Raw genomic sequence first — 253,558 nt, forward strand, 5'->3', positions numbered from 1 at the left:
CAGGTTTCTCTCCTTCATCACTTTAATTATGTCCTGCCACTCCCTTCTGGCTTGTAGGGTTTCTGCTGAGAGATCAGCTGTTAACCTGATGGGGATTCCCTTGTGTGTTATTTGTTGTTTTTGCCTTGCTGCTTTTAATATGATTTCTTTGTGTTTAATTTTTGACAGTTTGATTAATATGTGTCTTGGTGTATTTCTCCTTGAATTTATTCTGTATGGGACTCTCTGTGCCTCCTGGACTTGATTAACTATTTCCTTTCCTATATTGGGGAAGTTTTCAACTATAATCTCTTCAAATATTTTCTCAGTCCCTTCCTTTTTCTCTTCTTCTTCTGGAACCCCTATAATTCGAATGTTGGTGCGTTTAATGTTGTCCCAGAGGTCTCTGAGACTGTCCTCTGTTCTTTTGATTCTTTTTTCTTTATTGTGCTCTGCATCAGTTATTTCCACTATTTTATCTTCCACCTCACTTATCCGTTCTTCTGCCTCAGTTATTCTGCTATTGATCCCATCTAGAGTATTTTTCATTTCATTTATTGTGTTTTTAATCGATGCTTGATTCATCTTTAGTTCTTCTAGGTCCTTGTTAACTGTTTCTTGCATGTTGTCTATTCTATTTCCAAGATTATGGATCTTGGAAATAGAATCTTGGATCAGCTTTACTATCATTATTCTGAATTCTTTTTCAGGTAGACTGCCTATTACCTCTTCATTTGTTAGGTCTGGTAGGTGTTTATCTTGCTCCTTCACCTGCTGTGTGTTTTTCTGCCTTCTCATTTTGCTTATGTTACTGTGTTTGGGGTCTCCTTTTTGCCGGCTGCAGATTCGTAGTTCCCATTGTTTTTGGTGTCTGACCCCAGTGGCTAAGGTTGTTTCAGTAGGTTGTGCAGGCTTCCTGGTGGGGGGGACTAATTCCTGTGCTCTGGTGGTTGAGGCTCGATCTTGTCTTTCTGGTGGACAGGTCCACGTCTGGTGGTGTGTTTTGGGGTGCCTATGGCCTTATTATGTTTTTAGGTAGCCTCTCTGCTAATGGGTGGGGTTGTGTTCCTGCCTTGCTAGTTGCTTGGCATAGGGTGACCCGCACTGTAGCTTGCTGGTCGTTGACTGAAGCTGGGTGCTGGTGTTGGGATGGAGATCTCTGGGAGATTTTCGCCGCTTGATATTATGTGGAGCTGGGAGGTCTCTTGTGGACCCGTGTCCTGAAGTTGGCTCTCCCACTTCAGAGGCACAGCACTGGCTCCTGGCTGCAGCACCAAGAGCCTTTCATCCACCCGGCTCAGAATAACAGGGAGAAAAAGTAGAAAGAAAGAATTAGTAGAAGAAAGAAAGAGAGAGGGAAAGAAAGGAAGAAGGGAAGAAAGGAAGGAAGGAAGGAAGAAAGAAAGGAGGGAGGGAGGGAGGAAGGATGGAAAGAAAGGAGGGAGGGAGGGAGGAAGGAAAGGAAGAAAGACAGGAGGGAGGGAGGAAGGAAAGAAAAAGAAAGTGGAAAGAAGAAGGGTGGGAGGGAGGAAAGAAAAATAAAGAAGGAAAGGAGGAGCGGAGGGAGGGAGGAAGGGAGAGTAGGAGAAAAAGAAAGAGCAGGTAAAGTAAAATAGAATAAAGTATGAAATATAGTAGCGTTATTAAAATTAGAAAGTAATTATTGAAAAAAAAAAAAAGAAAAACCAGACCGATAGAACCCTGGGACATATGGTGGAAGCAAAGCTATACAGAGAGAATCTTACACAGAAGATTACACATACACATTCACAAAAAGAGAGCAGGGGGAAAAATCAAAAATCTTGCTCTCCAAGTCCACCTCCTCAATTTGGGATACTTCGTTGTAAAAAGAGGAAAAGGGCGAGAAGTCTGAAATCTTGCTCTCTAAGTCCACCTCCTTAATTTGGAATAATTCGTTGTAAAAAGAGGAAAAGGGGGGAAAGTCTTAAATCTTGTCCTCAAAGTCCACTTCCTCAATTTGGGATGATTCGCTGTCCATTCATGCACTCCACAGACGCAGGGCACATCAAATGGACCGTGGAGCTTTAATCCGCTGCCTCCGAGGCTGCACAGAGAGATTTCCCTGTCTCTGCTCTCACAGCTCCCGGGTCTCAGCCTTGGACCCGGCCCCGCCTCTGCGCGTAGGTCGCCGGAGGGCGTCCGTTCTTCGCTCAGACAGGACGGGTTTAAAGGAGCCGCTGATTCGGGGGCTCTGGCTCACTCAGGCAGAGGGGAGGGAGGGGCGCGCAGTGTGGGGCGGGCCTGCGGCGGCAGAGGCCGGCGTGACGTTGCAGCAGCCCGTGGCGCTCCGTGCGCTTTCCCGGGAAAGCCGTCCCCGGGTCCCGGGACCCCGGCAGTGGCGGGGTGCACAGGCCCCCCGGAAGGCGGGGCGGACAGTGACCCGCGCTCGCACACAGGCCCCACGGCGGCGGCGGGCGGCGGCGGCGGCGGCGGCGGCGGCCCACGCCCGTCTCCGAGGTCCGCGCCTTACCCGCGGCTCGTGCCTGTCTCCGGCGCTTCCCCAAGCAGCCCTCTTAATGCCCTCTCCTCGCGCACCAGGAAACAAAAGGGAAAAAAGTCTCTTGCCTCTTCAGCAGCTCCAGACCCTTTCCCCGGACTCCCTCCGGGCTAGCCGTGGTGCACTAACCCCTTCAGGCTCTCTTCCTGCCGCCAGCCCCAGTCCTCTCCCTGCGCTCCGACTGAAAGCCGATACCCGAGCCTCAGCTCCCAGCCCCGCCCGCCACGGCGGCCGAGCAGACAAGCCTCTCGGGCCGGTGTGTGCCTGAGGGCACCGGTCCTCTGTGCCAGAATCTCTCCGCTTTGCCCTCCGCACCCCTGTTGCTGTGCTCTCCTCCGCTACTCCGAAGCTTTCCCCCTCCGCCACCTGCAGTCTCCGCCCGCGAAGGGGCTTGTAGTGTGTAGAAACCTTCCCCCCTTCACGGCTCCCTCCCACTGGTGCAGGTCCCGTCCCTATCCTATTGTCTCTGTTTATTCTTTTTTTCTTTTGCCCTACCCAGGTATGTGGGGAGCTTCTTGCCTTTTGGGGGGTCTGAGGTCTTCTGTCAGCGTTCAGTAGGTGTTCTGTAGGAGTTGTTCCACGTGTAGATGAATTTCTGATGTATCTGTGGGGAGGAAGGTGATCTCCGCGTCTTACTCTTCCGCCATCTTCCTCCGGGCCCCCTGTCTAGCTATTCTTATCCTTAAATCCATGTATGTACTTCAGGAGGTCAATGACCTTCCTCAAAGGCGTACAAAATTTAGTGCCAATATGCAATCATGAATTTTTCTAGGGAGAATATCTATAGATTTTATCAGACTTATATAGGAGCTCATAACCAAAAGAGAGATTAAGAACTTCTGTCAACCCCCTTATTTTAGAAAGGGTGCATTTGAGCCCTGGAGGTGTTAAGAAAATTACCCAAGGTCACATAGCTAATAGGTAATAGAGTCTGAACTATAATCAAGATCCTTCAAATCCGAGCCCAAGCTCCCTCCACTGCCAGGTGTAATTGCGAGAAAGAGTTACTAAATACAGGGAAAAAATATGTGTATGTATATATGTAAATGAGTATGTATATTCAATACATACTTGTCTTACATCTGAAAACATATATTGTTCTATTTTATATTAGTATATTCACATCTCTTATTGAGAAGGCTCTCAGGCATTGCTAAATTGACTGCAGATAAAGCTAAAAACGTGGCAGCTGATACAGTTAGGAAATAATGTCTTCTCATGGATGTTATGCAATAGCCTTCTCTGTGCTTTGTAACTCATGCTTTGAACACTGTCAACTTCAAAGTAAAATCTGTACTTCAAAAAATCAAAGGAATTCACACCAAAAGAGTATGTAAAAATAATCAGCTTTGTTTCACTGTGTACATGGTACACGGTGCTGAAAACTATGAGAATAGATGTCACATTGTTTTAAGTCAAGGGTGGGTGGCTTTTCTACTAGGGAAGAGTGCATCACAATCGAGTAGTATTTGCAATTTATTACTTTAACAACTGTTGCTCTACGAGAGGGTAAATTTTGTGTGTCTTGATTTTATGTTCATGCTGGGTTGAGTTTTTAAGTAACATATTAAGTTCCTTTGAAAACCTCATGTTTCTAGTCCCCACTACTGATCCTGACTCCACTCTCCACTACACTTCTGTTCAGAGGAAACTGCCTTTCAACAGTCATCCTGGTTAGCATAACAAAAGTACTAAATGCAGTTTTTCTGATACCCAGGCAAGTCAATACAAAGCCCTTTTCGTTTTATGATTTCTCTAAATTGAATCTGAAATCTGGAATTTTGTGACCGTTCATACAACAGGAGGCTCCTCATGGGACAACTTTATCAGTGGTCAGACAGATGTATGTTCAACATACTGCCGATGGCTCCTAGTTGAGAAAAAGTGCAGTGGAGGAGCATATGTATCGGTGATGAGGTGTTATCGGGAGAGAAGCAGCAAGCAGATGAGGACATCTGCATGGAGCAAATAACCCTAAATCATCCCGTTTTAAATGATGGAAATTTGATTGAAATTGACAAAGTTAAAGGATCTACTCACAAATAAGTCGATCTAAAAATCTTCAGGTAAAGTGCTTAATTTCCTAATGAATATGTTTATTCTGATGTTCAATTAAAATACACACACACCAAAAGGTCTTGAGTATACATTGGTAGTATTACTTTCACTTATTCTGGACAAAAATGTGTCTTAATCTAACACAGGAATCAAAGTATCTGAAATGTTAGATTCATCTTTTTAAAGCATTTCCTCTGATAAAAGTCCTGTGGCTACAAAGGAAACCATAAACAAGACCAAAAGACAACCCTCAGAATGGGAGAAAATATTTGCAAATGAAGCAACTGACAAAGGATTAATCTCCAAAATTTATAAGCAGCTCATGCAGCTCAATAGCAAAAACACAAACAACCCAATCCAAAAATGGGCAGAAGACCTAAATAGACATTTCTCCAAAGAAGATATACAGATTGCCAACAAACACATGAAAGAATGCTCAACATCATTAATCATTAGAGAAATGCAAATCAAAACTACAATGAGATATCATCTTACACCACAAAGCATCTCACAAAGCAAGAGAGAGGCATGGACATACATACACTACCAAACGTAAGGTAGATAGATAGTGGGAAGCAGCCGCATAGCACAGAGAGATCAGCTCGGTGCTTTGTGACCGCCTGGAGGGGTGGGATAGGGAGGGTGGGAGGGAGGGAGACGCAAGAGGGAAGGGATATGGGAACAGATGTATATGTATAACTGATTCACTTTGTTATAAAGCAGAAACTAATTTAAAAAAAAAAGTCCTGTGGCTAATATGTGGAAGCATGTAACATTTGATGCTTAGTTGAACAGGGCTCTTTTGATAATAATATGGTGACTACTTCCAATAAATTGTTGACCTTGTTTTATTTCTCTTCATGAGATATAAGAACAAAGCAAGATGTTTTTTCATAAAGAATAGTAACCTTAACCCTTCTGGATACTCAACAGCAACTCTCCACTCCTCCAACTAACATTTTTTGCTCTCAATGACAAGGCCCTGGACCCACTGGACAATTAATTGGTATTTGAGTACATATTTAGAAATGATCAATGTTTCTTCTTTTCCAACATCTTCTCTTGCAAACAGATCCATTAAGTTTTGGGAGATGAACTGGTTGAAATCCAGAGATAAATGTAAAGAACATTAAACTATTAATTAAACTATTACTCCTTTTTCACTTAAGATAGAAAAGTAAAATACAGAATTGAAATATTTTCTCTTTCATTCATGGAATGAGTCAGGATTCTGAGGGTCCCAGATACAACAGCACACTGATGGAGACAAGATGTAGCTGACTGAAAATGCCAAGCATTTCAATCCTATTCAATATCGGTCCTTACAGACACATGTTTCTTCTGTGTGGAGAAGTCTCTTGTCCCTAAGTAAAATCACTGTCAATTGAAGCATTAAACTAGGAGGAAAGAGGCTGGTAATATAATATGTAGGCATGAGAAGAAAAGGAATAGAATAAAGGTGGCGTCTGTGTAACGATATAAATATACAGCCTGGAACACTTTAAACTTTAATGTAAGTCAGTGGAGCTTATCATCAGCCTGCATAATATGAGTACTCAAATACTGCAAAAGGATAAGTAGAAAGTTTTAAAGTTAGTGTTTATTCAGGGTAGAAGTGTAAGCAAAGTGTCTGTCTTATGTACACATATGTTTGGGGCAGAGGGGTAGCTTAGCAGAAGGAAACGGAATGCAAAGGCTAAAGAAAAAAGTACAAGCATAGGCAACAGCCATTTAAAGAACTGGCTGGGTGTGACGGTTAATTTTATTTGTCCACCTGTCCACACTGTGCCCAAATATTTGGTTAAACGTTATTCTAGGTGAAGGTGTTTCTGGATGAGATTAGCATCTGAACTGGTAGACTGAGTAAAGAGGTTGTCCTCCCCGAGGGGGGTGGGCCCCATCTTATCCTTTGTGGACCTAAATACAACAAAAAAGGAGTAAGGAAGAATTCACTCTCTCTCTACCTCACTGTCTTTCAGCTGAGACATCAGTCTTCTCCTGCCCTCGGACTCAGACTTGGACTGGAAATTACACCATCAGCTCTTCTGCCTCTCAGGCCTGGGACTGGAACAATACCACTGGCTCTCCTGGGTCACACCTCCCTAATGGTGTAACCACCAATTCCTTACAACAAGTCTGTACATCTGCATCTGTATCCATATATCCATATATACAAATAGAACTGCTTGTATAAATATATATACATGCATATTGTAGTTGTATATGTATATGTAAATTATATATATATATACATATATATATATATATATACACATATATATATATATATATATATACCCAATGTGTGTATATATGTCTCCTATTGGTTCTGTTTTTCTGGAGAATCCTGACACACATGAGGGGACAAGAAGGAGAGATAAACAGGTGATCCGGGATAGAGGGTCTGAAATACAAGAGATAGGGAACCTGTTAGAATAAAAGCTAGTACCCAAGAATCACATCACAGGCTCCTCAGCAAACTGATGAGCTGGTGCACCTAAGCTCACAGGAGTATAACCCTATTCAAACCAAAATCCATGTGGTCCAGGCCAAGAGAGTTGTTTTCTCTTTTTTTTGCGGTACGCGGGCCTCTCACTGCTGTGGCCTCTCCCGTTGCGGAGCACAGGCTCCGGACGCGCAGGCCCAGCAGCCATGGCTCACAGGCCCAGCCCCTCCGCGGCATGTGGGATCCGCCCAGACCAGGGCACGAACCCGCGTCCCCTGCATCGGCAGGCAGACTCTCAACCACTGAGCCACCAGGGAAGCCCGAGAGTTGTTTTCTTTAAAATGCATGAGGAAAATGGGAATTCCAATCTTTATTTTTATCTCTCAAAAACATTTAAAGAGATGCTAGTGCACTGTACATTCACAGCAGTTTCTGTTAAATGTCTGGTCCTCACCTTTCTTTAGTCCCCAGAGACTCTCAGCTGCTTCACATCCTTCCCAAAGTCAATGTATCTTACAATCATCTCTGAACAGCATCTTCACCCATAAAATATTCACCCAACTTGTTCAACACGAGGGGTTATTTTTCTTAAGAGAATCTACTGAGTTTTATTTGTCCTTTCTCTCCTCAAGGCCAGTTGTGTATGGGGGAGGGAGGGTGTTACGAATCGCCTAATCCCTATTAATGTCTCCTCGTTACTAGTTTTGACCAAGGTTGTAGCGGGGGCTTTAAGAAGCTAGGACCTATTCCTTTTGAGAAACACTCATCAACCAGGGTCCATTTAGCCATAATGGCTTAAGGCATGCATTGTAGGTGATGAATTAATTTATCTCCAATGCATCTGGAATGGTACCAACTACTTCCATCCTTAGAAGACTTGAGAAAATAGTCACTCAAATCATTTTCTGTACAGCTTAATTCTCTTATGGAACTGCTTGACAAAGGCCGCTTTAGAAAGTAGATTAAGGTTAAAAGCAATAGATTCTCTCTACAAGATCCATGTCGTCAGGAGTTACAACTATCAGATTCTCAGGGTCCTGGGTGCCCAGCACAGTGCACAGCATTCAGTGAAGATTTGATGAACTGAGGAATGAATGATTCAGTACTGGTGGATCTATCCAGATAAATCTAAGCCCTGAAAGTCAGGGTTCTAAAGTAAACTAGAACAGCAGAGAGCACCTGACAAGGATTCAGTTGTACTTTAACTGAGCCTAGAAACTTATTAGTGATAACTTGCTTGTATTAAACTACATTGTAGCTACATTGTACTCCATCATTCCCTCTCTCTGTAGAAAGGTTCAGCTGTACATCTGGACAGTATGAGCTGGAACATCGTGTACCATACCAGACAAGGTATGCTTCCCAGAGAACAAAACACTTCCCCAAAGCCAGTGGTTTGCTTTTTTTTTCACAGGCTCCGGACACACAGGCTCAGCGGCCATGGCTCACAGGCCCAGCCGCTCCGCGGCATGTGGGATCTTCCCGGACCGGGGCACGAACCCGCGTCCCCTGCATCGGCAGGCGGACTCCCAACCACTGCGCCACCATTGAAGCCCCAGTGGTTTGCTTTTGACATATACTCGTCTTATTTTTAACATGGACCCCAACACACTGCAGTGGGGGCAAGGTCAGTGCTTGAAGGTCTCATGATATTTATAAACCACTCACTGCTTGCTGTGTAACCCCCAACCATCAGCTTCTTCCAGCAAAATTTCCTGTTGATTCATTTGTCAGATGCAGCTTGATAAGAGCAAGGTGGGAAGTCAGGGTGGGCCCTTGTTCTGCTTCTCATCTCTGCTAGATAAGGATCTGTCTTCATACAGCAAACAGCATTATGTAAAACAAACCACAATCAAACTGTCAAGAAGCTGCTGCAATCTTTTAACCTTCTGTATGTTGCAAAGTTCTCTCACCATATTTTTGAGTCAAGGCAATTAATATTTCCTTCCTTCTTCCTTTACTCCTCTTTTCCAAGTAGACTATGGATTCCTGAACCTTCAAGATGACATGGATCTGCAAGAGGTGGGACACCTGGGTTCTGGATCAGATTCAGCAACATCAGTAAGTACAGAAACAGAACATTCAATACAAGAAAGGGCATAAACAATGGGATCCTGGAAAGCAGCCAGTCCCTCAGCCTTGAATCAGTACTTATCACAGCATAACTATAATAGCTGGCCACAGGTGGAGGACAAAAGGCCCAAGCTGCCCAGCAGGGTCCCCAGGCAGCTGTTATCGTATCAGTTCAAGTAGGGCAATGTGTTCAGACTTTCTGGAAAGTTCCAATTCTGTACAGGACAAAAAACATATCAGTCTTTTCAAAAAGTAGAATAGACTACAGCTTAACAAATGAGTCCCAGCTGTTTAAAATTAGACTGCTAAAGGGAATTCCATATAAAAATATTCCCTAGGACTGTAGTATTTTCACTAAATTAGGACTTGAATGATTCATTCACTGAAGATACTGGCCTCTCCGTATTGAAGCCTGAGATACTTAAAAAAGCGTTCCTAAGCATGCTGGCTGTAACCATGCTATCTCCATCACCTAAAGCGCTTACATTACTTACTTTTAAAGTTGTATATTTTGTAAAAACAAACTGCTTGAATCACCACCCAGAAAACACCGACCACACTGTTTGACTCATGCGAAAGCAAAAGAGTGTAAGCTGAAAGAATTCTGCACTAGCCACAGGAAACCTGGGTGATGATCTCTGTTTTACCACTGTGAACCACATGAACTTGGGCAACGGTCTTCACCTCAGTTGTCCAACTGTAATATGGAGGTGATGTGAATGTTGATGGAACATCATGGTTGCTTGAAGTCCATTCTAGGTCTCTAATGGATAATTCCATGACTTTCCTGGTATGGATTGTATTTTTAATATATGTCTTTAAGTCAAACATGGGCACATAAAACTTGGCCTCTTAAATTGGTGTGGGTTTTCTCCAGAATGTGCCTTTTACGTCTTTCCAGGCCTTCTTCATGCCTCCTTGATGTGATAAAGATACTAAGGTGATGAGATACTTTCTGGTTTCTCTTTCCCTGGTCTTTGAGTCTGCTCTTATGGCAATACTGGTCCCTTCAAATGACAAAACCTACCACTCTTATTTCATTCTTTGACATAGCAGTTCAGCTTATGATAATTCAGGTTAACTCAAGCATGTTTAGTATTTTTGTAAGTTCTAATTATTTGTCAGATATTGTACAACATTATGCAAATATTATTTGTTAAATACTTGTACTTAGATATTCAGTACATAAAATCTCCATAAAATATGTATAATGCACATGGCTCCTCCTGAACAGAGTGACTAAAACATATTTCTTCTTCAAAAGATTTCCATGTCAAATGACTTAGGCCTACAAACCTAGACACCCGGGGTGAATCTAGAAACCACAAATAATTTCTTGTTATTCTTTTGCCCCTGTTTATCCTTAAAAAAAAAAAAAAAAAAAAAAAAGCTCTCCCTCATCTAAGGCCATGTTTCTTAAACAGAAATAAACAGAAATGCATAGAGGTACACATTGACAAAGGTGGTTCAAGCCAAATAGTAAGTCTGATACATCTCCTAGAACATCTCTTTTAAGATTTTTTTTAAGTTTATATGATTTTAAAAAATAAAACAGGAGACACAAAATAATTTTAAAATTTCCTATACACTGCTTGAGAATATGCTCCCAAACCCAACTTCCCTACAGATTGAAGATATCTATCTTACTCCTCTGCCATTTAGGGATACTTCAATGGACACTTCAGGTGAATAGTCCTAAGAAGATATGAAAGTGTCTCTTCTTTGAAATACAAAAAGACCTATGTAATAGAAAATATACATATCCATTTTTTTCAACTATATAGATAAATTACATTCAAGCTTATGTTTGAGTGTATATGTTGCAGTCCTTGGAGATTTCTTTGCCATCAACCTTTTTGCTGCCTACTCACTTGTGCTGTTTCTCACCCTTTGATATCTTCCCCAATGCACCACCTCAGAGCCTTACAGGGCACCCTGATCTTGGAAAGAGGCTAAATGTTTCTCATCCGATATTTTCCATCTTTGCCAAATCAATCATCCTTATTTTATGGAAAATGCTACCCAAGTTTTGCCCGGCACTATCAGCAACATCAATTAACACTATTTATAAAATGTATGTTTTATTTCAGGTTTAATTTTGTGAAAATGAAATAGGCAAAAATTTCAAACCTTTCTCTAGTTGTAACAATAAAAAAGAAAATGATATATCTCTTGCTCCCACAAACACACACACACACTTCCGCACACAAAATAATTCTTAGAACAAACAAAAATAATCCTGAGGTAGAGATAGTTTCTGAACAGACGGGAGTAAGAAGACAGACATCACACCAGGAATTTAGTCCCTCCCTCACTGTCTACCTTTCATCATAAAAGAACTAGCTTCCTATAAAATATGTTTTGTTCACAGAATGCTGGAAGAGGTCTGGTTTCCTTTTCACTCATCTGTCTTCCATATCAATAAAGCTTGGGTCACAGACTTTACGTGGCCTGTTCTTTGTTTGGAAAACAACTCTTGCACACGAGGTATGGAGAGGAAAGAGGAGACCAGAAAACAGAGCCAGATTCACTCTGAGTCAGAGACTGAGGCAAGGACTGTGGGAAAGAGAGCTGGCCCCCAGGGCCTTCCAATGCAACCACTCTTCCAAGCCTCTCCTTTATCCCGCAGGAAGGAGGGGGCAGAGCCCTGTTGCCACCAGAGAAGATCAATCAGGATCCCTTTGGACAGGGACAGCCACATCCCCTGGCCTACTTAAGAGAACGGATAGATTTCAAAGGGACAGATATGGCAAGTCATCAACCAATCAATCCACATGTTGCTTTTTTACAGGGAAAATAGCTTAATTTTTTTACTAAAACAATACCACATTTATCATATAAAACTCAGACAACACATAAAAGCACAAGGAAGAAAGAATGAGAAAACTCATCTGAAACAGGCATAAAATTTCTTGAGAATCTACTATGTGCCCAGCATTGTGTACAGCAGTGCTAGAAGTAATGAAGACACATAAAATGCTCTTGAGCAGTTTATAATCTGGTGGAACCCTGGTATTTGAAGCAGTTTCAAACAGGATGACAAAAGAGACCACTAGATTTCCATATTTAAGCCCTCAGGGCGTCTGTCCTGTCACAGAGGGTTGGCCAAACGCCAATGAAGAGAGGGCACTCTGGGCAGCTCCGGAGGACAAAGACTTGTAAACACCATGCTGCGGAGAGAGGGCACACCAGGCCCTCCCACATCTACCTATTTTATTTTAATGACACTGAGAAACACTGAAGTACTGACTCTGAGTTCAGATAATGACTCTGTCACACACAGCAGTGTGACTTTAGACAAATCTGTTACAGTGCCTGATTATTTAAAACAAACCTAATAATGTCCACCTCACAGGACTGCTGTAACATGTATTAGCTCATTTAATCCTCATAACAACTCTGTGAGGTAGCTAGTTTATCATCGCCATTCTATGTAGGAGGAAACCAAGGCCCAGAAAAATCTGTGTAACTGGCCCAAGGCTACATACATAGTTAAGTGGTGGAGCCAGGATTTGAACTCAGGCAGCCAAGCCCCAGAGTATATACTCTGTAGTCTGTAGCAGTAGTTGGTCACTACTGCCTCTGCATTTTACTAAATTTAGTACAAGTCCAATCATGCCATTCGAATCAGAATCTGGTGAAGACAGGAGGAGTGAATTTTTAGAGCCTGGGGACATGGGACCAAAGAACAGGATTAATAAAATTTTAAACAGAGTAATAATAACAATAACTGATGTGCTTATCAGGTGAAAGGCATTATACCAAGTAATGTGGGGGCACACCTGTGTGTGTGTATATGTGTGTGTGTGTATGTAAATGATCTCATTTAAACCTCACAATAATTTGTCAGTTATGACTTACATCACTCTACAAATGTGGCAAGTGGGGCCATGAGGGTTTCTGCAATTTCCTGAAGTCACAAAGCTAAAACATTACAATGCTCAAGTCAGGGTTGAGGTCTCTGTGACCAGATTCTCAACTCTTGGCATGAATTTGTTGAGTCAAAATGGTATGCAGATACTGTGAAAATGAAAATAAATACAGAAAAAGGATGAAAAATCATAGATCACCTCCCCTACAGTGTGCAATAGTGACGGACAGTGAACCAGGACACCTGGGTGCTGATTCTAGTGAACCAGGACACCTGGGTGCTGATTCTAGTGAAACAGGACACCTGGGTGCTGATTCTAAGTCAGCCGTTAATGAGCCACATGGCAATGAGCAAATCACTCTGTGCCTGTGCTCTGGGTTTTCCATCTATCAAATGAGGAGGGTGTAATAGGTTTCTGATTCTCAATCCCTTGGTGATCATAAATTACTCTCATGAATTCAAGGAACTCTCCCTCCAGAAAATTGCATACATGAACATAGGACATACAAGTCTGCATTCAATTCAGTAGTGACATCATGGATTATGTACTAGTTGCTAGGCTTTCCCACTGAAATGTAATATCCAGGAGGGCAAGGGACTTAGTCTTTCTCACATGCATATCCCCAGTTACCATCATAGTACTTGGCACATCATAAGCCTCCCCATGCTATCAGTTGAATTAATAAATGGATTAGGGCTACTGGTCTCCTTGAGGTCAGTCCATATTAACCCCAGGTTAAGAAAACTTGGATTAAAGTATATCCAAGGTCCTTTTTCGTTCTGAAAGGTCTAAGGCTGATCACATGAAACAGCCAATACTCCACTGCTTCTGACCCAAAAATGGAAATTTCATGTGCGTCAAGCTAATACTTAATTTACAATTTCCCTGACTCACCTGGTAGTGACTCTGTGCATGTGCCCTTTGATACCTGGTGCTAATCTTTTAGTACTAATCGTGTTTATCTGTGACAGCTGTTACTCACCTTGCATTTACCACATGATGAAAGCCAGGCAAGCAGATAATTGTGTAGTATTTCCTGCTTCTTGTAAATTGCCCATGAATGCAAGAAGAGCCCATTTCTGTTTAAAGTACAATTCAGTTGTAGTTTCTCCTTGAATTACATAATTTGAAATTTATCAGCACTTATATAATTCCAAATGCTTCCTTAATAAGGTAGCTACTAAATAAGTTAAGACTGGATTTAATATAAATAAGGCAGACTTCTGGAATAATTGTTCAAACAAGAAAACTGTTCAATCAGAAACTAAGCTTTTTAAAATGCATGCCAAGTATAAACTTCAGGTTGGTTAAAATGTAGTATAGCTATTCCATTCTGTGACTTCTGTATTTGATCATAAAACATTGTGTTTAGCATTTATTCAGCATTCCAGGTAACCTATAACATCCAGTATCCACTATTCAAGCATTGTGCACTGTGAATTTTTAAGTCTGTGGATACTTACTTGTAGAAGGCTTTTGACATGAAACATTTTAAAAAGATTGCTGAAACAAATATTATAGAATACACTTTTATGAGTTAACTTGATGCAGTTTAACTATTGTGACAATGTTTCTGAAATATGCTACGGAATATGTTGCCTAATTTAGTCTTGCCAACTCTCTACTAATGGCAATGGCAATTTACTTGGATTTGTGAGAAAAACAAAATGACGATATATGGTAGTTCTGTGTGTACTAAGACCACTCCGGCCTCTTCTTAACCATAAAGATTTAACAAGTGGTATTTCAATGAAACCTCAACTAGCCTCTAGCTAAGCTGCCTTTTTTCTTCTCCAAAGAATGTTTCCATTAAGATGGGTTGAGGTCCAGTCAGGTAGAATTAAGATTAAAAGACTAAACCAGGGGCTTCCCTGGTGGTGCAGTGGTTTAGAATCCTCCTGCCAATGCAAGGGACACATGTTCGATCTCTGGCCCAGGAAGATCCCACATACCATGGAGCAACAAAGCCCACGCGCCACAACTACTGAGCTTGCACTCTAGAGCCCGGGTGCCACAACTACTGAGCCTGCGCTCTAGAGCCCATGCTCTGCAACAAGAGAAGCCATGACAGTGAGAAGCCACGACAATGAGAAGCCCGCGCACCACAACAAAGAGTAGCCCCTGCTCACCACAACTAGAGAAAGCCCGCGCGCAGCAACGAAGACCCAACACAGCCAAAAATAAAACACACAAATAAATACATTAATTTATATATAAAAAAAAGAATAAACCAAAAAAATTTCCTGCCAAAAAGGCAAAAGCTAAGAGGAGTCGAGGGCATGGTAATGCCTGCCAAATACCAAGGGAACAGAAATAATATGATAGGGATATTATAACGTTTAGCATGTATTCCCCTAAAGCATTCCTACTGTCTGTTATATTCATTAGGAAATCCAAAGTCAGGAAAAAACAAGTAAAAGTTTTCTTTGTCTTACTTTAATGGCTGCATTTTTTAAATATTTGACTTGCCCATTGTTACTTGGAGGTGTCCAAAAAAATTATAGAATTGGATGAAAGAAATGAATATCTGAACCTTAATGTAATCCAAATTCCAGAATGGTGTGTGTGTGTGTGTGTGTACCAGAGGGGGTACTAAACTAAAAGCAACAAACATTGTAGGCAAAAAATTAAAAAATTAAATATATTGATTCTTCAATCGAACTAGTAAGTAGCAAATTTATCACTATTATGAAAAGGTACTAAATAAAAAGGAAACAGAAAAACAACGAGATTGGATCACCTAACCCAGAATTACCAAAAATTGTATCCTTCCTTATCATTCAGTCATAGGGAAGCAAACCTGAATCTATTTTCTAAAAAACAGATCTTATTGGCACACCACATAACTCTTCATGGTTATCTCTTTCTAAAAACAATATTATCACCCTATAGACTTAAGCACTCATGTTCTGGAAATTTAGAGGGAATTAAATTATCAAGGGGGAAAAAAGATGTAAATCAGATCTACTTATAAACTGTACTTGTGAAAAAAAAACACAGTAGAGAGAAACTTGAAAATATTGGATCGAATGAAGTTTGAGAATTCTTTGTTAATTTTAATTTATTAAATCTATATTTACCCCTTTTTATCCCTGATAAGGTAGTTGTCAAACCCAATAAGGGTAAATGTAAGCATTATGTTCAGAGTGTAAAACTAAAGAAATGCCTTTCATAGTAGTGAGTAGAGTTCAGATTGTAAAATTATTAACTACTTTTATGGGTATGTGTTACCAAGTGTTTTGAAAACCAGTGGCCCAGAACTCCTTTCTAACCTCTATTCCTACTTTTCTCTGAACTCCTTAAGTCATCAAAAATTCTGGAAAAATACAATAAAATTTATTATTTTCTTTTTGAGCATATCAACAATTAAAATAAGTTTAAAAATAAAAAGAAGAAAAAGTAAGAGGAGAAACAGAAAACTAGGAAAGAAAAGATATTTTTTTCCTTCCTGGAAAGGGCCACAAGGACCACAGAAGTTCTGCTTTTGTGAGGTATTGTGTGAGAAAAGAAAGGGTGAGAAAATCCAGCATTTACAAAATCAGAAGCCAGAGCCAGGGCCCATCTGGGACAGTGATGTCCCTCCTCATTAACTTATCTTTCAGTCTGAAAGGAAGCAGAAACAAGTCCAGGGTCCCTCCCTAATCAGTACCCAGAAAACCAGATGTAAAGGAGAAAAGACACAATTACCCTGAAGGAAGATTTTTTAAAAGATATTGCACTGAGAGAAAGGTTACTTAACATTAAAAAAAAGAAAGTCTCAAAAGTATCAAAGAAAACAAGAGAGAGAAAAGAGGGTACTAAAACATAAAAAGCAATCATCATAAGCAAAAAAGTAAAAATTAAGTATGCTTATTTCTCAGTTGAACAAATGTATAGTGAAATTACAAAGAGGTCCTGAATAAAAGGGGAAAGAAAACACAGAAATAAAAAAAATTAAAACAAAAATCACATTAAGTCTTTTCCTCACAGTCGGATGGGAAAAGCTATAAAGTGGAAAACTGTAAAGTCTTAAAACAACAAAACAATCTTCCACTTGAAATTGCAAAACTCCATGAGAGAGAGCGTCTCAGGTTACACTAGAAGGAGGCCTTCGCTGGTTGCCTGCAATTGTTCCAGGCTCATATTGTCAGAAGAATTTGCAGGAAAAGGTTGCTCCTTGGGCTTCCCCGGTGGCGCAGTGGTTGAGAGTCTGCCTGCCGATGCAGGGGACGCAGGTTCGTGCCCCGGTCCGCGAGGATCCTGCATGCCGCGGAGCAGCTGGGCCCATGAGCCATGGCCAGTGAGCCTGCGCGTCCGGAGCCTATGCTCCGCAACGGGAGGGGCCACAGCAGTGAGAGGCCTGCGTACGGCAAAAAAAAAAAAAAAAAGGTTGCTCCTTGCCCCCAGATCCTGATAATCAAGGTAAGCAATAAAATACCTTTGTATTTGTCCAAAGAATGAGCAAAAGAGCCAGTAACAGGATCTCTCTGATTTACAGTGCATTAGAATGGAATCACTTAGGGAGCTGGTTAGGAATTCTGATTCCCATAATTTCTCACCAGGGATCGTTATCTGAGAATGAGGCCCAGGGATCCACACTTTTAACTAGCATCTTGAGAAGCACTGCATTAGACATTGCTATAGGAATCCCTCTGCCCATATGCTGTCTATGTAGGTTGTGTTGGTGAAACATAAGACATCTTGTCGGCTCCCTCATAAAAAGGGACTAGCACAAGTCTAGTTGCTCTCATATTTGGGTATGAGATGAAATTCAAGATATTTTCCAGCAACCTGTACAATTACGAGCAGGCCTTCTATTAAACCCAAAAATTTTGCTAAATTTATCAGACTACTGTCTTCATAGATACAAAGGCAGACTATGTTTGTAAGCCATTTTCAGATTATTTCTTAAGATTCTATAAAAACAACCTAAGTATATATTAAAGTACATTTTAGAGGAGAAATATATGCTACTTGTCCAGGTCACTAGATGGGGTTTTAAGTACACTTACTGACTTAATTTGAATGGAAATTTTTACAGATAGGATTTTAGAAGTTATCTCCAAATAATTAAGATCACAAAGAAAAAAAAATGGACAGTCCTGTATTTCATTTCTTATAATGCTCACTTTTCTAAAGTTTCTTACTGCTCAATGACCCCAGACTTGGCTAGTAAAACACCCCTGCATCACAGTGGGTTGCCTACAAGTATTTACATTTGAGAGACTCTCAGTACATTATTGACTGCAAATCAAACCCCCAGAAAGTCATCTTGCTTTACTGACTTCAAAGGAGCTTCGAATAGAATGTTCCTTTTCAAAAGGGGCCTCAGGAGTTACTTTGCTCCTCCAGCAGAGTTAGGTTGTTTTATTTTGCCTCATACTAATCTCCCTTTTTAAGGCTCAAAAATGACTTTACTATCACTCTTCTATGTTTTTTCAATTGTGGAATCTTACAGGGTTTTTTTGTTTTTGTTGAAGTATAGTTGATGAACAATATTATGTTAGTTTCAGGTGTACAACATAGTGATTCAACATTTAAATACATTAGGAAATGATCACCCCAGTAATTCTAATAACTGTCTTCATACAAATTTATGGATATTACAGTATTACTGACCATATTCCTTATGCTGTATTTTATCAATACATAATTTTTCAGTACTCTATGATCCTTTGAGAACTCAATGATAGATATTTTCTATAAAATAAAATATAAAGCATTAGCAGATTAAAGTCTTTGCTTTTTATGATCACAGTGGCCTATCCAAGCATTTCAGTTTTAGTCTAATAGAAAATGTGTTACTTTTTTTTTATGTGGTCATTGGAGCCATGAAGTCACATTAGTCCCTTTTGTGGCGGACTGAGGCTTCTATTCGTAAGTTAATTCTTAACGCTACACAAAATCACTCTTCTTGTCTTTTTTTCCACTCCAGAGTAACCGCAGCAACTGTTTGGCCTGGATATTCTGAGACAGTCCTAATATTAAATATTTTTCTCCTATTGTCAGACTCTATATCATAATATCAAGCCACCCATGGCAAATTTTTCTTTGGAAAATATAATTACAAAGTCAACACATGCCTTTAAAATGACTGACTTAATTTGAGCATCTCAGAAGGACCCTCTGCACCACTTACCCCCTCTCCTACTCTTGATATCTGTTAGGATGGTGACTTGTTGAGGATGGCATTGATCTTAACCCTCAAGGCCTTTGGATGCTTTGGGTCCTGCTTCAGCAGGAAATAGACTTGTGGGGTTGACTGAAGTTAGTTTTAAAGCTCTCTTATTTCTTGGACCTGTGTCTGCCGCTGCTCTCCTGGTGATTTTTCTAACTGCAACCTCATCTTGACCTCTAGTTTTCACTTATTCGCTGATCCTTCTTACTCAGTGACAATCTCCTGTTTTTGATCATCGGTTTCATCTATCCCCAGTACTCTGGCTCTTCTGGTCCAGGCTTTTAGTCTTAAATACCAACTATAGCATCCTTATCTGTGACTCAGCCTAACTCTACCATCTGCTTTCAAATTCTCCTCCCAGGCCTTCTCATGCCCTCTCTTTCCAGCTTGACAATATCTATTCCCTTCCTCATAGCTCCTGTTCTAAACTTTACTCTCCTCTTCCCTGCCACTTTCCCAGTATTTCCCTGATAAATTTCTGACCATTGAAGCTACTAGTAACAGAAGCAGAGGTCCAGTAAGGAACAAGGGTCCCAGGAGGAACACATGTAAACCTGGGAGGAATACTGACATTGAACTTTGAGAGAAGTTAGAGTTCAACTTCCAAAAAAATGAAGGCTACACACATAGAGTTTTTCATACACAAACCAGTTTAATTATTTTGATTTATTCTTTTCTTTCTTTTTTTTTTTTTTTTTGCGGTACGCGGGCCTCTCACTGCTGTGGCCTCTGCCGCTGCAGAGCACAGGCTCCGGACATGCAGGCCCAGCGGCCATGGCTCACGGGCCCAGCCGCTCCGCGGCATGTGGGATCCTCCCGGACCGGGGCACGAACCCATGTCCCCTGCATCGGCAGGCGGACTCTCAACCACTGCGCCACCAGGGAAGCCCCGGGAAGCCCTGGGAAGCCCTGGGAAGCCCTGGGAAGCCCTGATTTATTCTTTAGTAAAAAGAAATACCACGTTAGTAAAAAAAAAAAAAAAAAAACAGTTAAAATTAATTATTTACTGACTTGAGGGGTTTTTAAACCAATGTTTTACAGGCAATTCGATCAGAACAGGCAAACTTGTTTGTACATATAGCCCAGTCTCAAAAATACATAGATAGAATAACCAAGAGTCTAATATAAGGGCATTTTGGGGTTTTTTTTAATAATTGTTTCTCTATTTTTTTTATATACCTTTATTTATTTATTTTTGGCTGCATTGGGTCTTCGGTGCGGCGTGCGAGCTTTCTCTAACTGCGGTGAGCTCTTTGTTGTGGTGCGTGGGCTTCTAATTGCAGTGGCTTCTCCTGTTACGGATCACGGGCTCTAGGCTTGTGGGCTCCAGTAGTTGTGGCATGCGGGCTCAGTAGTTGTGGCTCGTGGGCTCTAGAGCGCAGGCCCAGTAGTTGCGGCACACGGAGCCACGGGCTTAGTTGCTCCGCAGCACGTGGGATCTTCCCGGACCGGAGCACGAACCCGTGTCCCCTGCATCGGCAGGCAGACTCTCAACTGCCACCAGGGAAGCCCCAAGGGTGTTTTGTTTTGTTTTTGTTTTTGTTTTTGCGGTACGCTGGCCTCTCACTGTCGCGGCCTCTCCCGTTGCAGAGCACAGGCTCCGGACGCGCAGGCTCAGCGGCCATGGCTCACGAGCCTAGCCGCTCCGTGGCATGTGGGATCTTCCCTGACCGGGGCACGAACCCATGTCCCCTGCAACGGCAGGAGGACTCTCAACCACTGCGCCACCAGGGAAGCCCCCCAAGGGTGTTTTTTAAACTATCAAATGTTAAGCAAAATTATCAGCCAGCAGTAATAATACAGGTACTTTCCAACTTTTCTAACTATAAATGCATTCCTATGTGCATATCCTGCTTATTTTACTACTGTTTCATTCCCTAACAGTGTCTAGCCTGACCTGCAATTCATGCTAAAAATACTAATGCCAACCCCCATTACTTCACATACCACCATAGTTTTCTACAAGCCGTCTGTCAAAACAAAAAGTGACTATTGAAGTAAGACTCATTACCAATGAGATAAACCACTCATAATAATGAGGAAGCAAATTGCACTCAGAACAAATGAAAAGGAATCAATCACCTTGCCTTATTAGCAGTCTGCTGAATACACTGGTTTCATTTGAAATACATGTTTTTGGACTCGAGCTTTCTCTGAAGAGCTAGAACTATTTGGGGGGTGGGGAGTTACAATATTAAGGTGGTAGTTGAAGTCATGAGGTTTGATAATATTTAAAGAGACACACAATATGGGACATTAAAAGAAGAATCCATGTTGGATTAGTAGGACATATATTTGTAACAGGCAGGGCCTTTAATATTCTTCATAAAATCTGGGCCAACCTTTGAAGTCAAAGGGTCTGTCTCTAGTGCACACACACACACACACCAATTACACCAACCACTTGAATTACTTATTCACATAAAAATGTATGGCAGGTTTTCTCAAGACTGCGAGACTGCTGAGGAAAGAGGCAAAGTCAAGCCATCATAAATATGGGTGGAGTTAGAGTAAGCTCTTCTTAAAATCCCTGTGGTGATCATGACTAAAATTTTTGAACAACATAAAAACCAAAAATAAATATTCTCGAATATGGATCTTTTTATGTGCTCTGTTGGTACCACATATACTCACACAAGACTATACAACTGTGTTCTTAGCTGTACATATTTTTTTTAACATCTTTATTGGAGTATAATTGCTTTACATTGTTGTGTTAATTGCTGCTGTATAACAAAGTGAGTCAGCTATACATATCCATATATCCCCATATCCCCTCCCTCTTGTGTCTCCCTCCTACCTTCCCTATCCCACCCCTCTAGGCCTTAGCCCTTAGTAAAATTGTAATGTGGTTAAAACACTTCCCTGGTACTTTAGAAACATGGAACTAAAACTATTTGGAAGTCACTTAATCTAAAATATTAATTTTACAGATGAGGAAACTAAGAATCAGTAAGAGGAAAAAATATCACATCAACTATACCTCAGTTAAAGAAAAACACACAATATCTCAAATCTCTCACAAGACAGTTGCTTCCTCAATCTCTGTTGCATTTTCTTCTTGATGACAGGAAGTAGCTGTCTTTTGGGATTTTCCCCAGGGTGAAGGCCACATCTGCATGTGATTTGCATATGCTCCTCTAGCCTGGAGTGCTGGCTAATTTTCAAGTTCAGACTTGGTTTTCTAATGATAAGATGCCAAACGTTAACATTTTTCTCACGAAATGTAGCAGCATCTGCCACTTATTGAGCATTAAATGTGCCGGGCCTTGTGCTAGGCACTTCATTCATATCCCCTCATTTCATCCTTACAACAGTCTTGTATACTGGATAGCGTTACCCTATCTTACAAGTGAGGACAATGAAGCTGAGAAAATAAATCTTATGCCCTAGATATTTTACTGAGTAGATAATAAAATCAAGATTGAAACCCAGGTCCATCTGATTACCAAGCATTTTCTGTGCTTCTTCCATCACTGGAACTCTATTACCAGGGCCCAGGGGAAATAGAGGGGAGACAGAGAGCCAAAGAAAAGTCAGAGTAGTCACAAGCACTGCTCTAGGAGGAAACACTGTAGAAGCCAGTCTGGCACTGATGCACAGCTGGTTTTCACTGTCAGGAGAACAACAGGCAGTGCTGTTCCAGCACTAATAAACATGCGCTTGATGGGAAGGAGTGGGGAGACATTGCAACAAAGACTCTCACAAGAATCACCAGGCTCAATTGTACCAGAGTAGACTTCAGTGGCCTCCTCCATCAACCTGATGGGTGGGACAAAACAGCCTGCCACAAAGTTCTGGTGATCCTGGAAAAGAATAACTATCAACTTGGGATATTGCCTTAGGGAAATGATATATCCTGATTTGAGTATTAAATCTAGTCCAGCTTGGGTTTCTGTAACAAATTCTCAAACCCCACAAATTAGGAAATGTTATCTTTAAGGAGTTAGGGACAGCTGGAGAGAAATATTTGGGGCTTGAGCAAGTTCTTTGATATGGCCTGACTTCCAGGAGCCTTGAGAAATAGATTCCACCTTAATAAATACCAGGTGTCCATTTTACACGGACTCTGGAAAGTAATTAAGACTAGGCAGGATCAGATCCAAGGAGTTATTTTAGCTTCAGTAGGAGTTATGAATTTTAGTTTGCCAATATTCAAAAATATACCCTGGAATATGGCCAAGGAAAGAGATGATGTTTGCCCCCTTCAGCCTTTCCACTGAAGTTCAAGAATCCAAATCCCTGTGAGAACAGCATGCCAGCTGTCATGCAGGGTTCTGTCACTCCCTGGCTTAAAACCCTTCAGTAGTTACCCATGGCATGTAGAATAAAACCCAAACTCTTAAATGCAGATTTTATGACTCTCCCTTATTGCCTCCTCTTTATTTTTAGACATCCACTCATTCTACTGTCCAGTTATAGTCAATTTCTTTCTCAATTCTGTCCCTTCTCCAAGCCTTGGCTCATGCTACTCCCTCTTGCTGGAACATTCCCTGCTGCAATGGTCCCCTCCTCCCACAGTCTCTCTATTACCCACCCAGCCACTGCTGGTTGGCTGAGTCCCACTCATCCTTCACTCCAACATCACTTTCTCCGGGAGCTCTTCACTGACTCCCCACTTTCCTCCGTACTTATCGTAGTTCATTATAATTTCTTATTACGTGGTTTCTTTGCCAGCTGGACTGTAAATTCTATGATGGAAAAGACGTGTTGCCAGCTAGCAAATATTTGTTGAGTGTCCACTCTCTGCTAGACATTGGAGATAGTGTGGTCCACTAGATGTATAAGATCCTATGTCTGCCTCATCCAGTGTTACAACCTAACATGAAGCAGATCCTTTTCCTCTCAGGTAAGATGTATTTCTGATATAGGTTGCCTGTAGGAATATCATAGATCTTTTTATTCCCTGCATATATATGAGGCAGGACAACTTCTAGATGATGGAATCTTGCTCTCCTAGAAAATGGAATCAGAGTGATCCAGAGGGTAGCCATTAGAGACTGCCTCCTGCCTGGGCTAAATCTGGAAGTGCCAATGGTGGAATACTTTGCAGGATCTTTGGAACACTGTGTGGCAAGCCCTCTTCTAGAAACAAGAAAGATGCTGTCTTTGTCCTCCTAAAGCCAACATGTCTCAAAATACTCTGAGCAAGAATCCTGGTCATCTTGATTAATAATGAAATTATTAGCTAGCACTAACCCATCACAAAGTTACTTTGCTGTATGAGAGCTAATTTATTTACAGAACTCCTGGTATGTGACATGCCAAGCAATCAATAAAATTACAAATAAAGCAGTCTGGGAATATCAACTATAGAAGGCTGCCACTTCCACCCAGAAAGTTTAAATTTTGCTGAAGATTCCCAATTTAGACTCCATCTCTCTAGTCTTTTAGCACCCAGACTAAAGTAGGCATCTCATTTAATTACTCAAATATATTGATATGTAAATTCAGGCCATCAGTGAGAATGAATTCAGATAATAAATTAATCCCTCAGCATTCTGGACTTTGAAAGCCCTTTCTCTCCCTAGTATAATTTGTGCTGCTTTATCAATTCAGAAACTATTTCATTTGTCATAGATGTACTGAGGTGAGGGAAGTTATTAGAATTTAGATTATTGACTCTTTAATTTTCTGTTACAGCTAAGTGCAATTCATATATGTAAGAATCTGAGAAGATTATACGATTATACGATTTTACATTTTTCCCTCAATCTAAGAACCACTTGTAAAATGGAAAAGGTTGGAAGAGAGGGAGAGATAGAAGCTGAAGAAAGAAAATTTTAAATTATTATTCACATGCTTGAGATGAGAATGAATGAGCCTACACTGGGGGTGGCTTGGACAGAGATGCCTCTTGGTCTTGAGTCCACTAGAGAGAAATCAATGATTTATTAAGAGAGGAATTTTGGACTTCTGAATATGCATATTAAATTTCTTTTCTTTCCCAAATCTTTTTAAAATTCTAATGTAAGAAAAAAGTATTGATGCTATTAAGTAGATATAAGTCTGGTTACTGACTGAGTAAAGCAGAGGAAGTGACAACTTAAGTATCTGCATGGGAGAAGCCCCCCCCCAAGTGAGTCATTTCACTCAGCAGAAACCTTGAGGGGCTCTGAGGTAGGGCCACTGAGCATCAGGGCAGGCAAGGCTTTGGGGGAGACACCAGGTTGAAAACGGGGATTATTCAAAGTCTACACACTAAACAGAGGTATCTTTCAAACAGGCAATTATTAATCATAGGAGAAGCCAAAAGTTGTCTGAGTAAGAAACTTAAAATAGCAACGGTTATTATTTACACAACCATAACAATGTTGACATGCCTGTTTGAACAAAATGTGCTGTAGAGCTCTAAGGGCAGGCTGATGAGAAGGGATGTTGGAATGCGGTGATAACAACGGGGTGCTGGGAAGGATGAAATTTTTAACTATGACAACAGGAACTCAATAAATTATATCTAAAATGGATATATCAAGAAATATCAGGGGGCTTCCCTGGTGGCGCAGTGGTTGAGAGTCTGCCTGCCGATGCGGGGAACACGGGTTCGTGCCCCGGTCCGGGAGGATCCCACATGCCACGGAGTGGCTGGGCCCCTGAGCCATGGCCGCTGAGCCTGCGCGTCCGGAGCCTGTGCTCCACAGCAGGAGAGGCCACAACAGTGAGGGGCACACGTACCACAAAAAAAAAAAAAAAAAAAAAAGAAATATCAGGAATATTATTTATAAATATGGAAGAAGCAGCAGGCGGAAGAAAGTTCTAAGAGTTGCAAGTTGTTGCCTCTGGAGCATGGGCTAGAGTAGGGTAGTAGAAGGGACAGTTTTTCAACAAGAAAACTTAGTTTTCTATGATTTCTTATATTCTCTGCATGTATTACTTGGATAACAATTTTTTTTAATAAGAGAAGGTCCTTTGGGTTGCCGGGATATTATGATTATTAGCCTGGAAGAAACCTTGATTCCATTATTTTACATACCCAGGATGTTGTGATCTCCTTGGTATGTATATAGGAGACACATAATCATGTCTGAATTGGTGCATCATTAAAGCCACTATAATTATTTACAGTAAAAAGAAGATAGCACAAAAATTTAGGCCACAAAACGTTATACTGTGATTCTTTTGTAAACCTCAACACAGTGCCCGAGGGTTCCTTCCAAGGACCATTTTGTGTCTTGTGAACTGCTATATTTCCAGTGCCTAGCACAGTGCCTGCTTAACATGGATCCCTTAGAAGTAGTTGTTGAAAAAAATGTACAGAGATTGCAGCAATGGTAGTTAATAAACCACTGTTGAATTAACTGGAGTGGGTGGGAGGGAAGAGAGGAAGGAAGTTCTAAGGAAGACAACTTGCAAAAGGCCAAATATAATTGGGAGCCACACCAAATTGTCTCCCATTTTTAAGGAATCAAAACCAGGGTGAAGTCAACGTCAAACCACTAATAAAGGGAGATGAGTAAAATAAGTTCAAGGTGGTATATTTGTGAATTTCATTTGCTTGGTAAGCACTTTGTGTATGAAGGGGGTGGAGCTTATGAACTGAGAGGGTAATTCCATATCCCATATATGCCATTCAGGTTGATATTTTAAAATACGGAAAAATAGTATGCATCATTCAACTTGGATGGTTAAGAAAACGTGTAAAAGTCTATGTCATACACGACACAACCAATCAAGTTCAAAATATAATGTTGAAAAAGAAGAGAGGTCGTCTAAGTAGAAAAACAAATTTTATGTTTAAGATCATGTATTAGTTTGCTAGGGTTGCCATAACAAACTGTCACAAACTGGTGGCTTAAACAACAGAAATTTTTTGTCCCAGTTTTGGAGGCTTGAAGTCTGATATCAAGGTCTTGGCAGGGCTGCTTCTTTCTGAGGACAGTGAGAAAGACTCTTCCAGGCCTCTCTCCTGGCTTCTGGTGGTTCCTTGGTTTGTAGATGCATCACCCTAATCTCTGCCTTCATATTCACATGGCATTCTTTCTATACTTACTATGTGAGTGTCTGTGTCCAAATCTACCCTTTTTATAAGGACACCAGTCATATTAAATTAGGGGCCCACTATACTCCAGTATGACCTGATATTAATTATATCTGCAACAGCCCTATTTCCAAATAAGGTCACATTCTGAGGTACTGGGGTTAGGACTCCAACATATGAATTTTGGGGGACACGATTCAATCTATAGTTTTTTCTAGTCTAGGTTTTCTAGAATAATCATCTTTTTTTTCCTCCCTACTACTTTGATTCTAAGTATAGCCTTTGTACATTTCATTATACCTCCCCAAATCTACCTTGCAAAGAGGCAGCTGCACAGAAGCGTGGATGGCTGGATAAACAGATGTATCTGATTGTGACTGTTAGGCCGGAGCCAGCCCAGAAGATGGTATGCATACTTGAGAACCAAAACTAATAGAACAAATGTCTCTTCTTGATGAAAGCTCCCCTAGGATGAAAGAGCAACAAAGCCTACCTACTCCCTGGGAATTGGGGAGGAAACAATATCCCCAGAATTAAGCACAAGTTAATATCTCAATAGATTATCACTATAATTTTCAACTTCCATTAAGAAAGTAACATTATTATATTATAATTACATTCACTTCTTTTAATAAAGTAGTAATGATCTTCAGAAAATACCACCACCATGAGAGCATTCCTTGAATGCAATTCTGAAACAAGAGGTTCAATAAATTATCTGAGCAATAGCAGTATGATCATTGAATTTAATTCTCAAGAGTGATTTTGTAAAAGACATAGTTGGTGGTTCAAGAAAAAGTTAATTTCAATTAGTTGATGTTGTCATGAATTATTTATTCATTAACTACTTCAGTCATTTCAATCATAAGTAGAATTCCTTTTCCTATCTCTTGGTTTTTATCTGAAATTTCCTTTTCCTTTCACCATTTCTCTCCTCAGCCCCTCAATGCCTGCACTTTTTCCAACACTACTTCTAGACCCGAAGACTGATTACTCCAATGAATGAATAATTATTACATTCCCCAAACAAGCAGCAGCAGGTTCCAAAGTTGGCCATATGGACAAAGGTAAAGAGGAATTATAGGTATTAATTATAGGAATTAAAGGTAAAGAGAAACTATAAAACATTGTTGAAAGTAATGGAAGAAGATCTAAAAACTGGAAAGACAGCCAGTGTTGAAGACTTTATATTTCTAAGATGGCAGTACTTCCCAAATTGATCTATAAATTCAATAAATCTATTAACAAAATTCCAACTGCTTTTCTTGCAGAAACGAGCAAGCTGATCCTAAAATTAATGTGTAAAGGCAAGGTCCAATACGTGACCTTGGATTAGCAGTTTCTTAGACATGACACCAAAAACCGAGCAACCAACTGAAAATAGATAAATCAGTCTTCATCAAAATTACAATTTTTTGTGCTTCAAAAGACACTATCAAGGAAGTGAAAAGACAACTCACAGAATGGGAGAACATAATTGAAAATAATATATATGATAAGGGTCTAATATCCAGAATATATAAAGAATTCTCACAGCTCAACAGTAAAATGACAAATAACCCAATACAAAAATGGGCAGAAGATTTAAACAGACATTTCTCCCAAGAAGATATACAAGTGACCAATAAGCACAATATGTTCACCATCATTGGTCATTAGGAACTTGCTAATCAAAACTGCAGTGAGATACTACTTTACACCCACTAGGATGGCTATAACCAAAACAGAAAATAACAATAATTAACCTCTTTGGGAGTTTATCAAGATCTTAAGGTGTCCAGGTAAAAACAAAGTCAGAGAATAATAAAGTGTCAGAGAAAACTCTTGGGACATCTTGAGGCCAGACATACCCAGACATGTAAATGTAGACCATGCCAACTGTTAACCTGTCTGTGGTTGCCACAGGTCCCAGCACTGGATTTTACAGCCAGTGAAGCAGCTGCCTAAAGAAGCATTCAATAGAAGATCACTAGGAAGGGAGCATGAATCAAATCTTAGAGTTGGGCTTCCCTGGTGGCGCAGTGGTTGAGAGTCCACCTGCCGAGGCAGGGGACACGGGTTCGTGCCCTGGCCTGGGAAGATCCCACATGCCGCGGAGCGGCTGGGCCCGTGAGCCATGGCCGCTGAGCCTGCGCGTCCAGAGCCTGTGCTCTGCAATGGGAGAGGCCACAACAGTGAGAGGCCCACACACCGCAAAAAAAAAAAAAAAAAAAAAAAAAACTCAGAGTACAACTTCTATCTTTAACCTAGTTTTCTAAAAGTGGTGGTGGGGGAGTTAGACTGTATGGAAACAGTCTTGTCTCTGTATGAACTGTGCTCAGTGTACTTAATTTCAGTGTGAAGAAGTGAATTAATATCAATGTAGAATCCATTCTCTGATCAGTTTTATGTGTTACAATATCTTAAAATATACAGGATCAGAAAATCATAGAAGACTTATTTAACACTTCCTTATCATTCTTGTTTGTTCCAGAAATGTTAGATATAGTTGTTCGGCTATTTTTGCTCTCCTCATTACAATATTTATTTCATCAAATAGATGTTCATTCCTTTCCATTCTCTGAAAGGCACTAGTGTAGTTTGTGCTCTTACGCTCTGACCTTTGAAATAATTCATAATTAGACTAGTGAATGCTTTTCCCTCATTTTCCAACCTCAAAGCTAGCAAGTAACTGCTAGAATAGTCTGTGACCTCTAAGAAAAAATGCTAAAAAGCTTTAATTATTAGAGAATGGTACTGTTTTCTGCAAAGCAACTAAACACTGAATGTCTTGTTCTTGAGAAAGTAAATAATAGGAATAAAAAATGATTTCTCTATAAATTTCCCTATAAGCCATGACTAAAGTTACACTTTAACTCAATCAGAAAATAGTTCCTCATTTTTCATATTTAATATATTCCTACTATTTGCCAGATAATCTGATTAAGACAGAGATACAGAAATGAGTAAGCACCTCACAGTTTAGGGGTGAAGACAGACAGATAAACAAATAAAGTTAAAATCATTTTGATAATTTTAACAACAGAATCATGAACACAATATCAGAGAATGGAGTGTTTAATTCCGTAGAAATGTCAAGGAAATCTCCTCCTCAATGTCAAATTTCCTAATTACAGGCTCAGATAGTACCACAACTTTATCTTTAATAGAAGTTCTATCATGAATGCAATTTTCCATCTATCCAGTGAGCATCTGATTAATCCCTCTCTCCTCCATTAATATGTTGTTTTAAATATTTGGGCATGGAGCATGTCTGTTCCTGCCCACCTTAAATTCTCAACACATAGATAATGTGTTGATACTATAAATTAGTATCTCTTAAATATTGTTGAATATATGTAGGGAAAGTATTCATAAAGGAATACATTAGGATTCTTTACCTGGCTGTTGGAATTAGATTAGGAGTTTGCCAGGAGAACTACGCAAAAAGAGAAGGACATTGCAGGCAAGGGGTACAGCACTGTGTGCAAAGAGATGAAGGCACGTGTGCTTGATGCTGGGGTATAAAATCTGAGATGGGGTTTAGAGGAACATGTGATAGAGGGCAAAAGAAGAAGGAGTGTGCAGAACATGAGACATGTCGTGCTGAGCAATTTTAGCTTTTATCTCAGAGGTATGAGACAGGGGTCACTTAAGCATTTTAGGCAAGTGAGAAACATGACTGGACTTTCTTTTAAATCTTAGGAAGACAAATTTTTACAGTTCTATGTTCATTAGGATTTTTAGGTGGCAAAGAACAGAAGTTCTCTTGAGTTACATAGGAGAGCTTATTATCAGAATAAGCAGGAAAGCAAGGGAAATTTCTGACAACAATCAAACAGATAATATGGAGAAATACTGGGTGCCTTCTATGACTTTGGCAAGAGCAATTTCACTGATGTTGTGGGAGCAGATACCTGATTACAAGTGAAGGACTTAATTGGTGAGGAAGGAATAGAGATGCTGAAAATGGACTGCTTTTTCAAGAAGCTTGAAAAAAGAAGGAGGCTTTCAGGCTAACATGTGCTGAGAATTTATGCTTCAAAAATCTTTCCAACACATAGCAATAATGGATAAACTGTTAAACACACACACACACACACAAACACAACTGGACTCAAATATAAGATAGATATCTATATGGATGAGAAATAGAACAGAAACAAAGAGTGGCGAATAGAGGCTGAAGTCACAATTTTCTGAGTTTTGTAGTTGTGACAAATAATATAGCAATGCTGGGACAGAGCTCATTAAAAGTAGTCCTTTCAAGGCAAGAATATACAATGGAGAAAAGACAGCCTCTTCAATAAGTAGTGCTGGGAAAACTGGACAGCTACATGTAAAAGAATGAAATTAGAACAATCCCTAACACCATATACAAAAATAAACTCAAAATGGATTAAAGACCTAAATGTAAGGCCAGACACTATCAAACTCTTAGAGGAAAACATAAGCAGAATACTCTTTGACACATATCACAGCAAGATCCTTTCTGACCCACCTCCTAGAGAAATGGAAATAAAAACAAAAATAAACAAATGGGACCTAATGAAACTTAAAAGTTTTTGCACACCAAAGGAAACCATAAACAAGATGAAAAGACAACCCTCAGAATGGGAGAAAATATTTGCAAACGAAGCAACTGACAAAGGATTAATCTCCAAAATTTACAAGCAGCTCATGCAGCTCAATATCAAAAAAACAAACAACCCCATGCAAAATTGGGCAGAAGACCTAAATAGACATTTCTCCAAAGAAGATATACAGATTGTCAACAAACACATTAAAGGATGCTCAACATCACTAATCATTAGAGAAATGCACATCAAAACTACAATGAGGTATCATCTCACACCAGTCAGAATGGCCATCATCAAAAAATCTACAAACAATAAATGCTGGAGAGGGTGTGGAGAAAAGGGAACCCTCTTGCACTGTTGGTGGGAATGTAAACTGATGCAGCCACTATGGAGAACAGTATGGAGGTTCCTTAAAAAACTAAAAATAGAACTACCATATGACCCAGCAATCCCACTACTGGGCATATAACCTGAGAAAACCATAATTCAAAAAGAGTCATGTACCACAATGTTCACTGCAGCTCTGTTTACAATAGCCAGGACATGGAAGCAACCTAGTGTCCATCGACAGATGGATGCATAAAGAAGATGTGGCACATATATACAATGGAATATTACTCAGCCATAAAAAGAAATGAAATTGAGTTATTTGTAGTGAGGTGGATGGACCTAGAGTCTGTCATACAGAGTGAAGTAAGTCAGAAAGAGAAAAACAAATACCGTATGCTAACACATACATATGGAATCTTAAAAAAAAAAAAAAGGCTCTGAAGAACCTAGGGGCAGGACAGGAATAAAGATGCAGACATAGAGAATGGACTTGAGGACACGGGGAGGGGGAAGGGTAAGCTGGGATGAAGTGAGAAAGTGGCACTGACATATATACACTACCCAAATGTAAAACAGATAGCTAGTGGGAAGCAGCCACATAGCACAGGGAGATCAGCTAGGTGCTTTGTGACCCCCTAGAGGGGTGGGATAGGGAGGGTGGGAGGGAGACACAGGAGGGAGGAGATATGGGGATATATGTATGTGTATAGCTGATTCACTTTGTTATAAAGCAGAAACTAACATACCATTATAAAGCAATTATACTCCAATAAAGATGTTAAAAAAAACAGAAAAAAACAAAAAAAAATGTAGTCCTTCATCATGGGGGAGGACTTGAGTTTCACTTTCTGCTTAGAATCATGGATTTGGTGAAATTCCCCCACTTGCAAAAAGAAGTAGGGGAACTCTAAGATCTATCAGCTTGCCGATTAGAGCTAAGAACATATAGAAATTGTGGATTCAAGAAGGCATTGAGGGAAAAAACATTTTCATTCTCTAAAACTGAGTCAAGCTGCCTTCAAGCTTCAACCTAGATTTGTCATATTTCCAACCAGTCCACAGAGGCAGTAACTTCAAACTGTGATTTTAAAATCTAGCCCTATATTGGAGATTCAAAAGGTACAGAGGCAACTACAAAACCTAGACCAAGAGGGATGAGCAGTGTGTGTATACAGAGGCAGGGAGAAGGAGTGCATGTATGTGTATAAGACGTGTGTGTGTGTGTGTGTGTGTGTGTGTGTGTGTGTGACAGAGAGAGAATCAGAGAGACTGAAAGACAGAGAAGTAGAGAGAGACAGAGACAGAGAGAGAAATAAAGTAGCATCAAAAATTCCAAAACATATGAAGAAAATCTAATACTAAAAAACATGATCAATAATAAAAACATGATCTAATACTAAAAAATAAAATCAGTAATCGGTTAGTGGAGGTTTTCCATATGATATTTATTTTATAAAACAGTCTGATAAAGACTTTCTTAAAACATCAAGGATGTGAAAGATATAACTGAAGACAATTTTCATTTAAATAGAATAGAAAAATTGTTGAGCAAAAACAAACACTAACACATCTAGACCAGAGATAGATAGATAGATAGATAGATATGCCAATTATAAATCTTGGAAATGTAAAATACAGTAATGAATTTGAAAATGCAATAGATGGGATAATCTCTAGACAAACCAACCCAAGAATGAATTAATGAGCTAAAACATAAAACTGACAAATTCCAGCATGAAGAAACAAAGATAAATAGAAAAACATAGTTAAGAATCTAGACTGAAAGGCTCCAACATTTACAAAATAGGAGTTCTTAAGAAGAAAAGTGACTAGTGGAGATGCAGTATTTAAAGAAATAATTAATGAGAAGTTTCCAGACATACAGAAGGACTAGGTTCTCAGGTTTAAGGGATTCCAAGAATCAAGAGGATTAAATAAAAATAAATCTACACTTGAAAACATTATAATAATTGACAGAGAGAGAGAGATGATCTTAAAAGCCAGCAGAGAAAAAGAATGATTACTTACAGGTAATGACAGTAAATCTAAGAGTAGATTATTTATCAGCATTATAGAGGCCAGAGGAAACAAGGTAAAAGCCTTTAAGTAGGCAAGGGAAAATAAGTGCCAACCCATAATTTTATGCCCAGCCTAAAAGTCATGCAAGACTAAGAGCAAAATAAAGATATTTTCACATATACAAAGTCTACCCACACACCCACACATGCACACGCTTACACGCACAAAACCCACTCACACAGCCATGCTCATATACACTCACTCCCACTCGCAAACACACTTGTACTAACACTTACACATAATACCCACAGTTCTTATTCAAGATGTGTTTTAGCTGGCAGACGAATCTGGAGGAAGGGCAAAAAAATATGAAAATCTGATAAAAATATGTTAATCAAATTAATTCACTATTGACTATGAAAAACATTTTAAATGTTTTCTAAAAAGCATAAAATTCAAAACAAATATAATGAGGTGACAGGGGTGGAGGGCTATTTAATGAGTAATTAAAACCTGTGAGAGATCTTATCATGATTGAGAGAGGAGAGAAATATTGCATAGCAATAAAGTTTTTAGATCGTTTTATATTTAAGTAAGCATCCTTAAATTGTAAGTATAATTACTAAAAGAAAAAAATAGAAATTCAATCATGACCCAGAAGAGATTTAGCTGAGATGGACCATTATCACCCATCAGCAAGATTTCTCAAGGTGGGCGTGAGGTTTCCTAAGGGCAAAGGGGTGGTTGGATGGTCCTCAACAAAACACTGGGTTACCAGCAGGGTGATGAGTAAATGTTTTTGTCAGAAGATAACAACCTTCAAGGGAGTGGATTTCTGTCTTCACCAGTGAATATATCCCTGGAACTTGGCCCTGGAGTGCTGTGATTGATACTGGATTCTTTGCAAAGACTGTACTATAAGTGCTAGAGTGGAATCTTTTATAGAGGTTTTTCAGGAGATAGGAATTCCCCTCCAGGCCCAAAGTTCACAGCTCCTTGGGATGAGCTCTTGGCTTTTCTTTTAAAGCCCTCTATCAGTGCCCCTGACAGCCTCAGAACACTGGGTCAGGACAGGACCAACATCTGCCACTGCACTAAGAAAAATTGTTCCCTACCATTCACCTGAAAGTCCATTTTCTCAGTGGAGTCAGGCTAAAATGGGTCTTTCTCCAGCCTTCCTATCCCCAGACCCTCACATCCACTGTCCCTTTATTTCCCTTACTGGAGTCTACCCTGTGATTCCAGAGTGACATTCTCTCCCTGCCCATGCTGTGGTAGAGGGTCATTCAGAGTGCTACAGAGGAGAGAAGGGCACAGCAGGTCCCTTAGCCAGGCTCAGGGCACCCCTCCCTGATGGCACGGCTGGATCCAGCTGGTCCCAGGCACTGTCAGGAGACCTAGAACATTTTGACAAATGCATGGGCTCCCTAAGGCACAGGGCCCCTGCTTTCCCAGGTCTGAGGTATGCAACGAGGACCCTGCTACAAGAATAAAATTTAGGAATGAATTTGGTCCAAGTTCCGGATTCTGGTTGGGTTAAATGCCTCTAAGGCTCAGGCCTCAGGTTGGACAGGACAGCAGTAGATCTGTTCCTCCTTGAGCCCCTGAAGATAGGAGATGATAAACAAAGCTGAGGGTTCGTTATGAAAAAAGAAAGAGGACACTTCTCCATTAAACTCATTGTCCTTATTTTGCATTATCAAAGGATGTTATTTCAGTATTCATGTCCAAGACTCTACGGAATATAAAATAATCATTACCACCTCAATAGCTGCTATTTGGTTTCAAGAAATTTACAGGAAGATTTAATTAAGTTAAAAGGCTTGACAAGGCAATGTATTTTTTTTTTTTTTTTTTTTTGCCATACGCGGGCCTCTCACTGCTGTGGCCTCTCCCGTTGCGGAGCACAGGCTCCGGACGCGCAGGCTCAGCAGCCATGGCTCACGGGCCCAGCCGCTCTGCGGCATGTGGGATCTTCCCGGACGGGGGCACGAACCCGTGTCCCCTGCATCAGGGGGCGGACTCTCAACCACTGAGCCACCAGGGAAGCCCAAGGCAGTGTATTTTGAGAAGCTGTACCATGCTACAAATGGTGACATGAGGGAAAATGCCAAAGGTTTTATCCTCAAATGAACTGTAATTACTTCCCTGAAATGCATTCTTTGGAATTTGCAATTGTTATAAAATGGAATTTATAATTAAAGGAAGAAACTAACACAGTGTACTGGACTAGAATGGAAGTCTGGAAATTCCAGCTTATTTTTAAATATAAAAAACACAAAGAAGGGAATAGAAGAGAACCAACATTATCCTAAAGTCTGTTGAGAGCTTATTATAGATCAGATAGTACATTAGACAATTATACTTTCAGCATTTAAGTTAGCACTCACAATGGCATAATGAAGAATGTTCATTAAACAGGTAGGAGATTTCAGTATTAAAGGCACAGCAGCACTGTTTGCCAGGGAATGGATTTATCGAAAGGGGATATGAGGATAAATAACAGCAAGTACTTTCCACAGCCTATGGCCAGACATTGGAAGACATATCAAGGACACAGCTACTTATTTATCATCAGGCCTCAGGGATTGCTATAACTCTTCCAGGTACCCTGTCAGCTTGTCCACTTTTGCAGCAGGTTCTATTTGCTCTTCCATTATGATGACTCAAATACACCTTGCCCGTTTCTAAGTCTCCTTTACAATAATCCAAATAACATTTTGTATGGGTTTTAAACTCAAAATCAAGGAAAAATTGGGGAACATTATAATCTATTAAAAAAGAGATCTGGCATCAAAATCAGAAAATTCCATGTGATCCTGCTTCTGTGTATTATTTCTGATAAACCGAGCTTCAACTAAAAAATGAGAGTATATTACTATCTACCATGAAGGGTTGTTATACACATTAGGCATAACTTTGTTAAATTTTTGCACAGTACTTGGTATAAGGCAAGATCACAATGTATGGTATCACATTTTTATTATCATTTTTTGGATCTGGTATTCTTGGCCAAATAACATCTAATACAAGGGGTGAACGTATATGCCTGGATTATTGGCCAACTTTTGGGCCAGTGTAGGCCTATCAATGGTGACCAGAATAGTAGGGTCCTGGGATACACTACACTAGCCATGACTATGTAGCTGCACCACTCCACAAAGTTCTGAAAGGCTTCAGATGTTATCCTAAAGTGAGTTGGCATGAGCTTGTAGTTTTGCCAGTTCACTGCAGCATCTTCAAAAGGACAACTGGTGGCAGGCTTGGCCAACTACAGCTATTCCTTTGTAAAGAGTCTCAACAGTATTTGTGGTCCCTAGTTAGCATAATAATTCACAATTAAATGTTTTACTGTAAATCTTTTGACACTGTCCTTTCTCTTTTGAAAAGAATTAATTAAGGGACTAAGTCCCATGAATGAAAGAATACCCCTTGCCAAGTTTGACACCCTCTCCAAACCAACAAATCTGAGGTTTGAAGGCTAACTAAAACATGCGGTATTTTGTTATCATTTACCCACGACCAAACCTAACTTCCTATTTTGGAGGGGGTAATTAATATAAACCCTCATTTGAAAATCCCCCAAGATTTTTCAGACACCGCAAGACTTCTTCAAATCAAGAGCTGGATGAACAAGCATAAATAAACCAAAACATGTGGGATTTGTTTTCTTTAAAATGTACATTATTTTTTTTTTAAGTTCAGGCAAAGGCCATTTGAAAAATTCTAAGAGTTGTACCAAGCCAAAGGCATGTGAACCTGGTGGGACTGTGGTGAGAGGGTCTTGATTTCTAGTGCACACAATATTGTAATCGTACTCATTGTCTTTAAAAGATGCATTAAGGAATGAAGGTAATTGGAAAGCCCTTAGAGACCTAGGGTATGGTCATTAGTACAAGAAATCCCCATATATTTCCAAGTCGGTTAAGAAGGACGATTCACCTAGGGTGAAAACTAGGTCATCTGAATGGTATAATGACCTCTAACTTCTCACTTCCTTTCCTCTGTAATTAGTAATAAGATAGGCGACATTCTCTAGAGCTGTACTCTCCAATAGAACTGTCTGCAATAATGTATATATTCCCCCATTCTGTGGTGTTCAGTACAGTAGCCACTAGCCACACGTGGCTATTGAGTAATTAAAACATAGCTGAGTCTGAGGAACTGAATTTTTATTTTCTTTAATTTTAATTAACTTTAATTTAAATTTACATAACTTCATGTCACTAGTGGCTATTATAATGGACAATGAAGCTCTACAGAACAGGAATATACTACTCTTTGAATCAATCTCTATAATAATAATAGCAATTAGTAATAAAAACAATAAATACCTAACATTTGTGAAACACCTAGGGTTTTACCTGTTTATTCCTCACAGAGCCAGTTTCCCACCATCACCCATGCCCTGGGTGTTTGCAGACTTACTCTTGATAAGATCCTATCCTAATAGCTAGAAGCAATGACTCAGGTGATAACTATACTAAGCATTTGACTCAGGAGCATAGAGCACACCAGTTGGTAGAAATACTAGTGAATGAGCTCAGTAGACCAGATGGGGAATCCCATTCAAGGATAGTACAAAGCAGAGATAATTTTATGGACCAAATGGGGATGGTGGGCTCATTCCAGTCAGTAGACTCCTTATGAGATAACAGGCTGTAGGTCATCTTGATGTGGCTCTCAGCCCTTGCTCTAACAATCTTTGTGTCCGCTAAAAGGGAGGGAAGAAAATGAGCAATTGACAATGAACTCCAAGGAGTATATTATAAACACAGGCTCAGCAAGCTGTTGGGATTGGTACAGGAATATTTGCAAGTGAGGAAGTGCTTGCCTTTGGTGATGCAGTGACTTTGGAGTCCTATCTGACTCCTCTCTTTCTCTCACACCACACATCTGATCTCTTCAGCAAATGCCACTGGCTTATCTTTAAAATACATCCAGACTCTAACCACCTCCCATGACCTTCATGTTTGTCTGAGCCACTATCATCTCACAATAAAGGATTATTGCAATTCCCTTCTCACTACTCATTTTGTTTCCATGCTCCATTACAGTCTATCTCAGAAAAGCATACAGAGTGATTCTTTAAAATAGTCAGATAATGCCACCCTCTATCCAAAATCCTCCATTGGCTTCCATCTCTGTATAAAAGCCAAATCCTCTAAATAACCTGCAAGTCCCTACATGACTTGATCCCATCTTCTACCAATCTCAGCCTCGGTCAATCTACTCCAAACAGACTGGTTTCCTGAACATCCTAGGGATGCTCCTTCCTCAGGGCCCTTCTATTATAATTCTCTTACCTTGGATTCCAACATAGACCTTCTTCCCATCTTTGCTCAAAAGGCATCTTCACAGTGAAGCCTTGTCTGATTACCCTATCTTAAATTCACCGCCCACAACCCCTATCACACACTTCCCCCTCTATTCCTGCTTTCTTTTTCTCCATAAAACTTATCACAATCTAACATACTATTTTTTGTATTTTATTTATTTTATATTTCTCTCCATTAATATAGCTTCATTATGATGGGAACTTTCTTCCTTTTTGTTCATTGCTGTATCCCCAGCACATAGAGATTTCCTAACCAAGAGTAGCCACTGAAATAAATGAATATAATGAATTAATGAAGCTTTCTGGATGGAGATATGATTAAACAGAAGTTTGATAAACGCTTAAAGTTTATTGGGAAAAAATGTTCATTCATTTAAACTGTTTTACTTGTCCTCAAATACATGTTTTTTTCAATTTCAGTTAACAGAAAGTGACCCACAGCTACATATTTTTTTAAGAGAATTTCTCTGCAACTACAAGTTCATGGATCTTGCTTGACCACACTTGAAAAATAGAGATGAATGGAATGTTACAGCTGGAAGGGGCCTTAGGGAACCTACTCCAGTGGTCCTAAACTATGTTCCCACAATGGCTAAGCCAAGATTTCCCACTATAAAATTGAATAATGCAGTATTTTTTCTAATTTGCAGAAACAGAAAGTTAATAGAAAAATATTTCTCAATTAAATTTTTTCTTTCATAAATTTCTCTTAAGATGTTGGCACTGCAATCACTTAACAACTAACAAGTACGAACAGACATCAAAAATCAATAAGCTAGAAGCAAACAGATGAAAATAGAAAAACCCAGAAATATTTATTGCAACAAGTTGATTTATCATGTATACATGGAAATGGTTGATTATATTTTGCCACTATTTAACCATATTTTCTACTAGTACAATTTCTCCTAGTTCGTCTGAAAATTAAAGATCACATATACATGGTACTCAACTAAAAATGTATATCTGGAAACAGAATTCCAACTGCAGGTTCTAATGTCAAACAAGTTTCAGAATTTCTGACCTTCCTCAGCCCCTTGTTTCCACAGATTCAGCAACTTACACCCAAGAGAAATGACTTGTCCAAAGTCACATAGTTAGTGAAAAAAATATATACTTGACAAATACTTTCTGTTTACCTCTTTTTCCCTTATTTCAATTCTCAAGGTTTCAATCCACTCTTTAAAAATTCTCGGACTTCCCTGGTGGTGCAGTGGTTAAGAATCCGCCTGCCAATGCAGGGGACACAGTTTCAGTCCCTGGTCTGGGAAGATCCCACACGCTGTGGAGCAACTAAGCCCATGCACCACAACTACTGAGCCCGTGCTCTAGGGCCCGCGGTCTGCAACTACTGAGCTCACATGCTGCAACTGCTGAAGCCTACATGCCCTAGAGTCCACGCACCACAACTACTGAAGCCCATGCATTCTAGGGCCTGCGGGCTGCAACTGCTGAGCCTGTGTGCTGCAACTACTGAAGCCCGCATGCCTAGAGCCTGTGCTCCCCAACAAGAGAAGCCACTGCAATGAGAAGCCCATGCACCGCAACAAAGAGTAGACCCCGCTTGCCTCAGCTAGAGAAAGCCCGAGCGCAGCAACGAAGACCCAATGCAGCCGAGAAAAAAAAAAGTTCTCAACACTTACTTTATTATGTGGGAAATACTTACTCAAAAAATCTGTCTATTGAGTAGGGTGGAGGTTTCCTTGCATCTAACTCCCTTTCCATCCTCCAAACAATCCCATTTTTTAATCATTACGTAAGCAATAAAATATTTTTAAAAGATAGAAAGTTACAAAACTACTCAAAAATATAAAAAGAAAGGGAAAATTTTAACTTATCTTCTGCCAGACATAGTCACAAACTAGAGACCTTTGGACTGTTTGCAGTCCTCAAATAGGTATTCCTGGAAGAATTTCCATTGAAGAATTGGAAGAGAAGAGGAAAAAGTCAACATATAAAAGTTAGATGGGGCTTCCCTGGTGGCGCAGTGGTTGAGAGTCCGCCTGCCGATGCAGGGGACACGGGTTCGTGCCCCGGTCTGGGAAGATCCCACATGCCGCAGAGTGGCTAGGCCCGTGAGCCATGGCCGCTGAGCCTGCACGTCCGGAGCCTGTGCTCCGCAACGGGAGAGGCCACAACAGTGAGAGGCCCGCGTACCGCAAAAAAAAAAAAAAAGTTAGATGACTTTAAATTTTTAAACTTTCTAAATTTCTGACTTCTTTTAAAGCACTGGAAGATACCACTACATGAAGCCCATATTCTTGAGTGGTAACAATTATCAGGATCTATGTAGCTGCTAATCGCTTTATACAAGGCCTAGAGCTTCCTGTTCACCCCAATTCTCTCCACCTTTTTAACCAACAAGTGTCAGTTCCATTTATTATCTAATTTGACCTGCATTTTTATGTTATTATAGTAAAATATTTCTCTGTCCCCATGTCACCATCAAACTTAGGGGAAAAAACCTGAGATGGTAATGAATCTAAGAAAACAATAAGCATCACATTTATTTTGTGGAAATGAAGAACACTCCTATTTTAATATGCATATGATGTGTATCCCTATGAAAACAACTGAAGATGGATTTTTTCATACTCCATGGCATGGCCTTTTTTGAGTTTGTGATTTCTTTCAGTCATGATTACTAACTCACTTCATAGATAGTAACTGAAAGCCTCTAGCTTCCTGTTTGCTTTTTCTTCTGAAGAATATTTATTACTGACTGCCACTCCATAGTAGACATGTGTGTCATGCCTGTCTCGGAAACTTCCTTGTTCATCACCTCACAAACACATACAAACACGCACAAACACCCATAAACTACATGCTCAGTGACATAGCTCTAAGCTGTCCATTGCAGAAGAGTAGTCATTCTTTGTGACATTCCTGGGCACTTAACTGAAAGTCAATGCAACTTAGATTATCCTGTGAGCCATAACATAGCCTATGTTTTCACTAAGGCAACCAGACTTGCTCCCTTTTGAATTTTTGGTTTTATAAGATTTTCATTTTTATATTTGTAAAATTTTAATTTTCAATTTTATGAGATTGGCCAGATAATAATGAGAACAGAAGAGACAGCCTAGAGAGAAGCAGAGAAGTAAGATGAGACCACGTGGGCCATAAGAAAAGGGATTAGTGATCCTTAAAGCTGCCTCTGTGGCCAAGTGATTGTTCCCTTTCAGAATTATTAGACTATGTTGTTATAATCATAAGAGTCTTATTTACTTTTTTTACATCTTAGGGACATCTCAGTAACTGTCTTATGCTGAACGGCTCCTACCTGGATCGGTGGCCCCTTATTCCGTATGTTTTTCTATTGTAAGCCATGTGACCAGAAATCCCCAAGAGTGGGCTGCATGACTCTTTTATTGATAACATTGGTAAAATATAACCCAATAAATGGGCAAACATGCCAAAGTAAACCAAACATAGTTTCACCAATTTATTAAATATATATATATATATATATATATATATTTAATTGACCAACTGCTACTAACTGATCAATTTTGATCAAGTAAAGAGAATGCAGTGTCAGCATATAAAGAAAGCCTAAAGAACTTTTTTCAGGGCTCAGCCTAATTTTTAATCTAGGTTAACAACATCAATTGTGACTTTCGGATATATTTTGGTAGGTTCTGCTAGGTGTTTGCCCAGTTTGGTCACAGAGCTGAATATTTCATTAGTTTTAAGATTTATATACACATCTCCAGAACACTAGGGTTCATATGATAACTTGCTGAGAAAAGTTTACTTACAGCTTCATTAGTTTCTTTGGATATTAAGGCATGCAGGTATACCAGATTTGTGATTATCTAGAAAGATCTTGAAGTTTATCTTCCAAGGATTTCCGCCAAAGCTTAAAGTGTGTTTCATATTTCTTGTAACTTGAGAATTTCCTCTGAAATTGGACCTTCATTTACACCAACATATTTGTAAATATGGGCAATCTATGACTCTTTCCAAGCTCAGGGCAGATCAGAAAAAGGAAATGAATCTCCAATTACTCAACTCACAAGTCTGGTTTGAATCTGAATATTTCACTTCTTTAAAGAAAGAAGAGCTATCCTTATCTAGTTTGACTTTTCCTTATGGTTAAGCTCAATCTGTGGTGCTATCTCCTAATATCTGTAAGGAAACACCATACCATGATCCCTGAGGGGTCTGACAAGTTGGTTCTTACAGATCTCCCTAACTCCACACATTCCTTGATAGCAACTTGTAGTTCAAATTCTCTCCAACATCCTTTCACCTCCTATCCAGATGGCAGCACAAAAATAAGCAAATTGTCCATATTTTGCTTGTAATTTCTGCATACACTGGTAAGGTATGGTCATGAGTATAAAAACAATTTATAATGTTGATAATTTTCTTTGTCATGTCATGAAATGAACCCAACTTGGTAAGCTCACAGCAATACTTGCCTGATGAATTTGGACACTAGGTACACTAACATTCTTTTGGAACATGAATAAATTGTTGAAAGTTTTCCTGGTCCTTTTCATCATAGTGCTCCATCCAAAGGAAGTAAAAACAATTTTCCAAAGTTTGATCAAACCTCTCAGCTTTTTTCTGGCAAATATTTATATCATTATCCTATTCTTAAAAGATTGCTAAAAATTTCAAGACAGTCTGCACTGGGAGTCAGGTGGCCACAGTTGATCTGCCTGAGAATATTTCTTTCCAACCTATTATTTCTCCCAAGCTTTTGTGGAACAGTTTCTTGCAGGCTGCCGTTCTTATGTGCCACAATATAATGTCACCCACCTACCTCACCCAAAATAGAAGCAACAGACAAAACTGATACTTCATATGCAAATAATTTCCTATAACCTACACACACCAGTTCCTATAATTCTAGGCAACATAAAATAAATATTAATACAACTTTGCCCACAATCTCTATTTGACTCATGACTGAAGTGACAGTTGGCAGAAACACTATTTTAAAATCAGCTCAGCTGATATGTTGCTCTGTGTGATCTAGGAGTTCTAAGCTCTTTCTTTGTATTTTCTCTGGGTCATGGATAGGATATGGGTCCTACCCACACTGTATTATAATGTGGAAATTTATCTCCTATGTTGGATCCTTACTTAAACTCTACTTTTTTTTTCCTGTCTCTAACTTAAATAATAATGTTTAATTCTCATTTCTTGAGTTTCTTTATCTTCTGGTCTTTACTATTCTTGGGTTCTCCTAACCACTGGACTCAACTCAAGGGGCATAGTTTTTAATTTCTATAATCCATGGTCACTTCTAGAGACTCTATGGAGAAGATGACATTGGAAATGGACCTTAAGGATGGTTAGGATTCTAATGAGCAAAGATGGAGTGAATGCAGGTTGACTTTTCTGTTTTCAAGATCCCCCAAATCTGCAGGGTTCCTGGGCTGCCAGGAAATGACCTTATTTATCACCTATAAGGTTTACCTTGTAAACCATAGAACAGATATCTGACCAGTTTCCTGGTAGGGCTTTGTAGGCATTGGTTCTACATATCAAGTACAATCCTTATTCATTAATGATGGACTTATTGTACGTGATTAAATGAGACTATGCACTCCAGAAAATACAAGCAATTTGGTTGTATAATATTTGTTCAATTATATCATGAAAAAAGAAGGACAATTATTATACGTATACAAATTGTTACATTGTTATTGCTACATTGTTATTAATATGGAAAAAAAGAGGGAGCGAAAGAAAGAAAAGAGTAAGAGGGTTTATTTCTGAATTCTGAGGGTCAGTGAGAACAAGAAAGCATTTAAAGAATGTTCTACTAAATTAATGATTAAAGATTAAGAATAAAGAAAAAGGATGTTAAACTTAGGTCGTATGTTTCTTCATCATTTACAGATGGGCTTCCTAGGTCTCAGCTTTTATGTGTCAGCTTAGAGGTTTAAGTAAGCTTCTGAGAAACTTTCACTGACCTGGACTGGGTAAGTGTCCATTACATGTGCTTTTATTGCACTGTTTACCCCTGATTATGTCCATTAAAATATTGTTTTTAATAACAAAAATTGGAAATTACTTAAGTGACCAACAGAAGAGGACATGGTAAATCTATGTAAAATGTAATAATTAAAAATGATGATGTCGGGCTTCCCTGGTGGTGCAGTGGCTAAGAATCTGCCTGCCAATGCAGGGGACACGGGTTCGAGCCCTGGTCTGGGAAGATCCCACATGTCGCGGAGCAACTAAGCCTGTGAGCCACAACTACTGAGCCTGCGCGTCTGGAGCCTGTGCTCCGCAACGGGAGAGGCCGGGACAGTGAGAGGCCCGCGCACCGTGATGAAGAGTGGCCCCCACTCGCTGCAACTGGAGAAAGCCCTCTCACAGAAACGAAGACCCAACACAGCCAAAAATAAATATAAATAAATAAACAAATTTATTTACAAAAAGATGATGTCAGTGTATAATCAATGGCATAAAAATATGTTCATAATAAAAAACAGATTACATGGTGAAATTAGATAATGAAAAGATAGATTACAAGAACATAGTATGCATAGTATGATGACACTTTAATAAATATCTATGTATTCATATATGTATCAAAAAAGTTTTAAAGCCTCTAAATGTTAGTAACAAGTTGTCACTTGATAGCAAGACTATGTATTATTTTATTTTTATTTATTATCTAATTTGTATTTGTATAGATTTCTTTTTCATGAGGGGAACAATAAGGATTATTAAAGTAAACATTTCCTGAGCAAATAATTGGTGATTTAAAAAACAAAACACGATTTATTCAACAACAGCACACAAAGATGCTTTACTATCCATCACTCTAGATGTAGCACAGAGTTCTAAAATGGATTATTACAAGATTTATTTTTTTATGCTTAAGATAATGAAATGTCTTTCCCTTCCCCCTTTCTTCTGGAGTAGGCTAGGTTAAAGGTAATCCTCATAAATAGACATTTTAAATTGAACCCACAAGTTCTCAAATTATTAATGAACTCTGCACTCCATTTCTGAAAGCCAGATATTTTTTTTCTGGACACTTCACATTAGTGTTCTGGATTCTGTCTGGAGGTGCTAAACTCAACTTCACTTGACTGATTTTTCTGTAACTTCAGTTTATGTACCACAAACAAGAAATTAGAAACCAGTTGGCTCATAGATTTTCTTACTTGAGTCTTAGGCATTCCGTTTAATGACCAAATTTGTTTATGCGATTTTATTTTCTCCAATTTTAAAGAGCCACTTAGACACAACTCTGAGATGGAAAGTGTATCCTGACAAGCCTTGGGGATCCACATTGAGATTTATCCAAAGGATAAAGAAGCCACAATTTGGACGAGAAACTGGTATTTTCATACCAGTACACTAACATTCTCCCCAAAAAATCAGTTGTAAAGGAAAAGACTCAGGATGTATACAACTAGATCGTTACCCATTCTTGTGGTTTAAAGAATATTTAACTCTTAGATACATATACCTATTATGATCTTTTAAAGTTACTTTCTATAATGTAGAATATAGTGCCAAATTCTGAATAAAATGATGCTACTAACTGTGGATGAAAGTAACTTGAATTTTTTAGCAGTTCCCTCCTATGCCTACAAATAGCCCTTGCTACTTGGCCAAACTATCCTCTTGTTAATCCTTTGCATCCACATACCCAGTGAGTAGAGAGATGAGAAATAAAAGGGAATTGCTGTTTAATTTTCTTGTCTCATGTTCTTCTTCCTACAACTTCAATGTATTCATGCCATGGTTCACTCTTACTTTACATTCACCTCTGCAATAACTCATCTGCAATGCAACTTAACTCCTGGATTTATTTTTCCAATGTCACTTTTGTTTCATATCTACACACAGTCATCAGTCTTCTTGGCCAAAGATGTACACATTTAAGTTAAAGTTTACTTTTGTCTTTTCATATAAACTTAGGTTTTCACTGTGTGACCTCCACAAGGCTGGCTTCTTATCCTTCAAAAGACACATCAAATTTCATTTCCTCAGACAGGTCTTTTCTGACTACCCAAATGAAAGTAGTCACCAGCCACTCTATTATAATTATCTGTGTAATATTTATTCCTATCTGACATATTTGCTCATTTATTCATTTACTGTTTATTGTTTATCTCTGCCCAACAAATGATACGCTTCATGAGGGCAGGGACCACTATCTTCTACTTGAGAATGTCTTGGGATCTAGTAGGTGCTCAGTGAGTTCTGAAGACTGAACTAATGAATGAAGATGTGTACAAACCCTCCTACCTGAGAGCAGCAGTGACTTAACTAGAAGAATAGTCCTCAATGAATATAGCACATAAAGGTAAGTAATCTTAAATCTGTACCCAATCTTGCCCCACAATTATGGACTCAGTCAAGGACAACAAGAAAATAGGTATGATTAATCACTCGTATTAACTTATGATCCAAAAAGCAAAACTCCATTGCAACATAGCAGTAGATAAAATCATGAACAGCATATAAAATCTTGGTTCTGAAAATAAAATTCAATAAAATAACAATACAATGTGACTTGAGGAAGCTATTAGGTTAAAATCTATTATTGCACTCCCACTGTCATCAACATCCTAAAGAAGTTCCTCTGTTAAATGGCAGCTCATTCTAGCAAAAATTATGTTAGGAGGTAATGATTAAGTGAGGCAGGATCATGGTCTTAATTCCAAATCACAGAAAGTGATTAAATATGCATCTAAATTATGAATGCCGATTTTTAAGCATAAAACTATCCTTGGCATGTATGAAATATTAATCCCTATGTTTGAATAGTTTCATAACAAAACCTTAAATTGTTTTTTATTTGACATCAATACATTCTATCTAGTTAAGGTCATTTGATTTCCTGTAAATGCATCTCTATAGAGTAATCCAACTAATAAGCAACGCACTCAGTGGCTGCCAGTTATTTAGTGTCACACTGCATTTCAACAAAAGCCATTACATCCTGTGTGACAGGAAAATGGGTGGAGAACCTTGTATATCAAACTTCCAGAAGTCCTTGTTTACAAGGCTGATTTTTTGTGTTGGCTGTCCGAAACTTTTTCAGCAGGTCATGGCTTTTTTCTAGGGAAGTTATCTTTATAAAACACATTGATAATTCTTTCCTTTTGTATATAACAAAATACCTAAACACACACACACACACATGCACACACACACACACGCACACACACACACATCCCAGCATGAAAGATTCTTATTCAATTAAAGGTTCTGAACTAGAGAAAAAATTGATACTAAGTGATAAATATTTTTATAGCGGCTTATAATACTTGGCATATAGTAGGCATTCCGTTGGGTGTTTATTAAACCACTGAATCAGAAAGTAAAGCACAAGCTTCCCATATACTCTCTGCTGTTTAAGTTCTGAAGACTTCTTGTAGGTTCTTGAATAACAAATAACAGAAGTGGCAGATCCTACTGATAACCATAGTTAAAGGATATATATATATATATACATTTAAACAAAGAAGTCCTTCTGCTCTCAGCTGCTCTGTGACCCTCTGACCTGTTCTGTGTTCCTCCCCTGGTAGTTCAGCTCTTTATCAACTTCATCCAAATGAAATGAAAGCACTAATTTGTCTTCTCATTACCCTCTAGATTTTTCACAATTGAAATAAAAGCTCCAGATTCCTACTCCTGAATGTGAATATTTCATAACCCTTCTTGTTCAGATACTTAGAAAATATACTCATTGTTCCTTACTTGTGTTCTCACAGCAGGTTGTGGGACATTTAGGCAGCACTGATCTCCATCTACTTCCTTGATTTGTCTGTTAAACAACCAGACCTCCCCTTAACATGCCCCCCCTTACTCTATATGTCCCTGTCCCTATTCCTACTCCAGCACTTAAAAGAGGGCCTCATAGTATCTGTTGATAAATGAACCAAAACAATTTGAATTTAAAGACAAGAGGGTTTCAGATATTTTGTGATCCTCCCTTATATAAATCTTGACAGACAAGATAATTTTGGGTACACTGAGACATCAAGTACACCAAAATCTCAAGGGCAGCTCATTAAACAGCAGAATAATCTAATATCCTTATTTCCTCTGTTTGTAAGTTTCAAATTTTCTTTTTAAACATTCTCTTATTGTATTTTCTTCAACTTTAACACTGTATTTTTTTTGACATAAGAGGAAAACTATGGAAGGACATTCTGCAGTAATAGCAATCATAGTGCTGGTCATAATTTTCTCCACATTTTGAAAGTATTTAATTCCTAGAAGAACTGGATCTCATTGAATTAATGGTGTCATTCAGTAGAATGTAGCAGTTAATTCCCATGCATTGGCTACAGTTTTCTCCCTGACATCCTAGAGAGGTGAATTTAAGCAATCTTCAAAACATGAGAAAATAAGACTCATTAATAATGTTCAGTACCATTTAATTATCTTCATATTAGTCCATGTTTATATGATACCAAACAGATGCATTTTAAGGGTAATTTCAGTGCCTTTTGGCAAGTTTTCTTTCCAAAAATAAGAACCAGAGCTGCACGCAAATGTAACATAGGACACTTAATTCAAAGATATTTTTTCACCATACTGAGGAGTGTATATGGTCTGAACCTCCAGTGCTAATTAAGGTTGAATACTAAATTTGGGTTCAAAATATTTTCACTTTATAGAAACATAAAGTTTCAGAATTTTGGACAAGGGCCCTTCTAGGCTGGTAAATTATTTGCTGACTGGAATATGCCTGCCAGCCCTTTGAGCACAACCAGAGTCCCTGGGCACCTCTGAGAAGCTACTATCAGCCTCAAGGTTTGGGCCAATATGATAATCAAAGTCCTGATCTAACTGAAGTCAGCTGAGAGGGCTGTAGCCTCCCAGAGCACATCAATACCAAGCTCTGTACAAGAACCCCCAGGATTCTCCTCCAAGATTATGGCCCAACTTTGATTCATCTTCATAATTAATTCAGGATATGGAAAGCCTAAAATCAGACGGACTTGTTAGAAAACACTCACAACCCCCAATCATCATCACCAATAATGTGGAGTCTAGGGGTTGAGAGCAGGGACAGAGAGAGGTCTTGTCTGCTTAAGTCAGGTGGTCCCACTGGTAATGCAGCATCCTCACCTTTTGGGAAGGAATGCTCACTTATGTAAGTATACAGTCAAAGCAGTGAGAGGTCAATTCACCTGGCAAGTTAGTAAGCCAGACTAAGGAAATGAAGCACTGGAGATGGAGGTTGGTTATTTTCCATTTGCTCCCCCTGTTCCCCAGATACATTTTCTGCCCTTTTCCACTCTGCCCTATGTTCCAGGGAGACTAACCCCTATAGATGGCATCACCCAGGTCCCCTTGCCCTCTGAGAGTTAGGCCAACAGGAGCCTTTGGCAGCATACTCAGAGCAGAAGGAAGAAGGCAGATGTTTCCTGGTGCCCTCCCTGGTTCCTTCTCACCCTAGGTTCTATCTCCATCTCCATCTCCACACCACCCCACTGGCTGCCTCCTTCTATTGGACACCCACCCCTTTCCAAGACTCCAGCTCTCACTGGTAATGTCATCTCCTTCATTTGTACCTGGAGGCCTAGGGGTGGGAATAATTTGTGATCAGACATGTCTTGCTGGTTTCCTCAGCCCTAACCACACATCTCTGCAAACTGCCCCTTTATTGATTTCTATTTGAACTCCTAGCTAGTTGTAGCTTCTATTATCTGCTGGGTGATGGCTGACAGAGATAAATACATTCATATGTATATACAAACATACATACATACACACACACACACACGTACATTTATGCGTGTGACCAGAAAGACCTCATTCCTCATGAGGGATCTTTGATTTCTACAGAAAGAACCAAAAATTGCAGAAAAATTCCCTTGAAGGAGGTGAGACAGGGAAGGAAGGGATAGAAAAGGAGATAGAGGCAATTTCTTCTTTGTCTTAGTACACTTTTTTTTAGTTCTTGATGTTTGATGTGTGTTTAAATAATAAACAGATTCCACTTCAAATAAGGTAGACATTTTCTCATCAAAGGAATTCTAATTCTCAAATCCTTCATTTAGATTAAGATCTAAACTAAATTACTTAATGTAGCAAATTAATATCAAAGGGCAAACCTCAATAAATTTTCTTCCAAGTCAAAAGTTTGTAACATGCCCCAAATATAAGATTATTTAAAAGCTGTGCATCTGTTTAGGTAGAACATGTGTTCTGGTGCTTCAACCACCTGTGTTACCCAAAAGGTAGAATAATATGTATTGCACACGTACAGGCATCAATTTTTCACAGCATCATAAAATTTAAAAAACAACCTGGGCAAGTATTTAAGAAATGTTAATATTTTTAAAAATCACTGAGTTCTTTGTTGAAACTCTTATTTATTGCTATTGGAAACCATATAATGTCAAGGTTTATTTCCTATCTGAATATATTCTAAGGTTTGCTTTATTTTATAAAAGCTTTCAAGAAAAATAATCAGTTCCCACATTACCAGTGAGAACTGAAAAATCTCATCACTGCTGCTATTGTCATTTCTTGAGGTTTTCAAATGCCACTTTTCATTCCAAAAGCTTATAATCTGATGTGCACAATGAACAGGAAACAGATGTGTCCTAGAGATTTACTCTAAATTTTGTGTGTATTTACTACAAACAGACAAAAATTAAAATACCAACTTAAAGTAAATTTTCTTTAAAAATTCTCTTTAAAATGTTCCCAGACGGTGAGTACACAGAATTAAAAAAAAAAAAAAAAAACAGAGTTAGTTTTCAGTCTTGGCACGTCCATTTATTGTGTGGCTCCAAATTTCTGAAAACTAAAGTAAATTAGAGATATCTAGTCAGCCTTCCTAATGGGAAAATTGTGAAATTCAAGTAAAAGACTAAATGGGAAAAAATATAATAATAAATGGACAATTCTCAATAATTATAAAACCATACAAATAATAATTATTAAGATTTCCTTCTGTGAATGTTTATGAAGTGTCATAACTCCTCTTAAATTTCAAAAGAAACTAAATCTTCGCAAACAATGATGAAAGACAGTTATCACTTAGAAGTCTGTGAAGCTGAAATGTAAAGGCAATAAAGGAGCAAAAGTATAAAATACTGCAAAGAGCCACATATATAACTAAGTAGGTAAGCATTCTTAACCTCAGCGTGTGTTTCTGCAGAGACCAGTGTCATATTTGGATGATGTGCTAGGATGTGTGTGTTTGCATGTGCGTGCATGCAAACACATGGTTATCATGTGTTTTATATGTTAGGACACAATCATTCTCACTTAATTTACTCATTATTAGTTTTTGACTAGAGAACAGTTGTCTTCCTTTTTTTATAAATTGTTAGAAAATCTTGAGATTCCCCTAGATATAGTAATTTTGAGTCTCTTTTATTTTGTCAACTTTGAATACCATTTAATTGCTTTATAAATAAGGGTTGAAAAAATTATTAAAATAAGCAAGTGGAGTTAAGTACAGACTACAGTTGCTTATTATTTCCAGTATTTCTTCCTGTTTTCAATTTTAGGACATCTGACTTCATTAAGATAGTTATAAGCACAGATTCAATGACAGGGCTGAGAGCAAATGGACAGCATTTCCCTGTAATGCCCACTTTGCCCATGTTGATATCTAGAGCATTTTCTCACTGAATATGCTCATATATATGAATATGCTCTATACCTTTTGTTTTCTTACTTCATGCAAGTACCTTAAAATTTTGTGATCAACAGAAATATTCTGGGTGAATTTTATATTGCCTACCACTTTGTTCTAATGAGTAGACACTGTTGAATCAGTGCCTCAACCAAATAGGAAACCAATCATTATCATTTAAATGAACAAACAGTATCTATTTTGAAGAAGTCTGGTGGTTTGTTTTTTCTGTTTTGTAATCATTGCCAGTATAGTACTTCACGTTGTTCTCTAAAACTCTTATATGCATCAGGTTGAGTACTGAAAAAGAACATAGTATTTTTCACTTGTTCTTGCATCTATATGTATAGCAGCCAAATTGCTACAGAATATTTTGGACTACAATTTATAATCAAGCTTTTCTGCTGTAAAATCTCTACACATTACCAAAAAGCATAATAGGCAGCAACTGTGAATCACTGATTATTCCTGATATGCCACTGTAGATACCTGGCCTAATCAGTTTTATCAAAAGGTAAAAAGAAGGGCTTCCCTGGTGGCGCAGTGGTTGAGAGTCCGCCTGCCGATGCAGGGGACACGGGTTCGTGCCCCGGTCTGGGAAGATCCCACATGCCGCGGAGCGGTTGGGCCCGTGAGCCATGGCCGTTGAGCCTGCGCGTCCGGAGCCTGTGCTCCGCAACGGGAGAGGCCACAACAGTGAGAGGCCCACGTACAGCAAAAAAAAAAAAAAAAAAAAGGTAAAAAGAATCCATTTTTCATTAATCCTACTACTGTGCACGTAGACTAGGCCTCTGGGTATCTCCTCACTCACTGTGGTTTATTAGCAGGGTATTATTTTTTAATAGCTTTATTGAGATAACATAAAATTAACCCATTTAAAGCATACAATTCCAGTGGTTTCTAGTATATTCACAGAGTTGTGCAACCACCCCCACTATCTAATTTTAGAACCTTTTTGTCAACCTATAAAAAGAATTCCCTTACTTATTAGCAGTCATTCCTGATTCCTTTCTCCCTCCAGCCCCTGGAAACCACTTTCTTTCTTTATGGATTTGTCTATTCTGGACATTTTGTATAAATGGAATCATAGAATATGTGGCATTTTGTGTCTGGCTTCTTTCACTTAGCATGTTTTCAAGGTTCACCCATGTTGAAGCATATATTAGTACTTTACTCATAATATTTATCCCCATTTTATTTATCCATTAATTAACACATGGACATTTGGGTTGTTACCACTGTTTGGTTATTCTGAAAAATGCTACTATGAACATTTGTGTATAAGTTTTTGTGTGGATATATCTTTTCAATTCTCTTGGGTATTCTTAAACTGGCTGCACTATTTTGCAATCTATTGAGAGAGTTAATTTTTCCACATTCTTGCCAACACTGGTTATTGTCATAGCCATCTTAGTGGGTGTGAAGTACTATCTCACTGTGGTTTTGATTTGAATTTCCCAATAACTAATGATGCTTTTAGCATCTTTTCATGTGCTTATTGGTTATGTTTATCTCTTCTTTATACAAATGTGTATTTATAGCCTTTGTCCATTTTTAAATTGGGTTATTTGTGGGGTTTTTTTAATTGTTGAGTTGTAAGAATTCTTTACGTATTCTGGCTACTAGACTCTTATCAGATTTATGATTTTCAAATATTTTCTCCCATCATGTAGGTTGTCTTTTTACATTCTTGATGGTGTCATTTGAAGCACTAACGTTTTATGTTTTAATAAAGTCCAACTTATCTATTTTTTCTTTTATTACTTACGCTATTGGTGTTGTATCTAAGAAACCTTTGCCTAATTCAAGGTCATGAAGATTTGCTACTATATTTCTAAGAAGTGTTTTATAGTTTTAGCTCTTACATTTAGGTTTCTGAACATTTTGAGATAATTTTTGTGTATGGTGTAAGGAAACTTCCTTCATGCCCCCATGACTGTCTCCTGTTTCATTAAATAGATATTTTTATAATATACCATGGTAATTCCTTTGTTATTTCTCTTACATATTTTTTAGTTATTTTCTTCATGTTATCCAGGGATTACAATCAACATCTTAAAACAATCTAGTTGGGATTAATTTCAATAGTATACAAAAACTTTGCTCCAATATAGCTCCATTCCCTCTCTTCTTTTGTACTACAATTGTTATACAAATTACATCTTATTAATTGTAAGCTCATCAACAGTTTTTATAATTATTGTTCTACAGAGCTACTTTTAAATATGATAAAAGAAAAGAAACAAAATGCATTTGTATTCTCTTTCACAGTTACAAATGTAATTACCTTTACTAGTGTTCTTTATTTCTTCAGGTGAATTTGAGTTACTGTCTAGTGTCTTCATGTAAAATGAAGGACTCCTTTAGTATTTCTTGTAGGGCAGGTCTGCTAGCAATAACTCGTCTCAGTATTTCTGTGTTAGGGAATATCTAAATTTCTCTATCTTTTTTGAAGGATAGTTTTGCTGGACATGGTTAATAGCCTTTTTCTTTCAGAAATTTGAAAATGTCATCCTACTCTATTCTGGCCTTCATGATTTCTGAAAAGAAGTAAGTAATCTTATTAAGAATCCCTTGTATATGATGAATACAGTAAGTCCCCTACATAGGAACCTTCAAGTTGTGAACTTTCAAAGATGTAAACGTGCATTTGCATGTCCAATCACATAAGTTAGTTCAGGTGTCTGGCGTACATTGTCATGTGAGTGCATCCTCTACAAGTGGTTGTGTACTTTACAGTATTGTATGGAGTACAGTAGTACAGTATCTTTACTTCAAGCCCAGGATGTCCAGAAGCAAGCATAAAAGCAGTGGTGATGTAGCTGATACTACTTAAGAAGCACCAAGCAATAATGATGGAAACAAAAGTGAAAATAATTCAGAGTGGAGCGAGGCAAAAAGATGCTAGACATCGCTCATCCTTATAACATGAATCGTGCAACCATTGGCACGATTCTAAAGAACAAGGACAAGATCATGGAACATGTGAAGCCTGCTATGCTGGTGATGTTGACAATAACATCAAAGAAGCATGGAAAAGTGATGGAGGAGATGGGGAAACTTCTCACTGTGTGGATGCAGGATCAGCATCAGTGTTGAGTCCCACTCAGCTTAACGCTGATTCAAGAGAAAGCTAAAAGCCTTTATGAAGCTGTGAAGAAGAAACACGGCAAAGAATCAGAGGACTCATCTTTTAATGCCAGCCATGGCTGGTTTTACCGGTTCAAGGCCAGAACCTTGAACCTTCACAATGAAAAGGTAAGTGGTGAGGCAGCGAGTGCAGATACAGTATCAGCCTGGGAATTTCCTGAAACACTTTGAGAAATTATTGATGAAGGCGTGTACTTACCCAAGCAGGTTTTTAATGTGGATGAGACAGGACTGTACTAGAAGAGGATGCCAGACTGAAGTTACATCAGTAAGGAGCAAAAGTTGATGCCAGGCTATAAAGCAGCAAAGGATAGGCTAACTCTGTTGTTTGGTGGCAATGCTTCCAGCGATATGAAGCTGAAGCCTCTCTTAGTTTATCATTCAGAGAACCCAAGAGCCCTTAAAAACACAGCCAAGGGCTCTCTTCCTGTTGTGTGGAAGATTAACCCCAAAGCCTGGGTTACATGGGCCATTTTCCAGGACTGGTTTTTCCAACACTTTATCCAGGAGATAGAGAAATATTGCTTGGAAAAGGATGTCCCATTCAACATTCTTCTGCTGCTCGACAATGCTCTGGGCCACCCCCCATTCATGGACGACTTTCATCCCAATGTCAAAGCAGTGCATCTGCCACTGAATACTATGTCACTCATCCAACCTATATACCAGGGAGTTATAGGGACTTTTAAGAAATGTTATTTACGTCACATTTTGTCAGGCAGTAAAGGCGAGTGATGAATCAGGAATCTTGTGACAATTTTGAAAGGACTATTACACCTACAAGGACATAAAAAACATTGACTTTGCTTGGCGTGAGGTTACGGCCGTCACCATTGATGGGGTTTGGAAGAACCTTTGCCTGCAGTTTGTTCATGATTTTTGTGGACCTGAGAAGGTGGATGAGGAGTCCAAAGAGGCCTTCAGCAACTTAGTGACCCTCAGTGAGAAGCTGGAGCTAGATCTGCAAAAGGATGACTTCATTGAACTCCTTGCTGCACAACACAAGGAGCTTATTAATGAAGACCTGATGGAATTGGAAGCCCAGAGAAAGGACAAAGAGAGAAAAGAGGAAGAAGAAGTAACTAAAGAACCAAAGAGATTCACAACACAGGAAATGGCAAGGGGATTTTCTTTGAGGAGGCACTGTTAGTTTTTGATGCATAGGACCTGAACGTAGAACAGTACATGAAGGTTGCAGCAGCCATTCAGAATGTAATCCAATGCTACTGTGTCATCTATGACAAGAAAAAAAGAGCTACTACCCAGACATCACTGGATTGTTTTTTCAAGAGGGTAGATAGAATTGATTCCAGCAAGGAACCAGAACCTGTCCCATCAACGTCAGGCATGAGTGAAATTGCAGCTTGCCCTCCATCTCCTATTGCTAATGATCCTTCAGCTCTACCATCTCCCACCTCCTCTCCCTCCTCCAGTCAGGAACTCTTCTTGTCTGTTCAGTTGATGCCAGCCCCTGTATGCCAGCTGTTGTACTGTACTACTGTACATTTCAAGGTACTGTACTGTAAGATTAAAAGTGTTTTCTTTATTTTTTGTGTTTGTTTATTATATATTATGTTTGAAAAGTATTATAAACCTATTACAGTACAGTACTATGTAGCCAATTGTGTTAGTTGGGTACCTTGGCTAACTTTGTTGGACTTATGAACACACTCTCAGAATGGAACTCGTTCGTATGTAGGGGACTTACTGTACTTTTATCTTGCTGCTTTCTTTATTCTCTCTTTTTCTTTGGCATTGAACAGTTTGACTATGATGAATCAAGGTGTAGATCTCTGGGTTTTTTCCTAGTTTGATTCATCAAGCTTTTTGAATATGAATATTAATATTTTTCACCAAATGTTGTAAGTTTTCAGGCATTATTTCTTCAAATATGCTCTCTGGCCTCTCTTCTTGCTCTCCTCCTTCTGGGACGTCCATTATGAGTATGTTGGCACACTTGATGGTGTCCCACAGGTCTCTGAGGCTCTATTTATTTTTCTTTATATTTGTTGTTATTGTTCTGTTCCTCAGACTGGATAATCTCTTTAAGTTCACTGATTCTTTCTTCTGCCAGTTCAAATCTGCTATTGAGCCCTTTTAGTAAATGTTTTATTTCAGCTATTATATTTTTCAATTTCATAATTCCTAATTTTTAATAATATCTATCCTTTATTGATCCTCTATATTTAATGAGACATCATTCTCATACTTTCATTTAATTCTTTAGACATGGTTTCTTTGATTCTTTGAATACATTTTATAGCTGATTTAAAGGTTTGTTCTAGTAAGTCCAACATTTAGGATTCCTAAGGGATGGTTTCTATTGTTGCTTTTTTCCTGTGTTTATGTGTCATTTTTGGCTGAAACTGGACATTTAAAATATCATAATATGGCGGTTCTGCAAACTACGTCACTTTCTAGGGTCTGTTGTTATTGTTGCTGCTGCTGCTGTTGCTGCTACTGCTGCTGTGTGTATTTGCTGAGTGACTTTCCTAGACTAATTCTGTAAAGTCTTTGTTTTTTATGGCTACTGAAGTCTCTGGTTGGTTAGCTTAATAGTCACTTAATAATTAAATACAGATTTCTGTTTAATACCTTGAAACATCAAGTCTCCCAGCCTTTGCTGAAGGGCTCTCTCTGCATGTTAGGGTGCATCTTCAACGCTCCACTGGTCAGTTTACAATTCTGCCTTAGCCTTTACTTCCTGACTGCACAGATTCAAGGTCAGCCAGAGGTGAGAGGTTAGAGTCTTCTCAGGTGTTTCTGGAGCATACAAATAGACCTACACAAGCACATGTTCTATATTCTCAGAAATACGTAGAACTTTTTCAAAGTTCTCTATGAACATCGTATTCTCTAGTTTTTTCTTTTGCATTTTCATCAGCCTCTTGTTAACTCTGACTGGTATTGCTGCTTCAAGCCACCGTTGTGTGAAACAATGGCCAATGATTTTTTTTCTTTTAACAAATGCCTTTGGAATAGGTTTACTTTCACAGAGCTAGCTCTGAATCAAGGCAAATAAAGACAAAACTTGAGAATGGAACTTGAAATTGCCATTCAGGGCAAATAGTAATGATTCTCTTGGGTTAGGGATTTGGGGGAGGTCCAAACCTGTTCTGCCACATACAGTGGCTGCTAGACTGCCAATTTTCAGTTACTCTAGTTGTGAGGCCATTTGCTTTCAGGATACCACAGAGCTGGGAAGAAGGGGATGGAAACAGGGAAAATTAACATGCCACAGAGTTTGCTGTTTTTTTAAGGTTCAGTTGTTTTTCTTAATTAAAAAAAAAATTGCAACTCTTTGTTTAATTCCAGAGTGTGGAATAAGTTGATTTTGACAATTTTTGCCAAAGTTCTCATGGCCTTTATGAAGGAGCAGAATTTTTGAGATACTTACTCTATAATTCCAGAAATACTTCTCCCTTCTTGTTTGTTTTAATATTGCACAAACATGCCTATTACTATAGTTCACACAGAATGAGTTTTTCATTAAGACATTTTCATGGAATAAAAATACCATTTTTACTCAGAAGAGTTAACTTTGATCACCACAAAGTAGAAAATTCTGATTCACTTTCCATAACTTCTAGTGTTACAAAATACAACAATCTCAAAACTAAGTATTATGGAGATGATAAGGAAAATCTAAATATTGTTACTCTAGGTAGATTGAATTTATATCAAAAGATCTTATTCTACTTGTATTTGTATGTTTTTGGCAGGGTGGTTATTGTAAAAATGAGCTATAAGATCGTAAGAGATTAACATTCTTTGTAGTCATTCTAGGCCCTGTTCCGCCACCTCAGGATCCACCAATTTCTCTGCATTCTTATATCCTTTACAACTCTTTTTTCATCCATGGAGTTCAACAACTTTCTGTAGATCTTATGAAAAGGAAAACTCATTCTTTTGGTCATATATTCTTTCCTTTTTTTATTTTCCCCTCAGCAAGCATTAAATTTAAAAAATTTAAAAAGTCATTCCCAGGAAAAAATAAAAGAGAAGAAAACACTGAATTACTTCTCTGTATATTAGGGGCTTGAGAGAGAAATTTAGTCTCATAAAAATAGTTTCCTCATTTCAGTGACTATGGAATTCTTCCCTGCAATATACACATATAATTGTTTAATTAACCTTATCATTTCTTTTTTAGCCTTACTAATACACTTAATATTACAATTACTTGTCCTATTACATTTTATGGCTCAGATACATTTAGCCATAAGTCCATAGTAGGTACTTTAAACTCTTCTCTTGTGCCTTTATAGCACATTTGGACCAAAATGAAAGAAAAATCAGGGCAGATCCTGGTATTTATGGCCTTAGTTTTGAATTTTCTAAGCCTTCTGGTTCCAATCTTGCTCCACAATGCTTCTGTCTTCATTGCCTACTCACACTTGGCTGTTCCTTCTTGTTTTACCCTGGCAACTTTAGTAGCTTTTAACTCAAAATCTCTGGCTCCATCCTCTTGGCTGCCCACAGTTTCCTTTCCTGGAGGGGGATCAACTAGTCATGGTTATCTTTCTTGAAAAGCCCCACACCTCCTCTTTCAGGGCAGGGCCTTTAAAAGCAGTCCTCACCCCACATAACAAAGACGTGGATGATTAGGAGTTCATGGCTGCCTTCATTCCATTGATCTACTTTGGGACCAAAAAGATTAAAATGGCCAATATTGGTAGTATATCTTTACTAATATTTAAATACCTATTATATGGTGTCCAACTGGAGTATTTAAAATTTCTTTTAGGCATCATGATAAGTGGCTTCATTTTCATCTCCTTTAAACTTTAAAAGAACCACCAAATATTACTCTTCTAGGCTATCTGTGTTGTTTTGTCAGACAAATGTCCACCTTTATCCTAATAGTGCATGTAATTGTATTTATTGAGAATAAATAACAATAAATTTCCTTAAGGAAGGCACTGCATAAAAATTTAGGGGATAAAAGTTTCACAGTGTGCTTCATGGCTTTAATGTATTTCATCTCCTCTAATATATTTCAAAATTAGATAAAATGAAGCCACTTCAGGAAACAAATAAGAGAAGAAAATAAAAATAGAGTAAAAAACATGTTTGAATATGTCACTCAGAACTATGAAAATATTCTATGCTTATAAGAATTCCAAATTCCTTGGCATCCTTCCAAGATTCTTTCACATCTGATCACAACTTCACTTGCCTTCCCTAACTTCTATTCCATTCTATTCATCCATTTCATGCTGCCTGTGTCTAGAATGCCCATTACCCTTCTTCCATCTATGAAACCTTTGCCCACTTCCTGCAAGGCTAAATTCCAGTGCCACCATCTCTTTGAAACTCTGTTTTTTTCCTCCTGTTGACTTTACCCTCTATTCTAGGGCTCATCAGATGCAATTAGAAATATCTTTCTATGCATATATTTAGGCAGCTTGTGAATTTTCTTGAGGGTAGGGCCACACACTTCAACATCTCTGAATCTGCAGGACCCAGAAGACTTCCTGCTGCACAGAAATAATTCCATAAATGTTGGAATGAATGAATTATATGAGGGCAGATGTTTGCAGGCAATAAAAATTACTAATTGACTGTCTTGATATAGATTATAGTCTAGTAAAGCAGATGAAAAATAGCCACATAATTTGTAAAATAATTTATATTATTTCAGAGCCAAATAATAGACACTCTTTCTCTTGATGTATTTATTTTTATACATACATATCTAGTGACCCAGTCCTATTATAAGAAATACCTATCTTCCTGGTTTGATTACTAATGATTTACTTGCTATAATCCTGGGATTTTAGGGTCCACCTCTGATTTAACTGTTTAGAAATTGGCTAAAGAAAAATATTTAAATCAAGTTGCTCAACTAATTCTAGAATTGCCTAATATCTTAAAATATAATTAACTCACATTTCAAATTAAGGGATCCAGCAACACAGCTAAAATGTTACTGCTCCTGAGTACTGGTTATTCTGAGTCAGAGAGTGCCACAAAGTGAATATTCTTGCCAGGGTACCACCCCGGCACTCCCTCTCCCACTGTAGTCTTACTGTCTCACTCATGTTGAAGTCTGCCAAGAAGTTTTAGAGAAGTTTCCTACAGTGTTAAGATCTGTCCCTCACCAGGATTCTGAAGTCAGACTTTTTTCATAAGTACCCATTGCCCAAATGTCTTTGGACCAGGTTTCTGGCACAGACTTGTCCAGGAAATAGAGCGGGAGGAACACCTATTTTATATTTTAAGTGAAAAAACATTCACACAAGAACATTGCACAATAACAACAAAAAAGATTGGTTCGTGATGAAGTTTAAGCCCCACATCATTGTCATCATACATACGACTTGATTTTGGCCAGAGAAGAAGCAACCATGGGTTCTTAAGTTGAAGCAGCAACAACTAATGTGGTAATTTCACAAGACTGCTTAATTTAACAGGCTTAAAATGAAACACATCAATGTTAGAATTGAGAACAAAACTGCTTATTTTCTGTTCCTGCCTACAAGTGAAAGAAATTAATGGACAGCAGATTTTCAGTAGAAAAACAACTGTTCTACCCATTTTTGCCTCTGCAGAACGTAGCCCTGGAGTCTGATACATAGCAGGAACTCAAAAATTATTGAACTAGATTAAGCTGCCCATATGGGTTAGCGCCGTGAGTTAGTATCATTGTCTTGGAGTGCATTACCCTGAATACATACATAGTAAATTTTAAAATCTGAATCATCATGAAATCTTTGTAAAAACAGAAGCAGCTCTAGACAATACCACCTACCCCAGAATCCTCAGAGTCAAAGAGGGAGAATGAAAGCACACTTTGAGGATACCTTAAAATGTATTTGAGACCTCACATTTAACTTTTCAAAACACATCATTTTGTATTTTTCTTATAAAAATATGTTATTTTAACATACAGTAGTTTAAAAATTATTTATTATTGAGTAAAAGTGACACCACCTTCCTACCCAGATGGGGATACATTATTTATGTTGTGGCCTTGGGAATCCATGATTGTACTACCAAAGAACCCTGGCTTACACCAGAAGCAGAACTCTAGACTCTCTTTTATTCCCATCCCCTTAATGAATTTTTTCTTCTCTTGTTAAAAAAATAATAAGAATAATCTTTTGACAGCCAGCTAATTTGAAAAGCAAATCCTTGCTAATGTCATAAAAGGTTCTGATGTCTTAAGGTATACCCATTTTATAGGGGTATCTTCAAGATAATTTCCTAATCCAAAGTAAATATTCTGAAGGTGAGGATTCTAGAAACAATAATAGGAATTGATGGAAATGTTTTTAGCCAACCATTAAAGTTGCCTTTCTGATGCCCATCCAATTACATCACTTCCTATAGAGCCTACCACACAGAGGTCCCACCCTATGTTTCCACTGTCAATCTAATACTAATTCTCCTACTACTGGGAAGAATGATTCATTTCTACTAAGCATTTACTGTACTGTAATCTAGGCATTGTGCTAAATGCTTTGTAGTCTTCTCTCATTTAATCTTCACAACAATCTTCTGATAAAGGCAATATTTTCATCCTCATTTTCCTTCTGAGAAAACTGAGGCTTAGAGACACTAGATAATTCTTCCCAAATCACACAGCTACCACACGGTGGTTCCAGGACTTGAATCCATGCAGTCTAACTCCAGAACCTACCATAATCTTTCTCATGATATTAGATTAGCTCCAAGGAGAATACTTTGGAATGAAGTATCTGTTTCTCTTTTTGAGATTATTGGTCAGTAACCCCAATTACTTTTGCCTCATTTCATAGACTCTACTTTCCAAATTCTTAATCAGTTCAGCCTCTAACCTCTCAGTGTACTTTTAATTTTCACCCATGTTTCCAAACTCTAAAAGAGATCTGATCAGATTAGGTCTCACTTAAAATCGAAAAGTATACAGTATAAAGTCTAGAGCTTAGCATCAGCCATCAAGTGACCTCATTTAACTACTAGTTTGTGACCACAGCTTTTATCTTCTCTAAGTCTCAGTTCACTCAATGGCATGTCTTTCTGTTAGGATAAAACTGGTTAAGAAAATAGGTTTCCTGACACTGATTTGTGTTTAGATTTACTGAAATTCAGAAAATGAACACTTATTCTAAATTTACTTCTCCAGCAATACTTTTCTACATCTGCATTGATTTGACATGAAGAAGATCAATAAATATAGCCATAAGATTCATAACACATATGAAAATTAACTTCAACCATAGCACTGGTTATCATCATTAATGGTTATTACCATTAGTTTGTGAATCTTAGAGGAGATTTTAAAAATATTTAAGTTCCAAGTATTTATTAATGCTCCCAAAGAAAGGTAAAGTTCCCAGTAACTACAGCCTTGATTGTAAGTATGTTTTAATCCTACTTTATTTCAATAAGATATAATTTTACAATTTCTCTTTTCATTTTTTATAATTCAATATACTGCAATTTTCTATAATTCCATATACATACATGCATGTGTATATATGTGTACATATATGTATATGCACACATAGACACACACACATACACACACACATATATATATACACTATTATCTGTTTTTGAAAACTCTGAGCAATTTGGAGAAATATTTTTAGGAAAATATTATGATTTTTTAATGTCTAAGCATAAGTCAATTAATCAGAATTTACTGATTATTGTGCAAAGCCCTTTGGGTCATACTGAGAAGCATAAGACATAAGTGAAACTACAGACAGAGAGGTGAGATATACACAGGAAAGGCATTCTGTGGCAGAGCTTTCCCAGAAAGGGGAGCAGCAGGAAGCACGTTGATGATATCAAGTTAATGAAGATAGGAGAGACTGGAAAGCCAAACTGGGGTACTGAGAGCACTGAATGCAGGCAAAGGAGCCCGAGTAAAGCCAAGTGGGATTGAACAGTGGCCCAACACAAGGCAATTTTTCTAGAGACTTATTTCTGCAATTTTGAAGATAGGACTAAGAAATGAAAATACGAGAGCTGGAAACAGGGGGAAACAGGGTTTTTAATATACTAAGTAGTGAATCACTTCAAATTCATAAATTAGAAGAACAATTCTTTGGCAGATGGATAGGTCCTTTCCTGAGATTTGATGGCCTTCAACCTTTCACCTCTGCCCACCCTACTTCTGATCTTCATTAAACTTTTAAAGTTTTGTCTTCTCCAACTTTTAGTCCCTGCAGTCTTCTATTTGGCAATCTATTCAATCATCCTTGTGGTTTTCCTCTCTGCCCTTCCCTTGGATTCTCTGTACTGTGTCACCTGTACTGTGTTCCAGGCAATGAGTCCTCCTTTGGGTGGCACTCTTGTCCTGCCTAGCCCTAGACCTGCTAGACAGAAACTTTCAGTTAGTAATTAGTTGAATTGAATTGAACTGAATCGAGTGGAGTTGCATAGAATTGAGTCCCTCCACCACCTGTAAACACAAATCCACTCATCCACTCCTTCCCCTTCTTTGAAATTCTCAAAACCACTAAAACACAGCTGATTTAAAAACAGCAAGTATTCGGTGAAGCTAACATGTAGATGTGGCTCTTGACTCAAAGGATGTACAACTCACCAGACAAGGGAAGCATTTCAAACTCCTAAGTGGCCTGGGTCTCCTAAGGAGGGCGGTCCAAGCCCCAGCATTTTGACGGGCCAACTTACCTTCCCAATTCTCAGTTCCTTAGAGTAGTGGGAGCGAGGAAGGAGGGAGTAACATGCAACCGACTTAAAGCACTCTTACTTATAAAAGTCTGTAGCAACAAGAAATAAAACAGTGCCCTAAATTCTTTATTAGATTCAACTTCCAGTGTACAAACATCCTAATTCAGATTAAACAAAATTGCCCACACACATTCCATTTCTAACGAGACTGTTTTCCTCCCTTCCTTCCCCTCCCGCTTCCCTCTTGCATTTCTTTCTTTCTTGTTTTCCCCCAGTCTTGGTTCTCCTTTCCCCCAGCTTATCACAGTCTTCCCAAAGAAAAGCCTCCCTGTGACCACGAATCGCCATAAGGAAGGAAACCCTCCATAAGTGAAAGCCAAGCCCTCAGCGGGGCGTGTCGGGGTGGACGCCCCCACCCACTATTAGTGCGAGAAGGCTGGACAGCGAAGTTCAAGTGTCCACAGGAGAGGCACGAGGGTTACCAGATCTGCTCACTTGCATAAACGGACCGATCCCTTCTGCGCAATCGGACCCCAGAAAAGCAGCCTCCCTTTAAGGGCCTAGGAGCCCGGCACTTTGAAAGTGCCCTCAGTGCCCAGACCCGGGGAGAAGTGAGGGGTGCGAAGGCGGAGCCACTGGGCTGGAGACACCCTCCGAAGGTCCGGCCCTCGGCTGCGTTCCTACTACCTTGGGGAGTTGGCGCGGGGAGCGGAATCACCCTCTCAATGAAAGGCAGATGTCCCTTTAAGGTTTGCTTCGCAGCTCGTGGACTTTAGCCTAAACAAGGACCCGCGAAGCTGGCTTTATTTGTCCATGTCTCGGAAAGAGCCTGGGAGGCTGCCAGTGGGATTTCAGAGCCCGAGAGTGCGAACGGCGGGGAGATGTGGCAATCCCTCTGGGATGCGAGAAGCGTGAAGCGAACTTAGAGGGGCTGGTCGAAAACACAGGAAATCGCTGTGCTGCTCCCAGGCGCCGGGGCCAGCGGGGCCAGCGACTGAGACCCACGGCAGCGGGCAGAGTGGCCCAGAGCAACGAGGCTCCAGCGCGTGGTTTCGCCGAGTCCTTCCCTCCGATCCAGCGCGTCCCCCGGGCGCTGCGGCCGCTCCAACTATGGCCCCCCGGCGCCGCGCCAGCCCAGGGGTCGCTGTCGCCTGCTGCTGGCTCCTCACCGGTGAGTGACCCTGCTTTTCTCTGGGTATCTCCTGCGCTCGAGACTCGAGACTAGGGGCTTAAAGTGGGGAGGGAGGCATGCAGAGCTTCGGCCCATAGGGGAGAACGGAGCGCGGATCCACTTTCCGGCGCTCCAGGTACTCTGGGCAGGTTGGAGTACAGAAAGCAGTTGCTGCGTTTGGGTTTTGTTATGAATTACTTTTGACGTCGTTTCAAAACCTTCCACCCCAATGTTAGGCGGGAGCGGTGCTGAAAACTTTACAAGGTGGAACTGACTTTTCAAATTAAAGTTGTTTTGACAATATACGTGGTATTTTAGGACTTTGCTGATAGCTTCTACCTTCCTTTTCTTTTCTTTTTTTTTTTTTTTTTTTGAGGGAGGTAACTATCGGGCCCCTGATTTATATGCAAAGTTCCTACCCTCAGGTTGCTCAGGAGTGGGTATTATTCATTTTCTTGCTGTCAAGTACTCAAGATATTTTCCGCTACAAAATGAGGAAAGGGAAGAATGCAAGGTAAAGTTGCCTCCTGTCTCGAAATGATGTTTCTGTGTTAACACCCAGGAGAAGGAACCTATTGAAAGTGAGGAAGGAATAGTGAACATTTACTTTGTAAATATCACACAGCCGACTAAATTTTTTAAATGCAAAATATAGTATTGTTACTTGTGCATAAATAGCTATCTTTCAGGAGAGACTTAAACACAGTGGAGATGCAAAGTTACGTTCAATTTAGAAAAAAGGTTGGATCGTAGCATTTTCTAAGATTTTCCAAATGATTAACCCGTGGTCAGATCTTTTTTACCAGTTACTGACTGAGAGGGAAAAGTTGCAAGGGTGAAAGAAAGAGAAGGCAGATAGGGTGAAGCTTTGTGTGAAAAGGGCCAATAATCCAAACAGTGGCAACTTCTGAACCACTTTACAGCCAGTGAATGGTTGACCTTATCAGCCACTGTCACTACCCTTTACATGTGTTTGACCTATGACTTTTCTCCAGCTCAAATTTTTTGGAGGTTGTTTGCATTTCTGTCTTCTTGTTGTGCAAAATATGAATGGTTTACTAACTACTCAAGTTGTACCTTTTTCATTTTACTAAATAAGCAGTCACTAATGCAGAAATGATCAAACGAGGTCTGCATATCCTCTAAAAAGAATGAAACTTGAAAAAACAGAAACAAATTATAATTTCTTATACATATATGTATATATTTTAAATTCAACTACTTTATTTCCCCATGCCTAAAACAGCCACAAGTTGTATACTGTGGGTTTTCTGCAATTGTTGGGGGTAATAAACCTTGCTAAATCCAAGAAGGAACTTAAAGGAAAATAATGCATACACGTTTATAAATTACATTTAATTCTCTTTTGTGTGTGTATATATGTATTATATCTATATCTATACACATGTATTATTCAATCATACTGAAATTTAGAGTTTAAAGTTATTATCTCAGAATCAACAGGTTCCTTATATGTGCTATATTTATGCCCATTTCACAACACAATAAGGACCTGAAATTTGACATCTTCCTTTCCTTTGTTGGTTACCCTGTCAGTCATCATGTTGTCAGCTTCCTAACAAACTTCTCATCAATTCATAGAGTCCACAACTAATCTGGGGTCTTATCACCATACCCACCCTTGCACAGTACTGCAGAACTCATCATCTTGTCTTCATTCTGAACTTAACCTCTAATTCATCTTCCTAATACATAATTTTCATTATACCTTAGCCTTTAGTCAAAAATCTTTGGTGGTTCTTTGTTATCTTTCAGATAAAACAGAAAATTCTCAACTAACCTTTCAGGGTCTGCCCTAATCCAGCACCCTCTGTCTCCTACTATGCCTCTATCAGTTTCCTATTGCTGTTGTAACAAATTGCCACAGATTTACTGGCTTAAAACAATACAAATTTACTTTCTTACAGTTATGTGGGTCAGAGGCCTCACTAGGCTAAAATCAAGATGCAAGCAGGGCTGCATTTCTTCTGGAGGCTCTAGGGGAGAATCCATTTCCATGCCTTTTCCAGATTCTAGAGGCAACCTGCATTCCTTGGCTTGCAGCTCCACCTTTCATCTTCAAAGCCAGCGAAGTAGCATCTTCAAATCTTTTCCTGTGACTCTGCTTCATCATCACATCTCCTTCTCTGACTCTGACCTTATTTCCTTCCTCCTATTAAAATCCTAATTACTTTGGGCTCACCTGAATAATCCAGGATAATCTCCCCATATCAAGATTCTTAATATAATCATATCTGCCAAATCCCTTTTACCATATAAGGTAATATATTTGAAGGTCCAGGGATTAGAAAATAAAGATATTTGAGAGACCATTGTTCTGCCTACCAAAACCTCTGAACATAAACTGCCCATGATAGCCAGTCCCATTTCCTTATTTCCCCCTAACCTTCATGCTCATCTTACTACTGTGCACGTAATCTTGTTTTCTGCATCTAGAAGAGCACTCCACCCTTCTTTCTTACCACCCCCTGCCATCTAAACAAACTCTCCCCAGTCTTCAAAGCTGGGTTTACATCCCAACAACCACCTACCCAACAAACCATCCCAGTAAACTTCCCATTATATTTAGAACTGCCTTGTATTAGCTTTTCCCAACATTTAAAAATGATTCATCAAGAAAGATGTCCTTCTCTAAGTCCAAACAATGTCTTTATTGTTATTTTTTTAAGCTTTTTAAAAAAAATGTATTTATTTTATTTTGTTTATTTTTGGTTGTGTTGGGTCTTTGTTGCTGTGTGCGGGCTTTCTCTAGTTGCGGTGAGCAGGGGCTGCTCTTCGCTGTGGTGCACAGGCTTCTCATTGCAGTGGCTTCTCTTGTCGCGGAGCACAGGCTTTAGGTGTGTGGGCTTCAGTAGTTGTGGCTCGCAGGCTCTAGAGCGCAGGCTCAGTAGTTGTGGTGCACGGGCTTAGTTGCTCCACAGCAAGTGGGATCTTCCCGGACCAGGGCTTGAACCCGTGTTCAAGGTGGATTGGCAGGTGGATTATTAACCACTGCGCCACCAGGGAAGCCCTTTATTGTTATATTATATATGTCAAAGTCCCAGCAAAAAAACTAGTGGCGTATATAAAGGATTTAACTGAAAAAAATTAAATCAAGGGACTGCTGTCAGGAGCATATAAAGGAACTGACAAAAGATGGCTGGAGCACGTAGAATGAGCAATAGTAGAAAGAAAGTACCTGAAGCAACATGAGAAGAAAAACCATTGCCGTTCCTAGGCCTGAGAAGGCAGCAGTGTCAGCCTGACTGTGAACCCTGGCTATGGGAGAGGGGACCACTGGACAGGAGCTGTGGCCATAAGAAGAAGAATGCAGCTAGTGCCAAAGTTGAAGCAGAGCAGGGAGAAAGCAGGGGAAATGAATACCCCTGCTTTTCCTTCTACCCTCCAATGCCTTGCCCGGCCATCCCATTGGCCATGTCCAAATGGCAGAATTCAAACTCCCAGGGGACAAGGGTCAAGACAACGATAACAGAGAAAAACTAGCACAACTTATTGCTGAAAGGCACATATTTTCTGAGAATGTATTAGGTAAGAGACCCTCTGCCAAGAACTTTGCACATATTAGATTTTAATCTCAAAAAAGGGAAAATTCTGGAACTATTATCCATATTTTAGAGATGAACAAACCAAAATACTAAGAGGCTAATTTGACCAAAGTCACCCAATTAATAAACCACAAAGCCTGTTCAGATCTCTCATGCTCTGAAATAATATACCAGGCTGTCTAAATGTAAGTCCATTTCTCTCTTGCTCAGCCCTCTAAATGTTAAATCCAAGCATAATTGTCTAAAAGACTTTGATAAGGATCTAATTAATGGTGAAGTGAGTCTGTTATTTCCATGACTTTTAGGTATATAGTGAAATTAGATGATGTCCCTCCCTACATTAATTGTAACAAATAAGACTACTATCTCTGGTTATTAAGAATACAAATATAGAATTATCCCTAATTGAGTTATATATCTTTCCTCCCTAGAAACATTTTAGTTAGCTTGAAAGCAGGAGTCTTCTTTTGTGACTTTTTTCACAGGCAAGATTTCCTATTCTAGAAGAAGTGAGCTAATGGCTGGATATGGAAAGAAGTCAGCCACTTACCCATAACAAAGAAATGACCTCCAATGACACACAATGGAAGACAGTGAAAATATTTAAGTCATTATGATGTCTGTAAAGGCAGCGATAAATTCATAGGACTTTTGTTTGTTTAATAAATAGGCAGTGACAGTAGCAATAAAATATATATGCCAAACTAGTTTGCCTATTTTTCTTCCCTGCTGTCATGATGCTATTTTGATGCATGAGCTCTTGGACCACAACTTATAACTGTGGATCTTACTTCCTTAGATGGATGTTCCTCTACCTGTGTTCCAACACCTAAACCCAACAAACTTCCCACTAGACGTAGAACTTGCTGAATTTTAATATGCCCCTTAAGTATTTCATAAAGGAGCTCATGTTTTAAATATATTCAGAAAATTAGGCATCAAAATGCTATTCTTTTCCTACACTACTCTTCTGTGGTATGAAATACAAAATAGTGTATCTGAATTCATGTTAGGAAATTGAGATGAAAGATATTTGGAACTGTTGTCACAATGCTAAAGTCAGAATACGTTGCCTATTCAGAGTGGTCTGTGACTGGAGAATTGTATTCGCTCTCAAAGCAAGTACAGTAGAGTATCAACAGATGTAAATGAGCTGAATATATTCTCATCCTCATGATTATTAAGCTTCCTTCAGCTCCTCTATTGTGCCAGCTCCTCTGAAGTCTCCAGGCTTTTGCATAAGCAGATACACTGTTACCGATCCTCAAGTCCCTGTATGAATGTGATCTCCAAGAACCCACTGGAATAGATTGGACCCCCTCCCCCAAAGATTTGTATGCCCTTAGCACTTTTGCTTCTATAATATACCACATATTAAAATTAAACATCTAATTGTTTTCCCAGCTCGCTGTATGCTCTGTGAGGATAGGGTCCTTGTTCATTATCTCTACCATCTTAGAATAATAGTCACTTGAAAATTTGTTATTGAACGAGTCACAAAAGACTAGATTACAGACAAACTCATAAAATACTTAAGGGGTCAGGTTGTCTCTTTTAATTATATCCCCACCTGGAATATTTCCATCTACCCATATTTATATCTAACTGAATGGAAGACACCATCAATTGAATGATGCACCGTTATTTTATGTACTATTAAGAAAGAAAAGTACTGCCAATCCAATTATAATTGCTAAATGGTTAGATGCCTCCAAGTTTCAAGAGATGTTGAAATGTGGGAAAACACACATCTGAAAATTATAATAAATAACATGCAGTATATCTACATGCAATTTTCTGTCACATTTCTTTGTACTTTTAAAACATGCATCATAAGATTTCAGACACACTCCTTCTAGGTACAAAGATATGAACATTGTCCCCCTTCTCAGTTCTCTTCCAGAGCCAAATCTTATCTAATTCAGGGGATAAATTGCTCCTCTGGCACCAGCAACCTCACCAGATCCCAAGAGCAGACCTTCCTCTGAATACTCTCCCTTTAAAAAGGAAGCTTCAGGAGGAGAAAGGTGACAATAAAGTAATAAAAAAATGTTCCAGGTCACAGGATCAATAACGCTAGTTTTGGCAAGCTCTAACATCTCTAATATTCTATCATATTGGTGGTTAGAGCTAGGGCCATGTATATTTGAAGGGACCTAATTTTTATCTAACGTCTTCTGTAACTTAAAAGGAAGGTGAAAAAGTCAAGTAAATCTTAAAAGGAGATTACAATATATGTACTGGTTAGTATTAAGAATTCATTTTATGTGCAAAAGCATTAATATTGTTTTATCCAAATGTAGAGCTCTATAAACAAATTAAGTGAGAAATCTGATTTGAAAAATCATTATAATTCAAATATTAAAAGGAGTGAAGACATGCTATTTCTATGAACTATCTGAGATCTGCTGAAATAAATGTAAATTCTTAAATTTAAGTAGGACACTTAAATCAATCACATTAGAACCTCAAATGATTAAGATGAATGGTCTGCATATTTTATTATAAATCCTATACTATTAATACAAATTACAATGTACTTTCAAAATTTTCTTATTAACTATATAGTTTTAGTTTGCCAAGTACTACAGTTTGAAAATGCATGGGTATTGAGCAGTTTCTAAAATTACATATTTTATTGTAATATTTTTAATAAAATGATCCTGTACTGTACAGAGATTCATACAAACAGGAACACCCACACACACACACTTTTGTTGATAAAATTATTTATTTGGTAGGAGCTTTGTATTGTTCTGTGACAACTGCAAGTAAGTATTTTTAATCACAGGAATTTAGATAGTAAGTGAGTACAGCAAGTCCTTTAAAAAAAAAAAAAAAACCTTTCCCTTTTCCCTTTCACCATTTTGCCTGAATTAACTGAATAACCCTTCCTGTTGACCCCTAACTTTGCCTGTGGAGGTCACATAGGCATCTTTGTACAATCTAAGGTTAGCACATTCTCTAAATAAACTATTGCTATTATTACTAGATATTTATAATCAGAGTGCTGGCTATTTATTTTGTAAAGATCATTTTCCAAACCAAGTATAATAAAACTAATTGTCATCATACATTATTTTTGAACATTTTAAGACCTTTTCCTCATTAAGATGTGTTTAAAAATTAATCATTTTCTTATCTATGCATGGATTATCTCAAAAAACTGAAATAGGTTTACAGAAACTTACTTTAAGAGTAATCTTCTTTTTAAATTGTTAGTAACATTATAAAACAGAATGTGACTTCTTTTTTTTTTTTTTTTTTTTTTTTTCTTTTTGCGGTATGCGGGCCTCTCACTGTCGCGGCCTCTCCCGTTGCGGAGCACAGGCTCCGGACGCGCAGGCCCAGCGGCCATGGCTCACGGGCCCAGCCGCTCCGCGGCATATGGGATCCTCCCAGACCGGGGCACGAACCCGTATCCCCTGCATCGGCAGGCGGACTCCCAACCACTGCGCCACCAGGGAGGCCCGTGACTTCTTAATTTTAAGATATCAGTGATAGACAAATCAAAAACTCTGAATTAAAGGAGAAATAAAGCTCGTAAGCCATGTCTTGGAAGCCTTGAATGCCAGGGAATTTGGATTTTAATTAATAGGGAATGAGAACCCTAAATAACTCGAAAGTGTAACGACTGATCTAGAAAGACTAAGTTATAACACAAAATCTAGGAGAAAAGCACCTGATCATTCAACAACAAGCCGAAGTTACTAAAAAGAAAATTCTGTTACAGACGTTCCAGATTAAATAATAATTCTGTGAAAAGTTTTGTAGTATGTTCAATCACTGAAGCACATTTATATTTAAAAAGACAGCCCAAAGCAGTGTGCCTCATAATTAAAACAAACAAACAAACAAAAGAACCACAGAATCAACAGTCTATGGGGGTTTCCCATAGATTCTCAATGTCGAAATACGTGTGTATTTTTCTAAAGTAGAATATTAGATCTTTCTCAAGAATTACAACGGTGACCTAGGCTGAGCAAAAGGAATATTACGTTGAAAAGAATATAAGGACTGTTTTAAAGTAATAAAAGAGCAAGGAAGGGACCTTCCTTTCAAATGTCCTAGGCTGGTTCCTAAGCTGTGAGTCTTTGTTTAACTGGCAAAGGTGAGAGTTAAGGAGAAGTGGCAGTGGGTAATAGCACATAATCTTTGGGGTTGCAGAGATGATTTCAAGCATCCATAAATGTAGAATTGTGTCAGTGGAAAGAGAGTGTGGAATTAAGCAGGCCTGGATTTGAATGCTGGTTATGTGATCTTGAATACATTTCTTAACTTCTCTGTAATTCATTTTCTTCACTTATATATGAGGATAACAAATATTTACCTTACAGGCAAGGACTAGAAAAAGCATAGGAAAGTACCTGGTGAATATTCAGTAAGTGAGAGCTCTTCAGTAAAAACCTAACATTTATTAAGGTCCCTGTGTGCCTATCACTGTGATTCTGTGGTTTTCGATCCTTGGCAGATTTTTCAAGAGGGGGATGATTATACTTAGAAAGGTGATCAAGGAGTATCTCAAAGCATCTCCTCCTTTCCCTCTCTCCCTCTCTCTCTCTCTGTCTCTCTGTCTTTCTCTCTCTCTCTCACACACACACACACACACACATTCACTCTACCAGTTAAGAATTCTTCTAGCTTAACAAGCACCTTTTAAAAAGATACATGTCCTTTGGAGACACAAGCCATACTCACACTTTAGTGTGATCCGTTCCTTGCTCAGTGAAAAGCTGCTGGGTTCTCCTGGAGGTAGAAGGCAGTCTGAGTTAGGAACTTTGGAAGGACACTCAGTATGACAGGAAGGTGGGGAAGGAAGGGGGTACAGAAAGAGAAGGAGGGAGAAGAGAGGCCACAAAATATTGGTTCTAATTTGTACTAGAGCTTTGGAGGGGACCTATGTATCCCCTGACAATCTCTGAGGAAGTTAATTGAGATTTGAGTATCAAGACTTGTGCCAACATCAGATTGCTCCCTTTCATCCCTGTCTCACCAGTTCAGGATGGTAAGCTTCCCTTTAAATGCCATACGCAATAAGATAGGAAGGCGAATGGGGAAGATTTGTGCCCTCTTCTCTCCAACCCATCTTAACTCTCAAGAAAACTTTGGTAGGCTTTTTCTATTCACTGGTCCTTTTAAGAGGCAATCCCCACTTCCCAAACTCCCCCGCCTCTCCTTTCCCCCTCCCCAAAATGTTAAGTGACGTAAGGTTTTTCTTACCAATGAATTCTGTAGCTATTCAATCAAGGTCGGTCATAGTAGAACACTCCTCCCCCACTTCCCCAATCCTCAGCTTTCAGCTCAGCTTTGACAGTGACGGTCCCGTCCTAAACTACTGAGACCCAATTGCTCCCCGTAAACATTTCACAGGCTACTGAGCTGCAGAAAGCTGAGTCTGCCAACCTTGGATTCTGGGATTCTCAGGACATCAGATCAAGCAACTGAGAGGTCCATCCAGGGATAAATTCCACAGATGGTTTCTTCTTTCTCTGGGATCAATGTTCTAACATCTGGGTTAATCGGATCATGCATATTTGGTTAATTAAGCGCAGAAAACAGCTGGGCATGTTACTCAAGGCCCACACGCACTATGACCAGTCGTTCTTAAGAAACAGCTTCTGGACAGACCAGCTCCAAAAAGCGTGTGGCGTCTGAGTGCGGATAAGGCAGGAGCAAAGCGGGCCGTAGTTTGGACCTTGGGGCCAAGTCTGCACTTTTCTGAGTTCCTTTTACTTTTCCGTAAGTTTTGAAATTCCATTTACCCGGAGGGAGAAGGTGTAGCGTGGCAACCGCACACAGCTGAAATATATATATATATATATATTTGCACTCACAAACTCCCCAGATTCTTCACAAACAGGGGTGGAAGAGAAAACTTAGGACGTCCAAGTTCAGCATTAATACGAAGGACTCGCCACCAAAGATTCCGTACACTTTCCTTGGGTGGTTTACTCTCCGAGAAACGCCTCCCGGCTTAGTGAGCCTGCGCACGCGCAAGCTGCGGCCCCGCCTCCCCGTTGGGGACGTAAAACGTGCGCCGGGAGGCAGGACGTGGGCTGCGCATGCGCCTTCAATGCGTCGTCCTCTCGGTCTGTACGGCGGCTGGAACCGCGGAGGAGGTGTTCGCCGGTGTCTCTCGCGCCGGTTCTACGCGGCGCGCCCCGAGACCACGCAAAGGAAGGGCTAGAGTAAGTGTTCCCCCCAGCCGCTAGAGTCATATAGAAGGTGTTTCCTTCCCGCCAGGCAAGTGCCTGTAGGAACCGGACCCCGCCCCCTTCCCGGCCTAAACTTTCCCCTCCCTACTCCTTTCCTTGTGGGGATCCCCTCGGTTCCTCTTGTTCTGGCAGTGAGCCCCTGCCAAGATCATGAAGCTCGTGAGGAAGGACATTGAGAAAGACAATGCGGGCCAGGTAACCCTGGTTCCCGAGGAACCTGAGGACATGTGGCACACCTACAATCTAGTGCAGGTGGGCGACAGCTTGCGCGCCTCCACCATCCGCAAGGTACAGACGGAGTCCTCCACGGGCAGCGTAGGGAGCAACCGGGTCCGCACTACCCTCACTCTCTGCGTGGAGGCCATCGACTTCGACTCTCAAGCCTGCCAGCTGCGGGTCAAGGGGACCAACATCCAGGAGAATGAGTATGTCAAGATGGGGGCTTACCACACCATCGAGCTAGAGCCCAACCGCCAATTCACCCTGGCCAAGAAACAGTGGGACAGCGTGGTTCTGGAGCGCATCGAGCAAGCCTGTGACCCAGCCTGGAGCGCCGATGTAGCGGCTGTGGTGATGCAGGAAGGCCTCGCCCATATCTGCTTAGTCACTCCCAGCATGACCCTCACTCGGGCCAAGGTGGAAGTGAACATACCTAGGAAACGGAAAGGCAACTGCTCCCAGCACGACCGGGCCTTGGAGCGGTTCTATGAACAGGTGGTCCAGGCCATCCAGCGCCACATACACTTTGATGTTGTAAAGTGCGTCCTGGTGGCCAGCCCAGGATTTGTGAGGGAGCAGTTCTGCGACTACATGTTTCAACAAGCCGTGAAGACGGACAACAAAGTGCTCCTGGAAAACCGGTCCAAATTCCTTCAGGTAAAACCGTCTTACCCAGGGATAATTAAGAATGGGCAGAGGGGTTTATGTAAACGACTCCTAAAGTTTTAGAACTAGGAAAAGTACAAGAGGAGGAAGGTTTAACTTGACTGGGATTGTAAGTGAGATCATGAAATGAAAAGAGACTAGCAAATTGATATAGTAAACTTGGCTTAAATTCGTAAACATATAAAGCCTTACCAGTGCTTTTGGCTTGAGGTCATTGTGGGCTGTTTAATGGGTACTCTAAGAGGTTCTTTTGTCTAACTTTTGTAATTGTGATTCTAGGTACATGCCTCCTCTGGACACAAGTACTCCCTGAAAGAGGCCCTTTGTGACCCTACAGTAGCTAGCCGCCTTTCAGACACTAAAGCTGCTGGGGAAGTAAAAGCCTTGGATGACTTCTATAAAATGTTACAACATGAACCTGACCGAGCTTTTTATGGACTCAAGCAGGTGGAGAAGGCCAATGAGGCCATGGCAGTTGACACATTGCTCATCAGCGATGAGCTCTTCAGGCACCAGGATGTGGCCACACGGAGCCGGTACGTGCGGCTGGTGGACAGTGTGAAGGAGAACGCAGGCTCTGTTAGGATCTTCTCCAGTCTTCATGTGTCTGGGGAACAGCTCAGCCAGTTGACTGGGATAGCTGCCATTCTCCGCTTCCCTGTCCCTGAACTCTCTGACCAAGAGGAGGATTCCAGTTCTGAAGAAGATTAATGATTGGAACTAATAATTGAGACAACCTGTGTCTCACTCCTTCACTGTTACATTTTCTCAGCATCCTTGTGACAGAAAGCTGCAAAAGTGGCACTTTGTGATTCTTACAGGGGTTTCTCATGTATTTGGTCACACTAGGTGATTTGTGGTTGGCAGGATATGTATTCAAACTGAACAATAAAAGGAAATAATCTCCATGTATTACCCTCTTTATTAATTGGGATAATTTAATTTCAGAATTATGAGTTATTCGCAGTACTTAGAAACATTTTGTATTTTTAAAACGAATGCCTGTATATTCTTTGGAATAGGCTGTAAAATCCCATACTGCATGCTTTGAAGTAGTTTTCCTTAGGAAAAGCTTTTTAATATCTCATCTTCAGTTTACATTGTTTATTTTAATTCGGCATGGTGTTCTTACACTGGTTTTCTTAATGATCCTTTTCTCTCCATTTCCCCCCACATTCCATTTTTTTTATTTTTAAATTTATTTGCTATTTTAAATGATAGCTAAATAATTAGAAGACTTTTCTTGAGGGCAACTTTAAAATGTGTTTTTCTTAAGAAACTTGTTAAACCAATCATATTAAAAGTAACAAGGTGGGGGGTTTTTTGCTTTAGACCTAATCATAATTGCTTCAGAGGAGCACTTAATTAGTTATTTTTAGGTCATTGAGCTTTGGTCTGCTAAGGATTCTCAGGATAATCTATTTAAGGTGCCTTTATTTTTAAAACGAGGCTAAGGTATGTGATTTGCTTATGGGCTATTAGTGGCAAACCTAGAAGTAGTCCCCAATCTGGACTTGAGTTCTTTGCACTGCTACACTAGTTATGTATTTATTTTTTGGCTTATCATAGTTAAATGTTTAATGCTACCTTGAATTTGTATTTGCTTTTACATTCTTAATGGACTTTGTCTATGCCCTATTTTAGGGGTGAGAAAGCCTGTTCAGAAAGTTTAAGTCACATCATTAGTATGTGGCAGTTGATTTGTACTCCAGCTCTTTACCATACTTAGGGAATCTCGGCAAACAGCTGAGAGTTTTAAATATTTTCATTATTTTTCCAAGAGTTAGGGAGGGGGCCTTGAAATGTAATTGCATCTTGACCTTTTACACATCTCAGCTTAGCAAAATAATTAGGAAAGGCCTTATGAAGAAAGAGTGATAATTCAGTCTGTAACTCCAGGATCAGTGGTGCCTGCTTCAAATAAGGACACTAAGTAAACTTTTGCTTGTCCTGTCTGTGTGTGAGCCTTTCTCCTGGTGTAAGTGCCAGGTTTGGGGATTATTTTTTATAAACTTCCTAACTAATCTGAACCTTTTTATCTGTAGTTAGGGGTAGACACCTCCATATACTTTAAAACCGCATTTTTATATGTCTATTGTACTTCCTAATCAAAATAATTCAGATTGTCATGTCGTTATAATTCATGAATATTTAAGATATCATTAAAAGTATGTTATTAATAATTTGGTAGGAGTGTAGATATGAAGTCACTAAGATTCTTAATGTTAGAACCTGATTGATGATGCATCATATTCTCAGGAAGAATTTGGAGATTTGGGGCCTCGTGCTCATAATCTATGCAGAACTGGTTATTCCTAGCTGTTATCCTTAGTAATAAAAACCAGGGGAAATAATAGCTTATGGTAAGTCTAACCAATACATTTTAGGACATAAGTTCTCAAATTTAGCTGCCTCTTAGCTTCACCTTGGGAGCTTTAAAAACTCTATACCCAGACTGGACCCCAGACTAAATAACCTTGCACCCCTAGAAATGCTGGTGTGTTTTTTAAAAATTATTATTAAAGCTCCCAGGTGATTCCAATAGGCATCAAGGCTGAGACCCTTGATTCAGGCCTTGCTATTCAAAAGTGTGGTCCATGGACCAGCAGCATCCCCTGAGAGCTTGTTAGAAACTGGAATCGAGGGCTGTACACTAAACCTATTGAATTGCAATCTGTATCTTAACATCCCCAGTTGATTGCTGTGTATAATCAAAGCTGATAAACATAAGCCATAGCTTATTCTCCCTGTGCTAGTTAATCTCTGCCTAGGGTTGCCAGCCACAGAGAAAAAGATTTGAGTTTTAAGATTTTTTAAGAGCTAAACTGCCAATGTTCAATTAAATTATCTATAAAACTCTAAATGAAAGGCTGTTTATATGTCTATAACATATTTAAAATATCTTTAAGAATTTGTATTTTTAAAAAGTTACATATTATACCAATACCATAATCAAGAGTATAAATCTTCCTAGATGCATAGGTGTAAATATCAAAATAGCGATAGGAGCATATAAAATACAAAATTAATTCAAATAATTAGTTTTTACTATTCTATAGAAAACAAAATGAACCATAGGTCTCTGGAAATCATATGCAGTAGTTTAATTCCAGTTGCTATTCGTTACTAAGGAATGACTATGGTAACAAATGGAAACACTGTCAAAAACATAGCTCTCAAATTAATGCAATGTTGTACTGTAAGTTTCCATTTACCATAAGGTGCCTGCTGTAAACAAAGATTGCTGCCCTCCCTAGGCTCAGTAAATGAGAAGTTTGCAATTTGTTTCATTTTGTTCCAGATATGATACATACAAAATTACGTTTTGCTATTCCTGGTCTATTATATGTTAAATATTTTGCTAATTTTACGTCTGGACTGTTGACACTGGATTTCACTTTCATTACTCCCTTATATACAAGTTGGATTCCCCCCACCCCCAGGTGCCACTAGAATAGGTTTGTAAAGCTAATTGTCTTTTATCTCTAGTTACTTTCAGTCATTAACTTTAGTTCCCTTTTTTAATCCCTGTAACCAGATATCAAACTCAGTATCTTTAACAGAAGTGACTCATAATTTCTGCAGTTCATATATTCTGGAACTGAAATTCTCTGTGTTGCTAAAAAAAAATACACGGATGAAATGGTGTATATGTGAATTCCCCAAAGTAGAAGCTGTTTGTTGGGAAGGTACTACTTTGCTTTTAAATCAGATGGTTTTCCAAGTAAATAAAACTGGCAGTTTGTATTCAGTATCGGGATATGTTGAATTACATGTTGAAAAGGGGTTTCTAAGGTGTTTCTTAGAGTTTGAGTAGAGAGAAATTCTTTCGCCTGTGGCCAGAGCTTAGATATGGGGCATCCCTATTTATATTACACCAGTCATCAAGGGCAGTACATTTAATTTTATCCGTTCATTTTTTTAGTACCTGTTTGAACCCAGTACTGAGCTGGGTTTAGGGAAGAAACATGTAAACAAATCACTGGATAAAAGTAACTTGTAGAAAGTATGAGAGGGCACAATGTTTCAAGGGGTCGCTTTTAGAAGGAACTTTATAGAGCAAGAGCCAGTAAATGTACTTAAAATGATAAACCTGGAGAGGTTATCAGGAAGAGGAGGAGGGCAGGGCAAGTGTGCTAATCACATCAGACCCTGCATGCCACAATAAAGAGTAGGTTCGACCATTATGAGAAACCACGGAAAAGTTTAAACAGGAGAATGGCATGATAAACTTTGCATTTCGCAAACCTCACTGTTTGGCAGCATCAAGGATGCATAGGCAAGATTGGAGGCAAGGAGACGGGTTAAGAGAACACTTATTAGAAAGATTTAAGAGGAAAATGATGGTCTAAACAAAGGCAGTAAGAATGAAAAGTCAAGAGGAGGTATTAGGAGATAGGCTCAGAGGGACGTGAGGTTTGTTCAGAGTTATGGAAGGAGTAGAGTCTAGGGGTAAATCTCCGGGTTTTTTTCTTGACTGGTGGGAGATACAAGGGCATAATTCAGACACAGGAAAAATAGGAAGAGAAGCTGACTTGCAAGGAAAAACTAAGTTCAGTTTGGAATCTGGTTTGAAGTGCCTGTGGGACATCTGTAATGCTTTTCCACCAGACTGTTACATGCTTGCTTACTCCCTTCAGGTTTTTGCTCAGAATATCACCTTCTCCATGAAGTCTTCCTAAACCAGCCTTTTAAAAAAATATACCTTCTCCAAGATTCCCTTATCCTTCCTTGTCTTATTTTTCTCTGTAACGCTTAATTTCACTTAGTTGTTTTGCTTATCATCTATCTAGAATGTAAGCTCCAGGAAGGCAGAGAGTATTGTCTATTAGGTCATTGCTATATCCCCAATGCTAAGAACAAACCCTGGCACAGAGTAGATGCTCCAAAAAAAAAAAAAAATGATGACTAAATGAATGACCGAATGAATCAATCTCCAGAAGAAGGTCCCTTAGGCAGTTGTGCATACAGTTCTGAAGTTCAGGAAAAAGCATTTGGCGGGGGATAATAATACAAGAAATGTTCAGCATATAAGCAGACCTGAAATCATGGAGAAAAAAAAATGACCTAGGAAGTATTAGTAAAACTAGAAATAAAAGAGGGCCAGGCATCAAAGCATAGGGAAACAGCAGTATTTAATCTCTTTAAATGCTACTTCATTCTCTGTATTATAACAAAGCACAGGTGTTTATAGATTTCAACACTTAATATAGTCAGATAATTATTTTTCCCCTACATATCTCTATAGTGTACTAGAGATATACATGTAGAATAGCTAAAGTATTGATTTCATAAAAAGCTGAATTTTTAAAAGTTCTTAAGATAAAAATTTCTGTCGGGGGGCAGAAACCAAATTACTTGTGTTTATGTTTTTTAAGTGGATCTTAACATACATGTACATTTACTAATTTAGTGTATGAAAAGTTAGTTTTAAAAAAAGATATATTAGGGGGTGATGATTTAATTTATTAAAAGATTTTTCTCAGGATCCCCATAGTACAGGGATTATTAGCAAGCTCTGTTTCATTCAGGTCGAAGGGTTACTGCTATACGGCCCTTAGCCCTCATGTCTCCTACCCTAATGTGCATCTTTGATTCCCTCACCACTTCCTCTTTTACTCCCTGTGGGACCACAAGTGTCAGAGTTGTGACATAAACTTTGCAAAGTTATACCTGTTCTAAAAATTGATTTTGACCAGCCCATAATTTTGTTGATACACATTTTTCAGCAAATGAGTTCTCAGTTAGTGAAGAACAACTAAAATGGGGATGTAAAATCAATTATAAAAAGAATAAACAATTTCAGATAAAGTTTTTAAAGCCCTAAATAAAAGTTTTCTTCATATTGATGTTAGCGTATTTAAACTTTGTGCTGTGATTCAGTTTACGTATTTTAAAAGATTTAGTAGTTTAGAAAAGTGCTATTCAAGATTTTCGTAATGCATTGTGGGTATTGCTGATGAATTCTCAATTTAGAAGTTTAGTGCAAAAGTGTTACAGAAAAGCCAAAATGGTTTCTAACGGAGTTGAGATGCAAGTATAATACTTCTGTGTATCAAGGATGCCTTACTTAGAAAAGATTCAAAGTCAGCAATGCAGCTAATTAAGATGTTGAAGAATAAAACCTCTAGTAATGGCCTAGAACAACTTGAGGAGTTACTTAACATCATCAAGTAGCAGGTAAACTTCACTAGAAATAAAAAAGAAATTGGCTAAATTCAGGAAGGAGATAGTTAAATTAGAAAGACTGTGAAAAGGCATTGGCAAAAGATTTTTGTTAAGCTGAAGTGGAGATGATAAAATCTCATTCATCATGTTTCTTTACATGGCAAGAATTCTGCCTTTTTAGGAAGTGTTTGATACAGCATCACTATCTCTATTCTCATCCATATTTTAGAGTGTTCTCTGTAGATTTCCAAGTGTACTAATTGAAAGATAGCCCATTTATTTTTCAGTATTTAATTTCTCTATCTTAAGAAACATGTTAGTGTATTCTGTTGTGGTAAAGAACACCGGGAAGGAAACTGCGATATTGTGAATTTATTCGTTTAAATTTAGGAGAAGCTAATGTGTTTTCTCAAGGAAAATCCACTTTTGTGTACAGCGCTTTAGTTGTATGCAAGTCTGCTGCACTATCATTTTTGCTTTTGACGGTGAATATTTTCATTCTATAACAGTTGACATCAATATGGGAAGGTCTTATATTTCTAGATGCCAGTTGCTAAAGATTGTGACATTTATGGTAAATTGTAGGGATTTGGGTTACCAGTCTTCTTTTAAGTTCTCTTTCCTTCATCCCTTAACATTGCCCACATTCTTTAGAATGCCTGTTTTTCTATAACGTAGGAGACCTAGAGGACTTAGAGCTTACTTCAACTTAGGCTGCCACGTTTGGTTCCAGAACACCCAATACTGAGGCAGGCCAGTATCTGCCAGACAGCAAATACCAGAGAACAGTGTCTTTGCAGCCACACTGCCTGGCCATGCACAGGGTTGGCACCACTGTCCCAACTCCAGGAATGGACAACATGTTAAAATAAAAGTAACCACGTGCTTATTAAAGACCAGACCCGTGGGAAGTGCTTTAAAAGGAAATATTTAATTCTTTGAAGAGTCCTATGAGAAAGGTTTCATCAGTACTATTTTCAGGTAAGAAAACAAAAGAGGTTAAATAATTTGTCCAAAATCACATAGCTGGTGACTGTGATAAGGTGCCCAATCGAGCAACTCCCTAAAAATATAAGAATGCCAGTCCATTCCTCAATTTTCTGTTTGGAGTAGGTCAAATGTACCTAGAAATAGAATAATTATTTGGTAACACTAAATTTTATGTAATCGGCCAAAGTTTGTTGCAGTCATTTTGTATGTTTTTTTATTTACCTACCACTGTTGTTTTTCATCTCTCATGAAAAATCAGGAACTCAGTCATACGGCATTCTAGTCTTAAATATAGTTGAGGATTAGAAACTGTACAGCAACTGTTGTAAGTCTATATATTAAACCAAGCCCCTCAAGCCTTTACTCAGCATCTGTTACTATTTCACACTTAGTTTTAGCAAGCTTGTTTTTAAAAAAAGTTTTAAGCCTACTATCTTAATTCATGCATTATTCTAACATAGTAGCACCTTAAGTAGCAGAAACTATGCTATTTCGGTATGCTAAGATGAATTAAGATATGTGTCCGTGGATTTAATCAGCAAGTTAGATATCAAGGAGAGATGACCACAAATGGCCAAGCTGACAGGGAGGTGACTGCAGTGAGAAATGACAGCTCAGGTGGATCCTGAATCACCATCGAAAGAAAAAAGTCTAAGGCTTAGAGGCTTTCACTGGGGCCTGAGGACATTACTGTGCTATAATAGCTGGTGTTCATATTGAGGAAAGGATTGAATTACATTCGGTGCATTACATTCAGAAGTCAAGGAAATGTATGGTCTTTCAAAATTACTTTTCTCCAAAAATCATTAAAAGATAGTCGAACTTAAAGAAATCTTTAGCTATCTGCCATACCTAGAATGACAGTTCCAGATAGCCAGAGTTTTACCATACCTTAATAGTCTTAATAAGAAAACTTATATAATTGTTGAAAGTTGAATACTTGTTAAAGAAAAACATCCCAATAGATTTTAGCTGTAAAATTTATTCAGAGGTAGGAGGTCCTCTGAGTTCAAGTCTAAGTTCCAGAAGTTTTATGTCTGGAATTTTTCGTCAAGTCCTAGTGTAAACATCAACTAGAAATTTTTGTTTGACACCAATGTGAAAAATTGCTCTGTGGATATAAAACATTTTAATCTTGTGTTTCAGCTCATTGATCCTGTGACCATAATTTAGAGTTTTTTCTTCCTCTCCAAGTATATTGTTGACAATGGTAGAAGTCACTTTTTTTTTTTTTTTGATGAGGTGGGGGAGAAGCAGATTGAAAATGCATTGTAGTACACGGCTCTGAATCTTTTAGAATCATAAAAGGTTAATGCTGTATGGAAACTTTTATGTCATCTGACCTACTCACTTCATGATACGGATGTCAACTGAGGCCCAGAGAGTGTTGGTAACTTGCTCAAAGTCGCTCAAGCGAGAGTTTTTCATAGAGTCCACATTCCAGTTTGATCCATCCTATTCCAATTTCTTATGTATTTTCTTGTCACCAGTGCACATAGGGAGGTAGTTGGGGTAAGTGAACAAAGACCCATATGGGATTGTAAAAATGCCCTAAACCCTCCTTTATCAAATAATTCTTCATCTTGGGGCAAGACAGTTTCTCAGAAGCATCACTGAGACTCAAACCCAGCTTTGAAGTCCATTTGTCCATTCTTCGAACAACTATTCATCTTCTGCTAGAGAAAGACTCTGCCCCCTGCCTTTCTTCTTCTGAGAATCATTTCGTTCTTCTGACAACCACTTACCAAATACCAACTATGTGCCAGGCACTCTGCCAGCCCCCAGAGATATGAGGTGAATAGAGAAGATCGCAGTCCCTTCCTTCAAGGGAAACCCAGTCTAGGATGGGGAAAAACAGAGAGAAAACAAGCAATCATAGCACTGCAATAGGTACAGGAATAAGAACTGTGTGGGAATCTGAGAGCTCAAAGGGTGCTCTTAACTCAGCCTGGCTTCACTGAGGAGGTGCTATCAGAGCTTAAACTGCTAAATTCCAGAAGCTCACACTGATCTTGCATTAGTTTCTAGAGAAATGAGGCAAAGGAGACTGAAAGCATTCCTCTCCAATTTACTTGGTAAAACTTTTGTCTTCTAAGTATTGGTCCCTGTAATCCCTAAGCTCTAAGCTCTGCAGTGAAGAGTCAACAAACCTGAGAAGAGACATCATGGAGAAAGGAGGTTATGTTGCTTCCTACTCTCAGAAAGAAGTGAAAAAGGCATCAGTGGAATCAGAAATACAAACAGGAGACCATGACTGAAAAGAAGAGAAAGATGCTAGAACCATTGTATTTTCCATATTTTTGTTATCTCCCGTTTCTCTCTCATGACTTAACAGCAAAACAGTTAAACCAGAAAAGAGAGCTTGGTGCTCAGTAAGCCGGGGAACAGGACATCATGTCCTCTCCACAGCCATTCTTGGAAAAGAGGATGTCCAGGGTAGAATGGGTGGTGGTGGTCTCCTCGGGGAAAGGGAAACAGGTTTCTGGGCCTTCTGTCAAGCGGGAAGTGCCGGAGAGCTGACTTGGGCCTGGGGAAAGCCCAGAGGCTGGCCGGCAGGAAGACCTGGGGTCTTTCCTATCTCTTTCTTCACCATTTTATCCTTGGTATAAAATTCAGGAAAATCACCTTCATAAACAATAACAACTTTTCTCCTAAGTAGTGCATTTTACTAAATGGCCAACATGGATTGGATGTGGTGGAAGGAAGGGAAATTTTCTGCAGAAGGGAGAAAAGAACAGAGTCTATTTAATGAGGAGGAGTGAACTCTGGGAATAGTGCTCTGACCCTGTGTGTCTCAACGGTACTCTCAGCCTGGGTGAAAGGAAGTGGAAGAATGTGTGGAATGTGGGGAAGTGGGAAGAGCTGAGACACAATTAGTTCTCTGCCTCATTAAATGTAGTAATATATTTTTAAGAAAATGAGTCTGTTATCACTGTAGTAAATTTGGGCCTAACTCCTTGCCTAGAACTTAATGCCTAGAGCTTAATAAGTGTTAGAATTTTTCCTGCCTTTCTGGGAATCATTTTCACCCTTATCTCTAGCTCTTATACTCTCTCTGGGTCACAGTAAAATATAGTGGGAAATGGTGTGAGTAGACAGAAAATGTGGAGAAAGATCCGGCCTTTTTATAATGGTTTGCTGTAGATTTTAAAGCTCTTAGATTTGCGTTTGATGCATGGGTTCACATATCTCCTTCTAAATAAATTAGAAACTTTAATTGTCAGAGTCAAGAAAGTAATACAGGGCTTCCCTGGTGGCGCAGTGGTTGAGAGTCCGCCTGCCGATGTAGGGGATACGGGTTCATGCCCCGGTCCGGGAGGATCCCAAATGCTGCGGAGCGGCTGGGCCCGTGAGCCATGGCCGCTGAGCCTGCGCGTCCGGAGCCTGTGCTCTGCAACGGGAGAGGCCACAACAGTGAGAGGCCCGCGTACTGCGGGGGGGAAAAAAAAAAAAAAGTAATACAGCCAGATTTTATACTTGAGACTATAAAAAGGATGTTGCACACCAAAAATTACAGTGTAATTTACATGCCATTTGCTATAGTTACAAAAAAGACCGTATATAAGCATTTGCAAAAACATCGCCTTTCTGAATAACTGAATCACAGAAGAAGTCATCTATGCCATTCTCAGAGGACTCTGGCTGTGGTAGGACAGACATGAGAACTGGCCTGTGAATCAGATCAGGATGTGCCCAGGCCCTACCAGTTGGTTGTGTGACTTGAAATCATTTCATCCTTTTGAACCTCCATTTCTTCATCAGTAGATTGAGGAAAGATGGGTGGCACTTGATTTCCTAGGCACCCTTGCAGATCCCTGATTCTACTTGGTGCAGTAGCAATAATTGTTTGTTACTTTTAAAAGTGGTACCTTTCCAGCAAAATAAATCTTCAGTGACTCTCAGGTTTAAAAAGAATCTATTTCGCACCATATTCCAAAAGCTGCCAAATTTGGGGTTTGGCTGACTGCTAAAGAGAGCAGCCTGCTAGAAGGAGCAAATTCCAGAGCTGAGGGTCATTTTTTACAATGCTTTGCCAATACTCCCATATTTTCAAAGTTGTTAGGGGCCTTTAAACTTGAGCATCAGGAGGGAAACAGTTGTTTAAAACATTTTGCCAATAGGTACACAAAAATTTTCAACTGTACAAATATATTTGAATAGTTTGCCACATTCCAGTGACATGCCAAGTTGCACAGTCCTGCCACTTTCCTCCTTGTTATTTTTCCTCCCCTATCAACTTTGCTTGCTGTCCCAAAGAACTAGGTAATGAGAAAACACAGGTCTTTATTTTTACCAGAATGTTCCTTCAGTTTGGCCAGTGGTTCTCAAACCAGGCAGCTAGGGAGTTTTAAAATCACATGATGACTGGCCCCACCCCAGGCAATTAAGTCAGAATATTTGGGGAAAGGAATCCAAGCATCTGTACATTTAAAAAAAGCTCCCCAGGTTTTTCTTTCTTTTTTTTAAACTTTTTATTTTTTATTTTTTTAAACATCTTTATTGGAGTATAATTGATTTACAATGGTGTGTTAGTTTCTGCTTTATAACAAAGTAAATCAGCTATACATATACATATATCCCCATATCCCCTCCCTCTTGCATCTCCCTACCACCCTCCCTATCCCACCCCTCTAGGTGGTCACAAAGCACCGAGCTGATCTGCCTGTGCTATGCTGCTGCTTCCCACTAGCTATCTATTTTACGTTTGGTAGTGTATATATGTCCATGCCACTCTCTCACTTCGTCCCAGCTTACCCTTCCCCCTCCTCGTGTCCTCAAGTCCATTCTCTATGTCTGCATCTTTATTCCTATCCTGCCCCAAGGTTCTTCAGAACCTTTTTTTTTTAGATTCCATATATATGTGTTAGCAAACGGTATTTGTTTTTCTCTTTCTGACTTACTTCACTCTGTAGGACAGACTCTAGGTCCATCCACCTCACTACAAATAACTCAATTTCGTTTCTTTTTATGGCTGAATAATATTCCATTGTATATATGCACCACATCTTCTTTATCCATTCATCTGTTGATGGACACTTAGGTTGCTGGCTATTGTAAATAGAGCTGCAGTGAACATTGTGGTACATGCTTCTTTTTGAATTATGGTTTTCTCAGGGTATATGCCCAGTAGTGGGATTGCTGGGTTATATGGTAGTTCTATTTTTAGTTTTTTAAGGAACCTCCATACTGTTCTCCATAGTGGCTGTATCAATTTACATTCCCACCAACAGTGCAAGAGGGGTCCCTTTTCTCCACACCTTCTCCAGCATTTATTGTTTGTAGATTTTTTGATGATGACCATTCTGACGGGTGTGAGCTGATACCTCATTGTAGTTTTGATGTGCATTTCTCTAATGATTAGTGATGTTGAGCATCCTTTCATATGTTTGTTGGCAATCTGTATATCTTCTTTGGAGAAATGTCTATTTAGGTCTTCTGCCCATTTTTGGATTAGGTTGTTTATTTTTTTGATATTGAACTGCATGAGCTGCTTGTAAATTTTGGAGATTAATCCTTTGTCAGTTGCTTCATTTGCAAATATTTTCTCCCATTCTGAGGGTTGTCTTTTCATCTTGTTTATGGTTTCCTTTGCTGTGCAAAAGCTTTTAAGTTTCATTAAGTCCTATTTGTTTATTTCTGTTAACACTCCCCAGGTGTTTCTTATCTGCAACCAGGTTAAACGTTGGCCCTTCATCACCTACTAGGCCAGTTGGCCCTAAAGTGTTTGGTGGCCACAAAACCAGTCAGGGTCTGGCTAAGAAAAAGAGATGGAGCATAGAAAAAATTGTGAAATTGTAGATTAATTATCCCCACTACTGAAAAGGCAACTTTAAAAAGTTGATGAGGACTTCCCTGGTGGCGCAGTGGTTGAGAGTCCGCCTTCCGGTGCAGGGGACACGGGTTCGTGCCCCGGTCCAGGAAGATCCCACATGCCGTGGAGCGGCTGGGCCTGTGAGCCATGGCCGCTGAGCCTGCGCGTCCGGAGCCTGTGCTCTGCAACGGGAGAGGCCACAACAGTGAGAGGCCACAACAGTGAGAGGCCCGCGTGCTGCAAAAAAAAAAAAAAAAAAAAAAGTTGATGAGGGGAGTGTATTTCTTTGGCTTTAATGCCTCGTTGCAAGGTTTGACTATACCTTATGTATTTTGTCTTGCTATAATAAATTCACAATTAGGATTGATAGTGAATATTTATTGATGTACATATATTGCTCAGTATAGTGAAGGGGGTTACAAAAAAGTAGCTCCTTGAAGGATGGGGCTTGTAAATCTTGGGATGCAAGAATTATGTAAGATGGAACAAGACGTATATTTTACAGAGAGTGAAAGCTAATATTGTTGGCAACAGGAAGATAACACAATTGGGTGGAATCACCTAAGAAGGTGGTATTTGAGTCTGGGTCACCTTCTGAATGTCTTCTTTCACTCAATCAGCAGGCAGCAGTGGTAAGAACATTGGCTTTTAGCTGGAAAATCTTAGCTCTACTACAGATGGGCTCTGTGACCTTGGGCAAGACATGTTACCTTTTTGATCCTCAAATTTAGATTTATGAGGTTTAATCTGTAAAATGGAAAAAAATGATAAAACTTTCCTCATAGAGTTGCAAAGAATAAATAATACGATTTAAGCAAAATACCTGGGAATTAATAAGAGCTCTAGTTAACTGACTCTTATTCCTCCTTCCTGTTGCATCTATTTGCCATACATACCACTTGGGCAGCAGATCAGCCATGGAGGTGTGAGGCAGAAGAAGTGCCTCAAGTTTCTTCCTGTCATAAATCCCTCCCATCTGCCAAGGATGGTGTTATAACCAGAAAAAGTAGACCCATCCGTCCAGTTACCCTAAGCAAGAGACGGGCTAGCCGATCATTCTCAGTCTTTATAATATTTTTATTTTCTTATATTAGGATACATAATGCATGTCTCACCTCATTGCCCAGAGGATGGAGGTGAAAACTGTACTTTTGTAAGTGATAACAAGCCAGTAAGGAAGAGGAACATAGAAAAGCACATTTCATTCTCTACCTCCGTGTCTTTATTTAAAAATAAATAAATAATTAATTAATTTTAAAAAAAGAAAAGCACATTTCACTTCATGCCAGGAACAGTAACCCCTTCAAGAACACCACTGTGTGCACACAGAGAACCATAACTACCCACCGAGGAGGTCCTGGCTCTGTGTACTGAACCGCAGAAGCTCATATGGCCCCATGGTGCTGAGGTTGGATTTATATCAGCCATAACCCACCATTAAACTTCCAATCAAACAAAATTAATATTAATTCTTAGGTTGAACAATAGATGCTGTCTTTTCTTCCATTTAGTGACCTTAATTCCTGTGGTACCTGTTAATAATTATTTGAATATCATTCTTCCACTGCTCAGCTTTCCTTGTCTGGGTGTTTCAGCCATATGTAAGTCATTAAAAAATCACAATTCTCTTACTACTTCTAAGTCAGTTGCAAACAACACAAAGCAACTCTGGTAATGGAGGCAAAAAAGCGATATTTTAGGAGAAGTTGAGGAGGCCTCAGATAGGAAGAGAAAGAGGAAGGCATAGTCAAATCTCTGCTGCAGAAATATCTGTGTAGGACAATGCAGCCGATGGAATCACCACCCCCAGACAACCACCACCAATCCACTGGACTTAAAACTCAACCAGAGATTCTGAGAGTAATCTTTAATGTGCAGGAACATCAGGTTGGCCATCCAGAGGTCACATGTTCACCTTCCCTGGACCAGGAGGCAGGATGAAGGACTGTTCTATACTCCTTCACTCATCTGTATCCTGAAATTCCACCCCTTTCCTCAGCTAGGAAGAGTGTGGATGCTGGAGAGCTAAAAGAAAAGAAAGTATCTACTAACTATTGTAGAACAGTAGGAGTAAGAGAACTAACATTTACCAAATCCCATACAAGGCACACTCTATACCGTGTTAGAGGCACAGGCCTGCAGCCAGGTTGGCGTTCAGACCCCAGCTCAGCCATCTGCTGGAAGAAGCAAGGGTGATGCTGAGCCTGGAACCCATGTCCATCTGACTCTAGGGCCTGGTGTCCCATCACTAGTTCATCCATTTCAGTAGGTTTTAACTCTTACATTCTTCATCAGAGCAGAGATGCGAATTAGCTAGGAAAACCTTACCCTGAATCCCTTTCAGGCTTCATATCTGCTTTGAAAAACAAAAATTACCTAACCATATAAAATAGTTGAATAATTGGCACATTTTTTTCTTTTATGTGACCACTTCCCTTAAATCTTGACTTCAGTCTTGCTCTTGGGCTCCTGATATTCTGATGGATGTCTGATTCACCAGCAAGAACTTAAAAACCAGTCCTACTGCTAGATTTTAAATGGTGGCTTATTTAAATAGTCAAAGTCAGTCAGCAGATCACTAAATTTTTAGACTGGGCAATTCTCAGTAGGAGATTCAGTATTAGTCCTGAAGCACAATGGAAGTTCAGGAGACTCAGGGAGCACCTGGCTTCCACAGTCACAAGTCTTGAGGTCACCTCAGGCCACTTACATTTCTTATCACTGCTTTTCCCCAGCTGACATTTGGCTCTGGAGGAAATGGAAGCCAGGAAAGAGGAAGATGGTATTGTACCTCCCCACTCCAACACACACTTGTCCTTAGCCTCAGCATTGTTTTCCAATCCAGCTATCAGACTTCATGCATGGAAGAGGAGGAACTAGCAAACATATCCAGATTTCCTCTTGGACACCAAATGCTAAGCAGGGTTGGCCACAAAAATTTTAAAGAACAAAACCCACCAGCATTTTTACTCTTCTACAGTTAAGCCTCAATTTAGAGGTGAGCCAAAGTTAAAAATATAAAACATATAGTAAGTGCTTCTCTTCCACCTTCCTAAGGTTGTCAGATTTAGGGGCTGGGGGGAATAGTGAACATGACAGACTTATTCTAAATGATTATTCATTGCTTACCTGAAATTCAAATTTAACTGGCTGTCTAGCAACGCTACACCCCCATGTTCATGTCTCTGGCACTATTGGCCATGATTGGCTTTGGTTGGAGAGATCTTTGCTTGGGTGGAAGTTGGGAGGAGGACTAGTGAGTGTATTCCTGCCCAAGATTGGTCTTGGCTCTAGTTTTAGAGCCTTTGTTGGAAGAATGGAGAAGGGCTGATCTCTTATGTGTTTGAAAAACACTGACCTGAGCCTTTCAACAATAGCAATGGATGTAAATATATGTCTACTTAGCAGTCACCTTTTCCAGATGATCCTAATATCCTAAAATAAAAAGGTTATTGCCTTTCTCAGTCCAGTCATCTGAGACTGTTACTCCAGAGAGGTGCCTAATTGCAAGATGTCTTTACAGTAGTAGTAGTTAATGTTAATGATGCAATTTGATAATGTGAGGTTATCTTACAAAATTAAATTGGTAATTACAAGTAGCTTATACTCTTGATAAATTAAGGAAGATTAATTTTAAATGTATCACCAAACATAAATTAAGTCACAATAACTCCATAAAGGTAGGAACAACATACAACAGGGAGACACTTAGTAGGTGGTACTGAACAGAAAGGCTCTGGAGTTAGACCTCCTGAATTCAGTATCTCTAGTAAGGACTATTTCAGTGACTGACTTCAGTGTCCTCACTGGTAAACTAAGTGCCAACCTAATAGGGTTTTTTTGAACATTAAGTGAGGTTTTTGTTGTCTTTTATAATGATTGGTCCAGAGTAAATGTTCAACACATTTTACCTGCTTTAGATGGTATATTGAAAATTTTGCTCCTTGGGACTCAAAAAATATCCATGAACACTGGCACATTTTCAGTTCTGAAAGGAAACCAATGTGCCAGCAGAAATAGAAACAGATATCCTTGTTTTCAAATAAAGACAAGTTCTTTATGGGAAAGATGAACGTTAATGACGCCTTACAGACAGTTGAACATAGCTACTCATGGTCAGGAGCTTATACTATCAAGTTAGTGTTTATTTCTGTTAATCTAAAATAATTTTTCCTGAGTCATGGCATAAACTTTTCATGTTCCCCGCCCCCCGCCGCCATAAACACACTAGAAACTATCATTCTTAGGCAGGGATAGGGAAGGGATAGGGACTGTTTTGTGAATTAGATAGTCAATTAAGAAAGGGCTAGCTCACAGACTGAAAGAGACTTGACCCATCAGCTGCCGAGGTCAGCTCAGAGACCAGGGTCCTGGTTACAGAGAAAGGACCCTGAGGCCACATCCAGGAGGAGCAGTCCTCAGAACCTAGTCTTGCATATTAACCCTCCCAGAGAGATGGCAAAGCTCTTTTTCCAATACTCTGCATTTTTGGAAATTGGTATGTTTATTCCCTCCCAGGCCTTTTCACTTTTATTCTGAATCACAGGAAAAATCATAATAGTAAAATCTGTCTGTATTATGACTGGTTACAGCAGATGGGGATTTTCTTCAAAGTTTTCAAGGAGTGTCACCTAGCAGCTGGGTTCCTTTGCCTGGATAGAATTGGCTCCCTAAAAGCAAAAAAGAGATGGAAGCACTTGGGGTGATAAACTTGTGTCAGTTTGGAATCAGACTGTAACAGTTTAAAGCCTCTCAAATCCAACGCCTTCTAAAGCTTTAAATGCTATCCACTAAGAAATCATATCTGAGGAATTTTTTCCGTTAAACATTTAGTCTGGTTCAGACATAATAAGATACTAATCTTTTCAAAACTTGTTTTCCCTAATTTGGCTTTCTCACTTTTTCTAATAAGTAAGAGTTTAATATACTAGAAGTGCTGAATACAAGGGGTGGAGTAGAAAGTACCCTGGCTTGGTTTCAGGGGAACTAGGTCCAAACCTGGATTCCATAACTAAGTGATTTTATGAGCTTGGGCATCACTAAGCCATTGTGAGCCTCATCTATAAAGTGGGGATAATGCCACCTGGAACTGTGGGGAACACTGAATTATGGAAACTTTCTGTAAGCACTCAGCTCACATAGTAGGTGCTCAATAAATTTAAATCTGTGGCCATAGGGGGATCTTGTCACAAGCATCGTTAGAGCTTCTTCTTTAATTAAGTGTGAAATGAATGTTAATTTTAAAGCTTTTATGTTCTGATCAAATAGAGATTATGATCTTCTCGAAGAAACTAAAATGGTTTGAGAAGACAGACATCATTCTAGGGTAATAATAGAAATGCAGAAATGGACAATTGTGCTTTAATGCATCAAAGATTAAAAACAATGCAAAGTCAGAATAACATTTGTTTCATCTGCCAGAATCTTACCCTATTTCTTACCTTCGATTTGTTTAAGTATAGGACATTAGGATGGTACAGACTTTGGAAGATCTAAACTATTTGTAAATATGTATCTTTGCATATGCAAATTATATATACATATTTTAAAAGGTTGTTCCAACTTTATTTGTAGCAGAGGTCAGCAACCTTTTTTCTGTGAGATGATGTATATTTTTTAGTCTTTGCAGGCCTCAAAGACTCCTTAGTGATTACTCAACTCCCACAGTCTCCTTAGTGATTACTTAACTCTGCCATTGTAGTGCAAAGGCGGCCATAGACAATAAAGGACATGGCTGTGTTCCAATAAAACTTTATTTACAAAAACTGGCGTTGGGTGACATTTGGCCCATAGGACAGTTTGCTGACCTTTGGCCTAGAGCATGATATAGAGTCTATTTACAAATTAGGCATAAGTAAGATAATTTATCCAAGGAGAAAATGTGTATGACTATATATTCATAAGTTATTAATTCAGCAGTTATATAAAAATTAACCTTATTATATACATTTATTTCTTTAGCATCATGGCTTGCTGAGTTTAAAAAAATAGTGTGGTTATCTAATATATTCAGTTGAGTTGCTGGTATGTAAATCACGTTGGAATCAACATTTCACCAGTACATTTTTATTTTAACGTCTTTATTGGAGTATAATTGTTTTACAATGTTGTGTTAGTTCCTGCTGTATAACAAAGTGAATCAGCTATACATATACGTACATCCCCATATCCCCTCCCTCTTGCGTCTCCCTCCCACCCTCCCTCTCCCACCCCTCTAGGGGGTCACAAAGCACCGAGCTGATCTCCCTGTGCTATGTGGCTGCTTCCCATTAGCTGTTTATTTTACGTTTGGTAGTGTGTATATATGTCAGTGCCACTCTCTCACTTAGTCCCAGCTTCCCCCTTCTCCCTCCCCGTGTCCTCAAGTACATTCTCTGTGTCTGCGTCTTTATTCCTATCCTGCCCCTAGGTTCCTCAGAACCTTTTTGTTGTTGTTGTTGTTAGATTCTATATATATGTCTTAGCGTACAGTATTTGTTTTTCTCTTTCTGACTTACTCCACTCTGTATGACAGACGCTAGGTCCATCCACCTCACTACAAATAACTCAATTTCATTTCTTTTTATGGCTGAGTAATAATATTCCATTGTATATATGTGCCACATCTTCTTTATTCATCTGTTGATGGACACTTAGGTTGCTTCCATGACCTGGCCATTGTAAATAGTGCTACAGTGAACATTGTGCTACATGACTCTTTTTGAATTACTGTTTTCTCAGGGTATATGCCCAGTAGTAGGAGTGCTGGGTCATATGGTAGTTCTATTTTTAGCTTTTTTAAGGAAGCTCCATACTGTTCTCTGTAGTGGCTGTATCAGCTTACATTCCCACCAACAGTGCAAGAGGCTTCCCTTTTCTCCACACCCTCTCCAACATTTATTGTTTCTAGATTTTTTGATGATGGCCATTCTGACTGGTGTGAGGTGATACCTCATTGTAGTTTTGATTTGCACTTCTCTAATGATTAGTGATGTTGAGCGTCCTTTCATATGTTTGTTGGCAATCTGTATATCTTCTTTGGAGAAATGTCTATTTAGGTCTTCTGCCCATTTTTGGATTGGGTTGTTTGTTTTTTTGATATTGAACTGCATGAGCTGCTTGTATATTTTGGAGATTAATCCTTTGTCAGTTGCTTCATTTGCAAATGTTTTCTCCCATTCTGAGGGTTGTCTTTTGGTCTTGTTTATGGTTTCCTTTGCTGTGCAAAAGCTTTTGTTTCATTAGGTCCCATTTGTTTATTTTTGTTTTTATTTCCATTTCTCTAGGAGGTGGTCAAAAAGGATCTTGCTGTGATTTATGTCATAGAGTGTTTCTGCCTATGTTTTCATCTAAGAGTTTTATAGTGTCTGGCCTTACATTTAGGTCTTTAATCCATTTTGAGTTTATTTTTGTATATGCTGTTAGGGAGTGTTCTAACTTCATTCTTTTACATGTAGCTGTCCAGTTTTCCCAGCACCACTTATTGAAGAGGCTGCCTTTTCTCCATTGTATATTCTTGCCTCCTTTCACAAAGATAAGGTGACCATATGTGCATGGGTTTATCTCTGGGCTTTCTATCCTGTTCCATTGTTCTATATTTCTGTTTTTGTGCCAGTGCCATACTGTCTTCATTACTGTAGCTTTGTAGCATAGTCTGAAGTCAGGGAGCCTGATTCCTCCAGCTCTGTTTTTCTTTCTCAAGATTGCTTTGGCTATTTGGGGGTCTTTTGTTTTTCCATACAAATTGTGAACTTTTTTTGGTCTAGTTCTGTGAAAAATGCCATTGGTAGTTTGAAAGAGATTGCACTGAATCTGTAGATTGCTTTGAGTAGTATAGTCATGTTCACAGTGTTGATTCTTCCAGTCCAAGAACATGGTATATCTCTCCATCTGTTTGTGTCATCTTTACTTTCTTTCATCAGTCAGTGTCTTATAGTTTTCTGCATACAGGTCTTTTGTCTCCTTAGATAGGTTTATTCCTAGGTATTTGATTCTTTTTGTTGCAGTGGTAAATGGGAGTGTTTCCTTAATTTCTCTTTCAGAGTTTTCATCATTAGTGTACAGGAATGCCAGAGATTTCTGTGCATTAATTTTGTATCCTGCTACTTTACCAAATTCATTGATTAGCTCTAGTAGCTTTCTGGTAGCATCTTTAGGATTCTCTATGTATAGTATCACATCATCTGCAAACAGTGACAGTTTTACTTCTTCTTTTCTCATTTGGATTCCTTTTCTTTCTTTTTCTTCTCTGATTGCTGTGTCTAAAACTTCTAAAACTATTTTGAATAATACTGGTGAGAGTGGGCAACCTTGCCTTTATCCTGATCTTAGTGGAAATGGTTTCAGTTTTTCACCGTTGAGAATGATGTTGGCTGTGGGTTTGTCATATATGGCTTTTATTATGTTGAGGTAAGTTCCCTCTATGCCTACTTTCTGGAGAGTTTTTATTGTAAATGGGTGTTGAATTTTGTCAAAAGCTTTTTCTACATCTATTGAGATTAACATATGGTTTTTATCCTTCAGTTTGTTAATATGGTGTATCACATTGTTTGATTTGCATATATTGAAGAATCCTTGCATTCCTGGAATAAACCCCACTTGATCATGGTGTATGATCCTTTTCATGTGCTGTTTCACCAATACTTTTTGAGGTGCTGACCTGGAGACATGTGTTCTTGCACAATAGGCTTTACTGTTTCCCTGTGGTACACAAATTTCAAAATTGGACTCAAACACATTACACAAATGTCCAGAACAGGATTTCCTTCTGCTGCACAAGAATATTTTATGAATTTCCTGAGAAGTACATTCAAGGATAGCCTACCTGAGAGTAACTGAGCCATTGTGTTGTAAGGAATTTCCTTCAGGGATTAAAATGGTTAGCTTAGACCTCAGTTTTTAATAACTATTTCCCACATTCACCTTTAACAGTGCCTTTTAAGAATGTTTTTCTGTGATTCCTTTCTCCAGGAAGAGATTGAAAGTAATGAAATACCTAGACCATCAGAGAACTTTGAGAATTAGAGAAGGCTAGAGCATCCCCTTGGGGCCGTAATAATGAGAAGCCAGCTCAATTCTCAGTGCCTTAATAAATCATCCAACATTAACATGAACATCAGAAAGGCAGCCAGTCTCTCACCATTTAGAGTCTAATTCTAATTTTATAAATTGTAATTCTATTGTATTTTGAGAGTATCTAGGAATCAGAAGTTTTATACAAGAATAATAACAAGGTAAATAAAAGCTGTCAGAAGACCCCAAGATATCAGTGTCTTAACACTGACTTTATTTCTTTCACATTTCTCAGTCCAGTGTGGGTGGGGTGACCCCGCTCCATCTTGTTCTCTGCCGTTGGGAACACATCCCTCTAAGATGACAGCAGAAGGGAAGAGAAAGGTGTTGGTAGGAAACGGCATACCTGCACTTAACTACCTTGGCTGGAGGTGACACATTATCACTTCTGCTTATGATTTATTGACCGGAACCAGCCCATATGGCTCCCACCTCACTGCAAGGGGCACTGGGAAATATGGAGAAGCACATGGATGTTTGGTCATAATTGGTGAGGCCTGCCACAGAACAACATTTAAAGTACTTGGTTCTTGTGCTGAGTCAAAAAAGCAATCAGATAAGGACTAATAAGAAACTTATTATCTCAGTTTTTATTTAGTTGGTTTTGACAAAGATGCAAGCTGATAGGATGTTTGTTGCATTCTCTGATTATTTTCCTATTTTAAAATAGTCTGCTGTGTTTACAGTTCTCTACCCCTTAACTTAGTGGACAGATAAAGCTCTTGTCTAATTATGTAATCTTTAATATCTGTGTCATTAAATTGATACTTGTCATATATTTCTTTGTAGTGATAGCCTACTTTCTAAGTGTGTGTGTGTGTGTGTGTGTGTATGTATCTTATTTCTCCAGTTATAATCACTACAGGAAGACTATCAATGTGTACTCAATAAATGTTGGTTGATTAATAGATAAAGATAATTTTATATACACCAGGGAATATGGAAACTTATATTTGGTAAACTCTGGTGCCACCAACAGCATGAAGATTAAGGGTGACTGACTTTAGTTTGCATTTCTAGACTGCTTAGGAATTTTAGTTTCTCAAAGTATGTCCAATGAACTAAACTGGGAAGTCTGTTGTGGAGTCCAGGAACCTACACTATTAAAAAAATATATATGTTTTTAGGCTGCTTTTTCCCCTATTCTGAGTGAAAGTGGTCCTTTTGAAATCCATAGAAAAAACTAGAGTATTCTATTCGGGTGCATGTTGCTGTAAACACATTACCTCATACGTAATTGGTAAATGGGGCAATGATGTCACTCTAACACTCTAATGCAGTTTTCCCCAACACCTTAATGTTTATGGCACCAAGTACCAGCACCTGAATGCCAATTACATTAAGAGCTGGACACAGCACACATGGACTAACACAGTATGTACACAGTGCCCATTCTCCCTCGCATTCTTCCTCTTGGCTTAGTTTTTCCATGTACGTGATTTCTTGGAAGAATTTATTACCTGGTTGGCCCCAACTCAGTTCATTTTCCCCTTGTTGCCATCACTTTGCAGCCTCAACATTTTCTTGCTCCCCTCCATGAAAGACCCATATTTTGTGTAGCATTTATTTGTTAGGAATTTAACATGCCTTTAGTATTTTTAGTTTTTTTTGTGTGTGTTGTTATTGGTGGTGTTTGTCCTTTGGCCAAAAAAATTGTGTAGGTTTTGAGTAGGCTGCCCCCAAACTATTTTTACTGTAAGCTCTATTATTTTCACATTTGACTTTGTACAAGACATGAGGTCGCTTGTAGGAATAACTGCGTTACATTATAGTAGACAGGCCTATATTCTTACAACTTCAATTGCATATATTTTATGGAATAAAGAATGTCAGTAACAAAATTGGCACTGCACCCATTTGAGACGTCACCATGTGGAGACAGTTTTCTGACCTTTTATCCTTTATGTGTTATAGTGCTTTAGAATTCCCAAATGGTGTTCACATGCAGAATCTTACTTCAATCTCAGAACAATACCACAGAATCACTATGAAGGTTAATACTTGAAGTCTTGGAAATTGAGTCTCAGAGGAGAGAAATAGTCTGCCTAAGGTAGATTGGTGACAAAGTTCTGGTTATAATCAGATATTCTTCTCAAATAACTATTTTTTAAAATTTTATTCTATTTATTTTTTGTAAAGCAGGTTCTTATTACTTATCTATTTTATACATATTAGTGTATACATGTCAGTCCCAACCTCCCAGTTCATCCCACCACCCCCAGTCCCTGCCACTTTCCCCGTTTGTCTCTATTTCTGCCCTGCAAACAGGTTCATCTGAACCATTTTTCTAGGTTCCACATATATGCGTTAATATACGATATTTGTTTTTCTCTTTCTGACTTACTTCGCTCTGTATGACAGTCTCTACGTCCATCCATGTCTCTGCAAATGACCCAATTTCGTTCCTTTTTATGGCTGAGTAATATTCCATTGTATATATGTACCACATCTTCTTTATCCATTCGTCTGTTGATGGGCATTTAGGTTGCTTCTGTGACCTGGCTATTGTAAATATTGCTGCAATGAACATTGGGGTGCATGTGTCATTTTGAATTATGGTTTTCTCAGGGTATATGCCCAGTAGTGGGATTGCTGGGTCACATGAGAATTCTATTTTTAGTTTTTTAAGGAACCTCCATACTGTTCTCCATAGTGGCTGTATCAATTTATATTCCCACCAACAGTGCAAGAGGGTTCCCATTTCTCCACACCCTCTCCAGCATTTGTTGTTTGTAGATTTTCTGATGATACCTATTCTAACTGGTGTGAGGTGATACCTCATTGTAGTTTTGATTTTCATGTCTCTAATAACTAGTGATGTTGAGCAGCTTTCATGTGCTTCTTGGCCATCTGTATGTCTTCTTTGGAGAAATGTCTGTTTAGGTCTTCTGCCCATTTTGGATTGTGTTGTTTGTTTTTTTAATATTGAACTGCATGAGCTATTTAAATATTTTGGAGATTAATCCTTTGTCCATTGATTCGTTTGCAAATATTTTCTACCATTTGGAGGGTTGTCTTTTCATCTTGCTTATAGTTTCCTTTTCTGTGCAAAAGCTTTTAAGTTTCATTAGGTCCCATTTGTTTATTTTTGTTTTTATTTCCATTATTCTAGGAGGTAGATCAAAAAAGATCTTGCTGGGATTAATGTCAAAGAGTGTTCTGCCTGTGTTTTCCTCTAAGACTTTTATAGTGTCTGGCCTTACATTTAGGTCTTTAATCCATTTTGAGTTTATTTTTGTATATGCTGTTAGGGAGTGTTCTAATTTCATTCTTTTACATGTAGCTGTCCAGTTTTCCCAGCACTACTTATTGAAGAGACTATATTTTCTCCATCGTATATCCTTGCCTCCTTTGTCATAGATTAGTTGACCGTAAGTACGTGGGTTTACCTCTGGGCTTTCTCTCCTATTCCATTGATCTATATTTCTGTTTTTGTGCCAGTACCATATTGTCTTGATTACTGTAGCTTTGTAGTATAGTCTGAAGTCAGGGAGTCTAACTCCTCCAGCTCCATTTTTTTCCCTCAAGATTGCTTTGGCTATTCGGGGTCTTTTGTGTCTCCATACAAATTTTAATATTTTTTTGTTCTAGTTCCGTAAAAAATGCCATTGGTAATTGGTTAGGGATTGCATTGAATCTGTAGATTGCTTTGGGTAGAATAGTCATTTTCGCAATATTGATTCTTCCAATCCAAGAACATGGTATATCTGTCCGTTCCTGTCATCTTTGATTTCTTTCATCAGTGTCTTACAGTTTTCTGAGTACAGGTCTTTTACCTCCTTAGGTAGGTTTATTCCTAAGTATTTTATTCTTTTTGTTGCAGTGGTGAATGGGATTGTTTCCTTAAGTTCTCTTTCTGGCCTTTTGTTGTTAGTGTATAGGAATGCAAGAGATTTCTGTGCATTAATTTTGTCAAATAACCATATTTTGAGTGTCTATTTTATGCAAGGCACTGGAGATACAGAGATAAATAAGATGAAACCCAGCTCTCCTCCAGCCCACTTCTTCCACTGATGTGGGGACTCTTCACCTTGGGCTGGGTGGGCCCCAGAGAACTGACTCAATCCCTGAGAGGCGACAGCATTATTAGTTTCTTAGAAGAGCTGGCAACTGAGTACCCTGGCTGCTTTGTGCAAGGCTGTGGGACACTTGGGTGGCTCCTGGCCAAGGGGCCTCAGCCTGTTGCCGCCTGGAAGTCTGTCACGTGACTCTGCTCCCTCACCAGTCCCTATTCTAGCCTCTACCCATGACTTTGATTTACCCAGTGGAAACACAGCTGCAAGACTGCAGAAGTCATATTGCCTCTAATCTTTCTGCTTTGTATGAGCTGTAATTTCATCCATGGATACATAGTGAAGATGACTCATCATTGCTTCATGTGCTTACTCATCTGGGACAGTAGACAGGGAGCTCAAATAAGAGCAAGGAAATTGTTTTGTCCTCCTGGTCGCTTCAGTAAACTAGCCGTGGTATCTTAAACAAGGTATTTCAACTGCTTGGGCCTCAGTGTCCTCATGATTTAAAGACACTTTCTAATTAGATAGTCTAAATAAGGCCTTTCCCAGATGTTGCCTTCTGAGATTCCTCAAGAGCACACTTGGGTTTACTCAGTGTGTGCTCAGAGGAGGGCTCCAAGGAGCCAGGTCCACAGAGCTTTATGGAGAGTGAGGTCTTGATGGTGCCCTGACTTTCCTGAGATCGTTCTGTATCTTAGAGAAGCCTCAGAGCTAGTTACAAACTGAACAATCACAGTGGCGGCCCCTTATGTGTATGGAGTATTTAAGCATTTTAAATGATCATGTATTTTTTAAAAACATTTAAAAAAAACATTATAGAAAGTACAGAGCTGTTTAAGATACAGAGACATTAATGAAGAAGATAAATATGTTTGAGGGCAATTCAAATTGTTTTTAACAAACAAAATATTGGAGAAGATAATCATTTTCAAAATTAATGAGAAAGACTCTACAATATTCATATTACTATCAAGTTCATTACTTGATTACAGATATTTAAATCCTAAATGAGCATTTAAATGTATGTACTTAGAGTGAGTGACATTTAAGGCTGTCTTATTCTCTGACACCCCAATCGTTTTCTGCTTTAGGAAAATGGAGGTCACCTAATTCCTGAGATCTCTTCTAATTGTAGTTTTGATTCCATGATCCTACTTAGGCAGAACCCACAACATGTTAAATGTTTATTTACTTTGTCAGTGCTTAGCCTGTGGTTGGACATTTAAATATCCCAATGGAGACTGAGAAAGCAGAGCAGAGAATGGTGAAATACAGGCAAAGGAAGAGAAATAATTGGAAACTGAAAGAAAACAAGGAGAAAGAATTGAATGGTGCTTTTACCATATCTTTAAAATTTTTCCCACGTGCTTCAAAAATAGAATAGGTTTTTGTATGCTTGTGGTAGTCTTACAAATAACTTAAACATATCATCAGCACTTGCCAATTTATTTCACAAGTATACACAATCTGGTTAACATGTTCTACACTCCCCAGATAGATGGTATGTCAGATGTTTGAAAAGCTATAGCTTGAAGTAAATGTACCCTACCTTAAGAGTGCTATATTTGTTTTATATTCTCATACTTAATGATCTGTGACCTAATTTCTTTCAGCCCTGACCATGCTTTGTTCTATGGGTTTTTTAAGAAAAAAGAAAACTATATATGCACAATTATAGATCACTTATCAAAGGAATTAAATATGGAAATACATTTGAATATGTACATGGATCATCCATATTTTAATATCTATCCTTATTTGTGTTTCTTTTTGTCTCCCATTAAAGATAAAATAACTTGGAAGGTTGTTTTCTCTTAATGGGCTGATAAGTAACCGAGTAAAGCATATTGTACTTTTACCCAGTGCTCATGGCAGGAATCCCAATTTGCAGAATTCCCAATTACACAATCCTATATAGCCACCAAAGAGAAGAGTTATTTTTTTAATTTTATTTTTATTTTTTAAATAGGAAAACAAGGACCTACGAGTCTTTAAAAAGCAAACTGCGTAAAGGGTACATGAGAACTCTTTGTATTATTTGGCACAAAGGCATGTGAATCTACGATTACCTCAAAATATAAAATTTAATTTAAAAAAGACATATCCTTGGGAATGCCCCAGTGGTCCAGTGGTTAGGACTCCGCACTTCCACTGCAAGGGGGCACAGGTTCGATCCCTGAACAAGGAGCTAAGATCCCGCAAGCTGCAAGGCGCAGCCAAAACAATTAAAAAGACATATTGTTGTATGATTATATTGGTGTGGACAAAAAACATTGCCTGCCATATCTGTAAACAAAGGATGTTGCGGCCATCAGGCCATCAGCCACTGTAGCTGCCCCCAACTGTGCACCCTGAGGGGATCCAGGACAGAAATAAAACAGGATGCTGGCCCTAGATAGTTGAAGTGCATATCAAAGGAAAGATTTCAATGTGCCCAGACTCTTGCATCTTCCCATACAAAGAAAAGCACTAAATTTATTAACTTGAGGTATCTAGTTTTCTTTAATGAACAGTAATCTTTTGATGTTCAGACTACCTGGTTTTCGCTGCAAAAACTATATCCTGGCTCCTCCCTCACCTCTTCAGAGGAGTCCCTCGCTCAGAGCTATCCGAGAGGCTGTGTCCTGGGCTGAAGTCCTCAGGAAGTCTGCCAAATAAAATATAATTCTCAACTTTTAGGTCGTGTATTTTGTTTCAGTCGACAGTGGCTAATTGAGCTGCTTTGATTTTTTTTATTTGTGGTAAACTATACATAAAATAGAATTTACCATTTAACCATTTTAAAGTTACAATTCAATGGCATTAAGTACATTTATGATGTTGTGCAACCATAACCACTGTCTAGTCCCAGAACTTTCCTACCACCCCAGAGAGAAACTTCATACTCATGATGCAATCACTCCCATACCTCCCTCCCTTCAGGCCCTGAAAACCGCAAATCTGCTGTTTCTATCACTATGCCAATTCTTTATATTTTGTATAAATGGAATCATACAGTATGTGGCCTTTTGTATCAGACTTCTTTCATTTTGCATGTTTCCAAGGTTTATTCATGGTGTAGCATGTATCATTTTTTCCTTTTTATAGCTGAATAATATTCCATTGTATGGATATATTATTTTTTGTTTAACAGCTCATCAGTTGATGTAATATTTGGGTTGTTTCCACCTTTTGGCTGTCATGAATGGTGTTGCTCTGAACAGTTGTGTACAAGCTTTGTGTGAACATATGTTTTCAATTCTTTGGGTATTAAACCTGGGGTTGGAATTATTAGGTCATATAGTAGCTCTACATTTAACTTTTTAGAACCACCAAATTGTTTTCCTTATCGGTTATACCATTTTACATTCCCTTCAGCAAGGTATGAGGGTTCCAATTACTCCAAATGCTTGCCAAAACTTATTTTCTGGTTTGTTTTAATGATCATCCTATTGGGTGAGAAGTGGTATCGCATTGTGGTTTTGATTTACTTTTCCCTACTAATTAATGACGTTGAGCATTTTTTCATGTGCGTATTGGCAATTTGTGTAGCTTATTTGGACAAATGTCTTTTAAAGTTCTTTGCCGATTCTCTAACTGGGCTGTTTGCCTCTTTGTTATTGAGATGCTTCTTATTTTAAAAGGAACTGGAGATTTCAGTTGTGCTGGAAATGTTCTTTTACTAGACTTGGGTGGAAGTTACATGGATGAATTCACTTTGTTATCATTTAAGCCCTTGTGTACATTTGTCAAAAATGAGGATATGTGCCATTTTCTGAATGTATTAGCTTCCTAGGGCTGCTGTAACAAATTCTCTAAACAACAGAATGTATTCTGTCATAGTTCTGGAGGCTCAAAGTCCAAAATCAAGATGGCGGCAGAGCAATTCTCCCTCTGAAGACTCTAGGGGAGAATTCTTCCTTGTGTTTTCTAGTTTCTGGTGGCTCCTGGAGTTCCTTGGCATTCCATGGCTTATAGGCACATCTCTCCAGTCTTTACCTCTGTCTTCACATGGTCTTCTCTTTGTTTCTGGTTCTAAGTGTCTCACATCTCCCTCTCCTTTCTCTTATAAGGATAACAGTCATTAAATTTTGGGCCCACTCTAAATATGGGATGAACTAATCTGAAGATCCTGAATTACATCTGCAGAGGTCCCATTTCCAAATAAAGTCACATTCACAGATACCAAGGGTTGGGACTTGGACACATTTGGGGGGAGGCACAATTCAACCCACTACACTGAATATATGTCATGCTTCAACTTTTTAAAAACAGGATTTTAAGAAAAAATATGGTAAACAATTTTAGAAAAATGTGGTAGTCTGAGTTTCTGAGTCAACAGATCTGTAGGTTTAGTGAAATAAGGAAATTCATACAGACTTGCCACCCTATAAGGGAAAACTTCTTAATCAATTTTTGAAAATGTTTTTACTAAATATGATGCCAAAAATAACGTTTTCAAATAATTTCAAAGGACATTGATGTGAGGTTTTTTTTCTTTTTTTTAAGAGAAGCTCATGAGAACAGTAACATATGCACATACAGAGAGAATATCTTTTAAGATACTAAAGAGTTTGGGGGTTTTTATATTGTCAAATGCAGTACTCTATTAAAATGTCCAGAAAGAATATTTCTGTGTTCACACTGTTACCCATAATGCACTCTTTTTTTTTCTTTTATCCTTTAACCATCAATAATGTTGAGATTTGGACCTTTTGACCATTGTGATCCTCAACTTTGGTCTGGTTTACAATTGGATAAGATTCAGATTATAAAAGGAATATTATACCTGCCACTTAACCCCAGCACCGTTGTATTTTAGTATGACATGTAGTTGGACATAACCAGCTTTATCAGGGTCTCATTTCATGGCCAGTTAAATAAATATGTAAATGAAGTAATCCTTTCTTCTCAAGAATGACATTTGATCCAATATATTTGAGTTCCTAAATATAAAAAGCTGATAGAGTATAGTAGTTCTGTGAAAGGCTGTTTTAGTATGAGAACATACATACAAATTTAAGAATTCAGACAATGGCCTTATTCAGAAGACTGAAAGCTTAGAAGACCATTTTCTGGACCCCAGTGCATATTTGCAGTCTTTTTTTTTTTATTGGGTAGTGCTATCTGTTAAGAAATAAATGACAAGGCTTTGATTCACCACATTTGCAAATTGTCTATAAACAATAGACAATTGTCTATAAAATATGTCTTCAAAGAGAAATTTTGGAAACTTTCATATGTAGAATTGTATGAAGGTTTTGAATAAGTCCTATTTATTTCACCAAAGAATATATCATAAAACAAAACAAAAACAAAAACAAAACTTGTCTTTACTTTATTTGACTCGTATTTTTTTAACTAATCTAACAGTCATTTTCAAGTTGATTGGAGTTCATCCAGAAAATCACTACTTGCTGGTAAAAGGTTAAAACTTAAATTTTAAAAATTGGATTTCTTTTTCACAAAGCTCTTCTTATACTTTTAGAGTATTAAAAGGCAAGTATTTTATAGAAGGTGTCAACACAAATTACTGATCTTTCATCATAATATGGAACAGTAGTTGCACTCAAGAGATGAAGGAAAAATATGCTTCAGGGTTTGGCTGTGAAATAACCGACATACAACAGAATCACTCACCCCTGTAGTTTTTCACTCTAGATGCCAGGCAGGGGTGTCAGTTTGTGGATCATTCATCTCTGCCCTCCTACTAAGACCAGCCTGACACAAAGCTGCAATTATTCGGTGGTGACATCACCACCATACTGCCCTTTCATTTGTATTTAAGTAAATTGTTCTTATGTTGCATAATGGAAGATTTCAACTTTAAATCTGACCTAGCAATGAAAGTCAGCTTGAGCTCTATGTCATGTTTTCATCCTTCTTTATTTTCACCTTCTGGCAATGCTTCTAACATAGACATAACATCCTGAAAGCAATTTCCAACTTGAAATGTAGAGTCCTCTCAGTAAATTTTTATATTTAATCACCTGTCTAAAAGAGGTGTTATACTTTTTCATAATATGTAGACGATCACCCCAATTAAATCCCAGTATATATCTATTACCAGCTCTCTTTTAGATAGCACAGGCCTTTTTAATGATTAGTTGAGAAAGAAAAATAACTAAGATTGTTAGGATTTATAAAATTGGCATTAAAATTACAATAGTCACAATTACAGTAATCACTTATGGCCCTTGAGTTTTTCTCTTCTTTTTTTTTAACTCTTTTTTTAACTTTTTTTTAATGTTTATTTTCCCTTTAATCACTCATAGCTCTTCCCCATTACCTTGAACATGGTGGACCTTTATTAATGTTTGCTGAATGAATATCACATATTCATAATGTAGTCATATATATAGATTTATTTACATATTTGTGATCTACATATAGAGCAGGCTCAATAACTTTTCTCTCTTACTCTCAGTCTTTTTTAAAAATTTTAATAGCTTTAGGAGGGGGCTAGGGAAGTAAAGGAAATATTGATTGAATCAAGTCATTATAGCCTTTCTTAGCTACCCAGCCTCCTTCTTCTTCCCCATCCCTCCCCAAGTCACAGAGCAACAATAAAGCTGACAGGGGAACCACTTATTGAACTAGACGATCTCTCAGCTCCCTTCCATATTTTAGAACTCTCTCCCTCCGTCATCTCGACTTCACTCCCTCACACTATGAACCTGCTTCCTGGCAGAAATCAAGCTCATGGCTGTTCCTGAGCCCCCTGTCCCATGATCTTCTCCAACAGAATTGGAGCCTATATAAGGTGCCAACCTGAGATCAGAGAGCTGAGTACTGTGATTGGCCCCCTTGGAATTGATCAGCAGTGGCCAGGAGGGTGGGACACTCACTAGATGGCTCTTTTCAATCTGATGCTCATTCTTGAACCAGTCAGTTGTGGTCTGGGAGGTGGAATCACTTATAAACATGGCAGCACCTTCTGGAAGCCCTGGTTGGAGTAAGATAGGTCCCAAAAGTAGGTTGTTGCTGGCCTCTGATGAAATGGAAAGACCAAATTAGACAATAGCTAAGCATCTCATACCTTCCAATCACAAAGTTCTATGGTTTATCACTATAGCAGTCAAATATTAGGAAGGTATAATTAATTCCATGAAGGTTCTCCTAAATTCAGTAGTTTGACCTAGGATCAGTCAAATGGATTTCTCTTGCAGGAATTACAATATATAACCACATATTACCTACACTATGTTAAAATGGAGAATAAAAGTTATCACTAGAAATCTGGAAGCAGATTAAATCCTGATAAATATTTTAGGTATTGAGAAGACTCTTTTTATTCTAACAGAAATATCTGTGTGTGTGTGTGTATATATAAATATATACACACACATTTTTTTTCTGATGCCATTGCTTAAAAGAGTTTAGTCTTATTTGGTTGTTTTTTCTTAAAAAATTTTATTTAGTTTTGGTAAGTTGTCAAAAGTTTTAAAATTAGAGTGTTTGTGTAGTATCACTAGACAGAAAAGGAAGACTTTGAAAAGACAGTCAAATGACCTTTCACTAGGATAAACTACTACATAGCACCCTCAGGAACCTGACTGTTACCTCATAAAAGGGTACATCCAGTCTAATATCACTTGATTATCCATACATTTTTATAAGATGTACTCTTTCTATAACTCTATAAGTCTTTAAAAAAAACTCTTTATAACATTATAGAATAATTATGGGCTCCATAATATAGCAATATATTTTCTGGAAAAATGTTTCCTAGTAAATGTGCATATCCCAGACATTTTACCTTTCTCTTAAATTATTTCATCTGACTTTACTACTCTTATCTTGGCCAGAGTTAAGAGTTTTCTGAAAGCTTATTCAATACACACTAATACTTCTTTTTTGGGGCTATTGTTGTAGGTATTGAAGTTTCTTTTTTATGTGATCATGAAGTTATGGTTTAGAATAAGGTTATTCTGTTGCAAAAATTTATTTTAAGAGTAATATTTTTAAAGTAAGTTGAAGTTGTTATGATAAATGTATATATAAATTAAAATTAACTTTAATCTATTATTTGGCCATTGACTTAGTTTAGCCGAATTGTACCAATGAAGACCAAAAAAAAGAAAAAAAGGAAAAAACAATGGCTAGGTAAGGTAGCACAAAATTGCACATTTACATGAGATGATAATTAGACTCAACAAGAAACATTTTGTAAAGGATATTATTTATATTATATATTCATTCAGCCAACAAGTTTATGGAACACTTATTAGGTACCAATGAATTCGTTATTAGGTTTCCCTGTAACTAGCAGAACTGTGACTGTAAGTAATTTAAGTAATATAGAACAATGCAGAATAACATATAACATAAAAAAGTCCATATGAGGGTAGTTCAGTGCTAGTGTGGGTGGCTCTACTATCATTATAATCTAGTTCTTCTATCACATCATTTCCCTTCAAGTTCACGTCATAGTCTCACATGACATTTGGAGCTTGTATTAGTCTGCTCAGGTTGCCATGACAGAATACCACAGATTGCGTGGCTTAAACAACAGAAATTTATTTTCTCATAGCTCTGGAGACTAGAATTCCAAGATCAGGGTGCCCTCAGGGTTGGTTTCTGGTGATGCCTCTCTTCCTGGCTTGTAGATAGCTGCCTTCTTGCTGTGTCCTCACATGGCCTTTCCTCAGTGCGTGTGTGGAGAGAGAACTTCTGGTGTCTCTTCCTCTTCTTATCAGGACATCAGTCCTATTGGGTTGGGGCCTCACCCTTATGACCTCATTTAACCTTAATCACCTCCTTAAAGTCCCTGTCTCCAAATAGAGTCACACTGGGGTTAGGGCTTCAACAGATGAATTGGGAGGTGCACAATTCAGTCCATAACAGAGCTCTACCTGTTATGTAGGAATTTATAATTGAGGAAAGGAGATAGGAGAAGGACAAAAGAAGGAGAAAACGGAGGGGTAAAAAAGGGCAAATCTTGTAGATGAGTCAGTTCTACTTAAGGAGCCCCCTGGATGTCTCCTGCAACACTTCCACTTACTGTTCATTGGTCAGTATTTAGTCACAGAACTACACACAGCTACAAGTTGTCTTTTAGCCATGTGGACTGCTACCCTGAGTAAAGTAAAGATTTTATTACTAAGGAAAAGGAAGAAATGGATATTAGAATTCAACAAGCCATCTTTGTCATGTCTAGAAATCATGCTAGGCATTGAGGATGAGAATATGAGTTCCTAACTTCAAGTAGTTTATGGTTCAACAGGGAAATAGAGCATGTAAACTAGTTACCTGAAATATAAAGTAATATGTCCTTTGGGATAAATGTGTAAATCTTCTATGGGAATGTAGAGAAAGAATGAGTATCGGCAGGGGTGGTGGCCTTGAAATAGACTTTGAAAGATGGATGGAAGTTCATCAGGCTAAGAAGTGATTCAGACGAGAATACAAGATGTTTCAGGGAACTGCAAATAGTAAAGTGTAGCCATAACTTGAAGTTCTTAGATGGAAGTGGTAATGAGATTGGAAAGGTGGAATGAAGCCTCATTTTAATAGGTCTAAACTGCTATGTAGGAAGTGGGACGGCATTTATCGGGCTCTGGAGAGCCAACCAAGAATTAGTATTATAACCAGATATGTGTTTTTAAGAATACACTTCTGGCAACAGAAAGGGAGATAAGTTGATGAATTTTTAGACAGGCATGTGTACATGTGTGTTTTATTACAAGAAACCCTTCCAAGGAAATGTGGTGTTAGATTCCATTGATGTCACAGGACACAGTCTTTGTTGTCATTATTGATTCAGTTGAACTTCTGCCTCTTTAAAGATCCAAGTAATAACTTAAGATCAGAAAGTGGCAAGAATACATGGAGTGGTGAGAAATGATGAGGTCAGCAAGCTTTTTAAAGTTGCAGTACTTGAGGAAAACTATCATATACGCATTCACATTCATGTGCCATTAACCTTGTTATATCCTGTTTAAATTTGCTGATAATTGGAAATCTCCTTGGCACTTTTCCCTTCCATCTTTATATGTTTATATTTTCATAAGTAGATATTCAGTCCATCTCTAGCATGCCAGACAGTTCTAAATTGAGTGATAACCTGTTTCTTTTACATCTTCCCTGATTGCCTAGTGTTTGTGAAATATAGATGGCCAGTGGAAAGTCAGTAAGTGTTATTTGACTTACTTCCATATTTCTTAGTTAAACTTCTCCCAGAGAGAGTAAGGAATTATGGGTTCTGGAGCAGTAGATGTGTCTCTTTCTTAATGTAACTCTCAGTTCCGTGGTGAGAATTATCTGCAGTTCTCTGAAGAGGCAATAATCCATCCATATACATAGCACAGACCTAGGATAGGAAATAAGAAACTAGACTGTGAACAACTACTGAGAAAACTATGGAAAGAAATGTGAAAATTCTAGCAGTTAGTACCTTTTCAGGCTAATATATTTGTTTAAGCAGTGAATGTTGGTTAATCATAGTGTTAATTCCATTTCCCAGACCTTTGACTTTTTTGCCCTTGCAAGTTGACCTTCAGTGATGTTCACCAGAGTGCAAGTATGAGATGGCAGCTCCCATAGCAAACCTTTGGCCATATCTCCACCACACTGTTGTTCACCTTGCCTGCCTCTGAAGTTATCTTATTTCCCCCTTATCCTAAGCATGCCTCCTATATCTTCTTCTGCTTACCCTCACCTCTACTCTGAATGTAAGTCATGAGAATGTAGAAAGCAGGAAATGAGTAAAGATAATTAAACCCATCCATTCAAGTTCTTTTGTTTTGTGCCTCCTTGTAGCTCCAAGAAACAAGAATGGCTTTGTGTTTGTTCTAATATCTTTATTTAAAATTATGAAAATAGAAAAAAATTAATGAAATTTAAAAGAATTAGAGCAGTTGTATCTGTCAAAACATCTTCAAACATATAATGATAATTATACAGAGAAAATTCATAAGCTTTTTAAAATTACGAAATAGTGCAAACAAACAAGAAAATTAAAGGAATAACATAACAAATACAAATGTACCCAATACCCAGCATTGTGAAATCTAAACATTTTTCCCAGTATTGTTTATTTTTCATAAGAAATAAAACACCATTGGGTTTTTTGAGAAAGCTCAATAGTGAGCAAATCTCTTTATCACTTGAGGTCAGAACCAATTGGGAAATGAGAAAGAATCAGAATGGAACACAGCTGATAAATGAAATCCCCTCTATTGACCCCTAGATGAAGCTGACTTATCAGCACCAGCTCAGAGCCTGACACTGGAGGAGTAGAACAGAGTATCTTTTGGTTTTTTGTTATGTTTCGTTTTGTTTTTTGTTCTTCTGTAGGCAGGCTAACTTCTAAGAGAAACCCAGACAGTTTCTCCTTCCAAACTCACCAATCAGTTACATGTGAAATGTGGGGCAGGTACAGAAATAGACAAAAAATATTACAGCTTGTGAAGCTCCCTCCACATAGAAGGAAACATCAGGAATGGGAAGTAAGCATTTTCCTCTAAAACATAAAGTTAAAGCCACATTTTTATCTCCTTTTGGATCCTATTCTCTTCCTTCCTTTCCTCCAGTCCAGAAGTAACCTCTACCTGAATTTTAAGATTCTTATGTATAACAAGTACTTAGTCACAAGAATTTTGGTCTGCTTCCATTTAAGGAAAATATTGGCTGCCAGTTCTTAGGAATATTGACTATAACATCTATATTTACTTCCATTTCAAGATACCCTAGTAGTCTCATGGAAAGAATGTAAAAGATGATGCTACTAGATAGGAATATAGTTTGGATCCAAGGATGTTACTACTCAACTAACGTTCTAAGTGCTGAAAGATCATCGTGGTCTTAGCAACAATATAGCTAAGAAAACAAAGTGTAGAGCTATCCCAAAACAGAAAAGAAAGCATCAAAAAGTTATCTCTTTCCCCTGAAAAGAAAACAAGCATTCTGCTGACCCTTACCTTCTACAATACTTCAACATTCCAGGCTACTGAGATTTTTCTTCAACTCTTATAAACAAGCCCCAGTGTCCTTTAAAATATTTTGATTTATTTTCCAAATTTTTCTGGGTGAGTAACAAGTTATATTTGTTTAGCTTACATTATTTCCTCTTGACAAACTAGACAACTTTTAAATTGAACAGAGGTACCAAAAAGCTTCTGAATGAAAAGAATATTTGGTAGTGAATGATATAATGGAAAATTGCTATAATAAGTAGCTAAGAAGGGAAAAAATTATACAGAATAATTTTAGTTTAAGTGGTGGTATATTACTAGGGGCAGAGCTGAGCTGTCCAGAAAAATTAGCCTATTAAATGGAATAGGAGAATCAATAATGGCATCTCTTAGTATCTGGAATTTGAAATTGCCAGTTAAAGCTACTAGGTAACTCTAGGATGAGCAATTATTTTCTTACAGATTTGGGGTTTAGTTGCAGTATACTGTTGCAGTTTGCACAGTATTTCATTTTGTTGGTTACCTTCATGAAGCCCTTAATTTATTAATATTAATAATTGACCACTTGTGTGTCAAACCAGAAAGTATTTAGATAACTGTATTCCAAAAAAAGAATATTACAAATATTCTTATATATGTGTATATATATGTGTGTGTATATATACACACATATATATACATATATATATACTTTGCCTCCTGCTCCTGAGCAATATAACAAAGTTTTTAAAAAATGAGACATTAAGGCAAGCTAAGTCTAATAGCCCTTTGTGACCCACAGCAAAATAAAATATAGGTAGACTTCATTTTATGTGTTGTGTTCTTAAGCCTTGCATAAAAATCACATTTTTTAAAAGTCTAGGCATGCTCAGTCTTTGAAAGAACATTATAGCTGACTCACCATGCCAATAATTACTTTCCAATCTAAATAATCACAACCTAATTAAATTGATTTTTTTCACATGTTGGAATTTCACTAAGCAAAGAATGTCTGTTAGATTTTATAGGTGATACCATAATGCAGTATAAACAATCATATTTTTAAAAAAGCACTAAACTTTCAATCTTTAAATTTCAACAGTCTAAATAAATGTTTCAAGTAAGATATATTTGAAGATTTTATGATTATTCTTTTACATTTATTTCTAATTTATTTCTTGTTACACACAAGTGTGTTTTCAATTTAAAAATTTTAGTTCCAAACTCCAATTGTACAATTAAGAAAAAGAGAATGTTTTTTCACTCTTTTGTATTACTTGTACATTAAATAACTGGACAATCCTTTTTTCACATTTTTGAGATGTCATTGGTTCAACCTCAGGGTCCAGTCTTAGCCAGCTACCATATGCATTCTGTCCATCGATGCCTTAGAAGAAGGAGCCTGAATAAAAAGTTGTACTTTTATTAACAGATTCTTTTCAGTGAATTTTATTAACTCACATATAATTTCTTCTCAGTGAAATTTATGAGCCAGTAACACGTTGCTAGTCCTAAGGTTGTTTTTGCTAGTATGTACAACAGATAGTTTCATGGGTCAGGAAATCAAAGAAGTAGTATAGGCAGTTATATGAATGATTTTCAATTTCCTAATTTTCATTGGAGTTATTAAACATATAAACAATCAAATAAGTTAAAAAAGAAGTGGCATAAACTCATTGTCCCCAGAGAAGCGGTGGAAGTATCTGATAGTAACCATGCTTCACACACTTGGACTTGTATATGGCCTTCAATAGCCAACACTGAAGCCATCCAGAAAAATTGTCCCATTAAATGATATAGGAGAATCAATATGGAATCTCTTAGTGCCTGGAATTGGATATTGACAGTTAAAGCTACTAGGTAAATTGAAAATAATTTATTTTATATTATATACTAATTCTTTGCTCTTCTGGCACTGAAAAGTACTTGTTGTGCCTACTAACAAAAATAACCTTAAAACTGGCAATGTCTTACTGTCTCACTGAGAAGAAATTATTTATTAATTAATAAAGTTCATTGAAAAGTTTTCATGAACAAAAACACAACATTCCCTCAGATTCTTACACATCTAAAGACTTCATATGTCATATATCTGGGTAAACACTTAAATAGGGTGCAACCCTACTCTGTTTTGAATTGCAATACGCCTTTCCATATGCAGCTCTCCATGCTGTGTAGTCACAGAAAGCAATGAGTTCAGCTCTCAGGACACCAGGGCAGCTGGAGAACAGAGTTCTGTGCTCATGTTGCTTGCACAAACATACAAGCTGTGTTTCCCACAGTGGGATCCAGGGACCCCTAAGGTTCTGCAGCTTTTTTATCCTGTAAAACACAGAGCCAGGAGACGATGCTTATAGGGTGGAGGCGTTGGGTTCTGAGACTGTTTAAGAATTTCAGGAGAAGGCACAGTCTGAGAGGAGCTGGCAAAGTAGGCAATTATTTGTGGTGGGAAGATATGGGGGAAAAACAGATGTCTGTAGATACTACAAAAATTTATAGGGATTTTTAACAAAGGATGTTTGGGAAACACTCCATTGGATTTTAATATTCTGGGCAGCACTTATGGAAGGAGACACGTTCTTACAGCCAGAATGACCTTTATACTAAAAACTTCATTTCTCTGTTTATTCCATCCTGTTCCATTTAACAAACTTGTATTAAACACCTACTGTGTGCCAAGAATTAGACCTCCTTGCCTCTTTCCTACCAGTCATATACAGATATGCACATATACACACACTCACTTTGAAGTTCAAATACCATTTGTAGTAACTGGAGGCCCACAGGACGTTAGTACTGAAAGTCAAAACAATTCCCTCACTACAGCAAGCCGAAGTTAAAAAGCAGCTTCCCAGGATGAAACTTGGAAAATGCTTGATCATCGAGGTATTTATTTGGATTGGCTTTTCTGGGCTTGCTGATGGAGGTTGATATCTTGCTGACATATTACATCATTTCTGTTGAAAGGACTTTGAATGGTGAGATTGATTGAGCCAGATTTTCTTCTTGCATAACTGTATAGGGAAGCTCCACTTGTTTGAAGGAGACAGTGAGTTAGGTATGGTGTTTTTTCCAGAAAATATAGATTTTCTGTATTTGAGATTATGACGTCATTTCCAAACACTTGTGTTGATTCTATACTCTGTGCTCAAGGCTTTAATATTGTCTTATTTTCATTCTATTTTTACTTCCTGTGTCTTCACCACTGGAGTTCTTTGGCTTTCAAGATTGCAATGCTATAAAAGTAATCATCTCAGATTTCAACTAGAATTGTATAGTGCTATCACTTTTGTGAACAGATTCACTTATACTCTTGATTAAATTTTATCTGTTAAGGCAACATGTACACAAAATTGAGTTCCAACTCACTTAAACTAATTAAGATTTCAGATACACAGTACGAATACTTTAAAGATGTTTTGTTATATATTTCAAGGTGAGGAAGGGCCTTCCATCTTTCACCAACTTTTATCATTAAAATGTTTTTCTTCCAACTCCTGGAGTGCCTCAAAGTTGAATATATTTTATTTGAATTTAAGGAGTAAAAAAATTAAATTTGGAGTAATGTAAAATGCCTAATGTATCACAGAATTAGTTATAGTGAGTATATATGATTTGGGGAGTTTATATCCACTCGAGCAGGGGTGGATGAACTCTTTTCATCTGAAGGCTTTGGTACAACAAGAGATAAGGATATACCAGCTCTCAGGTTTGGGGAGTACAGAGAAGTCTGCTGCTCTGCAACACAAAGCTTGCATTCCTAGGTGTGCTCTCTCATTCTCAGGTGGCTGAAGACGGTGACTCAGTGTGGCCTAAATGTATTAGAAGAGTCACTGCAGGCTCATCCTGTTCTTAGAATAGACTTAAAATGTCTGAAGTCAGTTAGAGGGAAGTAGATTGTCATTGGAGTGAAAGAAGCCTCAACTTGCTGTTGGCTCAGAGCCTAGGTGACATCAGCAATATGCATCACCACTTGGGGGACTGAGATGAGAATCCAAGGGATCTAACTGAGAGGACAGGATCACTTGCCCTCCTCAGCTAGCCCTTCCACTTGGAAGGCCTGACACCCTCATCTTAGATTTTCTTTACAAATGTCATTGCAGCTAGGTTTAGAAACAGGAAATTTTGCTACTGAAATGAGTCAATGAACCCACTGTCCTACCCCCAATAATATAACACATCTGTATCACTTTTCAATATACAAATTGGTCATCAGAATGGAGGGAAATCCACTTCTAAAAGAAAACTCAAATGCCAGATGGTAAACTGACTCTTTGGATTCTACCTATGAAAGCAGTTAACTCACTTATTGAGAATTCTTTATTGCTACATGAATAATTTGTATATCTCACAGCAGCCAATACCTGGAAGATATTTATAAGCTTCTTTTAAATATGATAAACTGGGTTTCACTTACCATTTTTGTCTCAGCTAGGCTATAAGATCTGTGAAAACAGGAGCACCATCTTTTTATGTCTGTATCTCCAGGGCCTAACATATATCCAACCCAAAATAAAGACTTGATTAAAATTTGTGGAGTAGTTTAATAAATATGAATAATTGAATAAATAATATAAGTGAAAGTGTTAGGTTTAAGCCCAGGCTCATATATCTCTAAAGATCACCATCTTTCTATACTGTCAAGGAATTTGTTCTAAAACCATTAATTAACTATGATAACACAATTACTATGATTTCCTATCTCACTAGTGTATCATCGTTTCACTCTTTATATTAAAAATAATAAAATAATGTTAATTGCATGATTTATGTCTAGATTGGATAAACGTGTAGGAAGTTGTTGGAAGAAAACAATAGCATTTTAACATACATTCCTAGTCACCAATTATTTGATACCCTCTTGCCTTGGGCTTGGAGATTAAAATATTCAGAATTCCATTGGCTATTAAATACTCCAGTCTGGATATTACCAGGTCAAAATTTCTGGACCACCCTATGAAAGACAGACTTTTTTCATTAAGAAGCAAACAATCAAACAGGCTTCAGTGACTTTTTTTGGAACTCAGAGGATGTGTGAAGGAGGGGGATCTTCCTTCCACAAGAAAGTCAATGCCCACTAGAGATGCCCAGACTTTTCCCTCTTCATTCAGCTTTTCCTGCCAATCTTACACTCAAATGCTTCAAAGCTACAAGATGATTCAGAGCTCTCATGGGCCATTTGAGGGTTTTATTGAGCTGGGTTGTTATTTTTTTATTTTTATTAATCTTACTAACTTAATAGCACTCTGGTCATAGTGAGTCTATGACTTGACCTCAGAAGACCAATGTTGATGTCTTATCTCTGCCACTAGCACAGCCTGACCTTGGACAAATCACTTAACCCCTCTGAGCTACAGTTTCCAGCACACAAAAAGAGAGTAATGACTGCTATCCTCCTAGCCTCTGCAGTTTACTGACTCACTCAATACCTTTGTTTATATGAAAATATTTGTAAGCAGAAAACATTGCACAACAGTAGGTTACTTCTCCACCTCTTTCTCTCTTTCTCTCATTTAGTTGTCTTACATATCATATTCCATCCTAGAGTAAAGAAATTGCACAAAATGATCTCTTTCACAAGAGCTATCCTTCAATACCAACAACTTCATCATCCTCTTCAGCTTTTAGCCCTTAGATACATAACTCATATAACCATATTTGAAGGGGAGCAAGCCTTTCCACTTCTTTCCTACCTAAACGTATGTGTTTTAGCTGAAGTCCCAGTACAGCTTTATCTAGCTGGGTAGCCATGACTTATCTCCTTATGACAACCTTTCCCGCACTCCCAGCATCCTCCCAGCCATGGCCACTGTGGAAGAGCCTCCTCCCCAAATTACTTCTCAGAAGATGGAATTACATGGATTCATAGTAGCCTCTCTTCTAAACTCATCCCCATGTCACCTTCTACTAACTCTTCCCAGTTTTAGTGCTAAGATATAAAAATTGGATTAATGTAAATGATTTGGGAGTCCTGAAGAAATGTAGGCAAATTTCTCGATCATCTTAAGTCTCCTTCTCTTATTCTGTCCAATGGTAATAATAATGGTATTTGATTGTAGGCTTGTTAGCAAATTAAATGAGATGGAGCATGTGAGGTGTAACACATAGTAAGTATACTATATAGCTGTTAATATTATTAAAGGAAAGACTCTCTCTTTAGCTGGTACATGTGAAATCAGGATTTACTTTTGACATCTGATTATTGTCTATGTTTCCCATCATTTTCACCCTATGTTGCCCCCTAAAGCCACCTCGGTCTGTTTGCTCTTTTTTTTTAGCTTTGATTAAGAATTAAGTATGACATAAAAAAGAATAAGTATGATTTTGCTTTACTTCCGGCACATAAAGTTCCAAGACAAATTAATATAACAGCATGAACATTGAACTAAAAGTTATGAGAAGCTGCTTTTACTGTTTATGTACTCCTTTAAATCAAAAGAACAAGATGTAAACCATTTTTTTTTTTTATGTCATCTCCTGTGCTTCAGGCTCCTTGGTGCCTTAGAAAACATGAAAGAGGCTGATTTACAATCACTTTGGGCAAATTGCCTGTGGAATTCTGAGGACAGGAAATGAAAAAAAGTGCAGCACACACCCCCGGACATTCCACACAACATGTAGAATAAACAAACAAGCCCCAAAAAGGAAACCAAAAGCTCTTGGTCTTATGTTGAGGAGCACCATGAATGCCCTTTGGGAAAGCACATATTAAAGATGATGAAGTTCTGGGAAAACCCTTCAAGAGGGGTGAAGTTGACCCTGATTAAAGGAAATCCTTTCCCCCTTATGTCTAAAGTATGGTGAGTAGTTTTAATTTAGGTAAATTCTGTTACCTGCATCAACATTATGAGAGGAGTACCATATTACAGACCTGTACTTCTCAGACCTTAACAGGAGTCTGGTTTTCTGGGGAACTTGCTGCGATGTAGATACTGATTCAGGAAATCTGGGGAGGGCCTGAGATTCTGGATCCCTCACAAGCTCCCAGGTGATGCAGCTGCTGCTGGTCTGCAGGCCACAGTTTGTTTTCAGGCACCTTCTTCAACAAAATCATTGGTGGTGGTTTCCTGCTCTTTATCTATAATACCTTGGTTTTCAACTCTGGGTGATTTTAGCCCTAGGGTAAATTGGCAGAGTCTGGAGACATTTTTGATCTTCACAACTCAGGGGGGCTGCTAACATCACATGGCTAGGGCCACAGATGTTGTCAAACACCCTATAATGCATAGGGTAGCCCCTCGTAACAAAGAATTTCCTGACCCAAAATGTCAATAGTGCCAAAGTTGAGAAATCCTGCAGCAGAAGTACTGTTTTGTGTATCTCTCATATCAAAAATAATCTGTTGAAAGTGTTCAAAAAAAACTGTGAGGAAAGAGTAGGAACGTGTACTATTTAGTTTGGAGTAGAGAGTGAACAGTGTTTAAAACTGTCTTCGAATATATGAAAGGCCATTATGCAGAAAATGGTAACCAGCTGTTCTCCATCATCCTTGAAGAATGAACAGGAAATGTACATAAACGGACTTGTGCTACCCATCCATTCTTTTCTGCATCTTCCACGCCAGCCAGGCAAATCTCTCTATGATCTTGCAACCATATTTGTCCCGTTCTGTATCTTATTACTTGCAGAGACCCTCCCAAATCCTTAGGACATATTTTCCTCTCACTGCCAAGTTGTATCTCTCCCTCTCCTTAAAAATCTAATTTAAAATTTCCAGCTCCATAAAGTCTTCCTTAACTAAGATTAAATAGTTTCCAGTTTGCTTCTATCTACCACTGGCCCACTTTCTCCTTCAATGTGTTATCTTTCATTCTATGAATATGTTATTGCCCATCTATGTACAAGGAGCTGTGCTACCTTTTGAGGAAAGATAAGGAAGATGAGTAAGAGAGTCCCTGCCTTTAAGAATTTTCCAATCTAGGGGGAAAAAAATCTCACACAGGTAACTACAACATAGATAGTATTTAATAATTATTTCTCTGAGGGATTTTTTAAAATAATAAAAGAAGAGGGCTTAGTAGTTAAAAAATTATTTCCAGGTGGGGAGATCAAAGGAAGACTTTATAAGTAGGTATACAGAAGTATCTTTTTATGAAGAATAATTTTCTCTAAGTTATGTACAATTTTGTGCATCAAATAAGCATTTAATATTGTTACCAAAATTTGAAGGTTATTAATTAGAGCATGGAATGAATTGGAGTCTGAATTTAGACTGTACTTATGGCAGAGTTTACAGTGAATAAGGAAGGAAATTTTTTCTGTTTACATGCAGCTGTATATCATGGTTTTAACAGAGGAAAGTGAATTTAATCACCTCTGAATATACCTTATGATGCTGTGTGATTTTATAAGGACGTACTCTTTGGGAAGAATTTTTAGTTACACCTAGGAGGGGAATACTTTGGAACTTCACAAGTATGCTTTAAAAACCAGTACCAGAGATGGAATTTGGCACCATCCATTTGAGAGAATTTGGCACCATCCAGAACACTTTCAGGAGAGAGACTCACCTATAAAAGATTTCCATTACCTGAACTACAAAGAAATTGAAGAGATTTAACCCTCAATGAATATGTAGTGTGTGCCAGACGTTGAGTAAACTCTTTAGATGTATTATCGAATTTAATCTCAACAGATTAGCCTCTCAACCTGTGAGGCTATCACCACCAACACTAGAAGGAAACGTCAGTGTTAAGTATAAGCTTCCGTCCACTGCTTGATTCAGAGAGGGAAGCAGAGCAAATCTCGAGCCTGCATAAGCCAGCTCTGGGTGGAAACAGTCAGCTTGCCTTTCCTTTCGTAGCAGCAAGGAGGAAGCTACCTCTCGAGGCTTAAATGGTGATGCTTGTATTCTCTGTTGTCAAAACAGGAAAGTGAAGCTGTTTACATTTCATAGTGGCCATGGTTTGCTGTAGGGATCACTACTGGAAAATTATCTGTGACTGCATTAGTCTTGTGTGAGCATGAGTTTCTGCCAGCTCCTTCCCACACATTCTGAAATCTTTAGTTCTGGGAAGGGTACAGATACTGAATTACTATGGGATTTTGTTTGAATGTTAATACCTATGTTCTTTAAAGTCATTGTGTTGATTTCCAGTCAGTAATACAGTTAACATTGCAGACCTTTCTTGTTCCCATTCTTTGAGCGTCATTGCCCTTTTTAATAAGTGCTCAGCTTTGAATGGTAACCTCAAGAGTGCCTTCATAATTCAAAACATAGTGGAATCTTAGTTAACTCTATGTAACTGGACTTTGTTTTCCCTCTTAAAGTTCTAGGCTTCTGCATATCATTCAATGTTGATGTGAAAAACTCACTGACTTTCAGCGGCCCAGTGGAGGACATGTTTGGATATACTGTTCAACAATATGAAAATGAAGAAGGAAAATGGTAAGTTAATGGGTTTTGTTGTTGTTGTTTAGTTTTCTTACAAGGTAATGGAAAATATTATTTGGTTACAGTTCATTTTATGAATGAGACTTAGAATGAATCATTTATGGTAGGAAATGCAGTCTAATCATTTGGTAATGAAAACTGAAAAAGTGAAAAAGGAAAAATTCCTTGGCAATATTAAAAGACATGGTTAGTGATTCTGTTGAAACCTGGGTTGACCTCAAGGAAGATCCTTATCCAAAATAGTCATTGTTTTGTAATTATGTTATTCTGGCAAGAGTTCTTTCATTGTTCTCATTTTAGCATGGCTGAAATTCAGCAGGAGGTATTGGGAGGCAGATGAGATCACTTCCAATATAATATTGGGCTTATATTTTTGGTGCTTTACTAACCTACTGAATTTGGTCTATTACTTATAATGAACCTTACTGAATTTCTTTTATACACTTTAAAAACCCTTTAATATTGGTTAAGTTCACTTTAGTATGGTTTTTTTAAAGCATATTTAACTTTTGAAAATTATACAAAATTATTAGAGTTCTTTTGCTTTATATTTAACATAATTTTCAGTGAGTCTTTTTTTTTTTAATTGGACCTTGTAGAAAAAGAGAACAGGAGTTAAACTTTGCTTCACTTTAGTAACTTAAACTAAACAAGCCCATTTTTCTAGTAACTACAGTAATACAAACAAAAATGGATCTATATCTATGTGGAAAACAGTGAGCTATCTCTCTACTATATTTCACAGATGAAAAGATGTGACTTTTCGATATTTCACTTTACCTTCTAGACTTGCTTAATTTGACAATAATCCTCTAAATAGTATCAAAGTAAGAATTTGAGTTCTCACATTTTTCAAGTACAGATATTGTATCCTGGGTATAAACTAAAATTTATGGAGGTGCTTCACTCTTCTTCTCTCCCTATAAATATCTCAGATAAGACATCTAATAATAGAGTATGAGTTTTTATATCCTCTGTCCTTCAATCCTATGCTCTCACTTTACCACCCACCTCCTTTTTTAAGGTTAAACGGATAAAGTCATCCCTTTAGACACTAATTTTATTCTTTTAGGCATTATGTCTGCAATCAGGGAGTTCTACCTCTGGGAGAATAATGTGAGTGGGCCAACTGGTCAAGCTTCTCCTTTGTGCATAAGCTAGAATAAACTGTCACTCAGTGCATGTTTTTCTTAAAAAGCTTAACTTTTACATAAAACACATATTACAGTGAATTTTCACTTATTACTAATAGTTACATAAATTTTAAAGAGGAATAGCAAACCTTAAAGTCTTAAACTACCTACTTAAAATGAACTGTCTTTTTAAAGAATAGTCAAATAACAGTCAGCCCTTCCCATTCACAGGTTTCGCATTCGCTAATTAAACCAACTATGGTACCAGAGTTGCGGTGGGCGGACTGTACCAGGCCGTTTTATATAAGGGACTTGAGCACATGCGAAGTTTTGTAGCCACTGGGGTCCTGGAACCAATCCCCCATGGATGCCGAGGGATGACTGTATTGTTAGCAGATTTTATGAAAGTCTGGTCTTCATTCTCTGATAATGAGGAAAGCCTGTAAGCTTCGTCCCTCATCCCATCCTGTCTCTGATTTTAGGGCAGTCTGCTATCAGAAGCCCTGAATTATCTGAATGAATCTTAGTGGAGTAAGAAGGCATTCATATTTCCTCTTGGAACTTTAGTGCACCCATACAATCTCTTCAGTTCAAGAAGGAGGAAATGATGCTTGATTCTTAAGCTGAATCTTGAAAGATGACTTACCTTTCAATAACAGAAGAGATGTCACTCCAAGCTGGGAAGCTACATAAACAAGGGCATAGACCTGAGGATAAGTGAGAGTGTTAGTAAGCAAACAGGTCTGACGTTGGGATGATAGAGGGGAAGGACCTTAAAAGCCAGACAAAGGAGCTTGTACCTAAGTAGAGGGTACTGAGAAGCCATTATAGGTTGTTTTATGAAACTTAGTTTAGGAAATTATGTATAGATTGGATTGGAGAAAGGAGTGCCTGAAATCGGGGAAATCCATAGGCAAGCAAGAACAGCAATCTGCTTAAACAATGAAGCCTGGACAAGGAGGGCGAACTGCAATGAAAGAATAGTGTACCCAAGATAAATGTAGGTGAATAATTGTCTTAGTGGAAGTCTGGGAATGGCAATTGAAGGTGTAGGAGGTGTCAAACATATTCCAAAATGTCTACACTGGATTACCGGGAAGTGGGTAGTCATTCAGAGACAAATGTACAGGAAAGGAAAATCAGTTTTATCAGGAAGTTGATGAGTATGGTTTTAAGCAGCTTGAGTTCAAGGTAATGTCTAGGTGCTTGGAAACTTCAAAATGGAAAACAGAAAGAGGGAGAAGTTAATGTATTAGGGAAAATGTTTAGAAAGCAAGAACTGGTTTTGGTTCCCGCTTGCAATCCTGTGCATTGCCCAGCATCTGGCCCAGGACCTTAAGCATAATATGCACTCAATAATGCACTCAACTCAGTTGGCTGAACAACTGAATCTAGTTTAACTTCCTGTTCTCATTGATGAAAAAACAAAACACATATAAAGTAAGGTTAAAAGTGACTCTCTCATAACTAGTATCAAAACAAAGTGTTGGCAAGAATGTGGAGAAAAGGGAACGTTTGTACACGTTAGTGGGACAGTAAATTGGTGCAGCCACTATGGAAAACAATATAGAGGTTCCTCAAAAAAATTGAAAATAGAGCTACCCAGTTCTGGGTAAATATCCAAAGGAATTGAAATCAAGATCTCAAACAGATATCTGCATTATTCACGTGTTCATTGCAGCATTATTCACAATAACCAAGACTTGAAAGCAATCTAAATGTCCATTGTCAGATAAATAGATTTTTAAAATATGTTATATACATACAGTAGAATATTATTCTGCCTTAAAAAAAGAGGAACATTTTTCCATTTGAGACAACATGGATGGACCTGGGGGACATCTTGCTAAGTGAGATAAGCCTGATGCAGGACAAATACCACATGACTCCACTTATATGAGGAACCTAAATTAGTCAGACTCGTAAAAGCAGAGCATAGAATGGTGGCTACCAGGGGTTCAGAGGAGGGGAAAACAAGGAAACATTAGTCAAAGGGTACAAAGTTTCAGTTAAACAAGATGAATAAATCCTAGAGATTTACTATACAGCACAGTGCCTATAGTTAGCAATACTGTGTTGTACACTTAAAATTTGTTAAGAAGGTAGATCTTAAGTTGTGTTCTTATCACAAAACAATAATAATAACAATAAATAGCAACAACCACTACTAAAGAAAGCAGGAGGAAACTTTTGGAGGTGATGGATATGTTTATGGCATAGATTGTGGTGATGGTTTTAAGGATGCATACTTATCTCCAAACTCATCAAGTTGTATACATTAAACTGGTACAGCTTTGTGTATGTCTTTCATACTTCAATAAAGTGTTTTTTTTTTTTTAAGTGACTCCCCTAGGGAAATATAACTACTTGGGGCCAGAGCAGAAAATAGGACTCAAGTCTCTCCACTCCCAGTGTAGGACTGTTGTCCTTATTAGAACTATATTAAAAAGTAAATGTTGATAATAACTGTATCTGATGTATAATACTTTACATTTTAATATGTGTGTGAGAGTTTATGAGCATTTGAATGTATATGTGGATGTCAGATACTTTGATTCCATTCTGACATTCCATATTTACAATGATTTTACGGAAAAGGTGTGAAAAATCAGGAAAACAAAAACATTGTGGCCAATTGAATTTAAAAGTAAGTAAACTACAAAAATCTAAATGTCCAAATCTTTAAGGATGGCATGGTAGCAACATACCATTCTAAAGAGATCCAGGCACTGGTCATGCAAAATAAATTTTAGTAATATGTTTGGATATTCTGTAAGTGTTGATAAAATCAGGATGCAGACTTACTTTAAGAAATGGACTATGAAATAATTGACATATTTGGGAGAACATGAATTTTGTTATTTAATTTTCTCCAGAGGTGGGCATCTGCGTAAATCATATTTACAGGTCATGTTTGTAAGCTCAGCAACCTCACATTTTAAAAAAAATCATCCTGACCCATCTTACATCTTGCTGAAGTATGCATAAAGGAGTACTTTTCTGACCCATAACAAGTGCAGTCTGTGTATTTGAAAAGCATTAGTTTAAATCTTTGGAAAGAATAAACAGTTAACAGAAAAGGCGGCCTATGCCCCCTTTATGTTTCAGAAGTTTCCTGTGGAGTATAACCTACTTTATATCTTTGGCTCAGAAGCCACATGTTTTTTCAGTAGCAGAACACATTATACCTCTGATTAAATTCAGCTGTTGTTCATTATGATTAGCATGAGCTGGAGCATCCAAGTAACTGCAATGTGGTTCAGAAGAATCACAAAGAATACAATTGGTTTAATAATTTTGCTTTGAAGAGAAGAAACTCAAATATGCTCAGCATTGCGCAGCCTTCCAGAGTTACCGGTAATCACCAGTATAGCAGGGCTCTGCCAGATGGGAAAAAAATGAGATGCTGATGTGGGGCTTTCCACTCTTTGTTGTTCTTTGCTTCCTTCCTTCCAGCATGTGCACCCACCCCTCTGAGTGCTATCTAAGCATCCATGCTTAGGGGCTTCGGTGACTTCAGTGGGCTGTCTTTTCAAAATAGATTCTCATGACGCAAATACTTCCCTAGCCAATCCCCAACCCAATATATATCAAAATGTACTGGCTTCATGCCTTTACCCTAGAGGACCCTGCTTTGTGCCAGGTAAGGTTTACTAGTGGGCTCAAGTGACTGATGCCCTGTTTCCAATGTATGTGTGTTTTAAATAAAGCCTATTCAAGCTTGGGGTGAAAAGACTTTTTAAAAGTTTTATCAAATTTTCTCTCACAGATTTTAATATAAAGTTTATTTTAAATTGCTTATAATATCTTTTGAAGTTGAAATTTCCTCTTTGCCAAACATCAGTTCTTTGGTTCATCTCATTTCTACCCCTCTACCTTTCATGACTGAAAAACACAACAGCTCATGGGGCCACTGTATAACTTCATTCTCTAAGATGACTAAACACTTACTCTGTTGATTTTTGGGTTTTGTTTTTTAATGCCTGGCAGGAGGTACTTGGCACTCTGATACAGACTTTGGCTTGGAGATCAGGAAAGAGTTAGGTGAAAAGAAATAATGTAAATATGAGACAACAATCTCCAGGAAACTTATCTTTTACAGAAGAAAAAAATATAAATATGAAACAGAGCAGTCAGAGGCCAGCTACCCTTCAAATAAATATAATAGCAGTCCTACTGACAAAAATAACTATTATGAATAGGAAGCATTTCTCAGTTTATTAAATTTTATTATATTTGGAGCTTCTTCATGGAGAAGAAGTGTTTCTCTCACTTTGATGATCTTTGAGTTCATCAGGTGTTTCTCTAGTGATCAATAATGAGACCCAGAACATTCTTTAATCTGCAATCTGCATACAAATCATTGCAATAATATCATATAAAAAGCAGAAATTTAATATAAATAAAATTTAATGAGTTAAAGCAAACTTGCATTAAAGTTTAAAGTAACATTATCCATCGCTCATGAAACAATGTGCTTTGGGTCTTCACCTTGACCCTGTGTGTTTGAGTGAATATGACTGTTATCCTCATTTTCTAGACAGGAAACTGGGACTCAGAGAATGAATTGCCAAAGGTTTAACACAGCGCATGTGACAGGGCCAGGATGTGGAACCCCAGCCTTATGCCTTCAGCCAGTTTGCTCCTACAACAGCAAGGATTCTCTACAACCTTGACCTGTGGAAATGCCTGCTGTGGCACCCAAAGGCATATATGGCATTCTGCTTAAGCAAAATATCCAGCCTCTAAAATGAAAAAAACAAAAGACTTCACAGTTAGAACCTCTTAGCTGTCACATGAATGACCAGGTATTCCTTATTCAGATTCTTAGAGCATCTGATGCAGTCATAATTTATTCATTCAATAAATATTTATCGAATGCTGATTTTTATATCTGGCTCTGTTATAGTCACTCAGGATATATGAGTGAATGAATAGGTGAAAATGCCTGCTGTTGTGGAGTTTATATTCTATTGGGATGGACAAACAAAAACCAAATAATAAACTTAATAAACAGGTAGGTTATATGTCAGAATGTAATAAGTGCTGTGAGAAAAAATAGAGCAAGATAGTGGGGCTTGAGAATACTGAAGATTCCTAAAATTCCATAAACTCTATGCTGATATTTTTCTAGGATCTTGTCATTTTTATGCAGCTTGGGAAAAGTGAGGCTTTCTTAGGATTAAGGGGTGGGATATATTCCAGAGTTGCATGTTCGATGTCAGAAATACACAAATTTGTTTTATATCCTACATCCTGTGTCCTGCTTACCCATTCTTTATCACTGATCCCAACTCTCAAGCTCCCTGTCTCAGCCCTAGCCAACTACACTCTACCGTTTTCTGAGTTCTCACACCCCAGGCTTTACTTATCCAGAATATACAATAGGCCATGGCTCCAGTTGCTATATCAGGTTATTTCCAATTATCATCATACTCTAGAGGTTTCTATTGCCCTAGAGTTCAAATATAAATTCCAGAACGTTTCCTTCAAAGTCTACTGCTTGCCAGTCTCAACCTTCCTGCCCCAGGTTATACAGAAGCTTTATGCTGTGTTCCAGTCACCCATACTTCCTCATTACCTTCCATTTTCAGCCCTCATGCTCCTGTTTCCACATTTTTGCCTGGGCTATCTGTGATCTCTCTTCTCTCCTGCCTTATAACCTAATAACTTTATATTAACATACTGTTCAGAACTCACTTTTTTATAGATTGTTCTAGATTTTCCCCAGTTATTGGTTCATGTTTTCCAGCTAATTAGTACTCCTCCATACACTTATAATTTGTGCTATTCAGATGATGGAATCTTAGAATTGGAACGGTCTTTGGAGGCCTGTCTTATATCTATAGAAGAAACACCTTCCAAAACATCCCTGATGAGCTGTTACCTACTTCATCTTAACCTGATGGGTTGCATGACTGGCCTATGTATGCCTTGTCCATTTAAATTTTTATTACTCTCCACAAGCCCACCACCCTACTACCTCTACCCCTAAATCTCACTAGATGACTATAGCTACTGTTTTCCAAAGAAGGAATGGAGGGAGGGAGGGAGGGAGGGAGGGAGGGAGGGGCTACTAGATCAAAACTTTACCCTCCCTTCCTGTTTGAGCTATCTGTTGCTTTGTAACAAATCACCCCAAAACTTATTGGATTAAAACAACAATAATTGATTATTTCTCAGGATTTTAAGGATTGAATAGGTGTTCCCCTGCTGCCTGGGGTACTCATGAATGCTCATTTATGCAGGTGCAGTCATCAGGTACCTCAGTTAGGGCTGGAGGGTCCATGATGGTTTAACTCCCCTGTCTGAAGTTCTGCTACCTCCTCAAACATTGCTTCTCCTCCGTGTGACCTCTCATCCTCCATTAGGCGAGACTGCGCCTCTTCATAGCATGGTGGTCTCAGATTTCCAAAAGAAGGTCAAATGTAACCTGCAATGCTTTTTAAGGCCTAGTATCCGAAGTCACAGTGTCATATCTGCTGCATTCTATTTATCAAGCGAATCTCAGTTTCAACAGGAGGAAAACTAGATTCTGCCTCAATGAAGGACAAAGAGGGACAATGTCACATCACAAAGGTGCATAAACCTCCAAACTATACACCACACTTACAAACCTCTGGATACCATTATTTTACCATATCCAGGTTTCCTCCATCATAAATGTAAACTTGCCTCAAACCCTGAATGGTTTGCTTGAAAAAAAGAAGCCCAAGTTTATTAATATGGCCCATCTTCCTCATTTTTAGCCAGGTTACTTAAAATGAAGTCTGCTCGACACTCACGGCTCCCATTCTTGATATTCTTTCCTTCTCTGGCTTCTGTGACATCACTGTTTTCTGATTCTCTCTTTCCCTTTCTGATCACTCCTACCAGTTTTCTTCCTCCACTCATTAAATTCTTGTGTTATTTTCCCCTAGATGTCAACCTTCAGATGTCTTCTTGCTCTGTCTTCTCTCGAGTTGGTAGCATTTACTCTTAGGGCCTCAACCATGCTCATGGCATGCTCCTATATGTTCCATGTGGTTTCTGAGATGTTCCCCAGCAAGACTGAGCCTAGATGCCTACAGAAGTAACACTTAACAGTGCACGCTTTATTGGCCCTTCTTCCTTCCCTCTATCATTTCCCCCACCTCCACATTTGTGCCTACTTGGAATTGCCTCCTCAAAATCTATATATAGCAGTCTGCTTTTGGGGGAACCCAAACTAATACAGCTTATATTATAAATATTTCTAGAATTGGTTATCCCCTTCCTCTCTACTTCCTTAATTCAGGTCTTCCTTTCCTATCTGGATTACTTTAGGAACTCTTGCCTTCAGTCTCTGAGTCTAATTTGCCCCTTTTCACAATTTATTCATGACACTACAAGTAAAAACTCTTTATAAATCAGGGCTGATCATGTCACATCCCTCTTTATTTTTGTTTAAGATTTATTTATTATTTATTTATTTTATTTTTGGCTGCATCGGGTCTTTGTTGTGTCACGCGGCATGTTCTTTGAGGCATGCGGGATTTTTCATTGCGGCCCACGGGCTCTCCGTTGTGGTGCGTGGGCGTCTCTCTAGTTGTGGCGTGTGGGTTTCCTCTTCTCTAGTTGTGGCACGCAGGCTCCAGGGCATGTGGGCTCTGTAGTTTGCAGCATGTGGGCTCCAGTTAGGTGCACAAGCTCAGTAGTTGCAGTGCGCGAGCTTAGCTGCCCCGCGGCATGTAGGATCTTAGTTCCCCAACCAGGGATTGAACCTGTGTCCCCTGCATTGGAAGGTGGATTCTTTACCACTGGACCACCAGGAAGTCCCACATCCCTCTTTAAAAGCTTCAGTAGTTCCCAACTCTCCCCTCCATACAATAAATCCAAAGTTCTTAAAGTGCACTGTAAGGACATGTGATCTGGACCCTATTTACCTTGCCAGACTCAAGTTCCACTCCAGGTACACTGAGTTACTTGAACTTAACTGAAAGAGCCATGTGCATCCCTTCTTGCTTCTGAGACTTTGCTGAAACTGCACCAAGTTCAGACCTATTCAATATGGTAATAGTACATTTATATTTTTGCTTCTCCCCTAAGTTTTAAGCCACCTTAAAAATTGTGTTTTATCCAGTTTACATTCCCAGGGCCTGCCATTAATGCTGAGCATGTAGGATTTTCTTAATAAACATTAATCAATCTGTCTAATCTCAACTTAAATACTTTCATAACATATCCACTACTTTTCTCCAAACTGTTTTAACTATAAAGCTAGTTTAATCAATCACATTACAAAAGGTTTTGAAAAATTGGGGAAAAAAAACTTAAAGCCTAAACATAATTTCCTTAATAGAATTTGTTTTTTGGTGTACTCCCTTTTAATCTATGTTCTACATAGATAGAGTTGTCCATCATCTGAAAATATGTATCTAATAATAAAAAGAACCAACACTTAGATAGCACATGTTATAAGCCAAATACTGTACTAAGCATTCTATATACATTAGCTCATTTAATGTTCATGATGATCATGTCAGGTAGCTACTCTTATTATTTCCATTTTACAGATGAAGGAACTAAAGCGCAGAGGATAACTGGCTTGTCCTAAACCATACAACTAAGTAAAGGGTAAAACCAGGATTTGAACTCATGAAGTCTGGCACCAAAGTTCATGCTATATTTTATGGAGAGGGTTAAATTACTTAGGACATGGAAAACACTTAAAAGAGTGTTCTGCGCATGGTATAAATTCAATAAATGCTGGCTGTTTTTATCATTGCTATTCTAATAAGTACACTGAATATAATTTGGTATCTTTCACTTCAAATTGTCATAGTTTTTCAATAAATTAGGTAGGTTTTTACTTTAAATTAGGTCATAACTAATTTTTTATCCTACCATGCAGTCTTATTAACTATTTTTTTATGACTGCACAATATTCTATGGAATGAACCTACAATAATTAATTAGTCTTGCTGTTGATCAGACTTCTTTTAAACTTTCATGATTATATATACCACTATAAGCATTATATCTTTATGCATTAAGCTTGTTTCCTTTAATTTAGGTCATTTTTTTAGGATAGATTCCCAGAAGTAAGAATTATACGTTAAGGGGTTTGAACATTTTTATGGTTATTTATGTATATCAGAAATGGCTTTGCAAAGGTATTATATCACAACTATGTTTTAGGGAGTCTGTTCAACAATTCAGTATTTGCAATTGTTGTAAAACTTATTTCCATAATACTAGCTTTGTCCAAAGGACTTACACAGAATAAATCCCATCCCTTTTCAATATGACAAACTTTCAAATTTTGAAAAATTTAAAAAAGAATGCCCAATCCACCTGCACTCCTTCACAACATTTCAACTCTCCTTCAGACATTTTCTTCTCCATGCTAAACGTCCTCAACTTCCCCTCAAGCATCTCTGGTCTGACAAAATTACCAGAATCTTAACTGTCTGAGTCAGTCTCCTAAATACATTCCATTGTGCCTATGTCCCTCTTAATTTTGGAGATTCCAGACATGGCCCGACAGTGCAGAGCACAGAAAGGCTATCACTTTCCTTGACCAGGGCATCTATTTCTAGCAATGATGCCTACGGTCACATTACCATTTTTGGCACTAAAATACACTGTTGGCTCATGTTTTCTTGCTGTCAACTAAATCCTCCATGACTTTTTCACATGAACTACTATTAAGTCAGATTTCCCACATTCTGTACTGATGTAGATAATAGTACACAGTTAAGTGAAGTTATTTACATAGGTTCTTATTAAACTTTACTAGTTCAAGTTTTTGTTCCAGAATGTTGACACTTCTGAATGCCCAAATTGGTATTTTGATTTACTTAATGAGTACCTTTATGCTTTCTGTGTCTTCACTTAAGTCTTTAACAAAGATATAGGCTAAGTCAATCCCAAGTGCAGTCTTATGGTATATAATTAGAGTCCTTTTGTTGCTAGTAATCAGTGTCTTTGTTTTTTTTTCTTTGTTTTTTTTTAAATTTTATTTTATTTATTTTTTTATACAGCAGGTTCTTATTAGTTATCCATTTTATACATATTAGTAATCAGTGTGTTTGGATATAGCTGTTTAGCCAGCAGTGAATCAGCAGCTGTGGATCCCAACAAGTACCTTAACATTCAACCACATTCACCCATCCTATTCCTGAAGATATCATAGGAAACCTTGTTAAATGGCTTGCTAGGACTAAAATAAATCATGATTATATTTTTTCCATTAATTATTATTAGAGTGATTTCATACTTCTGTCTAAAAAAACAAGTGATTTTAAACCTGAGTCTCATAACTATCTTTATTTTAAGTGCCTACAAACTAGCATATACTAATATTAAATCTTATGATATAATGTTTATATTTCCTGACCTCTCTATGACATTATCAATTCCTCGTGAGAAAAAGTCATTTATACTTCCATGTGTGTTTTGTAAATTAACACAGCAGCAGGCTTAACCAATAATTATGATTTCAGCCCCCAAATAAAAAAAAATGTGTTAAAGTAACATGTAATACAAGAAAATAAAATATTCTCAAGTCTCTCTCCTATATATTTTACTGTTTTTAAATTTAAATCAATCTGCAATTTGAAGAAAACACTCTGCTTATTTTAGATAACATTAAGTTACTAACTGAGGATGGCTATCTAATTATGTCTATGGGAACTACTGTCAATCGTCTTAGAACTAGTCATACAGTAACAAAAATAAAATGTTTCTCATTATTCAGAAATGTTAATTGAGTTATTTAATTTCCAGGGTGCTTATTGGTTCTCCTTTAGTTGGACAACCCAAGAACAGAACTGGAGATGTCTATAAGTGTCCAGTTGGGAGAGGTGAATCATTACCTTGCATAAAGTTGGATCTTCCAGGTATGTAAAGTCAAAATGTTAAAGTCTGATCCTAAATTATGCCCAGCATTCTCACTGAAAGTGAATTTCAACCAACTCAGGAAAACTTTACAAGGAATCTATAAACATTCTTCCATTTTTATTATTCAGATTTACATAAAATGGCATTTTGATGCCTTTTACCCTTCATTTGCTTTAGAAATTCATCATAGAATATCTATAGATATAGAAGGTCTTACTAGTTTTGTAACTTGTAACCACCTCCATTGTTCAGAATCCTTTGTAAAACCAGTGGTAACATAAAAAGAACTCTTCTAAATAAACCTATCCATCACACTTCCTCCACAAAGTTTAACTTAGTGTTTGTTTTTTTTTTAAAGAAAATAACACGAGAAATAAAAATTTAAATTTTAAAAAGAGAATTGCAAAAGGTAAATTTATATTGAAATGTATGTATTTGATAGAAGTATCAGCGTAGTTAGAACATGACTAGAAAATTCCTACTAGAACTATCCAGGAATTGGAAACCTGTCAGTGTTCTGTGCAATATTAAGTACCATGGAAATGACTCATCCTCTTCAGGTTTATTTAAGATATTGTATTTTTCAGTTCTCCTTTTTTTCAATTTCCTACTTGTTTATTATGAACATTTTCTTCTTTACATTCAAGAGCATAGCTACTTTAATATGTCTTGCCTGATAATTCCAACATCTAGAATATCTCAACATCACTTTCCATTTATTACCTTCCTCTTGAGGTTAGGTCACATTTTCCTGTTTCTTCTTATGTTTAGTAATTTTTTATTGTATCCTGGATTAAACTTTTGAGTTTTAAGTGTGGAGATTCTAGATCTGTTATGTGCCTTTGAAAAGTCTTAACTTTTAGTTTTAGCAGGCAATTTACTTGGCTGAACTCAGTTTCCAAACAACAGTGGGAAGCAGTTAAAATCTCTATTCAATTCTTCTAATTTTTTAGCTGGGCTATGTGAAGTTTACCTCGCACATGTACAGTTCGGGTCATTCAGATGTTTGGAAAGAATATCTGTATATATTCAAACTCTCCTTTTGTGGCTCTACTTTCCAAGATACGCCCCCCTTCACTTGGCACTACTGTCATTGCCCCATTCTCTGTCCTGTTTCTTCTAGACAGGAAGACTGTGAGGTCTATCTGAGGTTTAGCCACTAACTCAGGCCTTCCCTTAGGGGAAAACAAACAAACACAAAAACAGGAAACTCATCCAGTGCTAATCTCTTCTTACAAGTATAGACTCCCTTCCAGTTTCTGCCTGCTCTTGGTTGCTTTCCAGTGCCTTCAGACTGTTGTTTCATACATTTTTTTTTCCTTTTCCTAGAGTTTATAGTTGTTATTTGCAGAAGAGTTGTTCTGATAAGAGCAACTCCTCCATTACTGGAAACTGGAATAGAGTTTTTTGTTTGTTTGTTTGTTTGTTTGCGGTACGCGGACCTCTCACTGTTGTGGCCTCTCCCGTTGTGGAGCACAGGCTCTGGACGCTCAGGCTCAGCGGCCACGGCTCACGGGCCCAGCCGCTCCGCGGCATGTGGGATCCTCCCGGACCGGGACACGAACCCATGTCCCCTGCATCGGCAGGCGGACTCTCAACCACTGCACCACCAGGGAAGCCCGAGTTTTAACATTAGTGTGAAGATGTTGGCTACACCAAGAACAGTACGGAAGTTTCTGCTGTAGTCCCTAATGTCCCAGGAATGCTCATCCTGGGTCAACGGTAGTATAAAAATTCTAATCTAGATTATTCAAGACCAGTTCCAGATGCTTTCAAAGCAAACCAGACTGGATTCTGGGACAAAGACCAATGCTCAGATTAGGAGGTGATTGTGACCTTTCAGGAATCTCTGCTTCCATTCCATTAAATCTACATGTAATCTTAAGGTAAGTAAAAATTCTAGGCATGAACAGTGAGACAAATCTTTCTTGAACTTGAGTTTTGCCACTTTCAATTATTTTAGCACTCTGCTAAGTAGGGTTTAGAAGCTTTTGCCTTTCCTGTCCAATCTTTTTTTTCTTCTTCTTCTTTTTTATTGTGAGTGAGTGGAACTGCTTTTTGCCAGGTTGGCATGCTTTAAGGCTCAACATTCTTATTTGTTCTGTCAAATGTAGTCCCTTCATTGTGTCTTTACCCAAACTTCCTGACCACTGCTCTAATCTTGCTCCAGTTTTCTTTGTAACCCTCCTGATGTCCCTGTGATGGTGAAACTAATGGTCAAAATCTTGTGTTTGAGTTTTCTTTTCTGGCCTTCGACCCATTTTCCTTCTTCTTGCCAGAAATCATGTTTCATCATATATAACATGTGGATGCAACATGTTGGATGATTGTATGTTTCCTTTGCATCTATAATATCATGAGACTAAATATTTTATTTATTTTAATTAGCAAAAATATGTGAAAAGCTGTCCCATCTTCTCATTGCCCTGATAGTTATGCATTCTTTTACAGTTCAGCAAAAGTATGTGAGACAGTGATCCAGACCAAGTTTCTGAGACAAAAACCAAAATGTTTTAATGAGAAGACACTTAATTTTACTTTGTTTTCCACCATCATAAAAGTTTCTTCTATTTTTAGTTAATACATCAATTCCCAATGTCACAGAAGTAAAGGAGAATATGACATTTGGATCAACTTTAGTCACCAACCCAAATGGAGGGTTTCTGGTAAGAAAAGGAAGAGTAAAGATAGTTAATGAACCAAGAATTATATTATAAATCTTTATAAAATCTGTTATATAATTTTTAATCTTATGACTTTAATTTTTTAAAAGGCATGCGGGCCCTTATATGCCTATAGATGTGGACATTTGCATTACACAACGGGAATCTGTTCTGATGTCAGCCCCACATTTCAAGTCATGAACTCCTTTGCCCCTGTACAAGGTACAGATTTTATGCAATGTTTGTGCAGTGTTTGAAAAGAGTAAGCAATGAGTGAGACATATATATACACGGGAGCATACCAAAAAGCTTGAAGTATTTTCTCGGCTACCAGCATTACCAATTTAGGTAAATGTTTGCTTTGCCAATATATAACAAAACTTCACTGCTATTTTGGAATTGATATTAGTGTAAATAACCTTTACAGAGTCACGTCTAAACATCAGAGCTAAAGCTGTCACATTGTTTTTATTTAAAGGGTGAGTTTCTTTGAGAAAAGTAACCTCATTTGAAATATACACAGAATGAGAACTGTATAGAGAATTCATATTGAGAACATTTCCAAAGATAACTCAGACAGTGTTAATTACAATTAAGTAGGTATGGGTTTTACTTGATGTGAATCCCAAACCAATTGTTACTGAATGCAAAGAGTATTTCTTATCACTCTTTTTCTGATTTAAAAAACTCTTTTTTCTGATTTTAAAAGTAATGTGTCCACTTTGTAGGATATCAGTTCATCGTTTAAAATGAGTTCCTTTTAGCTGTGAAAACATTTCATATACCTCTAAAGATAGACACCAAATCTGCACGATTGAATCTTTTTCTTGCAGAATGCAGCACTCAGCTGGACATAGTCATAGTGCTGGATGGTTCCAACAGTATTTACCCCTGGGAAAGTGTTACAGCTTTTTTAAATGACCTTCTTGAAAGAATGGATATTGGTCCTAAACAGACACAGGTATGACTTCATGTTTTGATTTCTGTTGTCCTAAAGATACAAATGCATGGAGTTTTAATGACAAATTATTCTGAAAATAAATTAATCAATAAAGCTAAAATTTAGGATGAGCTTTGTATTCCATAGCCCTGTTCTTATTCCTGCACATTACTGGCAGGCTGTTTATTTTCTAAGCAGAAAGTATTATGAAAGCTGCATTTTCAATGCTCTGAAAAAATATTCCCTATAGATATCTATAAAATCATAATTTAATTCTTAATTATAAAATAAGCATAGCCACCTTTGGTAATATCAGAGCAGGGTTTCAGAATTTGTAGAAACTATTCTGATATGCCATCATAGTGTCTTTTCTCCTGTTGTACAGATAAATTAGGAATTGGCCACAGGATACTGCTGTAAGTCTATTTTCCCCTACATTTAATGATTTCTTTTCTTAAGTAAAAAGCAAATGCTCCAGGCTTTAGCTGCAGTAAGTTGAATAATTGGGTGTTTTTCTCCCCGTGAGTCTCTGTTTGTAAACACATCCCCCTTTATTGCCACTATATAAGGTGGAACTTCTCACATGGCTCTTCCACTTTAGACAGTGAGTTTGGGTTTAATCAGTCTAATGTTCATTAATATTATATGGCCACATGGCTTAAAATATGGATAAGATGCAATGGATAATAGGAAAATTAAATGTCAAAGCGAGCACAGTGCCTTGAGGGTAGGAATTAACACTAGAATCAGAGTCAAAAAATGGCTGTTGCAGAGTCTGGGGACCTCAGGAGAGCACAGGAGACGACTGGGCTGCACACGCAATCCAGGGTTCTTTGCTTTTTCTCTGAGAGCTCTACTCTTGGAAAAATTTCTGGGGCACTGAAAAAGTTGTATGACCGCATTAATATTTGTCACACCTGCATTAAAATAAAAATATAAATAGACACACACATCTATATACACATATATGTGTATGTATACCTATGTATACACATACATATATGTACACTCATGCATATGTATATATACATACATGTATCTGTGTATATGTATTTTATATTTTTGTATCTGTGTGTATATATATTTTTATACTTTTATGTTTATTTTAAATATATAACATAATTTTATTTTATAATATATATTTATATAACACATATCTAAAACATATATTATATATTTTATAATATATACATATCATACATTTTCCCAAAAGGATGGTAGTTGAAAATTGCAAATTAGAACTCAAACTTCAAAGTGAAATGTCATATGGCTGTATTCCAAGGTTGAATGGATCTCTTTAGAGACCTAGGTGAGGGGTAATGTTGTGTATATCCCAGTGGACAATAGGGAACTTCTTGAAATCAGAGTAAAATTATTATAGGAGATTGTACTTTTCTTATAATCATATCACAAAATGTAAGTTTTCCTTGATGCAAGCTTCTTATCTGCAGTCATCTTCCCAAGTGGATTGCTGGAAGTTTGGAGAGGATATTAGCCTTCTTCTTGCTACAGGGCATCAGGTGGCCTGCATCCTTTAGAAGACCACTCAGAATGGTGACCTGCTCCTCCTTTTTGTACAATACGTGTTCCACGTGGACCCCTTTTTTTCCCTTCTGAGAACTTCTCTCCCTTCTTCCTTTCCTCTCCTCCCTTATCCTTTCTCTCCTTGGTCAATAAGATTTCATAGAGCCATAAAATTATAGCTGGAAGGGGTCTTAGAGGTCATTTAGCCCCAAATCTCAATTGATGGAGGGGACCTCAGAAGCTAAGTGACTTGTGCAGGGTCTCTTGCTTGTTGATGGCAGATTTGAACACACAGCTCTCCAACTGCAGTGCAGCTGTCTTTCCTTTCTGAGATCTCTACTTCTAGAGAAGTTTCAGAGCAGGTGCCATCTGATGGCCCTAAACAGTGGTCTCTAGTCCTTTGTCCCTGTGCCTCCTCGGCCAGCCCCCTGGTTGGAAGCAGGCCATGACTCTTGGTGCTCCGTTGCCTGCACCGACATACCTAAATTCAAACTGCTGATCACAGGTCTCCCCTCTCTCAACACGTTCCCCACAATGAGTTTTCCTCCCTTCCACCTGTTTTATCCACCCCATTTTACCTTCTTATCCAATCCTTTCTTTCCAAAGCTAATGACAGCCTTGGAATATTTTTAAATTTGTATTCATTTTTAGTCATCTGAATATTTGATTTTACTTTTAAATTTATCTATTACACTATAAAAATTAATGTTTTTGTAGCTATTTGTGGAAATTTGTGCAGCTATGACATGTTTGAAGTTTCTCCACAGCTTCAGGAATCAAACCTACAAGGCTGTTTTAGAGGAATAATCACTGCTTCAGTGGAGATCTATGCCCGTGGCTCAGTTTTGTAAAGAAATAGCTAACAATCAATTGCTTATATACTCAACCCATTCTGCTGCAGATTTGATGTTTCCATCTATGAGAACTATAATTAATTTTACATCTCAGTAGTGAGAGTCCCAATAGAGGAGCTATTCTGTCCAGCACCAGTGGAATTCCAGCCTTCCTGAGTGGGCTTCATGGAGTTTTATGTCTTTCTGGGAGGAAACAGTGGCTCTATTCAGAGGAATGGGGACGATCCCTGGGGTCTAGATGCTGCCAGTGAATGGGAGGGACACAAACTTACCCTGAGAAGAGTCAGGTCACATTTCCTTGGTTCCATGACCCCATTCCTCAGAGGAAGATTTCAGAATGCAATCCTGTGCACTGAGTCATTTGTAGCATCTGCAGAGGAGCTGCTTAAATTGCTGAGTTTTTATGTCACATTTTGCTTGTATCACTCATTATGGAGCTTAGCCAGACTCATTCATTCATTTATTCACTTGTTTTTCCTGAGGATTTACTATGTACCAGGCTCTGTGTGAGGGCTTGGATAATTGTGGAGAATAGACAGATGTGGCCACTGCCTTCATGGAGCCTCTGTAAAAAGCAATGTTTCTCCAGATGTGGCTCGTGGAATTCCTGCTTCTGAATCCCAGAGGTACTTGGACTGTACCCCAGACTTTAAGAATCAGAATCTCTGAGGGTGGGGCCACAGAGCCTGCATTTTAAGTAAGCAACCCACATGATTCTTAAATAGGTTAAATTTGAGAAACAGTGGATTAAATGCATTATTAAATTGATGTGTGTGGTGTGTGTGTCTGCTTTGCTGCACCCTCCAGATTACAGGGACCTCAAGACTGAAGCCTTTATATCTCTTTTTATCCTTGTCAGTGGCCAGCCCAGTGCTTTGCTGTGACATAGTAGCCCTTTAATGAGCACCTGTTGAATAAATGTGTGTATCATAATGAATGTATTTTTGTATTTTTCTCTGATAGGTGGACATTTAATGAGACTTTTTCTATAACTGGCATTTTAGTATTCTTTCAAGTATATTATTTATATGTTAGGCTTTAGTGTTTATACTTTAGTCATTTCTAATCTTTTTCTGTGTTGGTTTAAGTTGTATTAATGACTAGGTTTTTTTTCTTTTTTTTTATTAGTTTCTGCTTTAATGACTAGTTTTATAAGTAACTCTCTAAACAAAAGGGATTGAGAAGGGCATTTACTAAGCCATCACTTTTGCCAAACTGTATTTAATAGTGTTTTAAGTACAACACATTTAAATACCCTTTAAATCTGACCTTCCTTCATTGGAGTCAGACAAGAAATTCATTCATAGAAATTTGGAAAGATACTTTCACTTCAAGGAAATGTGTACTAAAATGTACGCTTTTCTTTCATGTGGTCTTACAGTAATTCTCTCGAAAAACATAGACAATTTATTTTAACAATCATTTTTTTCCTGATTTATTGATAACATAGTTTAAATAAGGGTTTTTTTTTGTCTTTTGTTTTTGTTTGTTTTCCATTGAAGCACCCAATCCTGCCCTAAGATTGGCAGAATTAACTTCCCCTACTTAAATATAAAAATGAATTTCAAGAGATACTGCCCAGAAGAAGACGCAAAGATGGAAAGTTATGAGCTAGAGACAGGACTCTTTAAACTCCTCACCCATATCAAGGATATAAAGGCATTAAGAATGAAGTTGACAGATTTGTGAAGTGGATTTCTCTGTAGAAAGAGCCTAGTGAGAAAGGCTTCAGTGAGATCATACAGTGAGATTGGTGTGTGTCTATGAAAGTTGGGACATGCAGTTGATGACTGTCTGACTCCTGCCTGAAATATCTAAAGGGCAAGATAGCTGTCTGGCTGCTGACGGGCGAGTTAAGGCAGTGGGATTGGCCTCACACCCAGAGTTGTCCGTACAAAGAATGTGTTTCCCATGGATCATTATGGAATCCTGTTAGCTCCTGTCCATAGAATCTCCTGGAAGTAAGTGGAGGCCTCTGCACAGAACAGCCGAAGCTATCCCTGATTCCTAGGGACCACAGTAGTGACATGCATTCACTCAGACAAGGATGCAGGTGAAGGGAGATCTCCAAAGAGCCCACCAGAAAGATAACACCTGTTAGCACCTACTCCATCTTAGGACAGCACCTGTCAAGTACGAATTTCTGTACCCTGTATTTATCTTCCCTCCCTCCATCGGTGGAGATGTCAGATATTATAGTCAGCAGTCTGAGAGAAGAGGAACAGAGAAACAAATAAACAGCTAGTCATGCCCCTCCCTCAACTACAGGCTTCTCACCTCCCATAAGCTTTAGTAGGGGGAGGAGAGACGATTTAACTATAAATCAACTTTGATATTTTGTCTTATTGATTTTGTTTTAGTTTAGGCTGAACCATATGAAATTGTTGCTGTTTGATCCTTTTTTGACCTACAAATATAGCACTTTCATGTGGTACAACCTAAATTAAAATATAGAGCTTTTTTTAAACAGACATTTTAAAACTAAAAATAATAAAAGTCATAAGACATTTATCTTTCCATCCAGTGAGAGTAGAAGAATTTCACCCTAAATAAGTTTTAAGGGATCATGGGCCAAAAAAAAAAAATTTACATTCTAGTTATACCTCATGAGTTCTTGTTTGTTATATCGATATTAATTACAATTATTCACTTGATACAAAGGTAAAGATCAAATATTATGGCCTACTCTCTGCAGTCACAGATTTTTCATTTAGTAATTGCAGTTATTGGAAAGGAGTCTCAAAGATATGGAATGTTTCTGGAAGTAATTTTCACCTCAACAGAAAAAAAAAAAAAAGGAAGGGAGGAAGGGAGGAAGAAAGGAAGGGGGAAGGAAGGAAGGAAGGAAAATAAATTTTAAAACTTTCATTCAAGTTTCCATATGACAATTAGTATACATTAGGAAAATGCAATGCAAGTGACAAAAACATTCACCCTAAATAGTTTCTCAAAGTTTCTCCCATGTTTCTGTGCAGTCCCATTAACACTTTTTGCAAACATAGTCAAGGAACTTTTGCAAACCAGTTTTTTACCCAAGACAGAGTAAAGGCTATAAAATTGTTCTGTAAAAAACCACCTATAAAAACAAACCTGAAACACTCTGAGCTTGCCATAAAAGATATGATGGTATAAACGTTATGGAGGTCTTATTGATCCTCAATACCTAAACATAACATTGCTTTTAATAGTAAATGAGAATGATATAAATATGCCATATACAAGTGCATTACCCTAAATAAAAGCAGTAAATTGTGAGGCTTGATATAAAAGTGAAATATACTAATGGAACAATGTCTAGACTGTTCCTATCAAGAGTATAGCATAATATTAAACCAGGCAAAATAAAAGAGGGAAATTCATTAAATTTTAAGAATTTTATTTATCTTTCTTTTTACGACACATTTTATGGCCATTTCCCTAGGAGCCTAAACTATGAGGGCTGATTCACTGTTTGGAGGTCTGAGAAGAAACCTGTCTGAGATGGGCAGCCATATCCTTGTCAGTCAGGATGTCGTTTCTGAAAGTGATGTTGTGAATGTGGTGAATCTTCCTCTGCACTAGCGTTCTGGTCTCCGTTGTCCTCTACCTCCATTCAACACTCATCTGAGTTATTTTTCCCATGTAGAGTCCAGATCATGGAATTTCCCTGAATAAAAATCTCCTATCCTTGCCTGTGGAATAATACCCAAGCTCTCCAGTGACTTATAAGACGTTCGTCACCTAGTGGCTGTCATTCGACTGTCTCCTGCCTCCTTCCCCTCTTGCCCTGTAGCCACTCTTACCCTGGCCTTCCCTGAACACGTTGCTCTATGCTCTCGTGATTCTCTCTGCCCGGAAAGCCCTTCTCCACCCCAGGCCCCCTGTGCGAGGTAAACTTCTGAGACTCAGTTCAAGGGTCACTTTCTCTGTCCTTTTCTGTGGTTATTCCCCCAACCCTTCCCAAGAAAAATCCCTTCACCTCCGTATTCCCACAGCATTTACACACCCTTCGTCCACTGCTCTCATCTCTCAGTGGCATCGCTTTTTGTTTCGTGAGTGCGTCTCTCCTGGTGGAATGTGAATTCCACAATGACAGCATTGTGCCTTAATCCTTTTATTTATGGAATACAGCTCAGAGTTTCCTGCACTGCCTAGCACGTAGGAGGCAAGTCATTTATGTTGGAAAAATGTAGTTTCTGGAATTTTTAATTTCTCCTTGTGTTAAAAATCATTATTGTACTGACCACCATCTCTCACTCAGCTAGAAGAGACTTGTTTTTGGGGGACACCCCAGATTCCCCTTTACATTGTGTTTCAGGCTTTTCTTTGCAGGTGTTCAACACATCTAGCCCCATTCACCTCTGGTCCTGATTTCTCCCATAGTCTTCCCCATTTTAACATCTTCTAGCCTTACATTTTTGAGCATGGGTCAATTTTATTGCAGCATCTTCCATCAAGCAAGAGACCAGCTAAAGACATCCTTTTCTTAGGACCTACATCTTTTTTTTTCCAAATAAATTTATTTATTTTATTTATTTATTTTTGGTTGCATTGGGCCTCCGTTGCTGCGCAGGGGCTTTCTCTAGTTGTGGTGAGCGGGGGCTACTTTTCATTGTGGTGCGTGGGCTTCTCATTGCGGTGGCTTCTCGTTGTGGAGCACGGGCTCTATGCGCGCGGGCTTCAGTAGTTGTGGCGCACAGGCTTAGTTGCTCTGCGCCATGTGGGATCTTCCTGGACCAGGGCTTAAACCCATGTCCCCAGCATTGGCAGGTGGATTCTTAACCACTGCGCCACCAGGGAAGCCCAGGACCTACATCTTTAATTTACCGACTTTATTTGTGTTTCTGAGGAATCATTTCATCTACCTGTGAACCAGTCCTGTTCATCCCTCTCCATAGTGACAAAGGTGCAGCCAGGTTTCAGCTAACACAGCCTTGAATGGTTTGTGTTGACAGTTAATTTGGATTGCAGGCTGTATTACCACCACATTCATACTCTCACTTAATTGCAGTAGAAGCATGTTGTAGGGCAGGGCTTTTGCACCTTACTTTGGTAAAAAGAAACATAAAATGACCAGATGCAAAGTCTGAGCTGTTATCAGATTAAGCAGTTGTGCATCCTACAGAAACACAGAAAGCTTTACTGTGCTTCCCTGTCATTACACCCCTAAAGAAGCTATTGATTGGATAATGTTAATTGTTGAATGAAAACCCAGAAACTTAGCTCATTTGGGGCATTAAAATTTAGGCGCTGGTGTTATCACTCTAACTTAAGAATACAAGGTAATCGTATAATTCTAAATGAGGAAATAATTCCATTCCTTCCTGATTCTTTGACTCAGTATACTTAATAGCTATTTTAAACACTTCTCTTTTTTAAAAAACTCCCTTGTCATTCTGCTGTGACTTTAAGTTTTATGAGAAAAAAATTCGTGATTTTTGTGATTTCTAACAGCATCATTCCTTCCATATTCCTCACACTCACTTTCCTCCTTGTTCTTTTCTACCCTCAAAAGAGAAAAAGCCATTTGGATAATTAACTCATTTTAATTTAGCAGATATTTATGAAGTATCTTATTGGTCAAGTATTACGCTAGATGTGATAGCAATATAAATAACAGACTCTCATACTTTGTCCCTAATCCTGAAAATCTTCCAACTTAGAAATGAAGTAAAGTCTTGTATTTGGATAACTGCAATGCATGACAGTGTGCCATAAATATAACAAGGGTGAATAAAGCAGAACAATTAATTGATCTTTACGGGTAGATAACTCAATATTAGAATAAAGCAATATTTTCCAAGCTATGTTGTTTGAGGTGTTGAATATGTTCCCTACAAAAAAATATTCTCTTAAATAAAAATAAAATACATCAGGGCTTCCAATTCGTGATTCACAATGCATGTTTTCATATTAAAGATTCCGGGAGCACTCTCAAAAGAATCCACTTATGAGTCAGAGTAGAGCAATGCAGGAGTGAGAGAAAGCCTTGCTCTTTTGCTCCATTTGAAATTTGTGGCATTTTTTAACTTAATATAAATAGCAGAGGGAGGCAGACAGACAGAGACAGAGAAACTGTTATACTTTGTATTAACAATTGCTTTCCAAGATTAATTTGATCATGGACTCTTTTTAAAAACTCATACCTAGCAACTGAGAAAGTTAGTATTCCCTGGAAAAGGGTAAGGGAATATTAGTTTCGGGATTATCTGAAACATGATTGCAAATTTTATGTTTAAATGGAAAGTTCTAAGTGTTACAAACCTCTTGTTCATGTAACAGAATCCTCAGCCAGTTGTGTGCCTGGTTTATGCTATAATGTGAATCAGCTCTTACTTCTCTTTGGACTTAGATTGTAATTACAACTGCTTAATCAAGAAGTTCAAACTGCATCTCCCCAGGAGCTAAATGTGTTCCTTACAGTTGTCTCTGAAAAGTAACTTTTCTTTCTACTGTGGTTTATCCCCCCTTTGTAAGAATCTACTGTTACTATTTTCATCTACTCTTTTACTGATGCCATAAGCTGCTCTATCCATTCTCCCTTAAAGAAAGCCCTCATTTAACTCAGTTTCTCCTTTTAGCTGCCATCTCTGCCTACTTTTTTGCATTTAGCAAAAATGCCTAGAATCTTTCCATCTTTACTATTCCTCACCAGCTCTCTACTTAACTCCACCCTCTGGGTCTTGTACCATTCCAATGCAATTGGCCACTTCAAGTCAAATATGGTGATTATTGATTGTTTATCTTTCCGCAAATTCTGGAATGATTTAAATGTCTTTAATGATCATCCTTGACAGATTTCCCAGGCTCAAGCCTGCTTTGCTTCCTCCCATTCTACTATCATACTCTGCTGTCTGTTCTTTACCTGGGTAGCTCATTCAGAAACCTGGATCCTCCTTCCTCCATGAGGGCCTTGTGATTCTCTCTCCCCCTGTTTCCTCACCATGTGTGTTCATCACTTTTTATCTCATTATTTAATTCTCATACTTATTTGACTCGGTTGTAGATGCATGTATACCCATTATGCTAGTACAAATCTGTTTCACCTGCCTTAAATTATAAACTAAGCTGGGACTGAAACTATTTCCACTAAAGTGGGTCTCACCAGTACTCAGCAAAGCATTATATATGTTTTGTGATTTGAGCATTCTCCTGTGATGACAATTAATAAATGGCACCCTTTTCTGGGCAAGACATAGCTGACCTTATTCTATCTAGTTCCTAAGGAAATAAGAACCCCTGTGTCAGCCGGAGACCTACACTGAATGTCATTTTTCTGAGATGTGAGTTCCCACTGCCCACTCTTCTAATTTCCCACACTTCTTTATATCTCTCTTTTTCTGTTTATCATTATTTCCCTACTATCTCAGTTTTCTACTTGCCTATGTGAAATGTTATAGTCATCTAGTAAGAATGTATGAGGGTCAACTGTGAGCAAAGCAAAACAGTGGTACAGGATAAGAGAATACCAAAAGCTATGATGTAGTCCATGCTCTTTACCCCTGCTTGCCCCTTCCTAACTTATAATGGAGTTGGGAGATAAAGCACGCATGCAAAAGTTGAGAAAAACACAGGGCTCACAGGAGCAGCACAGACAAGTTTGCTTCACAGTTTGAAGAAGGGGAAGATCAGTATGGACTCTCGGCAACTAGGTGGACAAAGCTGCAGAGAAAGTGAAACTTGAATTGAATCTTACCGAATGGGTAGACTTAGCTTAGTTGGAGGGAAAAGGAAGCGCATTTGGTCTGGATAGAGTTCATCCTGAGGAGTCCTGAAGATGAGGATGAATAAAGAAGGTAGGGCCAGACTGTTGAGTGGCTGAAAGTCAGGAGGAAAAAACTGAATTTTAACCTATAGGCCTAGTATTCAAGAATCAGCTTGAAGCTTTATCTACTTTCTATTTGAATTAAAGTACAATTCTCTTTTAAAGTATATTTCAAAGTCCTTGATGTAGGCAATGAAGAGTTATTAGAGTTTTTGAACAAGGAAGACACATGATAAAAGCAGAATTTAAAGACAGTTAATCTACTATTAATATGTAGAAGGGGGCTTGCCTGGTGGCGCAGTGGTTGAGAGTCAGCCTGCCGATGTAGGGGACACGGGTTCGTGCCCCGGTCCGGGAAGATCCCACATGCCGCGGAGTGGCTGGGCCCGTGAGCCATGGCCACTGGGCTTGCGCGTCAGGAGCCTGTGCTCCGCAACGGGAGAGGCCACAACAGTGAGAGGCCTGTGAACCGCAAAAAAAAAAAAATATGTAGAAGAATTTGAGGAAGTGGAAATGGAGGGAGGGAGATCAGCAGTGGAAAGACCCGTGACTGCCGTGGTCCAGGTTCAAGGCAATGATGTCTGGCCTGGGCTGAAGAAGGAGTGCAGAAACATAGATAATAGCTGCCTTAGATCCAGTTCCCCAGAAACAAACTCTGAGAGGAGGAGTCAAGTGATAGCAATTCATGAAGGGAGTGCTTCCAAAAGAAAATAGGAAGGGATTTGGGGGAACAAAACAGAGCAGCCACAGAGGACAAGAAAGCATGTGAGTCCAGGTGAAGTCAAGGCCTCAGCCTGATCTGGAAGGGGCTCCAAGTTAAGTCAAGGGGCTGGTCTTGCATTTTCCTGCACTCAGGCATTACCTATGGATCAGGGCAAGGGGTGAAGAGGGAGAAAACTCCCAGGCACTTCTGACTCTTTGAACCTTTGGGGCAAAGCAGCTCTAGCAGTCCAAGGACAGTCATCTGGGGAAAGTCTCAGGTGGAGCTGTTAGAAGCAAAGTGTACAGAAAGGGTAAGGGAACAGGCAGTTATAAGTTCTCTTATATCCTAACATTCACAAAAAATAAGCTTATGAAAGTGAGATATATGTTAAGTAATAAGAGAGATAGAAGATATAAAGCACTGATCTCTGACATACCAAGGTGTTACATCTTCTGCTGTTCCTGGTGTGAAGATAATTTTTCCAGATAATCCAATTCATAGTAATCAGTTCATAGTATGTTCTATGAGATATGGAAGGTGTGTTGTAAATGTAAAATGTTACATCACAAAGCAGCCTTATTTAGTTGGCATGACTTCCATCTCTTCTCATGTGAGCTCCTCCCCATGTATAAATGAGATGCTATTTTTTTCCTGAGGAGTTAATAGCTTATCACTAAAATTTGATCGAAGGGAACAGTACACTCATTAGTAAAATGTAGTAGGATTGTTGGGCAGTGCTATGTGCAACCGCATTTGGGATTCATGTGCAAAACTTTAAAATGAGACCAGTCTACAAGGTATGTGACTTTTGTCTAACAAAATTCAGTGTCATAGGATCACACACAGAGAAAGAGATATTTGAACTTAACCAGAGTTGGAAGTTAGCCAAGTTAGTTAATGGGGGGAAAAAAGGTTAAAGTAGTTAAATGTTTGCAAGTAAATGATTATGGTGATGGATCATGGAATCTAGGCTGGGTACAAAAAAAAAAAAAAAGATAAGATCTGTGAATTAATTAGACATCTTAATGTGGTCAAGGAATTGATGAATTGGATATACTAGGTAAATGAGCCAAAGTTAATGATCAGAGAGAAGAACACTTGACATTGAGATTGAGGTGCTGCAATTTTTCCAGATGACAAGGTGAAGGCTAAGACCTTGGAAGTGGATAACATAGGCAAACTAGAGGAAAATATTACTAAAGCCAGGGAAGTCAAAGAAATGAGAGACTAGGGTGTTCAATAGATTAATCCAGGTAGTAAAATGTCCAAGAATAATGACAGGAGTGACAGTTTTCAAAGTTCTTTAGTCTCCTGCTTAATCAAATCTAAACAAAGAGAAGTAAAACAAAACCAACTCTGTAAGACACCCTGAATAGATGAGCAATTAACTTCCACAGCAGCATTTATTCACCTTGGTACCATAAGTTAGGTATAATGATTATCGAAGTAAAAAAATCATTTTACTTGTGGTTGAGAGTCCGCCTGCCGATGCAGGGGATACGGGTTCGTGCCCCGGTCTGGGAGGATCCCATATGCCGCGGAGCGGCTGGGCCCGTGAGCCATGGCCGCTGGGCCTGCGCATCCGGAGCCTGTGCTCCGCAACGGGAGAGGCCACAACAGTGAGAGGCCCGCATACCGCAAAAAGAAAAAAAAAAAAAAAAATCATTTTACTTTTATTTACCCTGAGCATTTATATATACAAAGACAATGTCAAACCTACATGGTTTCCCTTAATAATTATTCAGTGTCTCCCTGGATTACTAATTAAAAGCTGTTAGGGTCATTGGGAAAAGAATTTTAAGTCTATTCAGAGAGTAACAGATAACTGTACATAACATTTAACTGTCAAGGAAATAACCTGAATTGGAGTCATGGGAAACTAATAGTTGTCTTTTTCCAATTATAACAGCACATAGTCTTGGAACAGATGGTGACAGATATTAGGTGAAAGATACAGTCAAAGAGCAAACCTAACCTGGACACCGATTGAGCAGATTTTGTGTTTATTCAGCTTACGGTGTACCTTTTCTTATACTCGCATATGTTCTCTAATTATTTCTTATTTATCTGATATCTGATTCAGCAATTCTAAGGAAGGATTCGTATATCCTATTTCTTTTTAAAAAAATGATCTATTTACTTGTTTGTTTGTCTGTTTTATCATATTGTCTAATGTATCTTGTTTGTCTGTTTTATCGTATTTTCTAATGTATCTCAGTTGGCTAGCTAACTACCTGAACTCACTGAGTGGCCATGTAGTGGCAGCAGCATTTAGCAAAAGCTGAGGTGATTAGAGAATGGGGGGAAGTCAGCTATCTGTCAATTTTTTAAAAAAGAAAGTTTTTAATTTAAAAATAAAAGAGGAGACTTAAGTGGGAACATAATTCTATGTGCTGTAACAAGTGAGTTTACACCTATAAAGATTTAACATGAGCACCTAAAAAACAAAATATGACTAGAAAAAAAAAAGAAAATGAGGGGATTTGGGCGAGGTGAGTTTTTACTGAGACAAAATAGAGGTGAAGGAGACACATCCTAGACTAGGCCTCCTTCTGCCTTTTCATTATGGAAAGTGAGGTTTTTTAAACTCAGCTTCTTCATTTATAAAATGTGGTACTAATTTCTGTTACTATAATTTGAATAAGTTAGGAAAGAAAGCTAAAAAAAAAGCAGTAAAAATATAGGATAGGGGCTTCCCTGGTGGTGCAGTGGTTAAGAGTCTGCCTGCCGATGCAGGGGACACGGGTTCGTGCCCCGGTCCGGGAGGATCCCACATGCCGCGGTGCGGCTGGGCCCGTGGGCCACAATTGCTGAGCCTGCGCGTCTGGAGCCTGTGCTCCGCAGCAGGAGAGGCTGCGATAGTGAGGGGCCCGCGCACCGTGATGAGGAGTGGCCCCCACTTGCCACAACTAGAGAAAGCCCTTGCACAGAAATGAAGACCCAACACAGCCATAAATAAATAAATAAATAAATAAAATTTAAAAGAACTCAAGGTCTTAGTGTTCAAACATCTTTAAAAAAAAAAAAGACATTCCTTTGGGTAAAGAATTCTCTGAGTCCCTAATTTTGGGGTAGGAAGGTTAAACAAAAAGTAACTTCAGGCACAATTCTTGATATAGATTAGTTTATTGGTTCACATAAACCTTCAAAGGAGGGTGTAGAAAAAAAATAAGGAAAATGGGCAAGGGGTGGGAGAGGGTCTGGAGCAAGGGAAATCGAAGCAGTGGCACTTAACCTTCTAAGTCATTTTACTTCATGATGGCTCTGCAGTTAGCTGCCTGCATTTTCCAACCTGTAGGAAAGAATGAATGAAAGGAGAATGGCAGTAAGAGAGGGAAGACAGAGAACAAGAAAAGAGAGGGAAGGGCTGATTTAGGAGATGTGACGCTACAGCTGAGCTACATAAAGCAGGAAGCACATGTGTGTCTTTGCCATATACATCCCCTGCTTATTCTTCCAACTTCATCTTGCCCCACTCTCCCCTCCTAGCTTGGTCCAGACTCACTGACTTTCTGTTCTTAGAGCACCTACCACTTTCCCAGCTCAGCTTCTTCACTTACACAGTTCCCTTTGTGTGGACCCCATCCTCCCTCTCAGCCATCATCTGAACAGGTCTCCACCCTTCTAGCACATGTCTTTTAAGTCTCAAATATCACTTCTGAAAGGCCTTCCCTGAGTCTTCACTTTAAATTAGGCTCCTAGGTTATACTTGCCAATAATAGCTTTTCTGTTACAGCCCTTTTCACAGTTTGCGATTGAACCTGTATTTAAATGATTCTTGTGTTTAATCTCTCTCTCCCTCTAGTTTAGAGGCTCCATGAACGCAGAGGCCATGTCAGTTTCATGTTCTACCCCCTCCCCAAGCTTACCAGAGTCATTCAGTAAACACTGTTGAAGAGAGAAGCCAGTCCTTTGAGAGGTTTAATAACAACACTTTCATTTGTGTTCTTTGGCATCCACAAATGGCAGTGATCATTACCATCAAAGTAGAAAGATTTGTGTACTGATAGAGTTTTAAACTCATCTTAAGGACTAAAATGTATTATTACATCTGATGCATATGTTTAAATGCAAAAAAATTGAAACAGGGAGGTCTGCTAGATGGATAACTCACAGTGGCTTGGTATTTCAGGTTGGAATTGTACAGTATGGAGAAAATGTAACCCATGAGTTCAACCTCAATAAGTACTCATCAACGGAAGAGGTGCTTGTTGCAGCAAATAAAATAGTCCAGAGAGGTGGCCGCCAGACGATGACAGCCCTTGGAATAGACACAGCAAGGTATATGGATAAAAAAATAAGCCAAAGTAAAAGACTGTGCAAAAATAACTGCTTATGATCTAGCCCTTTGGAGTATTAACTGAACAGTTGCCTTAGCAATATTTAAAGCCATCTTGTTGAAAAGAGATTCAACTGATTAACTAATAGTTGTAAGATCAAATTTTTCTATATTACAATCTCATCACTCTTCTTATCTTTCCTCTTATTCCAAGGCTTTGATTGATGGAGAATCAGTCCAAAAAATCGCTGTAGTCTACGGCATCACATGCTTGGGTACTAAGACATAATATTAGATAATATCTTTTCCTTTTATTCTTTGTTTTCAGCTTCTAGGAATCTCAATCTAAAAAGATGGATTAATATCAGTCCGCTTCTACTCAATATATATCTATACCCTAATATGTCTATAATTTTATAGCATTTTACATATTTAAATTTTACGGATTTAGGGTTATTGAAGCTCTCAAATAAGAGTTTTTAAGAGGGCAAATTAAATGTTGTCTTATTTGAAATCATTTTCAGTGAAAAGATTGAAAAGAACTGGAGGGGCTTCCCTGGTGGTCCAACGATTGGGACTTTGTCTTCCAATGCATGGGATGCGGGTTCCCACATGCCTCACGGCCAGAAAAGAACCAAAGCATAAAACAGAAGCAGTATTGTAGCAGGTTCAATGAAGACTTTATAAATGGTCCACATCAAAAAAAAAATCTTAAAAAAAAAAAAGAAAAGAAGTGGAAAGGATTTCATGATTTGTACTCTCTCTCTTTCTTCCTTACTTTCTCCAAATTCCCTCTAATTCACATCCCTCCCTTCTGCAGTTTCCTTCATGGAGCACACATAACCCACCCTGTGGTTGAATTTCATTCTATAAGAACGTATAGAACTGTCCTTTTCTTACAAGGTTCAGCTCCTCTTCTCTGTATTTTTTCTGATCTCACTCAGCTCTTATCTTTTGCTGTTTCTCCCCTTAATCAGCATGAAAGCTTCTGAACAAAAACTAAACAATACCAAAATCACAGGAAATCTAATGGTCAGTTTGACTAATGTTAAGGATCCTTCTCTTAAGTGCCTTCAACTTCTGGACACTCAATTGATTCTGAAGAGTTGATTACCCATGACCTCACTTCACCTGCCTGCTAAGATCAGTGTTTTAAGGGGGCTGAAACAGTTAACATGGATACTCCGAAGAATGGGTTGGATTTTCAAAAATTTAAAATTTCATGTGCAGCTTTAGACTCATAAATGTCAGAAAAGCATGTGGTTCTAGTTATATGGGGCCCATGAGAAAAATAACCACAAACAGATGGGGTAATTTTACATTTACCTGCCCGTAGATCACCAATTTGCATGCACAAAAGTGCACACATTTAGGTGTGCTGAGTGTGCACTCTTAAATAATTGACTAAATGTGACCACACAAAGTAAATCAGAGTGTTCTTTGAAAGCTCTGAGCCTGTAAGGAACTTTGTTTTCCAAAGGCAACCACTTAAGATGAATATTCATTTTTGAAAACTAACTGAAGAAATATTCTGGCTGCTTTTGCTCCTGCGTAAATACCACTCTAAATACCATGTCCCTATATGGTTTTTGCCTATGTGTTTCACAGAGGGTCTAGCTGTAGGACACAGAGTTTATTGAGTTTTGTACATAAATAAGACTCCATAATGATATTACTAAGTTCTTTTTTTTTTTTTTTTTTTTTTTTGTGGTACGCGGGCTTCTCACTGCCGCGGCCTCCCCTGCTGCGGAGCACAGGCTCCAGACGCGCAGGCTCAGCAGCCATGGCTCACGGGCCCAGCCACTCCGCGGCACGTGGGACCCTCCCGGACTGGGGCACGAACCCACGTCCCCTGACTCGGCAGGCGGACTCCCAACCACTGTGCCACCAGGGAAGCCCTGAGTACACTTCTTATATCATTTTTTCATGTTTAAGTTTATTTTTAATTGCTCTTTATTCCTTTCAGGCAGGACCAGTTGCAAATAATATTTCTAAATTTTTAGAATCCTTTACCTCCATTTTCAGTGTCTCCCAGTTCAAAATATTTTTGTGTCCCCTTATCCCTATCCCAATTTTTTTTTCTTTTCATTGCTTCACAGTGTTTAATCATAAGGCCTGGATTCTCCTGTCCCAAAGAAAGGGATTCTCCTGGGATATGTTAATGTTTAAAAACATGCAGGGAAGTCAATGCTTATTTTAAAGAAAGAATATTGGATGCTGGTAATTGGGGGTCAAGGGCAATTTGCTGAAGATACTTGAAACAGAAAGGGTATACTCAAGAGCTCTGCCATAGAAAGCCAGCCCTGGTTTCAGAGCTAACAGATTTTCTTTAAGGAAGGTCGTTTAATCATCTCCTTCAGCTGATGTTCATTTAGTTATGACCTTGATCTTCAAGAGAATTAGGAAGTTTTGGTGATCCTCTAAGGAATTAAAACTGTAAAAAGGATTAAATCTTATCATATCGATGTCCAAACTTCATTTAAAGACTAACCTTTAACATCTATTTTTCACCTTTGTCTGTGCATAGAAAGAACTCAGAGAATCTGTTTGTGTAGTGTAGAGGGCAGAGACACACAGTTTGCCAGTGATCAATATATTTTTTTAAATAGCTTCTTTTTCTCTTTTGAAAATTTTAGGAAAATTTGAAAATGTAAAAAACAGTACAACAAAATCCTATGTACACATCAAACAGAATCAACAGTTGTTAACATCTTGTCATATTTGCTGTTAGTCCTTTTAAAGGAAAAATAAACACAGATAAAATCACTTTGCTCACATCACAAGGATCCTCTCTCCCTGCTCACAAAATACCCACTACTGTGCATTTACTATATATCTACAGTAGAGCTAATGTGTACTGTGGCAAACTGTTGGAAGGTGAAAGACAGGGGTTTCTTTGGTATATCTCAACTGCAGCTCTTTGTCCTTATGACCAAAGTAAAATATTTAAAATGACTATTCAGCACAATGATTGCTGCATTTTACACCAAAATCTAAAAAATATTATATGAAATCCATTCATTGTTTCAGTCCTAAGTAAAATGTACTCTTCTTTTCCAAGGCTCCAGAGGGGAAAGTAGTTGAGTAAAAGAAAATAATAGAGGGAAAGTGTGCCTGAGTGTGTGTGTGTGTGTGTGTGTGTGTGTAGAAGGTACAAAACAAACAAAAATTGTCAGTTTCCTGTATCTTCCATCTCTATCCATAAATGCTTGTTGAATTAAATCAAAATTCCTTTCTTTGAAGTTAGGTTATAGCAGTTTTCCTTTCTCTCCATGTCACCTCGTCCCACCTCACCCCCAGCAGCTTGTGTCCTAAAACCTAGTTCAGACTTTCATAGCTTTGCCAAACCCTCCTTGCCCCCCACAACCCTACTCTGTCACTGACTCAGACCACTGCCATCTGCAGTCTTTAATTCCTATGTCTGAATTTTCACCCCACATCCAAGCGCACTCTCAAGCACTCACAGCCATACAAATACTCTGTTTTCTTCCATGCCCCCTCCATAGCTTACAGGATGTCCAAGCTGTTCTGTGAATGTCAGAGTAGGTGGGGGAAGTGAGGACTAAAGCAAAAGCTCTGCCAAAAGCAGAAGGAAAGAGGCCTGTCAAGCAAGAGAAGGAGTGTTTACAGAAAAAGGAGTGACTGGGAAAGTATTTAAAATCTGACCTTCTCTAAATCTGCTGTATGCTTGTCACACTCTCCCTTTGAAGTTTCCAAAGAATGAAAGACTGCTGCCTTTTGTTAATGGAATCTATGGTGATTGGCAAAATAGTAACCTCTCCATCATCTGGAATAAATCTTAAACTATTACAAACGATGAGCATCATGCCTCCCAGCTTGAACAATGGGCAACAATGTTGATCTTGGAGGGAAAGCACTGGGCTACCTGGAGTTGACAGTGTTTTCATTTTGTTTATCACTTTGCCTAACCTTGGGCTGGTGTTTTATTTGCTGCTCTTTTGTCTGTGATTATTTCAGGAAAGAGGCTTTCACTGAAGCCCGGGGTGCCCGAAGAGGGGTTAAAAAAGTTATGGTAATTGTGACTGATGGAGAGTCCCATGACAACCACCAACTGAATAAGGTCATCCAGGACTGTGACGATGAAAGCATTCAGCGGTTTTCCATAGCTGTAAGTACAGGGCTAGAGATGGCTTTCAGGCTGTGGTGTGAAGAGAAAAGCTGTGTGCATATCATGGTTATTTTATGAGAGTTACACAAACAAGGTTGAAAAACAGAAACTTCTCCATTTCGAAGTAAACTCTGTGGGGGCAGGATTGGGTCTTGCCCCTTTTGTGTCTTCAGCACCCGACACAGTGCCAGGCAAATGGAGACTCAGCAAACAATCACTACAAGAAAGGAAGGAAGAAAATAAGGAAAGATAAAAGGAGGAAGAAGGGAGAAAATACATTAGAAGAAGGAAGGAAGGGTGAGAGAGAGAAAGGGACAGAAATAGGGCGGGGAAAAGAGGAAGGGGAAGGGAGAAGAGATGGAGGGAGGGAGGGAGGAAAGCATATGCCTTCAGCCTAGGGGGAGAGGAGTTTCTTAAGGTGATTTTTTAAATAAGTCAAAGAACAAAAGATTTCAGAACTCTAAAAGTTCAACCAAAATTGTTTTTCAACAAAATCCCTTTTATTTAGAGTAACAACAGATATTACCCACAATTGTTTTTCAGCATTGAATCAGTGATATTTCCCTTTTCCCTTTCAAAAGTGTGATCAGTGAAAGACACTCCACCCAATAGTAGGTAGGGAAGAAAAAGAGATTCATCCCTGATGAAGTTCCAGAACACACAATTAATTCACTTCTTCCCTGGGGCAAGGTGACTGTACTTCTTATTTTATAACCAAGATAACTAGGTTGTAAACAGTTGCAACATTTTCTTTCTCATTTGGGCTACAAGATGTAGAAAAAAAAAAAAAAAATTAAAACATCTCATTATTTCTCTTTCCCTTTGTTGTTACTTCAGTAAGTTATCTTTTGCCAACTGTTATTCAATCGATTATTACCTCTCCTGTTACTATAGCTATTTTGATCTTTTCAGTGGTTGAGAATAATTCCATATGGCTCAGCCTTCACTCAGAGATACTGTCCACAATTAGAGTCTATGCTCGGTCTCTTTAGTATGCAAAGCCAGCGCATGCCCAGTTTGTCCCACACAACCAGGGACCAGAGGTGCCATCATGTGTTCAACTTCTTCCCAGAGGATATAGTCTAGCATTCCAGGTACCATAGATGCAGGCCATGAGCTGAATTAACCATCAGCAGCATTAACAACGTTCAGGAAACTTCAGTGGAAAGAAAGTATCTATCAGTGGATTGCTTCTTAATTTTAAGTGAATCTTATATCACTTTTGCATTGTATCTGGCTACATAATCAGTATTTCTTGCCCTTAAATCTCTGTTTCCCTTTGTTGTATCCCTGGTTGATCATTCATACTTTGCCTCTTATCTGGTCAAAAAGAGGTCTCATGATTGCATTAATCTTCCTGGAGAACCATAAACTCATGAGTTCCTTTCCCATTTTAATCAGTGAATTAGCATCAACTTGATCTTTGAAATGGTATAAACAAAGTATAGGAAACTGTCACTTTATCAATAATTATTTATTTTCCTAATTCATCTTTTTTCCTCAGTGAACCTTACATTTTTTTTAGTTTGTGCCAAACTAGGAAATAAGACATTTATTTTACTTTCTCTCTTTGTTTATTCACACAGAAAGGTTTCAGACATTTCTTCACGTCTATTCATGATGCATGAGATCAAATGTTCATGGGGGTCTGTGGCCCTATTATTTCCTGGACTGTTCCTCCTACTCCATCATTTTTTTTTTTTCTTTTTGCTGTACGTGGGCCTCTCACTATTGTGGCCTCTCCCGCTGCGGAGCACAGGCTCCGGACGCGCAGGCTCAGCGGCCATGGCTCACAGGCCCAGCCGCTCCACGGCATGTGGGATCTTCCCGGACCAGGGCACGAACCCGTGTCCCCTGCATCGGCAGGCGGACTCTCAACCACTGCGCCACCAGAAAAGCCCCTCCATCTTTTTTTCCCCCCACCATTTGATCCTGAACACCAGAGACGTATGTCTTGGGGGGAGACAACACTCAAAAAAGTTGATTACCGAAAGTATAAGCACCCTGTAATAAAACTGCACACATTTCCTGTGAAACATCCAGATTTGGTGAGGGTGCTAAGCTGGTTGAGGACCCTGTTACATGGTCTCTATTCTGTCACTTGAGGATATTAGACATTGCTAGCAGGAGACTGGGGTTTTTTTGTTTGTTTGTTTTGTTTTGTTTTTTAAGTTTTCTTCTTTTTTTTCCTTTTTACAAATTTATTTATTTATTTTTGGCTGCTTTGGGTCTTCATTGCTGCATGCGGGTTTCTCATTGTGGTGGCTTCTCTTGTTGCAGATCACGGGCTGTAGGCGTGCGGGCTTCAGTAGTTGTGGCTCGCGGGCTCTAGAGCGCAGGCTCAGTAGTTGTGGCACACAGGCTTAGTTGCTCCGTGGGATGTGGGATTCCTGGACCAGGGATCAAACCCTTGGCCCCTGCATTGGCAGGCAGATTCTTAACTACTGCGCTACCAGGGAAGCCCAGGAGACTGTTTTATATTCAGATTCTAATCTTAGATGATAATGGCGGGGGATTATAATGGCTGTGAAAGTGTATCACCTACAGCATTCAAATGAAACTAAGCAACTTAGAAAGTATCTTAGAATTTCATTCATTTGCACACAAAAGGCACTGTGCTACATGTAAATGAGCCTTACACTTTACATTTGACATATTTGCCTCAAGGGAGTTTCAATTCTGAATGTCTATTCCAGGTAAATATTAGCAGAACACCAAATGCCTGGACTTGACGTATTTGTATTAAGCGAAACAGAAGTAATTTTTAAGTATTATTTTGTATCTCTTTTGATTTATGGAAAATAATGTTTTTACCAGCTACCAGACCCTTGGGTGAAGGATCAAAATACATTTCTTCCTGTTTTCATTTTCATTCTTTGATGCAAAATAGTTCAAACTGGATGCAAGTCATAGTAATTCCAGGGAATTCTTTTCTCTTATAGTTTCTTCTAAATATATGCTCCCATATTACATTTATACATTTTACTTTTATTAAGTGTGTCAGTTGGGCATCTTCCCCATTGAACTTTACCCATTTGTCTCTGTCCTGTGACATAGAGCACTAAATATCTGACAACGTTTACATCACAGTTAAGAACCTAAATTATGCATAGTCCAGGAGTCTTTACAATTTTTGTGTATTTTCAACAACATCAACTTGTAAGTGAAATGGAAGTTAACATGTCAATTCAATAGTGAATCTAGAATATGGTAAATAGGAACCAAGGAGGAAAAATAGTGACCTTTGAGCCCAGGATGTCATATATATAACTTACAGAATAAATTAGGTAAATCATTGGGGACTCAAAAGGCTTCATACCATACAGAATTTGTATAAATCTAAAAGAAATCCATGCATAGCAAAACTGCTGACAAAAGACGAGTCTGCCAGTGTGTCCAGAGGAGAAGACCAAGCAGAGAGTGAGGTGTTGAGCAAGGCCCCAGGGATCCTGAAACCCACACCATGGATGGAATGGAGACTCCAGACCTCGGAGACTGCCTTTTCCATCCTTAGTCTAGGACATGTAATACACCCAGCTATGGTGAGATACCCAACTATAGGAAGAGCATCTTAATTGTTTTTAAATGAGAGAGGATTTGTTCAATGTAATAAGAGCAAGTGGCCCTTGGGTTTTCCCTCTCTATTTGGACAATTCTCTACTACCATTCCATTAATTCTCTTACCCCTCAAGCAGCTAAAGTGGGAAAAGAACTAGTGGCCTCTGTTCAATGATGTTTGGCATTTGCTTTTCAGCCAGATAAACACAAGCTAAGTTTTTGTGTTCTGGTTCGATTTGTAAGCTGCTGGTATAGATCTTCCTACATAAATCTGGACGTAGTAGTTGAGAGTAATTTCAAAAATCAAAAAAGCTCCACAGGGCTTCCCTGGTGGCGCAGTAGTTGAGAGTCCGCCTGCCGATGCAGGGGACACGGGTTCGTGTCCCGGTTTGGGAAGATCCCGCATTCCGTGGAGCCGCTGGGCCCGTGAGCCATGGCCGCTGAGCCTGCGCATCTGGAGCCTGTGCTCCGCAACGGGAGAGGCCACAACAATGAGAGGCCTGCGTACCGCAAAAAAAAAAAAAAAAAAAAAAAAAAAAAAAAAGCTCCACAAACAGTGTGCCAATTGTCTTAGAGCTGCCTCTAGTTTTCCTAAATAGTGCGCTTTCTTCAAAGCAGCTCAAAGTTAGTCACATACAGTGAGGCATTTTGCCTCTAAGAACGTTTTACAGATGTAGGAGCTACAAAACTGACAAGGGCACTGGAGTGACTCTGCTGTGGTCCTGGAGCTTAGGAGGGGGTTCAGATGCTGCAGTACTTCCTCTGGGCTCCTCCAGCAAGGGGAAGGAGCCAGGAATAAATACCCCACCCCCTTCTCACTAGGAAGGAAAATTTGAGAACCAATGCACTTGCTGCTTGACTACTTGGTGCCCAGCTCCTTTTGTCACATTAACATTTAGCGTACATTACAGTGATTCAGTTGTCGATCTTAAACCATTATGCATTTTGTGATACAAATAAGCAAGTATGTTGTAGGTCATAAACAACAACACTGAAAACAATAATTTTAGTTATTGTCTTTCTGCAAGTGAAAATCTGTACCCATCTTAATAAAAATGTCAGTTTTTAAATCTACCATTCTAAATCTAACATTAAAAAATACGTGTAGGGCTTCCCTGGTGGCGCAGTGGTTGAGAGTCCGCCTGCTGATGCAGGGGACACGGGTTCATGCCCCGGTCCGGGTAGATCCCACATGCCGTGGAGCGGCTGGGCCAGTGAGCCATGGCCACTGAGCCTGTGGGTTCGGAGCCTGTGCTCTGCAACGGAAGAGGCCACAACAGAGAGAGGCCCGCGTACCGCCAAAAAAAAAAAAAAACCTGTAGAAGCTGAGAGCAGGAGGCCAAGGGGAGGTGGGGGGACCCATGTGCTCAGAGGAGGAGGGACAGGGCTGGCCGGCCAGAAGACCCAGAGGACCAGCACTGACGCCTCTGCCTGCGCCCACCTGCCCACGTGTCCAAGATCCAGCCAGTCCTCCATGCAGAACTGTGGTTGGGGACTCTTTCAGTTCTTCTTTGCCAACAGGACTTTGAAAGCACCATAGAGGTCTCTGTTGTTAATGATGCCAGACAAATCTATGACTATTATTTAAAAATAGAGGGTTTCCCTGGTGGCGCAGTGGTTGAGAGTCCACCTGCCGATGCAGGGGACATGGGTTCGTGCCCCGGTCCGGGAAGATCCCTCATGCCACGGAGCGGCTGGGCCCGTGAGCCATGGCTGCTGAGCCTGCGCGTCCGGAGCCTGTGCTCTGCAAGGGGAGAGGCCACAACAGTGAGAGGCCCACGTACCACAAAAAAATAAATAAATTTTAAAAAATAAAAATGGAAAGTAGAGCTAGAAAAGTCTAGTATCTTTGTGGTCATTGGAGGTCATGATTCTTCTCCCCAGGAAGTCGGATTTTCTAAAAAATCAAGCAATAGCACAGAGTTCACGGTCTTACCTTTGCTTTTTGGATTCCAGGAGCACAGAATTGAATTAATCATGATCCTTGGTTCAGGAGAGTTTCTTATCATTGTTGAAGCATGGCCCACTTTGTTTGTTTCTGTGTTTATAATTGTACCTGCATACTTATCGTAATAGCATTAAAGCATCCATGGATGTACTACCCAAAATGAGAGCTAGCTTGGTCCTCTGACAACTTACATCTGACCACATTCACCACCTGCCTTCCTCCACCTGGTAACCATCAGCCCAAATCCTATATTCATCATGTCTTGCTCTCTTTTTCTAAATAGTCCTTTGGTAGCTGTACATATCTGAAAAAATTAATTTTAAAAGGTTTACTTGTTTTTAACTTTATAAAAAGGGTTTCATGCTGTACACAATATTTCAAAACTTTTAAAACTTAATATTATATTGTAAAGATTCATCCATATTGTTGCATAGCATTATAGTTTATTCAATTTTTCAAAATTGATGAAACACAAGCAGTGCAAAATTTCAGTGTGAACACTGTGCACAAAGTGAACAATCTGATGAGTTTTGACACTTGTATACATCCACATAACTGACACCATAATTAAGATATAGAACATTTCCATAAAACACAGAAATTTCCCTTGTACTTTCTTTCACTTTTAATATTCACCTTCCATAGGAACCACTGATGTAACTTATACCATCATAGCTTAAGTTGCCTATTCTATTTTATATAAGTGAAATCATCCAGTATGTACTCTTTTGTGTTTAGCTTGTCACTCAACATGATTATACATGATATTTTCTGTATTGGTGATTCATTCTCTTGTTATCATTATTATCTACTGTATGAATATACCACAATTTGTTCTATACTGATTATGGACATTTGGGTTGTTTCCAGTTTGGGTTGTTATAAATAATGGCGCTATAAGTGCCGATTTAAAAAAATGTAGGGGCTTCCCTGGTGGCGCAGTGGTTGAGAGTCCACCTGCCGATGCAGGGGACGTGGGTTCATGCCCCGGTCCGGGAAGATCCCACATGCCGCAGAGCGGCTAGGCCCATGAGGCATGGCCACTGAGCCTGCACGTCCAGAGCCTGTGCTCCGCATTGGGAGAGGCCACAACAGTGAGAGGCCCGCGTACTGCAAAAAAAAAAAAAAACAGTAGAAACGTCCTATCTACACATCGGGTTGGGTTTTTTTAATTTTTTGCATTTTTAATTTACATATTATTTTTATTATTTATTTATTTATTTAACTTCTTTTTGGCTGTGTTGCGTCTTCATTGCTGCGCGTGGGCTTTCTTTAGTTGCAGCGAGCGGGGGCTACTCTTCATTGCAGTGCGCGGGCTTCTCATTGCACTGGCTTCTCTTGTTATGGAGCATGTGCTCTAGGCACGCAGGCTTCAGTAATTGTGGCTCGCGGGCTCTAGAGTGCAGGCTCAGTAGTTGTGGCACTCAGGCTTAGTTTCTCTGCGGCATTTGAGATCTTCCCAGACCAGGGCTCAAACCCGTGTCCCCTGAATTGGCAGGCGGATTCTTAACCACTGTGCCACCAGGGAAGCCCTACATATTATTTTTTAAAGATTTTTTCATTTACTTTAACTTGAACATTTTCATATTTATATACGTTTCTATATATTAAGAAATATTTACATTAACTAAATTTTTCAGAAGAAAAAATGCAACACACAAAAAAATTAGTTGGACTTCATCAAAATTAAAAACTTCTACTCTTCAAATGATCCTGTAACAAAAGGAAAAGCCAATATATAGACTGGGAGAAAATATTTACAAAACACATAAAGGATATGTATCCAGAATATTGGGTTGGCCAAAAAGTTCATTCGGTTAGTGAATACATTGTTCAATAAAATTTTTGGTGAAAATTAAAAATTTGTCTTTTATCTTTACTTAAAACTGAACAAACTTTATGGCCAACCCAATATATAAAAAATCTCACAACTAAATAACAGGAAAACAAACAATCCATTTTCTTAAAAATTGGCAAAAGATCTGAACAGACACCACACCAAAAAAGGAAATACTATGGCAAATAAGTAGGTCTCAATACCATTAGTCATTAGGGAAATGTAAATTAAATGAGATACCACTACACACCAATAGAATTGCTAAAACTGAAAAAAAATTGCTAAAAGGAAAAAAACTGATAATACCAAGTGCTGTCAAGGATGCAAAGCAGCTGGGTCTCTCACACATCACTGGTCGGAAAGGTAAAATGGCAAAATGGAACAGTTATTCTGATAAACATTTTGGCAGTTTCTTATTCAGTTAAACATACACTTACTATAGAACCCAGCACTCTCATTCCTAGGTCTTTACTCAAGAAAAAATAAAACATAAACCTAAGTGCAAAAACTTACAGCAGCTTTATTCATAATCACTTGAAACTGAAAACAACCCAAATGTCCTCAACAAATGAATCGTGCTTCTATATAGTAGAGTCCTACTCAACAATAAAAAAGACTGAATTACTGATACATGTGACAGCATGGATAACTCTTGAAAGCATTATGCAAAGTGAAAGAAGCCAGACACAAAAGACGACATACTATTTGATTCCTTAAATTTAACGTTCTAGAAAAAGCAAAGCTATAAGGACAGAAAGTAGATCAGTGTTTGCAAGGAGTTAGAGGGAAGAGAAGACTGACTACAAAGGGGCAAGAGGGAACTCTTTGGGGTCATGGAAATAGTCTAATCTCGATGTGTTAGTAACACAACTGTATAGGTTTGTCAAAATTCATAGAATTGTACATCTAAAGAGGGTGAATTTTATTGTATATAAATTATATCTCAATAAACCTTACTTTAAAAAATTTAAAACTAAATGTTTGAGAAAACCCACTAGAAAATCTAAATAATTATGGTTAACTATAGTAGATAATTCCTGCCTCTCTCTCTTCTCTGTTTAAAAGAATGCCCCTGTCTTGAGCATTTTGTTTCAGACAGGAATGTCCCAATTGTTTATTTTCTAAATTGCCAAGTTAGATTACTACTTAGTCCAACATCTGTTTAAAAAATATACGTGTCTGACTTCCCCTTGGTAAGAGTTTCAGGAAGTACTGCCTATTTGAGATCAAGCAATTCACTGGCTAATTACTTTTGCTAGCAAATGGTGATGTCACTGACTGGAATAATTTCAGAAACACTCAGAAACTGTAACATTACTTCTGAACTATCAGACTTTAAAGATACAGCTGTTGATAAACAGGGACACAGGAATGCCAGAGAAGAAACTTTTGCAAACATACAAGATGCCCTTTATATTTTCCTACAGCAATTATAGAATATAAGAGTTAATATTAGAGAATCTACAGATTCTGAAAATTACCCTTCTAAGAATGTGGAAGTACATAAAAATTTCATTATGCCACAGTACTATACACTCTCTTGCTTATTGACACAATGCTTGAGATTCTTGTTTAACATACAGAATTTAAAAGATATTCTTGCTGTTTTTGTCATCTTAGATTCTTGGCAGCTATAATCGAGGAAATTTAAGTACTGACAAATTTGTGGAGGAAATAAAATCAATTGCAAGTGAACCCACTGAAAAGCATTTCTTCAATGTCTCTGACGAATTGGCACTAGTCACTATTGTTGAAGCTCTGGGAGAAAGAATCTTTGCCCTGGAAGGTATGACTAGTTCTCATAAGCCTGAATATTCTCTCTACAATTCAAACTCAACGTAATTGGTTTCGATATTTATTTCTACCATGTGGCTACTGCATTTTTACTGTGTACAATAGCCACCATGGAACAATGTCCTTTTATATAAATCTGTCCATTGAGATGGCTATTTCACATAGCACTGTGTCTGCTGGCAGCTCTCTTTGTACGGACCCGGCAGTACTGATGTGAGGGCCAGATGAAGACAATGGTCGATGTAGACACGCAAGAACAAAAATGTGCCCATGTGTTTTATTCCTTTTCTGTGACACAGGTTTAGAAGATGGAGACACTAACTCAAGTTTGGTTTTTGTTTTTGTCTTGTTTTTTCATTTTGGGCTTCTGTGGGACAGTTCTTGTATAATAACTTCTTTGTTCATTTGTTTTCATTTGTTCATTTATTTTCTCCTATTTTGCTCCTTGTCCATTTTAAAGATCTTCATGGAACTCTGCCTCAAGACCCATGGCAGTGAAACATTGGTTCACTATATTTGTCTGAGTCATGTTACTTCTTTGTAAATGTTTTCTTTGATTTTTCAACGGCAGCTGGCCATTGGGGATAATGAGTCATGGCATTCCCTCCTCTGCCTTAGGTAGACAATGTCAAGGAACAATGTACTTTGGAACTAGATCTTCCCTGACAAAAAAAAGAAGTCTTCAGAATTGTTATGCCAGGCAAACTGAAAAAGCCTCCTCCTTCACATTCTCTGATAATCTGGAGACTCAGAGAACATGGCTTTTTTTCTCAACCTAGGATGAGAAACCACCAGAAAGTTCTGCTCTGTCTGAATCCTATTGACTCTGTCCTTGTGAGGACAGGACACACTGAGGACTCTTGTTTTTCGTCTTAAACATAGAAATTTACAAGCACCTTCTCAGTCTCCTCTTGGTGTCCATACATCTGTTGCTTACATCTGTGTCTCTATTTCATTTCTAAATCTCATCTTAAGTAAGCAAGTAAATATAACCTAAGACTTGTAGAAATGAATCCTGTAACAGCTATCAGGTGGAGGAGAGATCAATTTGCCTTAAATGACATTTTCAGATTCTTTCTAACCTAACTACACCATGCATTACAGGTTATACATTGAAGTGCCTACATACCCAAGAAGTGTCTCCATATTTAAAAGCAAAATCATTTTATGAGGGACTCCACAGATTAAAAATGTCTCCCATATCTTCATTGCTGCACTTTCAGGGCTAACCAAAAGCAGTGTTTTTACTAGCCTATTTTTGACTTTTTTCACAATGAGATCCAAAAGGGCTTCATTTCCTTTTTACTTTGGAAATCTCCATTTCCTATCAACATTTATCTTTATATGACAACTAGCAGCAATTGTGAAAACCAGGCTTGCCGAAGGACAGCGCCACCTAGTGAGGTGAGCGGACCAGCTATTTGCCCATAAAATCAGGAAACTACTGTCTCCCGTTCCCATCAAGCACTGGGGAAAATGCTGAAATTCCTAACCAGAAGCTGCCCAGTGGTCAGATTAGATATCGCAACACCCATGAACAAGGGAGGAGCTGACATTAAGAAGTGCCGGCATGTACGGTGTGCTTTGCCAGGATGCCAATTCAGCAGGCAGAATTTCACAGAGCTTCCTTCTCTCTGTTCGCAGTTGTTCTCTCTGTTCGCAGTTGTTCTCTCTGTTCTCAGAACAGCGGCAGGGGAAGGTGCTGGAACTATGTAGGTCTCCACTACTGCATTCTTATAATTGATCTTGCAGAGATAAATGAGAAAGCACCTTACACCATTGTGGGCCTAAAATAAAGGTTCAGATTAAAGTTAAAGTGCATCTCAGTCATTTAAATTAGAGGGCAATTTGTACTGAGATTAAAATGATATAGTTGAATTCTTGATTGATTTCCCCATTTAATCTAGTCCTATAAAAAGGCAATTACTGATGTATTTGTTAACAAATTTATGCAGGTAAATAACTAGTAAATAAGTTTGGTTTCACAAATTTGATTGTTCTCATGCCTCAGTGAAAGAGTAGTTTGACTTTTAAAAAAGTATGTGCTATTTTTAACTTATCAGCAAAGCCAAATAAATCAGTAACTCCCTCCTGAAAGCAAATTACTCAACATTCCCTTAATCCCCTTAGGAGGCTGTGGCTTTGGCTTGGTGAATATTCTGAGAGCAGCACACTCCCATAGAATGCTCTGGATTATTTCTGTGTTTCAGTAAAGAGCTTCAAAATGGGCACAGGATCTCTAAAAAAAATAAAAAGTGTGATTGAACGGCATGTGGCCTGGAGCCCTGTCAGAAAGTCCCCTCCTGATCTGTGAGTGACACCCACAGCCAGAAATTAGAGCACGTACCAACCCAGAATCCCTAACCCCTTTATCACACAATGGAATTCTGAGATGATATAGGGCAGGAAATGCAGGTGAGGCTGGTAGAATCAAGAAACCTCTTTAAATATGTGGCTCAAATGTTATTATCCCTGTGACCTATCAGGTAAGTTTAGCCTAATCCCGGGAGGATTCCCAGGGCATGAGGGTAAGACACAGAGCTTTCATCCACGTTGATCCAAAGCTCCATAGGATCTGTAAGAGCGCTAGAGTATAAGAACAGAAGGATGAATTCAACTCCTCCAGCCAGGGTGGGGAAACTAACAGTCAGGAATGTGAGACACAGACCTTCTGCTAACCCTCTCCATCCTCCACCCAGCCCTACCTAGGAATTTTGAGTTTGAGAAATGTGAGGCTGAAAATGCCCTAAAGATGCTAGACGTTCTGGTTGGTCAAGACCACAGACTGTACTAGGTCTCTGTCTTCTGCAAATCAGCAGTGTGCTAAAGGCAATTCTCCTCTGTTACAGCTACAGCTGACCAGTCAGCAGCTTCTTTTGAGATGGAAATGTCTCAGACCGGCTTCAGTGCTCATTATTCACAGGTACATTGACCACTTGGTAGAAAACTTTTTTTTTTTTTTGAGGTTTCCTTTCCCAAAGCCAACACCCAGACATCAGCATTACAGGTGCAACTTGCAGCTCATGGCATGAGCAGTTATTCAGACCATGTTGTTTCTAATCCAAATAGGAAACAGCATTTCACAGGCTTCTTATTAAGAAAGCATGTTATCATACACAGCTCACTACATTGTACTAATAATTGTGAATCAGACAGTTGGAGGTCTGCCTTCTATAATTATACATCTAGCTAAATAAAATATTTAACATATTTACTAAAGATATGGAATGTATCTTTTTCTTGGTGTCAAGGTATTCAAGGGTCTTGCTAGAATTCCATGTTCAAGACCCAGGCTTCTTAGCAGCCATAAAGCAGAAAGGTAAGATTAGAAAATATATCCTTTGTAGTTGATGGAAGAAATGGTACCATGGTCCCTGCACAAGAATATTGACATTTCAGTGTGTAATTGTACTGTATGACCTAGGGAAATTTTCTTATTCTGCCTCAGTTTCTTCTGTAAAAGAAGTGGTAATAATGGCATCTAGCCCAATGGATTATTGTGATGATTTTATGATTTAATATATGTAAAGCACTTTGAACAGTACTTAACATATGGTTAATGCTATGTAAGTGTTTGCTCTTACCATTTTTGTTAAATATCATTGTTTTCTCTATTTGAATATAAGGACTGGGTCATGCTTGGAGCAGTAGGAGCCTATGATTGGAATGGAACAGTCGTCATGCGGAAGGCTAATCAAATCCTAATTCCCCAAAACACGACCTTTAATGTTGAGTCTACCAAAAAGAATGAACCTCTTGCTTCTTATTTAGGTAAAGTTTGTATGTAATTGAGAAAAAGTTTTGGTTTTTTTTAAATTTTTTTTTATTTTTAGTATTATTTGCTTATATTTATATAGGTGTATTTTGTAAGAGAGATCACATCTAAGAGTTAGATATTTTAGATGTTAGAGACCCATGATGGCCTCTGAGTAGCCTTAGCAAAAATAACAGAACGTGGAGGATCCTTTCTCAGAAGGTCTGCCTACACGGGAAGTGATTTGGGCTGAAACGCACATTTTTTGACGTCTCTCTGTGTCTGGTATTCGTATTAATGTCAAGAAGTGCTTCAGACCCAGTGGACAGGAAACAAAGGTAGAAAAAGAAAACTTGACTCGGCCTATCCTGAAGATCAGACTCCCATATTCTCTTAAATATCCTCTATCATTAGTTTCTCTCTATGGGTCCTAATTTTGGAAAGTAAACTTTTAACTTGTTTTGTCATATGACTTCTTTAATACCTCTGTTCACAATCAGATACATATTGAAGTGAAACCCAGTAATGTAACGATTTTCCAAAGACTTGCCTAGAATGAGGAGGTGTGTGTCTGGTGTCACTTTATTCTGAATCTGTGTCAGGCTGGGAGTTGCCTGGGGGATAGCTGGGGACTCTTCTGTCACTGGTTGAGCTCAGTAAACACTTGGGAGGGACTAGAATGGAAGGGACCCTCAGGGTATGGTTTCTCAGCTCTCTCTCTTCACTCAACAAATATTTTGGGAGCACCTTTCTTGCCCCAGGCATTGTTCTCGGTGCTGGGGATACAGTGGTAAAGAAAACAAATACGTGCTGTGTTCATATTTTAGCATGTTAGCAGTCCTGTCTGGGATCTTTATGTCCTGGAAGTTTTTTCTCTCTCTATCCCAGTTTCTTTCTATTTTATAGGAAGGTGGCAGGTCTTTCCTGGCACAGCCATACATCTTATTCAGGGGCACGTATTAAAGCTGTAGAGGCAACAGGATTTAAGAAAAATAAAGAGTCTAAGCAGTTTCGATAATTAAAAATATAGTGGTAAGCAGCAGGTATAATGGGAGTGCTAAACCCCCATAAGATATGTTAAACGGCCCTAATGGAAGTCTAGTCTATTTCTCAGAAAAGTCCTATTTATTCTGCCCTAGTCTGAGAGCAGCTAAAGTATTCTAAGCATTGTCCTAAGCATCACACGTTACAAAAGAAAATGCCAAACTAGAATTGCCAGTAAAAAACTATCTGAAGGATACAGATCTAAAAACAATCCCCATCTACCCATCCCTCTCCCCACCAAACCTGAAAAAACTGGTGGTTAGAAAACAAAGTATACACTGCATGTCTTTTAAATATTTGGAGGATTGTGATATAAAATAAAGGGGTTGGCATTAAAATTCATACTGAGTTTTACAATTAAAAGAGATCTTAGAAAGCGAATGGTACACATCTAATTTGCCAAATTAAGAAATTGAGGAGTAGAAATATTATGTCACAGCTAACTGTGGCAAATCTGAAAGTAAAATCTAGGTTTTTTGATTCTTATTGCAGTGTTCATTTCGCCATACTAAAATGCCTGATTCTGGGTTGATCAAGAAAACACTTATAAATAATGAGTACCTGCAGTGTGCCAAACATTCAGTTATAAATTGAGGATAACAAGATAAATAAGGGATATTTATCCCTGCATTGATGAAGCTTACCTTTCTGGATAAGAGATGATAACAGAACCAACCAAATCCTGTCAGTATGATATGAGCTGTGACATAGGATACCTAAAAAAGAGGACAGGAGGTTAGGTTAGATAATTTTTTTTTATATACAGCAGGTTCTTATTAGTTATCCATTTTATACATATTAGTGTATGTATGTCAGTCCCAATATCCCAATTCATCACACCACCCCCCTCCCCCGCCAGCCACTTTCCCCCATTGGTGTCCATACATTTGTTCTCTACATCTCTGTCTCCATTTCTGCCCTGCAAACCAGTTCATCTGTACCACTTTTCTAGGTTCCACATATATGCGTTAATATACAATATTTGTTTTTCTCTTTCTGCCTTACTTCACTCTGTAGGACAGACTCTAGGTCCATCCATATCTCCACAAATGACCCAATTTTGTTCCTTTTTATAGCTGAGTAATATTCCATTGTATATATGTACCACATCTTCTTTATCCATTTGTCTGTCGATGGGCATTTAGGTTGCTTCCATGACATGGCTATTGTAAATAGTGCTGCAATGAACATTGGGGTGCATGTGTCTTTTTGAATTATGGTTTTCTCTAGGTATATGCCCAGCAGTGGGGTTTGCTGGGTCATATGGTAATTCTATTTTTAGTTTTTTAAGGAACCTCCATACTGTTCTCCATAGTGGCTGTATCAATCCACCAACAGTGCAAGAGGCTTCCCTTTTTTCCACACCCTCTCCAGCATTTGTTGTTTGTAGATTTTCTGATGATGCCCATTCTAACTGGTGTGAGGTGATACCTCATTGTAGTTTTGATTTGCATTTCTCTAATAATTAGTGATGTTGAGCAGCTTTTCATGTGCTTCTTGGCCATCTGTATGTCTTCTTTGGAGAAATGTCTATTTAGGTCTTCTGCCCGTTTTTGGATTGTGTTGTTTGTTTTTTTAATATTGAGCTGCATGAGCTGTTTATATATTTTGGAGATTAATCCTTAGTCCATTGATTCATTTGCAAATATTTTCTCCCATTCTGAGGGTTGTCTTTTCATCTTGATTGTAGTTTCCTTTGCTATGCAAAAGCTTTTAACTTTCATTAGGTCCCATTTTTTTTGTTGTTTTTTGTTTTTATTTCCATTACTCTAAGAGATGGGTCAAAACAAATCTTGCTGTCATTTATGTCAAACAGTGTTCTTCCTATGTTTTCCTCTAAGAGTTTTATAGTGTCCAGTCTTACATTTAGGCCTCTAATCCATTTTGAGTTTATTTTTGTATATGGTGTTAGCGAGTGTTCTAATTTCATTCTTTTACATGTAGCTGTCCAGTTTTCCCAGCACCACTGATTGAGGACTCTGTCTTTTCTCCATTGTATATCCTTGCCTCCTTTGTCATAGATTAGTTGACCATAGGTGCGTGGGCTTATCTCTGAGCTTTGTATCCTGTTCCATTGATCTATATTTCTGTTTTTGTGCCAGTACCATATTGTTTTGATTACTGTAGCTTTGTAGTATAGTCTGAAGTCCGGGAGTCTGATTCCTCCAGCTCAGTTTTTTGCCCTCAAGACTGCTTTGGCTATTCGGCGTCTTTTGTGTCTCCATACAAATTTTAAGGTTTTTTGTTCTAGTTATGTAAAAAATGCCGTTGGTAATTTGATAGGGATTGCATTGAATCTGTAGATTGCTTTGGGTAGTAGAATCATTTTCACAATATTGATTGTTCCAATCCAAGAACATGGTACATCTCTCCATCTGTTTGTATTATCTTTAATTTCTTTCATCAGTGTCTTATAGTTTTCTGCATACAAGTCTTTTGCCTCCCTAGGTAGGTTTATTCCTAGGTACTTTATATTCTTTTTGTTGCAATGGTAAATGGTAGTGGTTCCTTAATTTCTCTTCCAGATTTTTCATCATTAGTGTATAGGAATGCAAGACAATTCTGTGCATTTTGTATTCTGCAGCTGTACCAAATTCACTGATTAGCTCTCATAGTTTTCTGGTGGCATCTTTAGCATTCTCTATGTATAATATCATGTCATCTGCAAACAGTGACAGTTTTACTTCTTCTTTTCCTGTTTGTATTCCTTTTATTTCTATTTCTTCTCTGATTGCTGTGGCTAGGACTTCCAAAACTATGTTGAATAATAGTGGTGAGAGTGGACATCCTTGTCTTGTTCCTGATATTAGAGGAAATGCTTTCAGTTTTTCACCATTGAGAATGATGTTTGCTGTAGGTTAGTCATATATGGCCTTTATTATGTTGAGGTAGGTTCCCTCTATATCCATTTTCTGGAGAGTTTTTTATCATAAATGGATGTTGAATTTTGTCAAAAGCTTTTTCTGCATCTATTGAGATGATCATATGGTTTTCCTTCTTCAATTTGTTAATATGGTGTGTCATATTGATTGATTTGCGTATATTGAAGAATCCTTGCATTTCTGGGATGAATCCGACTTGATCATGTTGTATGATCCTTTTAATGTGTTGTTGGGTTCTGTTTGCTAGTATCTTGTTGAGGATTTTTGCATCTGTATTTATCAGTGATATTGGCCTGTAATTTTCTTTTTTTGTAGTATCTTTGTCTGGTTTTGCTATCAGGGTGATGGTGGCCTCATAGAATGAGTTTGGAAGTGTTCCTTCCTCTGCAATTTTTTGGAAGAGTTTGAGAAGGATGGCTGTTAACTCTTCTCTAAATGTTTGATAGAATTCACCTGTGAAGCCATCTGGTCCTGGACTTTTGTCTGTTGGAAGATTTTTAATCACAGTTTCAATTTCATTACTTGTGATTGGTCTGTTCATATTTTCTATTTCTTCCTGGTTCAGTCTTGGAAGGTTATACCTTTCTAAGAATTTGTCCATTTCTTCCAGGTTGTCCATTTTATTGGCATAGAGCTGCTTCTAGTAGTCTCTTAGGATGCTTTATTTCTGTGGTGTCTGTTGTAACTTCCTCTTTTTCATTTCTAATTTCATTGATTTGAGTCCTCTCCCTCTTTTTCCTGATGAGTCTGGCTAATGGTTTATCAATTTTGTTTATCTTCTCAAAGAATAAGCTTTCAGTTTTATTGATCTTTGCTATTGTTTTCTTTGTTTCTATTTCATTTATTTCTGCTCTGATCTTTATGATTTCTTTCCTTCTACTAACTTTAGGTTTTGTTTGTACTTCTTTCTCTAGTTCCTTTAGGTGTAAGTTTAGATTGTTTATTTGATATTTTTCTTGTTTCTTGAGGTAGGCTTGTATTGCTGTAAACTTCCCTCTTAGAACTGCTTTTGCTGCATCTCATAGGTTTTGGATCGTCGTGTTTTCATTCTCATTTGTCTCTAGGTATTTTCTGATTTCCTCTTTGATTTCTTCAGTGATCTCTTGGTTATTTAGTAACGTATTGTTTAGCCTCCACGTGTTTGTATTTTTTACGTATTTTTCCCTGTAATTGATTTCTAATCTCATAGCATTGTGGTCAAAAAAGATGCTTGATATGATTTCAATTTTCTTAAATTTACTGAGGCTTAATTTGTGACCCAAGATATGATCTACCCTGGAGAATGTTCTGTGTGCACTTGAGAAGGAAGTGTGATCTGCTGTTTTTGGATGGAATGTCCTATAAATATCAATTAAATCTATCTGGTCTTTTGTGTCATTTAAAGCTTCTGTTTCCTTATTTATTTTCATGTTGGATGATCTGTCCATTAGTGTAAGTGAGGTGTTGAAGTCCCCCACTATTATTGTATTACTGTCGATTTCCTCTTTTATAGCTGTTAGCAGTTGCCTTATGTATTGAGGTGCTCCTATGTTGGGTGCATATATATTTATAATTGTTCTATCTTCTTCTTGGATTGATCCCTTGATCATTATGTAGTGGCCTTCCTTGTCTCTTGTGACATTCTTTATTTTAAAGTCTATTTTATTTGATATGAGTATTGCTACTCCAGCTTTCTTTTGATTTCCATTTGCATGGAATATCTTTCTCCATCTCCTCACTTTCAATCTATATGTGTCCCTAGGTCTGACATAGGTCTCTTATAGACAGCATATATATGGGTCTTGATTTTGTATCCATTCAGCGAGCCTGTGTCTTTTGGTTGGAGCATTTAACCCATTTACATTGAAGGTAATTATCAGTATGTATGTTCCTATTACCATTTTCTTAGTTGTTATGAGTTTGTTTTTGTAGGTCCTTTTCTTCTCTTGTGTTTCCCAGTTAGAGAAGTTCCTTTAGCATTTATTGTAGAGCAGGTTTAGTGGTGCTGAATTCTCTTAGCTTTTGCTTGTCTGCAAAGCTTTTGATTTCTCCATCGAATCTGAATGATATCCTTGCCAGGTAGAGTAATCTTGGTTGTAGGTTCTTCCCTTTCATCACTTTAAATATGTCCTGCCACTCCCTTCTGGCTTGTAGAGTTTCTGCTGAGAAATCAGCTGTTAACCTTATGGGAGTTCCCTTGTATGTTAATTGTCATTTTTCCCTTTTTGCTTTCAATAATTTTTCTTTGTCTTTAATTTTTGCCAACTTGATTACTATGTGTCTCGGCGTGTTTCTCCTTGGGTTTATCCTTCCTGGGACTCTCTGCACTTCCTGGACTTGGGTGGCTATTTCCTTTCCCATGTTAGGGAAGTTTTCAACTATATTCTCTTGAAATATTTTCCCGGGTCCTTTCTCTCTCTCTTCTCCTTCTGAGACCCCTATGATGCAAATGTTGTTGCATCTAATGTTGTCCCAGAAGTCTCTTAGGCTGTCTTCATTTCTCTTCATTCTTTTTTCTTTATTCTGTTCCACAGCAGTGAATTCCACCATTCTGTCTTCCAGGTCACTTATCTGTTCTTCTGCCTCAGTTATTCTGCTATTGATTCCTTCTAGTGTATTTTTCATTTCAGTTATTGTATTGTTCATCTCTGTTTTTTTGTTTTTTAATTCTTCTAGGTCTTTGTTAACCATTTCTTGCATCTTCTTGATCTTTGCCTCCATTCTTTTTCTGAGGTCCTGGATCATCTTCACTATCGTTAATCTGAATTCTTTTTCTGGAAGGTTGCCTATCTCCACTACATTTAGTTGTTTTCCTAGGGTTTTACCTTGTTCCTTCATTTGGTACATAGCCCTCTGCCTTTTCATCTTGTCTATCTTTCTGTGAATATGTTTTTTTTTCCACAGGCTGCAGGATTGTAGTTCTTCTTGCTTCTGCTGTGTGCCCTCTGGTGGATGAGGCTATCTAAGAGGCTTGTGAAGGTTTCCTGATGGGAGGCACTGGTGGTGGGTAGAGCTGGCTTTTGCACTCATGGACAGAGCTCAGTAAAACTTTAATCTGCTTGTCTGCTGATGGGTGAGGCTGGGTTCCCTCCCTGTTGGTTGTTTGGCCTGAAGTGACCCAACACTTGAGCCTACCTGGGCTCTTTGGTGGGGTTAATGGTGGACTCTGGAAGGGCTCACGCCAAGGAGTACTTCCCAGAACTTCTGCTGCCAGTGTCCTTGTGCTCATGGTGAGACACAGCCACCCCCCACCTCTGCAGGAGACCCTCCGACACTAGTAGGTAGGTCTGGTTCAGTCTCCTATGGTGTTACTGCTCCTTCCCCTGGGTCCCTATGCACACACTTCTTTGTGTGTGCCCTCCAAGTGTGGAGTCTCTGTTTTCCCCAGTCCTGTCGAAGTCCTGCAGTCAAATCCCACTAGCCTTCAAAGTCTGATTCTCTAGGAATTCCTCCTCCCATTGCTGGACCCCCAAGTTGGGAAGCCTGACATGGGGCTCAGAGCCTTCACTCCAGTAGGTGGACTTCTGTGGTATAAGTGCTCTCCAGTTTGTGAATCACCCACCCAGCAGTTATGGGATTTGATTTTATTGTGACTGCACCCCTCCCACCATCTCATTGTGGCTTCTCCTTTGTCTTTGGGTGTGGGGTATCTTTTTTGATGAGTTCCAGTGTCTTCCTGTCAATGATTGTTCAGCAGTTAGATGTGATTCCGGTGCTCTCATAAGAGGGAGTTAGAGCATGTCCTTCTACTCCTCCATCTTGAACCAATCTCAGGTTAGATAATTTCTAAAGGTTCTTCATGTTCTAAGATTCTAAGAGACTGTTCTATGTGAAATACCTTGAAATCAAGAACCAGTTTAACCTGAGGTTTCTTTCCATCCTAGATAGAAGAATCTGAGAACATTTGTCCTCATATGTAACAGTGGCATATAAAGTAACATAACTTTTTGGGAAAGTCGTTTGACAATGTGTATCCAGAGCCATAAAAATGTTTACACCACCTTGACCTCGAAATTTCATTTCTGAGGATCTAACCTAAAGAAAAAATCCAATTATTTAAGAATACAAAGGGAACAATTGTTTTCATAGTATTTTATTGAGGTAAATGACATATCCTTAATGTTCAAAAATATGGGAATAGTTAAGTAAATGGTAAATAGTAAATCCACTTAATGGAACATCATGCGCCCATAAATATAAAAATTATAAAGCTGCTGATCCCATCATACTTGAAGTGACTTGAAGTGGTTATGGCACCGTGTATACAGTCAGACAGTACAGAGATACTCTTAGGTCATAGAATCTTGAGTTTGTTTTCTGACTCTGCCCCTGGTTATGACTTTAGACAAATTGCCTTATTCCTCAAAGCCTCAATTTGCTTATTTATTAAAAATATATATATAAAATTTGGGTTGTTATGAAAATGAGATTAAATAATACCTGTAAGGTGCTTAGTGTTGTGCTTAACAGACAGCTGACCCTCAATAGGTATTGTCTATTGTTGTATATTATGTAATATTATATAGAAAACATTCCTCTTATTATTAGTATTATGATAGGCAAAACAATGCCCTAAAGATGTCCATGTCCTAATCCCCAGATCCAGATCTTATATGGCAAAAGGGACATTGCAGATGTGATTAAGTTAAAGATCTTGACATGAGGAGATTATCCTGAGATACCTGGCTGGGCCCAATCTCATCACATGGGTTTTTAAAATCAGAGAAGCTTTCCTGGATGTGGACAGGGGATGATAGAACTATAGAAAAATGGTCAGAGATATGCAGTATTGGCTTTTAAGATGGAGAAGGGGGGCCACAGCCAAGGAATGTGGGTGGTATCTAGAAGCCACAGTGGGCAAGGAAATGGATTCTGCCCTACAGCATCCAGAAGGAACCCAGCCCTGCCAACACCATGATTTTAGCCCAGGGAGACCTAGGTCTGATTTCTAACTTTAAAAGATAATATATTTGTGATGTGTTACCATCAAGTTTATGGTAATTTGTTACAACAGCAATAGGAAACTAATACAGGTGTATTATATACCTACTAAGAGTAGCTGACATTAATACTACTACTAATTAGTATTGAATAGTTACAACATTAAAGACATTGTCCACAAAGACATTGAAGTCCACAAAGATGTGAGTGACATTGTCACTTCTCTAAGGAAGTTCACACACTTTAACATGATATTTAATAATATATTAATAATAATGTTATTTTATAAATAACACTACAGTAATTTTGGTATTCTGAGTGATTGTCATTGAATTCCTTAAAAACAAATAAACTTAAAGAACCCTAAATCTATTATTCTCAAAAACCTTGGGTTAATGATTTGCTTAGAGCAGACTTAGAGAATTCAAGACTGAAAGATACTGCTGTAAGCAAAAAAAAATTAAGAGAACCTTCATTTCTGACCACAGTATTTATAATACATGACTCCTGTCTGCCCAGAAAAGGAAATTTGGGGGTATGTTGTCTACAGTCTGCTCAGATGATGTGTTTTTTTGGTTTGTTTCAGAAATCCTTTCATTATCTTAGTCACAGGTTGGTGTTTTAGACATTTTGCCAACATAAAGTCTATTATATGTAAGATTTCTTTCAAAATAGAAAAGCACTCAGAAAGAGGTCAGGGGAGAAAAATAGCTTTTTTTCTCCCCAATATTATTCTAAATCTAAAATTAAGCTTTCAAAATGTTTCCTTGTATGGGTTACACATTAAGAAGAGTTTGAATGTGTTCTCCCAATCCATGTGGATTGAAAGTTGTTAGACTATGGAAATTCTTACTGAAGAAGAAAAGTGAGAGGTAGACAGTTTATTAAAAAATCCCATAGTAACCAATAATAGTCAGAAAGAAGCAGGAACTGAAGCTGTGCAACCTCCCTCAGGATGGAATCATCCACCTGTCTTTCTATAGCCCAGTAACTGCCTTTTGCCAACATGCACTCGGCAAGTGGGTTTGCTGGTGAGAATACAGTCGAGATCCTGTTCCCTACCTCCCCCACCCACAGTTTGCTGATTTCTAATCACACTAGACTGATTCACGAGGAAAAGTAAAGATGTGAGGCCCGTGCATGACATCAGATCAGGTCCTACCTGTTTCCCATTACCTCACCAGATCCTAGCACTTTTCCCAAGAAGTGAATCGTGAGAGCTGACAGGATTTACTCTTTATAAATCTACACACAGAACTATGCCATCATTTTTCCTTTCTCTTCAGTCGTGTGCGTTTCCTTTTCAGAAAGTGATATTAAGCTTTTAAATCTTTATAATGATTATCCTTCTATTATGACTAGACTTTACTGGGCCCTTGTTCTCACTTTCTCTTTATTGTCTTTAGATGCCTGAGCTTCAACCAGGACTACCTGACTGGTTGTTATTGTCCCTGTGAAGATTTCAGCTAACAGTTTAGTAATCAATTGTGCATCATGAAAGTCAACTAGATAATCACACAACTCCAAGCCTCAAACACAATTTTCAACTTATTTTTTAAAGGTTCTTTTATAAGTTTGCATTCATAGCTCTGAAAATTGCAAAAAAAAAACAAATCACTGTGTACTCTCACCCCACTCACCCCACTCTCTTCTTAATATTTCTAGTAGAGCTGCATGAAATACAACAACCTTTGTTTTGCACAGTCTTCTTTTCCATTTTATTTATGTATAAACATGACCCTAAAGTTTTGGTTTTTTAAGCAATACTGTGGTTAGTAACATAAAAATATAACACATTACACATTAGAAAAAGAATATTTTACAGTCTATTATGTATAGTAAATTTTTTAAAAAGCTCTAAGGTGAAGAAATGAAAATGTGAGAAAAATATTCATGAAGGGGAATATGGCTGAGGAATTGTGTTCCTTTAGGACTTGTAAGAATAAACATATTTCAGTACAAAACTTCTGTTCCTCTTTTAAACTTTTGGAAGAGAGTGGAACTATTATCTTATGGTAAAATACTTGGTAAGTAAATTATCAATATAATCTTTTTCTCAGTAAAAAATGCTATTTTGTGGCATTTGGAAAAATAATCTGCCTTCTACTCCAATGATGGACAGTTCTGGTTATTAGAACATTTCTTCCTTCTGTAGAGCTGAAATCTCCACGTGGTAATTTTTATCTATTGATTTAGCTCTGTTCTCTAGAGATACAAAGAATAAATCTAATTCTTCACTCAAAAATTAATAATAATCTGCTTTAAAGACACAGTTTAAAATTTTAAAGGTCATGAAGGCCCAATTAAAAAGAGGAATATGGGCTTCGCTGGTGGCGCAGTGGTTGAGAGTCCGCCTGCCGATGCAGGGGACGTGGGTTCGTGCCCCGGTCCGCGAAGATCCCACATGCCACGGAGCGGCTGGGTCCGTGAGGTATGGCCGCTGAGCCTGCGCGTCCGGAGCCTGTGCTCCGCAGCGGGAAAGGCCACAACAGTGAGAGGCCCGCGTACCGCAAAAAAAAAAAAAAAAAAAAGAGGAATAATTGTGAAAAACTGTTCAAGTTCACTTTTAATCAAACAAATGAAAATTTAAATCACAGCAAGGTGATATTGTTTAACATTTATTAGAACATCCACAATTTTAAATACTAGTAATGTACCTAATGTTTGTAAGAATTTAGTTAAACTACTCTCTCCAGTGGCTGTTCATGGAATGAATTAGTACAAATATTCTGGAAACAATTTGTCAGACATTATAAGAACCATTAAAAATTTGCTCCAGTAATCTATTCCTTGAAATTTGTCATCAAAAAAATCCAAAAGAAAGAAAAAAATTAAATACTCAAAGATGTCTTTGCAGGCTTAAGTGTAATGCCAAAAAATTAAAAAACCACCTAAATTCCCCCATTCCAACAGGGAATGGTCCCATGGTATAAACACAAGGCATTTATACCTTAACTGAGAAGGAAGCTTGAACTGTTTAAAATTACAATTAAAAACCTAGGCAGCAATACAGAAAAGGTTTACATTTACTATGATTACAACTGTATAAAGTTATCGATTTCTATAGCACAGACACATGCATCCAAATGAAATACAATTGAATTATTTCAAAGGGGTAAATTGAGACTGCGAGAGTTTTGCGTGTGTGTGTGTGTGTGTGTGTGTTTTCTTTTTCTGTCAATATTACATCATTTATGCTTTTAAACAATGAAAAACTGAGGTTTGGGGAAAAATACCTTTTCAGAATGAAGCAGTTGTGGTAGATAATTAGGGAGCACACTAAAAGCTTCTACCTAAACAAACTTACCTGCATTAAAGTATATATATTTATTTCCAAAAAAAGAGAAGTCCATATAAACATATAACAATGATTCTCCCAACCGTTTAAAATGGATCTTAATTTATTCCATGCAAACTCCAAGGGGCCAGTGAGTATATCCAGTGTCTGTCTTTCATTAGGTTACACAGTAAACTCTGCCACTGTTTCTGGAGATGTGCTCTACATTGCCGGACAGCCACGGTACAATCATACAGGCCAGGTGGTCATCTACAGGATGGAGGATGGAGACATCAGGATTCTCCAGACACTCCACGGAGAACAGGTAAACTTCAAAATCGTTGTTTTAAATTAATCCATTCACACTCTATCTATGTAAATTGCACTGTCTGTTGTCCTAAACTTTTTAAAAAACAGTACCCCCATATTCAACATGCACTGTGAACAGGGCCGCATGTTAAGTTCCTCAGAGGAATCTAAAGTGTCTGTGTCTTTGGCATCAGTAATATTTCAGCTGGATGGAGGTAGGTGTAGGATGTGTAGATAATGATATAGATACAGATGTACAAACATATACACAAGCAAAGAAATCTAAAACATTAATAAGCATGAAAGTGCCAGGGCCACAGACAGTAAATTCAGAACATAGAAAGATTCTTTTAAGCTAGGATGGTACAGAAAGTCTTAATAAGAGATAAAATGTGGGCTGGTCTAGAAGAAAGACAGAATGTAGATAGGTAGAAAGCGCAGTGAAAGAGCCAGGGGGGCCCAGCTGTGTGAGGTTTTGAATGGTAGACTAAGGAATTTGGATTTTCCCCTGGAGGTGATGGGAAATAATTTGTAATGTGTAAAGTCAAAGAATTCTCATTAGATAATATTGAATATTAAAAGTCGTTTAAGAAATTATATATGCAATATGCAAACATAAGTTTTTTAACTTATGAAAGAAACATCTGTGCTGTTGTTGGTTATTATTAAATGGTGATAATTTGGGTAATTTTTATTCCTTTCTTCATAGTTTTCTGCATTTTCCAGGTATTCTAGAATGAGATTTTATTCTACATTCCTCAGAGGATGGGGGCATTCTTGGGCTTCACTAAACATTCCAACTCACTAGACTACCCCCCCACACACACACTCACACAAACTACTCAGAAGGGCAGGGCAGCACCAGCCTCCCTCCCCTGTAGGAGCCCTGGAAGCAGCCCAGCACAACAACACAGCTGAGGTGCCAAGAGACAGACACTTAAAGCAGGTGCAGGAGCTGCCCTGGCTTTAAAGCCCTACAGGAGCCAACATCTTTTATAACAGCACTATAGACATAGCTTCCCCGGGTCCTGCTAAAGGCACACAGTTAGAAGAGTCACTGCAATCTAAGAAGCCCAAAATATATTATCTCCATCGGGTGTTTATAGTTCCACCCAGCCTAAATGCAGTGTTCCAGTCAGAGGTTTTTTTCACCACACTCAATGTTGCTAAGTGTTACAGCTGAGTATGATGATCATATTTCCAGGGGGACAGAGTTAGAATAAGCCAAAGGTCAGATTCTCTTTTACCAACTGAGAGGGTGTTATTAGCCCTTTGACAACATTTATAATCAGAAAATGCATAAACAATAAAAAACAAGGCTTTTGTTGGAGCTGAAGGATGAGGTAAGAAGAACCTGAAATGATGGATCAACAATAAAAATAGAAAAGCAGGGGATGTGTCAGACATAAACAAGGAAGAATTGACAAGATTGTAAAAGAAACCATTTGGATGACATCTTAGGCCCATTATCACTCTATTGATTGTCTCTAAGACAGGAAGTGTAAAATTTTTTGAAAAAAATTGCTTATGAATGCTTGAGGAGAGTATCACGGATAATGTAAATCATGAGCGATTTGAGTTTCAAGCCTGGGAGTCTGGGAGAAAGATGGCGCCATGATTAGAATGTCAGCAACTCATAAAAACAAAAATAAACAAATGGGACCTAATGAAACTTAAAAGCTTTTGCAAAGCAAAGGAAACTAAAATCAAGATGAAAAGACAACCCTCAGAATGGGAAAAAATATTTGCGAACAAATCAATGGACAAAGGATTAATCTCCAAAATATATAAGCATGCAGCTCAACATTAAAAAACAAACAACCCAATCAAAAAATGGGCAGAAGACCTAAATAAACATTTCTCCAAAGAAGACATACAGATGGCCAAGAAGCACAGGAAAAGCTGCTCAACATCACTAATTATTAGAGACATGCAAATCCAAACTACAATGAGGTAACACCTCACACCAGTTAGAATGGGCATCATCAGAAAATCTACAAACAACAAATGCTGGAGAGGGTGTGGAGAAAAGGGAACCCTCTTGCACTGTTGGTGGGAATATAAATTGATACAGCCACTATGGAGAACAGTACGGAGGTTCCTTAAAAAACTAAAAATAGAATTACCATATGATGCAGCAATCCCACTACTGGGCATATACCGAGAGAAAACCATAATTCAAAAAGACACATGCACCCCAATGTTCATTGCAGCACTATTTATAATAGGCATGTCATGGAAGCAACCTAAATGCCCATCAATAGACGAATGGATAAATAAGATGTGGTACTTATATACAATGGACTAATACTCAGCCATAATAAGGAACAAAATTGGGTCATTTGTAGAGACACGGATGGATCTAGAGACTGTCATACAGAGTGAAGTAAGTCAGAAAGAGAAAAACAAATATCGTATATTAACACATATATGTGAAACCTAGAAAAAATGGTACAGATGAACCAGTTTGCAGGGCAGAAATTGAGACACAGATGTAGAGAACAAACGTATGGACACCAAGGGGGGAAAGTGGAGGGTGGTGGTGGTGGTGGTGTGCTGAATTGGGCGATTGGGATTGACATATATACACTGATGTGTATAAAATGGATGACTAATAAGAAACTGCTGTATAAAAAAAATAAATGAAATAAAATTAATAATAAAAAAAAGAATTTCAGCAACTCAAGCAGTTTAGATATTTTTAAAATGGTATTTGGTTTTAGACATGTTTTCTGTAACAGCGAGCACAAATCCAAATGGTTGCAGGTGGCAGGGAGGTAAGCAAATAAAAAAGCTGCTGGACAGAAGACAATAGGAAGTGGGAGCCATGGGCTGGGCAGCTTGTGAACCATCTACGGGCTTAGCCCCTGCTCAGCTTCAGACGGCTATTGCCATGTGGGAATGAAGACCCAATATTGCCAGATCTTACAACATGTTATTTAACATTTGTAATTAATTCAACCTAAAAGCAAAGACCTTTTAAACCTTTCATAAGCCTGTGAGAAAAGGACATTCAAAAAATCAATGTCGGGGCTTCCCTGGTGGCGCAATGGTTGAGAGTCCGCCTGTCGATGCAGGGGACACGGGTTCGTGCCCTGGTCTGGGAGGATCCCACATGCCGCGGAGCGGCTGGGCCCATGAGCCATGGCCGCTGGGCCTGCGCATCCGGAGCCTGTGCTCCGCAGGGGGAGAGGCCACAGCAGTGAGAGGCCCGCCTACCACAAAAAAAAAAAATCAATGTCTAGGGCTTCCCTGGTGGCGCAGTGGTTGGGAGTCCGCCTGCCAATGCAGGGGACACGGGTTCGTGCCCAGGTCCAGGAGGATCCCACGTGCCATGGAGTGGCTGGGCCCGTGGGCCATGGCCGCTGAGCCTGCGTGTCTGGAGCCTGTGCTCCGCAGCGGGAGAGGCCACAACAGTGAGAGGCCCGCGTACCACAAAAAAACAAACAAACAAACAAAAAAACAATGTCTAGCAGCTGTCTGGCAACGTGTAGAAATGTACTGGGAGTCTTGAGAAGGAGGATGGAGTGAATTTGCCATTTGAGATAGTGGGAATTGGTAGGGAAGGATTGGTCATCTAAGGGAGGGGAATAGTTGCAGGTCTGAACTCAGGGGAGGCCAAAATCTACGGAATGGAAGGAGAGAAAGGAGCCAGCAAAATGGAAAGAAAGAATGGTCTGTGATACAGTGGCAGAATCAGAAGAGCAAAAGTAAAGTCATGGAAGACGACAGGAAATTTCAAGGAGAAAATTATACAGCACATCGAATATCAAACACAGGTCAACATTTGAGAAGTTATTGCACTTGGATAATGAAGCACAAGTATCCTGGATTTCCCTAAAATTCATCCCTATCATTAAAGAGAAAAACAGTCCTGCTAGAGGATGGTCCCCCAGCAATCCTTTTATATTTCTCTATCTCTCATAGCTGCTGGGACAAGACTTAGCGATTTTGTTGAGTAGACAGTCTTCTAAGACTCTAAGGTGAAATATGCTGCCCCAGTGTTCTGAGATAATTCAGTTCCTCATGGTGTATTTAAACATACACTGAAGCCATTCAGGAATGCCTTCTATTGTTTATTTCATTTATTTCCTTAAAAAATTGTTGTATTATTACTGGTCTTTTCTGATTTTTGGAGAAGAGAGGTTAGGGTGAAATACAAAGGAAATCCTTTCTCTTATTCTCAAGCTACAGAATCTATGACAACTGCTCATCCCCCAGGATGGACCTAATATTCATTAGCTTCATGCAAGAGCCCATAAAGAGCTCTCAGGTAGCATCGGTTTCTATATTTCATTTCCTTTGTCATCTGACTCCCAAATGCTCTTCTCAATTGGTATAAGTAAGAGAAATGCAGGTTTTTAGTTTCCTTGAGAATTTCTGATGTTCATCAAACTGTTTTGTTCTGTTTTGTCTTGTGTCCTAGATCGGTTCCTACTTTGGAAGTGTTTTGACGACAATTGACATTGATAAAGATTCTAATACTGACGTTCTTCTAGTCGGGGCTCCCATGTTCATGGGAACAGAGAAGGAAGAACAAGGAAAAGTGTACATCTATGCTCTGAATCAGGTAATGGTAACCATAATCTGATAACTTTGGTAGAAATCTGGGAGACTGTTTCTTTCTTAAAATTTCAATTAATAACGTTGTTCTAATTTTGCACACCCTTCGGCAAAAGGAGCAAAGAAGCTTTCAGGACCAGCCTACCTCACTAACTCCTCAGTCTCTAAACGAACATTTAGAATTCTGATAAAGTAGTTCAAACCGTTAGATATTTTCTGCTTGTAAATGTGAACTTTTTAAAGAGTGTATAGAAAAAGATAAATAAATCTCACTAAATTGCTAAATTCACAGGGCAACCATTCATGAGCTCTGATCTAGAGGTGGGTCACATGAACAGTTCAAGCTCTATGTGTGTGTGTGTGTGTGTGTGTGTGTGTGTGTGTGTGTGTGTGTGTCTAGGGGGGAAGGGGGAGAGACTGTGGAGAAGCAGTGAATTTTAAGGGAGTGACACCAAAGACTGAGCAAACTGCTATGGTCTTTGGAATACTTCACTCTGCTACAGTGAGATTTTGTTTTTCTGATCCTAACTTTAGACATCATTTGCTAAACGAAATAATTCTTGATTTCTTCATTAGAAGAATTTTTTTGCTGTTTACAGCAAAGTTGGGATGTATCTATTTAGCTTGTTAAATTATTAGAGTCTTTCCCATATTATTTTAAATCATAAATTACATATCTTTTTTCCTATCATCTTTTTGATTCCTCCTGTCAACGTTTTTTGGTCCTGTGCTGTTTTTCCCTTTTTTCCCAAGAAAATGTGTTCCTGTTCATCATTGCTAGCACTTTCCATCCTTTATAGGGGAGCATAGAGAGAGACTTTTCCAAAAAGCACAATAATGGGTGAAGAAAGGATAGTGACACGAAATGAGAATTTTAAAATTCAGCTCTTCAGCTTTAAAAAGCTGCTGTGAGTTATGTACTCACTTGATTACATTAAAAGGAGAATCCATTAAAATCCTCAGTACCTCATCTTTCCCACACTTCTACAGTCTGTTCTTTGAAATCTCTAACTTTGCTCTCAGATAGACACACTTTTTAAGAAATTTTACAAACTTTACCATTGAGGTACAAATGGTTTTTAGTAGCGCTGATTTAGTACGTACTTAGACACTTTGCTCTGCTGTAGTAATGACAGCAATCCATAAGTATCCTGTTTATCTTTCTTCCAGACAAGGTTTGAATATCAAATGAGCCTGGAACCCGTGAAGCAGACTTGCTGTTCGTCTCTGAAGCACAATTCATGCACAAAGGAAAACAAAAATGAACCATGTGGGGCTCGTTTTGGCACAGCCATTTCTGCTGTGAAAGACCTAAATCTTGATGGATTTAATGACATCGTGATAGGAGCACCCCTGGAAGATGATCATGGGGGAGCCGTGTACATTTATCATGGAAGTGGCAAGACTATAAAGGAAGAGTATGCACAAGTAAGAAGTTAAACCTACAGATTCTTTTATTTAATTATAGTTTAGTGTAGCAGGAGTGGATGTTACTGCAATACAACAGTGGTGTATTGTCATACAATCAGTAGCAATATATGGGGTTTTTTAGCTTTATTATTCATTGAGATAACATTGGTTTATTATATTACACATATATTTCTGATTCTGTGATTCTTACCCTTAAGTGATAAGTGGGTTCAATACCAGGTATCACCTGTCTTGCTTCACGAGTTATTTAATTTTTTTCTTCTGGCTCTTGGGAAACTAGATTTCTAATTCTAAGTTTTCTTTATAGAAGAATTACTTGTAATTTTATTCTTTTATCTAGTTTTTTTTTTTTCTGTTGTTATTTGCCTTGTCTCCATGACCTGATCTTTTGAAATGGTAAAAAAAGCAAAACAAAAGAACATTTTTTGTGTGTGTGGTACGCGGGCCTCTCCCTGTTGTGGCCTCTCCCGTTGCAGAGCACAGGCTCAGCAGCCATGGCTCCCGGGCCCAGCCACTCCATGGCATGTGGGATCTTCCCGGACCAGGGCACGAACCCGTGTCCCCTGCATTGGCAGGTGGACTCAACCACTGCACCGCCAGGGAAGCCCCCCAAAAGAACACTTTTTAACAATGCTATTTAACAGCTACAGTGTGCCTGATCCTAAACAGAGGATGCCACTTTCTGAGTAAGAGAACAATAATTACATGATTTAGCCAATAAAGGAGATGAAATTGTTTTTATATTCAATACCCATGTTTTTATAATAAAATCACATTAAGTTTATATTTATGAATTAAATTGGTATATTTTCAGCAAATAAATTTGGGCTTCTGAAGGTTTATAATTTTCTCCCAAGTAATCCCTCTTGGAAAAAAAAAATCTGAATAGTTAAACTTAACCTGCAGGGGATTTCTTTTGTTCTTGTTTTAAATTTATTGTCAGTTAATGGCTCTAATCATAAATGTAACTTTTTCCTACATGAGAAAAATGTCCATTTACAGAAGTGTTTCGTGCACTATAAAAGTAAAAGAGTTTAAAGGAATTCTTCTAATGTAGTTGTCTGTTTTTAAGTAACCATAGTTAATTAGGCATTGAACAACTACTTGTAAATAAAATAGAATTCACTACTTTTCTAGCTTACATAACATGAAAAGAAAATCAGAACATCAATTATTTCTCTTTACAGTTGATTGTTCTTTGGTTCTGTAGTCAATAGAATTCTCAAAATATATTCACGTCTTGCGAAGTTGTGCTTAATTTTTCATGAAGTCATAATCACCTTAATAGTGAAACAACAAAAGAAAGGGCATATTTCCGTAATGACACTCCTATCCATTTAATAAGGGATTTGCTTCTGTTAAAAATCTTCATGGTATTTTGTAACTGGAAATAGGCTGTATTAACTATGGGGGCATGATGGAATCAGGAACTGAAGGAAGGAGTTTCTTGTATTCTACCCCTTTATTCATTCAGTTTCAATCCCTCACATTTAATGGAGTGGCACTTGCAGTAGAAAAAGAAGGATTTTTAAATCATTAGTAAGTAGACTAGATTGCCATAAGCAATTAATTCTGTAAAATGGTGATAAATCAAGGTGCAGCTTTAAGCAACAAAAACAATAAAGAATATTAGAGTTGAGTTTGTTTAATTATTGGCAAAATACTTTCCCAAGGATAGGTGAGGATGTGCTCATTCATTTCCATGCTAACTAGAGGTGCTGCTTGTGTATGGAATGATCCAGAATCAAACTGAATCAAGTCCTGCAGAAACAGTGGGGCTGATAACTCCTGATTTTTTTGCTGAAAAAATAAGGAAATAATTTCCCCTGAGCCACAAACATTTAAGCAAAAATGAAAAATGTTTCCATCTGGTTTGCCTTATTTTGCTTCTTATTTTATGATATTTAAGTGGAAAAACAGGAGGATAAGGAGATCCCAAGTTTAGGGAGTGTCTGTCAGTCGGGTTTCCCTGCCATCAGGTTATATTAAAATATTATCAGCTTGAACCCAAGCTAAGTCAGGAAGTACAGATGTCAAACATATTATGTATGGTAATGTGCACAGATCAGTCTTCGAGAACTCCATATTCATTGTGCCTTCCCAGCATTGTGGATACATATGAATGAAATTGAGTCTATTATGCTCTTGACTTTCAGAGCCACTTTTGACAGACAGTAAAGACTGCATATTGAAAAATGTATTTGAGAGCATGTATTATTTATACCCAGCCTCAAAGTTCAGTGAACCCCAAACTGACCCTAGGATAATTTTGTACTCCTCCTCTTGCTTGTATGATGTGTTTACAGCACCTTTAAATATCTCTGTGTAATGGAATTGAACAGGAACTAGAAAGTAGAGCCAATTACTCATAATGTTTTCCTTGAGGATTGGACAAGATGACGTTATATAATATTTTCCCCTCTCTCTGGTGTCAATAACCCTGAAATGATTTTGTCTGCACTATAAAAAGAATATCCTTTGGGAATATCTGGGTAATTCCTCTTGTCTCCACATGAGGGGCCTCTTGGGCAGGTTTCCAAAAGATCTCTAATTTTAATTTTTTGTTAACCAATCCAAGTTCCCAGATTTATTTGAAACTGTTTTTGAAGAGACTCTTCTGACATTAAAAACTCTCTGTTGGGATTTTCACAGCGTATTCCATCAGGGGGAGATGGCGAGACACTGAAATTTTTTGGCCAGTCTATCCACGGAGAAATGGATTTAAATGGTGACGGTCTGACTGATGTCACTATTGGGGGCCTTGGTGGTGCTGCCCTCTTCTGGTACGTATTTGAATAACATCCAATTAATAAGAATATTTTCCAAACAGTTCCAGAGCTCAGAGTATGATTAGAATTTATATACCAAATGTCTGTTTCTTTTTGTGCTCCATTATTCAGATAAAAATTATGCAGTTTGGGAATCTGAGAAGTTTATAAATCTTAAAAATAGAGAAACCATATTAAAGGAACAAATAGAATCAACTCTTAATTGGGGTATCTATTATGTAATTGTCACTAAGATAAGTATTCTGCTTGGAGGGAAGCATAGGGGAAAAGTGAGCCTCATACAGGATGTATATAAACAAGAAACTTTCCCTAAATTTAAGTTACTTACAAGCTTTTAGCTCTTCATTCATTTACCTAACACATAGAACTAGACATTTGTGCACCATTGTCTGATTATGTTTACATTGTTGGTCAAGCATAGAAGCATCTACAGTAATATCTTTTCTCAGCCTTTAAAATGCCTGCATCCCCAAATTAATTTCAGTTAACTGTAAAATCCTCATCAATCGTCAGATATATTCATTAATACCATTTTATTAATTAATTAACTTATTAATAAAAATAATTTATTAATTAATAGCATTAATAACTAGCTTTAACTAGTTAATAAGACACAATTTCAAAAGGGTTCTATTTGAAAAAAATGTGACTAAAAAATGTCAATAACCTTAACGAGAAATTCGTGTGATAATTTTGAAAAATGTTGCAAACTTTGTTAAGACATATAAAGGAAGGATTTAATAAATAAAAATAATTTATGCCATGTGCCTCAATAGAAACTTCACATGTTGATTCTTTCAAATTAATCATTAGTTTGGTGCCATTCAGATTGTCTTTTGCCAAACTTTATGTAGAAGGATAGTAAAGAAAATTGTGAAAGAGGTGAAGATAGAGACTGGAAAATATGACTTTGTCATAATTTAAGATAATCCTTAAGAACTAATGGTCAAATAAAAGTTGTACACTAAACTATACAGAGTAACCGTTATGTTTTTTTAAAAATATTTTTAACTGTACAGTAGAGGGAAAGGAAAACTGAAAGGTGACGCCTAGGAGGGGAGAATGCTGGGCAGCAATGGCTGTGACTTTCGGGAGAGCCCACTCGAAACCACGGCTCCAGACCAGAAGTCACCAGTTTCGGGAACAAAGGGAACATTTAGTTTTTGTTCTAACTGTTAATCCTGGATTAATTCATTAAGATAATCTTTACCCAGAAATATTTATTGTATTCACCCTTGTATATTAAAAAATATACATACTTTTTTTGTGTGTGTGATACGCAGGCCTCTCACTGCTGTGGCCCCTCCCGTTGCGGAGCACAGGCTCCGGACGCACAGGCTCAGCGGCCATGGCTCACGGGCCCAGCCGCTCCGCGGCATATGGGATCTTCCCGGACCGGGGCACAAACCCGTGTCCCCTGCATCGGCAGGCGGACTCTCAACCACTGTGCCACCAGGGAAGCCCAAAAAATATACATACGTTTTAAGGACGATTTTTATTCTCTAGTTTTGTCTCAAGGGCTTCTTACAAAGCCCTGAAAACTTGTTTCTGGCCTCTCCTGTCCCCAGTCAAGGCTTTATCATTCGAGGGGCCAGAATGACAGACTTGGGTCCCTGTCGTCGCCCAGCAAATTGAACTAAACCAGTATAGTGCAGCGAGAAGACCAAGATTTTCAATGCTGAAGGAGGGATTGAGAGTGGATATGGATGGCAGGTGATAAACATAGGCCCACCCAGCAGTCAGGGGCATCCAGGAGGAGATGGGAGAACCCCATCCTGTGGGTAGACTGAGCCACAGACGCTGTAAAGATCTGCGTGGGGCAGAGAGGAGATGTGGGTTGGGGAGTGGTCAAGGCAGCCTCATGCCCAGAGGATCCAAACTTCCAAGCAGGAAACTAGACAGGCTCATTCACTCATTCGTTGCTGGTGAAACAGTAAACTGGTTAAAACGCATTAGCAGGCATTTGTCACTGAAGTGTTAAAAAGCCTTAAAATGTTCATACTTTTTAATTTTACCTCCTAATAATTTTTTAAAGATATAGTCTATAGTTAAAGATGTATGGTCTTTAGAGTAATCACAGTGCTGTAGGTTATAGATATTTTTTTAAAGAAGGTAAGATAAATATCCAGTAAGAGAGGTTTAGTAACTAGATTATGGTTCATGCATGTGTTGGAATCATATACTGCCATTAACAATAATGTTCTCAGAAAAATAGAAATATTGGAAGGTTGTTTATTATATTATGTTTTTAAAGTACTTATGCTTGTATATGTATATGGGCCAGTGTGTGTGTGTGTACTTATGCATGTATGCATGTGTATGCGTCTCTCTCTATACAGACATACATATATATGTATATGAATGGTGATTATTGTTGAATGATAGAATTACAACTGATTTGTATTTTCTTTGTTCCCTTTACTATATTTTCATATTTTCTATGCATAAATTGTTTTAAAAGAAAAATAACTATAATTTTTCTTTTAAAACGCAAGAGCATAAGCAGGGACCTATGTATTCACAAGATACCTAGCTCTAAAGAGCCTGTCTGGTTACAAGGCAGAAACCAGATAACGGTGTTCAACAATTATGCTGGCTTTATTCTAAGGCATTAGCGTCAAGCTCCATATACTCTGCCTAATTTTGTATTACTCTTGCTCTCACTTCAGATTACTGGAAATCACTGGGCTTTGGAATTAAAAAGACTGGGTTTAAAATCCTAGTTTTGCCCTCTGAACAGCTTTTGACCTTGGATAAAATATACTTGATCTCTCAGAGCCTCAGTTATCTCACATATGAAAGAGAGATAATAACATGTCTTGTTATGAAAGTTAATTTAAAATTTAAATGAATAATAAATAGCATGTGTGCCTAGCACAGCGCTTCAGATGCTATTCTGCTTCTCCTTCTCAGAAACAGGGACAAGGCTGAACCTACAAGAAGAACAGACAAGTATTATAGTGCAGAAACGATGTCCAGGGGCCTCTGGACTCTTTCCAGACTGGGAACAAACTCAAAAGTGCCGAAAATATGGTTTTGGTTCTAAGGTTGCACCTGGTTGCTTGGTTTTATCTCTTTTCTCTCATGGGCAATATGGGTCTTTGGCCTATAAATTGTAGGGGATGAAAAATAATTTTGCCTTTACCCTTCTGATTTCTTGGCTGAGATGACTGTAGTAAAAGAAGACAAATACGGAAAAAAAAAAAAAAAAACCCAGAAGTTTGTTAACACGTATACCTCATGTATACATGGGAGATCCCAGGGAAAAATGAATAGCTTCCCCAGGTAGCTTAGCATTCACACTTAAACATCATCTTAATAGGGAAAGGGGAAGGGGCTGTAGGCCTCAGGGGAGAGTAAATGATTTTTTTTAGGAAAGATGAATAGGCCCTCAGGAGAACAGATGGGAGGTACGACGGTTTGCAACGAAGTTTGTCTGGGTGTGGTGTCCACTGCAACCTCCTGTCTTGCAATGCGTCAATTTTCCCTGGTTGATGAAACTCCTGGGTAGAGATTTATGACAAGTGAGTTTCTTTTGGAGGATCTGTCTTTAGGCAGGTAAGTAGAGTTCAGAGAGAGCCTCTCCCTGCATTTTTTGTGATTTAAGTGCCTGCAGCTCAAAATCAATATACCAAAGCGGCATGTTTGGGGGTGGCCTGTCCTAAACTCCTATAGCCATATTTTAGGGTCGCATATTCTGCTACCCTTCAGAAACCAAAGCCTAACATGGTTCCAGAATAACCTGGGTGCCTTCAGAACATCAATTACAATTTCGTCTATATCAAAGATTCAAGAGAGAAAGGAGTCCTGAGAGCCCATACTGTATACAAAGAAGAATCCTCTTGGATGCACTCATTTTGCACTCCCAAAATGATGGCATGCATTAAATGTAAAAATGTGTGAGTCATCACCATGGCTTATGTGTCTGCAGGTCCCGAGATGTGGCTGTAGTTAAAGTGACCATGAATTTTGAACCCAATAAAGTGAATATTCAAAAGAAAAACTGCCGCATGGAAGGAAAGGAAACAGTATGCATAAATGCCACAGTGTGTTTTGATGTGAAATTGAAGTCCAAAGAAGACAGGGTTTACGAAGCTGGTAAGTGTCGTATATACAGAAGCACTTTGGGGTAGGAGGACAATGTATTTGCTCCCGCATGATGAAATCCAGTCAGATTTTTTTTAATTTCCCTCAATGATAGGAATCTGCACGTCACCTTTGCCCCTGCAAACATGTTGAACCTTGAAAAAAACTCTATTGCAGAAGGAATAGGTTATGGAACCCAGTAAATTCTGCAGCAGAAACTACATGCTTATATTTGGTGACCTTCCACAGCTGGATTCCATGTTTCCCCTCTGGCTCTCCTATTGACTCTGAACAGTCAAGGGCTAAAGAGAGAGAGACAGCCAGAGACACCAGTTGAGAGGCAGAGTTGGAAACTGGGCTCTCTCCAGTAAGACTGGTACTGCAGAGGACCTGACTGCCCAGCCACCCTACCTTCCTGAGATTCCTTTGCTCCAGTCAGGAGGTGACCCTGGTTCTTGAGTGTCCGACAGATTCCGTGTATGTTCTCAGGCACATCACGTCAGCCTGGGTATCCCCCTTTTTCCTGCACTCTACAATTTCTAAAGCGGTTTTTAATGATATTGAAACATGTTGGAGTCAAAACTATGAAGGCCATTGGCTGCCAAAGAGTAATTTACTCTGCAAACCAAATACAAGTAGAATGAGAAAACCCCCTAATCCTTAAAATCTATTTTTCTAAATTTTTTCTACATGTGCATATTTATGATCTACAGTGGACCTCTGACTGGAAGATAAATGAGGTATAGGAATGTAAAATAATGATTAACATTTTCATATGCAACATTATTTGTCTTATTTTTGTATAGTAATTAAGCAATCAAATAAGAAAGATTGTTGCCTTCATAGAAAGTATAAGGTTTAACTTGTTTTGCTCATTGTGGTATGCTTATTTTGTTAAACTTATTTATTAAGCTTATATTATTATATCCTTTGAACATAGTCTAAAATGACATTTTTTATAAAATAGGTTAAAATGTCACTAATGTATTTTTTTCTCTATTGAAATACAACATAATGAACATTCTAATCAGGGCTCCAACATTTCTACACTAAAAAAAAAAATTTAAGTGAAAACCCAGTAAACATAGGCATGGACAAGAAATTAGGTGGTATGTAGGGGTGTGTGTGTGTGTGTGCGCGCGCACGTGTGTGTGCGTGTATAAACATACATATACATTTTAAAATAAGTGTAATTAAACATTAAAAGCCTTGTGAACTAAGAAAGCAGTTCTATAGAGTTCCTCAAGGTTATCTTCATGACTGCAAATACATTGTATTACAGCAGTATGGATATGCTGAAAAACAGAGAACTTTTGTCGACTGATTGCCCAAGAGATTTTTCTGTAATGTTAATTTAATGAACTGGATCATATGAAAATCACCTGAAATGAACATATCTTTCAATTATTCTTTTTTTATTTTTATAGATATGCAGTACCGTATCACACTAGATTCTCTAAGACAGATATCACGGAGTTTTTTCTCTGGAACTCAAGAGAGGAAGATTCAAAGAAACATCACAGTTCGAGAATCAGAATGCACTAAGCATTCCTTCTACATGTTGGCAAGTAAATCATATATAATAGCTGCCTTGTTCCAAATCAAAAATAAAATATAGATGTCTTATTTCAAGTCAGTCAATCTTACTTTTATTTCAAAGTGCAAATCATGAATTAAACTTTGTTCACTTTTATCAGAAAATCACAGGTCTGATTTTCTAATTTCCAAATACATTTCATAAAACTATCTTTCATCTTCCCTGTGTATGCTATCAAATATCCATATATTATGGAACATTAAAAGGCACAGTACACCAGTTGATAGAGACCTTGTATTTCATTAATTTATTCATTTTATTCATTCATTCATTCTTTCAACTTGAATTTTAACAACAAGTGAGAATCTAACTCATTGAACTTCTGTCGGCCTTGTCCATCAAAAGTGCTTAAATGCCCTAAGGGGAAACTGTTGGGCCATATGCATTCCGGGGTCTGTTCTTGTCCACTGAACTATGTGTTTCACTCTTTGACTTTAGATTAAAGGAAAAAGATCTGGTATTTTCTATCATCTGTAGACTTTGTGCTACCTGTCCCTGTTTTGATGGATGAGGGAGCCTTGGAAAGCAAATGATTAACCCCTAGAGATGGCTGATAAGCCAGTTTGAACCATTTTAAATGTATTTTATTGGGTCACTGTGTATGTGGGACAGGAGTTTCTTAAAACATTTTCTTAAAATGTACATGACACTAAAGAAGAAGAAAAGCAGAATGGATGTACTGAGAAAACTCTGATTTTGTTAATGGAGATTGAGACTTAGAGACTTGAACATGATCTTGGAATTTTAAATGAAATAGGCCTATTTGCCCCACCTCTGACTTATTTCTGTATTCTTGATGTAGTCATCTTCCATATTTTGAAAATATTGTAGTCAGGGGCGGGCAAGTGACAGAAGACATGCATGCTGGTGTGCCATGTTTACTCTTCCTCAGTGATTTTCAAGTCAATATTCCCCATGACATATGTCAAAATAAGCTTATTTGGTCAACATTGAAGTCAATTTATGATTAGAAAAATAAAAATGGAGGGTTTTTTTTAACTTGTTTCATCAGAATTGAACATTTAGGAGTTAGAACTTGGATAAGATTTGAAAAGTCATGAAACCAGATTTGGCAGTGCCTCCAACCTGCTAAAAATTCACTGTAGTATATGTTTCTCCAAAAATTTAGTATCTAGCTATATCTAGGCACTGGGATTAAAAGGAATGAACTAGTTTCAAAATTTCAAAAATTCTTCTGGATTTTGATGGATACTTTAACATTTGTTCTGGAGTCAGCCAGGATAGAATTTGTATCCCAGCTTCCTCACTTTCTGGGTAATTTTGACAAAGTGGTTTAGTCTCTTAGAGGCTCAGTTTTCTATCTGTAAAATAAAGACTGTAATTAGTATGCGTCTTGGAGGATTGTTGAAATAATTCTCAATAACGTGTATAAAGCTCATAATTCTGGACATGTCATGAGTGATGGCTGTCACTGATGGTAGTATAAGCAATGTTCATCACATCCCTATTATTTTCATATCATTTCACATATAAAATTCTTACAACTCAAGGTATATATTATATTAATGAAATGCAACTCAGTTTAAAGAAGGGTTGCTCTCTTGAAGTTGAAAGACTTTCCTATAAGTATTACACAGTGATTTTTAGCTCAAGGTCTAAAGAGGAAGGATATTATTATGTAAGTAGCTTTGAGGGGTACATCCTGACATGGCCAAGTACGACCTATCCATCATTCCAGCAGGCCCATCTGAGAAGCTGGACGTGAGTAAACTGGTCGCAATAGGAAGCCTCTGCATTTGTTTTAGCAGCATCCCTTGTCAAGGCAGAAGGGCGGTTTCTCTCCAGTGAAGCAAAAGCCTGATCAGGTCATATGTCAGATCAGGTACACAAGAATGTCCAGTGAGCCTGGCCCACAGGGCAGAAGAAGGAAGCCATGACAAGGTCAGAACATCCAATAAATATGATGCCGATAACATATTTTATGTTCTCACCTCTAGGACAAGCATGACTTTCGGGACTCTGTGAGAATAACTTTGGATTTTAATCTTACTGATCCAGAAAATGGGCCCGTTCTTGATGATTCTTTACCAAATTCAGTACATGAATATGTAAGTCAGATTTTTTTTAAATCAGAATACTTATTTGTGGATATATTGGGGAAAACAACTGAAACACATAAACAGGTGTATACACAGAAGCCTAAATCTATTATATTATATATATATTTTAAAAAAAGAATTAGGGCTTCCCTGGTGGCACAGTGGTTGAGTGTCCGCCTGCTGATGCAGGGGACACGGGTTCGTGCCCCAGTCCGGGAAGATCCCACATGCCGCGGAGCGGCTGGGCCCGTGAGCCATGGCCGCTGAGCCTGCGCGTCCGGAGCCTGTGCTCCGCACCGGGAGAAGCCACAACAGTGAGAGGCCCGCGTACCACAAAAAAAAAAAAAAAAAAAAGAATTAGACTCTTCTAGACTTTTCCCAATTCTTCTAACTTTCTACTGTTGGAGTTTAAGGGAACTTATAAATGACACCTATTTTTATTGCTCCTAAATTTAGGACCAATCGAACGAAAGACATGGGTTGGCCAATTGGAACTCCCCTTTATTACTAATGAACACTGGGTTGCAGGGCATGGTTTGGGTATAATGGGTGTCCTCCTACGGAGCCAGGCATAGACCACAGGTAACCAAATAGGTCATTAGCAGTGCTCAGCAATCTCAGGCCAGCAATCTCAGGCCTTCCCGGGGGGCCCACCTTGTAAAACTTGCAGAATGGAAATGTAGATGTATGCTTCCCATGAGCTCACCACCGCCCCAAGAGCAGAAGAGACAGGAAGGGACTGAGCTGTGTTCACCTAGTTTTTGCTTCCAAATTCACAGAGTCTACTGTCCCACCCCTGAGAAAGAGTGAGTGAGTGGGTAAAAGGATGGGGTCACAAGTGTGGCACCAATGGAGGAATCACTGGTGGTGGAGAATTAGCTTTCCCCCGCACCTATCTTCTGCTTTCCCTTCTCCCTTCCAAATATATTTATTGAGCGTCTTATATGTACCAGACATCAGAGCTTACAGTCTAACCTAGGAAATAGGTATTAGGTAGTAATTAAAGCACATGCTCTGGAGAACTTCCAGAGCTCAATGGGAACTTTTGCTAGACTGAAGTGTTTCAGGGGCGCTCCCTGGAACCTATGACATTGCATTTGAGACCTGAAGCCTAGGAAGTGGAAGAGCAGTGGTCCAAGCAGAGGGATATGTGCAAAGGTTCTGAGGCATAAAAGGAACTAAACTAAAATCACTAGCATGGCTGAAGCTGACGAGCAAGTGTGGAAGGTCATGTGGGATGAGGCAGGAGGCACAGGCAGGAGCCAGATCACCAGGACTTTGTGCCACTGCACAGATCTTAAATGTCTTTGAGGAGCCATGGAATGCCATTGTTGGTTTTAATTGGTTCACTGATAGCACTGGATTTTTTTTTTTAAGGATTACTTCAGCTGCGCAGTGGTGAATGATTGGAGGGAATCAAGAGTGGGTGTGGGATACCAGTCAGGAAGCTGTTACTTTAGTCTAGGGAGGAAATAAGATGGGTTGGACTAGAGGTGGTGGTGGAAATGGAGAGGTAAGGAGAGCTGTGGGAAATATTTAGAACAGTGGTAGAATGGACTGTTCTTGGTGATGGATTAGATAAGGGGAAGGGCTTAATGAAGAAAAGGAGTCAAGGGAAGCTCCCAGTTATGTGGCTTGCTCATTTTCTACCCTCTTGACTGAGGCTATTATGATCCTAGGTATTTGATTCTTTTAAATAGAAAATCTCATAATCAGAGGTGAGTGTTACAGTGTTCTCTCATAACTTTGGATCGTAGAGTACTTGACTTATTTCTTTGAAACTGTTCTACTCTGTCAGACGAAAGCCATTGAAAAACATCTGTGAAAACTGTGCATTCCTTAAAGGAATGGAAACATTTATAACCAAAAGTAAAGGTTATGATTTTCCCCGATCAATTATAGGAACAACTGTAAAAATTCCTTATGATTTCTGCAGTGAAATCTATTCTCTTTATGATTTTCTTCTTTCGGCAGTATGTCATTTCTTTTATGCAAGTTCATAGGTAATTTTCAATAATGCCCAGCTAAAGTTTGAAAAATGTTTTTCTGTGAATATTTCAGATTCCCTTTGCCAAAGATTGTGGAAACAAGGAAAAATGTATCTCGGACCTCACCCTGGATGTCTCCACCACAGAAAAGGGCCTGCTTATTGTCAGGTCCCACAATGACAAGTTCAATGTTAGCCTCACAGTCAAAAATAAAGAGGACAGTGCCTATAACACCAGAACCATAGTAAATTATTCTCCAAATCTAATTTTTTCAGGAATTGAGGTAAACTTTTAGTTTTACATTTATTTATTCTTGTAATACTCACATGTTGAACCTACTTTTCATACTACTGAAGTAAATTTTTATTACATTGATTTTAGAATAGAAAGCATTTTGTACGAAATTAGAACTCACTGATGGTGAAAGGACCAAGATTTTTTTAAAAGCTTTTTTTGGATATATTTCTTTAGAGCTCTACAACTCTTCTTGGATTCAGTATGAGGAAAGGATCTCTGATATACCAAAACTTTATGCATGGGCTTCCCTGGTGGCGCAGTGGTTGAGAGTCCACCTGCCGAGGCAGGGGACACGGGTTCGTGCCCCGGTCCGGGAAGATCCCACATGCCACGGAGTGGCTGGGGCCATGAGCCATGGCCGCTGAGCCTGCGCATCCGGAGCCTGTGCTCCGCAGCGGGAAACTTTATGATTTATGCAGTGGTGTAAGAAGCCTTACACCACTGAAATTGAGACTTGAGTCAAGAAAAAAAATAAACACAACACTCAAAGTCAAAACAGTTTAACAGAAGGGCAGGAAGGAGTAATACACGTGCTGAACAATAACAAAAAATTTACATGCAAAAAAATCGATACCATTCCCTACTTTTTCTATGCACAATCCTTAAACTGGCAAGAGAGTTTTATTAAATGATTATGTCTCATTGTCATGAAGAAGGTTGTTTTAGTTTTTGTTTTGTTTTGTTTCTTTTGGCCATGCCACACAGCTTGCAGGATCTTACCCTGACCAGTGATCGAACCCAGGCCCCTGGCAGTGAAAGTGCCGGGTCCTAACCACTGGACCACCAGGGAATTCCCCAGAAGTTTTTTATTATTTTGGCAATAACATACAGCTGCATAAGATGCTCTATCAGGATTAATTAATACTTCCAAATTTGAACTTTGCTTTTAATTCTGATCTCTGAATGAATCCCCCTGAATTAAAATTCAGTATATATGAGTTAGTAATATATATAATTCATATTAAAAGCAAATACACTTATTACATACAATATTAAACACTTTAATTGTCTAGTTTCTATAAATTCAGATTTTCACTGACATTTCTCTCCATTTATTAGGATATCACTTAGGGACATGATATTAAGATAGGCTTTAAAAATGTCCTATATTACTACCACCTATTTTATTTTATAATAATAAACATTTATTACTGATATGTACTATTCTAAGTTCTTTATAGTTTTTTTATTTTATTGAAGTATTGTTGATTTACAATATTGTGTTAATTTCTTCTGTACAGCAAAGTGACTCAGTTATACACATATATATACATATTCTTTTTCATATTCTTTTCCATTATGGTTTCTCACAGGATATTGAATACCCTGTGCTATACAGTCGGACCTTGTTTATCCATCCTATACTACCACCTATTTTAGATTCAGGAAAGAATGTTAATTAAAAATCCAAATGTGCAAATAGATGCTGGGAAAATATTACCACTGAATTCTTCTCAGAAAAGAGGACTATATTAAATATCATTGTATCTTCTTCAAATGACTTCATGGCCTTGGCAGAGAGGCAGAGCTATGAAATCAACAAGGCCTCTCTTCTCCTCCTATTAATGACAACAATAGTAATAATAATAATGGCAGTCTTTTCGTGAGTCATATTATGTGTCAGAAACTGTTCTACAAGTTCTACTTATTCATAGTTATTTAACTCTCATTAATTCCTTTGTACATAGGTATTATTATACTACAGAGATTCTAAGATAAATCCCTTTTTTCACAATTTAACATTTCTGTAATTGCATTTTACAATTGCTATGTTAATTTAACAGGCAGCATTATTGTTTCCTTCTTATTGGTATGTAAAATACTGGTAAGCCTCATATTCAAGGTCATTTTCACTTTGATGAGATAGAGTTCGACTAACCCCACTTGACAGAAAATCAGGCCCAGAGAAGTGAGGAGTCCTGACAAGGATAAAGCTAACAGTGGTAGTCAGAGTTTAAATCCTGGTGTTTCCAGGTCAGAAATCAAGCTCTTACCCACTCCTCCAGTGACAACCATTCACTGTGGGCTTCCATGTGTCAGTCCAGTATGTGTGGGTTATTTTGTGCAGCCACCTATTCACCCTGTGAGGTAGATGCTGTTAGTACTCCCATTTTTCAGTGGAAGATCTAGACAGGCTGGTGTGATGCACTTCATCCTACAGCCATCCTTAACCGAAGTGATGTTTTCACATTGCCATGGGCTGTGGGACAAGTAATCCCAGAATGCTGTGATTCTCACAACTATACTGAGAAACAAATCCTAGCAAAGCAGTCTAAGGCTCAGCTGGGAAAATTCTAGACCATCAAGGTCAAGTATTTCACCTGCGTGTCTGCTCTAATTCTGTTTACTTTCTCTTCCTAGGCTATCCAAAAAGACAGTTGTGAATCCAATCATAATATCACATGTAAAGTTGGATATCCTTTCCTAAGAAGAGGAGAAATGGTAAGCAGATTATAGAAAATACAGGTGGCAATTGGATATGAAAAATAATCTGCTCAAAGCCAAATATATAAATCCTTCTAGTGGTAGTTTAGGATGACATAGATGAACAAGATTGAATTCAAAATTGTGAGATCTTGAAATCAAAAGGCAATTGTGGCATGGGTCAAACTCAAACACCAGGACAAAGTTAAGAAATTTTACTCTACAGCTTATATGATAAATGGAGCTGGGAAATTCTGGTATTAGTGTCGCCTATGTAGTACGCTTTTCTACTGTAGGAAGAAGAATCTTTCAAACCAGTTGGTTTAGAATTTTGTATAGAAACTCTACTTCCATTTCTCTTTTTTAAAAATAATAACCTCACTGAGATATAATTCACATACCACAAAATTCACTCATTTAAAGTTCAGTGGGTTTTAGTATATTCACCAAATTGTGAATTGTGTACCATCACCACAATGGATCCTATAACATTTTCACACCCAACAAAGATACCCTGTATGCATCACTAGTTACTGCTGTTTTTTTCCTCGATAACCCCTCCATCAATCCCAGGCAACCACTAATCTACTTTCTTTCTCTATGGATTTGCCTATTCTGACATTTCATATAAATGGAATCATACGATATGTGGTCTTTTGTGATGGGCTGACTGGCTTCTTTCACTTAGCATAATGTTTTCAAGGTTCATCTATTAGTAATCCATTTTTTTAAAATTTCCAAACAATATTCCATTGTATGAATATATCAAATTTTATTTATTCATTTATCAGTTGATGGGCATTTGGGTTGTTTCCACTTTTTTGCTGCTATAAATAATATTTCTATGGATATTTGTGTATAGGTTTGGTATGGACACATGTTTTCAATTCTCTTGGATATAAACCTAGGGGTGGAATTGCTGAGTTATATGGTAACTAATGTAACATTTTGGGGAACTGCAAAACTGTTTTCCAAAGTGACTGTACCATTTTACATTCCTGCTGACAATGTATGAGGATTCCAATTTCTCTGTATTGTTGCTACCTGTCTTTTTAGTATAGCCATCCTGGTGGGTGTGAAGTAGTATCTCATTGATGTTTTGATTTGCATTTCCCTAATGGCTAATGAAGTTACATCTTTTCATGTGCTTATTGGCCATGTGTATTTTTTTTTTTGAGTAATGTCTATTCAGATTGTTTACCTATTTTTTAATTGGGATGTCTTTTTGATTATTCGGTTGTAAGAGATCTTTGTATATTCTACATGCAAGTCTCTTATCAGAAATGATTTGCAAATATTTTCTTCCATTCTGTAAGTTATCTTTTCATTTTCTTGATGGTGTTCTTTGGAGTGCAAAAGTGTTTACTTTGATGAAGTCCAATTTATTTATTTATTCTTTTGTCATTCATGCTTTTGGTAGCATATCTAGGAAGACTTTGCCTAACAAAGGCACAGTTACTCCTGTTTTTTCCAAGAGCTTTACAGTTTTAGCCCTTATATTTAGATCTATGATCCATTTTGATGGACTTTTGTGTGTGGTGTAAGTAAAGAGTCCAACTTCATTCTTTGTGGATATTCCCACACCATTTATTGAAAAGACTATTCATTCCCCCATTGAATTGTCTTGGCACTCTTGTTGAAAATCAGTGGACCATAAACACATGGGTTTATTTCTTGTATCTTTGTTGTATTTCATTGATCTATATGTCTGTCTTCATGACAGTACCTGTTGTTTTGATTACCGTAGCTTTGTTGTAAGTTTTGAAATCAGGAATTGTAAGTCTTCTGACTATGCTTCTTTTTTCAAAATTGTTTGGCTATTCTATGTCCCTTGCATTTCCATTTGTATTTTAGAATCAGCTTGTCAGTTTCTGCAAAAAAAATAAAAAGCCAGCTGGGAGTTCAGTGGGTATTATATTGAATCTGTAGATCTATTTGGGGAGTGTTACCATCTTAAAAATATTAACTTTTCTGACCCATGAGCATGGGATGTCTTTCCATTTATTTAGATCTCCTTTAATTACCTTCAAAACTGTTTTGTAGTTTTCAGAATACAAGTTTGCATCTCCTTTGTTAAATATATTTCTAAACATTTTATTCCTTTTGATGCTGTTTTAATGGAAATTTTTAAATTCATTTTCAGATTGTTTATTGCTAATGCATAGAGATTCAGGTTTTTTTTTTTCATACTGATCTTTTACCCTGAAATCTTGCTGGAATTATTTATTAGTTCTAATAGTTTTTTTAGAGGATTCCTTAGGATATTCTATATATAAGATCATGTCATCTGCAAATAGAGGCATCCTTTCCAATCCAATGCCTTCTATTCCTTTTTCTTAACTAATTGCCCTGCCTAGAACCATACTAATTGAATAGAAGAGAGAAGAGTTCTTTCATCTCTTTTTAAAGAAATACTTGTGGGCTTCCCTGGTGGCACAGTGGTTGAGAATCCACCTGCCAGTGCAGGGGACACGGGTTCCATCCCTGGTCTGGGAAGATCCCACATGCTGAGGAGCAACTAAGCCTGTGTGCCACAACTACTGAGCCTATGCTGTAGAGCCTGTGAGCCACAACTACTGAACCCGCGTGCCGCAACTACTGAAGCCCATGCACCTAGAGCCCGTGCTCCGCAACAAGAGAAGCCACTACAATGAGAAGCCTGCACACTGCAATGAAGAGTAGCCCCCACTTACCGCAACTAGAGAAAACCCATGCACAGCAACGAAGACCCAACACAGCCAAAGATAAATTAATTAAATAAATAAATCAAAAAATAAAATAAAATAAAATAAAAAATAAAGAAATATTTGTTTCCATGAACAGCAGAGAATAATTATCTCATTTAATGATAAACATGGTATTTGCATGTATTTTCAGTGAAGGTTGCTTTTCAGTATGAATATTTGCTCCTTATTCACTATTGAGTTAAGGAGGGAAATCTTTAATTAATCAAAATGATTGAAATAAGAAAGTATTTTATTTACTTGACATAGACTTAAACAAAAAAAGAGAAATACTATCCCAATATTTATTTCAACTTTCTTAGATTATAATATTTTTATAAGACTTCAAAATAGATCCCTGACATCTTTAACACACATCCTAAAAAGTTGACAAACACTGGTTTGGACATCTGGAAATGGCAGATGTCTATCTATAGTGAAATCCTTAATGACAAATTATCGATAATGAAATCTTTTAGCTCTTCTTTTTGCAAATGAGAATTCAGAAAGGCCTTTCCCTTTAACACATGTGGCATGGTTACTAGTGATTTAGGATACCAACCACGAATCATAATAATTATCATTAAATTCAATAAATATTTTCTATGTCCATTTTAGCTTATAGAACTAACTAGATGTACCAATTTACTTTTGAACCCCATCATAAACTCTGTTTCTTGACTATCTCAAACGAAATATACTGTGAATTTGCATTCCTTCCCTACAAATCTATAAGATACACATCACTTCTGAAAAAAAAAACACTCCTAATTCCTCTAATTTGACATGGAAATAAGGAATGTCAACTCATGTCTACTCCTTCCTTTGACCACTTCAATTAACCTTGGAATTATCTCTAGTTCCTAAAGAATAATGATATACCCTCTGTTATATCCCAATCATTGGAGACATTAATTGAAATCTTAATAATTTCTTAACCATCTCTTCCTTTCTTTAGCAATTCTTTGGTGCTTAGGGCAAAAGCTTTACTCAAAGTGTTTCATTGTCATCAGTAGAGAGATGGAAAGATAACGTGCAAGTAATTTTTACATGGGCTTTACACTTAGAATATATTTTTAGATTTGATGTGTAAGCATTTCAGAATCAGGTCAATATGCATAGGCAGCTTCTTCAGCCCCGCTTCTCGGCTAGTCTCTTCCCTCCATCTGAAGACTCAATCAGGAATGCTAGGACAAATGTCCAGGCCAGTCAGAGGGCTAAGAACAATCAGGGAAAAAGGAGCTCACTGAGAGACTCTGGCAATTTGACCCACCCAATAAAGCTTCTACTGGAATTGTGATTACTATTTCAAAGCAAGAAGAAAACTATAGAGTTTCAGATTCTTAGAAGAACTATTTTTTTAAAAACTAACTCAAAAAAATAAGTGGGAGAAGAAAATTCTACACATTAGAGTGTACGACCATGCAAATCTCAAGATCCCTGAATTCTAGTCACCCCTTCTATAAATAGTGCCTAAATTGAATAAAAGAGCTTTAAGTATCAAATCTTGTCTAGTCACAAAGATAAAATTTTAGGTAGCATTTATTAATTGTACGTTTTGAACTATCAATTTTGCTGGCCCAAATTCCAAAATACCTCAGCACATTATTGGGTGTGTAAGCATTATTATGAGGCCTCTTGGACTAGAATTCTGCTGATGACATATTTCTTTAACGAGTAATCTAGTTTTTGTTCTGCCTGTTGGTATTTATAAAGAACCATGAATTACATAATTCATGTGCTCAGGCATAGTTTCTCAAAAGTAAGTTACTTCCTGTATTTGAGTGTCAGTAAAACAAAAACATTTTCCAGCTTTTCTTGGATATTGTTTTAATTCTGCAATTTATAAACAAAACTCACTGCTTTTTAACGTTATGATTCTTATAGTTTACTTTAAATAGCCAAGACTTTTATTTTGTTTTGTATTGTTTTTGTTATTCCTTAAAGGTCCACAACTTTTTTATACTATCAAATCAATGGAATTCAATGTGTTCCCCTGTTTTATAATGGATAGATACAGATGGTTGCTGGTACTTGAAGTTTCCATTTTAAAGAGGCTTTAATTATGACCATTTCATAATAACATTGTTTATGATTGTGATCTGGTAGACGTGGTAATATGATAAAATATCATTTATATAATTTAATGTTTTAAAGCAAACATTCTACTTCTTTATCCGTTACTAAAGATATTTTTATTTTATAGGTAACATTCAAAATATTATTTCAGTTTAACTCATCTTATCTCATGGAAAATGTGATCATTCATTTAAGTACAACAAGGTTGGTTCCTATGTGTGCATCAGTGTATGTGTATGCATGCATATAATTTCTTTCGTGTATTTAAAATATTTTGTTTTATAGACTGACTAGAACTTCTTACAGCTTTTATGGGATCAGTAGAAGTAGAAGGCAGTGAACCCCTTTGCTTCACAAAAACATCCTTATGAATAATCAGCAAAATAAAGAAATTTTCATTTAATAGACATAATACATCTAACTGGATTAAATCATTGGTTCTACGAGCTATAAAACATGTTGTAATCACACGTCACTTATATCTGCCAAATTGCATTTAAATCCGTTTAAAATTTTACAGGCTTTTCTAATTTAAAAACTTTTACTGACTGCCCATCAAGGTCAACTGAATCATTAGAGGGACTTAAAATTTTATGATACCCTTTTGTAGTTTAATAAATTTTATTCAAATCAGTCAAAGCTTCTGAAATGGCGTAGAATACACAAACTAAAAATAACAAAAGTCTAATAAGGAAATTGAAATAGCGCTTACCTTTCTTCTAAGTATAACTATCCACTGGACCATAAGCAACTTGAGGAAAACTTTTATCATTTGTTATTTTATTCCCCAGTAAAAAAAAAATCTAATAATCACTAAATAAATGTAGAGTGAGAATGAATGAATTAGTGAGTAGTGAATAAGTGAGAAAATGAATTAATAGATGTGTTAATTCTGTATGCTCAATTCAGTTCAATTCAACAAATATTTATTTGAGATCTATTATGGACAAAATATTGAATTTGTCACTTAGAGAATATAAAATTAAATAAGGGGGCTTCCCTGGTGGCGCAGTGGTTGAGAGTCCGCCTGCCGATGCAGGGGACACGAGTTCGTGTCCTGGTCCGGGAAGATCCCACATGCCGCGGAGCAGCTGGGCCCGTGAGCCATGGCTGCTGAGCCTGCGCGTCCGGAGCCTGTGCTCCGCAACGGGAGAGGCCACAACAGTGAGAGGCCCACGTACAGAAAAAAAAAAAAAAATTAAATAAGGGCATGAACCTCTTCATGGGGTGAATATTACAGTAGGGGACTGAGACTAGTATTTAAATTATTATAATACCAGATAAAACAAGGAACATTCATTAGAGAAATATAAGCCATGTGTCAGAGACTTAATGGAGGGTGAAATTACATCTGCTTGGCAATGAGAATCCAAGAAAGCTTTATCAAGGAGGTTATAATTGAGAAGGACCTTAAAGGGTGGGTAGAAATTCAGAGAGGTTGGTCGGTAGTTAAATGGAACATTTCAGGCAAAATTTACAGCTTGAGCAAAAACTCAAAGGCAGACCACTAGATCTATTTGGGGGAATATTGGCTGATCCATTTTAGTGCAAATATAGAGAATACATAAAGGAATAATGGAAGATAAACATGGAGTGTACATCTTACCATGTTACAGTGAGTGTACGTCTTACCATGTTACAGTAAGTATTGAATTTCAAAATGGGGTGTCTTTTCTTAGTTGAACAGGCCATGAGGAGCCAGAGAAGTTTTTGAGGGGTGCAGTCATAAGTACAGAGCTGTTTCTTTGGAATATTAACTTAGCTGCAGTGTGGAACGGGACCGTTCACAGCAAAAGCCCAATCACACATACATCTATAACACAGGGCAGGGAGCTGCCTTCACTGCCCCATCACACATACCAAGCCGCTGATACACTTGGGAATAAGCAGAGCCATTAATGGGTACTCTATGCCCATTCTGTGAGACAAAATGCTAGGTGCTTAGTCACTTGGTAGAGAGGTGTGTGTCATAATAATAATGAAATCTAATATTTATTATTTCCTATGTCCTAGGCACAATGTTAAGTATTTTACACTTGGTACTCACCATTTATTAAGAATTTAATGGTAAAACCCCCATTTTATAGATGAAGAAACCAAGGCACAGAGAGGTTAAATAACTTTCCCAAAGTGGGTCTATGTCCAAGAGCAATTTCATGCACTCTGGCCCCAGAGCCGGTGTTGATTACTATTATATTATTTCGACGTACTCTTTTTTAAGACAGAAGAGTATGAGATACGTGTGTGTATATGTATGTATAAAATATATGCATGCATTTACATAATATATAATTGAAACGATAACTAAAATCAGGGGAATAAGTACTCAACAAATAATACAATCATCAAGTACAAGGTATAGAAAGACTATTAAAGGACAAAAAATTTCAGATTTACTCTCAGCTGTGTGATCCTAGGCATGTCTCTTCACAAGGGCCTCATCTGTGATAAATAAGAATCACCTGTGTGATTTGTATTAAAAAACACAAATTCATGAGTCCTAACTCGGACCTACTAAATCCGCATTTTTTTAAGAGAGAAGCCCCAAAATCTGTGTATTTAACCATTGACCCAAGGATACTTATCATTATTCTCATAGAAGTTTGAGAAACCTCATACTAAATCAGTGTGGTTTTCAACCCTCGCTGCACTTCAGAATCACCTCGACAACTTTTAACAGTACACATCTCTGATCTCCCTCTCCACACTGAAATTTTTTTAAAAATCAAGGATCCCACACATGTCGTGTGTGTGCTTTATTTAGTTGCCAAAATAAGCTTCTCATTCAAATGCTTAGAAAGGTCTGTAGTCAATGGTTTAATGATTTGTCCAACTGTGCTGTATGTTTTCTAGTGACAGTGAAGAGCCACCTGAAGCCCTTTTTGATAATGAAGTAAACGTTTCTATCCCTGTAAAATATGAAGTTGGACTACAGTTTTACAGGTAGGAGAACACCGCACTTTCATGTTGATGCTTCCTATAGCCCGGTGGATCTCAGCTTGTGGTCCCTGGCCAAGTGCATCAGAATCACCTGGGAGCTTATTAGGCAGATTCTCTGCCCCACCCCAGACCTACTGAATCAGAAATTCGGGGGGGGGGGGCAGAAATCTGTGTTAAACACTCCAGGTGATTCTGGTGCACTCTAAAAATTGAGAATCAGCATCCCAAATAATCTAAAATGTAAGGTGCTAATGATACCGGATTGCATTAGCAATCCCATCTTAACTGCTAAATGCAAGGTGAAGACTCAGAAATCCTTCACAAAAGGCGATGTTCTTAGAGGTCACCAACATATTTCTTGGCTCTTGTTCTCATTGTATGGGATCTGATTAGCATGCCCATTCTGGACATTCAAGATTAAACTATTGCTCATTGACAAGAGCTATTTATTTCTCCCATTATTCATAAACCACCCTTTTTCCTAAGAACTTCTGGTCTATCCAAACACCACTCATGTTGGCAAATTTCTATAAGCAGGACTCAAGACTTTTGCTAGATAAATGTGCACAATGTACAAAAAGTACAAGAATCTGTGGCAAGTTTAGTCTAAGAGTCTCGTCATATTATTAATTTATTTTCTATGGCACTTTCCTTTTACTGATAACAGATGACAAAAATGAAAGGATTGTCTGATATACATGTAGATTTTGCTTCTATTTCTTAGCCTTTAATTCTATTGCCTGTTTTCTATTTTTCTGCTTCCACTTCTCTTGGTACACTGACTTTTCCCAAGAATTTTTCATTTATTTAAACAAATAAATATTTCTTATTTGTCTTCTCTAAACTGAAGTACTGCTTTTAAATATGCTTATATTACATTTCATTCTACCAAGTTCATCCAAAGAACATGGAGAAGTTGTATGAGAAAGACTGAACTTTTAAATTTAGCAGTAAATATAGAACTTTAAGTTGTGAAAAGGTAACACATTTTAAAAATCTATTTAAATTGAGCACTATTAAAAATACCAAGTTTTAGCCTGATTATTCACTAAATGTATATGATATTAGCGAATTAATGAAAACTTTTCACTTGGTAACAATGAAATTTTTACTTTAAAAACTGGACATATTTTAGCATCAGTAAGTATGGAATTAAATTATAATCTTTCTCACTCTCCTCAAAGATTTAACTTTAGATTTCAGGGTAAAAGAATTTGCCTTTGATTTGAAATCTCTATAAGTACTTTTTGTGGGATTACCTGATATAAGGAAAGAAAAAGAGTGAGGTGAAGTAAAAGTTAAACTTTGTTGTGTTTTACTTTTCTTCTTCCAATTAATTCTTTTAAGCTCTGCAAGTGAATACCATATTTCAATTGCGGCCAACGAGACAGTCCCTGAAGTTATTAATTCTACTGAGGACATTGGAAATGAAATTAATATCTTCTACTTGGTAAGAAATTACCTCTAAATTAGTGTTGTAAAAGAGTTATTTGTAAGTTTATAAGTTAAATAAAAGTATTAACAGACACATACAGACATGTTTGTTCAACAGTTAATCTCTATGTTCCAGCATATTTTTCTTTATATTTCACTAATTTAAAATAATTTTATTTAAATTGATGATAATTATACTTTTAAGCTACTTTAAAGGCTCAAGTCCCTAATTTCCTTATGACATAATTAATTATAATAAATTCCTAGAAAAAATAGGGGACCAAGTAGACGCTACCTATAAACATGTAGACTTTATTTGCATTTTTTAGTATAACTGAGAAAAGCACTTTTTAAAAAATAACATGACTATTTCAGAAATTGATTATTTCACATTGTCTTGGTAATAATTTCCCTACTCAACAAATAAATTTGTATCTTATTCTGCTCCTTGCTACTTTTCATATATATTATACCATAACCTACTGGTGTTCCTACTATCGCCTCCTTAAATGATATTTTCTATTTTTGATATTTCTATCATTTCTAAATAGAAATGATATTTCTGTTTTTGAACTCTTCATAACAGACTTTTCCTAACCATTATAATAAGTAATTATGGAGCTGAGCCAGGCTGTCATTTTAGGTACTGCCTACTTACAGACACAGACTCAAGTTAATATTATGCAAGTAAAAGAGCGTCCCATTCAAATGATGGAGGATTTAAAACTGTATTCAAAAGTATGAAATAATGCAACATTATTAGAAGTGAAGATGGTCTCAATCTCTTTGGGAACTGGCAACGATGAAAAAGGAATTCTCTTACAAAGTGGAAATAAATGAATACCCTCAAGAACATTTCATTGTTTTTATTTGTGCCCTTTGCTGAAATGCCTATGACAACGTATACCCAGGAAGTTAGTATGAATGCCAATCACTCTACTACTGGGGTAAATTTTTGAAATGTAGGCTACCCAGTTTTTCAAGTCCCATTTGCTTTTCCTGGATTAGAGAATTCAGCAAACAACAAGGAAGAAAGGAAGGAAAGAAAAAAAGGAAGGCAGGAAGGAAAGAAGGAAGGGAGGGAAAGACTTTGAATGTTGTAGATCCTCATGAATTGTCACTTTTTAGGGTCCAGACTTGAAACAGGTACTCTCAAACTATTATAAATAATTTTGATATAAATAATATTGTTAAGAATATCCCTGAGCGCAAATCTTTTTTATCTCTGATTATTTTGCCAGGGTAAAATCTAAAATTGGAGTAATGAAATTTAAAAAAAAAAAAAACAAAACATTTTTTAGGTGAGACCCAGTAACTCTACTGCTAGAAATTTCCCATAGGAAATTATTGGTGGTACACACAGATTTATACCCGGAGATACTCTTAACAATGTTATTTATATTAGTTTAAAAATTAAAACCTGGGCATGGCGAGACAGCTATTATAATGGTTGAGAGGGCACCTGTTGGAGTTGAAAAAGAAAAACCTAATTCTGCTCTTTACCAGCTCAGTGACCTTGGAAGTCTTTATTCTCATTCTAACCTTATTTCCTCATAGATAAAACAGGGATAATAAGAGGATCTACCTCATAGCGTTGTTAACAGGATTAAAGGGAATAATGCAAGTGAGAAAATTAGCACAGTGTCTGGAACAGTCAACAATAAATATTGATGTTGTGGTTGTCATTAAGCAGCTAATAAACATCATATACTCAAAGAATCTCTAAATTTATGGGAAGATGCCATGACATAATAAATTTTACAAATGGGACACCAAATTTCATATTTTATATGATACAAATTTTATAAGATACATAATATGCAAATATAAAAGGAATTTGTGCACTAAAATGTTACCAATATAGAATTTTAGGAAACTTACTGTTTTTCAATATTTTCCAATGTATCTATAAGGAACATTGTTTTTAATCAGAAAGAATAAGTGTGCATTACAGAATACCCAATTTCTGACTAAATATCAAAAAACAATTGGAATTAGACTGGGAGGCCATGCGAGGCAAGCCCAGGGCATATTACAATAAGAAGATAAGAGTCAGGGAGCATGGTTAAGAGACCAGGCACAGGTGGTCAGGAATCTCCAGAATTCCAGGGTTAAGGGTTGCATTCAATCTTCAGCAACCACAGAAAACAGCTCCAGATCTGAATAGCTCTCAGTCTAGAAGGCTCAGGTAGGGAGGTCAGTTGGACTTCCTGGCATCTGTCTCTGTAGATTAAGGAGCACCCTGCTCGCCTAAGAATTCAGCGCAGAAAGGCCAAGGAGACGGCTGAGGGCCTGGAGTAGAGAGGGTGGGGATTGCACCTGGTTGGCCCAGTTCAATGCACCTCTCCTAAGCAGGCGAGGACTTCTGGACAGTGAGTCCAGCTTCCTGCTGAACTTCATCCTGCCCAGACTTCCTCCCCTATGCACTTCATCGCCATTGGTGGCAGGATGTGATGTGAAGTGATAATTTTAGGTTAATGGATAAAAGAGATGGGGATTGAAATGAGAGTCAGTCTGACTCTCATCGGACTGGATTACCAACAGCCAGGGACACAACAACCCTAGCTGGGGACAGGATTGTGAAGGGAAGGAGATGGCTGTCTGGTTTGCCTGTACCGTACTGGAAGATACCATCTAGCTGGGGTGAGAAATGACTTTGTGGGCTCAGAGAATTACAGCAAGCTGGGGTGAGGCAAACAAAAATATGCTCACCTGTTCTGAGTGAATCAGGTAAGTGTTCTCCCTCCTTTCCACCTCCAAAAAGACTGGTGTGTTGAAAAGTACAATGAGCATGGTAAATTGACACAAAAAAATTAACTCATTTTGGGAAGATGAAGGACTAATATATGATTTTAGCTGATGCATATGACCACTGACCATGAAACATCTTTATTTTTTGCTTGTTTAATTATGCCAATTCTCTCTGTACAGTGCCATAAACCCTCTGCATTCATTGGGGCGGTCAAAATATTTCATACCTTAATTCATCGATTAAGAACCAAAATCCTGTGTAAGACAGAAAAACTGCTGTTGAAAGAGGAAGAAAGGATTACATTTCTTTTTTTCCCCTGTAGATTAGAAAAAGTGGGCATTTTCCAATGCCAGAACTTAAGCTGTCAATTTCATTCCCCAACATGACATCAGATGGTTTTCCTGTACTGTACTCAAGTGGGTGGTCATCTTCTGAGGTAAGTCATGTGTGCCTCGGAGTTATGTCATTATGTTATCTTCTTCAATTTGTATCTAAAGCCTTTTATTCTCTGGGATAAATAGATTTTGTCAAAGTAACATGGAGAGGCATTTAGAAAATTATACTACTACTACTACTAGTAATAATAATAGTGACTTCCACTAGTTACTTAGTAGAGGCATTAGTTCCTTACCGCTGCTGTGGTAACAAATTACCCAAAACAGGGTGGCTGAAAACAACAGAAATTTAGTCTCTCACAGTTCTGAAGGCCAGAGTCTAAAACTAAGGTGTCAACAATGTTGGTTCCCTCTGGAGGCTCTGAGGGACCCTTTGTTCCATGCCTCTCTCCTAACATCTGGTGGCTTGTGGCAGCATGACTCCAATCTCTGTCTTCACAGGGCCATCTTCCCTGTGTTTCAGTGTCTTCTCCTTTTCTGTCTCTTAAAGCACACCCTTCAGTGGATATAGAGCCTGCCCTAAATTTAGAATGATCTCATCCGGAAATTCTTAATTTAGTTACATCGGCAAAGGGCCCTATTTTCCAATAAGGTAATATTCACAGGTTTCAGGCATTAGGACTTGGGCATATCTTTTGGCTCACTATTCAATCCACTGGAGCAGATTTTAGATAACTAATTGTTGACTTATGCCTGAAGAGTTTGTTGCACCTTTAATTTGCTTGAAGTGATCAAACCACCCTATAAAAAGACTTCTTCACTGCTCCTAAGCACACACAGCTGCACCCAAAATGGTACAATACTACTTACTCATCCCAAGAGTTAGCAATATCATGCCCCCTTTGTACCTATAGCATTGAATGAATCAATATGGTAGTTTATTTTTATGGTTTAGGTATCTAAAACATAGAAAATCACAATAAGTATTGAATTAATGCATGCATTATTTCAGCATTTGACAGTCTCTTCTTTGCAGAGATTTTAAGTTAAGGTATTCTCAGAAATCAAGAAATAGCAACAGTGGTGGTTGACTTGTAATATTTAAATGTTTTCCTAAAGGCAAGGAAAACATAAACTGCTAGCATTTACCTCTAATCCAAAAAAGCAGGTTTGTGGGAACCTAGAAAGAATAAAATTAGACTTGTCCTACTACTTATGAACCTTCATCCTTATCACTTTTTATCAAGGATGTAGGGAGTCCTAGGGAAGCAAAAGGTTTACTAGATTAAGTCTAGAAAAACCATCCAAGAATCAGCTAACTTAAAAACATGGCATTTTAACATCTATAGGGCCGCTTTCTTACATCTCCCTCCCACACACACTGTGTCTTACCCTGGTGTATAGGGACTCCAAAAATATTATTGGATGAATACATAAATACAGACAAAAGTCCCTCTCTGGATTTTTTGGTTTGTTTATTTTATAAACCATTATATGAGCCAACGTATTGACTAACAGTTGCTAACCTTTTTTTTTTCCTCAGTAGAGTTAAATATTTTTCTCTCTCTATTTTATGGGACTCTACAAACTAATGTTTGATGAAAGTAAATTAATGAATGTATTACTTATGTAATAGTAAGTTCTACTAGCATCCTTCCTTTTCCATAACAACCTCACTGCTATCTACTACAATTGAAAATGGCGTGGTAACAATAATTATTATCGGGGGGGGGGTAGTATATGTATATGGCTGGTACAGAATAGCTTTTTCCATATTGCACACTTACGAAGATGGATCTTTCAGGTATGGCAATGGCTATCATTCACAGGTTCTTCACATTATTGCACCAAGTCATTTTTCCCTCTGACATCAGACGTTGTCTGATAAAAGACATATTTTTATTTCTTAGAATGTCAACTGCAGACCCAGTAGCCTCCAGGATCCTTTTGGTATCAACTCTGGGAAGAAAATGATAATATCCAAATCTGAAGATATCAAACGAGGCGCCATTCTGGTAAATTCAAATTACCAAGACAAGTACTAATTTTACCTCATGCTTTCCAAGTGAATAAATTCAATACCAACCTAAAAATAACTATGTTGTAGAATATCTTAATATACTATCTTTTATCAAAAGGCAAGAATACTAATTTATACCTCTGGGCATTTAAACAGGACTGCAGTGCATGTAAATTTGCCACCATCACATGTAATCTGATTCCTTCTGACATGAGCCAAGTGAATGTTTCACTTATCTTATGGAAACCAACTTTTATAAAAGTAAGTGATTGTATAGTTCTCTGCAATAATTGAATAATATAAACAAATATTTGTTCAACACTTAATAAAAGCAAAGCAGAGTGCTTCTCTAGAAAGAACACAAGACTAGAAGTCTGGAAAAATGTGGTCCGAGCCCAACTCTACTCAACCAGCTATTTGGGTGTCATTTTCCTTGTCTGTTAGTAACTAAGTTATCTCCAAGGTCCCCTCTCATGTATATCCTTCTTTTTAGTCTCTCTTTTTCTTTCCCTTACACTTCAAGAGATAAACACCTATACAATAGCAAAGTTTGCACTTATCTTAATACCTTAGAACTCAGTTAAGAGACAAAGAATTATAGAGACAATCCTTGACAGCATTACCAAAGAGTAGAGCTAACATATAGACTCATTGTATTAGATCAGACTATCTATCTATCTACCTATCTATCTATCTATTTTGGAGGACATTTTTAACCCCTAATAAAGTCAAATCCATCTGACAACTAGATCTTTAAAACATAATCCATTGTATTTTTTTTTTTTTTTTTGGCGGTACGCGAGCCTCTCACCACTGTGGCCTCTCCCACCGCGGAGCACAGGCTCCGGACGCACAGGCCCAGTGGCCACAGACCACGGGCCCAGCCGCTCCGCCGCACGTGGGATCTTCCCAGACCGGGGCACGAACCCGTGTCCCCCGCACCGGCAGGCGGACCCCCAACCACTGCGCCACCAGGGAAGCCCCATTGTATTTTATATTATTTGTTTCTCTATTAGAAGTATTTTGTTAATTATATGAAATTTCTAGTTTTAGATTTAATCATATTAAGTTGCTATTTTCATAAGTCACAAACTGTTGAATATTGGTAATTTCATGCTTAATCCTAAACAAGCTCCTATGTAAACCTCATTACCAGAGAGTAGCTATTCCATATCCAGCTACATGAAAGGAGGGCAGGGTTTGGAGTTTGTTTTGCGAAGGATAAATCTGAACAGAAACTGTGTTATTCAGAAAAATTCCCCATTCTATAACAAGGATCTAAGTGAGAATTTGAGTGCAGAGAGGAATGGTGGATACACAGTCATCATTTCACACTATCAGTTCCATCTGGATGTTAAACCAGTGTTTCAGTCTGTCAGAAAAATTTTATTTTGAAAAATTGCACTAAAACATGACTAGTTCTCAATGTGATTAGCTCAATATATTGAAAGTAGTAAATCCTGTTTGCTTTTCAGGCACACTTTTCCAGCTTAAATCTTACTGTAGGCGCAGAACTTCAGAGTGAAAATACATCACTAGTTTTAAGTGCTGGCAATCAAAAAAGAGAGGTAAGTGCGACTCCAAGTTTTGAAAACATTATACATTTCACTCTGTTTGTAACATATGTTTTATATTTGCTTATAGTCCCTAAAGCAGCGACTAGCACTGCTCTAAATCAGTGACAGACACTTTCTGCTTCAAATTACACTTGATTAGCTTCAAGTGTGATTTCAGTCTCATTCTTCTTTGTAAGAAACTGGGAAAAACCATGATATTTACAATTAACATGCCGTGTTTAACTTGATTACTTATAATTATCACAGTAAATTGATGTTTTTACTCTCACCTTGATAACAAATGATGCATTAGTAATTCTCCTCCTTAAAAACCAATATTATAGAATGTAGTTGACATCTGAAGAACAGACTAGAAAAAACAATTTCTTTACAGAAAGTGTCTTTATACTGTATAGGAATACATGTAAAATTTTTAAAGTTTTCTTCATTTAGTCATTGGGAAATTTGAAACAAAAATGAAGTACTATTCCCCAATACAAATTCACGCTGGAGTCCTGGGTAAAAATAAAATGGTGTGCGTTTTTTTTTCTCATCCTGTTATAAAGTAAGGCCAGAATACCTGTTATAGATGTGAGCACTTCTGCATAATTCCCCCTTTTATTGTGAGAGTTTAAATATTTCATGTGGATATCATGAGTCATAAAATTCTATTTGGAAGCTGCCTAACACTGATGTTTTAATTTTTTTATTTCAAATTAGTACCTATTTTAAATAATTCCAGTGACCTCTGATAAATATTTACCTTTAAAGAATATATACATAGAATATCTGGATATAATGTTTACTTACTTTATAAAGAGCACTTAGAGAAGCTAAAATTTCGCCAGTAAGCATCAAAAAATATGAATATATATTATACTGGAAAAGAGTATATTTGATTCCTAAATATGCGTTGTTAAAATATTACAGTTAGCTTTATTTCCCCTAAATGTTAGTTTAAAATTCCACATGGAGTTCTTTATTTTACATTTCATCCTAAAGACAAATTATACTTAAATTGTTAAAATCACTAAAAATGATCATTTTGTAGTTCTATGATCTTGGGGAAGTCACTGATCTCATCCAGGCTTCCCTTTCTGCACCTCTAAGTTCAAGGAAATGTTTTAGATGTGTTTAAAGTCTACCTTCAAAGGTCTGATTCTCTGTACATCTATACTACTGCCAGCTCTGTCTTCCGGATGCATGAGCAGTGACCTACCTGGAGCCATTTGAGGGGTTTGGATCAATATCCACTGTATACAAATATCTCCCCTGTTAGTTTCTTTTTTTTTTTAACCCCTACTCTTCCCCTCTAGGTTAAGGATGTTCCCCATTAAACGGAGATGCAGAACCTTGAGCCATTATTGGTCATTGATAGCTACCCTGAATTAGTTTTTTTTCTCAGAAACCTAAGGGATGGAATGTAGGGAAGACAAGTTTCATTGAGGTTTGGTTGCCACACTGAGAGAGCTTGAGTAGCTGGAACTCTAAAAGCTGTCTCCTTCAAGATTTACTTCAGTTAAGACCTAATTTAAAGATGCTAAGAGTATGTCAACTGGAATAGACAGTGTGGTAAAATTAAAAAACACACTGGGGCGATGTATGCATGAATTCATTTATCTGTACATTTGAGATTTGTGCATCTTACTATATGAAAATTATACCTCAATTTGAAAACAAAAAATAAAGCACATTAGAATTAGAATTAAAGTTACAGTTAGAATTAGAAGACCTACTCAGGTTTATATGTCAATAACCTGTGACAATGTTCCAGCACCAACTTATGCTATTGTGATGATGCACTGAAGGCTACTAATAAATCTGTAAAACATATAATACTGTTGGTTCTCCCTGAGTTAAATTCACCTCTACCATTGAGAATTCTGATTCACAGATAGTTTACTCTTCATGTATAAATTTCTGAAGGATAAAATTATAAAATTGTTTTGGTAATAATGAATATGACATGGTTAGAGATTCAGACTAGATGAAGGGCATTTTAAAGTATGAACTCATTGTTTTCTCTGTATGTAGTAATGAGATTAAGTACACTGTTTGGTAGAAAATTATAGCCTGAAAGAACTCAGTGTACTGGGAGTTCTAATAGGTGTTTATCAGTATTAACAATCTTGTTTAATAATTTTCAGCTTGCTATTCAAATATCCAAAGATGGGCTACCAGGCAGAGTGCCGTTATGGGTTATCCTGTTGAGTGCTTTTGCTGGATTATTGCTATTAATGCTGCTCATATTAGCACTGTGGAAGGTAAGAACCAAAGTTCCTTTGACTTTTCTACTTCAATTGTCAACAGCATATTGGTGAAACAAATTGTGATTTATCCATGCTGTGAAGTATAGTATCACACAGCAATTGAAATGATAACCAAGGCAAAATTAAAAAGAAAAATGTATATCTCATACATTGTGCACAACTTGATCCCATTTTTGTACAAGAAAAAAATAGACATATCCAAAAATTATGGAAGATCTCTCTAGAGGTTAGGATTATAGGGGATCTTCATTTGTCTATAACACTGGAAATTTTAAATTAAGTATGCATTACTTTTATAAACAGAAGAATGAAAACTCTCTTTTATAGAAAAAAAATAATGAATTCCTATGTCAATTTAAGAATATATAGCAACAGAATTATGGTTAAGATAAGCCCTATCCTAATCACATATCTCTATGTATCTTAAAAAGTAAATGCTTCTTTACTATATAAAAATAACACATTTTATGCAATAGTTGTATGCCTGAGTGAGAAATGAGAGATTTATTCAATTAGTCGATGAAACGGAAATCTTATAGTTGCATAGACTCCTGTTTCAAATCCTCCTGTAAAACTGAGTAACCATCTATTTTCTGTTGGGTCAATCTCTATATTTACATAGATGTTTTGCTTAAATTGAGATATGCAAAATTTTTCAAACACTTAGCTGTATCTTTTTCAAATTAAGCAGAACTGAAATGATAACTTTTAGTATAAATTTAATAGAGCAGAAAATCTCATAAAAAGTTGAATTTAATATTTTTCTAGTTAAATATCAAATTGGCATTTATTCTACCATATATCACCCTATATTTTACTTATCGTTTTGTTTAAAAGCTAAACTATGTTAAAGCTACAGATTGTGGTTACATATTCGTTTTTCTGATGCCTGAGCAACGGAATTATCTTTTAATCAAATAGTTTAAATAACAAATTTCTCTCCCACCAAATTACCAACTGTTCCTATCCATTCTGACTAACATTAGTTATAATGACTTAACTTCCTCTTTGGGGGTTTACTCTCAGAGGAGGTGAACAAAGCCATGTATATCAGGAGCATTTAGTTCAGTCAATAGAATCCATTGCTTTTCTCCAGCAAAGTCTCCAGGACAGAATTCTCCACCATCTCAAACCTCCAGCTCTTCCCCCTACTTTACAGGGTATCCGTGCTCTGTCTGTAATACCTGGCTTTGCCACACTGTGGTACCCAAGGCCCGGCTTAGTGGTGTCAGGGTTGTGCTTGAAATGTAGAATGTGGTTTCTTTGTTCATATGCACCTGTAATAGAAGATTGTACTGTTGGTTTCTTTCAGTATGGTCTTCTAAGCACAGCACTTGCTCGTATAGTTTTAGGACACCGCTGCCAAAAGAAGAGGAAAGCCAGAGCTGACTATATGGATAGACTCTTTAGTTGTATACCTCTTTTTAAAACTAACAAATAAGTTTCAGCCACCTGTTTTTTGGTCATCAGTCTGAAAAAGCATAAGTATAAAAACAAACACATTCTTCCATCCAGGAGATGTTTTGTTGACACATTCTGATTGCTTCTTAGATCTTCTTTTTAAGCCCAAAGAAAGACCACTTAACAACAGCCTTTGGCCTGTCCTGACCAGTAGGTATAGTTAGTTCAGCAGCCACATCAATGGGAGCTCCAGCAATGAGAACGGTGATTCCACAATAGAAGGGAGGGGAACTAGCACTTACTGAGTGTTTACTATATACCAGGAACTGTTTTAAGCTTTTCCACTTAGATAGTAACATCAACCCTATAAGGAAGACACTATTATGGACCTAATTTTGTAAGCAAGGAAGCTGAGGCATAGAAAAGTTAAATGTGTTTCCCAAGGCCACATGGTTTGTCAGTTTCAAAGTAAAGATCTGAATCTGGGCATTTCACTTTTGTGTCAACACTATTAGCACCACCACCCCCACCACCACCCCCCACCCCTCCCGCTCTATGTTCTCTCTTGCTTCTATTCACTCTGTTTTCCTTACAACCTTTTCAACTAAGTATTTTAACTACATTTTACCCTTGGGGACACTGAAGCAAACAGAGAATAACTCTCCCAAGAGTTAGCAGCTAATAAGGGACTGGGTTCAAGCAATGCTCTATCTGCAAAGCCCACCCCTTATCCAATACGTCCCACTGCTGCAGTCTATGAGGCAAGGCTCTTCACTCTGGAGCTCCAGGAATTGGGTTTTGTTTAAGAGGGTCATAAACTCTCTGAAATGTCTAAAAATATTTGGTACTGGAGTGAGAACCCCCGGTTGGATTCAGACTTTCAGCAGCTCCATTATACTGAAAAGATTAATCGGCCCTCCTCCTGCTCGAACCTCCCTGAAGAATTTGGTCTGCGGTAGGCTCAGAAGAGCTACTCTCATCTCCAGGCATCTTTTTTTTTTTTTTTTTTTTTTTTTTTTTTTGCGGTACGCGGGCCTCTCACTGTTGTGGCCTCTCCCGTTGCGGAGCACAGGCTCCGGATGCGCAGGCTCAGCGGCCATGGCTCACGGGCCCAGCCACTCTGCGGCATGTGGGATCTTCGCGGACAAGGGCATGAACCCGTGTCCCCTGCATGGGCAGGCGGACTCTCAACCACTGCGCCACCAGGGAAGCCCCCCAGGCATCTTTTTAGACTAACTAGATATGGAGCAGAAACCTCAGGACTATCCTTTCTTCCTTCTTCTTCCAAATCCCACCAGTCTGGAAGTTCATCAAAATTCTTAGTCTGAGACTTTGTGCAGGGAACAGGCTAAAGGTTCCTCCTAGAGCTGGAATGCCATTTCAAAAGGCACAGTCTTTATAGCTTTACCTTCGTAGCATGCATAGCAGAGATTAAAGCTTGACAAAATCTTAGTAGGTGCTTAATATACTTGATGTTGAAGGGAGAAGGCTTGTAGAGGACACAGGTTTAAATAGGTTGGGAAACATGTCCTGAAATATGGTACCACACACTAAGGGAGATGCCCAGTCAAGTCAATATAACCAATAGGATAGAATGAGACTCGGTCCACAGAGGATCCCGAGATCAGATCGTTCCTCTCTTAACTTGATCTCATACTGATGTCTGATCCACCCTTGATGATTTATTTACTAATCCCAAAGCTTTGATCCTCATCCAATATGCATATCCTTAGGGAGTGTGGATGGGGAATAGCACGGCCATCTATTAGTCTTTTATATGTTAATATAAATGTTTCATTCAACATTTATTCTATATTAAAGTCATTGAGCGTGTATTTCTGCCAAGGACTGTTTAATCAGACTTTGCCACAGGGTTTTGAACTAGGGGTACACAAATAAGATCATTAAGTAAATACAAAAAGAAAAAGAAGGAAAGAGAAAGCTAGCAAGAAAGTCTGGGTGCTCAAAACAAACTTAACTTGTTGCAAATGTTGGCTAGTATTGGTCCTGTTCAGTTTGAAGCTATAAACTGTATTTTCCTAATCTCTACTCTAACCACCCAACTTCCACTGAAAACCCACTGTTAATAGAATCAGTTGGGTGGAAAAGTTTAGATAACAGAAGTTAAGCTTTAAAATAAAGCATTTAACATGTGAAAGCAAAGGAAGGTTGAAAAGAAGCAAAAAGACTTGAGAAAGAAGAAGAAAAGATCAGGAACTGGGCGAGGCAGGAAAGAGAAAAGTCATGATTCACCACTTGCTTTTGTAAAAGGCTTGTCTGATTTATTTTCAGAACATGCAGGTACAAGTTAAAGGGCTTAATGGTTTGTGAATCCAGAACTTTTATAGTTGGCTCGAAGGAAAAGGCCTGATACATTCAGGAGAACTGGCATTCTAAGGAAGACACATTTATTGTTTCTTCATGTTCATTTGTTCTGTTGTCACCTTTTCTGTGACGTCTACCACCAACTAGATTCTGGCGTGGAGAAAGACATAAAGCCCTGAGTAAACTTTCTCTAATTTAAAACTGCATATGTTTGACCATTTATGCCCTCGAAGCCCTCAATTGTTCAATAATTATTTTTTTAATATATAATTCCCTTGCATAATTTACCCGAACTTCATGATTAAAATGACATGAAAGTACCACACTTTCAAAGAATTAACTCATTGTCTTTGCTTGAACTATTATAATCCACTCTCAAATTAAAAAAAAAAAAAAAAAAAACAGGTTTAAAAAAAACACTTCTCGGGGCTTCCTTGGTGGCGCAGTGGTTGAGAGTCCGCCTGCCGATGCAGGGGACACGGGTTTGTGCCCTGGTCCGGGAAGATCCCACATGCCGCGGAGCGGCTGGGCCCGTGAGCCATGGCCGCTAAGCCTGTGCGTCCGGAGCCTGTGCCTGTGCTCCGCAACGGGAGAGGCGGCAACAGTGAGAGGCCTGTGTACCGCCAAAACAACAACAACAACAACAACAACAACAACACTTCTCTAACACCCTTTTTTAAACTTCTTTTTTAAAAATATCCATTTTAGATTAGAATATTGCAAAGGTACCTTCTATCTCCTATCCTTATTTTTATTAAACTCTTTAATTGGAAATAATAAAGCACTTGTAATTTTATGATGCCGCATATCACAAAGCATAATGAAAAGGCACCCACATTCACCACTACATGAAATTTTTCATATGTTCAGTGACTTTATTTTCATATCCAAATGATACAGGGTGTTTTCAAGAGACTCTTTATGTCAAGCCTGTATAGACAGATGTGCTAACACATTTAAAGTTAATCCAGACAACTCAGAAATCCTCCCCAACCCCTTAGCCATAGTGCACCTGTGAGATTCACCATCAGCAATAATTACCTCAATTTATGACCATCAGTTATTTGATGGAAATTTCTCTGCCACATCCCTGAAAAAGAAAGGTGATGGCAAAGTAGAGACAGTGCCAGCTAACTGCAGTTTGTATGTCTCCCAAAATATTTTTCCAAAACCCTTTAAGTTAGTTTGCTACATATACTAGTTTTTACTAGGAGACATTATATATTTAATTTACAAAAAAAGTAAAAATGAAATAGCAATTTGATAAATGACATTTCTTGAGAGTCAGTATTACTTAATAGATAAATGAAAAAAATACCTCTTGATTATATTATTTGTATGCCCACAATTGCTAACATTTTACTAAACTAAATTTTACCTGAGATTAGTATTTATTACCTAAATTCAAATAACTAATTGTATTATATTTGGTATTTTCTCAACAGATTGGATTCTTCAAAAGACCACTAAAGAAGAAAATGGAGAAATGAAATATTTTAGAAGAGAAGAAATAATTATTCAATGATCTATCCTCAGGTTTGCCTCAAATATGTGACAAGAAATTTATAAATACATTTAAAGACATAGTCACATAACTCTATGTAATCCATCAGGGATTAATCACTTAGAAAATGACAGATCAAGCAAGATCCAAAAACAATACATTAAAGATTTATTTTATAAGATGTTGAAAAATATTTTTAAATAATTACTCATTTTTGTTGAGTATTTAAGCAAAATTACAAAGTGTTTTGAAGATGAAAAATAACCTGTACAAATATGTTTATATATTAAATCACCATTCCAAGTATTTAAGGAATACATAAAAAGATTTTTATGATCATTGAAACATTTACTTTCAAAATAATATAAATTAAGCTTTTTCCATTGATTCCTGATGGATATCAACATTCAGCATGATGGTCAATATTTGTAAATGCCAAGAAAGGAATTTTACCTGAAAAAGATCACTTCCCCCCATTTAAATGAGAAAAATTTCCCAGGTGGAGTCTATATACAATATGGACTGAAAATAGAATTAAATCACAGAGAATATATTCAGCATCTTTGTGTTGGGTTCTATACTGGGAAAGTTTTCTTTCGAAAGTGTTTGAAAAATAGTACAATTGAGCTGAAATTCTATCTAGGATAGAAAATCAAGATAGACTTGTTTAAAAGCAAGTGCACTGAATGGATTAATTTAAGCTTTTACAGAACACGCCTAGTTTTGGTATTGAACTCTAAAACTCAAAACTCTTTTATACTGAAAAAGCACAGCAGTTTTATGTCGCATAACAGTGATTTGTCATGAAAAGTCACGCTGTGTGTGGGATATGCTAAAATGCTTTCTGGATGGAACTGACAATGTAGATGGATGCTGCAGAAATGCTGGTCATCTTTTGAACATGAGGGAGTCCCAGGATGTAACCCAAAGTAGGAATCGTCTCAACTCCTTGGTACATGGTTCATTCAAACCCTCAAGCTGTGAGAGTATGTTTATTTTTTAATATTTTAAAAGATATTTAATTTTCCAAACACGGTTCTTCTTTTTACGAAAAAGCAGTATTCCATTTCAGTATTGCATTTTACCAACAAGCCACTGCTTTTTGAGTGTGGCATATCAATGTTTAAATAGATCTCCGGAAATGTATTTTAAAGAATTTCAAGTTTGAAACCTTACACCAACAGAAAGACATCACACCTTTGTATGAGCTTCTTTGTTCTTGAAGTAATCACCGTGGTGCATCGGACTCTACTGTAGCATAAGCTCCTAGGTTGCTCCATTTCTTAGGGAAAAAACAATGAATGAATGTACCTGTGAACTACTGCTGTAAAATTTTCTGATACTTCTGCAACAACTCCATCTCCCCACCCGATTGACCACCACAAGATCAGAACCTGTACCTATCTGGAAAGTCCTGGGCTCTACTTTTCTCAAAAAGCAGCAAATCAATGGAGAAATTAAATGCCATACATTTAATTTTTAAAAACTAATTTCCAGGGAATTATCTGTGGACTCAGAGGCAGCCTACCTCATGGCTCTCTACATCTACATCCGAGATCCTGATGGTCAAAGACATGCACCTGGGGAGTGCTGAGGTCCTCAGTAGCTAGAAGAAAGACTAAGTTTTTCCAGAGATTTGGTATCCTCTTCCTGGCCTGTGATTGCTCAGAAGTGTCCAGTTTTAGAATTTTCTTCATTCCTGCTATCTATCTCCAGGTTCCAAAATCATTCTTTCCACCTGTCCTTTCTTTGCCCAACAAAACTCAGGTCTCTCATATTCAGTCACCATGGTGCACAACCTGCTCAGCAGCTCTGATCCAAGCTCAGCACATTCTTAGAAATAAATCTAATAGATAAAATTTTTTTAAATTCACACTTGTCCTCTGACTCCTAGGCAAAGTATTTACTGAACCAGGAGTATGCACATTTCAACTAAATGTTGTTAACGTAAAGGGGAAAAATAGAAAAGATGGCATATTTAACATTTTAGAAAAGAAAGGAAGAGCTGTTTAGCCAAATCAAATAGCTACTTATAAGCTCAGCACAGTTTTTAACATAATTCATTCCTGGTTTGTAAGAAGAATATTAACTGAGCCAGATATCCTATTTCCTTAATATTGCGATTTGTGGAGGTTTATGTATGTATGTGTCTGTGCATCTGTGCGTGTGTGTGTATAAACACACATGCACACATGCACGCATGCATGCATGGACACAAATTGGAGAAAAAATACCTCAACACCAAATAACAGGGTTTACAAGAAATAAACACACAAAAGCTACACCACAAGAAAAGTTTGATTCATCCACTTTGCATATAGTTTTCACTTTCATTAATATTTAACTTTAGCATACATTTATGCAACTATCTAAACATCATAAATGTAGAATTATTATTTTGACTAAATTAATAAGTCAACAGATGTCTCAAATTAGCTTTGTACAGATGTCCTAAAACAGAGACAATGATTAAGAAATATACTAAACTCTATTATTTTATTTTAAAACATTTAATAAGAAAAGTGATATTTAAGACAATTTATGAGCTTATTCATTAAATTAAATTACAAAATAGTTTCTTTTTTTAACTTTGGTATTTTTTTTAATTAATTATTTCTTCCACTGTGGACTGAACTATGTATGAAGTCCCTTTCCATACCAAGCCTACAATGGTCTATTGGTAAATTATTGAACAACTGGCTCTCCAGGAGGAAAAAAAATCTCTGATTTGTGCCATTTACCAGTTTTCATGGTCTAAATAGTTTTGTCACGGCCATTTTCAAGCTACCAACATAGCCCTAACCAGCTTGCAGAATTCCTGAAAATGTATTTGTCAGTTCTCAAGAACCAGTATGAACTAACTTCAGTGCACCATTGAGATAGATTAGATGACAATGATAGATAGAAGATAGATGACAGATGATAGATAGATAGATAGATATAGATGATAGATGGATAGATAGATAGATATAGATGATAGATAAATAGAAATGTAACATATATATATATACACACACCAACATGCACAATACAATCATATTTCAAATTAGTCTTAAAACGTTGATCTCAAACCCAGCAAAGTGCTACATAGTTTCCCATTCTTCAATTTCAATTTCTAAAATTAGAGTCTTCCTTTAATGTTAATAAAATGCTATGAACTTGCAGGAAAAGGAGTTGAAAGCAACATATATATATATAGGGTGACACAATGAAAATCAGAACTACACAACCACAAAGAAGCTGTTTCACTTTCTCTCGGACTCCAGAGCCCTGCAGCCATACTGTGAAAGGTCATCCTTTGCAAATATTTGTAATTTCCATGACCCAGTTTGAACTTCAGTGATCCGATTTGTTCAATTATTTTCTCTGAGCACTAGATTCATGGGCAATTTAATCTCTGAATATTTTTTATGTCATAACTGTGCTTGAAATGAGGCTTGTGGGAGGACATATTTTACAAAATTTGATGTTTACTCAACCACAGTAATTTATAATTTTACCTCTTATAAAACCAATATCTAGGCTCAATTAGAAAACAAATATTTGCACCAAAGCAAAAAAAGGTGGTTGTACAGTGCTTGTGTAAACCTGGGTGGAAGAAGAAGCTGAGAGAAGGGCTGGCATGTTCTCTCCAGGCGGCCCCCCGAAGGGCCACGGCTTGCACTGTGTGAAGGCTGCCCACCAGCGTCTATGCACTGCGCTTTCCTACAGGATATCCTCTCTGTCAGACATGTTGTAATCTGCTCCGTGTGAATTAACTGTCTTGTTTTGCACAACAGTGAGAAAACTAAGAAAGACCCAGGCTCAGAGCATGGTCCATGTGCCCAGTACAGTCACAGCATTGTTCAAATAAAGAGGCTTCTAGCAAGTCAGCCTTTTAAAAATAGTATCCTATGTATCCTTCATTGATTTTCAACACTTCTCAAGTCTCCCTCCGTTAGATTAGTCTTCTCACCCAAGAGAGATTTTCAAGAAGACTACTAGAGAAAAATCTGTTTAAAACGTGTGCTCTGTTTGCTACGAATACCAGCTTCTGTGATTTGATCATTTACACAGGATGTCAGTCCTCCATTCTGTGGCAATCTAAAGGGTTGGTATGGTAAATGTAATAGGGACAAAATGAAAGGCTTGAAGAGATGAAGCAGCTTGAAGAAATTTACAAACTGTTATTGGGACACTATCAGCAGCTACTCCAGTGGGAAGCTGGCAGGATGTAGCCCTTTGGTGGGTCTCCATCAGCAGCCCCCTAATCCCCATCCTCACCCATGGAAATGATAATCTAAAAAACGAAAAGAAGAGCTTTAAAATCCTGGAAATGATGCTACTTTCTAACTAAAATTTCCAATTTAACTGTAAACAGCAGACATTTTAAGGCAAACACAACTTCCAGGTGAATCCACTAGACAGCCCTTCCAATCAGACTGCTGTCTCTAAATACCTCCTATCCAGAAATTCTGAAACCGCCACTGGAAGTGAACTTTGCAGTGCATTACTAAAGGCTAAAGGCTGCCGTTTCAATGGGAGCGCTGTTGTGCAACATCTTAAGTAGAACAATAAAAAGAGAGTTAAAATCTAACATTGTAGTCTGGTGAACGAGTATTTTTGACCCTCATATTAAAATGTAACCTTGAATTTAGCAATTCCAAGTAACAGCCTTTAACCATCAACCTTGAGGAAAAGTAAAGGAGCATGTGCCGGCTCTTCAGCCCCAGGTGCATTGTCCCCTACAGCATGTGGTGCCCAGGAGGTCCAGTTCTTAACTGATGAGAATGGATCCTCTGCTGCTATAAATGGCCTAAGCTCCCAAATCCACTACATCCCAGGATCAGCCCTCCCACATCAGACACACACATAAGCACGTGCTGAAATTTTACCATGCTGAAAAATGTACAAGGATACGTTCTCACTTCTAATGTTGGACTCCTTGCTTTGAGATCAGCTTTTTTTTTTCCTTTTAAAATATATTAAAGGCTTTCTCCCATAGCTAATGAGTTCAGAACTTTACACAAGACTTCCTTGCATTTTCCTCCCATTACAGGCTAGAGATTTCAATACCATGAAGACTGGGCAGTAGGACCCAGGGCCCATTTGCAGGATCTCTCAGCTTTCTACCTTCCAGTTGGCTGCTTCTCTTCTCAACTGTACAGTGGGGATGTTTGGTCTTAATTTGGGTCTTCTTGGCAAGGCCATTCTAAGCCTGGTACTCCTTGCAGGGCCTTGAGATCTAGATGTCCTTTACTGGTGAGTTGAGGCTTGGAAATCCTTTAATTATCTGACACACCATGGAAATCATGGCACTATACTAGGCAGATACCAGTGACACTCATAACTATGATTATGTTTGATCTTACCATATTTGAAATCACATCTTGATGAAAAAAGACTAAGTCTGGAATTTCAGGAGCTTTCCTGCAAGAGACTGAGACTCAGTGCTTAACCTTTTATTTCAGTTTGATCTATGCATAGCGATTGGGGACAAAACTTTTAAAAGAAATCTTCCAAATGACAGAATGAAAGGCAGGATTCAACAATCTCCTACTGACAGTCCCTGTCCCCAGTCCCGTTTTTCAAGAAGCGGAAAGAGGATTGGATGGGGAAAAGTGAGTATTGTCATTGTTTCTTTCTGCTACATATTGCCAAGCAGAAGGAAGTCACCACACGGCACACTAATTGTGGCTTTCTGAGAGATCTTAGCATCATAGGTCCAATGACAGGTGACAGTCTTCCTGCCATGCCCCCGAGGCACCTTGCATTTTGAAAGACGAAAAAAGAAATGTGGGGAGAGGGAGAGGGAGGGGATGAAGCTATTCATCTTTTATGTACTCACCATTACTCCTCAAAAATACTGTAAGCTTCCTTAGCCCACATCATACCTGGCTACAATACTAACACATGTACTTCACACAAGTAAATTGTTGATTAAATAAGAGTAAAAGTATATTCTTACTTGTCTATTAACTAGGGCTAATTTCCTGAAGTTTAACATGCTTTGGCTCAAGTAAAAGCAATCATTTGAAGTAACAACAGCTCAGATCTTCTTCGTTCCAGAAGCATTTCACACAGTACATCCCGATACTTAGTGTTTAATTGAGAGACACCACTGCCTTTATTCAGGTTACAAGAGCCACCCTGTGCGTTCCTTATCAGGAGCACCAGCCTGAAAGGAGATTGGTGTACTGTGTGTTACTACTATTAGGTTGTAAAATTGTTAAGAGACAGTGTAAAAAATTGTGTCCATTTTATTAAAAAGTAAAACACTGCATATAATAACTACTGCCCTGAAGCATGTATCATACTCACTCCAATAAACTTTTCTGCATGGTCTAACATAAAGTATATTCATTGCCTTTTTTTAAATTATTATTTACCTCAGGATAAACTCATTAAAATGAATAGCTTAAGGGTGTGTGCATTTCTACAAGTCTTTTGCCTCTCCCGCTGCGGAGCACAGGCTCCGGACGCTCAGGCTCAGCGGCCATGGCTCACGGGCCCAGCCGTTCCGCGGCATGTGTAATCTTCCCGGACCGGGACACAAATCCGTGTCCCCTGCATCGGCAAGCGGACTCTCAACCACTGCGCCACCAGGGAAGCCCCTTCTACAAGACTTTTATTGGACCAACTCGTTAGAAGAAAATATTTTGATTGCATTCAAGAACAAAGAATCACGAACTTTGTTGATTCTAGTAATCTATTAAGTGCCTAATTTCAACCCATTAAAAAAAAAGAAATGGGTTATCAGATTACAATGATTTAAGTTGATATAATTAGAAATAGCTGAGAGAGTAAAAGAGTGTTTTGAATGTCCTATGTATGGTGCATCCTGTATACTGATTTGAGGTCAGAGGTTTGGTATTTTTGTATAATTCTGCCTTATCTTGTGCATCAGCTGTGTATTTTACGTCAAGGTAAATGAGCATCCTGTTTTATATGTTAAATTTGAAAAGATGACTCTTTAAAAGAAGAATGTGACTGCTGTGATTTTAAATACACAAATTTTATCCAAGATTAATATTTCTTCCAATGCACCAACTTTTTTTTTTTTTAGCTCCTTGGTAGGCTTTCACTTTGATGCTCTAAAGGGAAAAAACAGAAAGCAAATTAAGTCTGTCTGTGGTGTTTCCTGTACACAATATAGCAATGTGATTAGTCTTTTGCAAACTTGAGACAAAAACCACAGAATCCATTATTACTATATATCTTCTTCTAATAAGATGTTTTATTAATAAATTGCCTGCTATATAATAATAGATTGGACCACATAGTATAAAACAAAAAAATACTAAGAAGTAAAAAAAAAAAAAAGGTATTTTCTCTATTCAGTTTATAGTTTAAAGAAATAAAGTTATTTCATATATAAGGGCTAGAAGAAAATGCAGGAAGAAGTTTGAGTAGTAATAACACGTTCATCTTGGTTTTTTTAATATTTATGTATTTATTTTATTATTTTTGGCTGCGTCGGATCTTAGTTGAGGCATGTGGGCTTCACTCTAGTTGTGGCGTGGGCTCCAGAGTGTGTGGGCTCTGTAGTTGTGGCACACAGACTCTAGTTGCAGCACACGGGCTTAGTTGCCCTGCAGCATGTGGGATCTTAGTTCCCCGACCAGGGATCGAATCTGCATCTCCTGCATTGGAAGGCGGATTCTTAACCGCTGGACCACCAGGGAAGTCCCGACATGTTCATCTTATAAAAGGTTTTATCCTCAAACTATGCAATATGGTGAGTGAGGGAGGTATTTTTATGGAAGACAAAGACTGAGTTTTGAAGAGGTTATTTGTAAGGTCCTGTACCAAATTTGTGTCAGTACATGGCCCCAGTGTGCTGTCTTTTCTCTCTTACTGTGAGGTAAGTAATTCTTCTCCCACTTCACCATTTGCCCAGGAGGAAAATGCAGTGCAGGTACTAGAAAGAATCTGGATATATTCTCTGTAAAATAAATGACATATATAGAAATTTATTACTTATAAGTCTAGAGCATAGACACAACATTTGCTTTTCTTTCCCTTTGCGATGTCTGATTATAAAATTAATGTGATAATCATAAGCAGATTTCAGTAACAATGTTCACCAAATACAAGTGAACATTAAAAGGGATGGAGGTGATTTCTGTTTTCTTCTTTAGAATAGCTATATTATTTGAATTGTTTTTAAATAAATATCAAATTTTAGGTCAGAAAAAAATCATTTAGGGTTAAAGGGAATATATTCACATTGTAAAAAGTTTGAAATTCAGAAAAATGATTGTAAAACAGTCATTACACCAGCACCAGAAATTACTAACATTAAGTTGTCTTGTTTCTGAGCAAACATGTTTATTTTTTCCATATTTCTATTTTGACATACTTGAAATCACAGAGAATATGGTTCCTTGTACTTAAAAAAATTTTAACATTACATTTCTTAATTTTTCTTTCACATTAAAAGGGTGATTGATAGCCATCAAATTCTTTCCCTCATTCTGGAGTTGACAACAGGGAGGAAAATTACTCCCACATTTTCTCAAGTAAATAACCATTATACACATATACACATGCCATACTAGAATTCTCCATAGTCCAAGTGTCAAATAATTACTTCTTTAACTACTTCTTCAAGCAGCAGTGGGACAGGATAGAGAACAAGGAGTAGATAGGGAAAGATGGGAAAAGTAATCTCACTAAGAATAATAGCAGATGTGACCCCATTTGTCATGCAAAACCAACTGGGTTATTTTTTAAACAAGCCTAGAAAAAGAGAATTTTTGCCAAAAACAAGGCCTGGCATCAGTATCTTACAAGCTTAACAAAAAGAAGTCAGTGAAGGGGAAACAGAGGAACAAATGAGCTAGGAGACAGACAGAAAACAAATAGTAATATGGCAAATGTAACTCTGAACATATCAATAATTACATTAAAGGTAAATGGTCTGAACACTCAAATCAAAAGTCAGAGATTGTCAGACTGATAAAAGAATAAGGTCCATCTACATGTCCTCTAAAAGAGAAAGATTCAAAGGCACAAATAAATTGAAAGGAAAATTATGGGGAAAAGATATACCATGCAAAGAGTAACCATAAAAAAGCTGGAGGTGGCTATCTTAATATCAAACAAAATGAACTTTAAGATGAGCACAATTCCAGACTTGGGAAGATTCTATCCTTATGAGGGAGAAGGAGACCCCTGGAATTCCTCTAAGTATACAGAAATCCTAGATTTATACTCGAGTTGACTTTGTTGTCTTGCAGGTTTTCAAGGACTCATTGGTGCCTGAAATTAAACTTCTGTGTGGATTAGAGCCGAATCATGGAGTCATCTCACTCTGAGACTAGAGTCTTAAAAGTGTGTAGCATCCCTGACCTGCACAGAGTTTAGTTACAATGGTCCAATTCCTTCCTGATTTCAGAAATAATAGGGCAAGCACCCAGGCTGCCAGCCACTTCACAGATGAATGCTGTTTGGTCATGTGCCAGAGTTCTAGTTAGTACTTCACTGGCAAGTACTGGCCTGAATTAATAAAAGCAGCATTGACACATCTGCAGGTTTGTTCTTTAGCTGCCATTTCACCCAGATAATTTTGTTGTTGTTGTTGTTTTTGTAGTATCTTTCAACTGAGTATGTGTGGCATGAATTCATTTAGATATCAGAATCTCAAATGGCATTCCAAAGGCAAGCGTGGAAATGCCCCAACCTGGAAAATAAAGAACAGCATCCAGAATTGACCATTAGATGGTAATTAGTGGAGCTGGAAATTAGCCATGCCAAAGATTCTAACCGTCCTTGATGAAAGGCCCAGGGCTTTTTAGTTTTACATGCTGAGTCTCTCATTTTCTATTTTCTTCCTTTACTCTCAGACTTTTCTATTCTATTTGCACCCAAGTACCATCTGTTGTTCCTTTTCACACACTTTTCAAACCTTTCTTTCACTCGTGCCCATTCTGCATACCTCACCATTATAAGGTGGGTAATTGTGCAAAGATTCCAATTAGTGTATTGTTTGACAGCACCTCAGTGTTCTACCATCTAAGATGGACCACATCATCATGAATGAAGACTGTATATTTAAATGGAGTCATTTGTATTCTGCAAGAGGTTTACAGTTGGGACATGCAATCAGGTAGTTTTATTTTGTTTTGTTTCCTAGTAATTTTTTTATTGAAGTATTGTTGATTTACAATATTATGTTAGTTTCAGGTGTGGAGCATAGTGATTCAGTATTTTTACAGATTATACTTCATTATAGGTTTTTACAAGGTAATGGCTATAATTCCCTGTGATATACAATATACCCTTGTTGCTTATCTATTTTATACATAATAGTTTGTATCTCTAAATCCCATACCCTTAATTTGCCCCTCCTCTCTTCCCTATCCCTATTGGTAACCAGTAGTTTGTTTTCTATATCTGTGAGTCTGTTTCTGTTTTACGTATACATTCATTTGTATTATCTTTTAGATTTCACATATAAATTATACAGTATTTGTCTTTCTCTGTCTGACTTATTCCACTAAGCATAATATTCTTGATGTCTATCCACTTTGCTGCAAATGGCAGAATTTCTTCTTCTTCTTCTTCTTTTTTTTTTTTTTTTTTTGATGTGATATATCACATCTTCCTTATCCATTCTTCTGTTGATGGGCATTTGGGTTGGCTATTGTAAATAGTGCTGCTATGGACATTGAGGTCCATGTATCTTTTCAAATTAATGTTTTCTTTTTTCCCAGATGTATACCCAGGAGTGGAACTGCAGGATGTGAAGCAGGTAGTTTTGCATGAAGCTGATGAGGCTTGGTGAAGTTTCCCATTTTACTAAGAGGAAAGGGGAAAAATGGAGGACACTGACATTTATTGCCTGTATCTCACATGCCAGGCACTGGGCTAAGGAATTTGTCAACATTATGCTTTTTAATTCTATCAATAATACTAAGTGGAGATTGACAGCAAAGGGCCATGAGAGAAATTCTTTAGAGCGAAGGAAGAGTTCCCCATTGTGTTTGTGTTGATGGTTACATGACTATATAAATTTGTCCTAACTCTTCAAACTGCACACTTAAAATTAGTACATTTTATTGTAAGGACATTATATCACAACAAAGGTAAGAAAAATAAGAAGAAAAGATTTTTAAATGGAAATTATAAGTATCTAGACTGATGGAAAGTCCGTAACTCAAATGATGGTGAAGCTGGGTGACAGAAGCAGATAGCATTCTTGGGAACAACAACAACAAAAATACTGAAAAAGAAAAGACCCACTATGCATATAATGTTTAGAGAGATGGAAAGGTAGAGACGAAAATAGACGCAATAATCAAGGAAATAACAGAAGGAAATTTCCCTGAACTGAAAAAAATTTAGAATTTTCAGATGAAAGAGGCTCACCAAGTTCCAGTCAAGATTGTTTTAAAAAGGCACAACCTTAAATATGATCTGAAGAGAAAATCGTATAATGTTCTCAAGAGATGAAGACATTAGGTACGAATAACCCATCTCCAGCTCTTTCTGGAATTCCCCAAAAGGCTGTCTCATGCTCAAGAATACAGCTTCTTTGTTATCAAGGGACATCTGCCATTTTCTTCCTCTAGTTCTTGCTCCTGGCATGTCCTGCCACTGGCATCCTCAGTACAAAGGTGCTGTGTTGTCTTTACTTCTGAAATGAGGATGAAGGGTGGGAGGGAGGCTCAAGAGGGAGGGGATATGAGGATATATGTATACATATAGCTGATTCACTTTGTTGAAACTAACACAACATTGTAAAGCAATTATACTCCAATAGATATTTTTTTAAAAACACATAAAAGAAAAGAAAAGTCTATAGAAAAGGAGATTGCAGGGGTGTGTGTGGGGGTTAAATTCTAGGCTCCAGAAATGACATCTGGGGAAGGAGCTGTGGTGGACGTGGCCTTTAAGATGCAATTTAAGGAAACTAAATGCCAATATTAATGCCACAATGTCTAGGAAAGGAAAGAAGAGAGACTAATTATTCATATTTAATCACATCTTTAAAAGGTATTTTCAATCTAGGCCCATATGGCTTCCTTGACCAGAAACTGATGAAACAGAACGGATATTTCTCTTACATATTTACTTGTACTGACCAGGCTGAAATGCTCAGATCCTAAATGCTGCAAAAATGACCCAATACATTTATGTGATTCTTTTCCCTATAATGCAGTTTTGAAGAGTGTAAGCTGGGATTTTGTATCTCAAAGTGTTATTTGGTCCTGCAATATACTGGAAAGAGAATGGATTTTGGAGTCTGGGGGGCTTGGGTCCACATCTCCGTTCTGCTGTTAACTAGCTGTGCATTCTTGGGCCCTGTTTCCTGACCTTGGCCCTCTAAGAATAAGCTTCTTCACTCACACAATGGACATCATAACAATAGCTCATAAAGTTGTTATGAGAAGCCAAAAGAAAATAAACTTAAAATAATAATACATGTGGCATGTCATACATTCTCAGCACATGGTAGACAGTCAAATAATTATCTCACTGCCCTCTTCTTAGTGAGATATATAGATTTTAAATTTCTGTAATAACTTAGGACAACAAGAAAATTGTTTTTCCTTTAGATTCCAAGTAACTTTTTTAAACTATTTCAAATGTAATTCCCACTGTAGTTGACATTAACAAATATTTTTTTAGTCAAAAATAGACACATTTTCTTTTTGCCACAGTTTATAGAACATACATCTATAATTTTAAGCATATAGAAATGGCAACAGTTAGTTTTGGTTTTGGTTCAAATTAAACTGTGTGTCAGTGGATAGAAAGTGATTCAGCAGCCGGTTGATCTAATCTTTTCTAATCAGCACTGATGCTTGTCACAGACCTTCCCCTCCATCCACATGTTCATCTCCGCAGCCTACAACTCAAAGAGAAATGCAGGAAGTTCTGTTGATTTGCTGCAATTACTGAGAGCCAGTAAAAGGAGTATATAAGGAAATCCTACTTTGGGGCTGGGGGTGGAAATAGACTATAAACAAAAACAAAAGGCAACTTACATGCAACAGTGCATACAGGTGTACATCAGAGATACTGCAGGCTCAGTTCCAGACCACCACGATAAAGCAATAATGCAAGAAAGCAAGTCACACAAATTTTTTGGTTTCCCAGTACATATACAAGGCATCTTTACACTATACTATAGTTTATGAAGTGTGTAATGCAATTATGTCTCAAAACCCCTCATGTACATACCTTAATTAAAAAAATACTTTATTACTAAATAATGCTACCCATCATCTGAGCCTTCAGCAAGTCATAGTAGTGACATCAAAGATCACTGATCACAGATCACAACAAACATAATAATAATGAAAAGTTTGAAATATTGTGGGAATTACCAAGATGTGACACAGAGACATGAAGTGAGCAAATGCTGTTGGAAAAATAGCGTCGATAGACTCACTCGGCACAGGGCTGCCACAAACCTTCAATTTGTAAAAAACGCAAACCTGTGAAGTGCAGTAAATATACCCAGCATTTGTGTGTAACCCTTGGGTTCTCAGGCATGAGAGCAGTTATAGAGCCATACAGTAAATGGATTGGAGTTTTACAATAAGATTTCTCTGAATCACGTCCTGTTTAGAGATGTGTAGGACCCCCAGATCTAAATCTTTCCTCTGATCTTCTGTGGGTCACTAGAATGTAGATCTCACAGATATCAATCAGCAGCAAGACTGTCCTCATTTTCCTTTGCTCCTCTTACTATGAAGATGGTCCAGACTGCATAGTATGGTGCCCAGGTCATAGTTGGCTTCTTCAGCTTTTGATATTGATCATTTGGATATGCTTGGTGGTGTTAGCGGGGAGGAGGGTGCTTTTCCCCTCTACCCTCTTAGGGTTCACAGCCTGGGCCCCTGTGAATTTGACTGTCAAAAGATAGAATAACAAGAAAAGAAAAAGCTGAAGTTTATTAACGTGTGCATGGAGCATATATATGGGAAACTCAGTGATAGTAATTCAAAGGTGTTGGTTCGCAAACTGGTCCCTTGCCATTTAGGAAGGCAAGGGGAGACCAAAGAAAGAGGCAGGCCACTTCAGATTGGTAGGTGGCAGATTTAAAAAGCAAGGGAACTTCCATTCAAGGCTTGTCTTGGGCCCCTGCAAGATGAGGAGAAATCCACACTCACCTGCCAGAATCATCAAAGTTTATATAGAGGCCTTAAAGAGGTTCAGTCACATACACAGTCTAGTTGGTCTCAACAGCACATTAGTCTCTCAAGGCTGTATCCCTAAAGGGGCTCCTAGTGTGGGATAAGTGGGTGGAACACACATTCCCAGGACAGGGGATGAGGTGAGGAGCCTCCAGTTGCCTGTCCAGCTTGAGGGTCAACCACTGGTCACATCTGCTAGATGACCTTCTCCAACAGGAGGGGTGGTTAGAACTTGGGGTTTATATAGCATCTTAACAAAGCACAATAATTTTGTAGAGAAATGATAAGACAAAGGAAAAGTAGTTTAGGCTTTTATGGGTTGCAAACCATGGAAAGGTAAATATACAGGGAAATGAAAGAAAAGGGCTAGTTAATAATGCTTGTCATATAGGTTTCTCTGGTGCCCTCTCTCTAGAGCTATCTCTGGTGATTAAGAATTGTCCTGCACTTCCTGGTATAGAGGAGAAAGCAGAGTCTTTCTTGAGTCTGTTTATTCTCAGTTGCTTTGGGCTCAAAATAACCTTTATGTCAAAGTGGCATGCTCTGTGGTGGCACACCTGAACCACTTCTGTGGCTTCTAATTTGTAGTCAGTCCCTCCCTTGGTTCGTAATCCAGCCTGTGTTTGCTGAAATGAGGAAGCTATCTACCACACCACTTGTGGTATAACTTAGCCAAAATAGAGCACTATCTTTTACTCTAGTCCTGGTATGATACTACCGTTTACCATTCTCTCTGTAATCCTTTTAATATGTTCCCCCCACCCCCTGCTCTGGGATTTAGAGCTGACACCTTGCTTTATTCCAATTAATATCTCCCCCTGAAAAACCCCTTGTTTCTTGGATTAATATTTCACACCTAATTTATGTCCTGGGGGATAGTTCCTCCCCTGGATGTGTGGGTCTGTAAGATTAGCCCTCCAGACTCTGGATCCTCAAGTTAACTTGCCTCCTGTGAGTACATCCTCCTTGCCCTCCAACCCCACACACAAATATGCACACATGTGGGAGCACACACTCACACGCATACACACACACTCCTACACAAGAGTGTTGGTCCTTTAAAAATTTTTTTAACATTATTTAAAAGTTTATTCAAAATATAAATATGTAATGCCAAGACTTATCAAATCATATAACTTAAGTATGTACAGTTCATATGTGAATTCTACCTCAATGCAATTATTAAAGAAAAAACAAATATAATCACTCATAATTTTCTGCTTAAAAAATATATATATATAAGTATATGGCAGGGGTTTGTGCTCAGGTTGGAGCTGAGATTGAGTCATATGTGTCATGTGGAATTAGGTAGTTGGGGAAGGAGAAGGCGGAGAATGGAAAAGAACAGAAGCCAAGATTCAAGGAAGTATGATGGAAAAAATGCTGATCCAGACTCAGACACAAAGCCAAGGATCAGGAGGAAATAGTGTTTCTGGATATAATGTGGTAATTTGTCTGAATGCTTTGAAACTCAGCCTCCCAGGATGCAGATATGCACCCTGGGGGAGGGGGAAGGAAGTGTGGCCACAGGTGATTCTCACTGGCTCTGGGTATCACACTGGAGCAAAAGAAAGCCTTTTGGGGAATCCCTCTAAGAAAATGTCAAATTGAGAGGAGGTTGCAGCCTCCTCATTTTTAGGCAGATTCATAAGCCAGCGTGGCAGCATGAAGTCTGAAGTTATCACAAGAGCGAAAATGGAAAGGGATCTACACACACTTGGTGGTTGAGGAGAGCACCACTCTCAAGCTGTAGGGGCCAACAGCAGTCGCAACTGAACTCCGAGCACAGGTGTGTAAGTCACAGCCCAGGGACTCAAGAAGGGCCCTATATGGTGAGAGGAGGACATCTGGGCATTTGCATGAATGGGATCGCATTTGTACTCAAAGACTGGCAAGCTGACAAATTTCAGTTTACAACCTCTTTGTACATGTCATGGATGGCAACTCTAAGAAGAAAAGGAATGGCCTTACCCTAGTGTAGCATGTGAAAATGTATTGTTCTAAGGGCTTGAAAAATGTTAAATCCCCTCAACTTTAAACCTTGAAACATCTGCATTGACCTTCAGATTTAGAGGTTTTCAGTGGTATAAGCCACCTCTCATGGAACTATACCTTTATAAAGGTTCATACTGAATCTAAAGAAAATGTGCCTAAATGTTCTTTCATTGAACTGAATGGCATACACCAGACTGAACTTCCGTATCCTCTGCTCATATGCTTCATATAATTTCAGCTAGAGCAAGACTCTAAGGACAATATTTGGGAATGAGATTTCAAGCTCACTGAGGACAGGCAGTTAACATATTGGTTCTCACCACAGTACTGAGCCCATTACTTTGTGCGTGGTAGGTGCTAAATAAATGTTAAGTGAATGCATAAAAGTTATTGCAAGATTCTCAACTTAATTCAAGTGAAAGATCATGTTAGAAACTATAAGAATTTATAAGAAAGAGAGATAGAAAGTCTGGAAAAGAATTATACAGGAAACTTAGAGGCAAATATTACAAGACCATGAAATGGCCCAAAGTTTGTGAGGCAGGAATGTAGCTGTTGCTTTCTCACATAGCATAATAGGGGATGTAGAAGCAGAAAAGATTTAGATTAAATGATTAAGGCTGAGATTCCTGGCAAAATTTAAGTTCAAAATCTTTTGAGGCTCTCCCATCTTCACTGTTTTCATTCTTTTGATGTGTAAACAAAACTCAGTGGCCTGCTAGTCAGATGAATCCTAATGACAAAATTGGCTCTGTTTGACTTTTTGATGTTAAACATTTGAAATTCATTTCCATCAAAAAGGATTGACTCCAATTCAAATGGGACAATCAAAGTTACTTCAAATAAGATAGGAGTTAATGTCACTCATAGAATGCATTAAAATTTAAATTGCCAAATGGTTGAGAAAGGAGGGGTCTTGGTTTCAGAAAAGAATAAAAGCTACCTAAAGAATCAAAGATTGGCAGAGGACTTCAAGAAAAAAAATATTGTGAATGGTTTATGAGTGTGTCAAACTAAAGAAGACCCTGTATTGAGTTAAACTTAGGTCTCATAGAATCAGGACTAGAGATAGGCCATGGAAAGCTAAAGGTACTTACTGGGTGAAGTTACAGGGCACTGGAAATGATGAGTAATTAAAGAGGAAGTCAGTGTACAGAGAGGAGAATGGAGCAGGTACACACAGGAAGGCAAAGCCAAGAACTCATACAAGTTATAGAGTGAAATGTGTCCTTGCCTTCCCAGTCTCCACTTTAGGTCCCTAAGACCAGGCTGTAATTCATGTCTTTGGGTTCTCTGAAATTTCCTCATGTCCATTCAATTAACTATTCTTTGACTTAGACCAAGTAGGATTGATTTCTTCCCCTCTGAAAAACAGCTGATTTCTAACTGAAACATCTAAGTTTTCCTGAGAGAGCAGAACAGCAGAGAGCCATACAGCTGGCTGGATCCATCATATGACGCATTTCTTTAAAAAAATCTGAAGTATATGTGAATAATGTTTCCCCTTCATTGAGCTTTTCCTATGTTCTGAGATAAACTTAACTTCTTTTCTCTGGTTTACCTTAATAAATTAAGATGTTAGTCATTAGTTGAGCAAATGTACAAACCTTTATTGTGCATCAGCTCTATGCCAGGCCCTGTTTTAGGGACCATGAGTAAAAGAAGTTAATGAGACGTGTTCACTGTCCTCAAGGATTTCCCATTGGAGAAACATATATGCCTTAAAGGTAAGCTAGTGCTAAGCATAGAAACCTACTCAAACTAGATTAAAAGAAAAAGAAAAAATATTAGGAGGATACTGGGCCATTTCATGGAAATAAAGTTTGGAAGGACAGCCAGATCTCACAAATGACTGGAAACAGAAAATAGAAAGAGATAATAACTAAAGCAATCTCTCGCTTCCCACTCCCTCTCTCCCTAGCGCATGTGTGCTTCAGTTTCTAGCCCTTTCATGTCTGCATCTCTGTTTTCTATGAACAGATGCAGACTGGCTTTTTCTATACTCATTAAAGAAAATGGTTGCCCCGGGTGAGCATGAATTCTAGCGCATGTAGTCAGCAAAGTCTCTAGAACCTATACCCTGAATACAGATCCCTGGGAGACAATCTGATCGATCGGCTGGGGTCAGGTGTCTACCCTTATCACTAGGAGGCAGGGTGATGTGACTCAGTGACGTCTGGAGGAGAGTCATGGCAAACTCAGAATGACCTACAGGCAGAGCTGGCACTTTGTGCATCTGGCACACATATGAAGACAAATACGGACAATCTAAAATATGTAGGTATATTGATAAGTGCAGAGAACTGAGAAACATAGAAGTATTTTACTTTTGCTTATTTGTTTTGTTTGTTTTTTAGTTGAAATGTCTCTTATTTTTGGACATTATGCAACTCAACCAGCACCTGGACACCCATGGTGAGTCAAACTCAGTGGATTCTGAATGTCACTCCGACTTGTCATGGATTTACTGGGTGACATTTGAGGAGCCACTGGTTACTTCATTTCAAAATTTTCAGGACTTACATAGAATTTCACATTCATTACATTTTCAGGTCTAGGGAGAGGAATATCAAACTATTAGGGAATTCATTTCAATTTAGTAACTATTTTTAGGAACTTATTTGCCAGGTATAGGAGTAGACTCTTGTGATATAAACATATATTTAAGAGATCTAGCATTTAAGTGTGAAGGTGGAGTATACACATGTAACTAAATTCAAGTCACACCATAATACATACAAAAGAAAGATTTGTTTTTTTAACTGTGGGAGATGGGAGCCAAGAAAGAATAATTCATTATGAATAAAGGGGATGGAAAGGCTGGGCAGCTAATACACAATTCTATTGGAGCCTTGAGGTAGAATTTTAAGAAATGCAGAAAAGGGAGAAAACTATTCCAGGTGGAAAAAATAGCTAAGGAATTAGCAAAGAAGGGAGACGTCAGCCAGTGAATGGGTGAATTTTCCCTAAGTGTAGGGAGGAACCATGAGATATGGCAGAGGCAGGTTGGGGTCCAAGTGGGAGCTTAAACGCTAAGGTACTTGAACTTTTTCTCGTAGACATCCAAAGATTTTCAGCAGACCAATCCTGCATTTTAGAAAGAAAACTGTGATGATGGTATAAAACGTGGTTTGGAAACAGGGATGGAGAAAGCACAGAGAGATGATTTAAGAGACTGTCTCGTGGTACAAGATCAAAAGGGCTTTAAAGAGAGTAGCAATGGAACAGAAGGTAGGAGATGACATCGATAACCAGGGTAGAGGGTAAAGTGAGAATTGATACAGTGCGGTGGCCGGGAGGCCTGGTGGTAGCTCTGAGGACAAAAAGCAGAGGTTTCTGGTTTAAGTGAATGTATACATGGAAATGAGATAAGCAGAGAAGAGCCTGATATGAAGATAAAAAGAGATCAGAAGGGAATACTGGGAAAAACTCATCTGAGCCTCCTCCCCCAAAACTCCTGCCTAGAGCTGAAGGAAGGAATAGAGTTCTTAGTCGTTCTCAGAAGTGGTCCCTGGGTGTCTAAAGACCCTTTAAAGTGATCAGTAGGTCAAAACTACTTTTATAATAATACTCAGACATTAGTTGCATTTTTCACTGTTTTCATGTTTGCCCTGATGGTGCAATGTGATGGTGCCCAGATCTTGCATTGCAAGAACAATGATCAGTAAGAGTAATCGTTGCATTCTTCAACACTGAGCACTAGCAGAGAGAGAGAAAGAGGGCGAGAGGGAAAAGAGAGAGTGGGGGAGGAAGAGGGAGGGAGCAAGAGGAAGACAGAGAAGGGAAGGGGAGGAGGGAAGAGAGAAGAAGAAAGGAAGGAGGGAAGGAGAAGGAAGGAAGGAAGGAACGGAGGGAGGGAGGGAGGGAGGGAAGGCAGGCTAGTTTTACTTGAGAATGTCCTTGACAAACCCGTAAAAATGATTACTTTTATTAAATATTGACTCTTGAGTACAGGTCTTATATTTTGCATGAGGAAATCGGGTAGTACATACAAAGCACTTCTGCTGCACACTGAAGTTGAACGGTTGTCTCAGGAACGAACATGGAACACCAGTTTTACTTGAAAGAACAACGGGTAGACAAACTATGATTATCCAGATGGGTATTTCACAGACATTTCTCAAAAATGAACAAAGTGGGCCTTTCATTTCAAATGAAACAACTGATAGTCTATTTTGCCAATGATAAAATTCAAGCTTTCAAATGAAAACGAGAAGTTTGGAAAATGTGTACCTGCCAGCATGAGCTTGACAGCTTTCCGATATGTAAAGACTTTTCTGATGAGATAGGTGGCGATATGATTTTTTGATATCGTATAATGAGATGTATCAACAGAGAGCTGCATCACTCCGTGAACTAGTGTTTTCCGAATGAACAATGCAAGCACAATGGGACAAAATCTTGCATGAGATCTAGTCAAAATACTCAAGGGACCAATGAAGTTTAATGCACCAGGTGCTGGAGGAGGTCACCGAGAGGATAACTGTGAGCTGGACCAAGGCAATTTCACAGGCTTTCCCCGCCCCCCAGTACCTTCTACCCACTGTTCCCACAACAGGAGTCACTCCAAGCCTTGAGAGAGTAATGTTACTGAGACCATCTGAACTGTACATGTGACTGAATGCTATTAAGGCCTCTATATAAACTCATCATCTTGCAGGAGGGCACAGGGATCTACTCATCTTACCCAAGACAAGCCTCATATGCAAGTTCCCTTGCTTATTAAAACTGCCACCTACCAATCTGTAGTGGCCTGCCTCTTTCTTGGGCCTCACCTTACCCTCCGCATGCTGACTGTACGTGCATGCCCAGCTGAAGGATCAATGTTCCTATCCAGTCTTAACCAGCTCAGCTTGAACTAGATGCAGCTGACTCCACGGGGAGTCCTTCTAAATTTAGCATAAGTGTTCCAAGAAAGACAAGAAAGTCTCCCAAGATCCTTCAGGTCTGAGTCAGATGGCCCGCTTTGTGACCCTAAGCTACTCTCTGCCTGTATCCATTGGAAGTTACCCTGCGGCTGGTGGTTTATTTCCCCGTCTCCCCCACTAGATTATACTCTCTCTGTGAAGGGCCAATTTCGAATTTCACCCAGGGTACTTCCCAGGTTGCAAACCAGCACTAGGGTAGGAAAAGTTCATTGATATGGCTTCCTGTTTCACACTGCAACTGTTACCAAACCAGGTGCATCTTGTCCGACCCATGGCAAGCCAAAAGGCTGAGACACCGAGGTTTGCAGCACAGTGAGGGTTTATTTGCAAGGCAGCCAAGTGAGGAGATGTGAGAACAAATCTCAAGTCCACATCCCTGAAGGCAAGGGGCTGGGGCTATTAATGGGATAATGAATAAAGAAGCAGGGCGATCTGAAGCATGGGCAGTGTGGAGAGCGTGGGGAAATGCGATTGGGAAAAGGTGCGGTAGTCGTCGTTCTGCACAAGCATAAAGAAGCTACAGGCCTCTGCGCCTTCCAAAGGTCACCCAGGACACTTGCCCAGTTGAAGGATCAGTGGTGCTATCCAGTCTCAACCAGCTCAGCTCAGACTGGACACAGCAGACTCTAAGTTTCTAGAAAACAACTCACTGGGGCAAACATCTTATGGTTTAGGCTACGTGCAGCTTGGAGGACATGCAAGTCTTTTTTTTTTTTTTGCTGCATGTGGGCCTCTCACTGTTGTGGCCTCTCCCACTGCGGAGCACAGGCTCCGGATGCATAGGCTCAGCGGCCATGGCTCACGGGCCCAGCCGCTCCACGGCATGTGGGATCTTCCCAGACCGGGGCACGAACCCATGTCCCCTGCATCGGCAGGCAGACTCTCAACCACTGTGCCACCAGGGAAGCCCAGCATGCAAGTCTTAAAAAGACTTTGATGAGTGAAGGCAGGTGAAATGGATTTAACCCACAGTTTCACAACTAGTCTTTTAAAAGCACCACTTGTTGAATTTTGGTGCAGTATCAGAGGAATAGCCATAAGTGTGTTCTATTTGTCCAGCTATAAATCTGTGCAATGACAGAGTAATTTATATAATTTCACCAAAACTATGTATCTACAACAGATTGACTGCAGAAGCAGGTAAGATAATCCAAGTGTTTGTTTTTTAAGCCAGATATTAAAAAGTTTGGCAAAAATGTAAAACAATGTCATTTTCTCGTGAATCCTTTTATTTTGGGAAATAGAGTTATTTTTCATAAAATGTATTATTTATGTTAACATGTAATCATTTTATTGTTATTTTAAGATGAATTAACACATAAATATTGAAAAACTTATCCATTTCAATTTCTTCCATGATAAACATTGATAGAAACTATTCACATATACAAAAGTTCTTTGGGATCCTCAATATTTTTTTCCAGCTCTATTGAAGGGTAACTGACAGTTAAAATATGTACGTATTTAAAATGGACAAATTAAGTTTTGATATACATATAATTGTGAAATGATAACTGCAACCAAGCTCATTAACATATTCATCACCTCATAATATTTACTTTTCCTGTGTGTGTGGTAAGAACACTTAAGATCTATTCTCTTAGCAAATTTCAAGCATATGAGACAGTATTATTAACTATATAGTTAATTATTAACTATTAACTATTATTAACTATTAACTCCAGAACTTAGTCATGTTCTAACTGAAAGTTTGTACCATTTGACCAACATCACCCCATATTCCCCACACCCCAGCTCCTGGTAACCACCATTCTACTCTCTGTACAATAAGTTGACTTTTTTAGGTTTCACATGTAAGTGAGATCATACAGTATTTGTCTTTATCTGCCTCATTTCACTTAGCATAATGTCTTTTAGATTCATCTATGTCACTGCAAAGGGCAGAATTTCCTTCTTTTTTATGGCTGAATAATATTCCATCATATATATAATCTCATTTATTTATTCATTCATCCGAGGGATCCTGAGACCAAAGAGTTTGAGAAACCCTCCCTTAATCTTATTTCCTGCTCAGAATGTGTTGCCCAGAAAAATTACACTTAGGCAAGATATTTCCTAGGAAGTTTAAGGCAGAAGTTCTCAAACTGTTTTGTGTCAGGAACCCTTTACACTCTTAAAAAGTTAATGTGGGGCAAGAGTTGGCTCCTTGTTTCTTGAAATTTGAAATTGTTGCCTGCTCTGGAAAAATATAGCTCCTGATTTATCCTGTACCTCATGCCAGGATGTTAATTTGTCTGGTTCTGAGCACAAAAGCAAAGAAGGGTGCATTTTCCTCTCCAGCGCTCTGAGACAAAGCACAGATTCCTGTCTCACATGAAGGGAACTCTCCTGCCTCCCAAACAAGGGTCTGTTCCAAACACTTACTCACATTTCAGTGAGTCAGAAGGAAACAGACAGATATTCATCTCCCTGAAACCTGGCTGACTTCCTGCAAGAAGTCTGTGAGGAGAGCCACGATTGGGTGTCAGGGTTAGTGAGCGGCCACCTACAAATTCTCAGGTGTTATATGGAGTCTTAGTAAGCAGGTGAGTACTATCGACAGCGCAGAAAAAAATGCCTTCAGGTGTTTGTCAGGATTAGTAAGTAGTATGTGACAGATAAGAAAACAGGAAACAACCAGGGGCCATAGATTTTGGTTTCAAATGTATTGAGTTTATAGTCATGACTTATAAGCAGTAGCATCTGATGAATACCAATTTAATACTTTAACAATTTGAGACTCCAGCCCTAGCTATGGTAAAGGGGAGCATTTGATTTTTACCAGTTAAGTCCTTCCCATCTTGAACCACTTTGCTTCCTAGTGGCAGTATGCCAGTATGCCAGTATCCCATCCTCCTCATACTACCTGCTCCATGAAGATTTGGAATGATGATAATAATAATGATTAGACCAGCAAATCCTTAAGTTTAGT

The 253,558-nt window shown here is 38.2% G+C and overlaps 2 protein-coding genes and 1 long non-coding RNA gene across 3 annotated transcripts; 2 read left to right on the forward strand and 1 right to left on the reverse strand.

Moving 5' to 3' along the window:
* Positions 1–66,698: 66,698 nt before the first annotated feature.
* Positions 66,699–230,127, forward strand: ITGA1 (integrin subunit alpha 1). The gene is made up of 29 exons (XM_081230400.1): positions 66,699–66,875; positions 124,722–124,839; positions 136,728–136,840; positions 139,419–139,507; positions 139,615–139,726; positions 140,338–140,465; positions 155,402–155,550; positions 159,527–159,677; positions 168,641–168,806; positions 171,664–171,737; positions 172,441–172,585; positions 184,874–185,016; positions 189,427–189,570; positions 190,734–190,991; positions 193,647–193,777; positions 197,715–197,881; positions 199,297–199,433; positions 201,425–201,535; positions 203,588–203,797; positions 206,173–206,253; positions 211,165–211,241; positions 213,891–213,980; positions 215,325–215,427; positions 218,486–218,599; positions 220,409–220,513; positions 220,675–220,779; positions 221,994–222,086; positions 224,222–224,338; positions 229,516–230,127. The coding sequence occupies exons 1-29, from the start codon at positions 66,815–66,817 to the stop codon at positions 229,558–229,560; spliced, it is 3,537 nt and encodes a 1,178-aa protein (XP_081086526.1). The 5' UTR covers positions 66,699–66,814; the 3' UTR covers positions 229,561–230,127.
* LOC308615209 lies at positions 67,209–76,278 on the reverse strand. Its single transcript, XR_014015491.1, has 3 exons — positions 75,662–76,278; positions 75,140–75,187; positions 67,209–67,447 (listed from the first exon to the last, which is right to left on the reverse strand). It is a non-coding gene; the product is annotated as an uncharacterized lncRNA (long non-coding RNA).
* PELO (pelota mRNA surveillance and ribosome rescue factor) lies at positions 76,630–81,293 on the forward strand. Its single transcript, XM_081230401.1, has 2 exons — positions 76,630–77,532; positions 77,821–81,293. The coding sequence occupies exons 1-2, from the start codon at positions 76,807–76,809 to the stop codon at positions 78,250–78,252; spliced, it is 1,158 nt and encodes a 385-aa protein (XP_081086527.1). The 5' UTR covers positions 76,630–76,806; the 3' UTR covers positions 78,253–81,293.
* Positions 230,128–253,558: the final 23,431 nt, after the last annotated feature.

The sequence above is a fragment of the Mesoplodon bidens genome (genome assembly GCF_964165515.1).
Source record: "Mesoplodon bidens genome assembly, chromosome: 4".
Classification (NCBI taxonomy): domain Eukaryota; kingdom Metazoa; phylum Chordata; class Mammalia; order Artiodactyla; family Ziphiidae; genus Mesoplodon; species Mesoplodon bidens.

Bases quoted from the DNA above. Each gene is read 5' to 3' on its own strand.
- PELO (XM_081230401.1), top strand. From the start codon at position 76,807: ATGAAGCTCGTGAGGAAGGACATTGAGAAAGACAATGCGGGCCAGGTA. The intron at 77,533-77,820 runs GTAAAACCGTCT...TTGTGATTCTAG, and splicing joins ACCGGTCCAAATTCCTTCAG to GTACATGCCTCCTCTGGACA.
- ITGA1 (XM_081230400.1), top strand. From the start codon at position 66,815: ATGGCCCCCCGGCGCCGCGCCAGCCCAGGGGTCGCTGTCGCCTGCTGC. The intron at 201,536-203,587 runs GTAAGTCAGATT...TGAATATTTCAG, and splicing joins CAAATTCAGTACATGAATAT to ATTCCCTTTGCCAAAGATTG. The intron at 206,254-211,164 runs GTAAGCAGATTA...TTTATTTTATAG, and splicing joins TCCTAAGAAGAGGAGAAATG to GTAACATTCAAAATATTATT.